The sequence below is a fragment of the Cryptomeria japonica genome, chromosome 11 (assembly GCF_030272615.1).
Source record: "Cryptomeria japonica chromosome 11, Sugi_1.0, whole genome shotgun sequence".
Lineage (NCBI taxonomy): Eukaryota > Viridiplantae > Streptophyta > Pinopsida > Cupressales > Cupressaceae > Cryptomeria > Cryptomeria japonica.
Genome location: NC_081415.1, coordinates 391,972,687 through 392,261,044, shown reverse-complemented (window position 1 = coordinate 392,261,044; position 288,358 = coordinate 391,972,687). Strand labels below are relative to the sequence as shown.

At 37.5% G+C, this 288,358-nt stretch overlaps 1 protein-coding gene and 1 non-coding gene across 2 annotated transcripts; one reads left to right on the top strand and one right to left on the bottom strand.

Annotated features, from left to right (window-relative positions):
* Positions 1 to 71,631: 71,631 nt before the first annotated feature.
* LOC131071601 (enoyl-[acyl-carrier-protein] reductase, mitochondrial) lies at positions 71,632 to 274,987 on the bottom strand. Its single transcript, XM_058007509.2, has 10 exons — positions 274,574 to 274,987; positions 178,803 to 178,900; positions 111,540 to 111,671; positions 111,149 to 111,292; positions 110,881 to 110,983; positions 110,626 to 110,725; positions 110,289 to 110,365; positions 110,008 to 110,086; positions 108,791 to 108,909; positions 71,632 to 72,062 (listed from the first exon to the last, which is right to left on the bottom strand). The coding sequence occupies exons 1-10, from the start codon at positions 274,780 to 274,782 to the stop codon at positions 71,963 to 71,965; spliced, it is 1,161 nt and encodes a 386-aa protein (XP_057863492.2). The 5' UTR covers positions 274,783 to 274,987; the 3' UTR covers positions 71,632 to 71,962.
* On the top strand, positions 214,211 to 214,282 carry TRNAA-AGC (transfer RNA alanine (anticodon AGC)). The gene has a single exon. It is a non-coding gene; the product is annotated as a tRNA-Ala (tRNA).
* Positions 274,988 to 288,358: the final 13,371 nt, after the last annotated feature.

Below are 288,358 nucleotides of genomic sequence, written 5' to 3'. Positions count from 1 at the left end.
GCTTAAAAAGACCACCATTTGCAAAGCTAAAATTTACAACAACTTTAACATTTCTTTTTGCAAATTCACACTTCAAATTTGGGCTATAAAAAGAACAATCAACTTGTCCATTTACTTACAAAAGCGATTTACTTTCAAGCAAAACGTGCTTTCATTTTGTTGACCAGGATTTCACTTTCCTAGTTAGAAAACAAATTGCTTTATGGGATAAAAAGAACACCATGTCTATTGGAGCAACATCTCCAAGTAGCAAATAGATCACATTGCAATAAAAGGTTAAAAAGAACAAGTGTCTTTTGTGTTTGGCACGCTTGTACAAATTTGTAGAGTGGTCCGAGTTCTAACACACACTACCCTCTCCCTTGGCTCTCATGGTCCTAGGTGCAAGAGAAAAGTGTTAGTAATGCTCTAAATTTTCTATTTTTAAGAAAGGCCTGCCAAGAGACACATCACTCTTGGGACGACCTTGCATGGTAAATCCTTCGAGCCACTATAGAAATCAGGTGAGAGTGAAAGTTGTAGCCTTAGGTGTAGTTGTTCCTACAGTGTAACTTGCCGAAAGGACATCTGGGCCCCGCCATGAGTTACAAGGCTCTTAAGTGAGTCACTGCAGAATGGAACTTACGTCCAAAGACATCGAACATTACTACACACCTCTTATTTTAGAAGCTCACCCATTCTATTTGATTAAGGATATTTGTGAAAAGTTTAGTGCAAGAGCATAGATGGTTTTTATCCCAAGATGCTCACCATACATATTTCCCTGAGTAGAAACAGGGCTTTTTGAAAGGCTACTTGTAGCTTGATGAAACTGGTGACTCCTCCATCATAGGGATCATCTATCTGTTATGCTCACACAAAACTTAGTATATCACATCCTTACCTACCACAATGGGATAAATAAGGTATGTAGTACCAAAGTCAAAGAAATATCAAGATGTGGGCTGAAAATATCGCAACTGGCCATGACCTTAGGGATAAAAAGTGTTTGAGTTGTCTTCGTCTTTTTTCAAACTAGTAAAAATTTGGGCCGACTTTAGGCCTTGGGAACATACATACATTTATAAAGGGTCAAAAAGTTGATAATTGGGTTGATTAAGACCCACACCTATTGTGCCTTTATTGAAAAGGGGCAAGATTGTGTGCTTTTGTGCTTGTCGTATTTTCTTGTCAAAGGATTTAAAAAAATTAAAACAAAGTATCCATCCAACAAATCTACATCAACACTTGAAACAAAGTATCATTTTATATTTGACAATCACTCATATCTTGAGAAAAATAGATCTTCATCAAAAGACCAATTTAAAGAAGAGACAACTTGGTTCAAGGGCTCTTATCAAGAAAAGGAAATTTCTCTATATCAATAGACGACTCTTTCTCTCACATAAAGTATTCTTGCATCATTTGGTGAACCTGATGACCTTTTGGGTAAATCCAATGAATTTGACAAAGAGCCTTTGAGCAATAGAGCTTTCACTCAGTATAGAGCTTTTGATTATCGAAAGAACAAAGGGGGCAAGATCAATCCTGCTTTCTTTCCTAAAATTTGTATCACATACAATGAAGCTCAAGAGGAACCACCAACCCTTGTAAGAGAGGAAGAAGTAGAAACCCCCTTCATAATAGAAGAATTTTATTGATACATATTCTATCCACTTTCACATCCAAACATCACAAATTCACTCAACTCTCAACACAAAGAGGTATTCTCCTTAGTCCTTTCAGATATTGCTTGAACAAACCAACAAATCATTTTTAGGGTGTCTCTACATATAAGATCAATCATCCTAAGAGGCATTTCTACACATCTAGATAGGTTAAAACTAGTTTATGAGTGCATCCTCTCATTACTAGGTAGCTTGGATTGTAACACATCTCAAACCTTGCTATACCTCATCGCATCAAATTGTTGAAAAACACAAAAGCAATTCACAAAGAACTTTGTTGACATCCAACCTTCAGTATTAGAGATCTATATTCCACAAAACATTTCAAAAAACTTGTCTTCCATCAACCATTTCATCACCACCTCATAGTCATTTTTCACAACATCAACTTTTAAAACCATGGCTCAAACAAGATCAATGAAAAATCAACAACCAAAAATTGAAGAGGAGGACGAAAACATGAGCGACTTTCATGAGGCCTTTGGAGGAGGCAATAATGATGAAGATCCCATCACTCCAACTCCAAAAGATATAGAAAGAGCACAACATAATCCAAAATTTAACACTCTTTGATGAAATTCTTAGAAACAATGCTAATGCTCATTTCTTGAGACTCGCTCAAGAGGGTGCCAAACTTCCCTCCAATTTTGATACAACACAATTACGACAAACATCCGAGCAACATAGCCATCATGATGGTGGATGAGGTAGAGACTACTTCCGCTATGACCCTAATCATCAAGGGAATCCTCCACCTCCTCCTCCTTTAGCAATGGACATGTTGAGGCAACAAGTAGAAAATCTCGCCCAACAAATGAATAGTGGTGTGAAGACCAATCGATTCTCTCTTAACGACATTTGTCCAAATCCATTTGATAGGAACATTCTTATGCCACTTATTCCATCAGGGTTTAAAACACCCAAATTTAAAAAATATAGAGGCAAAGGAGATCCTGGGGACCATGTGCGAGAATTTCACTCCGCTTGCTTAGAGGTGGCCTATGAGGACACATATCTGATGCGCCTATTTCCTCAAAGTTTGGGAGGCACAACCACACAATGGTTTTCACGACTACCGGGTGGTATTAGATCATTTGAAGAACTGGTCCAAAAATTATTACTTGTTATGCACACAACACAGAACACGACGTCACCATGGCATATTTGTGCAACACAAAACAAAAACCAAGGGAGTTGTTCTCAACTTTCCTACAACGATGGAGACAACTATCTAGCAAACACTCCCTTTATCTACCTCAGCAAGAACTTGTGGAATTTTCATTTCCAACTTAAATGATGAAATAGAATTTCATTTGGACATGAAGGGCACATAATCCTTTGAAGAAATGATATCTCAAGGGCTCAAATGTGAAAGAGCCCTCATTAGAAAGGGACTTATCAAAATTTATAATGAAAACAAAGATGGTCCTCATCCACACTATAATAGCGACAAACCAAAATTTTGGAACAAAAACAAGAACGTTGTCAATGACAGGATAGTGGACGCAAGAACAATGAAAATTGCACAGCCTATGGTTAGGTTTGCAGGACAAAATCACCCTCCAAACAACAACACCATCAATAATCCACAAAATCAAGGTTGCAATACACAACAAGAGGAACAAAAATAAAAGAAACAAAACTACAAGCCAAAATACACATATACACCCTTAGGAGAACGTATCGAAACAATCTTAGGCCAATTAATATCCTCCAATCTTGTAACCTTACCAAAAACATCCAATCATGATCCTCAAGTCAAGCCTCCATGGTGGCGAGATCATGAACATTGTGAATTTCACCATGGAAGAGGGCATAAAACAAGCAATTGTCATCGGCTAAAAGATCTTGTTCAGGATTTTATCGATAGAGGAGAAATCAAAATTGAAGGACATGACCCAAAAACATCCAATGATGATCACTTAATGTTCAAGAATCCACTTCCATCACATGATCAAAGGGGTCCTTCCACTTCATGGAGAAACACAGATAACACAACCAATTACATACAAGCCGCATACAATTATACTGTGAATCACCTTCATGATGCGGATGAACAAGTTGCAACTCTTACCATAAAAGATCAAAATCCTACATGCAACATTATTACGCATCATAGAAAGATTACTATTCGAGCAGCACCACAAGGAATGACACCCCTCCCCAAACAATATAATCTTGTAGAACAACTGGATAAGATGCCAACCCTCATCTCCATATTAGAGATTTTACACTTATCCCCCTCACATAAAACAATCTTGGACCAAGCTCTCCAAGAAGCGTCTGTCCCTGCCAACCTCAACACAGATTAGTTTCAATCCATGGTTGGTAGTCTAAAATCATCACTATGTCTTACTTCTACCAAAAGTGAGAACACATCCTTCCAACAACCCCATAATGCCTCCCTCCATATTGAAGGGTTTGTAAACCAACATAGAATTAAGCGAGTCTTGATTGACAATGGAGCCAGCTTAAACATATGCACCTTGTAATTAGTCATAGCATTGGGTTATGCAGCAGAATCAATGGATACCAGCAAGAAGATAACCATCAAAGCATATGATGATGCAAACCATTCTTTCAGAGGAGTTGTTACATTACCCATCAGGGTTGGGCCAGTGGTGAAACATATAGTTTGCCAAGTTCTAGATCTTCCTTGGCCATACAACCTCTTGTTAGGAAGACCCTGGATACATTCCATGCAAGCCGTCTCATCCACTTATCACCAGTGTATCAAGTTTCCACATAATTAGGTAGAAATTACAATCCTCGGTGATGCTAATCTATTTGCATATTGTAATAATATTCACCATTAGCTAGACATCACCGTACCTAACAATAGGGAAGCTATTCCTTCCTCATCTTATGTTAATCCAACCTCTCTTTCCAGCGTAACAACCCCTACACCAAAACAATTGAAATAAAAAATGAAAATGGATGAGGAAGGTCCTGGTGAATATAATTTTAGCCAACTCTTTTGTGTTGGGCAGTTACTCACATCCCCTAAGATTCATGGCAAACCCCAAGGTTTAATTCAATCACCGCTAGCCAAAAGAACTTGCACTTTGGCACAATTCACCCCTGGTAAAATTCAAGAGGAGGAAACCATGGATGAAGACCTGGCATAATGGATCTATACAGACCCTCTCAACAAAGAAAGCCCCAAAGCTAAGCTCCCCACTGACAAATATGGCAAAGACTTCACTATAATGTAAAGAATAGGCTATGATGGCCATAGTGCTTTGGGACCTTGCAAGAAAGGACAAGAAGATCCCTTACAACCTGAGTTGGAACCAAGAGATAAAAATGGAGTAGGTTTTTAAAGAGAATCTATTCCTAAGCTTCGATTCAAAGGAAAACCCAGCAAACCCGTGTATCAACCAATTACTCCAAGGATGCAATCCTTGACTATATTTGAAACCCCAACAACACCAGCAATCCCACCTCCAAAATTACATAAGCTAGTAAATAATGCACTATTCAATTCAAATGATATCCCAGTTTGGTACAGTAATCGGATGCTAGAGAGTAATTCTGAGACAAACTCACATGAGTGGGAATGGGATTTAGTGCATTTAAATACTTCAGATGAGGAAGAAACATCACCTCCACCACCTCATAAGGATATACTAGTTTATGGAGAAGCATAGATTAAAACTTTTTGGGTTCCTAAGATAGAAGAAACTTCCACATGCTCTACGTCAAATCCTGCGCCTGAATCCGACAAGGAGAGTACCATCGATGAACTTCACGCCTCCATATTAACCCTCACTGATGCCTCCTACGAACTCAACTTAATCAATGAAGTAATACCTATCATTCATCCTGAACTCATTGAATGGAACCAGCCAAATCCCCTGCCTTGACCATTTCCAAAATGATGAGGCACTCATAGACTTTCTAGAATTACGGGATAACATACCAAGCGGTGATCATAAAGCTGGGATTTCCATTGAACTTAATAGAGCAACATACTTTGAGGCAGATGTCAAACCTTTCAGCTGAAAAAATATTACAATAAAGCATGGATCTTCTAGTGAAAACCACATGGTGGCACTTTTTGATCCCAAAAGAGTAAAAACAAAGAGTGTATTCAAAGGTGAAAACCTCTCTGAGGTGCTTGAGGATGAAAGGTTTGACATCCTCCCCTTTAGTATGAATCGGGAGAGATCAACCATCCTAATAAAAGAAACAAAAGAATTCAATGTGGGACCCCTGAGACTCCTCACAAAATACATTTGGCATCTCTATTAACTCCAAAAGAATAGCCAAAATTTGTGGAATTCTTCTAGAAGCGCCAAATCAACTTTGCATGGTCTTATCCAGACATGCCCGGCTTAGATCCAGATTTAGTCATGCATCACCTAACTATAGCAGAAGGAGCTAAACCTGTCAAACAAAAGCTAAGAAAGATGCACCCACAGATTGTCGTTCTTGTCAAGGCTGAACTTAAAAAGATCTTGGATGCTGGTTTCATCAGACCAATTGATTATGCAGAGTGGATCTCCAATATTGTACCTATTGGTAAACCTAATGGGGAATCCATATCTGTATGGATTTCAGAGATTTAAACAAAGCATGTCCTAAAGATGACTTTCTCTTACCAAATATCGACATGATTTTCGATCTAACAGCAGGTCATGCAATGCTTTCTCTTATGGATGGATTTTTAGGATACAACCAGATTAAAATTGCTCTAGAGGATCAACACAAAACTGCTTTCACATGTCCATGGGGAACATACTGTTGGAATGTAATGCCATTTGGTCTAAAGAATGCAGGGGTAACATATCAAAGAGTCATGACTACCATCTTCCATGATATGATGCACACAATAATGGAAGATTATGTGGATGATTTACTAGCTAAATAATTAAAAAGAGAGGGTCATCTTGCAGTACTGTAGAAAATCTTTAACAGATTAGAACAATACCATGTCCATCTCAATCCAAAGAAATGTGTCTTTGGAGTAACTTTCGGGAAGCTCTTAGGATACATTGTCTCAAGTAAAGGTATTGAGGTAGATTCTGCGAAAGTCAAGGCAATCATGGACATGCCACCTCCAAAGAATATCAGTCAATTGAGGACATTGCAAGGGTGGCTACAATCCATTTGGCAGTTCATTGCACAACTGGCTGATAAATGTCATCCCTTCACCCATTTGTTACACAAAAATATCTGCTTTCAATGGGATGAAAAATGCTAGCAAACATTTCAAATGCTTAAATACTACCTAATGAATACACCATTATTGATTCCACCAGATCCAAGAAGACCTCTATTGTTATACATTTCAGCTACAACCACGACATTAGCAGTATCGCTTGCACAACATAATGCGGAAGGAAAAGAATGTGTTGTCTACTACATCTCTCGAACACTAGTAGGCTATGAAATCAATTACACACCTATTGAGCAAGCTTGCCTAGCAGTTATTTTGGCAGCCACCAAATTAAGACACTACACGTTAACACATAAAGTACAACTTATTGCCAAGATAGATCCACTCAAGTACCGACTCAGCAAGGTAGCATTGACAGGCTGCTTGGCCAAATGGGTTATGATCCTGCATGAATTTGATATTGAGTATGTGGACCACAAAGCTATCAAGGGACAGGTTATTGTAGATCAGTTGGTTGATGCACCACTCAAAAGCGACCATCCTCTTATTTCCAACTTTCCAGATGAGCAAATTTTCATGATCACGGCTACACAACCCTAGAAGCTATATTTTGATGGCTCATACACCAAACATGGCTTCGGGCAGGAATTCTTTTTATCACACCTCAAGGTGACAGTATCCTGAAGTCATACAGACTCACTTTCCCATGCACAAATAATATAGTAGAATATGAGGCCTTAATCACAAGACTCAAATTGGCCATACAATGGAATTTAAAAGAGCTACAAGTATATGGAGATTCCCAGTTGGTCATTTGACAAGTCACTGATGAATAACAAACAAAGGATGATAAGCTCATGTCGTACAAAGGATGGTGGATAGTTTCAAAGAATCATTTACAACTATCGCATTTGAACAAATACCAAGAGATTAGAATCGAGTTGTCGATGCAATGGATACAATTGCATCTCTCCTCTATCTTCCACAAAATTCAAGACGCTATGAGTTCTTGGTAGAATAGCTTTGGATTCTCACTTATGATATCCCTGAATCTAAAATGATATGTTGCCTTACCGGTTCTGACTCCCCATGCTACGATGAGTTTTTAACTTACCTACATGACCACACACTCCCCCCTAACCAATCAAACAACCTATTACCAAAATTTTGCACATGCCAAATTTGGTGCCCTAATGAAGCCTTTCATTCATTCATTTTGAGAAGGTCAAATCATGAATGAGAAATCAGAAATGCACTATTTTTGTCTAATTTGTTTGCTTCATGTGCAGATACAATAAAAGTGAGACAGTATGTGGGTTAAAATGTGGCTCCCACGAGGGTTGAGCTCAGCATGTTGTAGATCACAGAGACATCTATGCTCCATTGCAGATGAAATGGCATGGCTAATGTAAGGCCAAAAGAAACTCAAAGTAAATGCAATTGGCCTATGTAAAGTTTCTTACTTAGGCGCCAAAGAAGGTTTTAAAAGGCCTTAGAGTTTCTAAGCGGTTTTAGTCGCTAGGCAAGAAAACCTTTTATCTCACATTAGCCACGCGAAGGCAGTTTATCACATTTAAATATAAGATCACATGTAACTATAGTGTCAAAGCTGACGAGCTTTTGGCAAGAAGAGGCTCCTCATCCAGTGGACCCCGCATGCGCATGCATCTCAAGGCATCCTAATTTTGTGACTGGCTGGTGGGAAGAGACTAAAGATCAAGAAAGTTGAAGAAAGATCAATGGTGATTGCAGAGATCTAATGACTATCACTATGTCACAATAAAAATATGATCGTCCGATATCTCACGTGACTTGGCGACTAATGACATGGCGGGGCAGAGAGTATAAGACCAAGGACAGGTGGCAAATAGGTGGTGGTCCAGTGGCTGGTGACATGGCACAGATGGTTGACTTATCGAGCAGATCTTGGCCGCGATGAGTCCTGCAAAGGTTTCATCGAAAGCTCAGTTTCGTCGACATCAAGAAGACCTTGGCCGTGATGAGTCCCGAAAAGGTTTCACCAAAGGCTCAGTTTCATCAACATAATAATATCGATGAAACTGTAGGTTTGATGAGACTGGTAAATGGCTCGTCAAGGGAATACTTTGGCCGAAAGAAGGATATTCGATAGAGCAAGATGCATGGCAGGCCCGACAAACAGGTGGTGCCCAGGCGGATCTCTGGAGCCAATCAGGGGGTGACACATGTTGACACGTGGTACAAGAGGAAAGATCAATCGAGGTTAAAGGTGGAGAAAATTAAGAGAAGATCAATGGTAGTCTAAAAGATCTAAGGGCTATCGCTATACCGCTATAGAAAGAAGCTCGCCAATTACCTTCGCGACTTGGTGACAAAGCACATGCGGAAAAGGTGAGCGGCTAAGGTGCTAAAGATTGATCAGTTTGAGGGCAGATCAACGACCGTCGCTATACCACATGATGAAGATGCTTGATGATTATCCCCTATGACATAGAGGCTGATCGCGTGGTGGTTAAGGTGGTGCCTAGTTGGATCCAAAAGTGATGACATTGTGGCATAAGAGAAAGTGCTCAAAGAGGCTAGAGATCGTGCAAGTCTGAAAGATCCGACGGTGGTCGCTAAGGTGAAATGAAAAGATGCACACCAGGTTATCATCGTGACTTGGTGACAAGGTGGGTCCAGGTCCAGATGGCAGACAAAGTGGACCCGTGAGAAAATCAGAGGCTGACACGTGGCAAAAGTCTACAAATGAGTGGATGTCTATATTTTTTAAGTCAACTTTGAACTTGAACTTTGAACTAGTTCAAAGTGGTTCAATGATTCAAAGTGGTTCAATGGTTCAAAGTACATTATTGTCGCTCATTCTTGTGGGCCCAGGAGATATAAAAGTAAACAAGTAGAGGTAAAAAGCAAGCAGGTTCTCGACAGATCAGACGGTGGTCACCATACCAGAGTGGGAAACTGCTCGATGGATAATCATGCAGATTTGGTGACAAATGGTGGGGCCTGCTAGAAAGTAAGTGATAAGTTAATGCAAGCAGCCATGGTCAATGTAGGCGATTCAGTGGCTAGAAATAATAAAAAATTGCACGGTGGACTCAGAACTGGTTGCTTGAATGGTGAAAATCCCACCAATCAAAGAGATTAATTTCTACATGAAAGATTAATGTAGATGCTTACTGATTGTTTGAAATATGCAAGTGTTACATACCATTGGAAAGCTCGCGAAATAGGGAGATCATTTCCACAACCATTTTTAACAGAAGTTTTCAACATGGAGAGTAGTTGCCAAGGAATGCATAAGATTTTTTTCAGTGGGATTTCTTTTCCATACAGTTACAGTTCAATTCATCATGTAAATTTCACATGGGGATGGTTGTTTTTCACATTTAGACATGCAGATTTTTAAACAGGAGGATCAGTGGTAGTCCTTTTGAGCAGTAAAGATTATTATTTTACAAAATTATGCATGAGTTTTTATGCCATTTTTGGGGCAGATTCGCCTAAGGCTTTTCTCATGCAGTCATTTTAGGTTTTTGAAGGGGATTTATCATAATTTTTATATAATCCTTCTCTCCTTTTTTCCCTCTGGTTCTTTCTTTTTTGCATACACATTATTGCAAAAAAGCATTATAGCTTAGCAGTATTTGAGTTTTGTAACAACAACACTCCTTTATTTTTCAGTAATATAGCAGTAGATTTCCTTCTTGGCACTTCTTGTATTATCTAGTGAATGAATGATTTGATAATTTCCTATGATTTTTATCCTCTAATTTATCTCATTCAGTCAATTTGTGGTGCAAGCAGATACGTGTTAGTTGTAGGTTCTAGTTTGTGTTAGTTGATTTTAATTGCTTGAAGTTGTGAAAAATTGTTGTTTTCCTTTATGCATGCATTAAATTCATCCCTTTCTAGGAAATGTTTATGCATCTACATGTTCAATTGAGTTGTGAAGCAATCAAGGTTATTCGTTGAAGGTTTTGTGAGTTAAGTAGGTTGTAGATCTCAGATAAGATATTTGGTGCATCACCTTCATTAGAATAGATTTTCATTACATGCAAGCTTTCTATCCCTTTCTATCCCTTTTCTTATCAAAAGTATTTACAAGAGATTCGCCAAATAGGAAGCCGACCTAATCTCCAAAGATTCACCTTCACTTTGAGCAACCCACAAGCTTGAAGGTGTTTCCATGTTTCACAAGATTGCTTATTTTTGAACTTAGCATCACCGGTGCAATCCTCGATGACAACACAACCAACGAAAAACCTTTATCCGCCAAACTGCTAGATACACCATCATTGTCCAAACCCTATACAGACGAAGTCTTGATGGTACTCTCCTTTGATGTTTAGAACAAGATGAGATAACAAAAGCCTTGGAAGAGGTACATGAAGGAATTTGTGGGGCTCACTCAAGCGGTCCTTCACTAGCAAAGAAAATCATGTGAGCCAGATACTATTGGCCCTCCATGGAAAAAGACTCCTATTATTTTGTCAGAAAGTGCAAGAAGTACCAAGTTCACGGAGATCTAATACATGCCCAAGCATAGGAATTACAACCTATCACAACACCATGGCCCTTTTGTCAATGGGGACTTGACCTTGTGGGTAAAATCCATCCATCTTCATCGAACGGTCATAAATTTATCATTACCGCCATAAAGTACTTTACCAAGTGGATCAAAGTCGTTCCACTCACCCAAGTCACCGACAAGAAGATCACCTCATTCATCCTCAATTACATCATCTAGTGGTATGGTATACCCATGTCCATCATCACAAATAACAAACTCCCTTTCAAAAATCAAGATGTCCATGAACTCTGTGAGAAGTTTCATATCCAACACCATTTTTCCACCCCATATTACCCACAAGGCAATGGTCAAGCAGAAGAATCCAATAAGAATATATTGAGGATCCTCAAAAAGACAGTCAATGATAATGGCCATGGTTGACACATTCGTTTGAATCCAGCACTATCGGCATATCAGACTAGTATTCAAACCCCTACAGGCACAACCCCCTACTCACTGGTTTATGGAGCTGAAGTCATCTTGCCTATTGAGGTTGAATAACCATCTCTACGGGTTTCCTTGCACAATCTAATAAATGATGAAGAATATCAAGTCTCACATCTTCAAGACTTGGAAATTCTTGATGAAAAGCGACAAGCTGTCTACAACCATCTAAAAGCCTATCAACAGTGCATGAGAAGAAGCTACAATCATCAGGTCAAACATTGCACATTTGAAGTAGGAGATCTTGTTCTCAGGGAGAATCCTCACAATCAACCAAACAAAGAACATCGGGGCAAATTTGAATCCAATTGGCTAGGTCTATATGTCATCACTGCCGTCTTCGGGTCTGGGGCATATCAGTTAGCAACTTCAAAAGGAGAACCACTAGCAGATCCAGTCAACAAAATGCATCTCAAAAGGTTTCATACATAAGTTGTGTAGAGAATTAGACTCCTCCAATATCAGAAAATACCAACAACATTCAGAAACTAGTCCTGAACAAAATACAAAAAATCAAGAAAATAGTAAAGAAAAATCATTCATCCAAATGGTGAAAACCACTCTAATGGTGCCTTGGGTAAGTACGGTGGTGAAAACTTGGTAAACAAGAACCATTCGTAAAGGCTATGGCTCCATTATCTTTCAGACTTGTTGCGATCACATCCATTGCATCTGTTAGAGTAATCTTTTATTAGCTAATAATTATTTATTTAATTGTTAGCCTATTATACTCTATACTTAAGCTAAACTTAGGAATCTTATAATTCTTTAGGGTTTTCTCCTTTAGGGTTTTGAGTATCCTTGTATAAGGATTCTCTCTTTGTAATTTCATAACAACTGTAATTATTGAATTACATTCTTGTTGCAAAATCAATATGACTCCTCTTTTTTAGATCTCTGAATTCTGGCCTCCATAGCTTTTTTGCTTCTCTCTTTCTGTGACAGGTTTGCATGCAGATGATCTTTGGGAGCTACAGAGTTGATTTTTCCTCAACTCCAATAGCATCCATTCATCCATCATTTATACCATGGCTTGTTATTGATATGAAATCAGGATTATTAATTCATGTGTCTTGCATCATGCTTTTATAGCAATATCTAACTGGGGGCAATGTTCTTAACCTACTAATGAGAGTGGATTCTCCATGTTGGTGATTCATTGAGTTACTCATTCAAAAATGTCTTGAAATAATACCAAAAAAATTCATAAAATCTTAGAAAATCCCAAAAACATTTGCAAAATATCCTAAAGAATAATACCAAAAACATTTACAACATTCAAAAAATCTAAAAACATGACAAAAACATCAAAATTAATCAAAAACAATTGCAAAGTATATTATTCCTTGTACACACATCGCAAAAGACACCAAACAACATTTTGATCTACTAAAAAGATGACCACCTATCAAATCAACCAACCAATCAAAATATCTGCACACAACTGTATTCACAAGGATGCACCCTTCCTCACAAACAAGACATGGTAACATTTTCTTTGATAAGAAAAAAAAATTTGGCTGGTAAGTACTTGGTCGATTTTTTCCTATTTTATTTATTTATATAAGGTTCCTACACTACTCCAGGATATCCACAAGTGATTAGAGTAGCCGGGATGGTTCTTGATATCTTTTTCTTTGTTTTTTGTCTGCTGATTGTTCCAATGAAGTTCTAGGGCATATACTAATGGTGTCTACCTGGGAAGTTCACTAAGCTACATGATCCTATGCAAAAATATAGTCATAGATCACTATGGCTTACTGACTATAGCGTATACCTCGACCATTTGTACATGAATCAGAATGGAGGGGAACTTTCCTTGTCTATGATGTTTGCTTACAAGTGAAACGCTCAACCGTGATTTTTCATACCTCGGCCTAGATTGATACTACCATGCTCGATGATGAAAATTATGCAGTGTGAATAAGCCTTGGATCGCCATTTCATCTCATTTGTTTATATTGCATTCTATTGCATATCACCCATCCATTTGATCATTCATTGTTAATATCTGTCGCTCGCATGCAATTAATTTAGGTTTCTATGAGAAAGCTAAAGCTTATAAACTTTGTCTTGGGTACAATCACGACAGAGTTCTCTAATACATCATCTCACATCTCCATTCCATATCTGCATTTTCTCACCAACTTGACATTCATATATCATGAAGGAATGGTATTAATTCCTTCATTTAGTTGCATTTCAAATCATTCCATGATTTAGTTGCATTAAGTGCATTCTTTACCATTTAGTTACATTTCAATCATTAAGTTGCATTCATTTAATCATTAAGTGCATTCATTCTTTCATTTAGTTGCATTTCAAATCATTCCATCATTTAGCTGCATTAAGTGCATTCATTACCATTTAGTTACATTTCAATCATTAAGTTGCATTCATTTAATCATTAAGTGCATTCATTCCTTCATTTAGTTGCATTTCAAATCATTCCATCATTTAGCTACATTAAGTGCATTCATTACATTTAGTTGCATTTCAAATCATTTAATTCATTCCTTCATTTAAGTGCATTTATTATCATTTAGTTTATTAAGTGCATTTAGTCATTCATTTAGTTGCATTTTATTTATTAAGTGCATTCAAATTATTTAAGTGCATTCATTTACTCATTTAAGTGCATTCATTTTCTTCATTTTAGTGCATTTTTTTATTCATCATTAAGTGCATTCATTTATCCATTTAGTGCATTCATTTAAAAACATACATGACATTTTTATAAACATTTCATTCATTTAGGTACATCTAAAAAATGCATAGTTTACTCATGTCACTCATATCATTATCTCATCATTTCAACATATATAGTAGTATCTATCAAATATCATTATTCATTATCTAATCTCATCATTTAGTATAAATCATCATCATTTAATCGCATTAATATCATTACAAAAGCATCATCCATCTATTAACCTGCATCCACATGTTAGCAAATAATCCATAACATACATATAGAACTCATATCATCAACATGTACATATAGAAAGTAAAGATCTCCATATCATGTATCTAAGCATAACATATCATCACATGGGTACATATCATATCATCACCAAAACTGAGATCTCATCATATATCGCATCAAAAAGAATACATGTATCAAAATTAATCCATCATAGATCTACCCCACCTATGGCTCCCTATCCCATCTCCATCGGCTCCTCTCCACCACCTACGGCTCTCTGTCCCATCTCCATCGCCTCATCACCACCCTCTCTACCACTGACATCTCTCCCTCCTTCTCTCGTTGCTCCCTATATCAGTGGACCCTGTGATAGTCTTAAAGGCTACCCACATGTGCCTCTCCTCTGTAATCCTCCTCCACCACCTCCACCTCCAAATCCACCTCCCCCACCCCCTGCACCTCCTCCTTCTTCACTAAAACCTCTACCACCCCTACCTAATCTCCTCCTCCTCCCCTATCGCAGTGCTTTGTCATCCTCAAATGATGGTATGGGCTCTACAGGATCTGAGATCCATGGAATCGGATGAGTGGCATGATACTGTGTATACTCCTTTGTCACCCCCGCATTTGCAATCTCTAGCCTCATCTGCCATGGTCTCGCCTGTAATTTTTGGAACTCCGCAAGGGCCTGATCAGAGGGAAAAACCGGCCCCCACTGAAATCTCTCCCGTAGTACCCGTGCATACTCCCTCGAACCCCTCGGCATACTCTGCCTTTGCCCAAACTGTCTCATCACTCTCCCTAGCAACTATCTCTCCACAATATGGGATGTGCGACCAATCAAAAATCGGGTCACATATACATATGGTAAGGCCTCTCCATCATCTTCCCAGGGCTCACAATTAGTGTAAGGCCTCCATATGACCCTATCTAAGTCATCTAATGCCCTCTGCCAAAACTCCAGCTTCCCCAAAAGGGGTTGGGTTGTCAAACCTCCATACATAAATACATAGGGCTGATCTATCACCCTAAACCTCATACATACTGACTGTGTGACTAGCAAGTGCTCCCAAGCCTAGATGTGTAACAAAGTGATCCCTACACCTAGTGATCTACTCTCTTGATACACTGCCTCATGTAAATCCCTGTAGAGGTGCGCCAACACACATGGCCCCCATGCATAGCGGGTCCCCTCTGTCACCATCTTCTCTAATACCTGGCCCCACCCAATGGCCAATCCATGTGAATGCTAATTAGGACAAAGAAAACCCCCTGACAATACCTGCTAGTACTAATGGTAGTGGCTCATAGAGCACCACTGTGTCCTCCCACACCATAGAGCCATCCTCAATGTATATATCCTCGGTAAATATCCTTTGTATGGCTGTCATCCCTAGGTGGCGATCATATGTCACGATCTCCCCTCTAATCGGGATATGTAGTATCCTCCAGACATCCTCCAATGTCACAGTCATCTCTCCCATCACCAAATGAAAGGAGCATGTCTCGTTGTGCCATCGCTCCGCCAACACTATTAGTAGTCTGCGATTCATCTGAATCATGGGTAGGTGCATCATATCATATAACCCAGCTGCACATATACAATCTATCTCCACCTCAGTCAACTACTCATGCAACTATTGTGTCGCGGGATGCCACTCCCGCATCTGTAAGATAGGAAGATCCTCCTACACATATCAACAAATATCAGTTGTTTTGCTACAAACTTTCTTAAGTTTCAACCTAGACTATCAACAGATACTTTTTAATCAAGTATCTTTGGGTCTCAATAGGTAATCGATTATGGCAATCCTAGACTACAACGGGCATTTATTACAATGACCTAGTCTCAACGGGGCTGCTATGATTCACCAAAACAACCAATCAATCAATCAACACAGGCATCAAGTGATATTTTATCTAACATTGGGGCATCTATCACAATTGCGCCACTCTGCTAACAATAGCGCTACAATTGAAGCACAAATGTGCTAGAACAACAATAGCACTACAAAAGCTATACAATTGTGTTATTTCATAACCATAGCGCCACAACAACCATACAAAAGTGCTATAAAGCGCTATATCTATGATACAAATGTGCTACACTAACAAAAGCACTAAAACAACTATGCAAAAGCACCATTGCGGCACCATAGGGCTACTTTAGGTAACAAAAGCGCTAAAACATAGGTCTAGCGCTATTGTCTTCCTTGGAATTTGACGCTTAGAAAAACATGCTAAAAATGCATCAAAAGAAAAATTAAACATTTACGTATTGGCGGCTCGTAGTCCTCTAGCCACTGGTATCGACAGATTCGCTCTAGTCGGTGATTTTCTATGGGCATGACCATGATGACTGATGCTCACTCCTTCACCTACGGTCACTATTAGAGCTCCAAACTACCAGGGAGATAGGTACAAATGAGACAGTTTTACCCCTTCCCCTCCAAATATGCACCCCCTAGCCCTAACTTACTTCACCCCGCTCACCGTCGTGGTCCCTATGAACTTCGAAAGCCTCTCATTTCTCCTTATTCATTTTTTTTTCTCTCATTCTTTCACCATTATTTCTAATTTCTTTTGTTCTACCTCCCCCCAACTTCTTTCTCTTTTTCGAGAGATTGCCCGATTTTTGGAAATTTTTCGGTCCATCTCTCAAGGGGGCACACCACCCACTAAATTAACATTTTTGGGGCACATTTTTTCATACCTATCTTTCTTTCTTCGAAATGACGCGATAAACCGCACCATCTCAAAGAGGGGAAAATGTAGACACATAAATTTGTCCACTTAATTAAATGAATATTTAGTTTTTATTTGATTATTTAAACCATCAATAAATAATTAATTAAATCAATATTTAATTAATTCATCTTGAACCTCTTCTCCTATTAATTAAATAAATTATTCAATTTATTTAGATTAATTCATTAAACCATATTCTAACAATTAATTAAATGAATAAAGCATATTTGTTTAATTTAACCCCTTCCCTCATTTAAATAAATAAATATTTATTTAAATCTCTAAAAAATCTCACCCCACTTGCATTCTCCTACAAATACAAGTTGCACCAATAAATAGATTTTATTTCTAAATAAAATCCTATTTTCTCTCACCCACCAAACCCACTTGCCTCCTAAACCCCTTCTAGATTCCTCTAATCCATTCCAAATTACCCTAATTTCCGTCCCTAGTTATTGTCACATTCCTAAGCAAAGAGAAGTCACTTCTCAAAGCCTCAAAGTCTTTAAAATGCATTAAAGGCTTTTTATTCTTCAACAAGTTAACCCCTAAAGTCTTCCAAACCATTTATGGCTCTTACATAGCCATTAATGGTTAACTCAACTTACCCACATGTTTAGAGGCTTTCCCTCTTACTCAACCCTCATTTAACTCATGGGTCTCTTCAAGTATTCATTGCTTTGACCATGGCTATTCCCATTAACTCTTGCACAAGAGTTTATCCATTGGATAAAAGCAATTACCCTTGGATAAAAGTTTTATTCATTAACTCAAGCCTAACCAAACCCTCCTAAGGTAACCTTCATGTCATCTCAAGCATTTAATGCTTCTTCCCTCTCCTCTCAAGCCATCTCATTTTGACACTTGTCATCATGGGATTGGGTTGAGAGTCATCACATGGATTGATTAACTTTCAATCCTGGCCCTTGCTAATATTATTCAATCTTGACCGTCCATTGCCCTATTTCCCCTATAAATAGAGCTCTCATTCTTCATTTTTAGAATCAATTCTTTTGTGCATCAAACTTATAGTCATTTTAGAGAGAGCATTAAGAATAATTTACATTGTTATTATACTAAGATTCACATAGACTAATTAGGTGCTTTCTCATAGTAAATCATTTACACTTGCATAAGAATTTGCTTTCATTTTTACAACCATCTTGAATCTTCATATGGCATACATGGATAGTTCTAAAAGTTGAGGGCTACACTCATGTGGGACTTAGAGAGGAGAGGAACGAGGGAGGAAAATCTATGAGCATTTGGGGGAGCATCTTGGGGGGTCTTCTTTCCCTTTTTTGTTTATGTATTCTCTTTATTGTGTGCTTTATATCTCTCTTGATATGCATCTTAAGGTTTTTAAGTTCATTTGTATATTGTTTTGGTTGTATCTAATCTGCTAACATTTGAACTTGTGTTTTTGTGCCTTGTGCCCCTTTTGCCTTGCATCAACAATAATATTGTTCCTTAAAGGAAATTTTATGCACAACTTAAAAAAATTTTGAAACACAGAATGGAAGTTTTAGAAGAATTAGTTGGAGATATAAAAAAGGCTAGGAAGACTAGAAAAGATACTATCAAAGAAATCTTGGCCAAGATCACAAAATTTTCTTGTAAAATGTTTGATGAAGAGAAAAACCTAGTACCCTTGGATTCATGCATTAAGGCTTTCAATTTGTTCATCTAGGTTGAAGTTGAGCGAGAAGATTTCTCAATTGTCTCGCTTGACAAATTGATAGCAAAGCTATTTTGGATGATTCAGAATCTATTTTGAAGAGATCTAAGAAAGAATGCACCCTATTGGAAAATTCACTCACCATAATATAGGTTATCTTCGATTATGAAGATGGACTAGTTGATGCAAATATTCAAGCTTCTCTATAGAAATAGGAATAATTTCTAAAGAAAGATGGAGATGACAAGACACAAAATGGAGCCCTAGTGACTTATTCATTTTAATGTATTCATAGACTAGTGTCATTTTGTAGTTTCAATTGACATTTTCAAGTGTCATTTTGTAGTTTCAATTGACATTTTCAAGTGTCATTTTAGATTATATTTTTGCATTTAGAAGTGCATAAGTTCGAAGTCAAATCAAACTCTTTCTTTGACTTAGCCTTGAATTAGTTGAAACTTTCCTATTTTTTCTCATTGCACCTCACCTATATATATGGGTCTCCTCATTGTAATTAATATCTTTATTTTATGCAACAAAACTCTTCCAAAGTGAAAAGCAACGTGAGAATTTTTATTCAAATTGTGATTTTGCAAGCTTAATCAAATGAGAAGGTAATTTTGGCTCTCAAAATTTTTGTTGAGATCATTTTTGTTCATGAAATAGATGTTGTTATGTCATTTATGTCATATATTTCTTGATTCGGTTGAGTAGTGTGAGTTGTGATATGTTGAAGAGTAGTTTGAATTTGTTTAGTAGAGTTTGTGTTACTTAGTGAATTTGAAAGTAGGAATTGTGTGTGAACAATAATTCAAAAACTTTGTGCTTTGTTTTGTTGTTCTTGGGGAAAGTTATAAATGGTATGCAAGTAGCAAATTTAAGACTTTGTGCTTTATTTGTTACTTGGAAAGTATTAATTAAAAAGAGTCATTTGTAAAGGTTGATTGGACAATGATAAAAAGAAGACTTTGAGCTCTATTATTACTTTCTCGTCCCATTAGTTATTTTCAAAAAAAGAAAGCAATGGGAGAATTTTTACTCTTATGGCAACTTTTCTTCTAAATTAGTATAGATTTTTGTATTACCGCAAACAATAATTGTAGTCAGTCTTAAGGAATTAAATCCATTTTGGATAGAGAATTGGGTAAATACTTACTCTAAAAAAATAGAGTAAAGTAATTGCATCATGCTAAATTAGTGTAAAGTTAAGAGGAAGATTAGTATTAAATATAGTTTGCAGTAGAAAGGGGGAGCCTTCCATTATAAATAGGAGGGGTTGTATCTTTATTTTTGAGATATATTGTCTCTTGTACTGTGGTGAAACCCACATTTTTCAAACCTCACAGAGTTTACAAAATTTTCACCCTACAGTTTTTTGGTGACTCTACTGGGGAGACAAGCACCCAATTAGGCGCTTAACGTTCTGGTTCCAGTTTCCTTTGTGTTTTATCATTGGTATATATTCTTGCTAATTTTTACTTGTGTTATAAGTATCTAATCTATCAAGTCAAAGTTATACGTGTGGGAGAAGAAATTAAGGTGTTGCTGATACCATTTTTTAGCTTCTTCAAAGCATCATTTTGATTATTTACCTATGCACGCTAGTTCTTCTCTTCAAAGGAAAAGGAATTTTCCACCTACCAGTCAAATATATCCTATTCCCAATGAGGCTTCAAGTGCACCAAGGTTTTTGGTTATTCCACAAGTGAAAAAGTTTGTAATCCCTCCATATCAACGTATACAACCAATAACAATTGTTGCACAAGTACTGTAGGGGTAGAATTTTGGTCCCCTTAATTTGACTCCACCTCTTCATCCTCTTCTACAAAGTTCAAAAAAGAATATTCCCAAGTTCTTTGGGGATGGTAAAATTTGGATGAACACATTGTGGCTTTATATATTGCATGTGGAATTCTTGGTGTGGAGAATGAAGATATCTCAATGTGACTTTTTGTTGAAACATTACAAGGTGCAACAACAGATTGGTTATACCATTTGGCACCTTAAACTATTACCAAGTGGGATACTCTCAAGACTCATTTTGAGGCATGACTTAATTCGACAAAAAGATGCAAATGCTCTTTTAGCTCAGTTGACTTCAATGACAAAGGAACCACATAAGCCCATGAGGGATTTTGTGGCAAAGTCCAATACGTTGAAAAATAGAATTCCAGTTGTTTCTCAACCAATTGGGTCTTTATCAATGCTCAGTTATCTAAAGTTAGCTTTATATTAAGAAGAACACCTCCTATAGATTTTTCAATAGCACAAGTTAAGTCTATGGAGGTGGAAGATCATTTGATCCTAGCTGGAAAAATTAAGAAGGATCCAAATAAGGCAAAAGTAATTTTTTCGCCTTTGGAGACTTCAAATTCTTCCTCTTCAAGTACTACTGACCCCATGTTGCAAAGGTTCGCACATTAAGTTCTCGCTTTAAAGAAGAAAATTTTGCAAACATCCTTTCCCACTCAATATAAGGATGTTCCACAAAGGACCTACCCCAATAATGCTTCTAGTTATGCAACTAGAAATCAGAACAGGTTACCTCATCCTCCTGAAAGGTTGGCTCTTGAAGCACCTCTTTTCAATTCTTTCATAGGATATTATGAGATGAACCAAGGAGATGACACTACTAAAGAAATTCATTTAGGATATATTATTAATTCCTTTCAAAAAGAAGAAGGTGAGTTAACTAGCAACTCTAGCATATGGTTTGTGCAGTACCAGGAGCCTGAAGAAGTTAAACACAGTGAAGCCTTTGTAGTTTTCACTTGTTCTCAAGTGCATAATCAATTTGATTGGAAAACAAATGACAAATTGAAGGAAAAATATTCTCCACAATTACCAATTACTCTTGCAAAATATGGGACTCCTTTGCCTACCTTGCCCAAAGATCCCATAGCAAGTCAACAAGTAAGTACTTCAGATCTTCCTGTTTCAAATGTCTCTAGGTCTTTACTAGTTATTTCTAAATCCACAAGTGATGTTTTACCATCTTCTTTACTACCATATCAACATTTTGACATCATAGATCATGCTAAGAAAAATAAGATTCAAATGTCAGAGGTAGACTATTTATAGGAAAATCTTGACCAGTTTGATGGACTAGCCAAATTTGTTAAGGAAAAAGAAATTCCCCAAGTTCCTGTGTCTTTCCAGAATAATTTAGTTGTTGTCCCATCCACCATGTCAGATAGGATTGAATGTTTCTACATTTCTCTTCTCATTAATGGTTATAAATTTAGCAACTATGTTATTGACTCTAGAGCTTCTAATAATGTAATGCCAACTAAGGTAGCTAACGCCTTACTCTTACTAAAACCTTTGGTAAAAAAAATTTAATGGAGAACAAGCAAGTACCCTTGATTAGCCAAATCAAACATGCCCAGTTTTATTTTGCTGCTTTCCCAGATAAAAGAATCAAAATGACTAATTTGGTGGATGATGTCCTAGCCTCTTATGGTATGCTTTTGGGAACAAAATTTCTGCAAGGATTTGGGGGTGAGACTAATATGGACTAGTCAAAAGCAAAGATACACGTCAAGGGTGAAATACATAAATTGCTTCCTAAAAAGGAAGTGAAATACTCAATGGTTAAATCAAATGATCTCAAAGCTCAAATTCTTCTTGAGTCATTCAGAATGGGTACTTACTTTCTACAAATGGAGGAAAATTCAAGCTCTTCAAATGACTTAGACAATTAGAGTTTTTCTAGTGATGATTTTGAATCAGTTCTATCAAATGATGAAGTTTCTAGCCCACAAGCTGCCAATTTAGAGGATTCAAATAATGTTTTGACTCTACAATTTGATGGTAGTTATACTTCAAATAGTTTAGGTGCGGGAGTGGTTCTTATTTCTCCACAAGGTGAAATTTTTCCATATTCTTTTAAGTTACAGTTCATCAACACTAGCAATACGACTGAATGAGTCATTATTGTTGGGAATTGATGTTGCATGCAAATGTGGTATCAAGAACCTTCATGCACAAGGAGATACTGAACTGGTAGTATGTCTGGTCAGGAATATCTACCAAACTAGAAATGATAGATTATAAACACTATTGCAATTCGGTATGGGATAATATTGAATGTTTTGATGCTTGTAATATTTCAGTTGTTTCTAGATAATTTAATGATAGGGCAGATTCTCTTGCACAACCTACCACGCTTTTAATACCTCATAAAGATTTTTGTCAGGATAGGTACACAATAAAGCTAGTTTATAGTCGAATTGCTCTAGATAATTGGGATCACTAGCAAATTTTTAATGATGATAATCAAATCATTAATTTTGTAGAAACTAGTGATAATTTTAATAATTTGTACTTTGAAGGCAGTAATTGTTTTGATTCAACGTCAGATAATGATTCTTCGCAAGATTGAGAAATCCTACTACTGAAAAGTAATAAAATTCCTAAGAGTTGGGTGTCACTTGAAAAATTATCCAACAAGCATGATCATTACATCAAGAAACAACAAGAAGTAACTTTAGATTCAACAATGGGATATGAGAAGTATAATATTGGTTTGGATCGAGATCCAAAATATATTAATATTGGTAATAATTATACTCCGGAGGAGACATGCTAGTTTATTAATTTGTTGTGTCAATACATTGATGTATTGGCTTATTCATATGACCTTAATTCCTTCCAACCAAAGGAGATACATCATGACATTCTCCTAAAGTTAGGAGTAGTGCCTTTTAAACAAAGGCAAAGGCACTACAATCCTAAGATATCAATTACTATCCTTTCTGAGATCCAAAATATGTTGAATGCAATAATTATATTCCCTATTCATCATTCTACTTGGATCGCTAATATCCTACCTGCTAATTTGAATCAAGCCTCATTAAAGGATTACTACTTCAAACAGTAACAGGTTCTCAAATGTTTTCTATGCTTGATAGATTCTCATGCTACAATCATATTGAAGTAAGTGAGGAGGATTAGCATAAGACCGCTTTTACAACTCCTTGGGGTACCTTTACATACTGAAGGATGCTATTTGGGTTGATAAATGTCAGTGAAACATTTTAGAGAGCTATGGATATATATTTTTGTGGTATTATTGGAAGGTATCTTGTTGTGTACTTATATGATTTAATAGTATTTTCAAAGGATCGTAAAAATTATCTCTTTCATCTTCAAGATGTGTTGAAAAGATATCGTAAGCATGGAGTCTCTTTAAATACCAAAAATCTATTTTGGGGTAATATAAGGTAAGCTTCTTGGACATACAGTGTCCAGAGAAGGTACTAAGATTGATCAAAAAAGGGTTAAATAAATACAAAGTCTAATTCTACCAACAAGTTTGACTATTGTACATTCCTTTTTTAGTAAAGTTAACTTCATAAGGAGGTTTGTTCCATACTTTGCTGAGAAAACTCATCATATTGTGAATTTGATGAAAGGGAAGACTATTTTTTGTTGGACTCCAAAAGGGAAAGCAACCTTTGAGGAAAGCAAAGAAGCAATAGTTCATGCTCTGGTACTAGTATCTCTAGATTATACCAGAGATTTCATAATGTATAGTTGTTCTTTGATCATACACTTTCTGCAATTCTAGTTCAAAAGAATTCAAAAGGACTAGAATCACCAATAACATTCATGAGTTATCCCCTCAAATCTCATGAGCTCAAGTATTCTCAAATGGATAAACATGCTTTTGTTGTGGTCAAGGCAGTTAAACATTTTCGGTTCTACATTTTGAACTCTCATGTCATATGCCTTGTTCAGGAGACTCTAGTCAAATTGATTTTGACACAACAAGATTTTGGAACAAAGAGACAAAACTGGATAGCAAAAATCCAAGAGTATGACATAGAACTTTGGCCCATAAAACTGGTTTGGGGAAAAAGTTTGTATCAGTTGATAGCAAATAAAAAGCCTAAAGAAGCATTTCCTCTTGAAAAGAGATCTCAAGAAGATGTTCCCACAATACTTTTTTCCAATACTATAGATGAGTTGTATGCAAATATTGTTTACTTTGTCACATATGGTGATCTCTTCATCATCTGAGATATAAGGAAAAGAGGACTTTGAAGCTAAAAACTACAAACTATGTCCTTTAGAATAATGGCTTATATAAGTGGAGCATAGATGGAACTTTCTTGAGGTGCCTAGATAAATCTCAACAAGTTATTGTTGGATTCTTTTCATAATCTAGCCTGTGGTGGACATTTCTCAACTCTTGTGACCACTCATAAGATCTTGCAAGTGAAGTGTTATTGTCCTACAATTTTTTAAGATCTATATGATTAGGTTCATAAATGCGGATTGTGTCAGTAGTTCATTGGCAAGCTCAAGCTTGTAGCATTTCCTTTAAAGCCAATAATGATTGAGGAACCTTTCCAGTAGTGGGGCATTGACTTCATTAGTCTGGTTAATACTCCTTCTAGTGCTAGTCGTCACTATGTTCTTATAGCAACAGATTATTTTACCAAGTGGGTGGAGGCAATACCAGTTAAGCAGACTACATCTAAGGTAGTATGTGATTTTATTAAAGAGAATATTGTGTGCAGATTTGGTGTGCCAAATAAGATAGTAGTTGACAATGCTACTTATTTTTTATCATATGGGATAGCTCAAATTTTTTTTGAGTATCAGGTCATTCTTTCTCATTCATTAGACTACTACCCATAAGGGAATGGTCGGGATGAATCTACCAACAAGAATTTGGTAACTATCATCAAGAAGCTAGTTGATGAAAGTCAATGGCTATGGCATAAGGCGTTATTTGATGCTTTATGGGCAAATCGAATTACCCCTAAGAGAGCTATTGGGATGTCTCCATTACAGCTTCTTTATGGTGTAAATGTGTAAATTTCAATTACCCTAGAGTTATCCACTTTAAAATTGGCTAAAGTAGTGGAAGATGAAACATATGAGAGTTCTTTGGATAAGTGCATCATGTTCCTTTCAGAACTTCAAGAGAAACATGTCCAAGTAGTTGATCACATTTTAGAACATCAAAACTAGGTCAAGGCTCTTTTTTGATAAAAGGGCAAGGCAACAAGAATTCAAAGTTGGATATCCTGTCCTACTTTGGGATAAGAGATGTGAACCTAAGGGAATGCATGGAAAGTTTGATTCCTTATGGATGGGACCATTTACCATTCATCAAATTTGTGGAGAAGGAAGTTATTTTCTGACATACAGTGATAGGCCTCCTTTCTCACTGCCTCATAGTGGACAACATCTCAAATTTTTTACTCAATAAAATTGGTAACATCTTATACATAGTTGTTTATTTTGAGTCTTTTTAGTTTTTGTGTCTTTTTTAGCCTTGTCGCCTGACTCTATTACCCAATGGAGTAGATGAAGGAACTTAGAGTTATAGGATTCTATCTCTCTTAATCATTTCCAAGGATGATGAAGAATGATTCCCCAGTCAGAGCCAGTTGTTATCATGATTTTAGATTCGACACTCAAATCTAAAAGATTATGATAACCCCCACAATCCTTGGCCAATTGTGGCTTCTACACTCTGAGTATTTTAATATGGGCTATTTTTGTCCAAAATTTCCCTATTAATTTTTGGTCTTTAGGTCTTTTTTCCTTGTAAGTTTTTAGTCTTTATTTTCTTTTGCCTTAGTTTTTTTTTTTCTTTTTGGTCATTTTGGTGTCAAATCAGGTTCTAGACCCGATTTTTCTTTTCTCACTAGTCATAGGTGTAAATCAAGTCCTTAGACCCAAAATGCACCTATTTGATTGCAAATCGGGTCTATGGACCTGACTTACATAATTTATTTCCCATGAACTTCATTCAATGAGTTTGAGTTATTTTGAAAATCAAACTCTTTTGAATGGGTTTTGCCTTTTTGTTTTAATGTATTCACTTTTATCCTCATTTCATATCCTGCCCTAGCTGAGAATCCATTTCATTGAAGAAGGCAACTTCATTGTCAACATTTTTATCTGGTACGTTTCTCATATTTTTTCCCTCTTGTATCTTTTAACTTTGTTTTCATTTTAACATATTGCAAGTCATGAAATATAATAGTGACTATGGAGTTATCCAGGTCATTTGTCCCAAACAACATTATAGCCATTGTTACATTTTGACTCCATAGCATGATCTTACCTATGATCTTGTCCAGGTTGTTAGGCCCAGACAAAACCGTTCCTTATATTATTTTGATGATGGTCTGGTCTAACAACCTGAACATCACCATAGGAATCAAACCCTAGCAATATTTTTTTTTTGTATATGGTATCCCTTTGTGCTATCTTAGTCCATAGAACTGGACAACACCTAGAGATAGGTGTTGTTCAGGCCTGTGAACCGAAATAACATTGAAGCCTCTTGCAATATTTTTATTTGCCTGCCTTAGTATCATTTAGGTCCATAGACCTAAATGACACCAAAAGATATGTGTCATTCAAGCCTATGAACTTGAATGACACTTCCTTTTTGTTTTGCCCTCGTGCAAGTCTGGTCCATGGACTCGACCGACACCTTCTATGTTTGCAACCATTTTTGTGGTGTAAGTTGTATCCACAAACCCGACTTACACAATCTCTTCCCTTATCTAAGGTGTATGTTGAGTCCATGAATCTAACTTACACTTTGAATCATCCTACTCTTGACTAGATGTCATTCAGGTCTGTACACCCGATTTGCACCATGTTTTTCGTAAGTTCTACCCTAGATGCAAATCTGGTCTATAGACCCAATTAACACTTATACTTAGAAATTTTTTTGAGTGGAGATGAAAGAAATACAAATTTATAATTAGAATTATCTAAGTATGTAGACAATGTTTTTACTCTTGAAGGCCCTTTTTGAAAACTCACTATACATGGCCATTTTGGTTTTATGGTTCTAATAAAGGGGTTTTCTCTTGAAGATGTTTTGGCTAACTCAAGCAGTTTTTCTCAAACATATTGTAGTTATATTTATTAGATGACTTCACCTTATCTAAGCCAGAAAAGGATGAAATTTAAAAAGCAAGATCCACATCCTACCTTTCCGTAGTCTTCAATGACCTCTAATATTAAACATATAAGAGATATGAAAATAGGTCTATTGACTTAGAAGTTTTTCTCAAAAGGGTGGAGAATCCTCCAAATTACTATTTGATGGAACCCACTATCAATAGTGGTATTCATTAGATTGCAACATTTCCTATGTCAGTTCAAAATCCTAAGTTCATGCTTGTAGTGGCGAACCATTTTGATCCTGTTAGCAGAAGTGTCAAGGATGATGATGGGAATAAACTGTTCATCTTAGATGAATATTTATTTGATACATTGTTCAAGCATCCAAAAATAGATTCCTCTGCCAATCTAGATATGGAATCAACTAAGGTTTATTATGAAAATAATTCAAATAGGCATAGGAATAATATTAATGAGAATTGGTTGAAAACTCCTAGGCCAACCATCGCTAGGTGGCTCAAGACTATTCATAGGAGTGATTTATAAAAGGAAGTGAATGGTCTGATCACTCTCTTAAGAAGGGTTAAAGGTTTTCCCACTTCATAGACATATTATGAGTCTATGTATCAATACAATCATGTCATAAGATGAAATAACAAGAGGATCTTTTGGGGTAGGCAAATAAGTGATGCACTCTTTGATAAACTCACCAAGGTTCCTACTACTATGAAATTATACAAGACCTCATAATTGGTGTATGTCGAAGCTACCATGAGAAATTTTCCAGGTTTGTCTACCTAAAGGTTATCAATAAAAGATATGTAAGTTTGGAAATACTACCCACAATTGACTTTGAAGAAAATTCAATATCATTTTAGAAGGATCATTGATGCTTTCTTTAGTCATTCTTTTGTTTGTTTGACAAGAGTCTTGAAGAAAAAAGAGTTTCAAATTAGGCTTGGGAAATGGTGAACAAGTATGGATGCATGTTCCTCCAATTTCCTACCTTCACTTATCTAAGAGTTGGTTGTTTTGATGACCAACCATTCATGCTTCCCAGGTACCCATCTGACAAACTTGTCTTCATGGAGTTTGCATGACAAATGATATATGTTCATGAGAGGCAATCAAGTTCACATAGGTTGGGTTTCAAGTTCTCTTTGTCTATCTGCGGGTATTCAATCAATTTAGTTTTCAAGGCTAGAGTCATGGATGAGGAAATAAGAAGAGTCACAATGAGGTTCTTCAGAGCTCAAAATTATTTTGATTAGAGTAGTATGAAGAACAAATTGAAAAGGTCTTATACTCATGTTCATAAGGTTGAAGATGTATGGGTAGATCGTAGAACAGAGAAAGAGATTATGAAACTTGATTATTGTCATCTTACCATAGAGAAAATAATCAATATTGATTTCTCCAATACACCAGAAGACCTTAATGATGATGGCAATGTTCTTCAACCTATAAATGAGGCTAAGAAAATTGAATTTTCTCCCCTTCCTTTGATCCAATGGTCACAAAATGAAGTTGTTTCTATAAAAGCTTGATTTTCTAAAGATTCTTGCAAATACAAATGTGTGGCTCACCTCAAAAGGCGTTTATCTCAAAGATTTTTTAACTAGATCAGAGGAAGATATTATTAGGCCAATTGAGAAGAAGTCAAAGTTGAGGACAAAGAATAGACAAGATTCCAATGTCTCAAATATTGCTCTAGATTAAAGTTTACAATGGGAAAAAGTAAAGGTAAGGAGCAAGTTGACTACTTTTGTTCCAAGTACTCAAGAAGAAAAGGAGTTGGAGGTTTTAGGTGAGAACCTAGACCATGAAACTCCCGATTTGGATAATGCAAATCTAATTGAAGAGAAGTCTATAGAGGAAGAGCATGTTGAAGAACAAGACGGAGAATTCAATGAAGAAACGTTACCAAAGACTTGAAAGGATGGAGTATCGGAGAATATTTTAGAACAAGTTTCCCAAGCACCTGATCTGGTAACTATTATTTCATTCTCGCAAGTTTCTATTCATACTTTTTTACCTTTTGGGTCAACGGTCTCATATGTACCCACAACTTCTATTGTTGACTCAATAGGAGTTGGAGTTACCCCTAGAAATGTCAATCATGCGTCTACCAATGAGTCTACATTAGAAATTTCCCAAGATGACATTGTTAATGTTTTCTCATCTCTACTAGAAGTAACATCTGATATGTTAGATGATTTTGACAAGTTCCTGGTAGAAACTAGTTCCAAGCCTAGTGAGTTGTCTATTGAAAATCTTATGCTTGTGGTTGTTACCACTTCTACTTCACCTATAGTGGCCACTATTTCCCAAGTTCAAGGGGTTTCATCTCAAACACTGGTTTTCGGTTCTGAAAATGTTTTTGTTCTTCCTCCATGGTTACTTTCAAATACTCCCAAAAGAAAGAAAAAAGAATTTTCTCTTGATGAGTTTGATTTTGTTCAATTAGTTTCTATAAAGCCAAAGATTGTACTAATAAGGCCAAAAATATCTCAAGGGTGATAATAAGTACGTTGAGATTGCATAACCTTCCTTGGATAAGAATGTAGACAAAGTTCAAGAAGAGAATTATATTGTGAAAAGAATAGATCTTGGCAAACAAACTCATGATTGTGTCAAGAAAGATGCACAAGAGGCCTTTAAATCCCTTATTGTCAAATATGATGAGGAGAAAATGAAGAAATATAAGCTCAAGGCTCAGGTAGAATTTCTTACCAATTTTTTGATCACAATTACCAAGTCTACCAAGATATTTGAGCCAATAACCTCATCAATTGATGAAACAATAACCAAACAAGTTGAAAGGCTCACCTCAAGGGGTATTGTAGTAGGAAAATTAGCATGGATAAGATGTGGAGTCAAGGAATACATCTTTTGACTTCAACAATCAAGTTGATTGATAGAATTCAAAGTATTGAATCTGAATTTGATAGAATGTTCAAGACATTAACACAAGGTATTGAAACACATGAAAAGAACTTCAAAGCTTAGCTTAAATTGAGAAACTTCCCTTTGGATGTTCTTGTTGACAAAAATATTGTTCCTTCAAGGAAATTTTATGTGCAACACAAAGAACTTCTAAAACACAGAATGGAAGCTTTAGAAGAATTAGTTGGAGATATCAAAAAGGCTAGGAAGACTAGTGAATATACTATCAAAGAAATCTTGGCCAAGATCACATAATTTTCTTGTCAAATGTTTGATGAAGGGAAAAACCTACTACTCCTAGATTCATGCATTCAGGCTTTCAATTTGTTCATCCAGGTTGAAGTTGAGCAAGAAGATTTCTCAATTGTCTCGCTTGACAAATTGATAGAAATTCAAGCTATTTTGGATGATTTGGAATCTCTTTTGAAGAGATCTAAGAAAGAATGTGCCCTATTGGAAAATTCACTCACCAGAATACTCTTTATCTCTTTCTATGAAGATGGACCAGTTGATGCAAAGATTCAAGCTTCTCTACAGTAATATGAAGAATTTTTGAGAAAAGATGGAGATGACGAGACACAAAATGGAGCCCTAGTGACTTAATCATTTTGATCCATTCATAGACTAGTGTCCTTTTGTAGTTTCAATTGACATTTTCAAGTGTCATTTTAGATTATAGTTTTTCATTTAGAAGTGCACAAGTTATAAGTCAAATCGAACTCTTTCTTTGACTTAGGCTTAAATTAGTTGCAACTTTCCTATTTTTTCTCATTGAACCCCACATATATATATGAGGTTGCTCATTGTAATTAGTATCTTTATTTTATGCAACAAATCATTGTCAAAGTGAAAATAAAAGAGACTTTGTGTTCAAATTATGATTTTGGAAGCTTAATAAAAGGAGAAGGCAATTTTGGCTCTCAAACTTTGTGTTGAGATCATCTTTGTTCATGAAATATATGTTCTTATGTCATTTTTGTCTTATATTCTCAATTGAGTTGAGTAGTGTGAGTTGTAATATATTGATGAGTATTTTAAATTTGTTTAGTAGACTTTGTGTTACTTTGTGAATTTGAAAGTAGGAATTGTGTGTGAATAATAATTCAAAGACTTTGTGCTTAGCTTTGTTGTTCTTGGAGAAAGTTACAAATGGTATGCAAGTAGCAACTTTAAGACTTTGTGCTTCATTTGCTACTTGGGAAGTATTAATTAAAAAGTACCATTTGTACAGGTTGATAGGACAGTGATAATAAGCAGGCTTTGAGCTCCATTATTACTTTCCCATCCCATTAATTATTTTCAAAAAAAAGAAGCAATGAGAGGCTTTGTAATCTTATGGAAACTTTGCTTCTAAATTAGCATAATTTTTTGTATTGCTTCAAATAAGAATTGTCATCAGACTTAGGGAATTAAATACATTCTAGATAGAGAATTGGGTAAATACTTACTCTAAAAAAAGAGTAAAGTAATTGCATCATCCTAGATTAGTGTAAAGTTAGTAGGTAGATTAGTATCAAATAAAGTTTGCAATAGAGAGGATAATTCCCTTATAAATAGGAGGGGTTATATCATGCTTTCTCAAAGATATTATCTCATGTACTATGGTGAAACCTACATATTGCAAACCTCACTGAGTTTATAAATTTTTCACCCAATAGACCCCCAATCATTTCATGCACATCACACTATAAACATGGTGAGATGGTAAACTATTACATATCAAAAAGGGGGTGGGAGGCCCCTACTACTCTAAGGCCCCTCCTAAATGATAGTGAAGGGGGTGGTCGAGGCATAAATTCCCATCTCTGCCTAGTCCCCTACAAAGGTAAGTGTAAAATATTAGGACCCCCAATCATCTTCTAAGAGTAGAAGATTAATTAGAAGAGTTAGAAGAATGTGAAGAGGATTTAGAATCACATGAAGTTTGAAAACAAGCTTGTAAATTTTTGTTAGCGTGCAAATTATACATCTTATTGTCATAAATATATTTGACTTGATGATGAAGAATAGAAGGGACAACTTTAATACTATGAATCCAAGGTCATCCTAAGAGAAGAATGCAAGTAAGACTATCGTACATGACTTGGGTAGGTGTAGGTAAAATAATAGGTCCTACTTTAATAGGAAATGTTATAGTACCTAAGGATTCTCTAGCAACATTGTCAAAGAAATAAATCAAAAGACATTCAGGTTAAATAAGAGAAGTGTCCACATTAATCTTATGCATCAAATAAATGCTACAAACATTAAGTCCAGATCCATTGTCCGCTAAGGTTCATCTTATAGAATCGCCATTAATAAGGACAAAAATCATAAGAGGGTCATGTTGATTTTGAATCTCCTTAGCAGTTAACTTATCTTGAGAGAACACAATTTGAGCTTTAGGTGCTTTCATAGAATAAATCAAAGAAGTCATATTATTAGGTGTCACTATAGGTGGAACATCTAAGTTCTTTAAATCATCTTGTAACATTCTATAATAGGTGGGTGAGGTTTGAATCAAATCCTAAATAAATATCTTGGTAGGAGTAGCTCAAAGTTGTTCAAAAAGATCATATTCCACTCTAAGATGTTGAGAAAGACGAGGTGTTAGAGGAAGCATTGGTTGAGAAATAGGACCAGAAGAGGATTAGGTTGCCTATTATTTATTGCGTTGTTTGTGTGAGCAACCGCATTGTAAATTTATTGAGTGATTTGTTTGGCATATTCATAAGGACTTTTAGTGGCATAACCTCCTTTCATGGTAATGACTAGTTTATTGGGAGTGCAAAAAGTATCAAGATTATAACCACCTCTAACCATAATAACTAGTTTATTAAGAGGTTGAAAGGTTTGAGGAGTACTACCACCCTTAACAATAATTAAAGGCTTGTTCAGAGTTTCATAACCATTCACATGTATCATATTGATCAAATATGGTTTAGGAGTATGTGAAGAAGATATAGTAGAAATTAAATCATCAAGTGGTTCTTAAAGATTATTATCAACCTTAAACACTTTTTCATGAATGGGATTGTCTTTTGATTGAAGGAAAGGAAAATCCACATAGAGGGGATTGTTAGTGATATTGAACCCTTGTAGCCTAAGAGAATTCTCTTGTCCCAAAGTATCCTTACGAGGAAGGTACATTTTAGGAGAAAGATCAACATCATTCCTATGAGGGGGATTTTTGAAAGAAGTGCTAATAGTCTCTTCTTGCACCAAAATGTCATCATGGATAGAATCAATTTTAGAAGAGGGACTTTCACTAGTCATTAATACTCCATCCTTTTAATTGTAATCATCCTTTAATATATTCTTATGAATAAGACAATATTTAGAAGAGGCACAAACATCAACTCTTTAATGTTTCATCTCTAAAGGGAATGTTATTGAAATGGAGAGAAGGTGCAATGTCACTAGGAAAGATAGGCACCATATCATCCTCTAGCACCAAATGATCTACATGGGGGAGGTACACTCTAGGAGAAGGATCAACATCTATCATCAAAGATTCATCCTTGAGAGGGAGATCTTTGAAAGAAATATTAATAGTCCCTTCTTGAACTAGGATGTCCTCATGGGTAGGGTCAATTTTGGGAGAGGAGCAAGCATTATTCATTAATACTTCATCTTTAGAAGGGAGAGCATTAATAAAGGTGTTATTAAAATCATCCAATTTCCTCAAAATTTCCTTGGTATGATCTTTAAGAGACTCAGTGCAGGGTCATAAGAAGGTCTAAGAAACTATCTTAATGCAAAGACAAGTTGGCTGAAGGCCAACATTTCATCCTAGAATTAACATGGAGTGTTGCCCCAAAAAAAAAATTGGCAACATGAAAAGATTTTAAAATATCCTTTTTTTTTACAATGTCTAATGCAATGAAAGAAACAATGTAAACAAAGAAATAAAATTGGATATCTAAGAAATGAAGCATGTGATTAGCTAAGTGCAAGCATATGAACTAACCATTGTAGCTAATGAAGGTGTGTAAGCTATATGTTTAAAAAATGATTGCAAATATGAATGTTTAAGTGCATACAAATTAGATCCAAAAATAAAAATCAGAAGTAATGAAAGTGTAAGCATAAGGCATGTTGGGTTCACCAAAACATTGGTATGAAAGTGGATCTTGGTCTTATGTTCTACTCAGTTCCATTTTCATACTATGAAAGTGGATCTTGGTCTTATGTTCTATGTCGTGTGGATGAAAGTTATTCCCACACTTGATGTGGGTTTTTTGTAGTTCTACTCATGTGTTATTTATGGCTTGTGTTCCTCCTAGCATATGGATGTCCTAATATCTCTTAGTTTTCATATATCATCTATCAATTGCAACATAGATTGAATCCTTTTTTCATAATTTGATCTGATACATATAAGAAATTGTCTCACATATATGAGACTTCACAATTTCTTCCCATTGGCTATCATATCAGTCAGACCCTCGACTAGCATAAATATAGATTCCAGGGAAAGGAACCAAATTATAATTAATAATCATTGGGGGCTTAGCAATAATCATTTCCCCAAATGACCCAAGAGGAGATAGACATGTAATAACAAATCATATTAGGATGAAGGGGTGCAATTATCAAGTTAATAATGAAGTAGCATACTCATGCCAAAGGTCACAATCCGACAAGGAGACAGAACTCACCAATCGAAAGGGATCATAAGCATTATATATAATCTGCACCCATTGAAGGATTAGAAAAGGATGCCTTGCAAGTTGGAATCTCTTAATTGGCAGATAGAATTTCTTAGCTGGCAGATTATTGCATCCATTATTGAAAATATCAGTTTGTTATGATGACCTTGATTATAAATTAAATACTTATTTACAATTATGATTATGTCTAAATATTACAAGAGTTAAGACAAATATAGAGCCTATAATATAGATATTATAATTATTCTTATCTTATACATTATTGCATAAATAATAAGATTTACATTGGTAATTTAATTTCATATAATAATTGACTTAATATAATTAATTATATAATTATTCATAATTCATTTGAATTTAGTACACTCCTAGCCCATTCCTTCATCACTCACTATTTCCTCTTAAGAGGATAGGTTGCTTTTGTTAGGGAGAGGCAAAGTAATTCCTCACAAGGTAGGTGATTCCTAATGATGTAGAGCCAAGCAACAAACTAGGTGATAACCTTATCTCACCCAAAACTACTATGTCCAAAGAAAGTTATTTTGTTTGTTCAAGGTGTCAAACAACACACCTACCAAGTATTCAACTCACACAAAAATTTGTGTGACCGGATCCATATTGGTTTAGTATCTTCCAGTACTAGTAGGATGAAAACACTCTACCCTTGTGTGAATAGTAGACAATCTTCCGATACCAGTGGGATGGAAACCTATCGGATTTTTGTCTATTGGTGGTCCAACCAACACAAAACACCCATAAGATCTGACTATCAAATGTGTTAGGGGATACTTGTCTCACAACTGTCCTATTTTTCTAGTAGCCCTACCGGTAGATTAGTAGCCCTACCAGTTGATTTCTCCACACACAACTTAATAAAATTCCAAAGGACAAGAAAAAAAAAGGGTAGATTCAGATACCCTTTATCAAGCCACACAATTCCCCAAAGGCTTAGACTCTAACCCCAAGTTTGAAAGGTCTATATCCTTACTGTCCTTCTAGACCTAATTAAGCCAATTAGGCCTAATTTACAAAGCAAGTACCCCTTGTATTATTCCCCCAACTAAACCAACACTTATGCAAGGTGGGGTAAGGTTTCAAACCACAAAATCCAAGGTTTCAGGACTTGATCCCATCTTCTTTATCTACTGCAAGTGATTTTCAGTTCTTCAGTTCAGGCGATCATATAGAGATGCCCACCTAGGATCAATTCAATCTCTTCGGGATTGGAGTCTCACTGCAAACCAAAACAAAAATATTATGGTACAATGGCTCCTCTAACATTTTCCCACAAGGTTTTTAGTCCTCTGGTGAAAATATTAGATTAAGGGCATATTTACAATGAAACCTTAGGTGTCGGCAGGGTTTGTGACCAGTCTGGTTAGATTTTGATGGATCTCTACAACCTGATTATTACAAGACCTCAAACTTGATTTAAATTAAAGGTAAGAGACTTCCCTAATTCATCCAATTGGTTTCAGGAATCCACCAATCCGTATCAGTCAAAAATGAACAGCAAACACGTAGAATTTTAGGAAACTCCAAATATATTGTATTGCTCCAAACTCTAAAACATCATCAATTTCAACAACACCAACAACAACCCTATAATTGATCCAAGTGGGAATATTATATCCTCCCTAATATTTTCCAACCACTTTTCAAACTTTGAAACTGTTGGAGGATTAGTTACCCCTTTTTACAATATTTTGCAATGACAACAAAAGTTGTCAACTTGCACTTTTCAAATTTGGCGACTCCAAGGTGTATTCGGCCTATTCCAAGGATTGGTTTGATGTTTCTAAGATCAATATTTATTTGTTTGACTCATTCCTAGACTCTACTAACCCACATGGTCATTTGTCCATGGTGGCTTATAAAATGCAACCATGACAATGCCTTACATCAATTGGGTCTTATTGACTCACAAACCTATCAACCTACTACATATGATCATTTTCACCTCATGGGTGATATTAGGCTCTTTTAGGCTTCATTTGTGTCTTTGGGTGCTCATGCACCATACTCCCCAAGTGGTTGAATCTCAAGTCCATTTGAGATGAGTTACTACAATGTAGTCTCATGTTTCTTCATCTGGTCTTCATCCATCCATATTGCATCTTCCTCGAGGAGTCCTTGCCACTTGACAAGGTATTGTTTGTAGACCTTATTCCCATTTGTCTTCAAAATATTGGTGTCCAATATCCTTTCAAGTTTGGGTGGCCCTTGACTTGTAAATTCCTTTGGTATGTCTGCAACATCTTCCACTGGGAATGTATCATCTTCCTGCACTATACCTTTGAATGGTGTTAGATCTGCAACATTAAAGATTGGGGATATACCTATATTTGAAGGTAATTGGATTTCATATGCATTTTTCCCAAACTTCTTGAGTATTTGACAAGGTCCAACCTTTCTCATCATGAGCTTTGTGTGTTTCCCTTTGTGGAGGTTCAGTATTGCTTGGTACCTTCAACAATATTCTCCTCATCATCAAGGCCTCTCCTCTCTCTAGAAGTCCGTAGGAATCAAGTGAATTGACACTCTAACAATCAGTTTCTTGAACCAAATGTGTTCTCCTCTCTCCTTGGGAGCTTGATCCGGTCTTCTCAGGGCACTTAGTTGTGGTATGACCTACTTGATTGTAGTTGTAACATCTGAAAGGCTTCGGGCTTCTTCCACCAAATCTACCTCTATGATTGGGTCTTCTTCCTTTGAAACCCCCTCTTGTGTTACCATCTCCATTCTGATTTTCTTGATTAGCCTTTCCTTATGGCCCAGGAGTTTGTCCTCTACCATTCATAGGGCCTCTACCTTTGAAGTTTATGCCCCCTCTACCTCGGTTATTATGATCATTATTTCTCTTTAGATTCTCCTCTGCTCTTAGTGCTAGTTGAAAGCACTTGTTCACTGTCTCTAGTGCTAGTATGTTGATCTCATCTTGGGTACTATATTTCAATCCACTAAGATATCTTGCCACTTTCTCTAGTTCCTCCTCATGGTGTTTGGTCCTTAGACTCAACCTATGGAACTCCTTGGTATATGTACTCACATCAAGGTCTTTTTGCCTCAAACCTTGCAACTTCTTGAAGACTTGGACTTCATAGTCTAATGGGATGAATTATGCCTTCACTTTTTCAACATTATATCCCATGAAGTTATCATACCTCTACATTCATTCACCCTCTCATCTTGGAGGTAATTCCACCAAGTGAGCGCTGCTCCTTTCATCTTGGACTTAGCAAAGATAACCTTCTTATTCTCAGGGGTCTCCTTGCATTGAAAATGGTTGTTCAATGCCTCAATCAATCCATCACTTCTTCTGCATTCATTTTCCCACTAAACATAAGGATGTCATCTTTACCTGATGAGGATTATCTACCAATGGACTTTAGGACCTCAACAAATACTCTTTGATCTACAGGTAACTCATCTTCCTACCTTAGGGTCTCTTCTTCTCCCCCCTTTTCTTCTTCTTCATCAGAGTCACATTTACCCTCCTTTCCTTTTCCTTTAGCCTTCTCTAACTCCCTCACTCTATTTTCAAACATCTCTTCAAACAACTTCTTGATGGCATCTTGAGGCATACTCTTATGAGGCATGTTTCTATCCTCTCCCTCACTTCCTTCCATGGACTTACACCAAAAATCACTTTCCCCAAGTGATCCAACTCGCGTTCTAATACCAATATGATGTAGAGCCAAGCAACAAACTAGGTGATAAACCTTCTATCACCCACAACTACTATGTCCAAAGAAAGTTCTTTTGTTTTTTCAAGGTGTCAAACAACACACCTACCAAGTACTCAACTCACACAACAATTTGTGTGACCAGATCCATACCAGTTTAGTATCTTCCAGTATCGATAGGATGAAAACACTCTACCCTTGTGTGAATAGCAGACAATCTTCCGGTATCGATGGGATGGAAACCTATTGGATTTTTGTCTATTGGTGGTCTAACCAACACAAAACACCCATAATATCTGACTATCAAATGTGTTAGGGGGTACTTGTCTCACAACTATCCTATTTGTCTAGTAGCCCTACCAGTAGATTAGTAGCCCTACTGGTTGAGTTCTCCACACACAACTTAATAAAATTACAAAGGACAAGAAACTAAGGGCAGATTCATATACCCTTTATCAAGTCACACAATTCCCCAAAGGCTTAGACTTTAACCCCAAGTTTGAAATGTATATATCATTACTGTCCTTCCAGACCTAATTAAGCCAATTAAGCCTAATTTACAAAGAAAGTACCCCTTGTATTATTACCCCGACTAAACCAACACTTCTAAAAGGTGGGGTAAGGTGTAAAATCACCAAATCCAAGGTTTCAAGACTTGATCCCATCTTCTTTATCTACTTCAAGTAATTTTCACTTCTTCAGTTCAGGTGGTCACATAGAGATGTCTGCCTAGGGTCAATTCAATTGCTTCGGGCTTGGAGACTCCCTACAAACCAATGCTAAAATCTTATGGTACAATGGCCCCTCTAATAATTTCCCATATTTTGTTCGGTCCTCTCATGAAAATGTCAGATTAAGGGCATCTTTACAGTGAAACCCTAGGTGCTAGCAGGGTTTGTGACCAATCTAGTTAGATTTTGATGGATCTCTACAAATAGATTTTTACAAGACCTAAAACTTGATTCAAATGAAAGGTAAGAGACTTCCCTAATTCATCCAATTGGTTTCAGGAATCCACCAATCAGTTTTGGTCAGAAATGAACAACAAACATGCAGAATTTCAGGAAACTCCAAATATATTGTATTGCTCCAAACTCCAAAACATCATCAATTTCAACAACACCAACAAAAACCCTGGAATCAATCCAAGTGGGCATAATATAGCCTCCCTAATGGTTTCCAACCACTTTTAAAAATTTGGAACCGTTGGAGGATTACTTACCCCTTTTTACAACATTTTGCAATGACAACAAAAGTTGTCAACTTGCACTTTTCAAATTTGGTGACTCCAAGGTGTATTCGGCCTATTCTAAGGATTGGTTTGATGTTTCTAAGACCAATATTTATTTTCGTGACTCATGCCTAGACTCCTACTGACCCACATGGTCATTTATCCATGGTGGCTTATAAAATGCAACCATGACAATACCTTACATAAATTGGGTCTTATTGACTCACAAACATATCAACCTACTACATATGATCATTTTCACCTCATGGGTGATATTAGGCTATTTTAGGCTTCATTTATGTCTTTGGGTGCTCCTGCACCACCTAAGATGGGATATGGATGGGTTTGTGAAGCCCTAAGGGATCCTACTTGTAGATTGGTTTCCTAGTGCCCTATGACAAGTAATTCTCCATCCTCCTTATGGTTGATGATTATGAGAGAAGTAAGGAATTGGGGCTTAAATATGTTAATTATCAAATGTATTATGAATCAAGAATTGTTTCTTAATTTAATCTTATTTATGTTAGACACAATGCACCACTGAGAGGGGGGTGAATTGATGGTTCACAATCTTTTTCCCTTTACTATCTTATGTGAACATACCGGTTATTAGATCTAACTAATAACAGACTTACCGATTAGTGGGGAGACCAGCTCAAATGCAAACACACTCAAAGAGACATCACATAACACTAGTATGTACGAGGAAAATTCAAGATGGGAAAAACCTCGATAAGCAATGTTGCTAGAGAGTACTGCTCCAATCCAACCTCACAATGAAACTCTATTACAATGTTTAGGGAACCAACCCAAGGAGCTACAACCCATGACTTGTTTATGGGATACAACCCAAGGGAGCTACAACCCCTACTTTAGGGCACCAACCCAAGGAGCACTAACCCCTACCAGTTTTATGGGCTACAACCCCTGCACCGAGCTACAACTTAGTGCTCACAATGAAAACATCAATTACAAAAGTAGTTGTCTTGTTACAAGTGAATCTTCTAACCATTCCATATACCTTACTCTGTTGGTGATATACCTTCTCTCCTGCACTGGTACACTTCTCCTGTTGTTCACATCTACTGCTTCACTGTTGATAAACTCTATCAGTACACCTCTCCTCTTCTTCTGATCTATTGAGTATTCACCTTATTCTCTTCTCTTCACCAGTACTACACTCTACCGGTTCTATGTATGCCTCCTCTGCAACTTCCTTCACTTTTTCTATGTCGGTATGAACACTACTAGTTCTACTCTGCTACCGGTTGAACACTTCAACCAGTGTTCACCCTCACTCTTAGTCTCTCTTCTCAGGTGTGCATTGATCACTTGAATAACTTACTCTTACATGCATGAGTAACACTTAATCACTTTGCAGCAACACTCTCTTCTTCTATTCAACAACCCTACTCTCTCATCTAGCGGCAACCATCTCTGATTTTGGCTTGCATATTTATAGACTGGTTTTCTTGCCAAAAAACCAATTCAAACTTTAGGCGGTTAGGGTTTCCTCATCATACTCAAGGAAAACCAAATCCAATTAGATCTTGCCCGATCTGATCGCCCAGACAACCTTTTCCTCATCACCGCTATTGTCTTGCCTTCTTGATTACGCCTTCTATCTTTGGTAATTTGCTTTTTACCTTATCGGCTGATCTCTTGGTCAAACACCAAGATCGGTCTTGTTGTTTCCTTCATCCACCTCGATCTCCTCAACCAATCACTCTTAGCTGTCTCTTATTTGTCCTCCAAACCTTGAGCTACAAACCTCTACAACAACTCTGCAACACATCCCGTGATTTGTGGGATCTGCCATTAATGTTGACCAACTCTGCAACTACTCTGTCGGTGTTCATTCCATCTACCACTTCTTACAAGACCGCCACCTTGACTCCATGTGGCATCCACTTTGACCAGCTACCAGCTTGGATCCATGTCGGTCCAATTAGGATCACCGACTAAACACTCTACCAGTTCATCTTTTCTGTCGATTTACTAACCCTACCAGTTAAACCCTCAAACCGGTCTATCATCAACCTTGCACTCTCTCAAACTGGTTTGTCATCAACCTTGCACTCTATTGAAATGTCGGTGGAACACCTAAATTGGTTTGCAAACATGTCTATCCAAAGCATGCACATTCCCACAAAATAGGAAGACATCTGCATCTATTCAACCTTGCATACTTCTTAATCAATTCTGATCATATCGCAACTGGTTTGTCAAAGTCACAAACTCACTACTCTTCATATGTATCGGTGGAGTAACACCATGTCTTCTGTATCCTGCAATGCACTTATTGTGACTTCCATGTTTGTGCAGCAAACCTTTAAATAGGCACATGTGATCCGATGTTGGTACTTTCTTTGTCAGTCATCTCTTCCCATAGTGACTGCATCTTCATCCGTTGGGAGTCCTGTTGTTCTGCAACCTTAAAGCATACTTGTGACCTGTTCATTATTCTCCTCCAGTGTTGATGTGATTTAGGTAACATTCTTCCTCTTCATCACAAACAACAACTCAAACACCTTGGCCATCCATCTTGTACACTGGTCATGAGCATTGTACCTTGGCCATTCAGCTTGTGGTCATGAGCATTGTCAGTTGACAACCACTAACTTGGTTGATCTGACTTCTTCATGTCAACACATCACTTACCAGTTGACATACTTTCCTTACTGGTGATATACTGTACCGGTACCGGTCACCTTACCATTCCATCCACACAAGTCAGGCACTAACTTGTGTACGGTGACTCCAGTGATCATTCATCCTTACCTTACCGGTGTCCTGCAACACAAGGTGATATCAAAGATATATCAACCTGTACTCCTCCTTGACAGTGTTGCACATGCATCACTCCTACCGCTAGTCATTCCATACTAGTTGACATCAATGACAACTCAATGCCAACAATTTAAATGCATGGTGGCATATGTTAATCATTGGGAATTGGCAGCTTCCTAGTTGGGGACTTTACACCTTTTCATACTTCTCAAAATTGTACACCTACGATATGTTTTTATTTCTTCAATTTTTTATAAACTTAACCTCAACCTCTTTTTTGAATGTTGATATTTGTTGATATTCTTGATAATGTACTTCAAATTCATTAAACTATTTTGTTCTTTGAAAATATTAGTATAATTTAAGTTCAAACTGTCTTCGACCAGTATTTATTACCAATGGTGATTAATATTGACAAGAGATAAATAATGTGCATCTAGTGTGGGTTCACCATCCCAATCTTCCTCTTCATTTTTGGGAACATTCTTGTTACAGGCCATTGGTAGTCGATTCTTGAAGGTTGATGATTCCACGTCCTTCATGGGTCATTCTACTTTTGCTCACATTTTAATCGGCATTAACATCTATATGCCTCTCCTTGGGGATGTGGTTCTTATGGTTGGGGATAGGCCATGGACTTAATCGTTGGATACATCACTAACACCAATACTCATTCCATACCGGTTGACATCAATGACAACCTAATGCCAACAATCTCCCCCTTTGGCATTGATGTCAACTCATGTAGTATCCGGCATACTACATAATCCTTCTCCCCCTTTGTCCAATCCATGAATTCTCACCACATGTAGTATGCTTTATACTACAAAATATTTCTCCCCCTTTGACAACAATGGCAAAGGGCACTGTCAGGATATCATTCCTCCTTGTATTTACCGGTCATTGACAAAATTCTTTCTCCCCCTCTAATACCAATTGTTAGCTATTATTACATTTTCTCAAGTCACAACACTTGAGATGGAGGTCTTAAACATCAACTAACACTAATTGAGCATGCAAATTTTATACCATTTGTTAAAATACTCAATTACAGAGGGATGTGTCAGTGAACACTACTCACCTATCGATCGAACTGCATCACCTCTCATTTGATCCCAAATTTCTTTAGGAATCAAATGTGATTGTACTACCAATACAACCAGCCAACTGACAAGTAGGAATCAAATTTGATTGTACCATGAATACAACCAATCAAATGATAGGTAGATTCCCCTTACAATTGTTAGACACCAATGAAATTTTCTTGGGTATTCCTATTGTAACTTTTCATCATCTACAGTTTTGGGCAGTCAGTGCACTTACTCTTCCAAGTTCAAGCATCTTGGCTTTGCATCATAGCTATTTGAACTCCCCCTGAGTCATACATTTCAGATTCTCAATTCTAGTAAGATCTAATACTAGAGCTCCATTGTTTCCACCATGACCTATGACATGATCTTAGATCTACACAATGCTAGACAATGTTGTTGTCATGCCAAGAATCAAACCGGTTAGCCCAAAACATGCAAGCCTGCATGATCAACCACCGAGCCAACATATGTCATTCAGGTCTTCATCAACACCACCTAGGACATAACTCCACATTTCATGCTACCAAGGCTAATGCAATGATCTCCAACTTCATTGTCTTACATAACCTGCAAGTACCTATTAGTATTTATTTCGGTAACATCCTGCACATACCAGTTTCCTGTATTGATCCACTATCACTACCAGAGCACTTTCCTATGACTCCTGACATTCTGTGTCACTCTGTATCTGATTCCAATTGTTATCTTGTCATACATTGATATAGCAGTAGTGATTCAGCTCTGATATGTGGGTGTGTAGTCAAGTCAGCCTCTTCACACACTTATCTTCTCATTTTCTTCCTTCATACCAACAGCAACATGTTCTTACATGTTGCCTTCATCACTGAGAGGGTGAATGATAAGTTTAGTGTATTACTCCCCCTAAGATCATGCATCTCCTTTAGGCTTTAAGAGATATCACCTATGCATTGGATGCACAGTGTTGGTCCATGGTCTTCTTCCTCCATACGTGTCTGGTCTCATTCATCTTCCCATTTTCAGGCTTGCGAGTAGGTCTTTCCTTCTTCTGTTGATGGGTCCTTCCATTTCTTGATTCTCCATCATAGCCAGAAGTAGTGGTATAGTAACACACAACATCCATCCCAACTTCATGATTGGGGAATCTCTTAACATACCAATTTGACCATCTTCTCCTAGTCATGTTGTTGTGTTTAGCAATCGAAACCAGTGGACCTCTTTCTCTTGCAGGGACAATTCTCCTTTGGTTCCATGCAGGTCTCTGACTTCCATATTCTATGAATTCATCTTTTTGCAAAGCATAGTTATATCGGCCACCATGTGACTACAAGTTCCTCTTCTTGCACTCAAACTCTCTATGGCCAAAACCATTGCAGTTATGACAAACAACATTTGCATAATCGGGAGAGGGGACATGCATGTATCTACTCCTGGATACATTTTTCTTATATGCATGATGTCTATGAGATCCTAGATTATTCCTTCTAGATCTCTTTCTACATTCTTTTTCCCTATGGCCATAGCCATTACATGCAAAGCAGTAACCAGTAAAGGATGGCATATGACTTACAAATTTATTCTGCCATGCATGGGGAGATCTTACTAGTTTAGCATCTCCATTTCTTCTTCTTTGAGAATGGATACTTGATTATCCATTTTGTGCAGCTCTTCCATCTGGTCTCTTCTTCACCCACACTTGCTTTGCCCTGTGGGTGGTAGCATTTCTTTTTCCTTCGCCAATAGGAGGTCCTCTTTGTTGTCTTCTCATGTTCCTTCTTCTGGTGAAGTTGTCTTCTCCCATCTTCCCTTTACCTTTGGGATCTCCATTGTTCCTTCTTCTTGCAACACCGGTCTTCATTCTTGTCTGCAAGTCTTCATCAGTTGCCTTAGGTCAACCTTCTTCTGGGGAGCATTTCTAACTGTGAAGGTCTGTCCCTTGTTCTCTCCATTTGAGGAGACAAACTGAATATCATAGTGGGGGACATTCTTGTTGGTGGAGCATTCACCGGCACCACTTCCTAATCCTTCAGTGTCCTTGGCATGATTTTCCTTTTTCAACATTTTGTCCAAGGCAGCACTACTGTCATCAAACCGGATTCTTACCTTGAGCTCATCCTGACACTTCTCAAGATCATTTCGGAGAAACTCCATTTCTCCAAGCAGCTTCGGATATTCTTTATCTTTAACTTCTACCTTAGATGCTAGATCTTCACACCGACACACCTTGGTGTTCTTTTCCTGAGACTTCAACTCTGAGATGTATTTCTCAGATTCCTCAAGGCATTTTGTCAGTCGGTTCTGCTCTACTATAGCAACATTCTTGAATAGCTTGTATTCATTTCTCAGATTCTCCCTTTCACTTTCCTTGGAGTCCAAGACTGATTTCAAATCAATATTTTTGTCTCTTCTAGTTGAGTGGTCAATAAACCAACCTTTTGGTTTGATACTTCAAGGTAGGTTCTCACCTGGCTGCAATCCTCATGAATTGATCTTTTGTAGATTTTCAAATCATTTCTAGCATTTTGAAGCTCTTCTAGAGAACTTACCAGTTCACACTCAAGAACTACTTCTGCATCTTCTTCTTCGTCATTATTTCCAAATAGATCTTACTAGCTAGATCTATTTATCTTTTCTACTTCTTCTTCTTCTTTTTCAATGTCATTGTCAAACACATCATACTGGTGGGATCTACCTGCATTATCCCCTTTTGATGTGTGACTCTCAATGTCGGTCTCATGTTCCATGAAGAGATGAGTCTCCACATCACCAATGTTGTAGCAACAATCTGAACTGCCTTTGTCATCTTCACATGTATCTTCAACATTGTTCTTCTTACTCTCACACACTAATTCAGTGGTGCAAGGTTCATTTCCATAGAGTTTCTTTAGTCTATCCCATAGAATTTTTGTTGATTTACATATTTCCACCTGTGGGGAGACATCATCAGTGAGCCCACTGAATATGGGCTTCATGGCTTCTTCATTACATATGCATCTTCTTTCATCTTTAGATCCGGAGGGAGGACTGACATTCCTAGGGAGACCATTAACAACTGACATCCATACATCAAACCCTAGAGAGGATAGGCAGACTTCCATTATACAACTCCAAATATAATAGTTTGAACCATCAAACACAAGAGTAGGGATTGACACTAAACAAACCATTGTGTCCTTATGCCAGAATCTACCCAAGCTGGAGAAAACTCATCTGACTAGGAAAATACACTCTGATATGAATTGTTAGACACAATGCACCACTAGGAGGGGGGTGAATCAATGGCTCACAATATTTTTCCCTTTACTATCCTATGTGAACATATTGGTTATTAGATCTAACTGATAACAGACTTATCGGTTAGTGGGGAGACCGGCTCAAATGCAAACACACTCAAAGAGACATCACATAACACTAGTATGTACGAGGAAAACCCAAGATGGGAAAAACCTTGGTGAGCAATGCTACTGGAGACTACTGCTCCAATTCAGCCTCACAATGAAACTCTATTACAATGTTTAGGGCACCAACCCAAGGAGATACAACCCCTGACTTGTTTATTGGATACAACCCAAGGGAGATACAACCCCTTCTTTAGGGCACCAACCCAAGGAGTACTAACCCCTACCAACTTTATGGGCTACAACCCAAAGGAGCTACAGCCCCTGCACCAAGCTACAACTCAATGATCACAATGAAAACATCAATTAAAAAAGTAGTTGTCTGGTTACAAGTGAATCTTGTAACCATTCCATATACCTTACTCTATCGGTGAGATACCTTCTCTCCTGCGCCGATACACTTCTCCTGCTGCTCACATCTGCTCATTCACGATCGGTAAACTCTGTCAGTACACCTCTCCTCTTATTTTTCTCTACTGAGTCTTCACCTTACTCTCTTCTCTTCACTAGTACTACACTCTGTCGGTTATATGTTTGCCTCCTCTATAGCTTCCTTCACTTTTGCTCTGTCAGTATGAACACTACCGAATCTGCTCTGGTACTGGTTGAACACTTCAACCAGTGTTCACCCTCACTCTCAGTCTCTCTTCTCAGGTATCTGTTGAGCACTTGACTAACTTTCTCTTACATGCAAAAGTAACACTTAATCACTTCACAACAACACTCTCTTCTTCTATTTAGTATCCCTACTATCTCATCCAGCGCCAACCATCTCTGATTTTGGCTTGCATATTTATAGATTGGTTTTCCCACTAAAAAACCAATTCAAACTTTAGGCAGTTAGGGTTTCCTCATCATCCTCAAGGAAAACCAAATCCAATAAGATCTTGCCCAATCTGATCACCCATACAGTTGTTTCCTCATCATCGCTATTGTCTTGCCTTCTTGATTATGCCTTCTATCTTTCGCAATCTTCTTTTTACCTTATCGACTAATCTCTTGATCAAACACCAAGATCATTCTTGTTGTTTCCTTAATCCACCTTGATCTCCTCAATCAATCAGTCTTAGTTGTCTCTCAATTGTCCTCCAGACCTCGAGCTGCAAACCTCTGCAACAGCTTTGCAACACATCCTGTGATTTGTGGGATCTGCCATTAATGTTGACCAACTCTACAACTACTTCGTCTGTGTTCATTCCATCTACCATTGCATGCAAGTCCGCCACCTTGACTCCATGTGGCATCCATGTTGACCAACTGCCAGATTGGATCCATGGTGGTCCAATTAGGATCGCCAACCAAACACTCTACCGGTTCATCTTTTCAGCCAGTTTACTAACCCTACTAGTTAAACCCTCAAATAGGTCTGTCATCAACCTTGCACTCTGTTGAACTGTCGATGGAACACCTAAACTGATCTTCAAACATTTCTATCCAAAGAATGCGCATTCCCACAAAGTAGGAAGACATCTACATCTGTTCAGCCTTGCATACTTCCTGATCAATTCTGATCATATCCCAACTGGTTTGTCGAAGTGACAAACTCACTACTCTTCATCTGTATCAGTGGAGTAACACCTTGTCTTCTGTATCCTGCAATGCACTTATTGTGACGTCCCTTTTTGTGCAGTAAACCTTTAAACATGCACATGTGATCCGGTGTTGACACTTTCTCTATCAGTCATCTCTTCCCATAGTGATTGCATCTTCATCTGTTGGGAGTCCTATTGTTCTGCAACCTCACAACATACCTGTGACCTATTCATTATTCTCCTCCAATGTTGATGTGATTTAGGTAACATTCTACCTCTTCATCACAAACAACAATTCAAATACCTTGGCCATCCGGCTTGTACACTGGTCATGAGCATTGCACCTTGGCCATTTGGCTTGTACACTGGTCATGAGCATTGTTGACTGACAATCACTCACTTAGTTGATCTGACTTCTCCATGTCAACACATCACTTACTAGTTGACATCCTTTCCTTACCGGTGATATATTGTACCAGTACCGGTCACCTTACCATTCCATCCACACAAATCAAGCTCTAACTTGTTAATGGTGACTCCAATGATCATTCATCCTTACCTTACCGGTGTCCTACAACACATGGCGATATCAAAGATATCTAATCCTATACTCCTCCTTGACAGTGTTGCACATACATTACTCATATCGGTTGACCTCAATGACAACCCAATGCCAACAATTTAAATGCATAGTGGCATATGTTAATCATTGGGAATTGATAGCCTCCTAGTTGGGGACTTTACACCTTTTCATACTTCTGAAATTTGTACACCTACGATACGTTTTTATTTCTTCAATTGTTTATAAACTTAACCTCTATTTTGAATGTTGATATTTGTTGATATTCTTGATAATGTACTTCAAATTCATTAAACTATTTTGTTCTTTGAAAATATTAGTATAATTTAAGTTCAAACTATCTTTGACCAATATTTATTACCAATGGTGATTAATATTGACAAGAGATAAATAATGTGCATCTAGTGTGGGTTCACCTTCGCAATCTTCCTCTTCATTTTTTGGAGCATTCTTGTTACAAGGCCATTGGTAGTTGATTCTTGAAGGTTGATGATTCCACGTCCTTCATGGGTCATTCTACTTTTGCTCACATTTTAACCGACATTGACATCTCTATGCCTCTCCTTAGGGATGTGGTTCTTATGGTTGGGGATAGGCCATGGACTTAATCGTTTGATTATGAGAGCCTCACATTTTGCTATCATAGATGCTTCTCAACTAGTCACTTAGCTTCAGATTATTCTTTCTCACGTTGTAAAGGTGTTGTTGCTTGGTGGAAAGGTACTAGTGTTGATCATTTCACTATCGAAGCTCTTGATTCTAATGACTCCTCCGAATATGAGGTTGTGCCTCTTACTGCTATTATGGCCTCCTCGGGCCTTTAGTTTTTTACTCTTGTTTCTCATGTTCTACAACAACACTTTTCTCCATGTGAGTCTATTGCAGGTATTTTTATGAAGCAACAATCTACTCCAAGTGTTGACAAACACTCTGATGGAATTTTGCTGCTTGATCCCACTTGCAATATGTTCCTAATAATAGTATTGTCTAGACTATTGTTTTTCATAGGCATAAAGGTAAGTCTTCCCCCCTCCCCCGATGTTGACGTGTGCATGATTCTCCTCACTCTTGAGGTGGGTTCCTATATTTCTACTTGTTGGTTTGTTAGGCATTTTAACAATGGTCTTTTGACCTGTTGTTAATGGCTTAGTTGACCTGAGCTTGTATAGAGTCAACAACCCTATTTTGTTGCCTTCCTTTTGTGCCAGCTATGGGTCATTTGTAAAATAGGGTCAACACCCTTGTTTTGGTGCTTTTAATAATCACAAACAAGATTTAAAAATGGATTAGCAGAGCTTCTATAACAAGACAAAACCATAATAAATCAAAATATGACCATTCAAAAGTAAGAAGAAATTCATGACACCTAATTTCACCTTCTACTTGGAATGAATAACAATTTTCTTTCACTCCTAAATGCAGGTTAAAAAGGTATTAATGGATTTTAAGTAATTCACATTTTAAAGGAATAAATGAATGATTGAGGGGAAGTTTATACAAAAGGGAAAAATGTAATGTCCCCATTTTTAAACCATCTTGTTCTGCAAACATTAGCCAATTTTCAAGGTTTTTTGTAGGTTTCCTTATGTGTTGGGAGGGTTACAATGTTCTTGGTGAGATTATTTCTCAATTTCAATGAGTTTTGACAACAATATCTATTTATAGTAAGTTCCTAGGTTTTTCTAGATTTGTTCTCTTTGGTCCTTGGAGAGCACTATTATTTATGGTAAGTGGTTGCATGACACCAATCTTTCTAGGATTATATAAGTTTTTTCTCTTTGGTCCTTCAAGAACTCTACTATTTATAGTAAGTGGTTGCATGGCACTGATCTTTCTAGGTTTTTGGGGTTTGTTCACTTTGGTCCTCAAAGAACACTATTATTTGTAGTAAGTTGTTGTATGGCACTAATCTCTTTGTGTTTTTCTGAGTTTTCTTCTCTTGAAGAACACTACTATTTATAGTATTTTCTCATTTCCACATCAGTTATCATATGACTAGGCATGTTTGGTTCCCCGTCTTCAATGCTATGGTGAGTTTTTATAAGATGGGAATTTTTCTAATATTTTCACAAAGTGTTTCAAAAGTAAATTTTTAATATTTAAGTGAATTAATATTTCAAAAGGTGTGTCTCCAATTGGGATGCCTAGGCTATGGGAGACATAAGTTGTTTTTAAAAGTTATAAGGGGGCCCATTTTTTGAGGGAGTATTATATTTGAATATTTGAATTTACCCTAATTTCTCCCTCCAAGCATATATTGGGATTTTGGCTTTCATTTTGCTTGTGCACACATAACAAGATGTCGAAATCAACCTAGAGAGTTCTTTTAAATATTGTTGAGGATGAAAACCCTCTACAATTCATATGGTGTTGGTAATAAAAGATCCGCCCTAGCTAGTTGTTAATTTTAGCTTGAGTTTTACTATTGCTTGAAGTTTGGTGGTAAGAGTTTGATAAAGATGAATATTTATAAGTATTTTGATTTGGTTTTCCTAATTTTTGTGTTTTTTATGGTTTTTATAAGTGTTGTTCGAGTTTCAAGATTTTTTGGAGACATTTTACAATGTTGGTTGTACCATTCTAGCTATCTTGGGATTCACATGTTTTCTCATATTCCTGAAAAATAAGACATATTTTTCAAGTTATTGTCTCAAAGGTTCTCTTATAAGTGATGCTTATGTATATATAATTTATGGGTTTTGGTTTGGAATTTATTTTTCTATCTCAATTCACCCCCTACAGGTGGCACCCAACTTGGGTATTGACACGTGGGAATTTGTGAGGCGCTTTCCTATGTTTGAAGGTTGCAAAATTGTCTTTTGGAGGCATATAAGGGTTCCTAACAAATCTACATCAGTTAGGACGGTAAAAGAAGTGACTGGAATTTCTTATATGAATCACCTTTAGTGTATGAGGACGCTAAAATTGTTGTAGCAATGTTTCATGAAGGTATTTTTGAACTGAGGAAGACATTTAAGTCATTAGATTTTGATCTTACAATTTTGCAATTGAATCGTGTTTTTTCTACTAGATTTGACTCAAAATACACTCCATAGACCCTTGCTTGGAACATGAATTAGACCTCAAACGTCAAGTGTGTATTGTTGTTCACAAATCATAGTCAAATATGCATTCTACAAGTCCTCACTATTTTCAATCAATCTATCTTTTGATGTTATGTAATATGGATTTGATGAAACAATATATTTCTTGGTGATTCTATGCACTTACTCTTTCTGATGCAGAGCATCCACACACATAACCAACTAAGGGAGATCTTTCTCCCAACTCACCTATTCCAATAGGTGTCAACCCTTCACTGACTCACCAAAACCCCTCACAAGGTTATTGAGCACTCACAAGGTTTCCATACCCCAACAACACACCCATGCCTCTCAACACACCTTCAACCCTTGACATACACTCAACTAGGGAAAAACAAAATAACTAGACCACAATCCATCCTTTCCAACTCTCAATCACCATGAACACCCTTTGTAGCCACTTGCTCATCACCATTCACTTACTAGGATTTCAATCACAACTAACACCCATTCACAACATGTAATGGATAATCCCAAACACATTTACCCATTTTGACATTCCTATAAGGGTTTCTCAACATGCTCAAACAAGGTTCACTACTCCCCCCCCCAACCACCCAAGAGGACATAACAATGCTTAATATGGATTCATTGTTCAGTCATACAAGGTGTAGGGACAGTCATGTTTACATAGTTCATTCCTCCTTCAAAGGACTCCAAACACTTGGTATTATGGTGTGGGGACTATCTATTCTCTTCCCTATCTTCCAACTCAACATCCAACCATCTCTCAACCTTGCAAAGTATAAGAACTCAGCCTATTGTCATTCTTTGACAGTCAACACACAAAAGTGGACAGTCAAAAACCCTCATGAATTGATTGGCTTCCTTGATCACCTAACACTTGGATCATACCGAGGGTTCCCTCACACATACCTCTCTTCATTTAAAAAACTATTTAAACACCTTTGTTGCATTTACGCCACTCAAACCCATGCACACATTGTGTTCTCAGTCTTAGACACAAGAAAACAGTCACACCCTCCTCATTTGGCACCTCCAAGATGATGCATGGGGCCCTGCAAGAACATTCATATGAAAGAGAATAATATGATACAATTTCCACCCATTTTGGGGGTTTCACAATGGATACAAATAAGTTTTTACATTTTATATGCTCACTGCCAGCCCTAGGTTCTTTATAAAACTTACTATAACTTTTCAAAAATTCAATGAAAACAGATGAGACAAGATCCAATTGGTTCCCAAGGCAAATTAATGATTTTTGATAGATAAAAATGCTTAGGAACAGACTGCTACATTCAGAAAATGCAGAAACTCAATGCTTTTCTTGTTAATTTTTTCCTTCTTCATACAAAATATTGCATCCAACCCCTTTTTGGTCATGGGAAGGACCTATTTTAATGCCTCCAAGTCCTCCCAAAGGCTATAACCACATTTTGAACCAATATCACTAACAAACGCCTAATTACCCTTACAAACACAAAAGTTGCTTTGACAATTTTTGTCAACATTGACAAGTTTTGCCTAGAATAGGACATAAACCTACCCTAAGACCATTATGACTCAAAATTGATACAAATAATCCAAAATAGGTTCATATGACCTTTATACATCGTAAAATACCATATTAGACCCATTACTACATGTTTCTCACATAATGACAGCTTTGACAAATTTTATCAGCATGACTCCTACTAAGACTCCACATACAAACTAATGGTGTTAATGACCTTATTGCATCATGTATGGTCTTTCAAGACCTTATTTACCACTTTCACTCTTCAAAAAACAAGGTTCTCATAATTTTCCTCATAGAGGCTTGATGGGAACTTAGGTGCTCCTGCACCACTTTCACAATGATATATGTTGAATGATTAAATATGTTATTGCAATGTAAACTTGAATGAAAATTGAAAACAATAAATATAATCAACAAAATATGCATTTCCTTTCTTTATGATATTTCAAATTAGGAAACAATATTCACAAAAAAATAGGCATATACATTACAATGGTATCAGATCTTTTTTTTCCTTCCAACGTGTTTGGTTGTGGTTGCTTCTTGTGGTCTTCAATTGCAAGTTTTAAATTCATTGATTGTTTGTCAGTTTCAATGGCTTTTTTTTAGAACCTCCCCTAAAAGTTGCTAGAATAGAGTTGAAAATATGTTCACATTCAATAAGTCCATGTCTTAGATGATGCAAGAATTACTTGATTTGGCTGGTGAAGGATTCAAACATTAAAAAGGAATTTTTAAATATTGTTGCAAAAAATGGACATAAGGAACCAATTATGAAAGAAGATGAGCAAAAGACTCCACATCAAAAAACTTAGGTGGATGAAAGGGAGTCTATAGCAGAGCATTTGGATGGAGAGATTCCCCTACCCCATGAGGAGCATATGATAGAGCCCTAAAATGATACATTATAATTACCTTTGATAATATTTTGAATGAAGGAAAAGATAAAACAACAACCTTGGGGTCAAGTTCAAATGTTTTTTTTGATGTCATTCAAAATGGATACTAGTTGGGTGTCCAAACAAAGCCTTTGGGGAGGAGTGACTATGATAGTTTTAGTCTCTATGACTTAGAGGGTGGCTTGTTTAAAAAAATCCATCACATATGAGGTAAATACTTTCACTAAACAAAGCAATCGGCCATTAAGCCCTTAGGAATCGAGTGTATTGGCACACAAGTATGATGAAGATCCTATGTGTGATGAATTTCCTTTTCACTATAATATTGTTCTAACCTCATCTCGAGAGTTATGCTTAGAGGATGTTGTTAAAAGAGTTGATTTTGTGAAGAGAAATCTTGAAAATAATTTAGACTTGTTATTGCATGGAGTTGATCTTGAGCAAAGGTCTAATGAATTGGTTGATTTGGATCCAAAGATTACTATTGAAAATGGAAGTTTGGTGTTGTAGGAGGATTGGCTTGAGTTTGCAAATGAAGATAATTTTTATTTTATTGATAACCCATTGTTTGAGATGGGTGTTGATATGTAGTTTGACAATCCACTATTTGAGATGGATGACTGTAGAACTATACTTGGTGAAAAAGGCAAGGTATGGGATTGGGGAGAATTTTTAGGACTTGAGTTGGAGTGTAGTTTTCAACTTGGTGTTGATCTAAGTTCATATAATGAGCTATTTGGTTTTCCTATTGGAAGACCACAAAACATGAAATGTGCAAATAAGGAGAAAGATGAAGATTGCATTTGGAGGGAGGTGACACTTGGTGGCATATGTAGTATGTTGCCATGTTTTGTACTAATATTTTTTATTTCCTTCTCTGTAATTATGTCAAATAGTTTGCATGCATAATAGAATATGATGTCTCTATTATTGTTTCAAGTTTACAGTAAGTTTGTTTCTGCTTTGAGTGTAATGAAAAAAACATGTATTTATTACAACTAAACATTCAAAAAAAAAATTAATAACATGAACTTAATAGAAACTAACAATCTTCAATAAATATAATTTATTTTATTGATTATTCATGCACAAAGTCCTTCAAAATATTGGAAGCATCTAGTTTATCATGACCAAGGAACCAAACACATTCACTTCAAACCAAAATAATTGAAGAAGTTGAGAAAATACAACTTTAGATATCCCAACAACACCTGCAAGCAAAATACATGTCACAAGAGAAGATTGGAGGCAAAAAGCAATAATGGCTCTAAAGAACAAGATTATCATTCAGAAAGGGAATCAGTTAATGAAAAAGTACAATATAATCCTTATAAAAGGATATTTGCAACCCTAAAGGTGTGCAACCCTAAATATGTGCAACCCTAAAGAAACCCTAAAGGGATAATGTGTATTTAATAATTAGAATAATTATTAAATACCTACAATATTATTAAATACCTAAGTTTAGCTTAAGCGTAGAGTATAATAGACTAATAATTAAATAAATAATTATTAGCTAATACAAGATAACTATAACACCCCCCCTTAAGATGAACTTAGGGAGTAGCTAAAAAACTAAATGCACGAAGCAAAAAAAATGCAACTACATGAGAAGGCAAAAAATTTGGGTCCCGGCAAAAAAACCTGATGAGGTACCCAATCACAGCCAAATATCTATGAACTGAAGAAATAGAGAAAACCACGTGGGAAAAAAACTCTACTCCAAAAAGACATGGAAAAAGCAAGTGAAGGACTGAAGAAGCCTCCAAACAAGAATGTTCCAAAAAGATAGGAACCAGAGAAGAGCAAAAGAATCACTGAAGCATGAAGAACCTGCAAACACTATCGAAGAATAACTATTGATCCGAAGAACCTCCACTGAAATAGAAGATGATCAGGTAGAGAAGACTGTAATCTGCATGAGTGCTCTCAAATAACACTACTCGAATCAGATGGCAAACAAAGGCAAACAACTGAACTCGAAGATACAGATGACATAAAACACCAAAGCCTAAAGAGTTGATCCAACAAACCAAGGAAGCATTAGAACAACAGGAGAAACCCCCCCATAATGCGAACAAGGGTGAGGGACAGGTACACTAAAAAGGACAGCCAACAAGAACTGCATGACAAAGAACCAGGAACATTGAAGGTGCAAAGAAAGTACATAGTGTCATGGAAGGAACACTCACTCGACACACATCATGAGGCTAATGTCATGGAAGGAACACTCACGTGACAAAAGTAGATGGCAAACAAAGGCAAACATCAACCCCCCCCCCCCACCCCCAATGGCACTTTACAATGTAGTGCATGTACAATAAGGCACAAGATGTGCGAGATCCCAAGTATACAATGCATAGTGGCACTTTATCTTGGTGTGTTTGCAAAAAAAAAAAATCTTACAAAATGATGTATACAAAGATCAAAAGACACATAAGGCTGGAAATACAAAAAGAACAGCCAAAGACGAGACATCCTACTCAAAGAAAGAGATCCCAGGACCTGAAACATCCAAGATATTCACCAGAGTACTGAAAAACAAAAAAATAAATAAAATGTACCTGGAGTAGAATCTGGAAATAAAACTCATATGAATAGAAAGTGCATAGAACAAGCTTTCAACGATATAAAGTTTTCGAAAAACGGAGTTCAGATGCTCAAGTTATGTCTCCTGGAGTGCAAAAAGGAACTTCTGGCTTTGAAAGCAAAAAACACCATCAAAAAAGGAAAATCAGAAGATCAAACCTCCAGATCTGAAGAGAGCTCGAAAAGAGTTTTCCGACAATATAAAGTTTTCGAAAAAGCGCCTCTGTATGACCAAGTTACGGCCAAAAGAAAAAAAAAACCCTCTTTTAGGGCATAAAGAGGGTAAAACAAAAAAAAATTAATTTTTTTTTCTTTTTTTTTGACAAAAATTTCTGATGCATTTGTAGGTACAGCCATATGGATTTGTGTGCCTCGTAAAGTGTGCCAATGAACAAATCATGGACCAAAAGCCCTTGTCACTAAAATAGGTCGAATTATATATCAAAATGACTAGAAATGCCCTTCGGAAGCCAACGGTGAGGTCTCTTTTTGGCCCAAACTGCTTTAAAAAGAATTTAATGACTTTTTTAATGAATTTCTCGAAATTCGTGCAAAAAAAAGGCAAAACAAAAAATATGTCCAAAAATTTGACAAATTTTATATGGAAATGGGGGGTTTTGGGGCATTCTGAGATCAATGGTGAGGTCTGTTTGAGCCCAAAATTATCAGAAACAAAACAGCTACCCCAGATGCAATAAAAAAGATGCGAAAAAGCTTGAAACCCTCCTCCCAAAAATCTTCTTAAAAACCAGAACAAGCAACAGCAGATGTAGGCTCTGATACCATGGAGAAGTTGAGAAAATACAACTTCAGAGATCCCAAGAACACCTACAAACAAAATACCTATCACAAGAGAAGAATGGAGACAAAAAGCAATAATGGCTCTAAAGAACAAGATTATCATTCAAAAAGGGAATCAGTTAATGAAAAAGTACAATACAATCCTTATAAAAGGATATTTGCAACCCTAAATATGTGTAACCCTAAAGAAGCCCTAAAGGGAGAATGTGTATTTAATAATTAGAATAATTATTAAATACCTACAATATTATTAAATGCCTAAGTTTCTCTTAAGCGTAGAGTATAATAGACTAATATTTAAATAAATAATTATTAGCTAATACAAGATAACTCTACCAATAATGGTAAACTAGACGTCTCCAAATTTCTTCACAAATATTTAATAATGAAACCCCAAAACCTTGCAAATACATCTTTAAAAGAGACTTCCCAAATTTGATTGATACAATTGTGAAAGCATTGTGAAATGTCCTAAATGATTTCTCCAATAAAATATCAGCCATGATAGGTCTTTCACTATTGAAGCCAATCTTCTTCAAGAGAATTTTCATCCTCAAGAAGGCTAAGATGAGCCAAGTCCAATCTCTAGAACCATGTAGGGTTTTCATATAGAGAAATTACAATCTTCAATATGTTGCCAATGAGCTCCAAAAAGGATTTTTATAAACTCCAACTCCAACACCCTAATTAGGGTATTGCAAATTTTTAATATAACTTTAATAATACCTTATGTCTCCCTAGGTGCCCAAAAGAAAGCCAATTTAATAAATCAAACACCATAAGTCACCAAAATATCTGATTAATGCAAACACCAACTGTCTAAAAAATGTAATACTGCCAACTAACCAAGTTAGTGTCCATATTGACACTTACAATAAATAGTATGGACAATTTTTTTGAAATCTCTCCAAAAAGTGTTAGACAACTCCATTAAATCATTTGAGCTCACTAGTGACATGACAATACTCCTCTAAACTTACTCACACAAATCCAAAAAGTCAACACCAGTTACACTATAAGAGAACCTGGAAAAGGGGATATCATAATCCGTCCTTCCCAAAGATTGCTTGTCCCCAAGAAATGCTAATACAACCAAACAATCATCAACTTGATCCAAACTAAAATCAAGAATGAGCTCAGGGTCCCAAGTCAACCCTATAAGAAGAGCAACAAATACTGCATAAACTCAATCAACTCCTCATTGAATTTCTCTTTGAAAGAACCAAACTAAAGCAACATAGAAAATAAGCTCAATAAATTCAACATTGACTCTCTCATTCCCAAAAAATGTTGGACTATAAACTAAAGTGAACCCAAGGTTCCAAGTCAATCTCCATAAAGATTCACCATGTTGATGTTGTGTCACACTAATCATAACTAAGAACACATCATGCCCAAACTACACTCTCCTCTCATGGAACCCAATAAAATAATCATCATCAAGAAACAAGCTGGAAAACCTATAAGGGTTGAAATCTATACCATGAAACATCTCATCCTAAAGCATCCCAGTAAGGTCCATAACTACAATGCCTATACCTAACATGATCCTAGATGACTAGAAGAATCATATGCTCAACCCCAAACCATAATCCTTAGTATATCTCCTCAAGTTGTCATATTGAATCATAACTACAACAATGAATTCCTCCAATCTTCTTACTAAAAGGAAAGCGATCCTTTACAAGAGTTGGAAAAACTCACCAACATAACACCACATGGATCTAACATGTTTCCCATGTGCTAATTTGATACAACCATAAAGACTTGTGAAATCTCTTACTGTTCCTATTGAAGTTTGCAACACAAACGCCTACAAAATCAAATAGCAAACTAAGAACACCTTCCACAAACGAGAGCAGCAAGAAAGAAATGTTATATTCCTCAAAAGGAAAAGTTTGTATAATGAATAAAACAATTCATAAAGACTTGCTTTATATAAAGCAAGAGAAGCCCTAATCTAAAATCAAGAAACTAAAATTAGCTAAAAGAACTAATGAGTCTCCAAACAATGAACCAAAGCATGCAAAGGTTTGTTGTTTTGGATGTATTCCAAGAGTAATCTATCATAGTTTGAAAGGCTTGAATAGACATATAATCATTATTGTTCAAGTTTGATATCAGTGAGGTATGATTTGAGTTTAACAAGTTCAACACTCTACACAAAGGATAGTAGTTGCACCAATGGAATCTACAAGTATTAGCATGAAAGTTGGGCATTGCAATTCTCAAAAACAACTCAAAAGTAGTTGGAAAGTACTTCCAAATGACCACCAATTGAATCATTTTACTCCCTTGACAATAAGTAGTGTGCGAAACTTCCTAAATGTAAGCATACCAAAATCTAAGGTGATTGTCTTACAACCAAACAACAAGGCCAAGAATGAAAATTTAATCCATTTTTTGCCAAGGGATACTCCCAAGAATATCCATTTGATCATTGCTCCAATCCTTACTTAAATTCTCTCCCTAATCCACCTATAGATGAACCAATTGAATAACATAGTAGTTGGTAAGAAAAGGAACACCAATATTAATTCTAAAATCTTGATCCTTATCCATCCAAAAAACATTTGTACCATTGCCAATAAGATTTATCAATATTTTTTGAGGATCCCAAGCATGGATAACAACCAAGAATGATCTCCAACAAACCTTAAAAGGTACACACTATTAGGACTTCAAATATTTTGTCTAAATTTGAAGTCCTAGGCTCAAAATTTTGCGAATTGCATTTAGAATAGCCTTTCAGAGCAAGATTGAGTAGCTCATTTTGTGAGCTTGAAGTTTTGAGCCAGAGAATTGTCAAAGGTCTAGAGGTATCATATAACACATAGGTTATTATACTGTAGCAAGCAACAATGGTCATATAACATGAGGATTATATGAAGTATCAATAACATGATGTGTTATTGACCCGGTGCCTAACATCAACATCTGACATCATTAACACGTCGTGTTATTGACCGCCTTGAGTATTTGGGCAGCGTGTTATTGACCGCTAAGGCAACAACAGGTGACTATGTATTTTGCAGCGCAGGAGGGAGTCTTTTCGGGCTCCAAAATTCTATTTTTGAGTTGACCGGTCCAGCCAGTCAGCTCACTTAGGTTTCACCGACTGGAGGGTTCCATGTCGTTGGCAGGCCGGTCTCCATGGTTCATTCTTACCGACTAGCGGTAAGACCATTTGTTATCTCGCGAGGCAAGGTGACCAACCAAAGGGTCATGCGGGATAAGGCAAGCAAAGAAGAAAAGGGAAGAAAAGTTATTCGGGGAGTAGATGGCAGCGTCTAAAGACCACCCGGGATAACTCCTAACTAAGAGTTGCAAGGGGATAAAGTTTTATCTCGGGGTAACTTCTGAAGAGTAAAATCACCATAGAAAAGTTGCCCCAGGGATGTTTCCAGTTAGCTTGAGAGGCCCCAAGATAATTTTACAAAGAAACAAAGAAGAAATTATCTTGCGGTGGTTAGCAATGCATCTCTTGTGATCCCGGGATAAGGAAGCGGGATGGAACAAAGCAAAAGTTATCTTGAAGGAATAGAGGGCATATACGGAGCAATACTTTGGATTTCAGTGAGAATATGCATATAGACACTTGGCCTCCAGGATAAGGAAATTAGTAAAGGAGCAATGAAATCTTTATCCCGGAGGGTCGCAAAGGTCAAAGAAAAGAGGCCCGTGATAAGAAGACAAAAGGGAATACAATGGAAGGCTTATCCTGGGGAGTTGGGAGGTGCATCCTTCGATGCTCCGAGATAAGAAATAACAAAGGAGACCAATGAAAGTTTAACCCACCAACGTTCTTACCAGTTCAAATGAGATCGCGGGATAACAAGATGAAGTGGAGAAAGAAGGTTTTCCTTATCCCACGTGTTCCCGTGGGGATAAGGAAAAGGCCGCAGGATAAGTAAGACAAAGAGAGAATGATGCAGTCTATTATCCCACAACACTGAAGACCAAATGATGGAACCACATGGGCACATAACATGCGTGTTATGCGATTTGAAAAGCACAACCCAATGGTCAAACTGTCCATGTGGAGGGTTGACGAAGGTTAACCAAAGGACAGAGGGGAGTATTTTAAGAACGCGACACGTGCAGATTCGCCAAATTCCATCTATCGATGGGAGAGATGCTACCGATGGAGAATATTTGTGTCGACGCTACAGGTAGATTTTTCTGACCAAATCAAATCGGGTCACAGCGACAAATCCTAAGTGGGAGCTCGCATTGAATGAGGATCGAATAGAAGATGGTTGAGCGGCTCCATGAAATCAAAAGATTTGTCAGCGAGATTTCACAGCTTCGGGCACGCCAGGGGATTATTGACCAAGAAGATGAAAGGGCATAGAGCACGTGTGGATTACTAAATGAAGTAATCCAGATTCAGAGATCAATCAAGGTGCAGCAGGGGATGAACTTAAGGAAAAAATTTTGTGGCTCGAGACACCTACCCCTATTGATTGTCCTGAGGCTCATGGTCCCAGATCCCAAAGGCTATTCTCATTGCTACTTGCATTGATTGCCTTTGGATGGATTGTGTGCAAAGTAGGAAGAGGGACACCTCATTGTGTATTTTGTCCCATGCAATCAAATTTTGACAAGTGTGTATCGCCTAGCCTGTAGCTTGTTTCGCTCCCTTGGTCTATAAAAGGGATTTTAGGGCCAATGAGAAGAGGGGATTCTGATTGTAATTTTTCTGGAAGCAAGGCTTCCATGTGCATGGTGCGTATTTTTTCATGATAGCTTAGTTTTCTTTCAATTTGTAGTTTCTTAATGTTTCAAATAGTTTGTAACCTAAATACAAATAGTTTCAAAGGTTTTATTTACGGTTGTCTCTCTTATGTATGCTTTATTTTATGAAATGAAATGATCAAGGATATTTTGTCTTGCCCCTGCAAGTCAAGTGTACATCTTGTTGTTTTCTTCTCTTCAAGGAAGAGATTAATTTGCTTCTTCAAGTTATAGAAATAGTATTGTGTATATCGGAGAATCCTCAGTATGGTTATTGGTGAAACCAAAAGGGAGAATGTTGATGCAATGCATTAACATTCAAAGCTCAAAGGTTGCATGTTTCCCTATTTGAATGTTAAGTCTTCATATTGTAAGGTTGACTCTGTTACCCATACAAGGCACTGGTCATGGTTGTTGCTTTCAGTTTTTCAGGATCTCTTTAGTATCAAAATATCTTTATATTTTGTATTTCTTTCTGCATTAGGAATAGGATTAGTGTAGAGCCTCCCCCTTCCCTCAATGAAGTTCATAGATGCATAGAAACTAATGTTAAATCCATAACCAAGAGTTAATCCATCTTTCCTTGGTATATTTTCATTGAGATGATCCGTTGTAGCATGTAACGTCGTTGGTCTTGTGGAGCCAAAAGTGTAGGAGATCTCAGTCATTGTGATTGAGTCTTGTTCGTTGGCCAAATCCTTTTCTAGGTCTGATCATGAGTTAGTGGCAATTCCTCTAGGACTTGGATCTGTTGATTTGGGAACCAACACACACCAAAACTCAAAATGTCATCCATAACATCGTTCTCGCCTTGGATGTTTGTAACCTTCTTGGTAATCTCATGCAACCCATCCATGAAAGCATAAACAACTAGGGTGCAAGGAGCAATTGTTGTCTTCAAAATAAATCTCAAAGAAAGATTAGTATAAAATAGAACATCATTCAACCCAAGGGAGGGATTGTCAAACATGTCAATGTCACATTTAAGTCCCTTTTCTATAATTACATAAGTACCAAGATTGTAATCACTTTTCCTTATTGTTATTCTGAAAATTCCAACAAAATCAAGAACATTGTTTAGGAACTTTAAAATTTTCAAAATGCTAAAGTCTCCAAGAATCAACACATCCCATGAAGAAACAACAATGCCAACTACATAAAAGAGCATGCATTACTACACATCAACTAAAATAATGTATGAAATGTCCCACTTGGTAGCCATCTCCAAATCTCAAGACCAAAACTTTTTCAAGAATGAAGCATCTCGAAGTGAAAATCAACAAGGAAATAACTCTCAATTGAAACCATTAATTTGCATAGCCAAGTTACCTTTCAATTCCTTATCTAGTAAGGAATGATGGTGCCTCCTAATTTCATATCACTCCAAATTCAATCTTCGTCTATCTCCTCATTTGCACATTTCATATTTGGTGGTCTCTCGAGAGGGTAACCAGACACCTCATAAAGTGAACTCATATCATTAGCAGGTTGAAAACCATACTTCAACTCAGGTTATGAATCTTCTCCTAGATCTCATACCTTACAATTTTCACCATCTGCAACACTACAACCAGGATCTGTTTCATCATCCAACTCAAAAAATGAATTGTCATATGCCATCTCAACACCCATCACAAACAATGGGTTACAGTAGACACCAAGAATTGGAGCTTCCAATCGTGATCAAGCAAACAAAAAGAATTGATATTATGATGAATACTAAAATTATAACTTTCATACTTGTCATCAATGACTCCAAGGTTGTCCCAAATCACCTCTACCTCTCCATTATTATTTTCAGCAGTAAACTATGGATCCAAATCATCAAAGTAACTAAAACTCTACTCAAAATCAGCTTCATTTAATGATAAATCAGATTTGTTTGAAAGACCATCATGAAAATCAACACCATCAATGCCATCCTCCATGTATCATTGTGCTCTAAACTCATAACATCATCATGATCAAAAGGAAATCATCTCATGTAGGATCCTCAACATACTTAGGTGTTAACACAACTAGATCCCATGCGTTAAAGTGTTGATTGCTTTGTTCAAGAAAATATTGTACCTCATGTGTGATGGATTCTCTAATCAAATTACTCTCCAAGTCATAGAAACTAAAACTATCATAGACACTCCTTCCAAAGGCTCTATATGGAAATCCAACATATATCCATCTAGACCAAAATTATTGAAAATATATGAACTCAAACACAAGATTGTTGTTCAGTCTTTTCCTTCATGCATTAACTCATCAATGGTAACCATGAGCATGTCCAAAGAGTCATCCTAAAGCTTTTTCAAAAACTCCTCATGTTTCAAGACAATCTCTTAATGGAAACTAACCATCTTCAATAAATTTGATTCATATTGATTATGCATGCACCAAGTCCTTCAAAATATGAATGAACATACATGATTAAAACCCAATTAGAATACCTTGTTTGCAAGTGACACTAGTGAATGAACAAGGATTTATTCTTTTCCAAATTCACTATCACTATATAATAGAACTCGGGTCTGAAAATGATCCTTAAAGAACTTGGAAAATGTCATTTAATTCATGTTGATAAATGAGAACATAATTATCAAGAATATTTAAATAATTTTCAAGGCCACATCAATAACCAATAGACCATACTTTCCATCAACTAGAAATACATTGTAAACTCTCAAGCTAAGTATTAAGCAGTGCAAACTTATGAAGAACATGTCTTTATTTGCAATTTGTCTTTATTTCTTTGTCTTGTTCCTAACACCATAAACTATCTTGTTATCTATTGTTAGTGATGAAAAATTGATTTGTCTTTATCTCCATTTGCCTTATTCACTTGCCATTTCCCTAAGATGACTTGGCCAATTGTTGTCTTATGTAGAACTTTTTCCCCCTTTCAAAGTTGCACTTAGTTGGAGGAAGTAGCACTAAACACTAAAAGAATCTTCCATGTCATGCTCACCAAATTCTTAACTTTTATGTGCTTATCCCTTCTGAAATTTTGTCTCATTAAAACAAACATTTGAACCACCCGAAAATTATGCCAAATAAAATGCTCACGCCATAAGGAAAGACCCTCATCCACTTGCTCACAATAAATATTCACAATATTGTCCCACAAAATGAAATGAGTCTATAACATGATTTAAAACCCACATTTGCAATAATATTACAAAAACACACCAAGCAACAAGTGTACGCTATGAAAATGGAAACTCATTCTTAGATTGGTAATTGTGCCTAAGCCATTATGGCATGCCCATACAACCATCTAAAATAGAAACTAAACCTCATGACTAGGGCACCAAACATATTTACTTCAAACTAGAAATAATGATAAATTGAATGTCTCCAATCTTCACAAATATTTAGCAATTAACCCTAAAACCTTGAAAATTCATCTCTAAAAAAGACTTCCTGGATTTGATTGAATACAACTTGAAAGCACTATGAAATAATTGAATAATATCTCCAACAAAATATTAGTCAAGGTAGATCTTTCACTACTAGAGCCAATCTTCTCCATGAGGATTTTTGTCCTTAAGAAATTTGAGATGAACCAATTTCAATCTCTAGAAACTCACAGGGTTTTCATATATAGAAACAACAATCTTCAACATGTTGCAAATGAGCTCCAAAAAGCCCTTTTATAAACTCCAACTCCAACGCCCTAATAAGGGTTCTGCAAAATTTTAATATAACTTCAATAACACCTTATGTCTCCCTAGGTGCTAAAAAAGAAAGCCACTTTATTAAATTAAATAACAGTTTAAATTTAACTTTTGTATTATAATATTTAAAATGATACAAAAATCCCTAAACACTATAACTCATCAAGATGTCTAATTAATCGAAACACTAGCTATATAAAAAAAAGGTAATACTACCAACTGACCAAGTTGGTGTCCAAATTGACACTTACTATAAATAGTGAGGATAGACAAATTGTTTGAAATCCCTCCAAAAAGTGTCAGACAATTCCAATAAATCATCTAAGCACTAGTGACATAGAAATACTCCCCTAAACTAGCTAACACAAACTTTGAAAGTCAACATCAACTACACTACAATAGAAATCAAAAAAGGGGACATTACACATCATCGTTCCTTACTACATGAGGAATTGAAAGGTAATTTGGTTATGCCATTTGATGAATTCAAATGAGGTTTATTTCCTTGTTTGTACTCACTTTGGAGTTGCATCATTCTTGCATGAATTTTTGTCTTGTGTATTGGAGTTGGCGAATAAGTGAGGCATTTCATAAATTATATAAGTTGAGTTGTAATGCATTCCCATCATATGTAGTTGGAGATGAATTTCCTGTATGGGACATGATGGATCAAGGTGAGTTACCAAACGTGGGTTTTGTGGTTGCTGGAAATTTCAATACAACAAAGAAATGAGGTTTTAAGCTTGTTACTTATGAAGCTCTAGAGAAAGGACCTAAACATGACATCTACATGTTTGACAATTCACGCTTTGGACTAAGTGATGTTTTTATCTTATACTAATCCTTCGTTGGGGTTGGGTTTGAAGGCAGCAATTGCTCTATGCCCCTTAGTAGTTGTTGCTTTCATGGATGGGTTACAAGAGATTACCAAAGAAGTCAAACTTCCATGATGAGCAAGATGTTATGGATGGCACTTGGAGCTATAATGCATATCTTTCAAGGTATGTTGGAGATCGGTCTTGGTTGGGCATCCATGTTTGAGATCCTCAACAAGTCTTGATAAAACTTATTGGGAATGGTAGGAATGATCCTTGGAGGGATAAGGATAAATTTTTTCGGAGTTAATAGAGTTTTTCCTTTCCTACCAACCATTTGGTGATTCTAATTGTTCATCTACAAAGGGATTGGAATGAGATTTCAATAGGATTAGAGTAATGAACAAATGGTTACTCTTGAGAGTGTTTTTTGGCAAAGAATGGGTCAAATTTTTAGTCTTGATCTTGTTGTTTGGTTGCAAGCCAATCACTTCACATTTTGGTTTGCTCTCATTCATGAGAGTTGGTATATTATTCCTCATCAAGGAAGTAAAGGTTCTTAGTTGGAGATTTATTGGAAGTGTTTCCCAACCACTTCCAAGTTATTTTCGTGTAACACAATGCTCATTCCACATGCTTATACTTGGGAATTCCATCAGTACTATTGTTGTCCCTTATGTAGAACACTAAAATCATATTGTACTTTGTTGATTCCAATTTTGAACAGCAATGATCATTTGTTTCTTTAGACCTTCCAAACTCTGGGAGTTCATCTTATGAAGGTTTGTGATGTACACGTTGATAGTTTACTCTCAGTTATGATTCACGACAGAAACTTTATGCATGCTCGAGTTCATCATTCAGAGACTTGTGGAGATAGAACAGTAAGAATTTTCACAAGTCTTCATAGTTTTATTAGAATAGTTCAGATGAGGCATGTTAGATCCATGTGGTGTTATAGTAATGAGTTTGTTGAACTCTTGCAAACGATTGTTTTCCCTTTGATAAGAAGATTGGAGGATGTAGCATTTACAATTGTGACTCTGCATGACACTGTGTGGAGATATGTTGAGGATTATGGTTGTCGGTTGAGCAAACAATTTTTCCTATTGCCCAAGATCATATTAAGCAATGGGATTGCAGATATGGACCTTACTGTGATGTTTCATGGTATAGGTTTCAACCCTTACAAGCATTTCAATTCGGGTTTTGACTATGGCTACATTTTGGGAATGTAAGAGAGGATAATGCAAACTTGGCTTGATGGATTTACAATTATAATCAGAGTGGCGCAACTACAACATGGTGAGTTCTTTTTGAGATTGATGTAGGATCCTGCGATCACATTGGTTTGCAATCCAATTCAGTTTGGTGTTTCTAGTGTTGTGCAAAAATTGCTTGAGGACAAGGATCATAATGTCCCCATTTATACACCATTCTATTTTGCATGCGTTAGCCAGTTTTTAGGGTTTCCTATGGGTTTTCTAATGCGTAGGGAGAGTTCCAATCTCCTTGGTGAGCTTGCTTGTCCATTTCAATTAATTTTAGCAACAATTCCTATTATTAGTAAGTGCTTGCATGGCATCGATCTTTTTTGTGTTTTTTGGGTTTGTTATCTTTGGTCCTTGAAGAATGCTACTATTTATAGTAAGTGGTTGCATAGCACCAATCTTTCTAGGTGTTTTGGGTTTGTTCTCTTTGGTCTTTGAAGAACATTGCTATTTATAGTAAGTGGTTGCATGACACCAATCTTTCTAGGTTTTTGGGGTTTGTTCTCTTTGGTCCTTAGAGAACATTGTTATTTATTGTAAGTGGTTTATGATAGGTCAATTTTTCTAGGTTTCTCTAGGTATGTTCTCTATGGTTCTCAGAGAATGTTTGTATTTATAGTACATGCTTGTGTCAACATCAATTATCATTTGTCAGTTTCAGTTGATTCCAGCATATTTGATTCCTTGTTTTAGGTGCCTTAGTGAGTTTCCATAAGGTGATGAAAATCATTTTAATATTTTCACTTAAGTGTTTCAAAGATGACTTTAATATTTTAGTGAAATAATATTTCAAAAGGTGTGTCTCCAATTGGGACGCCTAGGCTATGGGAGACATAAGTTGTTTTTAAAAGTTATATGGGAGGCTTTTCTCGAGAGAATATTATATTTTAATTTGTCCTAATTTCTCCCTCCAAGTCTATATATTGGAATTTTGGCTCTCATTACCTCATTCTACTTGTGCACCAATAATAAGATGTTGAAATGAACCGATAGAGTTCTTTCAAAGATTGTTGAGGACAAAAGCCCTCTATAGTTGATCTAGTTTTGGTGGTGAAAGATACACCCTAGCTAATTGTTGATTTCAGTTTGAGTTTTAAGAGTTTTGTTGGAAGTTTGGTGATAAGGGTTTGATGAAGAAATTTAGATTTATAAGGTATTTTTATTTGTGTTTCCTGTTTTTGATGTGATTTATGGTTTTCCTTATTGATGTTCAAGTTTTAAGAGTTTTTGGAGACATTTTCCAATGTTGACCGTAGCATTCCAGCTACCCTGAGATTAGCATTTTTGCTCATATCTCCAAAAAATAAGACATTATTTTGGCTTTTGTCTCAAAGATTTCCTTATGGCTAGGTGATGAGGATGCATATGATATGTGGGCTCTGGTTTGGCATTTATTTTTCTAGCTTGAGTTGCCCCCAAGCAATACCCAACTTGGGTATTGCCATGTGGGAATTTGTGAGACATTCTCCTGTGTTTGAAGGCTGCAAATCATCTTTTTGAGGCATCTAAGAGTTCCTAACAAATCTGGATCAGTTTGAAGGGTGAAAAAAGTGACTGGAATTTCTTATATTAATCTCCCTTGGTGTATGGGGACACTAGAATTGCTGCAGCAGGGTTTCCTGAAGGTATTTCTGAACTTAGGAAGGCATTTAAGTCATTAAATTCTGATCTTACAAGTCTGCAAGTGAATGGTGTTTTTGCTACTGGAGTTGACTCAAAATACACTAACTAGACCCTTGTTTGGAGCATGAATGAGACCCCAAACTTCAAGTGTGTTGTTCACAAATCACAATCAAATCTGTAGTCCATAGGTCTGCAATATTTGTAATCAATTTATCTTTTGATGTTATGTAATATGAATTTGATGAAACAATAGATTTTTTTGGTGATTCAATGCAGTTGCTCTTTCATAATGCTTTATGTTGAATACTTTAAAATGTTATCGCAATGAGAACATGAATGGAAACTGAAAACAATAAAGATGATCACCAAACAGTGGACTTCCTTTACTTATGGTCTTTCAAATCAGCAAATAACTTTCACAAAAAAAAAATCAGGGTACACATTACAAAATCTAATCAAGAAGAAGGATATTGTAAGTGAACAAAAGTATGATCGACCTTGACAATCGAATTTACCAAGGCAACAGTTCCATAATAATACCAATGATGAGTGCCCTGCATGGCTTAGGTTGGCCTGCCATGCATGGCGATGAAATCGAACAACTGAAAAGGATTGTATTAGCAAAGTTACATTATTACGTTGTTAAATTATGAAATGTAATGGTATTTACATAACTTCCCAGCAATTAATAGAAGACTATCGTTTTCCTTAGTTATATAAAGTTTAAACTTAATAAGTACACCTGTATAATGTTGCTTGTCTCATTATTTCATGGGTAAGATATTATCTACAATATTCATGTTTTGATTGGAGATTAATAAACAAGATTGTATCCAAAAGTATCCAAATCAATAGGACATAGGTGTTGGATCTTCTAGTCATTTTTACAGATGCAGCTTAAATTCTTGGATCCAATGAACCGTAAATTGCATTAATATTGTGCCGGAGTAAGGCACATGTAAACATGGTGATTACAGCATAAACATGCACAACTAAGGGGAAATTATAGCTAGTGTATGAACAAAATTGTACTTTAAGGATAGTCAATTTATAAAAAGTGACTCCTATTTGTCGAACATAAGAACTTGCTTGGAGAAATGGCCTTGTTTACCAAGTGCCTTTTGTAAAGCTGCATCAAAATCTTGAAAGGGGACTGTTTCCGTTCTGCACAAAAAAAAAAAAAAAAACTCAAGGATCAGATATTAAAATATCACACATGGAAAAATTTCATGATTGAAAATTGAGTTGGATTTCTCGTGTAAAAATTTTGGTTACTTATTTTGTAGGACTAAATTTAGTTTCCTTTATCATGCAGCCTTTTGTTAGATACAAATATAATATGACGATATATACTTAAACGATGGCCCATGTTATCACTCCTTTATGCTTAGTATTTAATGTAGTGATTTTGAACAGTTGAGTGTGTTCAAAATATTACGTTAAGGTTCTGAATTTGCATTCACCATCCACGGCCAAAGGTATGCTCTATGCAGTGGGTAGTGCAATCATCCTTGAATTAGTAGAGTTCTATTCAGAGATCATTAATATAGAAGTTCGGAAAATATGTCATGCCTTGCGAACATTCCATCATGACTGTCAGGCATTTCATTATATTTGCAAAAGATGACTTCAGAAAAGGCTGCAGATGATATCCAGTCACCATTCAGTTTGTGTTGCTTTATAACCACTGAATGCAACAATAAAGTTTGTGTTGCTTTATAACCACTGAATGCAACAATAAAAGAATGCGCTCTCTTTATCATTGATATCATTCCCTTTTTCTTAAGCATAAAAATCTAAAATAGTTATCAAAAAAGCCATGCAATGGATGTTTGGTATCACCAACAATGGTCACAACTTGTACAAGCTTCTCCCGAGTCTCCTCACATATACCCCATATTGCTTCATTAGAAAATTTCCTATGCACCCTACGATAGGTTCTCTTCCTTTCACAATTCTTCAATTTACCCAGACATCCAACTGATGACAGGATTCCAGATAATCAATTCACATTGATATATTTACTAAAATCCAACTCGCTACAGCCCTAGCAATTATAACTTCAGTGCCTCTGCCGTTGACTTAGTTCATTACCTATTTTTTAACAGATTGTGGACCACAAAAATGAATGAATTTCACTGACAATACAGTTGTGATATTAAGTTTAAAAAATGCTTATGCACTTGCTTATTTCTTAACGGTTGTGCACCTTTGCAAAGACTGCTAGCGACAGGTTTGGGTGTAATCTGAGAAGAATAGCATGCATAGACTCATCACTAATTTCACCTACAGAATTGGAGGAACCATGTAAGATGGTTTTTGCCCAGATGGTATCATCAAATTTTTTTATCGAAGCCCATTGTTAGTGTTCCAGGACAAACTTGTTACAGAAAATAACAAAACATATGAAGAAAACATTTGAAATATGATTTACTGACAATTGATAGAAAATGAACGCAATTGTATTAAATTCAGTAGTGTATCAATTGAAGCCAGTGAACATAAAAGTAAGAAAGTGAAACTTACACACTTTTGGATTCTTATAATCTTATATCAAGATTCAATTGCGTAGTTTTCGAGCCAAACTCATAGACCCATATTTCATGAGTAGTGGTTCACATGAACACATCTCTCATAAGAATGAATGGTACACTTAGCACCTAGATGCAAAAGTTGTGTAGGTCAATGAGTTTGACTCAAAACTCATTTGGTTGAATACATAAAGAACTAATGAAACTGAAAGTTTAAGCTATAATTACGTCAGTTAAGCATTTCTCATGGGCATCCAACCTTGTACTAGTTAGAAAGAATAATGGAGACATAAGGCTTTGTGTAGATTTAAGAAATTTGAATATCAAGTCTCATAAGGACAACTACCCATTGCCAAGAATGAACCATTTGCTACAAAGGATGACGATTTCAAAATTGATGTCAATGATGGATGGCTTTTCAAGATACAATCAAGTGGTGATCAAGGGGTACAAGCAATACAAAACAGCATTCATGCCTCCTTGGGCATTTTTGTTTATGGGAGGATGTCATTTGAACTTAAAAATGTTGGGGTCGCCTTTCAAAGGGCAATGAATGTTTCCTTTACAAGTCTCATAGATGAGATTATGGTGGTTTACCAAGATGGCTTCTTACCTCCAAGAATAGAAATGACCACCACAAATACCTCAAATTTATCTTCCAAAAACGTTTAGAACTTTAGAGTATGGGATTTCTTTAAATCCTAGAAAAATGTGTATTCGGTGTAGAGAAAGGCATACTCCTTGGGCATATAGTGTCGAAGGAGGGTTCAAGATTGACCCTACAAGAGTAAGAGCAATAGACCTCATCTCTCAGTCCAATACAATCAAGGGACTGTAGTCTTTTGAAAAGGTTAACTTTGTTAGGAGGTTTATCCCTAACTTAGCTGGGAAGACGAAGGCTATCACTATGATGCTTAAGAAGGGACAGCTGATCAGTTGAAATAAAGAGTCAAATGATACTTTCTTGAAGATTGAGACACTCAAACAAGCACTGGTTCTAATAAGTCCCAACTATTTTAGTCTTTTCAGTTTCTCCTTTTGCATCTTTTTACATCATAGCTGCTGTTTTACTTCAAAAAAAAGTTGATGGGTACAAACAGCCTATTGTCTTCTTTAGCAAATCATTGCAAAATGTTAAGTTGAAGTATTCCATTATTAAGAAACAAACCTATGCTCTTGTTAAGACTATTAAGAACTTCATTTCCTATCTAGTTGGTGAAAAGATTGTTGCATACGTGCCACACAATTGTAAAGGATATATTTGCTCAACAAGAGGCTACCGGCAAAATCCAAAAATATGACCTGGAAATACAAACAACTAAACTAGTTAGAGGCCAAGGTTTGGCTAAGCTCATGGCTGATGCAAACTTAAGAGGTAGCTGATATAAATGATGAGTCCTAATCTTGTACCTCTTCCTAGTCTTTTGAGTGAGAAACCATGGCATAATACTATGGTATCTTGGAGAACATGAACTGCACTCTTGGATTGAATGAGAATCAGCAAACGACCTTAGAGCTATCAACCCAAAAGTAGATGCTAATACAAGGAGAATTGATGTGGAGGAATCATGATAGGTCATTACTTAGGTGTTCGGATCAAGAGCAATCTCTCAAGGTTGTGGGTGTCACCAAGAAGTTTGTGGACGCTTTATGGCAAAGAGTACTACTCAAATAGTGCTGGATGTGCCCAAGTTATTAAGAAAATGGGAAACTTGCCAAAGGTTTTGTGGCAAAATGAAGTTTGCAAGTGTCATCCCCCTCACATCCATATCAATTTGAGGCTCCATTTCAACAATGGAGTGTTGACTTCATAGGTGAGATTGTTGAAGGGTCAAGTAATTGATATAAATGGATTCCTGTGGCCACTAACTACTTTACCCAGTTGTTGGAAGCAATCCCTATTAGAAATGCAACATCAAAAGTACTGATTGACTTCTTGCTTTCTAATGAGATACAAGGTTTGGTGGGCCCACAAAGATAATAGCTGGTAATACAATATGTTCCAAATCTCATGACCTTTCTAACATGTGCTCCAAATATGGTATTTATTTGACACATTCTTCTCCTTATCATATACAAAGAAATGGACAAGTTGAATCTAGCCACAAGAATCTCATGAAGGTCATTTGGAGGACATTAGAGGCGAACAAGAAAAGATGGGATGATAAGCTTAAGTTTTATGTTTTGGCTGACAAGATAGAATATAAAAAATCCATTTGAAGAAGTCCTTATAAATTCATTTTTGTGGCAGTGACCAAAATACCCATCAATCGCGAGCTACTAGTTTACAAATTGCTGCAAGGGGTAGAAGGACAAGAACAAGAAGTTATTTACCATAGAATTCATAACCTCATTGAGCTCAAGAAAGCAAGAAGGATAGCACATGGCAAAAAGCTATTGCAAGGAAATATTTATTTGACAAAAGGGTAACTCAAATGTATTTTCAAGTTGGAGATATCGTACTAGTGGAATGCTAGATTGGAGGAAAAAGAAGAACATGGAAAATTTGAAGCCTTGTGGGTTTAATCTTATAAAATTACAAACAAATGTGGTCAATGAACATTGTATCTTACGAGCTTGTATGGAGATCTAATGAAGCTGCCACTCCATGGCTAGTACTTGAAGCACTATTTCTCTTGATGGAGAAGGTACATTTGTTGGTTGTTTTCAGCAATCACTGGTGTTGTCATGCCCATGTTGAAGTGTAGGTCTACTCTCTTGTATTGTGCCTTGTTAATTTGTGTTTGTTATTGTGTTGCTCTTGTTGTGACAAGTTTCATTTGTGGTTTTTTCCCAAAGATCAAGACATGGTTCTCACAAAATCAATTTGGGATACATTTAAAACTAAAGCTAGTGTTAGCATAACTTTTTTTAGTCATGGACATCTAAAAATGGAATCTATCGAGGTTCACACCTAGGGTATCATTTTGCACAATATTTTATCAATCAAGGCTAGGGCACAATTAAAGTCTATGCAATATTTTAGCAATTGTGATTGTTCCAGGTATTTTCTTGTTTTAACTTTCCTTTATAATCTACAATCCAATTTAGTTTTTAGAACTCTAAAAAATTGTTGTTGGAAAGGTGTCAAATAGTGTTACCAAAAGACACATCTCCACCCCTAAGACGCGTCTTGGAGACGGAGATGCATCTTCAGTTCTTTTGGCATCCCTGGAGTCTTCATTTTGGCCCAAAGACCTTTTGCCTGCATCTCCCGCCATCTCCTAGTCTCCCGCCAAGAAAAGTTGGCATCTCCCACACCTCTCTACCAAAAAAAAGCAATTTATTAGGTAAAAAACAAAACAAAAAACATTATCTTGCATTTTCATCCACCGCATAATGTCCCCCTTTAGGAGGACACTAAATCTTGCCCAATATACTTGTAGAATTATTGCAGGTTATGTATTTTCAGTCTGCTGTGGTAATTTGGACAGATTCAATTCGATCTTGTTTCCCTCTTTAAATGCATAGGTCTTCTGTTTATCAATCTGATCTACTGCCAATTCTCCAATATATATATTGTGTGCATGAGAATCCTTGCTATTCCATCAGCTCTGATTCTTGGGTTATTGATTTAATGTTTCCTCTTCTTTTCCTTCGATGCCTGCTTTGTCGTTGTTTGTGGATTTGTATTTGTGTTCTGATCTCTTTGATAAATGTTCATATCATTCTTCCAGATTTTCTTATAGTTCTGATTTAGGTCTGCTCCTAAATCTGCTTCTAATCCTTCAGATATAGTTTATATTCCAGGGATCCTTCTCAAATGAAAACTTCTCAACTTTATATCCTCCAATGCCAAGGAGAGTCACACCTCTTCTTAAAGGTCACAACCTTTCCCAATTACCACCCTTTGAAAGGGTCACAACCTTTCATCATTGCTGCCCCTTTGAAAGAGCGACTTCCTTATCTTCTTCCCATTAATGCTTCCTTAATTCCTTTGCTCCCTTCTTTCTTCCTTTTTTTCCTTTTTTTCCCCAAATGAAGTTCTCTTCTCTCCCTTTTATATCTCGTGTTTGAGGGAGTCGCAACTTTTCATTTCATGCCTTTTGACCATTAATTAAACTCAACTAATTTTTAATTTTATTAATTTTTATTTTTATTCCTTTATATTTTAATTTATTATTATTATTTATTAATAAATCCTATTTCAACAAGGGGACATTACACACCGCTGGAAGCATTTCTTTGGTCCTAGAATAGTGAAACGCACCTAGAAAATTGCAACCAGGTTTGGAAATCATTTTTGTTATTCATTTAAACCCTACAATCATGGCATTCAATGAGACCACATTTTGCATACAGTTAACATGCCATGTGAATGCTCACAGCTTTTTGCATATATTTTTTTTTCACACACTTGGTTTATTTATTTAAGCTCAAAACTATAAGAGTAAACAGTTTTCATGCGCCGTGTGAATGCTTCCACATTTTGAATACATGTTTACCAGCACATGTTTACCCCCATCTCCTATTTTTGAAAATTTGCCATACTAGTATAGGTAGCAGTTTCTGAAGTCTCCAAATAACCCTATCTCCTAATAAACTTGGTGTCAAGTCAATTGTTTAATTGTCTAAGTCATATGAAAATAAGATTTTTCAAAAAATATCAGAGGGTTGGAAATTTTCAAGATCAAAACTTATTTTTTAGAACTTTATTTTCTGAAACCAAAGAAAAAAAATTTGGTTCAAATTAAAGAAGTTGCCAAGGTTTGCAAAAAACAAGTGAGAAAATTTTATTTTATGGAGTTGCTAGGAAAAGGCACAAAAACTAGGCCCACTACTAATCCAGGTGACTTTGACAAATAAAATAAGGAAGCCCTATTTCTTTTCAAGTTTTCTTGTCTCGGCTGATTTAATCCCTAAAGTCAACAATGTTGTGTCTTCTTGTGACATTTTCACACATCGCCCCATTGCAAATAGGTACCCCCTACTTTTTAGGTCCTCTTGGTCTTTTGGTTTTGGTTCTTTGGGTCTTTTCACAGCAATCTCTTCGATCTCCTCAGTTTGCAAGTGTTTTTGGTGACTTATGATCAAGTCTGCAAGTGTTTTGAGCAAATTTGACTACGTCTAGAACCTGTTTTGTCTATTTTACGGTTTTGCCCTTCAGACTTAGATTTGAAGTTATTTCCTTAGGGTTTTGGAAAACCTCAGCATTGCAATGAAGTCAGAGCCCTTCAAGGAAACTACCAGTGAAATTTGAGAGAATTTTAAGCACTTACTATTTTTAGTAAGTTTCATTGTGTCCTGGATCGGCCTAATTTTGCCAAAAAATAAACTTACTATTTTTAGTGTCACCCTATCCCATTTTGCCCTAACATGATGTTTGGAAGTACTTACTATTTTTAGTAAGTCTATTTTTGGTAGGTCCATCTCAGGTAGTTAGCAAGACACTGAAGGCAGAGCATTCCTGAAAATCCATGTCTAAATCTGGAAAGTTGAAGAAGTAGGCAGTCGATCAGAGAAATGGCTAAGTATACAACTCTTTCCTGAAGTGGAAAAGCATAAAAAATCATTCTAAGGTAGAGAAATTCACTTCATTCCCAAAGTGGCATCCAAATTTGTAAAAGATGAAAAATGGACGAGTTTGGAAAGAATTGGAAAGAATTTCTAAGTTTGGCAAATGCACTTCAAATCATGGCCAAGTTGAAATCCTTGACCATGCCCAAGGAGCATTCCATGAATGTGTTTGGGCGCCAAGTAGAGGTTAAGGAGGAATTCCTTGAAAATCAAATATTCCTCCTGCACATGGAAATAACGCTCTAGATGAAGATGGGGTGCCAAAATGGCCTCAAGGAGGAATTCCTTCTTTGAGCAAAAATTCCCCCACAATAAGAAATTTCTGCCCAAATCAGTGCATGGGTGCTAAACATTCTCCTCCAAATCAAATATTCCTTCACAAGGTCACAATTGCGCCCAAGCAAGAGTTTAGGGCACCAAATCAAGGTGATGGAGGATTTCTCCTCCAAGCACATTTTTCCTCCTTAGTATGAAAATTCCACCCAAATCCTGGTGTGGACGCCAAAATGGTCAAGGGGAGGAATCTCTCCCAAACAAGACTTCTTGCATAGGGTGGTTTTAGCGCCCAAACTAGATGGAGAGCACCAGAATGAGGTAAGGGAGGAATTTTTCCTCCAACTGCAAAATTCCACCCAAGGCTGGAGATCGGCATTGAAACAAGGTTCTGGAGGAAAATTCAAAGTTCAAGAAATTCAAGAATTTTTCAAAATTCCCCCAAGAGAAGAATTACGCCCCAGGTGAAGAAAATTCCAAGAAAGTGAAAAATTGGCTGTGTTGGAAATTCCTTCCTTTAGAAGAAAATTCTTGGAAAATGTGAAATTTGACCAAGTGTTGGAGAATTTCCTTCCTCAAGGGAAAAGTAGAATCAAGGTCAAGGTTGGACCCCAAAGTGACATCAAGGAAGAAAAGTCTAGTTTTCCAGAATTCCTCCACTTCCTAGCAAATGCGCTCCAGGACAAGTAGAAAATGCAGAAACATGATCTAGGAGAAAAATTTCAAAATTTCAAAAAAATTCCTTGGGAAGAAATGCGCCCAAGGTGAAGAATTTCAAGGCACCAAAAAAATTGGTTGTGTGGAAATTTTCTCTCCAGGACTCAGGACAGGACAAAATTCCTTGAACATGGAAAAAGTGGTCAATTGATTGAAAAATCTTCCTTCAGAACAAGATGTGAACGAGAACACCAAGAATTCCAGATGTGCAGGAATCCTTCAAAAGTGGAAAAGATTGTCAAAATTCTTCCAAAGCAGGAAAATCTTCCAAAATGTCTTTTGTGAGCTCGGAATGGAAAGATTCTTGCAAAAGATGAGTTGGTGACATGCAAAGAGAATATTTCGTATTAATGAAGCACAACCCAGAAAATTATAAAAGTTCCTATGACAATGGGGTCCATTTGCATGACAAGAATATTTTGACTGCATGAGGTACTGGCGCATTCATTGCTGGAATATTTGACCAAGTGGCGGCAAAATGCATGGCAATCATCATACTTAATGAGATAGTGGAGCATCTTTAGCATGTGGCCGATTTTGGAGGTGATGGTTCATTTATTGCATAATGGGTAGTTTTTAGCATGATGGAGCATTTATTACATATTGGACAAATTTGAAAGAAGTGGTGCATTTAATGCACAATGGATGCCATTCTTGGCAGAAAGGAATTTATTGATAGTGGACATGATGGGTCATTAATGTTTCACCTTCTTGCATCATGTGTGTGGAATCTTTTGGTTAAACCCTAATTAGGGTTTGCATGTAATCAAAGCTTGAAGCCTATATAAGACAATGACCCCTTCATTTGTAAACAGAGGAGATTGTGGAGATTGTATGAAATTGTTGCGATAAGTTATTGAGATAATAATAGTGATACATTGTTCTCTGATGGTGCTCACTTAAGTTATTTTTCAAAACTTGCATGGTTTCATCTTCCTCACTTATAGTAGAATTTTATTTTCCAAGTAGTTAGATGAACAAAGTTGATTGCAATGTTTTAAGGTGAAGATCACTTGCTCATACCTTTTGTTAATAGATGATTTCTATTGACAGTGCAAGGTTGGACTGAGCTTTTGTATGTGTTCGCTTAATCTAAATTATTAGATGAACATTGTTCTCTGATGGTGTTCATTTGTAGTTTAAAAATCTTTAAACACAACCTCTGAAGATTGCACCCGCTTCATGTAGTTGTCTTCTAGTGGCGAAGTGAAGAGTGGTTGATCTTATCCCTAAACCCTTTCCCCTTTAATTTCAATTCATTCCAGGTTAGTTCATTCGAGGCAAAAGCATCACAAAATTGCTACATCCGATGATGAAGTTCTAGCCACAGCAAAGAAGTGAAATAATGATCCAAACGTAAGTCCCCTTGGATTACCAGCAACATCACCACACAAGCCTATATCCACATAAAGTCACTAGTACGTAGTCGGAACCTTGGAGTCATCATATGATCTTCCTGCAATCTTAGCATACATTTGACTTTGATCAAGAGAGGGTAAGGTAGCTGTTGGGAAACTTTATTCTATGTTGGTGTGGTCACAAAACCCATGTCAACACGTCTCCAAGAACATAATAGGGTAATCTAAAAAGAAAATATCAAATGTCAAACAATGGTTTGGTCTTGTATCTTAAAAACTATTATTTTCTACCAAATTGCATATGGGGGCCTCTACTAGAGCATTTTCTAAAAAATAAAGCATCTTAGTGATCAGGTTGTCAACAAAATAGTAGATGATAAGGATATAGTTTCTCTAACCATTAATAGCTTGTCACCCTCCTACGAAACGTTTGTGAAATCTCGAAACCTATTGGCAAAAAATCAAACTTTGACCTTTTACAAGGTCAATTTGTACTTATTGCAAAAGTAACAACAATAAGATCAAATGAGTGAAGTTTCTTCTAGTTCAAAAAGTGCAATTGCAGAAATGTTTTAGAATACAAGATACAGTTCTGATTCTTTATCTTCACAACCACATAGAAAGGTACAAGGCTTCAATTGTCAAAAATTTGGGCATATGCCGAATGATTGCAAGAAACAATGGTAAGATCTATCTCACAAGCAACATAATGAAACTAATGTGGCAAATACTATTAAGGAAGGCAATGCTAAAAGCAATTGTTGGTTCTTTGATTCGGGTGCATCAAAATACTTCACCTATTGAAAGAACTGATACATCAAGTTCACTATTGATGATAGTCACAGGGATTTTGTTTCACTTAGTGTTGGCAAGTCCCACATAGTAAAAGGGATAGGCATGTTAGACACAATGCACCACTAAGAGGGGGGGTGAATCAGTGGTTCTCAAACTTTTCCCTTTTACAACCCTATGTGAGTATACCTATTAATAGATCTAACTGAATGCAAACTTACTGGTTAGTGGGGAGAGTAATCACAAAAGCATTCACACATAAAGGGACATCCCATAACACCAGTATGTACGAGGAAAACCCAAGATGGGAAAAACCTCGGTGAGAAATGCTGCTCGAGTCTATTGCTCCAATCCAACCTCACAATGAATCTTTAATTACACTGTTTAGGGCACCAACCCAAGGGGCACCAAACCAACGAGCTACAACCCCTGATTTTAGGGCACCAACCTGTTGGTGTGTTTTTTATGCACATGCGAACACAAAATAAAATACCAAGGTATCTTATCCTCTCTTGAACAAAATCTCTCGGATGCTGAAGATTTGCTTAAGGGTCATTCGAGAAGGCTCCAAGGTTCTTATATGTAGGGTCTCTACGTGTGGATAAGCTCTTGTGGTATGATGTGATTATGCTGGATTCACAAGGGGACTTACGTTTGTATGCCTGAAAGCTTGATTTGCTAGAACTCAAGTCCTATCTACTCACCGAGGAGAATAAAGAAATATCAAAAGCATAGGATTTAGAGAATCCAATCTAAGACCTCGAATGTAAGAAGATAGATGAACGACTAGGTGGAGTCCTACTGGGCTAGGTCTCAACATCAAACTAAACAATTTGACACCAGCTCAGTACAATCTTCTAAGGGACGCTTCGAATATGTTCAAATCGTTACACCATCAGACACTGATCACCATTCAAGTTAATGCATGAACAATTTACGTATAACAATTCGAGATTAAGCTCATTCAATGCCAGTTGACCACGCAAGGCGCACTTACAATCAGTAAGAGGCTAGTGGTATGGACTAGGCGGATTCCATACGAGTGTATTCAACAATTTTCTTCATTCAATCTAATTATCTACCATCTAATATGAAGATTCAACAAGAAACCATGCACATTGCAAAGAAACAACATATTTCACCATATCTTCAATGAAAATGGAGTCTTTTACAATTAAGGCAACAATGTCTTGACTTCTCTTCCTACTCTACTCTAATTGCTACTTTATTCACTATTCTTCTGCTACTAACTATTCTACTGACTATTAACTATTGATTATTAACCAACTATTAACCTTTACAAATGAAGAGTCAAAGCTTTATATAGAGAGCTCTTTACATTTCAATGGCTCTGATTGATTTACAATCAATGGCTAGGATTACAAGATGAAAACCCTAATTAGGGTTTGTTACAACAAACTCTCTTAGCCAATGAGAAAATTACATTTCATGAGTGTGGACCAATAGGAAACCGGGGTAGGTGCCTCGAAGTTTGTGCCATCACTGGTGAGTCAGGTACATTGAATCTGGACATGTTGATGTGGACCTATCTGACTGGAGGAACACTGACTGGGATGCCACCTTGTCTTGCGTTTGTGCTTGGTTAATTAAGGAATGTCATATCTCTTGATATTCAATGTGATAATGATGAGAAGCTAACTTTGATTAACTCTTCTGAAACTATCTGCTTCTTCAACGTACCCTTGCACTGACCTTGGTTGATCCTCCTTCGTCCTCGATGTGCTTGATGAATGATGTACCTTTCCTTGACTCCCCTGTGTTTGATGAGGCCTCTTCACGATCAAGTCTTTCTTTCTTCTCTGTCATCTTATCTCCCTTTGAAGTGTTTGTAAGATCCTTCTTCTGATATCTTGTGATCTCCCTGAGGATAGTTCCAACACCTGAACTCCTTTGATTTTAGCAACACCTTGGGCACCTTCTCATGCATCTAAGGCATCCTTAATGTGGATGAAGCCTGAAGGAGTCCCTCTCGTCCTGGCCTAATCTTCCTCCGACTTGATTTTATTGATCTGCAAAACAAACAAAGATGGTGTTAAGCACATATGATATACTCATCCTAACATGGTATTTCTCACTTCAAAGTATCAACAAGAAGGCATTAAGATCAATTTCGCTTTGGACCCTCCCCAAGGACAGGACCTATAATGAGATTTTCGCTCTGGACCCTCTCCAAGGACAGGACCTATAATGAGATTTTCACTTTGGACCCTCTCCAAGGACATGCCCTATAGTGAAATTTTCGCTCTGGACCCTCTCCAAGGACAAGCCCTATAATGAAATTCGCTCTGGACCCTTTGGAAGGGTCAGGAGCGAAATTTGACAAAGTTGCTCAATTTACCTTACATAGACTTTATTTTCAACCTTACCTTACCAAGATCAAATCATTCGCCTCCAAAAATGCTTAAGGATAGGTTTCGCTCAAGGGCCTAGGCAAAACACTAGACCTCATAGGAATTTCGCTCTAAACGCTCTGGAAGGGTCAGGAGCGAAATTGGCATTTTTGGACAAATTCTTCACACTTTGTGACCACAACTCACTCAAATGCATGCCTAAGGATGCCTCTAAGTTCAATCAACCTCAATCAACGTTATGCTTGATACAAAATTGAGAGAAAAAGGTTTCAAGAGAATTCGCTCTGGACCCTTTGGAAGGGTCAGGAGCTTAAGTGAAATTCGCTCTGGACTCTTTGGAAGGTTCAGGAGCTTAAGTGAAATTCGCTCTGGACCCTTTGGAAGGGTCAGGAGCGATTTTTGTCTTTTAGTCTCAAATTCATCATTTCCTTTGCTTCAAATCACTTCTCAAGGCAAGTATACTTCAATCTTCTCTCAACCCTGCCTTAGGAACCAAGATTTCGACCCCAAACAAGGAACAAATAGAGGTTTAGGAAATTTCGCTCTAGACCCTTTGGAAGGGTAAGGAGCAAAATTCTTCCTTTGACGCCATTCATCTTCCATTCATCATTATTTTGTCTTGAGATTAACTTATCCAACCTCCTCTTATCCTGATCAAGTCAATTCGCCATCGATTTAGCTTAAAACAAGGTCCTTTTAGTGCATTAGGCGAAATAGGGAGTCCTAGGAATTTCGCTCTGGACCCTTTGGAAGGGTCACGAGCGAAATTTTCTTTTCTAGACTCTATTCACACTCAACTTGCCTTGGACTTGTCTTTTCCACCTTTACCTTATCATACTCAAGCCAATTTGCTCTCAAAGTGATGTCCACTCAATGCTTTTGGTGAGGAATTAAGTCTTTTGGAGGATTTCACTCTGGACCCTTTGGAAGGGTTAGGAGCTTAGATGAATTTCGCTTTGGACCCTTTGGAAGGGTCAGTAGCAAATTTTGCACTCTTGGTCAAGTTTCTAACTCTTTCAAGGGCTAAGGGCATTCATCTGGATCTTAAAATCACTTTAAGTCATTAATCCTCTTCCAATCACCATGGAAACAAGGTTTATGATGTAAATTAGGAGCAAGGAAGGAGATCCCAAGGAAATTCGCTCTAGACCCTTTGGAAGGGTCAGGAGTCAATTTTGAAGGATTAGTCTTGGACATCAATCAAACATTCAAACTTCACCTTCACTCACGTTGCCCTGGCCTTAGAACATGCTAACAAATCACCTTAAGGAGGCGCCTAGTTCAAAATGTTGGATCAAAAGCACATCCTGGCCATTTCGCTTAGGTACCTTTGGAAGGACAGGACCTAAAGAGGAATTTCGCTCTGGACCCTTTGGAAGGGTCAGGAGTGAAATTTGCTTCTTAGCTCAAATTCTCCAAATTTTCCCATGATCCAAGTGCATTTGGCTATGTTTCAATTCATTCTTAAGGCTTAGATAGGTCATCCTCTCCTCAATCATGACTAGAAAGCAAGGTTTGTGGTCTAAACTGGGAGGAAGAGAAGAGTCTAAGGAAATTTGCTCTGGACCCTTTGGAAGGGTCAAGAGCGAATTTTGCAATAATGCTCAAATTCTTGACCTTTTCTCCAAATTTCCAAGTCTAAATTTGTCCAAGGCGTCTCCAAGGGTGAATTCAAGCTAATTTCCTCCCAATCCACACCTTAAAGTGAAGGTTTTGCCCAAACTAGGAGTCAAAAGGGAGCTAAGAAGGATTTCGCTCCTGTCCCTTTGAGAGGATCAGGAGCGAAATTGAGGTTCTCACTCAAATTCCTCATTATCCATGATCAAAAATTTGCTCAACTTAATGTCCAAGGCATCCTTGACTTGAGTCAACGGCATAGGTCTCAAAAGGCAAGACTCCTAGCATGATACAATGACTTCCTCAAACTCAATCAAACTCGACCCTAGAAACAAGACCCATGCCTAACCAAGGGGAGGGTTTCAATAGAGACCCTAACCTGGACCACCTATCAACCCACTTCAATTCAAGCAAACCCCGCTATCCTAATGATCCCTCTGGCAACTCCCTAATGAAAAGATTAATAGCCATCTCCTAAGAGACTAAGCCAAGAAAACAAACCCAAGAAAGCAAAAAGTAGGGGTCCCCATTTACAATGGGGCGATGTGTGAATACGTCACAACATCTAGCACCACCTCGAATAAATGTTCCTGAACATTTCAGAGATAAAGACCCAATCGACACTTAGAACCTCTGGAAAATTCGCTTTGCACCTCTAGAAGGGTCAGGAGCGAAATTTGACAAAGTTGCTCAATTTAGGGCTTGTCCTTGGAGAGGGTCCAGACCGAAAATCTCATTATAGGTCCTATAGCGAAATTTGACAGAGTTGCTCAATTTAGGGCTTGTCCTTGGATAGGGTGTACAGCGAAAATCTCATTATAGGTCCTGTCCTTGGAGAGGGTCCAAAGCGAAAATTTCATTATAGGTCCTATCCTTGGGGAGGGTCCAAAGCGAAATTGATCTAAATGCCTTCTTGTTGATACTTTGAAGTGAGAAATACCATGTTAGGATGAGTATATCATATGTGCTTAACACCATCTTTGTTTGGTTTGCAGATCAATAAAATCAAGTCGGAGGAAGATTAAGCCAAGACGAGAGGGACTCCTTCAGGCTTCATCCACATTAAGGACGCCTTACATGCATGAGAAGGTGCCCAAGGTGTTGCTAAAATCTAAGGACTTCAGGTGTTTGAACTATCCTCAGGGAGATCACAAGATATCAGAAGAAGGATCTTACAAACACTTCAAAGGGAGATAAGATGGCAAAGAAGAAAGAAAGACTTGATCATGAAGAGGCCTCATTGAACACAAGGGAGTCAAGGAAAGGTACATCATTCATCAAGCACATCGAGGACAAAGGAGGATCAACCAAGGTCAATGCAAGGGTACGTTGAAGAAGCAGATAGTTTCAGAAGAGTTAATCAAAGTTAGCTTCTCATCATTATCACATTGAATATCAAGAGATATGACATTCCTTAATTAACCAAGCACAAACGCAAGACAAGGTGGAATCCCAGTCACTGTTCCTCCAGTCAGATAGGTCCACATCAGCATGTCCAGATTCAATGTACCTGACTCACCAGTGATGGCACAAACTTCAAGGCACCTACCCTGGTTTCCTATTGGTCCACACATGAAATGTAATTTTCTCATTGGCCAAGAGAGTTTGTTGTAACAAACCCTAATTACGGTTTTTATCTTGCAATCCTAGCCATTGATTGCAAATCAATCAGAGCCATTAAAATGTAAAGAGCTCTCTATATAAAGCTTCGGCTCTTCATTTGTATTGGTTAATAGTTAGTTGATAGTTAATAGTTAATAGCTAATAGTTAGTAGCAAGGAAATAGTGAATAGATAGCAATTAGAGTAGATTAGGAAGAGAAGCCAAGAAACTGTTGCCTTGATTGTAAATGAGCTTCATTTTCATTGAAGTTATGGTGAAGTGTGTTGTTTCTTTGCAATATGCATGCTTTCTTGTTGAATCTTCATTTTACATGATAGATAATTAGATTGAATGAAGTTACTGAACGCACTCGCGTGGAATCCGCCTAGTCCAAACCACTAGCCTCTTGCTGATTGTAAGGGCACCCTGCGTGGTGAACTAGCATTGAATGAGCTTAATCTCGAATTGTTATCCGTCTTTTGTTCATGCATTAACTTGAATGGTGATCAGTGTCTGATGGTGTAACTATTTGAACATATTCGAAGCATCCCTTAGAATATTGCACTGAGTTGGTGTCGGATTGTTCAACCTGATGGTGAGGCCCAACCCAGTAGGACTCCACCTAGTTGTTCATCTACCTTCTTACATTCTAGGATTTAGAGTAGACTTTCTAAACCCTATACCTTTTGGTTATTTCTTTATCTCTCGGTGAGCAGTTAGGACTTGAGTTCCCGCAAATCAAACGCTCGGGCATTCAAATGTAAGTCCCCTTGTGAATCCAGCATAATCACATCACACCAATAGAGCTTATCCACACGTATAGACCCTACATATAAAGAACCTTGGAGTTATTTCAATTGATCCTTAGGCAAATCTTCAGCATTCGAATAACTTTGTTCAAGAGAGGATAAGATACCTTGGTATTTATTCTATGTTCGCATGTGCATAAAATAAAACATCAACACAACCCAAGGAGCTACAGTCCCTACACCGAGCTACAACTCAGCGAATACAAAAACATAATCATTTACAAATTAACACCCTTGTTACAAATGGATTTTGTAACTCTTTTGCAAATCTCTTTGCTGGATCATCTATCCAGTTAACTACCGGTTCTCTATCTGCTGGTTCTCTCTTTTGGTTGCCTCTTCTCTCCACTGCTCTGCTGCTCTTCACCGATACTACACTCTGCCAGTTCTATTTTTGCGTTCTCTGCAGTTACCTTCACTTCTTCTCTGTCGGTATGGACATTACCAGTTTTTCTCACTATTGCCGGTTGATCCTCTCAACCTGATTCTCACTCGCACACCCTCAGTCTCTTTTTAGATACTCGTTGAGTACTTGATTGATTTGCTCTCACCTACAGAAGCAACACTCTCCCCTTCAGCAACACTTAACAATAATTTTGACTTGCATATTTATAGCCTGGTCTTCCTGCCAAAAGCCAATTCAAATTTCAAGCGGTTAAGGTTTCTTCCACCGATCAAATCTTCATCAGATCCGATCCAATCTGCCTTGGATCGATCCCCTGCATTGGAGGAATGCATCTATACGCATTTTCCATCATCTAATGCATATTTGCTAAAAATAGCAAACCTAACCCTGTTCTTTAGCCTCGAAAACAGTTGACACATTTATGATCCAGTTGTTTCCTTCTCGAGGTCATCCTGCAAACTGATTTCATGCCTTGAACACGACGCCAACAAATCTCTGACCTTCCTCTGTCATTCATCCTTCATTGAGCCGCAGACCTTGCAACTCCCCCGTGATTGTCGCAGTCAACATTTAATGTCGACCAACCACAACTACCTCTCTAGCACCAGACATCATCGACCTCTACATGTTCGCCACCTTAGCTCCACATGGCATCATTGTCGACGTCACCTTAGCACACTTTTTATGTCAGTTCAGACTTAGTCACCGACCACACACATAACCGGTACACACATACCGGTTCACTGACCCTACCGGCACAAATCACCTTGCCGGTTATACTTCCTACCAATGTCTTCTGGATCCTGTCGATATGTCATGTTTGCCTGATCAACAAACATGTTGGACCTCAACAGCTATCAGGAGTAACTCATCATGTGTACCTTCATCAAAGAAGGCCTTTCACTTCTACTCATTTGGTTCACTCTTTTGCATATCGATGATCACCTAGATGACTCCATGTCATCATCCTCCAATGCTCTACACCTGTGGCAACATAACACATCATCCGCATAATGGTAACTTCATGATTGCAGCTACAAACCTCATCTTCTCCTGATTGGGTCTCTTTTCTGCCGGTTCGCCAAGATGGCAAACTCATCAATTCAATTCTCCTTCTCTGTCCCGGTAGCACACCTTGTCCTCACATGCTGATGAGGTGTGTATCTCTGATCTTATGCTCTGGGACTTCATCATCTTCCACTTGCTCATCCGGTCTCTGCATTCACTCACCTGTCTGTCTCAGGGAATCATTCTGCCAATACAAGTGTGACTTCACCAAGGAGAGGATACAACTTCTGGTTGACATATGTCACCCTTGCTCATAGAGGCAGCACCCTCTGTCAACCTATCACCAAGCCTGTGATAGCAACTTCATCCAGTGGGAGTCCTGCTAGTTGACCTTACACTAGCAATCTGGTGGCCTGCTTATACTTCACCTCCGATGTTGATGTGATTCAAGTAACATTCCGCCTCTTCATCACAATCAACAACCCATCATGCAATCTCTACATTTTGGTTGTATGCATCACTATGACAACAACCTTTTGCTCAGTGGTCACTTTACTGCACCTCTAGCATACCGGTAAATACTGGTTTACACTCTTCTGCATGATGATGGTCACCAATGACAACACATCAACTCTTCTCCTATACCGGTTGACATCAATGATAGCAGTACCAACAATCTATCATATCGATTGCATCCTTCTATACCGGCTGACATCAATGACAACACAATGCCAACAATCTCCCCCTTTGGCATTGATGTCAACACATGTAGTATCCGAAGTACTACAGTATCTTTCTCCCCCTTTGACAACAATGGCAAAGGGTCACACTGCAGGCTCTTTCTCTCCTCCTTGTCAGATTATGCTACATCCCCCTCTTGAGTAGCATATAGGAAACCTTGGTCTGACACAAATCATACTGCTTTTAGCCTTATCTCTCCCTCTTTGACCTTCATTTGCTTCATCATCTCAAGCAACACTACAAGAGATGGAAAGAGTTCTCATACCGACTGACACACATTGAGTGTACTAGTCTGATACCAATTGTTATATCCTGCATCACCACTATAGCAGGCTCTTTCTCCCCCTGTTCTGAACACCATCTCAGTCAGCAGCATAGAAGATGGAAGACTTAGACACCAACATACCTCAACTACACACACCCGTCTGATACCGATTGTTGATAAGAATGATTGTTCTTATTAATGAAACAACCAGTGGTATGTTTTTCCTCTGTGGGGATTTCCCTGACACCAATCATGCTGTAGGACTTCATCCTATTTCCCATCCTTTGACCATCAAGGGCTCGAACACTACCAATTTGTTGATGCTTATGTTGGTAGGAATTAAATGTGATTGTACTATTAAAATCACATCTCTTCTATGCAGGTAGATCTACCGGTTAACCAAACTCTTCTTCCTTTCACCCGGTGATAGGCACATCTTCTTCCTATTCTTTTCTTCACCGAGACAACAGATTGTGACTTTGATAGATAGACAAATTGAATATAGACATACAAAAGTCACAAACACACCTGTGTTTTCAAACATCTGTCGGATCTGCTACTGAGCTCAGCATGTCTGATACTAATCAGATAATATGGCCCTGAACTCCTCCTGAAACGCAGACCTCTGAACTTCATCTATTCAATCAAGTCCTAAACTGGGACTCCCATCTATACCTTGTGACATCCACCATCATGACCACAATGCCAACTGCAGGTCACATATCAACCGGTTGACTCATAAAGATGTATGCACATAAGGTCAGCTACCGGACCAACACATGTGATTCAGTGTAATGTCCCCTTCTCCATAGTGATTAGTTTTGTTGGCCGTTAGCCTAGTTTGGAGGCCCGTAGGCTAGTCGGGGGCAGAAATTAGGGTTTCCTATTTTCTAAGAGGTTTCTTTGGTGATTTCAAGGGCTATATGTGGGAGTTTGACAGTTTGGATTCTGGATTCCTTCTGGGTTTTCAAAGAGCTTCAAGATGGTTCGACATGCATCTGCATCAGGTGACTTTTGCCAGACTTACTATTTTTAGTAAGTACGACGATTGCTCAGAATGTGGTTAAAATCACTTTGGAAACATTTACTATTTTTAACAGTATGCTATTTTTAGTAAGTACTATTTTAGCAATTCTATTTTTGGCAGAATGTCAGCAGGCTTGTTCAGATGGCTATTTCCGACAGGTTAGTTTGAGCAGTTGGTCTTCCCTCTTTTTTTTGGTGCTATTCTTGGTAAGGGTTACTCAGCTCAGTTCAGTGACTATTTCTGGCAGGGCAGTTCTCTCAGCTTGTTTCCAGATATCCTTGGAGCTTGTTTTGGCAAGTTCAGTATTTGATGAAAATTGGTGTTTTAAATTAAATTAAAGGCAAAGGTTGGACGATTTATTTAAAAGGGGGTTGCTTAAGTTATATTGATATATAAGTCATTTCCTTAATTATATATTGGGTGATTTATTGTTCAGGAAAAATACTTTATAAAGTGAAATATTAATACGGCAAGATGGACACCTTATGGAGAAATAAATTAATTTTATAATGTATTTCACTTATCTACCTTGGATGCCACATTATGATTTTATTGTCATTTTTATAAAGAATATTTGCTCCTATGAGAAGGTCGATTTGGAGAAAGGAGAAATGAAATGTAATTTCAAAATAATGTGAAGTGAATGTGCATTTGGATTTGGCGTTCATTTGGAGGGATTGTGAATTTGAATTTGAGCCCTCAAAATCTATAAATGAAAGTGTTGGGCTTCTCATTTGGTATGAAATGAATTTGCATCATTACGCTGCCGAATTGGTGATTGAAAAATCTGAGCTTCGAAGTGTGGCTTCCTAGCTAAGTCTCAGTTTCGTACTTGCAAGATAGTACCTAGCTGTGTTCATGTATTCCTAGTGCTGTTGGTGAGTGAGTTGCAGATTGTGGAGTGTTTTGATTGAGATTGGAGTGTTTTCTGGTTGCTAGTCGCGGGACTGCTGAAAGTGTATTTTGCTCGCACCTCTTGGCCAGGCGATTCCATCATTCTGGGTACCGGCTCATCCTTCCTTCCTACCACTGGCGATGCATGTTGTAAGTTTTTAGCATCTTATTTTGATTGTGTATTTTTATATTGAAAATCGAACTTCCCAAGTTAGGTGTGGGGTTTAGTTAATGCATTGGGAAGTGTGCAAAATAAATATGGGTGTTTTGATGGCTTTCCTTGGGTTTGTTCTCGTTGTGGCGGGTATAGCAATTGTTTAGAACAGATTTTGGGTGAATTGGGTGAGTAATAAGAGAGTTATGAGCATTTTAGTGAATCCACAGGCTGCTGGTTTTGCAATTCCAGCCTGCAGATTTTTTATGTTAGCAGAAATTTCATGTTCTTAATTGGATGTTCAGCATTACTCTCTTCTCACATCATCTTGATTATTGTAAGGTTAAGTAGTAGTACTACTAACCAATTCTGCCTTGTAAAATCTCACCCTGCTGGAAAGTGGAAGAGGCTGGCTTGCCGCCTATTTTCAAGTAAATTGTAATTCAGTCCTCCCACTGCATAAGTGGTCGAGTGATGTTTGATTGTAATGGTCCTCCCGCTACATAAGCGGTTGAGTTGAGTTTGTTTTGTAATTTCAGTCCTCCCGCTGAAATATTGCGGTCAAGTGATTTGTGCCTTGTGTGTTTCTCTTGGCTGGTTCATCGCCAAGTTTCTTGCATTCCCGCTGGATAAGCGGAAGGGGTTGGCTTGCCGCCCAGTATTGTATTTCATTTCATCTTTCAACAGTTTGAGATCTAACGATCCCCTATTCACCGTATGCTCTCACCTTCCCACATTGGGCACTTGGTGATCAGAAAGTGGAAGGGTTGCAATCTTCAGCAAATTTTCAGTTTATGTTTTCTAATCTTAACGGGTTAATTTCTTGTTGATGTTATTGCTGGCCTTAAAAATAAAATAAAAATAACTAGGATATTACAGTGGTATCAGAGCTGGTTTTCCTGCCAGCCTGTGTGTTTAAATTGATCAGAGCACAAGTTGTCCCTGCCATCCTGTTGGGTCGTGGTTGTTTGGTTGCATATCAGAGTTTGGAAGAATGTCTACTATAGATAAGTCTATTTGTGAGTTAATGCAAGGATTGATTAATTTGATGAAGGATCCAGATATTAAAATGGGGTTCGTAAAGGTTCTTGCAAAATCCAAACATAAGGAAGAGTCTGAAAACAATATCTTTAATACAAAGACAAATGATGGAGTTGGTGTTTTGACACCTAACTTTGAGACAGTGCTTCATGAAAACTCTGTGGTGATGCATGCACCTACAATTGATGAGGTTGGCATTCAAGAAGAAGAAAAAACAATATTTGAGGTTGTGAATGATGAATCTCTTAATTTTTCTTATGGAGTTAGTGACAGTGTTGAATGCACTCATGTGCTTCTAGAGGAAGAGCAAATGAAAATTGAAGATGTTAAACAAGAGGGAAAGATTAACAGATTGTTGGATGGAGATTCATGTTATGAAACTGAAAATATTGCAGCTAATGATGAAGTTCCTAATGACCAAGAGGTTGTCCTATTTTGTGAGTTTAAAATATACCAAAATGATGACATTCAAGGGGCAGATTTAGAGGACCAATCAGAAATTGCATTTCAAAATAATGGGGTTGAGACTCGTAGTTTGAAGAATGAGCTTGACCAAATTCTGTAAGTCTTTGAGCAATGTCCTAAATTGGAATTTTCAGATTTAGGACAGCAGGATTGTTCGTCTAAGTTGGAAAAAGGAAATACTTCCCAGATCGTTGATAACCCATTGTTTGAGATGGGTAAAGTGAAAACATATGACAATCCACTTTTTTGAGTGGGAAGATGAAACATCACTTGGTTCTAGCATTGCTCTTGGTGAGAATAGCAATGTGTGGAAATTTAGAGAAGATTCAAGATCTAAGTTGGATGATACTTGGAGCTATGGTGAGCACTTTTTAACTAAACAAAGTAATCAGCCCTTTAGCACTTGGGATCCGGGTATGATGGCACCTAGCGATGACAAGGAACCTGTGTGGGATGAATTTCCCTTTGATCCTGATGCTCAAAAAGAAGACTGTGTTGTAGAGTTAGAGGACCATATGGTTTTTGATGATGGAAAGTTTAAAGAGGTTCTAAAATGCAAATCTGATTCACCCATTCATGAAGTTGGTAGTACGCAAAAAGTTGAAGATTTAGCAGAATCTGATCCTCTTCATGATATTAAGCAATTGCAGTTAGTGGGTGGTGAAGAAAAGGAGTCTTGGAGCAGCTTTGTGGGCAGCAAAGACAAGAAACAAAGTTCTGATTTTCAGTTGCAGCCAATGACTAGTACACCACCCTTAAATGTTCACGAGTGGAAGGATAAATGCATGAGGTCCTTTGAGAATGAGGTGCGAGTTCTATCTGGGTTTGACCATACACATAGTTTGATAGAAAAACTCTATTGGAAGGCTCAAATTGAAGAGAGACGGAAGGGAGTTAAGGATGAAGTTGCTTTCCCTAATCTGCAACTCATCAAAGAATCTTTGCAGACATTGAAATCAGAGTGCATACAATTGATCACAGATCGTGATTATGCCATCGAATTAGCAAAGAAGATCCTTAGTGATTTCCAAGGAAAAGAGAGGAAAGTTGAAGAGCTTACTCTTGAGCTTGAGTCAACAAAGGATATGTTAGAAAATACTCAATTGGTTCTAATGGAGGTAGAAGATCAGTTTGCTGATTTCAAACATTTAAGAGAGAGAGAATAGAGAAATGGCCAAGGAGATCAATCAGGTAATGGAGGAGCTTGATTGCATTCAGGAGGAGTATGATCTTGTTCTTTGTCCCCAAAGATCTGAAAAAGTGATTTTGGAGCAAAAGAATGTTTGGGTGGAACATGACTTTGATAGTAATCAGCAGGTTGATAGTCCGTTGTTTGATACAGATGCTGATTGGACATTTATTAATCCACTTTTCAAGTTTGATGTGGGAATTCCTTTTGACTTCACTGGTGAGGGTGGATCACATTGCAGAGTCTGGGATCTAGGTGCAATTTGCAACCATGAGATATTGTTTCAAAATTGGAGCATTGATCAAATGCATACTCTTGGGCATCTTCTTTGGAAAAGAATGGATCAGATTTTCAGATTTGGGCTTGCTGATTGGTTGCAGATTAGCCACTTCACTTTATGGTTTGCTCTCATTCAGGGGAGTTGGTGCAATTTCTTTGGTCATGCAAGTAATGGTTTTCAATTGGAGATTGCTTGGAGGTGTTTTCCAACCTTGGACATGAGTAGATGTGTTGTTTTGGACGACGATTTCTTGTGTTGCAGCAGCTGTTCATCTTCTTGGATGCTGATTTTCCTAAAATCAGACCTCAAGACAATCATTTCAGACTTGGTGGGCTACTGGTACACTCTTTTTCAGACTTTACAGTCTCCTAGCAGGACGGGTTTGTGGTCTCCAGTGAGAGGTATGGCGAGTTGGGGCAATCAGTATCCGTGTATGGGAAGTGTTCAAGCTCTAACTAGAGGTTATCCTTATGCCCTTTCTTCTTCTTATGGTTGGGACAGTGAACCTTTGGTTTCTTTGGTTCACCTTTTTGAGGGGCTTGGAGTGCGAACTGTAAGAGTTTTCAAAAATCTCCATGGTTGTATCAGGATAATTCAATTGAGGCATAGTAGATTCATGTGCAGATATGAGTATGAGTTTGTTGAGCTCTTGCAAAGGAATGCTTTCCTCTTTGCAAGAAGATTTGGAGATGTCACATTGACAGTCGTGGCTCTATTAGATACCATATGGAGATGTGTTGTGGAGTTTGATCGTGAGTTGTGTAGACCTTATTTTCTATTGCCCAAGCTTGTGATAGACAGTGGCACTGTTGATATTGATTACTTAGAGCCTTATGGGCACAACATGTTGCATGATATTGATTTCAGTCCTTCAGGGATTTTTAGTTTGAGTATCATGGATGGTAACATTTTGGAGTTACAAGGGAGGTCAGTGCAGTTTTGGCGTGATGTTTTCACTGATGTGATCAAACTGGTGCAGCATCGGCATGGTAGGTTCTTCTTGAAACGGACATGGGACCCTGGGCTCATACATGCTTGGGTGTGGATTAGTTTAAAAGTTTTTGGAATTGTTGTGGCATTGCTTGAGGACAAGCAATTTTGGGAAGGGCGGATTGTAATGTCCCCTTCTCTGTAGTGATTAGTTATGTTGGCCGTTAGCCTAGTTTGGAGGCCCGTAGGCTAGTCGGGGGCAGAAATTAGGGTTTCCTATTTTCTAGGAGGTTTCTTTGGTGATTTCAGGGGCTATATGTGGGAGTTTGACAGTTTGGATTCTGGATTCCTTCTGGGTTTTCAGAGAGCTTCAGGATGGTTCGACATGCATCTGCATCAGGTGACTTTTTCCAAACTTACTATTTTTAGTAAGTACGATGATTGCTTAGAATGTGGTTAAAATCACTTTGGAAACACTTACTATTTTTAGCAGTATGCTATTTTTAGTAAGTACTATTTTTAGCAGTTCTATTTTTAGCAGAATGTCAGCAAGCTTGTTCAGATGGCTATTTCCGACAGGTTAGTTTGAGTAGTTGGTCTTCCCTCATTTTTTTGGTGCTATTCTTGGTAAGGGTTCCTCAGCTCAGTTCAGTGACTATTTCTGGCAGGGCAGTTCTCTCAGCTTGTTTCCAAATATCCTTGCAGCTTGTTTTGGCAGGTTCAGTATTTGGTGAAAAATGGTTTTTTAAATTAAATTATAACTTAAGGCAAAGGTTGGACGATTTATTTAAAAGGGGGTTGCTTAAGTTATATTGATATATAAGTCATTTCCTTAATTATATATTGGGTGATTTATTGTTCAGGAAAAATACTTTATAAAGTGAAATATTAATACGGCAAGATGGACGCCTTATGGAGAAATAAGTTAATTCTATAATATATTTCACTTATCTACCTTGGATGCCACATTATGATTTTATTGTCATTTTTATAAAGAATATTTGCTCCTATGAGAAGGTCGATTTGGAGAAAGGAGAAATGAAATATAATTTCAAAATAATGTGAAGTGAATGTGCATTTGGATTTGGCGTTCATTTGGAGGGATTGTGAATTTGAATTTGAGCCCTCAAAATCTATAAATGAAAGTGTTGGGCTTCTCATTTGGTATGAAATGAATTTGCATCGTTATGCTGCCGAATTGGCAATTGAAAAATCTGAGCTTCGAAGTGTGGCTTCCTAGCTAAGTCTCAGTTTCGTACTTGCAAGATAGTACCTAGCTGTGTTCATGTATTCCCAGTGTTGTTGATGAGTGAGTTGCAGATTGTGGAGTGTTTTGATTGAGATTGGAGTGTTTTCTGGTTGCTAGTCGCGGGACTGCTGAAAGTGTATTTTGCTCGCACCTCTTGGCCAAGCGATTCCATCATTCTGGGTACCAGCTCATCCTTCCTTCCTACCACTGGCGATGCATGTTGTAAGTTTTTAGCATCTTATTTTGAGTGTGGATTATTATATTGAAAATCGAACTTCCCCGGTTAGGCGTGGGGTTTAGTTAATGCATTGGAGAGCGTGCAAAATAAATATGGGTGTTTCGATGGCTTTCCTTGGGTTTGTTCTCATTGTGGCGGGTATAGCAATTGTTTAGAACAGATTTTGGGTGAATTGGGTGAGTAATAAGAGAGTTATGAGCGTTTTAGTGAATCCACAGGCTGCTGGTTTTGCAATTCCAACCTGCAGATTTTTTATGTTAGCAGAAATTTCATGTTCTTAATTGGATGTTCAGCATTACTCTCTTCTCACATCATCTTGATTATTGTAAGGTTAAGTAGTAGTACTACTAACCAATTCTGCCTTGTAAAATCTCACCCCGCTGGAAAGTGGAAGAGGCTTGCTTGCCGCCTATTTTCAAGTAAATTGTAATTCAGTCCTCCCACTGCATAAGTGGTCGAGTGATGTTTGATTGTAATGGTCCTCCCGCTGAAATATTGCGGTCAAGTGATTTGTGCCTTGTGTGTTTCTCTTGGCTGGTTCACCGCCAAGTTTCTTGCATTCCCGCTGGATAAGCGGAAGGGGCTGGCTTGCCGCCCAGTATTGTATTTCATTTCATCTTTCAGCAGTTTGAGATCTAACAATCCCCTATTCACCGTATGCTCTCACCTTCCCACATTGGGCACTTGGTGATCAGAAAGTGGAAGGGTTGCAATCTTCAGCAAGTTTTCAGTTTATGTTTTATAATCTTAAGGGGTTAATTTCTTGTTGATGTTATTGCTGGCCTTAAAAATAAAATAAAAATAACTGGGATATTACATTCAGGTCCTTTCCAATATCACCTGAGACATAACCTCATCCATCCAAACTACCGGAGTTACTACAATGATCCCTCAACTCATTGACTTACATAACCTGCAACTCTGATCAACATCCATGCCAGTAACATGTTGCACATACCAATGTCCTATACCGGTCTCTTGTCTCTACCGGGACACTTTCCTCTTAACCTCTATCTCCTGGTCCCAATTACCTCTGCTACCATTCATTTCACCTGTAGCAGTAAACCATCTTCCATGTGTAGTCAAGGCGATAACTACACACACACTACCATCTCATTTTCTTCCTCTTACCAGGAGTAGCTTGTTCATCTCCTTTGTCCCTTTCAACCAAGGGGTGAATGATCTAGTCAATATGTAACTCCACCTGAGTCCTGCATCTCCTTTAAGCCATATGAGATATCACTTGTGCATTGAATGCACAATGTCGGTCCATGCTCTTATCTTTCAGCTTCTACCTCCATGTATGCTTGATTTCTTTCCTTTCCATATCTGCAGTCTTGGGAGCAGTGTTGACCTTCTTCTGCTCATTGGTTCTCCCTCTGCAGATAGTGCTATAGTAGCATGCAACATCCATGTCAATCTCATGATTGGGGAACCTTCTAACATACCGGTTTGTTTTTCTTTTTTTGTTCATGCCATTGTACCCGACTGTCGGTCTCCGTGGATTTCTTGCATGTGCAGGAACACTTTTCTTCTCGTTTCATGCAGGTCTTTGTCTCTCCTGTGTCCTATAACCGCCTCTGAGTTGATTAGGACAATTCCACCGGTTGCCATAGTACTGCAAGTTCTTCTTCCTACATTTAAAACTTCTATGGCCAAATCCATTGCTGTTATAACATACTATATTTACATTTTTAGGAGTAGCACATGGATTCTTGTTAGCATAACCGGGAAAGGGAACATGCATATTTCTACTCTGTGAAACATTCTGCTCATATACATGAAATCTATAGCCACCTGATTTACTATTCCTAGGAAGAACACTCTGTCTATTCCTAGACCTCATTTGACATTCTTCTACCCTATGGCCATATCCTTTACATGCAAAACAATAACCGGAGAAAGGAGGCTTATTACTTACAAATTTATTCTACCAAACATGAGGTGATCTTACCGGTTTGGCATCTCCATCTCTGCTTCTCCGAGAATGGATCTTGGGTTGTCCATTCTCTGCAGGTCTTCCATCAAATCCCTTCTTCCACATTTGTCTTGATTTGTGGACAACAACATCTCCTTGTCTTCTTCCGGTAGGAGGTCTTCTAGGTTGTCTTCTCATGTTCTTGCTTCCGGTGAAGCTTTCTTCTCCTATCTTTCCCTTTCCTTTTGGATCTACATTGTTTCTTCTTGCAACACCGGTCTTCATCCTTAGCCTCATGTCCTCACTAGTTGTGGTCAGATCTATTTTCTTCCTTGGAGCATATCTGACTGTGAAGGTTTGTCCCTTGCCATTTCCACTTGAGGAGACAAACTGAGTGTCCTTTTGAGGGATATTCTTGCTTGTGGAGCATTCACCGGTACCACAACCTAATCCACCTGCATCCTTGGAGTGTTTCTGTTGGCTCAACATCCTATCCAAGGCTTTAGTGCCACCATCATATTTCTTTCTCAGTTTAAGCTCATTTTGGCACCTATCAAGCTCTAATTTGAGCTTTGCAACTTCATCCTTTAGAACATGACACTCCTTTCCTTTAGTCTCCACCTCTTGCTCTAACACTTTGCACCTACACTTGTTGGTATACAGATCTGATCTGGATTCCACATTCACATTCTTAGCATCAACCACTTGTGTTTTCAGATTAACAAGGGATAACTCTGATTCTTGAAGACTATTGACCAACCGGTTATGTTCCACAATAGCAGCATTCCTGAACATCTTGTACTCTTTCCTCGGATTCTCCATTTCACTTTCCTTGGTGTCCAAGACTGATTTCAAATCATCAGTCAATATTTTTGCCTCTTCTAGTTGAGTAGTCAATAAACTAACCTTTTGGTTTGATTCTTCAAGGCAGGTTCTCAACTGGCTGCAATCCTCATGAACTGATCTTTTGTAGTTTTTAAATTCATTTCTAACATTTTGCAGCTCTTCTAGTGCACTTACTAGTTCACCTTCAAGGTCAACTTCAGCATCATCTTCTTCTTCATCATCACTTCCAAATAGATCTTGCTGGCTAGATCTATCTACCTTGTCTCCTTCTTCATCTTCTTCATTATTACTGTCAAACACATCATACCGGTAGGATCTATCTGCATTAACCCCTTTTGATGTGTGATTCTCAATATCTGTCTCATGGGCCATGAAGAGATGAGTCTCCTAATCACTATTGCTGCTGCAACAATCTGATTTGCATATGTCATTTGCACAGGTGTCTGCAGCATTGTTCTTCTCACTTCTACAAACTGATCCAGTAGTGGTAGGCTCATTTCCATAGAGCTTTTTCAGTCTGTCCCATAGGCTTTTTACCGATCTGCACTTATCCACCTGTGAGGAGACATCACCGATAAGCCCACTGAATATAGCCTTCATGGCTTCTTCATTGCACTTGCATCTTCTTTCTTCTTCAGAGCCGGTGGGAGGAAAGACATTCCTAGGGAGACCATTAACAACCGACATCCAGACATCAAAACCTAGAGAGGATAGGTAGACTTCCATTCTACAGCTCCAAATAGAGTAGTTTGAACCATCAAAAACTGGAGCAGGGTTTGACACTAAACAAACCATTGTGTCCTTAAGCCAGAATCTACCCAAGCTAGAGAAAGCTCGTCTTATTGGGAACCTAGGCTCTGATACCAATTGTTAGACACAATGCACGACTGAGAGGGGGGGTGAATCAGTGGTTCTCAAACTTTTCCCTTTTACAACCCTATGTCAGTATACCTGTTAATAGATCTAACTAAATGTAGACTTACCGGTTAGTGGGGAGACTAATCACAAAAGCATTCACACATAAAGGGACATCCCATAACACCAGTATGTACGAGGAAAACCCAAGATGGGAAAAACCTCGGTGAGAAATGCTATTGGAGTCTACTGGTCCAATCCAGCCTCACAATGAATCTTTGATTACATTGTTTAGGGCACCAACCCAAGGAGCTACAACCCTTGCACCGAGCTACAACTCAGCGAATACAAAAACATAATCATTTACAAATTAACACCCTTGTTACAAATGGATTTTGTAGCTCTTTTGCAAATCCCTCTGCTGGATCATCTATCCAGTTAACTGTCGGTTCTCTATCTGCTGGTTCTCTCTTCTGGTTGCCTCTTTTCTCCACTGCTCTGCTTCTCTTCACCGATACTACACTCTGTCGGTTCTATGTTTGCCTTCTCTGCAGTTACCTTCACTTCTTCTCTGTCGGTATGGACACTACCGGTTTTTCTCACTATTGTCGGTTGATCCTCTCAACCTGATTCTCACTCGCACAACCTCAGTCTCTTTTCAAATACTCGTTGAGTACTTGACTGATTTGCGCTAACTTACAGAAGCAACACTCTCCCCTTCAGCAACACTTAACAATAATTTTGGCTTGCATATTTATAGCCTGGTCTTCCTGCCAAAAGCCAATTCAAATTTCAGGCGATTAGGATTTCTTCCACCGATCAAATTTTCATCAGATCCGATCCAATCTGCCTTGGGTCAATCACCTACATTGGAGGAATGCATCTTTACACGTTTTCCATCATCCAATGCATATTTGCTAAAAATAGCAAACCTAACCCTGTTCTTCAGCCTCGAAAACTGCTGACACATTTATGATCCAATTGTTTCCTTCTCGAGGTCATCCTGCAAACTGATTTCATGCCTTGAACACGACGCCAGCAAAACTCTGACCTTCCTCTGTCATTCATCCTTCATCAAGCCTAGTCTCTTCTCCCCTTCCTCGGAACTTGAGAACCCCGAGGTTCCAAAGTTCCTTCCTTGTCTTCCCCACTTCCGGTGCATGAGTTTACGAAGTCCTTAGACTTCTTTCCGGCTTGCAACACTTTTGGATGGCATGATCAACACTCAAAGCTTTAAATGCTCTGACGACTTTTGTGACTTGTGTAGCTTCTTTTGTGGAGCTACAGGGGTGCATTTAATGATTTTGGCAGGATTTCCATCAAGAGAGGTATAGGGCCATGCTTGTTGTGGTAACTAATGTCATGTCTGCATGCTCTGACTTTGGAAGGTCACTCAATCCACCCTTCTCAGGGTTGCCTTTTCAGGGTATGGCTAGGTTGCTTGCATGTACAGAAAGTCAAATGCATGCACTTCCCTGCACTCCTAGACTGACATTTCCCTGAACACACAAGGGTCACGATCACTCTTGTAACCAGTTTTCTATATAAAGGTTGTTAAAACTCAATGTAAAGGGTTCTCTCCCTGTTGACTTGAGCTATTCTATGCTCTTTCACTTCTTTTGTATTTATCTTGCATTTTTGCAACTGTAAGTTTGGCCATTGGCCTTATAATGAATTGAAATCACCATTCTTGCCTTCCTTCAACTTATGTATGTTGTGTATGTTTCCTTACCTTCATCATAGGTGTATGTTTTGTGGCTCTTCTCTCATATATGTTGTGTTAACTTATTTCTGAGTGTGACTTGTGGGAAACCTTCTCCCCTCTTGACATTCAGCGAATTCTAACCTCCATACATGCATTGGGGTCACTCATACAACTGAGGTTTGTGCATCTCTTGGGTATTTCAGTTGATTCTTTGTGTCATTTAGTGTAGGGAGAGAAACAATCTCTTCTTGGTGCATCACCTCCTTTTATTTTAAGCACTTCCCTCTTCCCTTTTCTTCTACAAGTTGTTAGGATAGGCTTAGGAGTAAGTATTGAAGTGTTGAGTTGGTTCAACACTTGCACCTGGATTGAGAAGGAAGCCGGCCTTCTCCGGAGATTCAACCCCCTTGCGCAAGGTCCCACACTTCGGGGTTGTTTACATGTTTCACGAGGTTGCTGAGTTGATAGCTCAGCAAGGGTGAAAGCTTTTGTGATAACAGGGACCATCATTGCTTGGGGGCAAGCAATCTTGGGGAGGGCAGACTATCATGCCCCCCCGCCTTAAAAGAAGTATGAAAAGGGAATCAATACTTAGAAAATCCTCCTATTAATAAGTCTTCACGATTTTTTGTAGGAACTAATATTTTAGGCAATAGACATCTTCATAAAGCAGCAACGGGAAGACAATGATCCGGAAGGCCAGCATTATAAGTTGCATCGATGCATACACTTGAGAGATAGAGCGATCCATATACAAAAATAAAGATGCAGCAAATGGTTCAATACCCACTTTAATACAGGCTATTAATCCATGGCGAGAGGCGATAACAACAGTTAATTACTCAAAAGGCAAAGACGTTGTACTAAAGGTCGCCACCCTTGCAAGGAAAATGACCGTTTGGGAGAGACATACCTTCCGTCCACATTAAGGAAATATATATGCAGCACATCATCCATTGAAGTAGGCATTGAAGAAGAGGAATTCTCAGAGATATATAAATCGGAGCAAGCAGCATCGAACCAATCAGCATCAGCACATATCCAAAGGATCAAGAAGTCAGCATCCAAGAGGAAAACCGTATCAGATCAGATCTGCCTGAATTACAACAGCAGACTGAAATCACATACCCTGCAATAATCTCTTATTTTACAAGTATAGTGTGCAATTTGTGATTCTAGGGCAAGATTCAGGGCAACCCCAAAAAGGGGTTATTACAGTTTTCTACTTAATAAGCTGTTTCAATGCACTAGCCTTTGAGTGGTTCTTCTCCACCTATGTATCAACAATGCAAAACTGAAGGTGTCTCCATCCAACTAAGGTTCAGCCCATATAGAGTTGGTCTCCAATTGAGATCTTGTCTCCATAGTATTCACCTATTATGCCTCAAAGGCCCCAGTTGTACTTTGAAGGTGAGTCCAATGATGACTTCACCAAATCAAAGGTGGAACCTTGCAAGACAAGAAAACCAGTTAGTAATTCCACAGCACAGCATGTTTATTTTGTTCTTTTTACAAATCTTTCTCTAGTGCCTATTGTCATGAAGATTACTCCTGCAAATATTTCTTCCCATTTTGGCACATATCTAGGGCCAAATTGTAATTTAATAACTAAACCTTCAAATCCTTCCAATTTAGTCTTTAATGTGAGATATTAAAACATAAATTTGATATTATAATTAAGTGTATGTGTACAATTATCTATAATAAGTAATTGTAGTTATTTTGTTGTAACTTTTATCTATTTTTAGACTACCATCTAGTTTTAATATGTAACAATTCCTATTTTTAGCTTATGATCAATAATATAATGTGATCTTCTCAACCTAAGAAAGCACACCATTTTCTCTTAATTTCATTCTTTGGATTTTATTGACATGGAGGATGTGTTGTACCCATTCAAAAAAAATCCTATTAAGTCATGTTTCATGCCAAAAATCATATCATTTCTCATTTGTAAACCATATTTGTAGCCATGTTCCCAATAAATATCAATGTTGTCATCATTTTTAGCTAAAACCTAAGCAAGCCAATGAAAGAAATTTTTGAACACACCAAATAGGGCAAAGAAAAAATCTCGATCACTAAAAGAAAACCAAAGGCATTTTAAGGTAGGAAATGGTCATCAAGGCTCTTGGAGCACGCTTGAAAAAAGGATTAGCAATTTTTATGATTACATGTTGAAAAAGGCTGCATAAGTCAACAGGAGCATACCTAGGAGGGATAATGTCATGCTTAAAATTCAAAACACTCTAAGAAGGTGCATAGTTATTGATAATGAATAGGCAAAGAAGAAGATTCGTGGCATAAGAATGTCTTGTAGACAATAAAAAGCCAGTGAGAGAAAGAAATCAACACCAAGATAAAAGCATTTTTCATCCACAAGGAAATGAGTAATCACAAAGGTGGTAAACCAATTCACAATTCACCAATTCAAGCAATTTTGCAGATTAAAGCTTGCATCCAAAGGCATGAATGAAGAAATGTGTTTGAAACAGGAATTTCAATGTGAATGAGAGCTTGGATAGTAGAATACACAAAATTTGACTCAATGGCATGCTTTACAGTGTTTTGTCACATATACAAGCTAGGTAGTTGGGAAAGGAATTACTTTGTGTAACTTACAATGAGCTAGCTGAATGTTGAAAAAAGCACAAGCTCAATGAAAACTTACCTTCGTCAGGTGTACACTTGGCTCCAATGTGTTAAGCAGTATGCACATTCTTTGACACTCTGTAGATTGCATTATGAGAAGAAGATGTTGGCAGAAACAGTGTTGTGAGGTTTGCAACTATTGTTATTATATAAGGTGTGGAATGGTTGCAAAGTATGGGAAATATGCTGTGGAAAGCATGGAATGTTATGACAGAAGACATCCACGGTCATCTCTTGGTCCACATGCTCATACTACAAGGACGCCAAAAGAAAATAAAACAGCTATCTAGGAAGTGTAAAATTTGCAAATCAGATTTGAATCCCTTTAAGATGAAATATGGATAAACTTTGCCATTCCTTGGAGTGCTTTTTAGATAAAATTCAGGAAAGGAAAGGACTTGTCATTTTTCTGTAGATGGGATTATAAGGGCCATGAACTCAACATAAAATACCTAAAAACGGAAAGAATGTGATGGTTGAGTAAGGGTTATGCTTGTTTGGACTTTTCGAATGGAAAAAATAAAGGCAACATATTCAATCAATAGTAAAATTCCAAAAAAATGGGTAGTGGTATAGGGAACAGTACCTTGTTTGTTGAACCATTATGTCACTCAATGAAAAGGTTGGCAGGTCATGTTCGCAACTAGCTAGGAGCAAATTCCTTGAAACTTATGTCCAATTTGTTCTTAAGAATTAATTTGAACCACTCTTATTTTGATTTTCTAATGCAATTTTGGAAAAAAAATCACACTATGTTCACCATATGGTTTCCTCTAATAGACCTTTATATTTAAGAACCATTAATTGTCTAGGATAATTAAAGGAACTAGGTTATTTGCTCTCATTGTTTGAATTATTGTTAAAGTTATTGGAATAATTCTTCTAATCCTTGCCCAGGTTGTAGTACATCTAGACTTTTGTCATTATTATTGGAAATTGTTATTGCCTTTCAAAATAGAATTGGAATTAATTTGAAACATTGATATTTTAATTTTCTTGCATAAATTTGCATAATAAATCAGAAAACTCTATTCATTGCATATTTTCCTCTTATAATCCTTTAGAGTTGAGCATTGCGATTTTTTTAGGATGGTTAAACGAATGGATTATTTTCTCTCATTGTTGAATTCCAGTTATTCAATGCTAGTACAATGATTATTCACATTCTTGCACAGGTTGTAATAGATCTGGACATTTTTCATTCTTATTGCAGATTATAATCACCTTCGCAGCAGAATTGAATAGGCCATAAGGGATAAAATTTCACATTTGCAACTTCAAACAAATCTTTGAATAGAAGATCAGGTTTATGTTTTTTGAAAGCTTTATAACTATACTTTTTAAGCAATTGAATTTCATGAAGTGAATTAAATTTAGTTTTAATGAAATTCTTAGGTACCATGCACCAAACGTTTCCTGAAATGGGAGGAATTTCAAGCTTCAACTCCTCACTGTTTCTCACAAACTTCACCTGGTCAATAGGAGGTAGCACAAGAAAAGTTTGAGAATTGAGATAGCTACACCTCAACTTCACCAAGCTTATATTTCACTCCAAAAGATTATTCTTCAATCAAGTGTCTCAAAGATAGAATCTAGTTCAATTACACCTCAGATAAGACCTCAAACGTCTTTGGCCATCTCTTAACATCTCAAGATGTCTGCAGGGGGTGTCTCTCAGTTTCTAGGACACCTCCTTAGGGGACATTTTAATAACCATGAAAAATCATAAACACAACCAAAAAAAATTGTTTGCCAAGCCCTAAAAGCATTATGGGCCCCACCCACAACAACTCAAAAGTGTCTACCACAACTCTTCATGTAGACACGGTACTACATATTTTTTTACATCTCCTTAAAGTACAAGATAAACCTTGGATGTCCAAAGATAGACATTGATTTCATGCATTGTATCTCAACTCCCACAGGAGACTGTGATAAGATGCTTGAATTAGCCGCTATACTCTCTCTATAAAACATCCCACTAAATGTTCTGGGAAAGTGACTGATAAATGGGTGCAATATCATCTGGTTGTCTCACATTGGACACTTTTATCTTTATTAGACAATGAAATATATTTCATTATTTTATGCTTAAGTCTTTATTTTTTTTATTTCACATTTCACCCAAATAGGTTTAAGAATTTCCCTTGAGATACTCTATATGAATTTAATAATTCTTCATGGTTTAATGCCCATCTCTATTATTTTTGTCATATCTTCTCACAATAACAGCTAGCCATCATGTTCCTCTTTTGCTGATATCATTGTGCATGTCCGGAAAATTTTTGAAACCATCTTTCAGGTTAAAGGACATAATTTGTGTTCATAATAGATATTTATCTTGGTCATGCTATAGAAAGCTAGTTGGTCACAGCTGGGTCCAAGTTGCTACAATATAAACAATTCACTTGGGTTTGCACGTGTTCAGGCAAAGAACTTACTTATATTTCAGCAGTCCATCCCTCACTAGTCTTAACAAGTAATCTGTCATGGTCTTGAATTCATTCGATGTATGCGAGTTCACCCAATTCTGCATCCAGTATCCCCTCAAGTGTAGATCCTGCAAAAGACCCAAATGAATATTACTCTTGATAAGTAAAATATCAATGCGAAAGCAACATATCAATGTAATCAACAAACAAGTTACATTACATCCATGATGACCACATTAGTGCACCAAGGTCATAAAAAGAAATCCCTTCTTATCTGTACATATGAAGTACATGCTCCAATAGAAATTCTACAGCAGTAAAATGCATGAATACATATGCAAATACATGCGACCAACATTTTTCATATTTATGTATAACAACTCTAGTAGCATTACGCCAATCATGAAATGGTCTTCATATGCAAAAAACATTACTCTGGAATATAATAATGAACAATTCACAAAGGCAAGGAAATATCAAATCTTTGAAGAAAACTTCAAGTTCATAGTTTATTCCCCTCAACTTATCAGTTATCAATTAAAAAAAGACAAAAATTAATCATCTTAGAATTGATATGATTAATGGTACTTGTGATACCAATACTAGCAGAGTTGATGAAACATAATTTATATTACATAAAAAAGGTACATGTCAATATATACATGTGTGTCAAACTTCTGTTGTAATATCATTTATTATTCACTAATAGATACCTTCTAAATTTTCTTTTAATATGGACCAACACATGTATTCATTTATCCATCTTAAGCAGATAAATGTGGATCCCCTAGGTCTCCAACAGCAAACAATCAGTTCCTAACACCAACAGCATGAACTACATCATGTGATATAATTTTTCAGTATGTCACCAATAACATTTTGCACAATGAATATCCATCCAATTTAATACAAAACTTGACCAAATGTACACGAAAGGAATGCTGCTCATGCCAGATAATAAAACATGTTTTAGCATGTCAATGTCATATTTTGCAATGTGCATGTCTATGAAATGCAACACCAAACTTGAACAAGCATGGTCACATATATCGACCATCACGGGACAAGCCCCAATGTCACAACTAGAAAACTCTACTTAATTCTCTTTTACCACTAAACGAGTGCAGAAATTCATCATACTAGCCTGTCATCATTCATTTGCAGGTCAAGGCAAGAAAACATTTTTTAATTTTGCTGAAAGGACATAGAAACTGTTGATTTATTACCTTGAAAATAAATGATGAGGTAGAAACTGTGATTGGCTTCTTTGACATCCCACCATACGTCACCATTGTCCCACCTTGCCTATAAACAACTGCTTTAAGTTAACAGTATATAAAAATAGTATTCAGTTGTTACAGAAAATTAAACAATCACAAATTCTATTGAGAAATAGAGCCACAGTTTTTCCGAAAAGCTCTGTTTTTCAAGTTTTTTGGGCTCTGAAAACCATATGAACATAAGAATTCTATTGTTTACTAGTGTTTAACTAGAACAGTAATATTACCTTAAGAATTTTAAGACTAAAGATGCAGCATTGCCACCAACACAATTAAAGCCAAGGATGGGTTCGGATAGATCGCCCTAGGAAAAATTCAAAAACGAGAACAAATCCAGATTAGTTATTCAACACAACATTGAAAAGTAATCAATCTAGAAGGGTACTAATAAAAAATAAAAAAATTATGCTCGGAATGGTGACAAAATTCTGAAATGTACACAATAAAAAGGTTGAGATTAGTATAAGTGTCAAATATGTTCATGATACATCACTGCAGAGCACTTGGAATATAAAGTAAGACAAAGGATAAGTATCAATTCAAATGAGGCTAAGAATTTCAAACCAGAAGACTCTTAACATTCTTCACTTCCAATTCACTCTCTGAAAACACCTTCCCTGCACCCATTTCCTTGAGTCTCTGCTTAACATCATCCAAGTCTGGCCTATCAGAAAGAACAACTTTATGGATTAAAAATATTTAAATGGAAACCTTTTGAATGTATTGAAATTAGACAGACACTGTTTAATGAGAAAATCTGATGATGTCACGTGAAAAAGCATTTAAGTTTTAAATAGTAATGATGTGATATAAACCAACCTGTCTCTGATTATGTTTATTGTCTGAATGCCCCGTAGGTATGATAGTTGAATTACGCATTGACCCACCATGCTTGTTGCCCCATTTTGCACCACCACATCTCCTGTCTCACAATGATGTACACATGAAGAATGTGTTAAAGCAAGTTTAACATACCAAGCATAACAAAAGCCTGTTTTTGAAATAAGAAAATCAAATATTTCATTGAAATGGATAAACTGAAGATGATTGGTGCATTAAGACATTTCAAATTAGTCAAAATCCTAACCAGCTTTCAGTGATACAAAATCTTCAAGCATACGAAGGGCTGTTGAGGGATTAACAGAGACAGTAGCAGCATACTCTGCTGGTACATCTTTGGGAACCTTACACCACGCATTCTCCTCCTTTACAATGCATGTCTGCCAGGTTCCTGAAATCACAGATCATATCATTGCATGGTAATCTATAAAAAATAGAATATATCCTTAAAGCAATTTAAACGCCACATCAGTGCTTCTGTTATCTCAGAAATAGCAAGAAATAATGTTTAAACTTTAACATAACAAAATATGGTAGACATATCCCTTGCTAGTAGCTAATACACTATCATTTATTATTTTAATTTTCCAGCCTACAAATCCTTCCAAGGATAAAGATAAGTGTTATCATGGTTGTACCAAATGATGGAGGTGATGGGATAACCCAGTCACCGATAGAAAGATATTTCGCGCCAGATCCCAAAGCCTTTACTTCTCCAACTCCTTCATAGCCTCCAACTGCAGGCAGTGGGGGGCGCACTGGGTAAACACCTGAAGGTGTAACATGTCCTGTTAGTAGGGATGAAGCAAACTTGGAAAATTATATCATAAAACAAAACCATAGTGAAAAATCATAACTACTGGTAGCTAATCCATTGTAAATGCAATAGCCTTACAGAATGAATAATGCTTTATAAAAAGCAATCACCCATAGTTGACAGTTGAAAAGAAGTGTGCGAGAATAGAAGAATTAGAAGATTTATAGATAACATTTGCTTGATGCCTAGTCAATAATTTGTAGCAATAATCTTGGAGGACAAAAGACCCCAAAATGCCTAGTCCTCAACATGTGGTGGAGACACTGTCAGATGTTGATCCTTCTCTATTCAGTGGCCCTATGCCAGAATCCCAAGTCTCTATTGAGCAAGCAATTGTGGATTACTTGCAGGGAGTTGTCTCTTATCATCAAGGATCGAAGGGAAGAGCAACAAATTGTAAAAGCTAGCCAGTTACAGCATTCAGCACCTACTACTAAGAGGGATAAAAGAAAACTGGATATGGATGCTATATTTGGTCATCCCAAAGAGAGCTTGGATCAGCCACCATGAATGGGTGTTCAATCTTCAGACAGCAAGGAAAGATGCCACTTTTGATTCAGAGGGTGAAAATTGAGTAATTTCCAAAGCTCTTTGGAGCATTTTGGCTTTAAGCCACCTTGAGCTTGTGATTCCCCATTTATGTTGACTTCTCCATTGTGTTATTTGTCCTTGATGACAAAACTATTCGGTTGGTACATTGATCTTGGCATGGCACTTTAGTGATTGGCAAATTGATCTTGGTATATGGCATATTCAGACTTGACACTTGACTTTGGCATTCTTGTCTCAGTCCTTGGCATTCAGTGTGTTGATCATGGACAGTATTATAATGTTGACTTACTTTCAAATTGATCTTGTTGTGATACTGATCTTGTTGGCTACATGTGCAGTCACAGAGTAGTTATGTTGATCTTCACAGGTGATATCATCCAGATAGTTGAATCTTCACTGTATTGTTTTGATACTTGGTTCTATGGTGAGACTTGCAGGTGATGACATTTATGTGCAAAGTTATATTTTGCTTCAGCTTACATACTTGGTACTCAGTCATTTTCAATGCTACATTTATATACATTCTTGAGCTCTATCTTGGCATTCAGTTTTGGGTTCATTCACATAAGCATTTACATGCTTGAGTACTTTACGTATATGACAGCATTTACACATTCATTTTATGAATACATCTAAAGGAGAAATGCATTGTTAATCTCATTGATACTTAATGAACATTGTGTTCAAGGTTCATAATGCATCACCGACACTTAGCATTCATTTATATGTCGGGTTCATTATTATATTACAGTGCATATATTAATATTGTTAGAGTGCATATTCTTTATTGCACTCAGCCAATCATATAACATGGTATCGTGCTCAAGCTTAAATGTTTTTAAGCATTAATATGTCGACTATAGGACAGTATATATCATGTTCCACGGGCTCAAAATAGTTAAGTGTCAACACTTCAGTTGACTTGGTCTATAATTTTTTTATGAATCAGGCTTTCAAGTAAGGTAAACATCGACTTATATTGGGAGTCGATATGTTAAATTGGCATTCAACATTTACATTCGGACTGTTTGACTTGGACAGCGCTATGAGATCACACGCGGACTGAGATAGACAACATGATGTGGCATACTTGGTTTGGATTCCAAACATAATTATGTGTTCGTAAATTTGTAATGATAATGTGGATTTCAAATGGTAATTTGTTTTGGCAAAGTACACTTCGATGGGAAAAAAGAAAGATAGGGCAAACAAAAGTTAGTTATTTATTTTGAAGGGCAGCCCAAACCCTAGCTGCCATGATGAGTTTGCAGTCACAGGTTGAATGTATTCTTGCTGGTATTCTGTCTTGGGGTTCAGGTATGCTCGACTATAACGAGTGGCAAGTTGGTTGGTGGACTCTCCACGAGCTGAAAATGGAGGTAACAGAGATTTTTGTGGGATTGTGTTTACAGTTTAAACCGCCATAACAGAGGTAATATCTTTACATTGCCTTGGTCTTTCGAAGGAAAACTTGGTAAATGGAAAAGTAAATTTGAAAAGATTATCTTGATTCATTTTCGAACAGATTTCCATTACCTTGCTTTATAATTGGAAAAGAATGAAGTTCAGTGTGAAAATGAAAGAAGAAATTACTTCTTTTCTGGTTACAGTTTTTAGTTTTGAAAGGAATTACTTTTCATATTCTTATTTTTGAAAATGAAAGAGAAAACAAATTACAGTTGGAAAGAAATGTATTTTATTTTTGGTAACTGTATTTTGGTTTCTATGTATGGAAACCCTAACCCGAGTGTTGTATTGAACTCGAGTTTGATAGCTTGGTTCAAGGGTTTCATTGGTATTTTGCTCTATAAATTCGTGGCTTTAGCCATTGATCTGTTGGATGAAAAAGTGAGAGCAGAGCAGTACTGAAGAATTTTATTGTTACATCTGAAAATTGTAAGGTTATTCAGTTGAAGGATGTTTTTGTGGCATTGTTACATATAGTGCATATTGTAATTGGAAACATTGAAAATCATATATGTTTTGTATTCACTGATGAATTTAGGACTGCAAGTTTGATGCAGTTGTAAGGTCATTATTGATTACAAACTTAGACAGTGACATTGAAATTTGAGGGGTTGGTGCTCCTATGAAGTTGGTATTTCAGAAAAGGGGTTGAGTTGTAACTCCACCATTGTTATAGAGTTGGTGCTCTTTGATTAATGAAAACGAAATTTTAGCAAGTGGTTTTTTATACCCCATGAGGGTTTTTCCACTCAGGAAATCTTTGTGTTATGTGATGTTATTAAACTCTCATTCTGTTATATGTTAATGTGTTTATTCAGTCAATGCTCTGATACTTTGAGTTTGTTCAAAAAGGTTCATATTTCAAAGTGTTCTAAACTGTCATGCAAAGTTGAGTTGTTTAAATATGTTTATAGAAGTCTTCATAAAGTAAATCAAAACTTGCATTGTACAAAGTTGAAGTTTTGTTTCAAAAGCATAAACAAGATTGTTCACACCTTCATGGAACAATGTTACATGATGCTTTTAATATGAAGTGTTAATGTTACTCACTTGCATATCATTGAAAACAAATTTAAGTGTCCTCTTGCATAAACAAATCTCTAACATTGGCTCAAGGTTACAATTCTTTATTGTGCATTCAAGTCAAAGTTTAAATATATATCACTCTGATTCACACCCTTCCCCCCCTCTCAGAGTGAATCCACTTCTAACAGTTTATAGGTGCTTTAACAGTTTCATGTCCCTTGTTGGAAGTAGTTATTTGTGATGGTGTTCAGTTTTAGCCTTTCAGCTGTTGGTTCCTTCTTGTTGTTTCTCTGTTGTTTGTTGGGCTTTATTGCTAGATCTTCTCCTTTTGTAAAGTTCCTTTCAAAACCCTCACTTTACCATTTATCAAGATACTAATAGATTCAAGAAAAGGGATGATACGAAAAAACGACAATTTAATATGTTATAGGACCAAAAGCCATAGAAAGGAAAGAATACACAATAATTAATATTTAAGGACCTATTCTGTAACACTGTTGTCCATAATCCTCAGTGTAAACAATAACTGTGATAGTAATATTTAATATTATTATTACTTAGATCCATCAGAAGCTGAATGGGCATCTTGAAGATGAACTGAATAGTCATTTCATGTTGTTAAATATGTACTTTGCAATATTGTATCACATTTCCAAGAATGAGAATTGGGCTTCGCTTTTCTGATTCCAAATCTATTCATAGTCCATTTCCTGGCCTGACATTAACATCGTAGAGCCAAGGCAAATATCCATTCATATCAAATAAATTTGCAGTTTAAAAAAATTGTTGCATTTTCCAAATCTTCCATTCAAAGAGAAACCTAATTTTCATTAACAAATAAATTAGCAGAAAATGTATTTGTTGAATCTTTCCAATTCTCCACTTTATGCTACAGCAAATTTTCACTCACAGCAACAAACTAATGTTCAAAATTATTTGCTGCATTTTTTCAATCCTTAAATTCTATTTACCCGCATTCAATTCCCATTCCTTTAATTACCGAGAGTTTATTTTTATGTGGGTCTGAGAATCCTTAGATTTCTTGTACATATCAAAGTAGGGAGATTTGGAGAATGTTGTTAGCATGACCTTGTCTAGTTGTCATTGATGTCAAACTTGGTTATCCAAATGGATATTGGTCCGGATATGCTTTGACAGACCTTGGTTATTGTTGTGAGGTATTCACACATCGCCCCATTGCAAATGGGGACCCCCACTTTTTTTTGCTCTCTAGGGTAGTGTTAGAATCCTTAGCTATTAGCCTTTGCATTGAGGAGGTATTGATGATCAAGAAGTCTGGAGTCAGGTGGATAGCCTTGTGTGAGGTGTGAAATAAATGAGTTTGTTAGCCTTCAGTAACACCTTGGTCATGGATGAAGTGAATTCCATCATGATTTCAACCAAATGGAATAGAGGAAGGCAAGTGAGAAAGCACTAACTGCCAAAGTTCAATCAACTTCATGTGCCTCTCCCTCAAAGCAAAATTCATCCTAAGACCTCATGTTGAGCATGCTATGACGAAGTGAAGTTTGGAAAATGAGTGTAAGTGAGCAAAGGGGGTTAGAATGATTGAGTTTGAGATCACCTCAAGTGCTCCTTCTTTGGAGCAAAATTTACTTCATGTGCTCCTTGGTAGGAGTGAATTTTGCATTTTAGGCCTTCATAGGGAAAGTTTGACATGTTTTTGTAGATCAAGACTTGAAGAACCTCAGGATTGAGTTGATGAAGCAATGAAGTGACTGGAGGAAATTTTATTTGAAATCAGCTTCATGTTCAAGCCTAGGAGAGCGAATTTCATGTCCAAGGCCGGGAGAGTGAACTTCATGTTCAAGGCAAGGAAAGCGAACTTCATGTTCAAGAAAGGGGAGCAAACTTCATCTCCAAGACCAAGGGAGCGAACTTCATGTCCAAGGCAGGGAGAGCGAACTTCATGTCCAAGGCAGGGAGAGTGAACTTCATGTCCAAGGCAAGGGGAGCGAACTTCATGTTCAAGGCAAGGAGAACGAACTTCATGTTCAAGGCAAGGAGAGCGAACTTCATGTTCAAGCCAAGGAGAGCGAATTTCATGTGGTGACCTCTAAAAGCGAACTTCATGTCCAAGCCTAGGGGAGCGAACTTCATGTCCAAGCCTAGGAGAGCAAACTTCATGTCCATAAGCCTTGGAGCGAATTTGTCCCATTTGCCCAAAATAAGATGCAAAACTGCTAATAGATCATTTCCTTGAGTTAATTTGATGTCTTAACATGCTTAGGAGAGAACAATTTTGAATTTAAGATGATGAAGGGTAAGTTAGAGGGTTACTTCATGTGCTCACTTACAGGAGCAAACTTCTATTGCCCACCCTTAGGCGCAAAATACACCTATCAGAGCTGCAACACATAAAAAATCAGAGATTATATTAAGGTGGATAAAAGCTATATGTCATAAATGTTTGATGCCATACTTGTTTTGTTTTACAGATATGTAAGGAAGATGATGCAAATTGCAAAGCAGCACCTTGAAGAAATGAAATAGGAAAAAGAAGATTGCAAGATCTACACCATCATGCAACACCAAAAGAAAACTTCATCAGCAAGCACGAGGGTATCAAGGAAGGAAGAATCTCAACTCTCACCACACTATGGAGACATTAAGAGATCAAAGGAGTGCGAAGGAGGAGTTATACGATCACCCCAAGGCAACCAAGCAAGGATGAAGGAAGGACTCAGCTACCTCAATGTTTCCCATCACCACTACTTTCAGTGAGCTTGAAAGGTTGAATATCAAGAGATATCTCTCAACATCCCTTCCCGATGATGAATCAAGTCTACAAGTGCAAGTTGAAGTGGCATCCTAGTCATCATCCCAATCACTACCTCCGCACCAATCAAAGAAGTTTCACCTCAGCACGTCTAGATGCAATGAATTTGACTCATCCATAATGGCACAAACTTCGAGGCACCTACCCCTATTATCCATTGGTCGAATATTCCAAAGATGACATGTGTCAAAGTGTTGTAATTATTTCATTGACCAAAATTGAGTTTGTTGTAACAAACCCTAATTAGGGTTTTCATTGTAAAATCTCGGCCATTGATCTCAAATTGATCCGAGTCATTGAATTGTATAGAGAGCATTATAAAAAGCTCAAGCTCTTCATTTGTAAAGGTTAATAGTTAGTGAATAGTTAGTAGTAGGAGAATTAGTGAATAAGAGAAGAGTAGTTTAGTTAACAAGTTAGAATAGATTAGGAGAAGAAGGAATTGTTGTTAAAGACTTGTAAATGAGATACTCTTTTCATGAAGTTATGGTGAAATGTACTATTTCAACAAGTCTTATGGTTTCTACTTCTCAATTTGCTTTCATGTTGATTAGATTGAATGGAGGAATTTGTTGAATGCATTTGTGTGGAATCCGTTTAGTCCATACCACTAGCCTCTTGGTGATTGTAAGTGTGCCTTGCGTGGTCAATTGGAATGATATGAGCTTAACTTCAAATTGTTATGCATCCATTGTTTATGCTTTAACTTGAATGGTGATCAATGTTCGATGGTAATGATTTGAACATCTTTGAAATGTCCTTAGAAGATTGCACTGAGCTTGTGTCAAATTGTTCAAGTTGATAGTGAGACCTTGCCTGATAGGATTCCATCCAATCATTCACTTATCTTCTTGCATTCTTAGGATTAAAATGGGCTCTCAACCTTTCATCTTTTGCCCTTTTTTTTCAATTCAAGCTAGTTCAGGCTAAAAAAAAGCATCACAAGATTGCAATATCAAATGATCAAGTTCCAGCGATTCAAGCATTCGACACTTTAACGTAAGTCCCCTCGTGATTCCAGGATTATCACACCAAACCATTTAGCTTATCCACAAGTCAAAACCTGACATACCAGAACCTTGGAGTTACCTCAAGTGGTCCTTAAGCTAATCTTCAGCATTTGAGTAACTTTGTTCAAGAGAGGATACGATACTTTTGGGTATTTTATTTTGTGTTCGCATGTGCATGAAAAACAAATCAACAGTTATCTGGATGGATGTTGGTCTGGATACTCTTTTTGTGTTGAGTATGTCATCCTCTATTCAGGGTGGTCCAAAATGTTTTTGGTGCCCTCCAGATATATTGTTAATGCTTTGTGGTTTAATGGATCATATTCTTTTGGTCCGGATATGTGTTGGAAGATGTGTTGAGATCTTTATTTGGGTCTCACCTTGGCATGTGGAGATTCGCATGGAGTATTTTGCATTGGAAGTGGTTATGTGGCTGACTGGTTGATTATATCTACATGTTATGCCTTGTAACGTCCTTTGGAATATGTGTTAGTGTGTGCAGATTTTCGAATCATTCATGAAATGATGTATTATGATATGTTTTGGTTCCCTCTATCTCCTAGAGTGGACCAATTTAAGTATTTTAAGGTCTGAGTGGCTTATTTTGTGTAATATTGCTTATTCTATTTTTTGGCCAACTCTTAAATTAGGATTTCAATGTTGTATCTCATATTTAAGATGAGCGAATGGATGAGTTTAGTGTGGATGAGAAGTGAATTGTGTGAGAAGTGTATGTGAATGATTTGCAAGTAGATTTGAGTTTATGGTGATGAGAAAGTCAGCTTGTGAAGAGCTTTGAAGCTAATATGTTTTGCAAGACAATGTGTTGTGACAGTGAAGATCATCAGAGATGTTTGCCATGTTATTGGTCACTTAATTATTGTTCAAGGACAATTTCATGATCAGGAGAATCCTTCTCAATTTCAGATCAGCTATTTCTGTAATATCCCCACAATTTTTTTTTTTAATTTAGCAATTTACAACACAACAAAAACCCGTTAGGGTTAGCAATGAAAATATAATAATTCTGAGAAATTGCAACCCTTTCACTTTCTGATCACCAAGTGCCCAATCTGGGAAGGTGAGAGCATACGGTGTTGAGGGGATCGTTAGTCGCAAAAAAATGAAAATTATTACAATACTTGGGCGGCAAGCCAGCCCCTTCCGCTAATACAGTGGGTGATGGAAATTCTGAAACTTCCTGGCGGTAAACCAGCCAGGAAAAAACCAAACAACTAAAACAACAATCACTCTACCGCTTATGCAGCGAGATGACTGGAAATGAAGAATACTATCAATTCCACTGCTTATTCAGCAGGAGGACAACATTACAAACAAAGATAAGCGGCATGGCCAGCCTCTTCCAGTTATGCAGTGGAGGATACAAGCAAATTGAAGCAAAGGGATTGATCAGTACTACTGAAACAATCTTACAATAATGAATGCTGCAACTACTGTCAGAACAAGAGAATTATCAACTCTAACAGAAGGAAAGTTCTACTAGAGATTACAATGGATAACACTGAAATTGCAACCCATATACACACTTAATCAAAGCTGAAATGAAACTATCAGCAACACCAAAAACGAGCCAGCAACAATGAAATGCACACAACTCACTCAAAACTCCACCAAACAGCTCCAAACCGGCCGCAAATGAATGCTAGGGGATAGGCGAACAGACCCCCAGCTCAACAACCCTATCAAATCACCACTGAAAATGTTGCACGCTGCCCTAGGGTTGGCTGGAAATGTACAGCCAGCTGGGAAGTTCGATCAGCAAGAGAAAAATGCACACCAAACCACTTGACACGAGCCTCCAGACGATGAATCGCCCAATAGAGAGGCTTCCAACGAGCTATTACCCAAAAAAAACAGTCACTCAAGCAAGAAGATATGACTGAAAATCACCTACAACTACTCCAAAAACCAGCAAACTGGAAACACACCCAACACACCAAAACTGAAAATCTCTCAATCTCTTCGATCAGCACAATCTATCTCTCTAGATGAAAGATAGTCACAAATAATCAACTAGGTATCAATGTCTTTCAAGCACGAAACTGATGGTTGCTAGGAAGCTCTCAACTTTGAAGCTCAATTCTGGCACCATTCCGGTGACATAACATTATCATTCATCAAGCATTCCTCAAATGAGAGCTCAACACTCTTATTTATAGATTTTGGAGGCTCAAATTCAAATTCACATGGCACCCAAATTCACCTTTTTTCACTTGCATTTCATTTCATGACCCCTCAAGGCTTGGTGTCCCCTCTTCAACCCTCCTAGTCGAACTTTTCCAAGGTCAACATGTTATAACATAAAAACATCATAAAGCGTGAAATATTTTTCATTCTTGGCACCACCTGTCTTAGGAAATAAAATGAGACTTAGGATAAAAAAATATATATTTCCCTTCCTAAGTCGTTCCTCCACATAAATTAAATATTAAAACCTTCGGCTAAGGTAATAATATATAATAAATTACCTTTAATTCAACAACTGATTAATGCCAAATTGAGCTAGAAATTGAAGTACTGAAACCATCAAAACTGAACTGGGTTGGAGCTCTGCACTGAACTGCTAAGAATAGCACTGCCTGATATAGCACTTAATAAAAATAGTAAGTCCTAAAAACAACTCCAAAAAGATTGCTCTTCAAACCCTATGAATGAGCTCAAAAAACCAAAAAAAACCCAGAAACCCTGACAGTTGCCATCAACTTACTAAAAATAGTAAGTTCAGAAAACTTCCCCGAACAGAATGCATGTCACACCTTTGTGAAGCTCTCGGAAAAACCAGAAGGAATCTACAGTCTAAATTGTAGAATTCCAACTAGTCCATCATCAAAACAGCACACGCAAATCTCCACAAAAGTTGGAAACCCTAATTTTTGCTTCCAGTTAGCCTACGGGTCTCTGGAATAGGCTAATGGCCAACCAAACTTCTCATCACTAAGAAGGGAACATTACAATTTCATTCATTGTTGATTGAGAGTGAGTCCTTTGGCAGCAGTTTGTATCTTGTATTGAAGAAGTGTTCTTCAGTTGTACAAGTCCTTGTATCTTACCTAAGGTAGTGCGCCTTAGTTCTGTCAGTCTTTCAGGTGCTAGTGCTCCTTGGCTGCAAGCCTAAAATATTGTAAACATTGTTATTCATATTGTGAGTTAGATTCTCACTGTGATTTTTCCCTGTTTCGGTTTTCAACGTAAATCTAGTGTTCATGTGTTTATGTGTCTATGCTTGATGTGTTGATGATCAAAGTGTTGATGTTAAATAAGTTGATTAATAATTGTTTTTGAAGTTTCAGATTGATTCACCCCACCTCTCAGTCCTACTGGGTGTTCAACAATTGGTATCAGAGCAAGATTCCTTTTTGAAAGTTTAACCACTTGAGGTAGATCTAGAAATGGTACAAGAACTTCATGCCAAAGCTTCGATGTTTGATGGAACAAACTTTAATTATTCGAAGGAAACAATGGAATCTTATTTGGAAGCATTGCAGAATGGAATCTGGGAGATTATCCAGACAAGTTATCAACAACCTCAGAATGGACCATCAACTCCGGATGAGATTAAGACTCAAGAGACAAATGCAAAGGCTAGAACAATGCTTATCAGCTATATTAGTGATGAAGTATTTGGCAAGGTAAAAGGAATGAAAGAAGCTAACGGAATTTGAAACAAGTTGTGTTATGCATATGAAGGTGCTCAGAACACTCAGCAAGCAAGACTTTTGAACCTAAAGCAAAAATTTGAAGGTTTCAGAATGGCTGATGATGAAAGCGTTGAAAAGTTACATACATAGAGTGAATAATACAGCTGAAGCTATCCGAGCTATTAGAGGAGTGCTTGAAGAAAGTGATGTTATCAGGAAGATCTTGTTTACATCGACAAAACGCTACAAACCGAAGAAGTGTGCAATTGAAGAATGTCATGATTTGAACTACAACACAATTGATCAGCTTATTGGTACATAATCTGCCCATGCAATCGGAGAGATAGAAGATATATTGAAGAGAAATTGCATTCAATGTTTCAAGGATATCAAGAGATGAACCAAAAACAAGTGAGAACTTGGATGAGATCAAAGAAAACTTTGTAAGAAGACTAGAGCGAGGAACTAGAAAGTACAAAGGTAACTTGCCCTTGAAATGCTTTAATTGTGGGAATTATTGGTCATTAAGCTTCTAAATGTATATACAAAGAAGTTTACAGAAACCCTGAGGATAATGAAAAGAAAAGTAAATATAGAAGAAATGATTTTAAGAAAAGAACAAATGATAGACAAAAAGGGAAAAGAAGTCTATGCTCTATGGAGACACATTCATCTGAAGAAGAAGATGTTGAGGACTTGAATGAAGAATCCTTATTTCTGGCTATAGAGGAAAAGTATCTACAAAAAACTAGAAGACCGGAAGAGAAGACTACACTGCATGCTAAAGTTGAACCTAGATCATGGATCATTGATTTTGAATGCTCGAATCACATGACCGGAGACAAAGACGAATTTTATCTCTCTGAAGAAGTAAGATGGTGGATCTGTAAAGTTTGCAGGAGAGGAAGCTACACCGATCTATGGAATAGGAAGCATCTCGATTATTGGTAAGCATAAAACCGATGGTGTTTATTATGTAAAAGCATTGAGACATAGTATGTTGAGTGCTAGTCAGATGTGCAATAGAGGTTATGAAGTTGTGTTTACAGAAAGTCGATGTATGATCAAAAAAGGTAAAACCGGAAAATTGGTAGCAGAAGGAATTAAGACAGCTAGAAATGCTTATTACATAAAGGACAAAAGTGGAAATCGATGTTATCTAAGTCAGAGTAATGAATGTTGGTTATGGCACAAGAGGATGGGACATGTTAACTTTGATAACATGATAAAGATCAATAACTATAAAGCAATAAGAGATTTACCAAGGATTATCAAGCCGATTGACACTATGCGTAGGCAATGTCAATTAAGAAAGCAAACAAGGAGAAGTTTCAAGAACAAGGAGTATTCTACGTCACATATGTTGGAGATAATTTATACAGACTTGTGTAGTCCTACAAGAAGACTTAATGGTTAAAGGTATTTTATATTACTCATTGAAAATTATTCTAGAATGAGATGAATTACATTTTTAGGTAAAATTCTGAAGCTTTTGAAAGATTCAAAGTGTTCAAGACAATGGTACAAAATCAGGTTGATGCTAAACAAAATGTTTGACATCTGATAGAGGTGGAGAGTTTACTTCAAATGAGTTTGACAATTTATGTGAGAAATATGGCATTAGGAGACATCTTTCTACTCCGAGAACTCCTCAACAAAATGGTGTGGTAGAAAGGAAGATTAGAACTGTTATTGAGATGGCTAGAACTATGATGAAAGATGCTAACTTGGCCAATGTTTATTGGAGACAAACTATGCATATTGTTGTTTACATTCTTAATAGGGTTCAGATAAGGATAAATCATACAAAGACACCTTATGAGTTGTGGTATGGAAGACCACCTATTGTGAAATATTTCAGAATCTTTTGGAGTAAATGCTATATCAGAAGAGATGAGAATGACCTCGGAAATTTTGATACCAAAGTTGATGAAGGAATATTCTTGGGATATGCTACGAACAACAAGGCTTACCAGTGTTACAATAAAAGATTGAACAAGATAGTGGAGAGTACAAATGTGAAAGTATGCGAGGCATGGGATCAAACTGCCCTTATTCAAGAGACTGAATTTGAGATCATACCTGCTATCGTAGAAGAAAAGACAACTCCGGAAGGAAGCAATGAAGAGAAACCAGATGAAGCAGAAGAAGAGGACAAAGAAGAACTAAAGCAAACAATTAAGACCCCAAAATATGTGCAGAGGAAGCATTCAGAAGATCAGATAATTGGAGACAAGAATAAAGGAGTCCAAACAAGAAGAAGTGTTATAGAGGTAAGTGAGAAAACTGACTGTTGTTTTCTTTTACTCATTGAACCTAAATCATATGAAGAAGCAAACAAAGAAGAAAGTTGTGTTAAAGCTATGGAAGAAGAACTGAATCAAATACAAAAGAATCAGACTTGGGAGTTGATGTGTATTTTAGGCACATGCGAACACAGAATAAAATACCCAAAAGTATCTTATCCTCTCTTGAACAAAGTCTCTCAAATGTTGAAGATTCGCACAAGGATCACTTGAGATAACTCCAAGGTTCCTCAATGTCAAGTCACGGCATGTGGATAAGCTCAATGGTTTGATGTGATAATGCTGAAATCACAAGGGGACTTACATCGAATACTTAAATTGTTGGAACTTAGATTCTATCTACTCACATGGAGAATTTAAAAAAAGAGCAAAAGAGGGAGGGTTTAGGCAGTCTAAGCTACTCCTAAGAATGTAAGAGAAGAGTGAATGATTCGATGGAATCCTACTGGGCAAGGTCTCACCATCAAACCGAACAGTTTGACACAAGCTCAGTGCAATCTCCTAAGGTGCAATTCGAAGATATTCAAATCATTATCATCAAACATTGATTACCATTCAAGTTAACGCATAAACAATGGATGTATAACAATTGAAGTTAAGCTCATGTAATTCCAGTTGATCACACAGGGCACACTTACAATCAGCAAGAGGCTAGTGGTATGGACTAAATGAATTCCACACAAATGCATTCAACAATTTCCTCCATTCAATCTAATCAACATGAAAGTAAATGAGAAGTAGAAACCATGGGACTTGTTGAAATAACACATTTCACCATAACTTCAATGAAAAGAGTATCTCTATTTACAAGTCTTAACAACAATTCCTCCTTCTCCTATTCAAATCTAACTTCTAACTTCTATTAATCTTCTATTTTCTATCTTTCTCCTATTCACTAATTCTCTGCTACTAACTATTCTCTATTCACTATTCTATTAACTTTTACAAATAAAGAGCTTGAGCTTTATAAAGAGAGCTCATTACAATGAGTGGCTAGGATCAAATCCCATCAATGGCCAGGATTTTACAATAAAACCCTAATTAGGGTTGGTTACAACAAGCTTTATTCAGGCCAATGAAATAATTACAACATTTTGACACGTCATCTATAGAATATTCGACCAATGGATAGTGGGGGTAGGTACATTGGAGTTTGTGCCCCATGGGTGAGTCGAGTACATTGAATCAAGACATGCTGATGTGGAACTTCTTTGATTGGTGTAGTGATCGAGGTGCCACCTTCTTGCACTTGTAGAGACTCGATTCATCATCATGAATGACTATTGAGCAATATCTCTTGATACTCAATATTTTAAGCTCGCTCAATGTGGTGATGATGAAGGGAACAATCAATATGGTCGAGTCATTCCTCCATCTTTGCTTGCTTATCCGGCCTTGAGATAGTTATATGATCTCTCTTTTACATTTCAAGGTTTTGACCTCTTCATGTCATCATGATGCAACGAAAGTCTTTGAGATCTTTCTTGTATATTCTCGTTCTTGTCAATGAAGTTTTCCCTTTGTATGGTGGTGTAGGTCATGCAATCCTCCTTTTGATTTGCAATTTCCATCATCATATTATCATATCTGCAAAACAAATCAAATATGGTATCAACTTACATGATATATAACCTTTACACATCTTCTTAATTTGATATAGTCTTTGATTTTGTGTTGCAGGTCTGACAGGTGCATTCAGAGGGGAGGTTGCTTCTAAGGATAGGCAAAGGAAGGGAATTTCGCTCCTATCAAAGAGCAATGGAAATGTGTTTTCATTCTAGTCAGAGAGCAAAGGAAGTTCTCCAACACTCAGCAAAATTTGCAACTTACCTTTCAATAAAGTGAAGTCCACTTCCTCGGATGGCAAAGGAAGAAATTTGCTCCTTTATGTGAGCAATAGAAGTGATTTTGCTCCAACCAAGGAGCAATGGAAGTGAAAATCGATCCAAATCATCTTTAAAAATGCTTACGAGGGTATTTCACTCTCAAGGAGGAGCAATGGAAGCATAATTCACTCCAACCGGGGAGCAATGGAAGTAAAATCAAATTCACTCTACATCAACCTGAGTTTGGGGTATTTTGCCATCTATGCATATGAAGTTGTCAAACCAACCTTAAGGAAGGCTCTAAAATCAACTTTGCTCCTAAGCAAGAGCAAAGGAAGAGAAATTTGCTCCGAAGCAGGAGCAATGAAAGTGAAAATTGCTCCTGAGAGGGAGCAAAGGAAGTTCTTACAATTTGGACACTTAGCTCAATTTCATCCACTTACCTTCATTCCATTGACTCATACCTTAAGCTTTTAGCCATCCACGCATGAAAATGTGTCAAATTGACCTCAAGGAAGGCCTTAGAAGGAATTTCGCTCCTAAACCAAGGCAATAGAAGTGAAATTCGCTCTAGAAGAGGAGCAATAGAAGTAAATTTCACTCCAAATGAGGAGCAATGGAAATAAAGTCAAATTTAAAACTTAGCTCCTTTTCACCCATTTACCTTCATTCCACCAACTCAAATGCATCGAATTAGGTTCATGTGAGGTGCTAGAAGCAAATTTGCTCTTATGGAAGAGCAAAGGAAGAGTATTTCGCTCCAAATGAGGAGCAATGGAAATGTTTTTCACTCTGAACCTTGGGCAATGGAAATAAACTCAAGTTCGCCCCTCTATCCCAGTCTTATCAACTCATACCTTAGAGTTTTGTTTTCATGCACAAAAAGGTTATGAAAAGCCCTCAATGAATGCTTTGGAGATGATTTCGCTCCTAACCAAGGGCAATGGAAGGGATATTTTCTCCCAAAGGAGAGCAATGGAAGTGTTTTTCGCTCCTGGAGAGGAGCAATGGAAGTGACCTTGAATTTGCCATCTCCCCTCCATTCCTTAGTCAAAATCATGATGAACTTGATGAAGTTGATCCTTTTAATGATCAAAACAAGGTTGCTTTAGTTGAAATTCATCAAATTGCCCTTAAATATGCGCAGGAAGCAAAATCACTCCAAGGTGAGGGCAAAGGAAGAAGATTCTGCTCCTGAGAGGGAGCAATGGAAATGGCCCCCACACTTAGCCCATTTCAAGGTTGTTGATCAAAGATTGCATTCATTGTTCGAACCAAGACATCTCATGATGGCTAGAGGTAATTTTAGATGATTTGGAAAGCTTGGAGAGGGATTTTGCTCCTAAAAGGGAGCAATGGAAGCAAAATTCGCTCCAAGACTAGAGCAAAGGAAGTGAATTTCACTCCTAGGGAGGAGCAATGGAAATTCTTGGATACTTAGTCAAATTTTGCTCCCATATCTCACCTCTCACTGAAATACAATTGGGTCACTTGGATGATGAAGGAAACACCTCCATATTTAGCTAGACTTGATCTAAGGGATTCCTCCATCAAATTCTCTTCTATATCTTGCTTATGCCAAGCTAATGAGCAAGGTCAACCAACTTAGGAAGTTCGCTCCTCCAAAGGAGCAAAGGAAGTGTATCAATCTTAATCTCATCTTCCTCATGCTACCTTCCTCTAGAAAAAGTGCAATCACTCCACTTTGATGGCCAAGGAAGAAATTTCCTCCAATGCCAAGGCAAAGGAAGTTCGCTCCAAAGCATCAACAATGGAATTTTTCCAATACTTAGACAAATTTCGCCCTATGTGACCCTCTTGACTTGACTTCTCATCTCACATCACTTCATATCACCCCTCACAAAAAGGGTTATCCTCCTAACTCTTGCCCTCTTGATCAACTATACCTCTCCAATGCAAAGGTTAATAGCAAAAGACTCTAACTACTACCGCGGTTCCCATTTGCAATGGGGCGACGTGTGAAAACGTCACAATAGGAGTTGGTACCTAGACAGGGGAATAAGAATGTGATAGGAACGATTCCAAAACAAAATGAATGAACAAGGACAAGGAGCAAGGAACAAGGCAAGATTGATATGTAAAGGTTATTCTAAGGTAGAAGGTATTGATTTTGAAAAAACTTTTGCCCCTGTTGCTAGGATGGAAGCTATTAGAATGTTTCTTGCATTTTCTGCCTACAAGAACTTTAGAGTATATCAAATGGATGTTAAGTCAACATTTCTAAATGGAGAATTGGAAGAAGAGGTATACATTGAACAACTGGATGGATTTATACTTTTAGATGATTCAAACATGGTTTGTAGATTAAAGAAGGCATTATATGGAATTAAACAAGCTCCTAGAGCATTGTATGCAAGACTGGACAGATATTTGTCGTAGCAAAAGTTAAGGAAAGGTATTGCAGATAGAAATCTTTATTTTAAGGTTGAAGGCATTAATTTGTTGATTGTTGTTGTTTATGTTGATGATATTATCTTTGGAGGAAGTGATGGCTTGTGTAAAGAATTTGCAAAAGAAATGCAGAAAGAATTTGAGATGTCTATGTTTGGAGAAATGTCATTTTTTCTTGGTTTTTAAGTTACTCAGTTGGATGATGGAATTTTTAATTCTCAAGCTAAGTGTATTAAAAACAATGTTCCACGGGGACGCGTCCCCCCCCCTTTTTGGGCACGTCCCCCCGTCAGAAACGTCTCGGGGACGCGACGTCCCTCGCCGTCCTGCCACCGCCACCGCCACCCAAGCGCCACCGGGACGCGGAGACGTCCCCGTGTCTCCCAGGGAGACGTGGAGACGTGGAGACGTGGAGACATCTCCTTGGGAGACGTCTGGGCGTCTCCTAGAGAGACATGGAGACGCCTCCACGTCTCCTTGGGAGACGTTTGGGCGTCTCCCCGTCCTTCAAGAGACGTGCAGACGTCTCTCCAAGGACGGGGAGACGCCCAGACGTCTCCTGTCACCCCCACTTATATGCAATGTTTAAAATTAAAATTTAAAAAAAAAGTGAGTTTTAAAGTTTTTTGAGGGTTAAGGGGTAACTCTAATTGGACGTGGGCCAATAGAAAAATAAAACCCGGGAACGCGCAAGGGGCGCTGCCCCTTGACCCCGCAAGGGGCGATGCCCCTTGACCTCAACTTGGGGGCGCTGCCCCCAAACCCCCGTTGAAAAATATAGGGGGAAACCACGCCGATAGAAGTAGGGAAAATCTAACCTTCGAGTTTGATTAGGCTCCATATAACAACACAACTTAGAAATCTTGGTATTTAGATTTAGTATTTCAAATTTTCTCTAGTCTCATTTGAAATGTAATTCTTACACTGTAATACTGTCATACATCTTTTCAAAACTAGTTTTTCAAGTACTATATGTATATGTATAAGTATATGAGCACCACCACCCCGCCACCCCCCCCGCCGCCGTCCCCAAATTTAGGCCCTTGGTCCCCCCGTCCCGGAAACGCATCCCCCCCGTCCCCCCGTCCCCAACGCCCGTGGAACACTGATTAAAAAGATGTTAAAAAAGTTTGATATGGAGAATTTTAAACCTATTACTACCCCTTTAGCTATTGGATGCAAGTTAGGCAAAGATGATTCATCTCCGAATGTTGATCAAAAGTATAGATCTATGATTGGAGGACTATTGTATCTTACCCCTTCTAGACCAAATATTATGCCGGCTGTATGTTTGGTTGCAAGATTTCAAGCTAGTCCTAAGCAAACTCGTGATCAAGCAGCAAAGGGGATCTTCGGACTTTTGAAAAGGAACTCAAGATTTTGGCTTATGGTACAAGAAAGATGGAGATTTCATGTTAATGGCATATATAGATGCTGATTGCATCAGAAGTGTTGATGACAGGAAGAGTACCAGTGGTAGAGCATTCTTTTTGGGAGACAGATTCGTTGCATGGATGAGTAAGAAACAAGAATCCATATCATTATCTATAGCTGAAGCTGAATATATTGCCCCAACATCTTGATGTACTCAAGTTTTGTGGATGAAGCAGACTCTTAAAGATATCAGAATAGTATATGATGAAGCTATTCCTATTATGTGTGATAATACTAGTGCTATAAACATTTCAAAGAATTTAGTTATGCATTCAAGAACTAAACATATTTCAATCCGTTACCATTTCTTGAGGGAGACGGTTGAAGAAAAGGAAGTCAGACTGGAATACGTTTCTACATCAGAGCGGATAGTAGACATTTTTACAAAGGCATTCGCAAAAGATACTTTTGAGTATCTCAGGCAGAAGTTTGGGGTTATTGCCCCTCTTTTTTCTAACTAGATGCATTCTGAATGGTGCATCTTTCTAGGGGAGACTTAGCTTATCCTTGTCTCCTGGATTAATGTTGATTCTACTCTCAGGGGGAGCAGTGGTGTGAGTTGGTCAATATGTTTTGTTTTTTCTTTCAACGCCCTTTGTCATTGTTATCAAAGGGGGAGAGAGTTGTTGTGAGATTATTGGAGAGAGTTGTGAAATTATTGTGGCGAGAGAGAGAGAGTTGTTGTGAGATTATCAATTTTCATTGGTGTTGTTTATTGGTGTTCCCATCAATGACAAAGGGGGAGATTGTTGGAGATTGTTGTTAGCATGAGCTTGTATGGTTGTCATTGATGTCAAACCTGGTTATCTAGATGGATATTGGTCCAGATATGCTTTGTCAGACCTTGGCTATGTAAATGGATGTTGGTCCAGATACTCTTTTGGTGTTAAGTATGTCATCTTGTATTCAAGGTGGTCCAGAATGCATTTGGTGCCCTCCGAATATGTTGTCAATTGCTTTGCAGTTTAATGGATCATGTTCTTTTGGTCCGGATATGTGTTGCAAGATCTGTTGAGATATTTATTTGGGTTTCACCTTGGCGTGTGGAGATTCACATGGAGTATTTTGCATTGGAAGTGGTTATGTGGCCAACTAGTTGATTACATCTACACATTGTGCTTTGTAACATCCTTTGGAATATGTGTTAGCGTGTGCGGATTGTCAGATCATTCATGAAAAGATGTAATAAAATAAGTTTTGGTTCCCTCTTTCTCTTAGAGTGGACCAATCTAAGTGTTTTAGGTCCGAGCGGCTTATTTTGTGTAATATTGCTTATTCTATTTTTTGGCCGACCCTTAATTAGAATTTCAATGTTGTATCTCATATTTAAGATGAGCGGATGGATGAATTGAGTGTGGATGAGAAGTGTATGAGAATGATTTGCAAGCAAATTTGAGTTTATGGTGATCAGAAAGTCAGTTTGAGAAGAGCTTTGAAGCTGATATATTCTGCAAGACAATGTACTGTGATAGTGGAGATTATCAAAGATGTTTGTCATGTTATTGGTCACTTGATTATTGTTCAAGGACAATTTCATGATCAAGAGAATCCTTCTCAATTTCAATTCAAATATTTCATTCGTTGCTGATTGACAGTGACTCCTTTGGCAGCAATTTGTATCTTGTCCTAAAGAAATGTTTTTCAATTGTACAAGTCCTTCTTGTATCTTGCCTAAGGTAGTGCGCCTTAATTCTTCAAGTCGTTTAGGTGTTGGTTCTCCTTGGCTGCAAACCTAAAATGTTGTAAACATTGTTATCCATATTGTGAGTTAGGTTCTCACCGTGGATTTTCCCTATTTGGGTTTTCCACGTAAATCTGATGTTCATGTGTTTATGTGTTTATGTTGGATGTGTTGATGTTAAATAAGTTGATTAATAATTGTTTTTGAAGTTTCGGACTGATTTACCCCCCCTCTTAGTCCTGCTGGAAGTTCAATAGGGAGAAAGTTTGAAAAGCTTTCCCAAGCCTCATTAAATCTGCAAGAGTTCCATTTATCTCATTTTCACACAATTGGATGAGACAGTTCAATCCAGCTAACTGATAATCTCTTATTTTCCCTTGAATACAAGATGGCTCTGTGATTAATCTAGTACTTCCAGAACCAGCAAGAGCAACTTCTTCCTCACTTTTCTTTGAAAAAAGTCAGCCCCTTCATCTTCTTCCTCGTTTCTCTTTTGATGCTCCATAATCCAAGGGAGTCGTCCTATTGATGACCTCAATCTCCTTGTAGTCAGGGTCTAATTCATCAATATTGTTTTGCTGCTGCTATTCTCTAAAAGAAGAGGTATCTGCTTCAGAAGAAAAGGCAAAGACAATGTCCAACTTATGCTTAGCCATGGCAGATTGAGAGTATCATTCTATTATATTTTAGGTTATCAGCATTGTCTCAACTAAAAAGAAATCTACAATGTTAATGTGGTGGCAGGTTGCTTTAAGAAGCTATTTTGAATGTTCTCAAACAAACACGTCTGCCAATAAACCATCCAACAAAGTTGTCTCCACCAAATTTGAGCATTGGCCAAGAATATAAAGTTGAATTGGCACTATCCTTAACCAGAATGCACAAGAGGTTCATTTTTTATTTTCATTTCAGTTTTCAGTTTCTAAAATTCATAAAAGTTGGAGACTGAAGTTGAATTGACACTTGGAAGTTGTGTAGTCTTTTTTCTGAAAATTCATTCGTCACTGGGAACACAAATAGTGGTGAATTCATAAATTAAGTATAAGATAAGGTATAAATGTTGAACCCAAAAAAAATTATTTATTTATTTTTTATACCTTATGGTAACCCCATGACCCAGTCTAGCGACCCCACCGCACCTTGCGTCAAGCTTACTTTTTTGTTGAGTTTTGGGGCAACAGAGAAGGCGAGCTAGGGCGAGACTAGTCCCTAAGAGCTGACTACACGAGCTCAAACAATGCTGCCAGCGGACAAAAATGGCTGGCAAGAGTTGAACCTTGGACCTACATGGGACAAGCCAAAAGCCTTAGCACGACCTTACCAACCATTTGAAATTTGAAGCAAAGAGATGCAGTACTCTATAAAAAAATGAGATATAGCATCATCTCGATCAACACCCGAGTCTACTTAAGAAATTTCTAGAAGTAAACTCATATCTACACCAAGTCAATACCTTAGACCTTGGTTGATGAAAACTTTAAGACCACAAAAGGGAATAAACTATCACTTAGCTGATACCTTTTGCAAAGGATGGGAGCTCCGTATCAAGAAAATGAGATGCCCAATACACAAAAAAGATTGCCAAAATGGTTGACACAAACATTTTGTTTCACAAATAGACCTATCTATCGGGGGTAATGTAACACTATTTTACACAATCCAAGGTGTAGGAAATATATGTAATGAAATTTTATATTATTATCACTTAGATTCATTAAAAGCTTACAAATCAATATTTGTATCTCTAATGGAAAACCCACCATGACTCATGAGTCATCTGCAAAAATATGCTGAGTTGACATGACCCGCAACTTATGTCTTGATTGAATGCTCCCCATGACTTGTTCGAATGTCTACAAAAACAAGTGTCATGTTTTTGGAGGTGACCCATGCATTCTGATGTCTAACACACTTGGCATGGAAACAAAAAAACCCACATGCACATTTTAATTTTTCATTTTGTTTACCCGAATTCTCAATGTTTTGTCTCTCTTCTCAACCAAGCAAAATTGTAGGCAGCATTGAAGGGTTTGGAACAATTTTTAAGACATCTTGGAAGCTTCAAACAAATTTGAAGTGCTTTCACAAAGGTATATATCTATTTTCTTTCTTCAAATTTGAAATGACAAATGTTGAAAACCTAGGGAAGACGCTACACTTTTCTTTTTGTTTTTCCCTTCCCTTTCCTATCCCTACCCCAAGTTATTTCATTCTATTTTATCTTATGAATATTTGCAGAAAGAAAATCAAAACCCTACTCATTTTTTCTTCTATGTTGAAACCGGCATTGGCAAGTTCTAGGAAGTAGCAAGAACAACACTATGGAAGCACTAGACAAAGGATGACACCAAGGGAAAGGTTCACTATAATTTTTGCAAGCGTCTTATGAAAAAACGAATCAACAAATTAAAATAGCACCTTGCTACATGAACATAATGTTAGTGCATGTGATTACGAACTAAAAGAGGTTGTAAGAGAAATTAGTGCCCTGATTGCTTGTTTTGATATGAAAAAAATGAAAAAGGGGAGGACACAAAAAGAAATGGCAGCAGTGATGAATGCCATTCCCAATCATCTCCAGGTTAATTTGTTGCCCCATGAAATCATCATCCACTTTCCTCTACTAGAGACTCCCTAGTGTTCAATCCAACTTCCTTCCTATTGATGTTTTTTTTATGCACCTATAACACAGAATAAAATACTAAGGTATTCTATTTCTCTCTTGAACAAAGAAACTTTGAATGCTAAACAAAGTGATCAATCAAAGCAACTCCAAGGTTTACAATGTGAACAATACAACTTAAATGTTGTGGATAGATTCAGTGATATGACATAAATTTGTTGGAATCACAATGGGGCTTATGTTTTGCTTGAAATTTGTCGGAACGTAGACTCTACCTTAACTTGCTTGGAAAATAAAAGACAAAAGAGATAAGGGATAGGAAATCTAATCTACTTCTTAGATGACAATGGCTGATACTTAGATAGACAATTTCCCTCAAACCAAGGTTTGCTTTGCAATTAGGAACAACTGCACAAATTTAATGTAATCTTCTAAAGAAATGAAAGATTTTCACATCACGAATACATCACTAAAGTACCTATTGTCATTTTATGATACCCTTGGTCCATCAGTAAGAACCAATCAGAGATACGATCCATGGACCAACACTGCCGCAGTTGATCAAGGAGAAAAACAGAAGAATCTTGAAGTGTGAGGTGTTGCCTTCCCCAGAGGAAGTTCCTCCCTTGGCCTTTTCTTCCTTCCCCAAAACTCCGGAACCCTGAGGTTCCGAAGTTCCTTTCTCTTCTTCTTCCCTTCCCCGGAACTCCGGAACCCTGAGGTTCTAAAGTTCCTTTGCTAAGTCTCGCCTTTTCCTTGCCTCCTTCTCAGTTCCGAGGTTCTGGAGTTCCCCCCTAGCCTTTCTTCCTTTCTTTTTCCAGAACCTCGAAGTTCCGAAGTTCTCTTCCTTTGCTTCCCTTCTTCCTTCCCAGAACCCTGGAACCTCGAGGTTCCGAGGTTCCTTCCTTAGCCCCTTTTTCAATTCTCCAGAACTCCGGGACCCTGAAGTTCCCTGCTGCTCTCTTTTCTCCTCCCCAAAACTCCAGAACCTCGAGGTTCCGAAGTTATTTCCTTGTCTTCCCCACTTCGGGAACCCGAGTTTCTAAACTCCTTGGACTTCTTTCCGACTGGCAACCCTTCCGGATGGCATGATCAACACTCAAATCTTTAAATGCTCCGACGACTTTTGTGACTTGTGCACCTTCTTTTGTGGAGCCACAGGGGTGCATTTAATGTTTTTGACAGGATTTCCATCAAGAGAGGTACAGGGCCATGCTTGTTGTGGTGACTTTTGTCATGTCTGCATGCTCTGACTTTGGAAGGTCAGTCAATCCACCCTTCTCAGAGTTGCCTTTTCAGGGTATGGCTAGGTTGCTTGCATGTACAGAAGTCAAGTGCATACACTTCCCTGCACTCCCAGACTGACACACAGGGTTCATGATCACTCTTGTAACCATTTTTCTATATAAAGGTTGTTAAGCCTCATTGTAAAGGGTTGTCTCCCTGCTGGCTTGAGCTATTATATGCTCTTTCACTTCTCTTGTATTTATCTTGCATTTTTGCAACTGTAAGTTTGGCCATTGGCCTTATAATGAATTGAAATCACCATTCTTGTCTTCCTTCAACTTATGTATGCTATGTATGTTTCCTTACCTTCATCGTAGGTGTATGTTTTGTATTCCTTCTCTTGTATATGCTATGTTAATTTATTTTATGAGTGTGACTTGTGGGATACCTTCTCCCCTCTTGACATTCAGCGAATTCTAATCTCCATACAGGCATTAGGGTGACTCATACAACTGGAGTTTGTGCATCTCCTGGGTATTTCAATTGATTCTTTGTGTCATTTCGGGTAGGGAGAGAAACAATCTCTTCTTGGTGCATCACCTCCTTTTCTTTTAAGTATTTCTCTCTTCCCTTTACCTCTGCAAGTTGTTAGAACAGGCTTAGGAGTATGTTTTGAAGTGTTGAGTTGGTTCAACACCTGCACCTGGATTGAGAAGGAAGTTGGCCTTCTCGGAAGATTCAACCCCCTTGCGCAAGGTCCCACACTTCGGGGTTGTTTCACAAGGTTGTTGAGTTGATAGCTCAGCAAGGGTGCGAGATTGTGTGATAACTGTTTTTGGCATGCCCGGTGGGACTTAGTTCGACATACACGCTAAGGATTCAGTGCTAATTCTTAGTGTTTTAGCCTTTAGAGACAATCACCTTTTAAGCACTTGGCGACTCTGCTCAAAGTCCAATTCTTATTCATACGAAGTTCCTAACTCTGGGACCCCGGAACCCCCAAGTTCCCAAGTCATCGCAAGTTCGCAACTCTGGAAGTCTGAAACCCCCAGGTTCCGAGGTTCGCCACTCCGGAGGTCCGGAACCCCCAGGTTTCGAAGTGCTTAACCCCAGAACCCCGAGGTTCCGAAGTCTCTGCTCAACAAGTCCACTACTTGCTCATGACTTGTTGCAGCTCCGGATTTCATGCCCACAATTCATACAAGGGCGTCTTCTAGAGGTAGTTTCCAGCTCGAAGAACTCTCATCTTCAGGCTCTAGAAGGCGGAGAGGTAGACCTTCATTATCACCAATTAGGAAGGTCAGGGTTGTAAACACTCCATCTCCCAGGTCTCATTCTACCCCTCCATTTACAAGACCATTACTGTCAAGGGCTCCCACCACTCATAACAATAGACCATTGTTTCGCATGGCAAGCAATCAAGTTTTTGTTGCCATCAATGGGGGGAGTCCCCTTATTTTGACTCAATGGAATGATATACCAATAGCTGCGTTAAAGAGCATACCATACTTCAATGGCGAAACAGCTACTACCCCCATTGAGCACATTCAGGACATTGCAAACATCTGCTCCGTCCATAATATCACTCAAGATGATGTTGCTGTCAGACTCTTAGCCACATCTTTGAAAGGCAAAGCTTTGCAGTGGTATAGAGGGTTGTCGTCTAGCTCCATTCACAATTGGGATGAATTGGGGGAGAGGTTGTGCAACCATTTCGAAGACAAAAGTGATCACCTATCACTTGTGGAGCAGTTGACTACGATCAAGACGGCACCCCACGAGTTCATGGGAGATTTCAATTTCATATTGCATAAGACATGAAATACAATTCCTGCTCGAGTGAAGCCATCTCCAAATCATGCCTTCTTGTATTATCTTAGAGCTCTCAACAGCGATATACCTTTCATGGTACAATCAATGGGTGGAGCCTCTTTACCGGATGCATATGACAGCCATAAGGGCAGAAAATTGTTTGATCCACGCTGGGAAGATAGCTCCAAGGGAAGATAGCTCCAAGGCCTCCAATGCCTCTCTTCCCAGAAGCTCCTACTCAACAACCCACCTGGGCTCCTATCCCTACGGCGTCCGCAGGACAATCATCCACACCCTCTACATCCTCCAATGAGCTCCTTGAGGTCAAGGCTCTATTGCAAAATTTTAGCAATGAGTTGGTTACACTAAAGAGGCAACAAGCCCAGCATAGCAAACCTTATCAGGCACAAAATCAGAACTATCAACAGAATAGGCCACCCTTTCAAGGGCAAAACCAATGGAGCAACACTAGGCCTTTGAATAGTGTGAACCCCACAGCTGCAATCAACTCAAAAGCAATAGTTCCAATGAAAAATAACCTCACCCAAGAGCAGGATTGGTGTCAACCATGCAATCAGCCACACAACCAATGTGCATGCCAAAATGGAGGGTTTGTCCAAACCTTAGTGGTGTAGGATGAGCCGACCACTTCTGGCCAGCAATATGACCCAAATCAGCCTAGTGATAGCACACGGGCTTACTTACAAGGGGATTCTACCTTTGCCAATTGGCAGGAGGCGGAATTTTGTGGTTTGAACCAAACAAATGGTGAGTCTATGCTGCTGTATACAAGGTCAAAGAAGAGAGCCATGGAGGTTGCCTCACCTTCAACATCAGCCCAAGCTCCAATATCCAATATAGCCGTCCATGATACAAACCAAAATACCTTGCAAGGGAGCAAGAGGCGGGAAGAGGCCCAAGTCGTCCAAAGAGCAAAAGTAGACCTTGTAGCCTCAAAGGGGCCTCAAAAATCAATCGGTGTTCCTTTCAACATAGTTGATCAGATGAAGAAGGCCAACCTCAATGTCACTATGTGGGAGGCCCTTTCAATCCCATCTCAAAGGGATTTGCTTAAAGAGGCATTGAAGGATGTCGATCAGTCAGCTGATGAGGTAGTGGTCAGCAGAAAGGCAGTCTCCACCAGTTTGGTGCATTCCAAGGAGGAAGAGGATTCAAGCAAGATCAGCAAGCCTCCCCCTTTCTATCTCTCCTTAATCATAGGAGATAACTTGGTTCACAACTGCATGATGATTTCAGGAGCTAGTAGCTCAGCCATGCCTAAGAAGGTAGCTGGTCTTCTTGGCATAGAATACGAACCTGTGACAAAAGGGGTGGTCCAATTGGATGACACTTCTATTAAGACAGTTGGAGTTGTTAAAAATCTGAAGTTAACCTTGCATGCATGCCCTGGTTGCATTGTCTAGCAAAACGTATCAATCATCGACCTCCCTGCCTTCTTTGCCATCTGCCTGTCTAGAGACTTCACCACCAAGATTGGTGGGTACCTGTTTTCTGATTGGTCCCACATGCTATTTCGAACAAGGTATGGTACAAACGTTACCATAAGGGCAGAGCCCATTGCCCAAAACCACATTGAGCCCTAAACCCCTAGCCTGCTACTCTTGTGCAAGAGGTCCCTAATTGCTTGCTGGATGAATGGGCCAATGCTTTTCAGTTTGATCCATTAGTTGAGACTGAAGAGACTGGGCTTGGCACCTATTGTATCCATGAAGAGGATACTCCTATCCCTAACCTCATCAAGACACAAGGAGACTCAGAGGGGTTATGGAGCATGTTTTTTGATGGTTCAAGAAACTAGCACGGTGCAGGTGCCGCTATGATGCTTGTTTCTCCTGAGTAGGAGAAATATTTCTTCTCTTTTAGGCTTCAATTTGGTTGCACCAAAAATGTCGTTGAGTATGAAGCCTTAATCCAAGGTCTCCAAGTTGCACAAAGCAGAAATATCAGATCTTTGCAAGTATTTGGAGATAGTGAGTTGGTTGTTAACCACATCCGAGCTCAAAGTATAACAAAGAATAACCTACTCAAATCATACAAACATAGGGATTGGGATTTGATTAAAGGATTTGAGGCCTTCAATATCCAGAGCATTCCTAGAAGTCAGAGCAAGCATGTTGATAGGCTTGCAGTGGTTGGTGCTCAATTGGACATACCAACACATGTTGCAAGTGAGAAGGAGCAACACATCGAGCTTGTTGTGAGGCCTGTTGTCCCAGAAAATCAGGTAAATTGGCAAGTGTTCGAAAGCGATCAGCAGATTGTCAACTTCTTGCGAAATGAAGCAGAATTTTCTGTTAAAAATCAGTCTAAGCTCCGAGACCAGTATGGAGATCAAATCATGCAGCTCAACTCCAACAAGTTTCCTAAAGGTCTACTTACCTTGGAAGGCATTTTCAACTCGGATGGTCAGTTGAAGAAGAAGATGAACTTGGCTGCAAATAGGGATGATTACAAGCCAATTGTTGTCGTCGAAGGTAGGTCTCTAAACTTGGGCAAGGTGTGTTCCTCAACCGAACAAGAGGCCTTTATTGAGCTTTGTCAAAAGTATGATGACATAGTTGCTTGGACCTATGAAGACTTGAAGAGTTTGGACCCTAGCTTAGCCCAGCATACTATAGAGCTAAACCTAGATGCAAAGTCAATTAGACAAAAGCAAAGGCCAATAAACCCCTAGACTGAGCCACTAATGAGGAAGGAGTTGACCAAGCTCATAGAAGCCAATATCATCTTCCCTATCAAGCACTCCTCCTGGGTGGCCAACCTTGTCCCTGTAAGAAAGAAGAATGGGAAAATCACGCTATGTGTAGACTTTAGGGATCTCAATAGAGCTTCCCTCAAAGATCACTATCCCCTTTCCTTTATGAAGCGGATTCCCCAAAAGGTCAGTGGCTCAGAAAGATTTTCATTCTTGGATGGGTATTCGGGCTACAATCAAATCTTGGTCCAAGAATCAAACCAATACAAGACTGCATTTACTACTAAGTGGGGTACCTATGCTTATTGCAAAATGCCCTTTGGGCTAACCAATGCAGCTGCCATGTTCCAAAGAGCAATGGACATGGCTTTCAAGGGGATATTAGCAAAGTTTGTGCTTGTATACCTTGATGACATAATTGTTTATTCGAAGCATGCAGCTGACCATGTTGGTCATCTTGAGCAGGTGTTCATGACATGCAGGGAGTATGGTGTGTCTTTGAACCCTAGCAAGTGTGTATTTCCTACTAATCAAGGAAGATTGCTAGGACACATTGTATCCAAGGAAGGTTTGACCATTGATCCAGAGCGAGTGGAGGCTATTCTTTCTCTTCCACTCCCCAGTCACAAGAAAGGATTGCAAAGTTTCCTTGGTAGGATCAACTTTTTGAGGAGGTTCATTCCCAACCTTGCCACAATGGTAAAACCCCTCACTTCCATGTTGACGAAAAACTTGGTTTTCAGTTGGACCAAGGAAGGACGGGCCGGTTTCGAAGAAATCAAACAGGCAGTTGCTCAGGCCCCTATCCTTGTCAATCCTAACTATGAAAGGGATTTTATCCTCTATACCTTCGAAGGAGAATCCAGCATCTAAGCTGTCCTAACACAACTGAACGATGATAGTTTGGAGCAACCTATTGCTTTCGTTAGTGAAGGGCTAAAGGACTATGAGCTTAAGTATAGCTATGTAGAGAAGCAGGTCCTCACTATTGTAAGGGCATTAAAAAAGATTAGACACATGTTGTCCAACAACAAGATCCAGCTCTTAGTTCCACATGCAAGTGTCAAGGATTTCCTTCTAAACAAGGACATTAGTGAGAAGAGGGTTGGGTGGATAGCCAAGGTCATGGAGTATGACATCAATGTCAAGATCACCGAGCTTGTAAGAGGCAGGGGCCTATGTGAACAGCTTGTCTCATGTTCTGAGACTACTTTAGAGGTCGCCCTTGTGTTACAAGAGGGTCAACCAACTGGCAACAACACTCAATTCACCTTCTTAATGGAAGGTAGATACCCTCGAGGTTTGGACAGGACCAAAATAAGGCATTTCAAGTTGCAATCCATTCCCTGTGTCTTAGTGAATGGCACTCTTTTTCAAAGAGACTCTAATGGAGTCTTACTAAGATGTATCAAGCAAAAGCAAGTCAACAGATTGTTAGAGGAATTTCATGATGGCCCTTCAGGGGGCCACTTCTCTGCAAGGACTACAGCTATCAAAATAATGAGGGTTGGTTATTACTGACCATCCTTATTCGATGACTCACATAGATGGGTGAAGAATTGCAAGAAATGTGCTCTCTTCTCTGGGAAGCAAAGACTAACTGCCCTACCTCTTCATCCCATCCAAGCAGATCAACCATTCGCCCAATGGGGTTTAGACTTCATTGGCATGATAAGTCCACCTTCTTGTGTTGGCCATAAGTGGATCTTGGCCGCAAAAGATTACTTCACTAGGTGGACAGAGGCAGTTGCATTGAGGGATACCACTAAGGCCTGAGCGTTGGAATTCCATGATGGAATTGTGACAAGATTCGGTGTCCCCTCCACCATCATATCAGACAATGCCAGGGCATTTGTTGGAACCCAAATCAGTTCTTGGGCAGTTAAGGATGGTGTATACTTGAAGACATCATCCAACTATTACCCTCAGGGTAATGGCTTAGCTGAATCTTCCAACAAGAACCTCATCATGATAATTAAAAGAGCGATTGAAGACAATTAGAGGGCACGGCATACTAAGTTGAGGACAACCTTATGGGCTGATAGGATCACACCCAAGAGGGCAATCGGTAACTCCCCTTTCATGCTAGTATATGGGAGGGAAGCAAGACTCCCAACTTCCCTAGAGTTACCCTCTCTTGAACTAGCACATCAGCTGGAATTGGCAGAGAATGATGCCATGACAGTAAGGTTGGCTGAGCTGATGGAGCTGGAGGAGGTTAGAAGTCAGGCTATGCAAACACTTGAGACTCATCAAGAGCAGGTCAAGAAAGTTTTTGACAAAAAGGCGATTAATAGGGTTTTCAAAGAGGGAGATCTAGTTCTCAAGTGGGATGCAGACAAAGCCAAAGTTGGGCGGCACTCCAAATTTGATGCTATTTAGAGTGGTCCATATGTCATCACTAGTTGCAAGGAGGCCAATGCATTTCATCTCTCCATGCTTGATGGTGAATTTCTTCCAATCCCAATGAATGGAATTCATCTCAAGCCCTGCTTCTAAACAGGGTGTTGATGACTATGTAAATATTAGACTAGAGGTTGTTTTGCTTTCATAAGTGCTTGTGCACCTGCCGCATTCTCCTTAAGAGGGTGTGCGTTCTAGTTTCCAGTTTTCCTCCAAGTGATGGCACACACATGTTTTGGGTCTTTCAATGACTCAGTGCCCAATGGATGCTCAAGGCTTCTGGACTTCATGCTGAGCAGGCAAGCATCAGGCAAAAATCGCCAAAAATGTTGTCATTTTATGACACACTTGGTCCATCAGTAAGAACCGATCAAAGATACAATCCATGGACCACCACTGCCCCAGTTGATCAAGGAGAAAAGCATAAGAATCATGAAGTGTGAAATGCTGCCTTGCCCAGAGGAAGTTCCTCCCTTGGCCTTTTCTTCCTTCCTCGGAACTCCGGAACCCCGAGGTTCTGAAGTTCCTCCCTTTCTTTTCCCCCTCCTCTTTTGTTCCCCAAAACTCCGGAACCCCGAGGTTCCAAAGTTCCTTTCTCTTCTTCTTCCCTTCCCCGGAACTCCAGAACCCCGAGATTCCGTAGTTCCTTTGCTAAGTCTCGCCTTTTCCTTGCCTCCTTCTCAGTTCCTCGGAACTTCGCAACCGTTCCGAAGTTCCCTCCTAGCCTTTCTTCCTTTCTTTCTCGGGAACTCTGGAACCCCGGGGTTCTGAAGTTCTCTTCTTTTGCTTCCCTTCTTCTTTCCCGGAACCCTGGAACCCCGAGGTTCCTTCCTTAGCCCCTTTTTTAGTTCTCCGGAACTCCGGGCCTGCGAGGTCCCGAAGTTTCGTGCTGCTCTCTTTTCTCCTTCCCGGAGCTCTAGAACCCCGAGGTTCCGAAGTTCTTTCCTTGTCTTCCCCACTTCGGGAACCCGAGTTTCCAAAGTCCTTGGACTTCTTTCCGGCTAGCAACACTTCCACACGGTGTGATCAACACTCAAAGCTTTAAATGCTCCGATGAATTTTGTGACTTGTGCACCTTCTTTTGTGGAGCCACAGGGGTGCATTTAATGTTTTTTATAGAATTTCCATCAAGAGAGGTACGGGGCCATGCTTGTTGTGGTGACTTTTGTCATGTCTGCATGCTCTGACTTTGGAAGGTCAGTCAATCCACCCTTCTCAAGGTATGGCTAGGTTGCTTGCATGTACAGAAGTCAAGTGCATACACTTCCCTGCACTCCCAGACTGACACACAAGGGTCATGATCACTCTTGTAACCATTTTTCTATATAAAGATTGTTAAGCCTCATTGTAAAGGGTTTTCTCCCTGTTGGCTTGAGCTATTCTATGCTCTTTAACTTCTCTTGTATTTATCTTGCATTTATGCAACTGTAAGTTTGGCCATTGGCCTTATAATGAATTGAAATCACCATTTTTGTCTTCCTTCAACTTATGTATGTTGTGTATGTTTCCTTACCTTCATCATAGGTGTATGTCTTGTATTCCTTCTCTCATATATGTTGTGTTAATTTATTTTCTGAGTGTGACTTGTGGGATACCTTCTCCCCTCTTGACATTCAGCGAATTCTAACCTCCATACATGCATTGGGGTCATTCATACAACTGAAGTTTGTGCATCTCCTGGGTATTTGAGTTGATTCTTTGTGTCATTTCGGGTAGGGAGAGAAACAATCTCTTCTTGGTGCATCACCTCCTTTTATTTTCAGTATTTCTCTCTTCCCTTTACCTCTGCAAGTTGTTAGAATAGGCTTAGGAGTAAGTTTTGAACTGTTGAGTTGGTTCAACACCTGCACCTAGATTGAGAAGGAAGTCAGCCTTCCCGGAGATTCAACCCCCTTGCGCAAGGTCCCACACTTTGGGGTTGTTTCCATGTTTCACAAGCTTGCTAAGTGCGAGCTTTTGTGATAACAATACCCAATGCTAGCACAACTTGAACAAATATCCATAATTGAACTTAGCACAACAATTATGTTCAGGCTAACTTTACACTGTAACATACAATCAGCAAACCACAAAAAGTATGAACCAAGGAATTCATCACGATATTTTCATAAGCATCCACCATAATCAATGAACTCTAAATAATCTTGAGAAGTGACAAGAAACCATGCAACATTAAGAAAAAACACATTGAGATCCACCATGCTTTAATGAAAATCTTGTATTAGATTCAAAAAGTCTTGGCAACAATTCCTTCTTTCCTCCTCCTACTCTACTTGTACTTGCTATCTAACCATAAACCATTGATCGGCTATTAACTATTAACCTTTACAAATGAAAAGGCATGGCCTTATATAAATATCCCAATACAATGAAGGGCCTAGATTGATTCAAGATCAACAGTCAAGATTAAATAATGAAACAGTAATTAGGGTTAGTTATAACTAATTCCATCTGGCCAATGAGAAAATTACAATGACTTGGACACATCTCCATCTTTGAACGATGATCAATAGGAATTAAGGCTAGGTATGTTGAATGAACTCCAATGCAATGCCATGTGTCACTTGCTCCTTCCTTGGATGAATCAAGTTCAATGTACTTGTTGGTTGAAAATTTTGTACACCTGGTAGGATGTGAAAAATTGTGGTTTCAACCACAGCGTGTGACTATAAACTCCCTAATATAGGGAAGGCTCCTCCTTTTCTAACACTTAGCTAAAACTTATTTAATCTAATATAGGTAGGACAGCAACCTTTCCTCTTTTTTCAGAAAATATTATGTTCTTTTTCCTTCACAGAAAAGAAACAACAATTTTAAAGTAATAATAACAGCAACTTAAAACAAAACCATGAGAGGAAATGAAGTTTCCTGAAAGTACAAAGACTTTTGTCACCTCCTCCGGGACGAGAAAACAGCAACCAAGCACAAAGTCTTGAGTTTTTAAAATCCTATCTACCCTTTTTAGAATGATGAAATAATAACAACATACAGCATATGCCAACGCAAAGTCTACGAGTATGATGCACCTTCAAGCCACTATAAAGGGGAATTACTACAAGCACAAAGTCTTGCAACTCTTCTCAAATTCTAATCACGAATAAAAATAATTCAACTTTTAATATTTGCAGCACAAAGTCTGCAGATATTTAGAGTGAAGCTCTTCTCAACAACTTTCCACAACTTCAAGCAAGTACAAAGAAATGTCCCGATATGACATAAGAACACAATGGACACAAAGTATGGCTTCAACACAAAGTCTGAAATTCCAAACTCTTTGATATTACTTGAGAGAAAACAGTTTACAACTATAAAGCTCAAAGTCTTTATGAGTGCAAAATTCTGCAAAGTTTTCTCGCTTGAGAGAAAACAGTTTACAACTATAAAGCTCAAAGTCTTTATGAATGCAAAATTCTGCAAAGTTTTCTCGCTTGCCAAAAAGATAAAAATTACATAGAGCACCCTCATCTATATATAGGAGAGGGTCTCAGAGCAAAATGTGGGAAAGTCTAACCAACTGAGACTTATTCCACAACTAACTAAAAATGACTTATTCAAATTTCAGTCCTATTGACTTTCGACTTGTAATTTGTTTACATGCAATTACAAGTTACAAGAATGCAAGTGATGTGATCTCCTACAATTACAATTTCTGACATTACATGTGATTTGTCAAAATGAAATTACAAATGCATAATTGAAAGTAAGTGTCCCGAGACACGACTCTATTTACATCATCCTTTGTTTGATCTTCATGCTATTATAAGACACTCTGTGATTGAAGTGCTTGGGTTTGGGAATGGCATCTTGAACCAGAACAAGAACTTGCACCCTTGATAGTCTTTGTGTCCTTGGCCAGCAAACTTCAACCTTATCACATGCTTGGGGTAGTACCATTTCTTCAGGAGAGATACCTCCTCTTCGTTGTGTTCTTTCTCCATGCTTGATTCAATTTGTCACTGGATGACTTCTATTTACAGATGACTTCATGAGGATTATTGACCCTTGGGCTGCCCCATGAATTACTGTTGTAACTCTTCTTCTTTTGTTCACTGATGAAGAAACCATAACACCTTAGTCAAGATGAAATTATTATAAAACAATGCCCATGACTTGAATTGTTGGTTTGATAGATCGTGTGTACAAACAAGACTGACAAGGGAAGGGATAAATTGATGCAAAAATGGGCTCACAAATGAATTTTGGGTTTTGAAGATTGCATTACATGTGTGGAAAAACAAGAGCATTGACTTGCAATTGTGGAGAATGAACATGCAACTTCATATGTGTAATGGGAAAATACAAGTTTGCACTTGTAATTGGATCCTAAAGACTCATTTTTAAGTGTTTTCGAGTGCATTTTAGACCAATTCCAAGTTTTGGAGGACTGATTACATGTGATAGGGTAGTACTTGCACACTTGCAATCCGGTTTCAAGAACCCAATTGCAAGTAAAATATACATTGCCAATGGTGAAACATCAAAGGCTCGCAAAATGGACATGAGCTTGCAAATGAATCGGGAATTTGCCTTTGACAATCGGTCTTTGAAATCAAAACTTGGGGATTTGATAGCAAGCAAGCAAGTCTCGAATGTTTGGGACGTGCAAAATGGGGAAGAGATACCAAAAGTTACACTTGCAATTGGGTCTTGAAGACCCGAATGCAAGTAAACCTTTTTACATTATTGGTAGTAACCTGCAATCGGGTCTTGGAACCCCTATTGCAAGTGAGCATGAAGATTGTAAGCTTGGAATGCAACAATAAACCTCTACTTGCAATCGGGTCTCCAAGACCCGATTGCAAGTAAGAATTGCTTGCTAATGGGAATTACAAGTTGTATTTGGAACTGCAAAGGGGAAAATATGAACCTGCAACCACCTTTTAGAAATCCGAAAGGCCTCTTATAATGCATACTAGAGACACTTTTTACTTGGAATCGGGTTTCTAAGACCCGATTGCAGGTAAACACTTGCAATACTTGACATTTGACAAAAACGCACCACCAAAGAGACTTTAGTTGCAGTCGAGTCTTAAAGACCCGATTGCAAATGTTATAATACAACTTGTAATGATGCTCTAGAGACCCGACTTGACAAGTAACTTGACAATTAAAACAATGAACTAACTTGTAGTCGGGTCTTAGAGGCCCGATAACAAGTAAGTGCATTTACTTGTAACGTCATTCATGAGTTCCTACCACTTGCAATGAGGTCAAAAACTTCCTACTACTTGCAGTGACTTTACTTGCAATAACAGCAAAAAGTTCCTACTTGCAGTGACTGACCTGAAACCCGAAATTGCACAAAAAGCTAGGAAAATGAAGGCAAAAATCAACCAAAACTTGGACAATGATGACAAAAACACCCATGCATGATTTGACATTAACAAATATGAGTTTTGCACCTCGTAAAACATGCCTTAGAGAAACAAGAGTATGGATTTCAAGGAAAAATTTCATAGGAGTTGCCTAATTTTTTAAAGTTCAAAAATGAGGACAACAGTACTCGAGCGTGCTGACTAGGAATCTCCTGATTGGTTGGTGATGACTAGGTGGCACCTCAGCATGCCTCACATAAATCATCACAAAGTGTTGGTGATGGGACAATATCTCTTGATACTCAACATTATCCAAGCTTAGCATGATGAAGATGAGGCATATTCCCAAATTGTATCATCTAAGTGATCGAGCCTTCTGACTTTGATCAACTCTTTTGAACCTATTTGCTTCTTTGATCATGCTTGCACAACTTTACCTCCTAACTTGGGAATACCGACTTTGTATATCACCTCCTATGTATGGTGCTTGATCTCAACTTTCATGATGTCCTCACTTGACTTTGCCTGGATCACATTTACATTCTTCCATCTTCAAGCTTAGGAATTTCATCCTTGCGTTACACTTCTTCTTGATGATATTTGATCTCGATCTCATGATGTCGATGTCTGATGTAGAACCCCTTGTTCACAATGTGCTTTGACTTTGATCCTCCTTTAACACTAACTTGAATTCCTTGCTATACTAATTGTAAACTTGGATTTCCAAAGGAAATTCAAGCTAATTGCAAGAATTTCCTCATCTTTGTGGTGTTGTCTTGAACTTGTCTCTCCTTTGCAACATTGATCTCCTCCTAGCATGTATAATTGTAATCTCCCTTTTGCTCATTGAATCCTTGACTTCCTCACATTCCTTTGTATGTTCATCACTCTTGCATCAAACCTGGAAAACAAACATATTTTGAATCAAAACACTATAGAATGAATGAAAGTGCTATTAACAATTCACAAATCAAGCCTCTCACTACCCTTCTCAAATCTGGAAATGAATTTTCTGACCCTGGAATTGGGGATTTTGACTAGGAAAGTGATGTTTTCAGGTCTGCAAATGCAAGGTTTCAAGTCTGGAAATGACTCTCCTACTGACGGAAATTGTCCTCAATCAAGTCTGATCTGCAATTTGCCCTATAAGCTGACAAAATTCGCTTCAATTTGAAAGGTAATTGATTAGAATTCCTCTCAGTTCTGCAAGCTATCTTCACTCAGGTCGCTCTTATGTTATTCGCCCTGAATTTCTGATTGCTTAGAGGTCTGATTTACAGTGTTTTAGGTCAAGTCCTCCAGGATTCACCTCAGATTTTCTAGCTAGGTCTGACTAGGTCTGATCTTAGCTATACTCAGGTCTGATTTTAGGCTTGCTTAGGATGTTTTAGGGTCTGATGGAGTTCAAGGTAGGTTTTGCATTTTTTTCTATCTGACTTTATGAGAGTTTTGCATTATTCAATCAAAGTCAGAGTTTGAAATGATTCTACATTATGCATTGTGGCGGACTTTTGAAACATCTTGCAATGATCCAAGTCAAAGTTCCTCAAGGTTTTGCAATGATATCAGGTTGGAGTTTAGTGTGAATGTGCACAATGTTAGGTCCGAATTTGAATGAATCTTTCATTTTGCACAACAAGGTCGAACTTTGAGAGAATTTTGCATTGTGCAATTCCCATCAAAGCACAATGGCGGACCTTGGGCAAAGTTCTGCATTCTTGTTACTTAGCACAAAATTAATCAATCATTGACAGACTTCATGTCAAGTCCTGCATTGATGTCATGTCCCCACTTCGAGCTATAATTTAATAAATAATAATAACAAATACAAAAGAATATAATTAAATAAAAATTTGATTAGAGTTAGTGAATGATCTATAAGCATAGAAATATAATGTCACAAGAGTGTGTACAACCAGTTGTCGCGAACTTACATTTCAAATGAATCCCTTGAACATTGTACGAAGTATGGGCGTGATTGATAATACGGTGAGGAACTTTATGGCCTATTCCAAACAGGCTCTTGAGAGCCGATACAAGACATAATCGTGTTACCCAATATCAAGATATTGTTACAACCATATGGAATAACTATACAAGAAATTGAAAACTAATCAAGAAATCAACTATCTCCCAGTCAGCGCCTAACAAGAAATAATATTGGCAAAGATAGCAATATAATATGATAGATATGAAATATTAATCCTGACATAAGGAAGGAATACGATCTGCTAAGGTACCAGCACAGTTATTAAAAGATTGAGATTATTGGACAAAATCGATACCTCGATATTAAAGTATTAGAACAAACCATAGTGATGATATACAAAGATACCGTAATTCTGAAGTAATACAATATGTTGACGCGGTGAAGTAACTAAGGTGAAATCCAATAATACGATCTGGTCAAAGATAATGAAGAGGTGCAATTCATTAGTTTGCTGGAGAATTATTATCCATAGGGTGCGGTCATATAATCTTTAATTAGAGAAAGGGTGCGATGGGTTTAAGAGAGCCTATCTATTGTGAAGAGACGTGTCCCAAAAAATGTTACCAACCAAAGGTATATAATGAATATCAAATCCGTTCTATAAAGGGAGGGAATTGGTTTATATCTTGTTTCTGATTTTGGGTGAAAGAATTCTAGTAAGGCGGAAGGCCCAAATATCGTATGCACAATCCCATAAATGGAATATGTCAGAGACAACACCATTATTGCTGGTAGCTCAAGGTGATACCAGAGACTACGTCGGGGATACGGAAAAGGACGAAGACGGAAGGACCGAACTGAACTGCGGACTTCAATCTGCAGACGGCAAACTACGGTTTACAAACTTCAACAGCAGGCTATGAACTGTGTACAGGTAAGAGGTGTTACGAGTCACAATGTATATATGTGTGTGGACGTGTGTGCCACACACACTCATATATATTAATGCACATTTACAAATATATATATTAATGAATATTTACTTATATGTATGCGGCAATAAATATAGGTATGCATGCAAAATATTTATGTATATCTAGGATCAATAAAGGGGATTAAAGAATATGTAAATGTAGACGTAAATTATGGAATGGAAAATGATAATGAATTGTAAAATGTAATATGAATAATGTGACTATATGATGGAGGCTATAGGGAGGAAATTCCCTTAGCTTAATGGAGGGATTATGATAATCCCTGGTAGGCAGTATATACTGAATATCTATATGCATATATGTTATGGCTTGGTTGACAAAGTTCATCCAAGAAGAGACGGATCTGGCCGGTCCTCTCTAGTAGACTTGGACGATGAGATGCATCATCCAAGGCAAGGAATTGATCATATATGATGGTCTTCCTTGGTATGGCTTGGGTGTAAGAAATTACATCCAAGACAGGAATCGAATTAACCTTCGATTTCCTAGTATGGCTTGGAACCAAGATGGGTTCCAAGAAGGCGAGCTTCACAGCCGCCTAAGGTAATGTCCCAGTACTGCACTCGTATCCTTTTTATTAAATAAGAATTGAGATTAGTGTTAATTAAGTAATTGAAGTTTAATTGCAAATTAGATTAGTTATATATATATATATATATTTGTTGTATTCTAACAATCTGTTTTGCAGGACAATGATCTCTAACTAGTAGGGACATTACAATTGATCACTGGCGGATTTCATGTCAATTCATGCAACTCTCCCCTTAGCTAGTCGGACTTTGAGAGAATTTTGCATTGTGCAAGGTTAACTTTTCAAACATTGTCGCAACATTTTTCCCTTCTAGCCTTGGCGGTGTTTGAAAAAGCCTAGCAATTTTGAGGTCAGAGTTTGTGATAAGATTGCACAAGGCAGAGTTAGACAAAGTTTTGCAATGTTCAACATTCTTTCCCCTTGGATGGAGTTTGTAGCACTTTTGCATTGATTAAGATCAGAGTTTCATTCAATCATGCATTGGTCAATGCCTTGCAAGACTTGGATTTTGTTCAAGATTTGCACTTGATTAACAAATATCCCATCTTGCCTTAGCATGAAAATATTTAGGTTGCTCAACATTTAGGCAAAATGCAACACTTTCAAAGCTGACAATTTCAGCATTTACAACAACACTTGCATCTAACCATTTCACTTGTTGCACCAGACAATTCTAGGGATCACTCTGACATTGTAGAACAAGACCTACATGAAAGACTTGCAATTCCTAATGGAATCGCAGGTAAACTTTCCACTCCAACATTTTCACAACTTCTTCGCATCTTTGACAACCTTAACAAGTTTTTTTACAATATTGAGCAATTTTCATCCCTTGGACAACATTGACGACCTAGCAAGCTTAGCATTATTGCCAACATCCGTATGATTGACATCATATACCTTTTTAACTCAATCCTGACAAGACCTATCCTCTCATAAGAAAAGGCTAACAACCCCTAAGAAACTACTACCAAGATAACAAAACACCTAAGCTAAGAAAAAAGTGGGGATCCCCATTTGCAATGGGGCGATGTGTGAAAACGTCACAAGACTTCCTCACCCAGTTTCTTTATTCCACCCGATGTCTAGGAGCACTACTTTCAGTTGAAGGTACCACTTGGAATAAAGAGAAACGTCATGAGGCTAGGACGGTAGCTACAAACTTTTGGTACCACAATAATTTACCATTTAATGTAGCAAACAATCCATATTGGCAAGGTTTGGTAAATGCAATGTCAATTATCAATAAAGTCTTTAAGACTCCAAAGACTAATAATTTGACTAGGCCATTATTAGAGGAAGCCATTAAAAATACATGGCTTGTAGTTGATGACCAAAAGGAAGTATGGCATAGAAAGGGTTGCAACATCTAATTCAATGGATGGCAGATGGCCAAAAAAGGACTCTCCTAAACTTCTTAGTGGCTTTAAGTGAAATATTAGCATTCTTTAAGTCCATAGATGCTTTGGAGAAAGTCAAAAATGTTGTGGTTTTGTGCAATCTTGTGGATGGGTTGATCTAGAGGTTAGGGTTGAGAATATTGTTCAAATTAACACGGCAAAATGCAACAACATATATATCCAAAAGGAGACTTATTATAGACATCCCACTATTTCTTGGACTCCTTGTGCTACACATTGCTTAAATTTGATACTGGAGGGCGATTGAGAAGATTGAATGGGTCAAAAGTGTCATTAAAGACACTAAACAAATTACTAAATTTATTTACAACTTTAGTTGGTCTACCTTTAATGGGAGATCACAGGAATGATCAAAAGCCAGTGTGACCAAGAGAGACATGATTTGCCACTCACTTTCTCACTTAGCAAACCACTATAGCCACAATTTCTTTTCTTAAGCAAATGTTCATGAACAATGCTTGAATGGAGTCTCCATATGCCAAAAGAATTGAATAGGAGAAAGCTGAAAAGAACATTTTTTGATGAGTTCATCAAAATGCAGAGTTACTCAATGGAAGTAACAATTACAAACATAAATTTAAAAGGAATAATATGTTTGGTGTGCTTTTGTTTTTAGTTAACCTATAATAATTTTAAATTTATTTTCAATTTTTTAGGTGATAGAACCTTTGGTCAAGGTTCATGTTTGGTGCATGGGGATGATATGCTAATGGGTTGCCTCTACGAAGCAATGGATAGGGCCAAAAAGATTGTTTTGAATTTATGGTGGAAATAAAAAAATATGAGATCATTTGATGCATCATTGGTCGTAGATGGACAAACCTACTCCACTAGTCATTACCTCCCTTGGCCTACTACCTAAACCCAAATTGCTACTTCTTTGATACATTATGGCTTGATGTGGAGGTCATAGAAAGCATTGTTTCCTGCATTGATAGGATGGTATTGAATCATGATATTAGAGACATTTCTTGATGTGTTGGACGCCTGCAATGTTAGGAAAGGTGGCTCAACCTTGAATCCTTGTCTTAAGATCAAAAAGAAACACAATTTTTTGGACTATATAAACAAAATGCAATTTTTGAGGCTCTAGAAGCTAATTTTGGCCCCAAAAAATGTTGAACCAAGCATTAACCAAAGTACCAAATTATATAGTTTATATTTTGTTCATTTATTTTGTGTGTATACACTTGTACCCGCATCCATGAAAAAATTGTCATACCAGCATAACCGGCACCAAATGTGAGCTCATTCCCATACCCATATCGGCAACTTAGGTTTAAATCTATCTTTTTCTTTCCTATATATCTAGTCCATCACATGAGCACCTAATGCAATGGAACCCACTTTTTAATTTCAATTGATCTTTAGACATCTTGAGAGCTTTCTTAATCTCGTTTTCCAAAAATGAAATTCCACTTGATATTCGAAAGCTTCAAACATTTATAAAAATCTTCTGGGAAATATATTCAATTGCAAGGAAAAAATATTAAGATTGGTATATTGTAGCCCCAACACTCTATTGAATGAAGTTCTTGTGAACCACCAACCCTTTGAGCACACTTGTTTATTTGTGTTAATCTACCATTATTTAAAGGCCATGCTAAGTGTCTCCTATCGTGTTCCAAACTTGACAAGTGAAGAAATATGATCTTAAGAAAAGTTCAAGTGGTATCTCTGTAATGTCCCCTTTCTAGCACATGTTCTATGATGTTGTTGTTAGCTTGTTTCTCCATGGTCTTGTACACTAACCGGAACATTTAAGGAATCCAAGGATATTTGGCCTAGACAGTTTTAGTTTCAGGCGATTCCGAGGTGTTTTGGTGTGGTTTTGGGGTACTTACTATTTGTAGTAAGTCAGTTGGGCCAGGTTAGGATCATCAATTATTCATGGATAAGATAATATCCTGTTGATGGTAATTGTTGATATCGACTATAGAGATTTTAATAATCATTTGTGATTATTAATGTATTTATCAATAAAGTTAAAAGTAAAATATTTAACTTTATTGATATGGGGACTTAAGTTGAAGGGAAATTTATTTAAATATTAAGAGTTCCCTTTCATTAAAGGTACTTGGAGACTTAAATATTAAAAGGGAAGTATTTCTATTTATCCCACATTGGGTGGATAAGTGTGTGGGTTCTCCTCGGAATGTTATAAAAGACTCTTAAGAGTTCATTTTCAGTATGCTTGGTTGTTGATGAATTGGATATTGTTTATGCTTTTGACTTTGAAGGAGTCGTTGCTTCTTCTTCTTGGTTTGTGAGGACAAAAACCCTTGCAAGCAACATTCTTCATGTTGTTGAAAGACACAATCTGGAGGATAAGTTGGTGATTTCACATAGAGATCACAACGGAGCTTCAATGGTGCTGATATTTTCAGTTCTTTGGACAGAAGAGTGTTAGAGACCATTTGCGAGGGCTGATTGAGGAGTTTGTAGAGTTGATTGCATATCTGTGGGTCTGATCATTGTTGGTCGTTCCCTCTAAGGCTAGTTGTAAACCTTCAAGGAGTTTGTAGAGGTTTATAACTGGCTTGTGTGCCATTACTCATTCATACTTCCAACCGTCCATTTTGGAGTTCTTGGTGTAGGCGGCTAGGGTTTGGAAACCCTCATTTGCTGGTATTGTTGTTGCATGTATGTTATTTTCATTTACGAACAACTAGGTATGTTAGATATATGATTGTGATCGATTTCATCATCTAGATGTTTCTAGTTAGATTGTTACATTGTAATTTCATGCTTATTGCATATCATAAACATTCATCATAGCGATGTTGGTGACAAGCCTCCACTCATTTAGATAGTTGCATGCTCATTTTCTAATTTATGTTATTGTACTGAATTGAGTTGGTGCGGACATTCCCCACTCAATTAGTTTATTTATCTTTAAAGGCAATTGCATATTTTGGTTTAAGTTGCATGCATGTAATCTAAAGCTAACATTCAGCATTAGTATATCTTGTTCCAATTATGTCAAAAGCAAAAAAAATAGGGGTGGTCATTACAATGGTATCAGAGCAGAAAATCCTGCCATCCTGTTTTGCATGTGAGCGAATAGTGCTTGCATGTGTGATTTACAAACACCCAATTGCTTGCATGTCAGTTTGGAGGTGACCCGAGGTCTTGCATGTTGTTTTTTATCAGTGCATGTCTTCTATTCAGATACCTAGATGGTTCCATGATAGTTTAGATCAGTTTTATGAAGTGGGTTTCTTTTGCATGCCATTTTCGAGCAATAAAAATTTGTGGATTTGATTGCTTGGCAATTGTTGATCAGTTCCAGAAGGTGGGTTTACTTTGCAAGTTAGATTTGAGATTACCCAAATGTTTGCATGTCATTTTGGAGCCTTGCATGTTAGCGGGTTGGAGTTGCATGACAGTTTTTGGCGATTCTCGAAAGCGGGTAACTCTTGCATGTCAATTTGAAGCTATTTGGAGTAGTGGGTTCACATTGCATGTTAGTTTCTGGCAGTTTTGAGCATGTTCTATGAGAGCCAATGATAGGAAAAGGAGTTACTACGAAAGATTAAGGAAAAGGGAAGTTGAACAGTGGTTAACATCTGAAGATCATTATTAGAACTTTTTATCAGTGCAGCAAGTTGTTTTGTATTAGCATTTAGGAAGATGAAGATTTTTGAAGAAGAATTGATGGAATTGAAGCATAGATGTGAAAGACAGAATGAGGAGTACAAACATGTGCAATAAAGTTATAGTGAGTGCTTGGATCACTTAAAGTACTTACATGAGCATCCTGGTTGGTTTAGATCCAACTTCAAAAAGAAATCAAAAACCCAAGAAAAGGACTTTTTTAGTGACAAAATTCAAAAGGTCAACAAGAATGAATTAAGAAGGTAAAACCTATGCCTCTTGTGCAATAAATATTGGAAGCCTAATCATCAATGCATGGGTGAAAGGTTATTGGAAGACGTGCCATCTACTTCCAAGTCTCTCTTGCCATCATTTCAACGAGAAATACTTGAGCTCAATACAAGTTTGCTTCAAAAAGATTATTTGAATGAGGGAGCTGATTCTAAGCATGAAGTTGACTTTCCATGTGCATCTACCGATGAAGATTTTTTTGAAGATAAGTCAGCCAGAGAAGTTGTATCCGCCAAAGAAGAGGATAGATTCCAACATAATGAATCAGCTATTGCTTCAGGTAATAGTTGCATGAGCCTCTTTGTGGGTAATTTTGAGATTATGCTTGACAATTCCAAGAAGCAAGAGTAGGAAGACATCACAGAAGAAGACTTTGATGAGATTCAAAACCTTCAAGGTCCATTCCCTACCTCATCGTATGAAAAAGAAGTTTTTCATAAGCAGAATCCTAGTGAGCCTGATGACTTGGAGGATGCACATAAGTTTTGGGACAGCCATGAAGACACAATGGATGGGTATGGGACAAATTCTGATCTTAACATGCAACATAGCACCAATTCATCACCTTTGTTTGATCATGACTAGACAAGACATTTCTTGGTATCTGTTGAGAATGAAGTGCATGTTTTATCAAGATTGGATACCATTCATAAGAAAGTTGAAAATTTGATTCGTAGGGCATCAATATAACAAAATGAACTTAATATCTCCCTTGCTGATTTGCAAACAATGAAGAAAGCTATGGAAGAAATCAAAGCAGCTTACATGCACATGACTAATGACAGGGATGTAGCTACTAAGGTTGTAGATGAAGCTCTTAAATTATATAAAGAAGACTAAGGATAAGGTGGATGAGCTTACCTTGAAGCTTAGAACAGCCAAAGTAACTTTGGAGGATGCTCATACTTCACTACTAGAAGCTGAAAATTAGATTAACATCATCAAACAAAACAAAGAACAAGAGAGCAAGGAAAGGACTAAGGAGATCAAACAGGTAATGGATGAGCTTGACTACATTCAGGAAGGGTATGACCTTGCACATTGTCCCCTAAAATCTAAAATTAGGAGCCTAGAACATCAATTTGATTGGATGCAACATAGGGACATTGTTGAACCTCAACTGATTGATAACCCACTCTTTGAGATAGGTGCTGATTGGACATTTGATAATCCACTCTTCGAGTTGGATGATAGAGTTCCTTCTAATACCAATGATGAGCAACCAACATTTGAAGATGAATTGATTGAACACTATGAAGATTCCATGAGAGGATCTGAAAAAAATGCTAATTTGGTGTCAGTGAACAGAAGTCCTTGTGCTCTTGTTTGTCATAAGAAATCAGGTATGAACTTTCAAGTCAACGTAGGTTTGGGAAATCAGCTTGTTAATGATCAAGATTTCAAGTCTAAGCATGAAGATGTCTTCATTGTTTCAACTTCCTCACAAGGTATGAATTTCCCTTGTTATTTGAGGATTAGCATAAAGGAGCATGAGGAGTACAAAATTCTTGTTTGTATGGATATACCTAGAAGTTTAAATGAACATGGGAGTTATGGTGTTAAGGAGTTGATTGTGAAATCTAAGAAGAAGATAAAACAATTTGAAATTGCATGGGTTGCTAAAGGTAACACTTCTTCTAGTTGGTTAGCAAATGAACTCCTTCTCTCACTAACCAATAAAAGAATATTACATGTTCCAAAATTGTTGCATGAGTCACTTTTCAGCAGTATACAGCTAAGTGGGAATGATATTTCAGTCTTGTTTCTTTGGCCTCCATCTTACACTTTAGTGTTTAAAAGTCGTTCTATGATGCAGATCATGAAATTTCTGATTTATGCAATGATGACAGCAGCTGATTGTGTTAAAATTGTGTTCACTGAATGGACACTATAGCCATTGGGAATCAGATTCTGATCCGAGCTTACCACTTCATGATAGTAGGGGCATTCTTGAAGTAATTATAAATCAGATTTTCATACCTTATATAGCAAACATCTTTTGTTCCAACAGCCTTGAGGAGTTGCATGATTACATCAGCATCAAAGGCTCCTACGTGTTTGAGTTTGGTGGGGCTAGCATTGCTTTGGGAGTTGAGTGGATGCAATCACATGATCAATATAAACAAATGGTGTTGAAAGTTTTGGTGGATGATGCATCACAGATGATAGTGGTGAAGGAATTGGAGGTTGTGGTTATGGGTGGACATAATGAGGTTGCATAGGGAGCCCATCTTTATGTGCTTCTTCAATTTCCTTCCTTATGGGATATGTTAGCTCAAGGAGTTGGCGTTGGTAAGTTACCCTCACCAGGTTTGCCTTTGGGTAATGAAGTTGCTATTCATGGTTTCATAAGGGCATATCTTTGTGACAACTTGGATTTGGTGAGTGTTGACGTGTATTTTGTACACTATCAAACACAGAATAAAATACCCAAGGGTACCTTATCCTCTCTTGAATAAAGTCTCTGAATGCTGAAGATATCGCGAGAAAGGATCAATCAGGGTGACTTCAATGTTCTTCGTTGTAGGGTCTCTACGTGTGGATAAGCACCAGTGGTCGTTGTGAATGCTGTTTCTTCAAGGGGCCTTACGTTTTCGAATTGCAAGAACAGAAATTTCCTAAAACTAACAAATTCTTAAAAAAGATCAAAAGGTAGGGTTTGCAAGAGATGAATTCTAATCTAATCCTAAGAATGACTCAATGTAGGCTAGACTTGGTAAGATTCTACCAATTTCAGTATTGCCATGTAAGAACCCACACCTGGTGGACTCTAACCAACCACAATTTTCTGCCTTTGTTTGATTTTTCAATGTTTTCAGTGTTTGGGTTTTTGCTTGAGTTTTCAATGATGTTTCACCAAGGAATAAAGAAAGTGCAAATAACATATGCTGCAAACTAGAGTATGGAAATGAGAGCTACAGCCATAAGCATTTTATCGAACATTTGCCATGCAATTCCTATTATGAAATGTTGACTTTCAGCTAGGGACATTAAGACAAACAGTTATCTTGCAAACTGAAATAAATACTACAAATATATCATATGCAACTCCTTTTTTTTGATGTCCCAATTACCACAGATATGAAAGGGCCAAGCCTCTTGGCTGACAGCTGAATATGATATGAAACAAAATACCCAGGTCTGAGTACAGTGGCAGCATACAACCAACTTCGAATGTCTATTAAATACTGAAATTAAATGCAAGAGAACCTGATCCAATGAAGCGCCTACGTTGTGGGTAATGTAGCAACTCAAATACCATGTAAATTGTGAAGCAACATGTGTGGCTGCTGCTGCTATAGTACGGCCTCCAACAATTATAAATTCTGCCCAAATTTCAATGTCATGACAGCAGCAACTAATCTGGAAATGAGCAGCAATTAAAACCCTTGAAGAACCCTTGAGTAGACTCAACTAAGATGCAATATACTGTAGCGATTTTACTATTCACGTATCACTGTAGCGTTTCACTATTCACGAGTTACTGTAGCGCAGCACTGTTCACGCGCACTGTTCACGTGCACTGTTCATGCGCACTGTAGCAGCAAGAACAAACTTGCAATCTGCTCTTAAAACCTTGAATAATTTGTTGATAATCTCTCCCAACAAGAATGATATAACTCCATGTGCCAAAGAAGGATGATTCGCAACCAACTATAAATGTTCTTCAACAATAAACTTCAAACCCTTGTAGAAAACTTCACCAATTTGCACAAATGAAAGAACTGAAGTATTCTTTCCCACAACTGCAATAATTCAGGTGTTATTTCACACCTTCAAAATTGCTATCAATAGGAAGTTTTCGTTTCCTATGATCAAAGAAGAAAATTGCGAAAGCCCTAGGCTCCACAATAAAAATCAATCAAAATGCTATTCATCAACTGGATGCCCAAAATGAACTCTTGCCTTTCCTTTTATTCTTTCCTTAAGAGAGCTCAAACACCTTCCTGGCCAATGTGGGATAAAAGATTTATTCCCACATTAAATTATTCACTTAACGCACTTTATTATATTAAAGTGACTTTATTATTATAAAGTTACTTTAGAACTTTATAATAATATTAAAATATTAAATAAATCACTCAAGTCACTTAAACTTTAATATCTCTTGATGTACTTGTCTGATTGCTAAGCCGTCTGAGCCAGGAGTCGACTCTCCCTGTTCTCCATGTGATTGGATGCCTGTCTAAAAATAGAAACCCTGAATAGTGACTTACTATAAATAGTAAGTGTGCCAATCTGAGTCAAAAAACCTGTGCAAAGGCCAAAACCTGAATCCAGCTGAAGAGTAATGTCTCTAATCACCAAGTAACTGTCACACGAGGCCCTCTATCAATAATTGTTAGCCTACGAGGGTCAAATGATAAGCTAATTCTTACAAACTCTGATGCTCGCAAAATGGGGACATTACATGCCAAGCAATTACAACTCTACTGGAATTGATGCGATCTTCTAAGGTGATTAGTGATTTTTCAATTCATCAAGAATTATAGATACTACCATAAAGATACATATGAATAGTTCAATAATGATTGAAGGTTTAAGCAATCCAAATATCTCCAGTTGACCACACAAGGCGTCCTTACAATCAGTAAGAAGCTAGTGGTTTGGAATGTGAATCTCACCAAAGATCAAGCCCAACACTTAGTCCTTCAAACTAAAATGCTACTTCGACCGAGAATGATTCAAGAAAGTAAACAACCATGAAAATAGCCACAAGAATTGCAATAAAACACCATAACTTCAATATTTTATTGATCTCAAAGCCAAAATAGACAACAATTGCTTGAAATTATTTCTTCAATGCTCAATCTTGCTACAAAATAACTTTCTTCTCTCCAAAAGCTCTAATCTTCTAATTTCTAACTATCCAATCTCTAATATCTAATCACAAAATGAAAATGAGGGAGGGTATATATAGCATCCTCAATTACAATGGACGGCCCAGATCAAAAGAAGATCAACGGCTGAGATTCTGACACCTAAACCCTAATTAGGGTTTGTTACAAAAAAGTCCCCTTTTAGTTGAACATTATTAAATGCATAGTCAAATATTTAATTGGCACAAAAATCGAGGGAACATAGACCAATGATAATTAAGATGCCACATCATTTATAACAACCTCTCTTCTAGAACCTTATTCCCCTTCCAATGCTCTTTCTTAGCATACGCAATGAATCTAGACACAATTCCTTCAATCTCAGCAATAGGAATCTCGGGAAGATTCCTCATTCGCTCCTCTAAGTGGATAACCTGGTCAAAGGCCTTGAGAAGAGCCATATCCCATCCAGGTTCGAGTTCTTTGATCTTCTCAATCAGGAGCATAGTAGTGAACATTAGATCCCGTTGCTCATTTGTGATGACATTCTCATCTTTGCAAAAAATAACCTTGACTCTCTCTTCCAACTCTTGAAGGTCCACATCTGTCTCAACTTCGATCCTCCTGCCAAGAATGGTACATAACACTTCAAACACCTTATCCTGAATTGGATGGATGACGCCCTCAACTTGATTGCATTTGGTGCTGATGACCTCGAAAAGAACCTCTTTCATCTGGAGTAGAGTTGACCACTAAAGTAAATTATGAGCTCCTCCATCCATTATCTTTTCTTGTGCCAGGATCTTCCTTGGTGTTTGCCTGATCACTTGCAGAACAGGAATGATAACATCTCTAGTGTGAGCGAAAGCGGCTACTGTTATCATTAGGTTGTGGACGATCTCAAGGACCTGGATAGCTCGATGGATTGTCTGCATCATTCTTGTTGCAAATTCAACGGCTACTGTGTGGGACTTGTCAATCCAAGAGCTCATAAGCTGAACCAAGCTCTTGACTCTCTCTGCCTCGCCAACTGATTCAAGGGGAAGTGCTTGCACAGGAGACACTGCTGGATCCTGACGTCCCAAGGGCTGATTGAGATGACTAAAGTAGCCTTTCCAAGCACCGACCTCTCTCTCTCAAGCTTTCTATTCTTTTCCATTTCTTCCTTAAGCTTGTCTTTAAGTGCTTCAAATGAATTGGTTGCCTCATCCAGTGCCTGCTCAGCAGTGAGTGGACCAAGCTCAAATGTTTCTACATCATACTCTTCTGCGAGAATTTCACCTTCATACTTGTCCACTACCGGTGTAGCTATCTGCAACTTCCTAGACCCTGTCTCATCTCTGATCACTTTCGACATCTTAGTGGCCTTCTTCTTCTCCGTTACTTCCTGAGAATTTCCTACAAGGCTCTCTAAGTCAATTACATTATCTTCATCCTCAATCACAATCACCCTTGTCAGTCTCTCCTTCAACCAATCTGGAATGGCGGATCTCGTCTCTCTAACTTGTATTTCCTTAGGCAATGGTTCGTCTTCTCGGAGAGGAGATGTCACTCCATCATCATTCTTCTCTTCATGTAGCTCATTGACTTGGGGGGATTGACTTGATGAATGCTGAGGTGCCTTCCCCTTTTCAGGTTTATCATTCTGTACTATTGACTCCATAGATTCATCCACCTCAGGCATCGTCATCTCTTGTCCTTCAACTTGACTTGTCCTTTTCTCATGTCGAGATGATGTACCTGATGAGTGATCTTGATTGGCCTCTTGCTTCTTCTAGGAGGGTTCCCCTTTCTCAGGTCTTTCTTTCTTCTTCGCGCCTCTAGGATGAGAATTGTCTTCACTTGCGCTTGCTCCTCCTTCTTCTGGTCTTTCCTCTAAAGTAAAAGTCATTGGTACGTTCTGCTCTCTTAACTTTTGATGTTGTACATCCACCCATCTGCGAGTACATGACAAAACTGGGGCCATCAAAGCTCTCAAGTCTGAGATTTCAGGCTCGTTCCAATCTATCTTCATTGCTTTGTCTTCTCTGTCATAGGATGATTGGAGATGTCTGCCACTGTCCTGAGCTTGATCGGCCACTCTGTAGACTTTGCATTTCCTGATGAAATCTAAAGGTAATCTGGAATGCATCTTTCTTTCACTTCTAAATCACTTGAGAGATTCATCCAAAAGTCTTCTACCTGAAATTCGTGCCTGTACTTCCTACCATATGTCTCTTCTATATACCCATAAGGATCAAAATTCTCCCTTCAGGCAAAGAACGTGAATGAATATGAAGCCAACTCCCTCTCTGCATCATCCAAGGCTAGAGCATTAGGACATACCTCAACTGAATTCCCCAATATGATGGGCACGGGAATTCCATTTCTATGCCTATGTCTGAATGCCTTCACATAGTCTGCCAACTGCCTAGTCACCTCGAGTAGCACTATCCTGTCTGTCGGATACCTCGGCAACATGTAGGGAGGCGAAGGACACCCATGAACTCTGATATATGTAAACTTTGGAAACTGGATGAACCAAGCACCATACCTCTTTACAAGCTCTTGTGCATCTAGAGATAGTCGATTGTGAATCCCACCTTGCAATATCCTAGTGATGTTCATCGTGAAGGTATCATTGACTATCTTGTAGTCACTTCCTGGTGGATGATGCAAATGAACATAAGAGTCACAAACTCTCACCTCTCCGGGTCCTCTTCCGATCACTCCTCTGTGAGGTAGTCCTGCATATTCGAAACTCCTGATCAAGGCATATATGACGTATGAGCTCATGTGAAATGACTTGGTAGGCTTTAGTCTTCTCAATTGCACGTCCAAGCAATGGCTAATAATTCTAGCCCAATGAATCGTTCCTTTTCCTTGAACTATCACTTGGATGAAGTAGAACATCCACCTCTCAAAATAGAAGGCTTGAGGAGCCCCTATAACTCGATTGAGCAAAGTTATCAAATCTCTGTATTCCTCCTGAAAGTCGATCCTATGTGGTGTATTGGGAATTTTGCTCAGGCGAGGACGACTTTTGAGTAACCAATTCTTATTGATGATGCTCAAGCAAGTGTCTGGATCATCTTCATACATCGACCTGGCTCCTTCTAGGCTTTTGTAAATCATATCCTTATGCTCTGGAAGATGGAAAGCTTCACTTATAGCCTCCTCCGAAAGGTATGCCAAAGTGTTCCCTTCCTTGGATACGATTGATCTTGATTGTGGGTCATAATGGCAAGCACACTCGATCATCAGCTCATAGCACTGGACTGTTGGAGGGAAACCGGCCGCCTTGATGATGCCGCTTTCAATTATTCTCTTTGCGATAGGTGATGGCTTTCCAATGTAAGGGACCTCTCGAAACTTCTTCACACTGAAGTTTCCCAAGTTGTTATCTCCAATGTTGCTCCACTTGGACACAATCCTAGTCTCCAATTCTTCGTTCCTCTGATCTTCCTTCATGAGAGCTGGACGACTAGTAGATGTTCCTGCCTTTGGAGTCCCCATCTTGACACCGACACAACATTTCATAATGAGTAATATATCTTGAAGAGTAGCAAGGAAGATAAAAGATATTAATTAGGAAACCTCTTGATAAATCTTGAGTTATCATTTCCTAATTAACTACATCAAACTTAGAATTTTCAAAACAAAGCACAAAATTCAAATCCTCAATAATGGGACTAGGATGATTTCGCCATACCTCCCCTTGAGAATTAACTCTAAGAAATGATGTAAAAATAGGAGGATTTTGGCTAGGCAAAATGTAGATCGAAGTCCTTCCTTTAGCAAAATGCGCCTCCTTTAGTCCTCACAAGCATCAACTCCACCACCTCTAGTCTTCAACACTTGAGGTAAATTCTCTCCAAATAGACCAGATTTCGCACTTCCTTCTTGTTCTCCAAGTTCGCACTTGAAATAATGAATGAATGATGGATTAAACTTGATCAAAACACCCCTATTATATAGGGCGCTCACCACCTTACCCCCATAGGCCGACTTGGCAAAAATAGGCCAAAAAATAAATAAAATTGCAAAAACAAGAGGCCGACTTGATAAAATAAATAAAAATAAGCCTCTCAAGCGCTCCATTTTTAATTTTAATTTCACAAAAATTAATTTTAAATGCCTTAACAATAAAAAATTCGATTTTTGAGGCTCAAAATTAATTTATTAAATGCCCATGCGCCCTTTATTAAATGCCAATTTAATTTAAACTTTTCCAAATATTTTGAAGTTGGCAATTTTGGCAATTTTGGCATCTAATGCGATTTTAGAGGATATCAACGTTGAAATAATGTAAAAATAAAGAATGCCAATAACCTCGCCTTGGTCCCTTGGAGAGGGACAGGAGCGAACTTGCAATTTAAACCTTGCATTCTTCATTTTTAATTGCCAAAACTTCATCTAGGCATCTAAAATGGCATTTTCAATTGGAGCCTTGAGTTTAATTCACTTGATCTTTAGAAGGAACGTGCCTTAGGACATTTTCGCCCTCGACCCTGGGTGAGGGACAGGAGCACCTTTTCACTTTTGTCCTCAATCCTTCATCTTTTAATTGCCAATTCTCGTTGTGGGGTAAGCGATGATCCCCTTCATTCATTCTATGCATGCTTAACTTGTTACTGCAAGGCAAAATAGGCTCTCCCAAGATTTTTGCCTTGGTCCTCTAGTGAAGGACAGGAGCGCTTTTTGTATTTTAGGCTAGGATTCTCAAATTTTGAAGTCAAATCTTTGTTCATCATGCTTTAGAAGATCCTTCCCATCTCGCACAACCTTGCCTTAGCATAATCTCGGAGGGAAATTGTTGATTTCATAAAAATCGCCCTGGTCCTTCAATGAGGGACAGGAGCGCTTTTGACTCCATTGCATAAATTCTTGATCACATCAACTTCAAATTACCCTCAAGGCGTAGAACATCATTCCCCACTCCTCCTTGAGTCCTGGAAACAAAAATAGCATTTCAAAATGTAAGGTAAATGGGCATATTTGGAAATTTCGCCCTGGTCCCTTGGTGAGGGACAGGAGCGCTTTTGCCAATTGTCATCAAAATTTGCAACTCTTGCATCTCAATTCCACCTCGAAGCATTTTAAACATTATTTCAAACTTGCGCCTTGCCCTAGACTTGTCCAAATTTGGAGAGAAAAGCCAGATAATATGTTTTTCGCCCTGGTCCCTTGGTGAGGGACAGGAGCGCTTTTTGTTAATTCAAGTTTGTCTGTCCTTTGCTAGCCTTCCAAATTATCTTCAATGGGCTAATCATGTCTTCTTCCATTCATTTCGATCACAACACTTGCCTTGTCTTTGCAAGAAATTTACACTTTTTAGAAAATCGCTCTGGACCCTTGGAGAGGGACAGGAGCGCCCTTTTACTTCATGGTATATTTCCTTGTTTTTTAAACCCTCAATCACGTCTAAGGCATAAAACATCATTCGTCCTTCCCATCCAAGTCAAGTTTTGCCATTAAATCCCAAACAAAGAAGAAAAACTTGAAAAAACGCCATGGTCCTTCAGTGAGGGACAGGAGCGCCTATTGTCAATTGGGTTGATTTACTCCTTTGTAGACCACTTAAATTATATTCAATGGACAAAACATGCTTCCCTTGACCTCTTCAAATCATAAAATCACTTTAATCTTGCAAAAATAGTGCAAATTTGAAATTCAAGCTCCGATCCTTCAGTGAGGGACAGGAGCGCTTTTTGCCTTCTAGGCCAAAGTGCTTCATTTCCATGCCTTCAAAATCTTTAGAAGCATCAAAACACATCCAATTATCTCTCCTGGAGACCCTGCACAAAAAATAGAAAAGTCAGTGACAAATATGCATTAAATAACATTTTCGCCCTGGTCCCTTGGAGAGGGACAGGAGCGATTTTATCCTTTCTGGCTAAAATATTCAAAATTTAAGTCTCCAATCATTTCACAAGGCAGAGTTAGGTCATCTTCAAGGCCAGGAACCAGTTAGTAAGCCTTCTGAAAACAAGAAATTGCACTTAGAATGAATTTCGCCCTGGGCCTCCAGTGAAGGACAGGAGCGAAATCTCTGTTTCAGATATCATCTTGCCTCCAAAATTTGATCAAAATTTACCTAGGCAAGAATACACAATTTCATCTTCAAAATGCTAACACCTAGACAAAATTAGGATTTTACCCCAAAAAATTCCTGAATCTAGACCTAACCTGAGACCTATCTGACCTTCCTGACAGGCTTACCTTACTTTGACAATCTCAATCTTAGGGAGGACACTTAACAACTTTCAAAATTTGACTAGACTCAGCTTGAATAATGTCAGAAGGAACCCCTAAGGCTTAGTCTTAGCCCAGACAGACCACTCACTCACTCAAAACCCTAAAAGCAGAGAGAAGAACAGGCAAAACAAAAGCGAAAAAGAGGGGGTCCCCATTCTAATGGGGCGATGTGTGAAATGGTCACAACAATGAGATGTTTGGATTGGCAAACGTGTATGAATGGACTATTTCATGAGAGCCAATTTTCAAAATGGAGATATCAGTTTCCAACATTTGCATTGTTAAATATAACTGAGTATGTGGTATGGTGTCAAGAAGATTATACTTTCAGTTTTGACCAATGGAGCATTGACGAGACACCAACCCACCCACCCCGCCTATAGAATGGTAGGGGCAATCTCAAATAGTTATAGAATCGCCCATATAATGTCATGGAGTTTGGATGAGAGAAGCTTCTTTCATCTTGCAGGTGTATAACTGCCTTATGGTTTGGATTCCATGGAGAAGTCAGTTGATTCATAGGATTATGCAGTATACAAGTTATATCAGAGTGGCGAAGCGGAATGGCAGAGCAGAATCCGTCAGATTGGTTTGGGATCCAGGTGCTTGACGGAGTCACATTTTTGCCAGAGATTGCTTCAGGACTAGCAATATTGGGAAGGGCGGACCGTAATGTCCCCTTTCTAGCACATATTGTATGATGTTGTCGTTAGCCTGTTTCTTCGTGATCTCGTAGGCTAACCAGGACATTTAAGGGACCTTGAGGATATTTGGCCTAGACAATTTCAGTTTCAGGCGATTCCGAAGTGTTTTGGTGTGGTTTTGGGATACTTACTATTTATAGTAAGTCAATTGGGCCAAGCTAGGATCATCAATTATTCATGCATAATATCCTGTTGATGGTAATTGTTGATATCGACTAGAGATTTTAATAATTGTTTGTGATTATTAATGTATTTATCAATAAAGCTAAGTTATAAAGTTAAAATTAAAATATTTAACTTTATTCATATGGGGACTTAAGTTAAAGGGAAAGTTATTTAAATATTAAAAGTTCTCCTTCATTAAAGGTACTTGGAGACTTAAATATTAAAAGGAAGTATTTCTATTTATCCCACATTAGCTGGAAAAGTGTGTGGGTTCTCCTGGGAATGTTATAAAAGACTCTTAAGAGTTCATTTTCAGTATGCTTGGTTGTTGATGAATTGGATATTGTTTATGCTTCTGATTTTGAAAAAGTTATTGCTTCTTCTTGGTTTGTGAGGACAGAAACCCTTGCAGGCAACATTCTTCATGTTGTTGAAAGACACAATCTAGAGGATAACTTGGTGATTTCACACAAAGATCACAGCGGAGCTTCAATGGTGTTGATATTTTCAGTTCTTTGGATAGACAAGTGTTAGAGACCATTTGTGAGGGCTGATTGAGGAGTTTGTATAGTTGATTGTATATTTGTGGGTCTGATCATTGTTGGTCGTTCCCTCTAAGGCTAGTTGTACATCTTCAAGGAGTTTGTAGAAGTTTATAACTGGTTTGTGGTGCCATTACTCATTCATACTTCCAACCATCCATTTCAAAGTTCTTGGTGTAGGCTGCTAGGGTTTGGAAACTCTCATTTGCTAGTATTGTTGTTGCATGTATGTTATTTTCATTTACCAGCAACTAGGTATGTTATATATATGACTGTAATCGATTTTCATCATCTGGATGTTTCTAGTTGGGTTGTGTTGATGTGTTTTTCATGCACATGTGAACACAGAATAAAATATCCAAAATTATCTTATCCTCTCTTGATCAAAGTCTCTCAAATGTTAAAGATTCGCCTAAGGATCACTTGAGACAACTCCAAGGTTCTTGTATGTCGGGTCACGACGTGTGGATAAGCACAGTTGATCGTTATGTTTATTGTTTCATCAAGGGGCCTTACGTATTCTTAAGACATGAATACTCAAGGAATGGTGTTTAAGTGATATGCAATGAAGCTCTCTTACTACTACTACTAGACGTTTATCAAAAAATAGCAAAAATATTAAAGTTGAGAGATGCTAAAACTATATCTAGGAATGCAAGGATGAAGGATGATTTTAGTGAAACTCAACTACTCTTAGTTTTGCCAAACAAGAACAACTCCAATAAGGCTAATCAATCTTCTAAGGAAATCAAATGAATTTCCATTTATTATCAAGCAAAGACACCATCAATTGGATGCATATCAGTGATTAAATAAAAATTGAACTTAAGCACATTTAAATATTCCAGTTGACCACACAAGGCATATTTGCAATCAACAAACAGCTAGTGGTATGGATTAAGAGTTTCATCATAAATCATACGCAACATTCTATCATTCAATTCTAATACATAAACAAAATTCTAAAACTTGGATTTGAGAAGATAAATAACCATGCATATGCTCCAAAGATTAAGTAGAAACACCACACTTCAATGTCTTTATTAATCTAGCAGCAAAGTAGAAACAATTGTTCAAGTTCCTCTCATACATTCAAATAAAAGAAATGGCAGCTTATATAGAGCTCCAAAATGAAATCCACCAATGAGAAAATAAACACCAGATGCAAATCATAACATACTTTCTTCTAGAAGCTCAATTCCTTGATCCTTCTCTCTAATGGCAAATGCAATGAATCTGGACATCACTGCGTTGAGCTCCTCCATGGACAATTTAGGCAAATTATTGAGTTTGAACTTGATCACCTCCAATGCATCAGCACAAGCAACAAAGACCTTTTGCCATTCCATATCCTGTTTTCGAAACATTCCCATGAAAGCCATGAATGAACATGCTCCCGTCAAAACAGCATCTGAGAATCCCATGGTTGGCAAGAAGACAGACTTTATTTGATTATGCAATTCCTCAGCACTAAAACCATCTTCATCAAGCATATCTTGCAAGAACATTTCTCTAGTTAAAATGATGAATTATTCTTGAATTGCTTTGAGCAATTCCTCCATCTTGATGCGATCATCCTTCGTCTTATCAATAGTTTCCTTCTTAGTCACCAAAATGCAATACCATCTGTTGAAGTCATAAACTACTTTTGCATCCATTACTCCACCATCAATCAACATATGTTTGGGAATTTCCTTCAATGCTTGTAAACGTGGAATGGTCTTATCTCGGATGAACTGAAATTCATCCCATATCTTCATAATGTTCTGGATTTTGCACAAGAATGTGGTGACTCTATCATAAGTTTGTAGATACTCATGAGTGAAGGCACTAGCTTGTTGAAAATCATTCTCGATCAATGTCTTAGTGGTTTGAGCTATTATCCTTGTTTCTTCTGCCCCTTCAACTGTTTCTTTGGAAAGTATTTAAGGTGGAGGAGGTGCATCTTCCTCTTGTCTGGACGACATACGACGGATGTAATCTATCAATTGCTTGTTTTCCTCTTTCAATTGCCTCTTCTTTCTAAACTCGATCTCCAATTACTCTTCCATGTTAGAGGTTGATCCTCTAAACTCTTCAACAACCTGAGTGCGAGTGATAGGACCAATGTCTATCTCCCTTATGTCATAATCTTCTGCAATGATTTGATCCCTGGGCTTATCATAATTAGGAACAGCTACTTGCACCTTATGTGAGACAGATGCATGTTTCACAATTCTGGAATAATTCTTGGGCTTCTTTTCTTCACTCTGCTCTACTCTTGCAAGCAAGGTATCCAAATCTCTTAACCTCATCAACTATCGTCACCGGTTTCTTCTTCATTCTTTCTTTCAACCATTCAAGTGCTTGATCATCTAACTCTTCTAAATCAAATTGTTGCTGATTGCTATTGGGGGCCATGAATGTGTCTTTATGATGTCCTTGATTCTGATCCTCAACATCCATGTCTTGTACTTCTTCATTGGTATTGATTTGTTGATCATAGATATGTTCTTCATCATGAGGTGGTGAATTAACCTCTTGCTCCTCTTGCTGATTGGTGTCATTAGATTCATTGACACTCCTCTTATCTTGTGTATTATGATCAACTCCTTCATCTTCCTACGAGATGTTCTTCCCTTTCAATGTTGCATTCATATCTACAAAGATATTCACTTCTCTTTCAGAAGGACTACTAGTGGTAGATAGAGTCCTTGTCGATTTTTGCTTCTTTTGTTGAGCAGCATTATCATCCACCCTTTTCCTCTTATTTGCTTGAGCTTGTGAACTTTCAAGGATATCCTGTTGATCTCTCTCTCCTTGTGTGTTTGCTTCATTTCCTGTATTTTCATCTTCAAAATCCTCTGAATCTTCATATTGATAGGATGATGATTCTTCATTATCCATTTGGTTATATGTCAAAGTAATGCTTTTTGCTCTCAACTTATCTGATTGATATAATATCCATTTCCTGGTGTTGTCTTGCACTATTTGATTTACAACTTCTAATTGAGTCACCTCAGGAGCATAACAATCTATTGAAGGAAAGCGCTTGTCTTATTCTTTTTTGTAATGTGGTAATATCACATCTTCATCCCCTTCAATCTGATCTGGTACCCACAATACTTTTGTTTGTCTAATCAATTTGAGAGAGAATCTTGAGTATGTTCTTTCTCTTATCTCGAAATCATCAACTACATTAGCCCAATGATCTTCTACATGCATGATGTGGGAAAACCTCTCTTTATTCACTGTTCGGATGTTATGATAGGGATCAAAATTGCTCCTTGAGGTGTGAGTCCTAAGATTATAGTATTGTAGTTCTTCCTCCACTGCTTGTGTTGCTAAATAGGTAGGGCATGATTCAAGTGATTTTCCCACCATGACTGGGAAAGTAGTCTTTGCTTTCTTCCATTTCTTCTTGATTGCATCATATTCTAGCAGTTGTCTGGACACTTCTAACAACACCATCCTGTCAATAGGATATCTTAGTAATCGATAGGCATGTGAAGAACACCCTTGTATCCTCAAATATGTGAATTTTGGAAATTGAGTATACCAACATCCATACTTCTTTATTAGGTTCATTGACTCCTCGGATAGTCTGATATGAGTCCCTCCTTGCAATCTCCTCACAATGTGCATGGTGAATGCATCATTCACCCTTCTGAAATGAGTAACACTATTTCTTAATTACAATTGTGGATATGCATCATATGAGAGCATTTGTCCTTTTGCTGGTCCAACAGGTGCTCTATTATTCAAACCTTTGTATTTCCCATATCTTGCCAAAATGTATATCAAGTATGAGCTAATATAAAATGTCTTAGTTTTCTCAACATTCCTCAACTGCTCATGTAGATTATCATTGACTATCTTAGCCCAATTGATTATGTTGGAACCTTTAACTACTTCTTCTATGTAGTACCACATCCAAGAGTCGTAGGATGCCGATTGTGGAGATCCCATGACCCTGTTCAGCATCATTATAAGCTCAGCTATTCCTTCCTTGAAATCCGATTTGAGGAGCATCTTCTTGGGTACTCTCTTAGTACTACTCCATGGTTTTATGACCCAATTCTTGTTGAGGATATCATCACACATGTCCAGTTTGCTTTGATATAGTGCTAGTGCATCATCCTTACTGTTGTAAATTAGTTTGTCACATGTGGGCACATTGAATACTTCGGCTATAGATAGCTCGGTGAGGTATGCTATCTTGCTCCCATCCGGTGCTATTATAATTCTCCTCTCCGGGTCATAATGTCTTGCACATTCTAGGACCAATCCACTACATTGCACTGCTGGTGGGAAACTTGCAATGTGAGCGATGCCATTCCTTGTGAGCTTCTTCGCCATCTTTGAAGTAGTGTACTTGCCTCTACCAAACACTTGGTCTCGAAAATCCTGCATGTCGGTGTCTCCGAAGTTGGTATCGCCAATCTTCCGCCATTTGGAGGTAAGCTTGGTTTCAAAGAGTGTATCTTTGAATTCATTCTTCATCTGGACCTGCCTCTTGTTTCCTCACGTCTTCGCTTCAAACATTGACCTGCAAACAATATAAGTTTGTTACCAAATGGATGTGACCCTTGCAGTTTCAAGGGATAGATAAGAGTATTTTTTATATTCAAATTGATCAATACCCTATCTTACCTTTGCTAAGGCAAACAAAACCTTTGCTAAAACTTGAAAGCTACAGCTCTAGGACAAAATCAGACCTGAAAATAATAAAATGAGCTTAAACTTTCTATCCTTTATAGCAATTTATCAAATCCTAGGGTTTGTAAAGGTGTTTTGCATAGGAATACGTTCTTACAAATGACAGTCTACCAAATGTTAAGGTCTGCTTTTACCTTATTTCACCTTTTATATGCAGATGTAGGATTGATTACACACAGACTTTGATCTGAAAATGCTCTTAAAATCAGAATAGTGATCTTCAAATCGATTCCACTCTCCTTGCCAATGTATGTTTGATCAATGAAACGATCAGACGTTTTATCCAAAATCGCTGCTGTAGGTGAATTCGCCCCTCTTTGTAGATGAGTGTTTGATCAATGTAATGATCAAACTTTCTATCAAAATTGCTGTTGTAGAGAGATTTGCCTTCAAAATCGTGATTTTCAGAGATGCAGATCTGAATGTTGATCTCTAAACTGCTTTCTCCCTCCTTACAAATGTGTAATGATCAGGTTCGCTTTGCTAATGAAGACAAATTCGCCCTTCTTGATTATAAATCTGTATGTTGCCTTAGAAGTTTGCTGTCTCCTTGAATTGTAGAGCTGCTTGTAATTGATTGCTTTGATTGATGCCTTAGAATGAAGATCACCACCCTCTTATATAGGCGTTTGGGTTTAGGGGTGCATCTCCTCATTTTAAATTTCCCTAGGCTGACTTACATATATAAAAATAACTTTTTAATTATACTTTAAGGCCGACTTTGCATTCTATTCATAATTCTTAATTTTTTTGATCTTTCCAACATTGGCGGCTTTTTAATTGATCATTGCAATTTATCATCAAATCCGACTTCTCAAGGCATCATTGCAAATTAATACCAAGGCGGCATTTTGGGGGGTCATTGCAAGTTGAGATCAAGGCGGAAATTTTGATGACCATTGCATGCTAATGCCTTGGGCGGAAATTTAGATAACCTTTGCAATCAATTACTAAGTCGGAATTCTTACCCCCCTTTGTAAGTAATACTTGGATCAGCTTTTTTAAAGAGTGTTGCAACTTATGATCTTAGCGGCTATTTAGAAGACCATTGCATGTTAACATCAAGGCGGCATTTCAAGGCACCATTGCAACTTTTGCTTGAAGGGGAAGATTTGAAATAACTTTGCATCTCAATCTCCAAGTTGAATTCTCTTGACTTCTTTGCAATTTCATGTTTAAGACGACCTCTCTTTGACACCTTTGAAAGATATGATGGAGGCGGCAATTGGGGAGACCATTGCAATCAAACCTTTGGATCGGCTTTTTACACCACCTTTGCATCTTTGGATCTGGGTGGCCTTTTGAATGAGCATTGCAATTTGACATTAAGTCAGATTTTTGGAGAGGCATTGCAACTCAACACCTAGGTGGCATTTGGAGGCATCATTACAAGATTTAACTTGAGGCGGCTTTTGAAGACATCATTGCAAGTTAGCCATTGAGTTGGAATTTTAACTCACCTTTACAAGTGTTGATCTTGGCAATGTTCATTACCACCTTTGCAACTTCACTACTTGGTCAAATTTCTAACTTACCATTTGCATTCCATCTCTTAGGCAACAAAATGGGGTAGCATTACAAGATTTGCTCTTAGGCGAACTATTGAATGAGCATTGCAACTGTTCACCTAGGCGGCTTTTCAGGACCCCATTGCAACTCATTTGCATCCAAAGTTGAGCTTGCCAAATTTTCACTTCTAAGACAGATCTTGATTCAATACTTCTTTCTTCAGCCATCTAAGGCTCCTTCGCACTAGATCTTGATGCTTCAACACAATTGATGCAAACCCCAATCTCAAACCCTAATCGACCTAGTGTTAGGCGACATTAATGATCTCAATCCTTCTACATACCTCTTAACCTATGAAAATCACCCTAGGCTTAGTAAGGTCGACAATGCTAAAGGGAACTTCATTTTGGAGTCTAACCTGAGAGCTAACCACTTGACCAACTGATTGCTACTGCTGGAAGCAAAAGAGGGGGTCCCCATTTTGATGGGGTGATGTGTGAAATGGTCACAACAGGTTGTTGTATTGTAATTTTATGCTTACTACATATCATAAACATTCATCATAGTGACGTTGGTAACAAACCTCTACTCATTTAGATAGTTGCATGCTCATTTTCTAATTTATGTTATTGTACTGAATTGAGTTGGTGCAGACATTCCCCACTCAATTAGTTTGTTTATCTTTAAAGGCAATTGCATATTTTGGTTTAAGTTGCATGCATGTAATCTAAAGCTAACATTCAGCATTAGTATATCTTGTTCCAATTATATCAAAAGCCAAAAAATCAGGGGTGGTCATTACAACCTCCTCATTGATAGGGTGCTTTTTAACTATCATAATGGCATCATCAATAGGAATCCTGGTGAAAAGATACACTGTAACAAAACTCACCAATATTTTGTTATCCTACACTCTCTTCTCCTTGAAAACATCAGCACACGAAGTTACTAACAATGGTCCAAACCTGAGTGATAATTTTCATGAACATATATTGACAATATAAATGTGGCTAAAAGCTTACTCAATCGCTGTGTTTGTGGTCCTCTTACAGATGATGTTTCAAAAGAGAATCTAGCAAAATGAGAGAAAAGGCCTACAAGTAGCCTCCAAAAACATGCCACCTATGGCTCTATTCTAGTGCCATATTTGCGTCAAATAGACATAATGCAGCTAAAGTATTAAGATTGGAGATCCTAGATCCATAGTTGAGAAACACTTTTAGCAAACTTGTAACAATTTCAAATAATAAAGCTTTGTATAATTCTTGTAAGGAAGTTGAATGACCACATCTAGAGTGTCAAAGTAAACTTACTAACCAAAGGTTATTTGCTAATCACAAAGAAGGCATTAGGAGAACTGACATAAGTGCTTAAGTGGAACAAGTTGGAGCTCCACATCATCCTCCATGCATAGAACCTCTTGAAGAATCTCATAACAAAGTATAATTGTATGAAAATCAATTAAAATTCCTTCTGGATTTTATCACCATCAAAATCTATATCATTTGAGAAAGTGATAGGATCCTTTATTGTCATGGCTGATGATGCATCATACCCTTAACATGTGAAGTGAAAGTTGGAGAAGTTTCCCTTTTCTTTTAGGTAGCCATCAACAGTTTTCTCTTTCAACACTAATTTGTAATAAATCTACTTGATAATTGTTTTCATTCATTAAATCCAGGAAGATATATCAACAATTTGATGAAAGTTCAAAAGCTTAAATACAACATTCATATCACTTGAGGTGAAAGTAACTCAAGAAGGGGAGACTATTATGACCTTTTTATAATTGTTAAGACAATTTTAAATTGTGTACTTCAGTCAATGGGATCCATTACGATGTTTTCTAAAAGTGGTCTTGAAGGTCCATTTCGACCAGTTTTGTATACCACATGCAAGAGATAAAAGAGCTGAAGTGGGAAAAAGTTTTAAACAGACTTCAACGAGTAGAGTAGGAAATGTTTTGGTGAAAGTAGTTCTTAGATGCAAGTCTGAAGACTGTGTTAGGCTAAGGTAGCATCCATATTATACTAGATTCAAACTAAGCAAGCAATTTTACTCAATCACGAAGTTTGCCTATCAGATGCACTGTCTTTTATTTTATGTGATATTGCAGATATGTTTTCCTTCCAGTTTTAGCATAAGCTATTTTAAATTTCAGATTCTGCAGGACTAGAGGTAGCACCCTAGAGTTTTCAAAGTTTAGGATTTTTGTTCTAATTTCTCCAGTAGATTAACATTCACACTTTCACAGAAGTTGGAACTTCAACTCATTCACATTTTTAGCACATTCTCTTAATTTACATTGGTACTTTTACAAGATGACTTGTCATGGGCCATTATGCATAAAGATGAATCTTAGCAATCATCTGCATCATCCTATTTTATCCTTATCTCAAACCTTCAGGAAGAAAATAAGATATCTAACCCCAGCAGAGTAAAAGCAGTAGAGGTGATGGTTTTCAAAAGCACACTATCATATTGATATTGGTGAGAAGTGCACTAGAGACATCAACATTGTCTATGACTACACTGACCACTGTCTAAGAGAATGCTTCCAGAAATCAAGCTCTAAAATGGAGAAAATTTGAGAATTTGACCTCTAAACTGGATGTGAGCACTCAAGATGGTAATTAGGGTCTGTATGACCAAAATTGCATAAAATCTTATGTAGAATCACACTAGGGAATGCCACACAATCATACCTATTGCAGAAAGAAATCTTCATCATTGAGCAAGCATGGTAAAAATATATGTAGAATCACACTAGGGAATGCCACACAATCATAACTATTGCAGAAAAAAATCTTCATCATTGAGCAAATATGGTAAAAATAATGATTAAGACCTTACTGTCATCAGTTGATCATGGATTAACAATAAATAGGGACCATCCCTGCATCAGATTTCTTGTCAATAATCTTTGCAGATTGAGCTCAGTGCCTAGAGAATTCTCTTGACTCTACCTAGAAGGGGATGTACTGACATGTCATAGAAAGTGGCATGCAATGATCTATGCTTTCACTGAACACACAATTGACTGCCCTTATTGAATTAAAAATTTGTCTCTCTGACAGGTATACCCTCTTGCCAAATGTGTTGTAGTTAAGAACAAAAGACAGCAATGCACAAAGGAAAAACAATTTCACCTCAACTAGCATAGTACACCTTTTACATCCTATCTGATTAAAATAAAGTCAGTAGCTCAATGAAAAACGAGTTCTAAGAATTATAAAAATTGGATCTACAAAGCACATGTTGATGAAGAACAAGAAAACCATGCTACATATGAACAACAATGAACCTAAACTCATTTTACTGCATGGAAAATTCAATTCTAATATTTTATTAGATGAGCTTAGTATTGATACAACCTTCTATTCTATTGATGTCTGATGGATTGATAGGAGCAGCAAGCATTTTTACACACACTTCATTCTCCTTAAGATCGCATACAGGGAGTTCAACCAATCTGCAACAATTGCAATTCAACTTTCTTGTTTTCAGGATAAGAAATCAACTCCAAGGAGGTGAAACAATCTGAAACCATTAGAATCCATTTCTCATTTATTTGGGGTAAGAAATGAAATGCAATCCAACAATATGCAAAACACTAAAGGATGCCTGAGTTTTTATTTCTTATTCTTACAATTTCTAAAACAGTCACCACAGTGGTCTTTGAAAGATCAAGTATTTGTAGGCTTTTTCTTAGAGGTTTCAAAAGTTATCGCAATATCTAATTTCTCTCATCAGCTATTGTGATAGCTGTTAGTCCAGCCCAAAAACACAAGTTCTTGGTGAACAGAATAAAATAGCAATTTAGTACTCAGATGATACAGTAATTCAAGTTTAGAACCTAAACATTTCTGCTACTAGTCTAAAGGTTTAGAAATGGATTTGACGATATAATTATTACTTCAATGGAGAAATAAAAATCTTTCAAACATAATAAAATTATCAGTATTTGCCTTCTAACTAATCACAAGAAAGCTGAAAAAAAAATGCTACAGTTATGAACGTAAAGCATTGAGCGAAGTAAGGAGCTGCTCTTAGGATGCATCTTCCCCATTCTTCCTGTTATGGTAACTTTCATGCAACATCTCCTGGGATGATTTGACTATCTTGGATTTTGTATGTTGACAGTGATCACTTGGAAAATGGTAATGCACTACCATGCAGAATAGTTCAATCTCAAGGGCTGTGTCTACTCAAACAGAGAAGAATCAACATTAGGAAGAATGATAGTAATCGGATCACTTGTGTATAGTCAAGACAACTCAATTCCTTAGAGATTGGCACTTCAGAGAATAAGCACAAGATAAATTTTACCTAAGACAATATGCACGGATATCTTATAAGAGGATATTTAAAAAACTTAAGCATCAACTCTTCTTCAATGTTTAGACTTTCTCAAGATAGCAAACAACTACTCTTTGTCTTACACTTGATGGCATTTTCTCCAGCCATAAAATTTTAAATAACTTGAAATATATGCATTGAAACCTAGGTTACCGGGTTCAGCCCCCTAGCCCCCCGGTCCCAGTCCGGTCCGGTCCGGGTTCGTGGTTTTGGTCTGGTCCGGCTGTGGTTCGCACACGGTCCGCTTTCCACAAGCCGGGTTCGAGCCAGAACGGATCCGAGCGGAGCCAGGTCAAACCCGAGTGGCCGGCCGACCCAAAACAATATATTTTTAGCAAGATTTAATATTTTTTTGAAATCCGCCAATTAAAAAATGAAAATTAAACCCTAAAAGTGACCTTTAAAACATAAACTTGGCTCATTTCTCCTCATTTGTGTTGCAAACAAAAGTTTTTTGCTAGCAGGTTGAAGAAAGGGTGAACAAAGTTTGGCTTCCAAAATCAAATAGGAGTTGAAGACTGATTTTTGAAACTTCAACAAGTGTTACAGCATCATTTCCACACATTTGCAAGCTCCCATTGGCAGCAAGAGGTAGGTTTTTGAACATTTTTTCAACTATTTTTGTTTCACAAATTGTCAAACATGAAACATTAATTGTTTTTCATTATTTTGTTTTTGTTTTTTATTTTTAATATGTTCATATAATTTCTTGTCATAGGAACTAGAATGGCATCTACCTCTTCCTCCATTGGCACAAATGAACAATCAAAACAAAGAAATGATCTGAATTCTCCTCTATGGAAGTATGTTGACATTATAAGACCACTTTCAGGAGGTGGGGGATTCCATTGGAGATGCCAAGGATAGGGTATAGAACGTAATAGTTCATATTATCGGGTGGTAGGCCATTTGTGTGGAATACCAGGAAGAGGCATCAAAAAATGCCCTGGAAAAGATGGTATACCTATACCAGATGAGACGGTGATGAAATATATTAGGGAGTATGAGGCAGTAGAAGAGAGAGAAGCCCACGGATTGAATCAAACCGCACCAAAGAAAACAAAGGGAATGCAAGCCCCATCTAATCCCGATGTTGTACTAGAAAACCACCCCTTCTTTTCCACAACTGAACCTCAAAGTGAAGCACCCTTGACACGCAAAAGAACAAAGGGGCCTTTAGAAACCGAATTTCAAAATGAGAGTCGAGACATTGCTGACCAAGATGTAGCAAGGTGCATATATGCAAATGGATCGGCTTTCAATGTTGTTCGCTCCCCATATTGGAAGCAAATGTTGAAAAGTGTTAATGAAGCTCCAAGAGGGTATAAGGGCCCAGGTTATGAGAAGGTACGTGGAACCTTATTGGAAAAAGAAGTGAAGGGGCTTGAAGATGCATTGAAACCCATAAGGGATTCATGGGCTGAGACAGGTGTATCAATTGTTTCAGATGGGTGGAAAGATTCTAAAAATCGTCCCTTGATCAATGTCATAGCGGTGTCCCCTAAAGGGGCAATGTTTTTGAAAGTTGTGGATTGTGAGGGCGAAGTAAAAGATGGCCAATTTATTGCAGATATTCTCATCTCCGCCATTGAGTCAGTGGGACCCCGCAATGTTGTCCAAGTCATAATGGACAATGCAAAAAATTGTAGAGCTGCTGGTTTGTTGGTTGAGGAATGCTATGATCACATCTTTTGGACACCTTGTGCGGTCCATTCACTCAATCTTATGCTACAAAGGATTGGGAATAAAATAAAATGGATCACAGATGTGTATGCAGAGGCTGAGGATATCCAGATGTTTATCACAAACCACCACACGTCTCAAGGGATTTTTAGATCCTTTTCGAATTTGGAGCTATTGAAGGTAAGTAAAATAGTAATTTAATTTTACATTTTCTGATTTTTTTAATTTTCAATGTTCATAATATCATTCTGTAAGCTATATTGTGTATTCTTCTTTAGAGTTTAGCTTTATTTTTTCATTTTGGCATTAATTTGTGTTATAGGTTGCTAAGACCCGTTTTGCATCAAACACAATCATCTTGAGACGGCTTGTGAAAGTTAGAGTGGCACTATGCAATATGGTGATCAGCATCAATTGGACTATATGGAAGCAAAGTAGCAATGATAGGGCAGCGAAAATTAGGGACCGAATATTGGATGAGAAATGGTGGGATCTTGTGACATATCTCCTTAGTATCACTGAGCCCATTATGAGCATGACTCACTATACCGACATGGATAGGCCTTGCATTGGTGAGATTTATGATGGCATTGACTCAATGCTTGAAAAAATGAAGTGCGCTATAAATGCAAAAGAGAAAGACCCCAATGAGAAATTCTTCAAAGAAGTGGAAGCAATTGTTGTAGAAAGGTGGAATAAGATGACCACTCCTTTGCATCTTCTTGCCTATGCCTTGACACCAAAGTACTATAACAATCGATTTCTTGATAAACCAAGAAGGATTCCACCATGGAGAGATCTAGAAGTATCTGATGGGTACAAGGTAGCATTCCTTGGACTATATCCTGATGATGATTTGCGAGATATTGTTACAAATGAGTTCATAGAATTTGCAAATGGGAATGGTCTAAGTGTTGATGCTCTTCGTCATAGATCCAAGAAGGATGCTCATAGTTGGTGGTACTTCCATGGCGCATGCTTCCAACACCTACAACCCCTTGCTGTCAAATTTTTATCACAAGTTTAATTAATTAAAATTTAACACAAGTTTATTTATAGTTTACTTTGTCTTCATAGGTTGCTAGTAATTTTTAATTTTAATTTTATAAATGGATAACTTTAATTGTTTACTTTGTCTTCATAGGTTGCTAGTTCATCTGCTTCAAAAAGAAATTGGAGCACATACTCTTTCATCCACTCAATAAAGCACAATAGGTTGCTATCAAAAAGAGCAGAGAATTTAGTATATGTGCATTCCAACCTACGTCTTCTTTCACACAAACAACGTGACTACACCCAAGGGGAAATGAAGATGTGGGATATAGAGCCAGAGCATACTGATTTGGATGCTCCCACTTCTCAGCTTGTTGCATTAACACTTGATGACTCAGATAGCGAGCAAACTTACAGTGCAAGTGCAAGTGGCATTGGCTCATCTAATGTCAATGTCAATGATGAAGAGGATAAGGAGGAGGAGGAGAATGAGGATGATGAATTAGAAATTTAGAGAATCCATTTGATGATTAAACTTTAAGTTTAAATTGTTAAAAGTTGAAACAATGATACTTGAATATTTTGTCATTTTGATATTAAACTTGATGTATATGATGCTATTATCAATTATGGTATGATCATGATGCTATGATTACAAGTTTACGTTTGTTTTGTTGTTAATATCATATATGATGCTATGTGACATGCTAATCTTAATTCATGCTTATAGGCTGCATAAATATTAAAATATATATATATATATATATATATATATATTAAAAAAGAATTACATGTTTTTGTACTAACGAACCCAAACGTACCCAAACCCTTTTTCAAAATTTTGTCGTACCAATGTACCGGTTCTTCGAACCCGAACCGGTGCCCGAACCCGAACTGGTGCCCGAACCCGAACTAGCAACCTAGATTGAAACAAGACATGGATTTTAATATTTAGCCACTCTTGCATAAAATAGGGCATCACCAGTTAGATCAATTAGTCTTATAGCTAGCATCAATAGCTATCTTTAACTCAGTCGTAAATGCATGAAAATAATGAGTTTCAAGCAATACCTCATCTACATAACTGATCTCCCAAAAGAGTTGTACTGAGGGGACTTATTTCCATGATTCTATAACTTTGGCTAATCCTAAGCTATTCTATCCCATTATAAACTTTTTAGAGATTGGCCCTATCATAGTCAAGGATTAATTTTTCTTGATATTGCCTTCATTTTTTTTAAACTATCTATTTTTAAAAAAATTATAGGCTAGCCTAATTTACAAAATGGCAAAAACCTAAGTAAGCTCCACCCTTTCTAAGTTGGCAAAAGTCAGTCATAAAAGGCGGCACACATTATTAATGAACTGGTCACATGTTTTCTCCTCAAAGCACACAATTCAGTGATTTAACCCTAAATAATTTGTGACTAAGTTGATGAAAGGAAATAGTTTAAAGTTTGGCCCACTTTCATGAGGGCTTTGCCATTCACCTTCTCCATCAGCACTCTTTCTTAATGACTTTGCCATGGTAAATCTGCATCCCTTTTTTAACATGGCAGACACTCATTTCAAGCACACCTAAGTTTAAGTTTGCATAGAGAAAATCAAAAAAGGGGGCACCTCTCTATCTTGGCCGCCCGAAAGCAAAAATCAAAGCAGAAGCCAGCATAGAGGAATCCTAAGCACCTATACACAAACAATTCATAGTTCAAACTTGGAAACATGCTTCCTTGATGCCTTCAGCAGAAACAAGGTTTTTATTCCCATTCTTTGGAGGTCTGTATTGGCAATTTTCAGCATCTCTTAAAGGACTTTAACGTGAAGCAATTGTGAATGCAGTATTCAGCACCTTAGACAAGAGTAGATTGCAACATTCTTATAATCTCCCTTTCCAGTCTTATCTTTTCTCTGCTGTAACACAGCCCTATACCAAATCATCTTCTTTCTGAGTGACTGTCCTTCATTTCCAGCAGGCTGGTTTATTAAATTTTTGCATACTGAAATTCTTGGATAGGCAAGAGGAGAGAATTTATCAGCAATAAAGTTGCATGAGCTCCACTACTCAGCCACATGAACATCTCACCTGATGAGGAATATGGATGACAAGATCAAATGAAGCTTTTTCAGAGTTTCTAAGGTTGAGATTTTCAAATTCCAGTGTTTGGCATATCACCAAGATGGGGTATCAGTAGATTTATTATGGGCTACAGTTTTGGATTTCTTCAAATGGTCTAGTAAATTTCAAATCAGCACAAAAAATTCATTGAGGTCACTTAAGTGGAGATGACTATTTTTAGCAGCAGCCAACCCCAACAGTGGCTATTCTTGATGTTTAAGTTCTGGGCAGTGGATGAAAAGCATGAGACTCTATTTTAGGCCATTTTTGTTTTATTAATTGGTTTGTGATTAACTTGCTTTCAAGTTCCTTTCTTTCCACTTTTTCTACTGCTTGTGGATAGGTTTGCTTTATAGCAATCGATTTTGGGATATCTAATTATTATTCTCAAATCTCAAAAAGTTATTTATTGTAACCTATAAATAAGTGCTTTGAGCACATTAACCCCTAATAATAATTGAATTCTATGTCACTAGGTTCTTTGAAAAAGGCCCCCATACTACAAAACAATGATCCTAGTTTGGATGTAGGTCCACAACAGCCCTAGGTTTGCTCAAGTTCTGTCCCTAACACCCTAGGTCCCCTATGGATCTGTCATGGGAAAGCCTAGGCCACACCCACATGGAAATCCAAAAAACAAACGAAAGTGTTTTTTTAAATGCTGAAAATCATTTTGTTCAAGGAGATCAAGAGACTCAACCAGTTGCTAGGAGCTGGAATTTATCTAACTAGCACTTGCATGCTTTATTTTCGTGCAACGAGAAGCCGATAGGCGGTCAAGTATGCAAGGCTAAGGGCATGGGTAGTGATTTGGTAACATACAATAAAAAGCTTTTGAACTTTACGAAAACAAAATATACAATAACAATTAGCATTAACAAAAAAAATTCAAAAATGAACACAAATATCAATTGTCAATTGCAATTATTTTATATGTATTGACAAACTAACATTGATAAAAAAATGTACAACACTAAAAAGTATCATCCACAATTAGATGGTTTCTGAATAGGTATGCACTACAGTTGCACAACTCACAGTTAGATTTGTTAGTCTTCAAAATTCATATGCTGTTGAAAATGGATGAACAGTGTGATCTGCAAAGAGATTTGTTAAATTGACATAATATCATTTAACAACCCAAAAGCGAGATGTTCACAAGTGAATTTATATATAGCATTCATTATTATCCATATTTTTATAGGCAATGTGATATCAGAACTTCCAATATTTGGAAAGAGTAATTAGTTGTCAAGATTTAGTAGCATATGGTTGAACATTTAAGCAAAACATATCTAAAGAGTCTTATATTTTGGCATATATATAAGCAATCATAAATAAATATCATATTTCTAAATTGTATGCATATTAATCAACAGTGAGCACTCATAAACAAGATTTGGCCAACAAAAATGAAGAATTGTGCTTCAGCAGCAATGGTTTTTAATGAGATCTTCAAACTACAGTTCTAGCATCAGTGGGATTTTGTATGTACATATTTCATAAAGGTTGAGATTTAGTGACTTGCTGTCACCAATACTTCTGCTATATCTCAAAATCTAATTCATTGTTGAGAAGATAGCAGTCAAATTTCAAGTATGTACATCTTCCCTGCTTAATATAGATTCAGATGATATGCATAGAAAGTATCAGTGTACAATAGATTTATAAGAACATAGTTTTTTCTTGGTGATGGTAATCACCTGATGAATTGATTGGAAAAATTTCAAACATACAATTGTTATTGATTGTTGATAGACTACAAAAATCTTAACGTAATAACTTGTTTGTCTATATCAAAGCGTGCAATGTCTATCTGGCATGCATAAGCCAAGCAATACTGAGAATTCCAAAGAATTACCCATTGCAAATGGACAGATTTTGCAATCTATTTGTTTGAAAAATGGTTTGGGTTATAAGCATCTCAATTTGTTTGAAAAATGGTGTTGGTTAGACTTTTTTTTAAGAAATCTTGGTTGTGGTTTGATTGTGAGAATGATGACTTTCATTGAGTGTGAGGCCAACACATTCTCTAGAACCCAACAAATACAATTTGCTTGAATATTTTGGAAATTGTGATTCAGAATACCAATGAATAGTTGGGTTTGGTAACATTGGAATCCTTTCACCGAATTGTTTATCTGTTATCTAAATCTCAATGAATAGTTTCATCAATGTAAATTTCATTCCTTATCTACCAAATTGGGTGTCAACCCAAAAGCTTTGTTATGCTTCAGCCAATCACTCAATAGTAATACAATGCTAAAGTCTGAAAATGTAAAAGGAGCCCATAGCGTGAAAACTTGTGAAGGAAACATAAATTGTTGTTCAGGCTAGAAGAAATTAGTGACAAATGTGTGGAAAGGCAAGAAAGAAAATATAGTTTGAAATAGAAATAGACCAAAGAAATATAGCTATGCAGCAGGGAAAGATGATCTCCAATGTGGATGGGAGAAATACAGAAAGTCATGACGGAGGTAAAATAAAAACAGTGCTGGCAAAAAAATCAGTGAAAGAGAGAAGCGTATTAGACAATCCTTAATTATTAAGGGTTTGGTACCCCCTTAAAATAAGGGGGTTTCCATCATTACATGTTATCTACAAGTGATCTCTAAGAGTACTATTGGTGATACTTGACAAATCCTACACATACACAACAACATTTAGCAAAGCCTTAAAAAGCACAATTTTGCATGATGATCGAGATTGTAAGGTTGTGCAACTATAATATAATTATCATGGGTCTTTGTGTCGAAATAATCACAATTGGTTCTCAAATTTATCTACTTTTGAATAAACTTTATAAGTGAAACTTTATTCACTTTTGAATTATAAATAATAGTTTTTCACTTTGGAATTATAATATTAAGTATGTAAAAGCTATATTATAATAAACTTTATACACTTTTGAATTATAAGTGTATAAATTAAAAGTGCATAAAGTTTTATTATTTATATCTATATTATTTATAAAGTTTGTAAACATACCTAATAATAAATTTTATAAAGTTTTATAACTTTATATATTAAATATAAAACTTTAAATTATAATATTTAAATTATATTATGATGTTAAACTTTAAAGTATATTAAAGTTCAATATAGTTTGTTAAATTTTACATTTTACATTAACATCATGTTTAATATTTTATATTTAACTCTATTTTTTAAATTAAAATTAAATATATATTTAATATTAAAATAAATGACAATAAAATGACAAGCAAAATTTTAATAATTTGTATTTAAAAATAATATTCAATATTTCAACATAAATATTAAATATAAAGATATATTGAAAAATAAAAAATATAATATGAATATTGAACATTTATATAAAAATATATTAAAAATTAAAAAATAAAAAATAAAATTATTACACTAATTTTTTTAAAATTTATTGAGTAAAATATAAATAAAATATATTAAATTTAAGATATATTAAAACAATAAAAAATTATAATATAAATAGAATACATTAAATAATAAAAATAAGTATAAATAAAATACAGTTTAAAAATATATATAGAAAAAATATATTAAAAATTTTTAAAAATATAATTAAAAATTTATTAAATGCAGCGAGAGAGAGAGAGGTGGGGTGTGGGCCCAAACCGGGCTGCATAAGCCCACTGACACGAAGGATTTGACAGCAATGGGTTTCTTGTCTAGATTGACGAGTGGAACACGAGCAAGGTCATTCACAATTATAAGCCCTGCGATGATATTATCGTTGGTGGGGAGGAAGCATTCTTAATAAATTTCAGGAGTCCTTGCAAAAACAGATTTCTAGAAACACGCATCAGCAGCATCTTGCCTTTCCTTTTCGACGCCACTGGAAAACGTGAAAACAATCCTCGGGAAAAAGCAATAACCGATATACTGACTATTTACCGGCAACGAAACCCCATACAAAGAGCCTATCGGCTCAATTAAATTTCAGAGTGCACACAATAACAATATTATTATATTTACTTCCCACATTCAATAATACGAATTACATTAATATATGAAAAGTTGTCCAACTCCTATAAAAACTCCATCAACCTCTCACACTAAATCTAGCTAGGTTGCTTAACCACTTTAATTCTATCCCTCCTATTTTCGCTCCTGAATATCTACTTGAATTGTGTTTGCAATTCACTTACATTATTATGCTCACACACAATTACACACTAACAATAATATAATATTAAGTTGTTTCTCAACAACTTGATAGCTAACCTAAACACCCATGTGAGGACTAATCCCTAATGGGGTCCCCCCTTAGTGTGAACATAGGAGAAAGTACATCACATGAACTAGAAACAGAATCATATGCCATGCATACTTTTAGATCTGCATTCTACTATGTGGATCTTGCTACACATGATCACCTACATGTTGTGACGTTTTCACACATCGCCCCATTGCAAATGGAGACCCCCCTTCTTTTTAGGCCCTCCCGGTCTTTTGGCTTGCATTTTTGGGATCTTTTCGCAGCAGTCTCTCTAGTTTGCGAGTGTTTGGGGGTCATTTGGGTTTAATCTGCTTTTCGTTTGAGCGAGTTTGGTGAAGTCTAGGGCCTATTTTGTCTTTTTTTAGGGTTTCTCCCTTTTGTCCTAGATTTTAGGGGTTTCTGTTAGGGTTTTGGAAAAACTGAACATACGTCTGGAATCAGGACCCTTCAAGGGACCTCCCAGTAAAATTTGAGCCCAAACGGAGCAACTTTCTATTTTTAGAAAGTCCCTATTTTTTAGGGATTTTTCCGAGTCCCGGAATGTCGTCATTTTGCCAAAAATCAAACTAACTATTTTTAGTAAGTTTCTATTTATAGTAAGTCATTCCTACACCCTATCTAGGGATCTAACGTTGATACCTTGAAGGTTTCTATTTTTGGAAAGTCATTACTGGCAAGGTCAGTCAAACAAGGCGACGAGGATCAGGCGTTTGCAGATATTTCTAATTCTGGAGAATTAGATAGCAGACAGAGAAAGCCAGAAATTGATCAAGTGCTGGAAGCCTATGCCTAAAATGGAAAGCTCAAAAATTCACCAAGGTTCAGGAAGTCATTCCAGGCAAGGACAGATGAAAAATCCGCGAATCCATGGCCAGAGGAAAATTGCGCTCAAGTATGCAGTTGAGCGCCAAAATGAGGAAGGCAAGGACAGATGGAAAATTCCATGAATCCATGGCATAGTGAAAATTCGGCCCAAGGATGCAGTTGGGCGCCAAAATGAGGAAGGTAAGGATAGATGGAAAATTCCATGAATCCATCGCATAGTGAAAATTCCGCCCAAGGATGCAGTTGGGCGCCAAAATGAAGAAGGCAAGGACAGATGGAAAATTCCATGAATCCATGGCATAGTGAAAATTTCGCCCAACGATGCAATTGGGTGCCAAAATGAGGAAGGCAAGGATAGATGGAAAATTCCATGAATCCATGGCATAGTGAAAATTCCACCCAAGGATGCAGTTGGGCGCCAAAATGAAGAAGGCAAGGACAGATGGAAAATTCCATGAATCCATGGCATAGTGAAAATTCTGCCCAAGGATGCAGTTGGGCGCCAAAATGAGGAAGGCAAGGATAGATGGAAAATTCCATGAATCCATGGCATAGTGAAAATTCCGCCCAAGGATGCAGTTGGGCGCCAAAATGAGGAAGGCAAGGACAGATGGAAAATTCCATGAATCCACAGCATAGTGAAAATCCCGCCCAAGGATGCAGTTGGGCACCAAAATGGGTCAGGCAAGGACAGATGGATAAATTTCATGAATCCTCCACATAGAGAAAATTCAATGCCCAAGCTAAAAAGTTGAAATTTTGCCTAAGGCATGGAATCCAAGGGGTCAAGGAGGAATAGAAAATAAAATTCCCCTCCGGCAAATTTTTGAATTTGCTATTTTTAGACACCGAACCTCGCCGGAATGAGGAAATTGTTATAGATTCGGAATTGTGGCAGAATTCTCCATCCAATGACCCTGGCTCCTAAATTTAGGAGGATCCCTAAAAAATAGGGATGTTGAAAAGAAGACATGGACAATTCACAAAACAATGAATTCCTTCCTCAAAGGAATTTCCGCCCCAGCCTTGTGGAGGGCGCCAGAATGAGGAGTGCATGGAGAAACAAGCAAATTGCAAGAGTCCTTGACCAAGGCATTTTAGCGCCCCAAGTGATAGAAGGAGCGCCAGATAGAGGGATGCAAGGAATCCATGGAATTGAAAGAATTCCCCACCAAGTGTAAAATGCCGCCTAGGAACACAGGAGTGCGCTAAAATGATCTTCTCATGGACAGTACACAAAGAGATGAATTCCTTCATCGAGGAAGAATTGCACCCAAGAAGAAGAAATTCCAGGAAAGGTGAAAAATTGACTAAGTGTTTGAAATTCCTTCCTTCAGGACAGAATTCCAGGAAGGGGTAAGGAACAAATTTCTTTCCAAAGGAGAATTCCTCCACAACAAGAAATCACATCCAAGGATGAATTGAAGATAAAATTTCTCAGGCAAGGAAGGAATCAGGGATGAACTAAACAAGAAATTTCCCCCAAGAAAAGTTTTTAAAAATCCATTCCCGGGCATCAAATCACATCCAAATTTCAAAACTTTTTACAGATTTGGATTCGTAGGAGAATTTTCTCTCCTGGACCGTGGAACCCTAATTTGGAAATTTTCCTAAAAAAATAGGAAATGTGCAGAATTGATGAAAAACCTTCTCTAAGAAAGGAAAGTTGAAGAGACTTCAAGAAAATTCTTCCTGAATCGAATTTTCCCTCTCCAACAATTCCAGATGTGTCGGAGCAGATATACGACGGCGGGTCCACTTGCATGGCGAGGATCTATTGAACACGTGGCAGTAGAGTGGTGCATTCATTACCGGAATATTTGACCAAATGGCGACCCGGTCATTGCATGTTAAATTTATGGTAGATTCCTTTTGCATGCAGCCGCTGCATGTGGAAATGATGGATCATTTATGACATAATGGGGTGATTTTTGCATGGATGAATGTTCAACGCATGTTGGGCGAATTTGAAGGAGGTGGTGCATTTAATGCGCAATGGATGCCATTTTGGGTACTTTGAATTAATTGTATATGGGCATGATGGGTTATTAATTGGAGATTCCCACCGTGTTGCATCTTGAGTGGAGAATCTTTTAGGGAAAACCCTAATTAGGGTTTGCATGTAATCATGGCTTGAGGCCTATATAAAGGGGTGACCCCCTTCATTTGTAAAAGGGGGGAGCTTTGTATGAAATTGTTGCGATAAGTTTTGAAATAATAACAGTGAAACATTGTTCTCTGATGGTGTCCACTTAAGTTATTTTTTCAAAACTTGCATGGTTTCACCTTCCTCACTTAGAGTAGAAGTAGTATAGTGCTTTGATTTCAATGGAGAATGTAATGGTGTTTGATGAATTTCCATGGTTCATACTTTTTGCATCTTGCTGATTGTAAGTTGCAGTGTAAAGTTAGCCTGAACCCCTTAAATTTGTGCTGAGTTCGATTGTAGATGGTTGTTTGGATTGCGCCGTTTTGGGTATTCAAATGTACTTTCTCGATTTGAAAATCCTCTAGCATCCTTAGAAGATTGCATCGGTTCTTGCGGAGTTGTAGTTGATCTTGGCGAAGCAGAGCTTGGTTTGTTTGGAATTTGTCCACCAAAGCAGTAACTGTTGATATCATAGCCCTTAGGAATAGATTTAGATCCTTCTGAACCCTTTCCCTTTTTCTTTCAATTCATTTTAGTCCGTTTGAAGCAGCAACATCGCAAAATTGTCATATCCGATGATGGAGTTCCAGCCACAACAAAGAAGTGAAAGAATGATGCAAACGTAAGGCCCCTTGGATTACCAGCAAACACATCAGCCAACTGAGTCACGTCCACGCATTGAAGGAACCTTGGAGTCGATTGTTTGAACTTCTTGCAATCTTAGCATACAATTGCACTTTGATCAAGAGAGAGTGAAGTGACCGTTAGGCAACTTTATTCTGTGTTCGACGTAGTCATAAAAAACACGTCAACACTACATACAAGAACTTCTATCACTTTCACTTCCTCTAAACTTAACACCGGCCAGCCATACTTTCAAGAAATCTAGCACTCAGAGAATCTTTGTAGCCAACTGCTCTCCTATACAACTATTTACAACATAAATGATATCTACATTCTCCTCTTTTCAAACTTAGTAGAGGAATGTTTACAATGGTTTATCTTGCATAAAATAATGAAATGAAATGCCACTAATACAAAAGGCAACCTCATCATTAGTGGCTGATGAGAGGCGCTATTAAACCTCCTTCCTCCAATGCCTCCAATCTTCCATTTTGAAATTATCTAAAATAGAAAATCTTCATCACTAGGACAAGATAGTTCTCCATCTTTCACCTATTCTTCCCAATATATTTCTTCAACCAAGTACACATTTTGATCTAGTTTATCTTGTGCCCTCTTCTTACAATTCAAAATTACACGTCTTACTTCTTTACACTAGTAATATTTGATTTTTCTTTTTGGAGAAACATGCTTTGATTTGCACTTGCCCCTTTTTTGTACATATGATACTTTCTTTCGTTCTAAGCATTCATTTTGATCAATTAGAGTCGAGACAATTCCTTCAATATTAATTTTTACCTTGCTTAATGTAAACACCAAACCAAACATACTCTCAGGCATACTATTCAAAAGAATATATTTTGCATCATCATCCTTTACTTTCTCGTTAATGCTAGCTAACTGCTTTAGTAGGGAGTGAAACTTACTTATATGATTTGCCATTTTTGCACCTTTATCCATCTTCAATCCATACAATCTATGCTTCAATGTTGTCTTTACGCCCTTTGCTTCTTATCCAAAAACTTCGTCCAATGACTCCCAAATTTCTTTTGCAGACTTTGTGAAATCCACATGATGTAGGTATGCCTTTGACAATCCAAGGCCAAAAGTCCCCAGCACTTTTTTTTTTTGATATTCCACTTGGAAAGTCCATTTGCATCAATTGGAGTTACTAAGCTATGTTTGACAACATCCCAAAGATCTTTTTTTAATCAAGTGTAACTGCATTTGTATTTGCAATGTACGAAAGTCTCAACCAAAGATGAAAAACTCTTAATCGGCAATAAATCTTTTCGGTCAAAATTTTTTAAAAATCGGGACTCGGCAAAAAACGGCAATAAATCGGCAAATTTATCGAACATTTGAAAATATATAATTTTTTTTAAATATTCTTAAAAAAGCAATAAATGCATGGCTTTATAAGTTTTTAGGCATCAGAGATTATACTTAAAAGTCAAAAAGATTAAATTGCTACTGAGGTCTGATATCAATGCTAGATTAAAATAAATAAAAATAAAAATTGATTAGAAATGAAGTCTAAAACGACAGGGCAGAAACAAATTAAACATTATGTTGGAAACCTTTGCTCTTAGTGCTTCCACATCAGATTTGAATACCTTGTTATCTATGGCAGCTTCATTTTACTAGTGGCTTATTTACGTGAAAGTTGAAACACTTAAATAAAGAAGAGTCTTCTACTCTTAGTTGTGTAACCTCTCGTCGAATCCAGACTCAGTCCACAAATGTCGTCGGTTGTCAGGTGAAGACTCGCACGCTTAGGAAAAATTGAAATAGCCCCTATGCGTAAAAAACAAACTCGCTTTTTAGGGTTGCAATAAATAAAAAATGATCGCTTTTTGAGACGTGCTTTTTTCCCCTTTTGCTCGCGATTTTATCGCTTCGAAGACCGCGATTTTTACAACAAAAAAATCAGCTGCGATTTTTAAGAAGATTAAATCGTCTGGCAAATTTACTCCTAATAAATCACGATTTTGCCGATTTTTACACGATTTTTTCATCCTTGGTCTCAACACTCAAATTTTTCGATGAGACTTAATTTGTCAATGATCTTGTCTTCCTGGCTGTCCTCAACTGGAATCCTCTCCACAACCAACTTGCCTTCATTCACGAACAGCCTTGGATGAATATTCAGATTAGTTGATGCTACTTATTATAGTTGACACTTATTAGGAAGTGTATTTGCTAGACAAAGCAATCAAACCATTTGATTTCTCTTTTGCAATCATGCACAATCGATCATGCCCTTGAACCTATGCAACCAACAGCGGTGTTGAAATTCCTAGCACCAACACCAGCACCAAGCTTAAAATAGGAACACTCGATAACGATGCCGAAGAAGAACAAGAAATGGATTATTTGCTTATGAAAGTGGAGCTTCAATGGTAAAACAAACCCCTAAATGGCATAATTAAGCATTTAGGATGGTGCAACTATACAAGATTTAACACAACCCTTAAAAAAGAATGACTCCAAGCATGGCACAAATAGAACAAGCAAACGTAATTATTCAATGCATACAATATGCAGCAATTTTAATCATTTGCAAGCAAATAGCAACTAGGAGTCTAAGACTATGATTCCTAAGTACAACGAGGGCAACATATAGATGAATAAGATCAGCAGCAAGTGGACCATTACAGTCCTAATGCTACATAATGGTGTAATGGCATCTCTGATTAAAAATAGATGAGTCGAGGAGAGGGCCAGCTAGACTTACCAAGCCACCCAATGTCTGATTTAAAAAATAATGTCACACCCACAAAGACAATTTTGTAGTGTGACTATCTTTTGCCAAGTTTGAAATTATGAGCTTTGCGGACTAACATCAAAATGTTTAAGAATAGGGAGATGTCAAAATGAAGCAATTCACTTGATGTATTGCCTCAATAGCTATCAAACATTAGAAATACTAACAAATCCCAATGTTTCATTCCTTCCTACAACGTAGTAGAGCCCAACATGAAAATAGCGTAAAAAAACTCCAAGAAGAAACATTGTGGTAGTTTCCCTCAAACCTAAGCCACAAGGCTTGAAGTCACTCTAAAGTGGGCACTAAAAGGAGGGTGTGCAAGGAAATGGCATGGCTCAGATACAATGTTTGATTTCAGAGTACACACAGTAATAATACTATTATTATATTTGCTTCCCACATTCAATTATATGAATTATATAGTAATATTAAATCGAAAGAAATTGAAACTTAGCTCTGCTATTTGGCGAGATGCGAAATCATTTCTCAGCGAACTTGGCAAGGTTTTCGGCGGGGGGTTGCAGACAAGTCTTTGCCACGCGCCCGAGGAGCATTACGGTCTTCAGTCCGCCATGTAAGGGATACCCTGCAACAAACGAAAGGCGTTCGGTTTACAGAACGGGCGAATTTGGGAAAAACGATGAAATTAGGGAAAAAAAAACCAAAGCCTTGTCACTTCCCTCCGACGGAAATTGGCAAGTCGCTCGATCGAAAATTGCCAAGAAGAAGATGGGCGAAAGCAGAAATTTGTCTTTAAACTTCGATAGGCATAAAACCACAGCCTCGAACCAATGTCCGGCAACTGGGGCAAACCTGGTGCCACTCGGGAAAGTAAGAAATTTTGAGCCAAAACCCAGAAGAAGGCCGAGGCGAATTTGTAATATCCCGACAGAGTTAATGGAACCCAATTCAATTTATATAGCGAATGTGGGGTTTTTGCTAAATGGGCAGGAATAGGTGAAGATTCAGGAAATATTATTGATTGGTGGACGGCCCAATACCCGGGACAGGTAAGTATCTCTATCTTGGAAAATAATTTTCTTGCAATCTTGTGTGATAATCAAAATACAAAAAATGATATTCTCCATGGTAAGGTAAAACTGTACAAAGGCTATGGTTTTTTTAGATGTGAATGGAAACCAAATTTTGACCCACACTCACAGAATGTAAATAAATGCCCTAGATGGATAAATCTGGGTCCTTTACCAGTCGAATATCTGGATTTTAAAATCTTAGAATATATAGGGGAACAATTTGGCTCTTTTCTGGGCTGTGAAGGACTAGGAAAAGAGGTTTTAAACATGAATATCAAAATCTTAGTTGAATCTGACATTAAATCTACGGTCTTAGAACCCTCCATGCTAGTATCGAGCAGAGGGGAGTGGTGCATTCATCCCACCTTCTATGATGGGGTTATAAATGAATCCGATATAAGACTGAAAACATGCCCAGTTCTGGTTAATAGTATCGAGCAAATGGAAAACCCTCTTCCAGATCAGAATAAAAATATCACATCAAATGCATCCCTCACACATGATAATTGCCCTCCAGTGGCTTACACTGAGGAAAATAATAACAATAAATCCAGTAACATTAGTGATCTGGATAAAATAATAGATGAGGCAAATTCTATAAAAGATGATGCCCTAGTGGAGATGACAAAAAGAATCTCCGATTCGGTGGATTCATTGAAATTTCCATCTGAATCAAAGTCAGTCGAAAATCTGGGACAAGACAATGAGGCAGATCAAGAAGAAATGTCCTCTAGAATGGCTGTTGTTCTTGAGGTTTTCGACAATAACGTAGTAGAAAATCTTTCCCCGGAAGAGGAAGCTGAGAAGAGGTTCCTAATTCAGGAACTCTTGTCTTCTATGGAAGAGGAAGAAATTATTGAGAATAGGGTAGGAGACATTATACCTAATCCTGTTAATGACTACACAGTAGCTCAGTCCCAAATGGGAGAGGATGATGGAGATGGAATGATAGTTTCCCAGCAAACCTTAGGGATAAAAAACATATATGACGGGAAAAACTTTCCTGACTGCGCTAGAGAAGCTAAAAGTAGAGGCAGAAAATCTTTGAGCGAATTAAGACTGCAGGATGGAAATGCAAAAGACCAAGGCAAATTAACAGCCTTCTTTGATGCTGGGAAGGGGAAGGGCCTTCCCACGGCCCCATGAAAATCTCTTCATGGAATGTTAGGGGCATGAATGCCCCTAACAAACAGCGTCTAATTAGACGCAATATTACAAAATGGAAACATGACATCGTTCTCATACAAGAAACCAAATTAGCCCAGGTCGAAGCTGAGGCTTTTAAAAGGAAATTAGGTCTTCTTTGCTGTGAATTTGTGGAAGCCAGGGGAGCTTCTGGTGGTATTGGAATAATTTGGAATCCGCGAAGTATTATATTTCGTCCTATAGCAGGTAATAGAAATTGGCTATTAGGGAAGGTAACTAGCAAACATAGCAATCTCACATTCACCCTAATAAACATTTATGGCCCAATCCCGTATGTCGGAAAGCGCAGGGTTTGGTCAGAAATCTCGTTTATGATGGGGCTAGATATCTCCTCCCCTGTTATTCTAGGAGGGGACTTCAATGCTATCCTGAATTTATCAGAAAAAAAGGGTGGTATTCGTAGGGAACCGCAGTCCTTAAAAGACTTTAGAGAGTGGGTTGCTCATAACAACCTGATAGATATAGAAACAAGTAATGGTGTGTATACCTGGTACAATAGAAGATCAGGCTTTACACAAATCGCTGAGAGATTAGATAGATTCCTTTTTAGAGGGAACTTGAGCGATCTAGCGGTTAACCTCTCAGCTTCGCTTCTCCCATCTTCAGGATCTGACCATTACCCTGTTATTCTTAATATTGAGGGAGAGGCTACACCGCGATGTTGCCCTTTTAAGTTTGAAAAAATGTGGATGCAAAATCCAGAATTCTATGATCTCGTCTCCAGGTGGTGGTCTGAGGTAAGTTTCCAGGGATCAAAGATGTTTTGCCTTGTAAATAAACTGAAACATCTCAAGAGCAAGTTACTGAAATGGAATAGTGAAGTTTTCGGAAACATTTTTGAAACCAAAATATCATTAGAAAAAGAAATCGCAGATCTAAATGAAAAAGTGTTTAGACTTGGAATGGATCAGGATAGCTTCCTCAAAGAAAAGGAGCTTCTCGGGAAATATGAGGATACGTTGACTAAAGAAGAAGTATTTTGGAAACAGAAGTCTAGAGAGAATTGGCTTCAAAATGGGGATAGGAACACTAAGTTCTTCCACAACAGTACAAAAATTAGGAGGAACACTAACAGTATTCTCAAGATCATGAGTAATAATGGTATACTTCTGGAAGATCTAAAGGATATAACTACTGAAGCGGTAAACCATTTCAAAACCCTATTCAGTTCAGAATCTTCCCCTAAAGATGCCAATTTAACTTTGCTTAGGAATATTCCTAAGATTATAACTGAAAACCAAAACAAAGCGCTTAACAACAAATTTACTGAATCAGAAGTTAAATTAGCATTGGGGCAGCTTAACCCTGATAAAGCTCCCGGCCCGGATGGTTTTCCCGCTTGCTCTTTTCAAAAATGCTGGCACATTATTGGCAAGGAGGTTGTGGAAGCATTGGAAGCTGTTAGAAACTCTGGGAGTATTTTAAGGGAGATCAACAACACTTTCATTACCTTGATTCCAAAGAAGGAGGAATCAAGTAATTTTGAAGACTTTCGACCTATCTCCTTATGCAACACTATTTACAAACTTTTTACTAAAACATTAGCGAATAGACTGAAAGGCATCCTTCCGTGCATAATTTCTGAGGAACAGACAGGTTTCGTACCAGGTAGATCTATCTTGGATGGCATTATTATTGCTCAAGAAGTCATGCACTCGTTACAATAGAATCGATCTGCTGCTATGATGATCAAACTAGACATTAAGAAGGCATACGATAGAGTCGATTGCAGATTTCTGTGTAAATGTTTAGAATCCTTTGGTTTTTCTAAACAATGGATCAATTTAATCTTCGAATGCATCTCATCTCCCAGGGTATCGTTACTTATAAATGGATCCCCTGCTGGCTTCTTCCAGATATCTAGAGGGATAAGACAAGGAGATCCTTTATCCCCTTTCTTATTTATCATAATGGCTGAGGGCCTTGGGAGAATCATTACTAGTGCTCGGATGAATCAAATTATCAAAGGCATTAAAATTACTAATGGAATGGAGGCCATAACCCACCAGCAGTTTGCTGACGACACAATGCTGATGGGATGTGCGAATAGGTCTGAAGCCATGGCTTTCAAAAGGATTCTTGACATTTATGCTTTAGCTTCTGGTCAGGAAGTGAACAAGAATAAATCGGAAATCTTCTTCTTTAACACTTCGCAAAACATAGAGACAGATATTTGTAATATATTAGGGTTTGATAAAGGGAAACTTCCTTGTAAATATCTTGGGATTCCGATGGATAAGGGAAACAATATAAATTCATTATGGAAAGGAATCCTTGAAAAGATGGATCTTAGGTTGGATTCTTGGAAGAACAAATGTCTATCTTCGGCTGGGAGGATTACATTACTAAAAGCTGTTATGGTGGCTATCCCGATATACCAAATGTCATGTCAGCAACTACCCAAAGGTGCTCGTCTAGAAATGGTTAGAAAGATGAGGAAGTTCTTTTGGAATATGAACTCAGACAAAAAGAAATTTGCGTTAATCTCTTGGGATAAAATTAGCCAGCCTATCAATAAAGGGGGAGCTGGCATCAAAGATTTGGGGGTTCAAAACATGGCTCTGGGGGCGAAGTTAGTCTGGAAAATGTACTCGAAACCGGATCTTAAATGGGTAAGGATCCTCAAAGCTAAATATCTCACTAATTCCAATCCTGATAGTATACTAAGGACGGAAATATTGCCAAAGGGATCCAAAGTTTGGAATTTTATGCTAGAATGTAGGGAGGTGATCAGAGATTATCTAACTTGGGATATTGCGGAAGGATCTGAGGCATTGTTCTGGGAAGACTCGTGAGGGGGTTATTCAGCCCTAGACAAGTCAGGAATAAGCGCAGAAGGTATAGAACTTTGCAAATCAATCAGGGGCAGGTTTGTTAAGGATTATATCAAGCTTATATCCAATGACCCCGCTTTGGGTTGGGAGTGGAAACCCCTTGATGAGATGAACTTGTCAAATGCTGACAAGGAAATCCTCTGGAATAATTTGAGGCATAGGCATTTTTCATTGCATAGTGGGAAAGACAGGATTATTTGGGCAGGTAGTTCATCGGGCATTTATAAAGTCAAAGAAGGTTACTCACTTTTGAAATGCAGAAGAGCTGCAACCAATCCTATTATTCCAATTAGCCTTTGCTGGAATAAAGTGGGTCTCCCCAAAGCTGGTATCTTCTCATGGGCAGCTTCCCAAAAGAGGATTCTTACTTCAGATTGGTTCTTAAAATTAGGATTCATGGGACCATCGAGATGCCCTCTTTGCGAATCTGAGGAAGAAAATGTGGATCACTTGCTTCTAAATTGTAGTTTCAGTCAGAAATGTTGGGATTGGCTTTGCTCAAGCCTTGGATGGCCGACTCCGAGGCCTAGGGACATTTTTGAATGGCTGATTAGTTGGCAACCTCCCCACACAAAGGATATTTATCACTTAGTGTGGCAAATAGCGCCGGCAATTCTCATATGGGAAATTTGGAAGGAGAGAAACAGGCGGATCTTCAAAGAATCAAAATTGAGGGTGGAATCCCTTCTAAATAAGATCGAGGCAACAATTGTGGAAAAAGTCAATAATAGACTTAGACATGTACAGGAAAAGTCTATTAATTTAACCAGATGGGATGAGGTTCTTCGATCTAAGTGGAGGGGTTTGATAATCCCCCCGTTTATTGGGAGAGGTGGTAAGCAGGCTGAGATAGATAGGAAGCTAACAAAATGGGCTCCCCCCCGAAAGGGCTGGGCTAAGCTAAACTTTGATGGTGCCTCTCGTGGGAATCCTGGTTTAGCAGGTATAGGGTGCGCTATTCATCAAGATAACGGTGTACTGATTGCTAGCATAAATAAGCCTATTGGTTTGGCTTCGAATAACTTGGCTGAGTTTTTTGCATTGCGGGAGGGATTGATTATAGCCAAATCACTCAAGATTAAATATTTAGAAATAGAGGGGGATTCGTCGGTAACTATAAATGCAGTCAGGACTAGGGAAGTGTCAAACTGGAAATTGAAGGCGGAATTAAAAAGCATTCTGGATCTGATCAAATACTTTGAGGAAACTTCGGTTAAACATATTTATAGGGAAGGCAATTCTATAGCTGACAAGTTAGCCAATTTAGGGGCAGATGGTAATTCGTGTGTTTTTAGGAAGGATAGCCTCACGGATTAAGTTTAGGTGATGGCCGTGTCACCCCTTCATATCACTCCTCTCCTAGTCCTCTCCTATTTTCACATATATAAGTTCTAAGATGGGAGGCCACAGCCGCCTTTTTTCAGTATTTTGGCATTCTAAGATTCAGATATATATATAGATACATATATATATACATATATATATATATGTACTCACATATATAGATATGTATATATTTATAGTCTTTATATGATGTATTCACATATATAAATATATACATATATATATATTCATATATATAGATATGTGTATATATATACAATCATATATATATATACATATATCCATATTCTCATATATATATGTATATGTGTGGGTATGTGTGGGTATAAATAGAATCTTACACAATTGCATACACGCATATATACATATATATATACAGAATCTATATATATATGAGTATATATATATATATAAATATATATATATTTATATATATATATATATCTGAACCTTCATATATGATTTTCTTTTTCCTGACCGTTTCATTGACTACCAAGTCTGTGAGTGAGTGCCAGGGGTGTTTCAGTCGTGTAGAGGGGTGATTGGTAGTAGTCTGGTCTCTCTGTTTTGGTTCTTGCAGGTCATCCCTCCAATGAATGTAATATGTATTATGATGGTTCTGGGCTGCGAAGGTATAGTCTTAAATAAGGAGTAAATCATTTCTTTCAAAGGCAAACTGGGTCTGCCAAGCTTTGTGTCTTTGAGTTATGGTTTCTGGTTTTTTGATATTCGGTCTTCAAGATTCTGCTCATCGGTTATAGTTGCTAATAATTCTATCTTTGGATTCAAGCCTTCTTGTTAAACTGGGATAGTTATTTCTGGTTTCTGTATCGTAGTTTGATGGACAGTAGAGGATCTTATAGAACAGCTTAGCATTCGATTTATCTCGATTTGAGATACCCTGTCTATACAGTGTTGGGTTCATTCGATTTCTTTCAATCGATTGATGAATGGATGGCAGGTTACCTGTTGTAGTTTTGTGGTGGGTGGTAGAGGTTAACTCTGACTTTTTCATGGTTTCAGTTAATTAGTAAGTTCTATTGATGCAAACATCTGGAAAGACCCTCTGTCCTTATGTTGTTTCACTCCTTTCTCCTGGCATATTGATTTCTGTGTACATCTGTATATTCTTATGATCCTAGCAGACTCATTGATAGTTTTTTTGCATATTGGCATATAAATACACATACATATGCATATGAAAATATTTATGTTTGGGAGCATCTGATTTCTGCAGAGTTAAAAGTAATTATGAATCTGTAAGAAATTGATCCTTACCATTAGTAGGCAGAATTGTAGCCTGGATAATCTCTTAAATTGAAACCCAAAAGGTTAAGATGGTTTCAAGCTAAGGGATATCCAGGCTATAATCCTCTTACTTAAATAGAAAGATGTAACTATTTATTGGATGATTGCAGCAAATTATTATGTTTACTATGCTTCTAACAGTCTGGCAAAGTAAGTTGCAATAAGGTTTTGCAGATTCGGGAATCTGGTCAGAAGTTATTACTCGATGCATTTGTGGGTTAGCCAAAGTGTGGAAGATGGATCCAACCGGAAAGTGCTGAAAGATTTGATGTATAGAAAGAATCTAAAATGTCTTAATATGTCAGCCTCCAACCTCTGATGAGGATTTGTAAAAATGTACAGTTGGTTATAATATCTGATCCCAGAAGGGATCTGGGCTAGACCGGAGGTTTTCTTGTCTCCATTCTTTCCTACCAGTGCCCACACTGAATGGAGATGTAAAATTTTTTATAAAAAATAATAATAAAATTTTGGCTTCGGCCTTTTATCGATCAAAAAAAAAATTATATGAATTATATATATATATATATGAAGAGTTGTCAAACTCCTATAACAACTTTATCAACCTCTCACACTAAATCTAGGTGGGTCATTCAGCCACCTTAATTCTCTCTCTCCTATTTTCACTCCTAAATCTCTATGTGAGTTTTGTTAACAACTCACTTGCATTACTATGCTCACACACAATTACACGCTAACAACAATATAATATTAAGTTGCTTCTCAACAACTCGATAGCTAACCTAAACACCCATGTGAGGACTAATTCATAACAATATCATGAGTGCAATGCACGAAAATTTAAAATCAATTGCAACTCGTCATCAATTTATTTTTCCTTGCAACTTATCATAAATTTCTCTTGGATTTTTGACATGTGACTCACGTAATTCACTTAAATCAAGATTGAAGAAGCCCTACCTATCTAGATTATAGGTTTTTTTTGTTGCCATAAGGTATCCCTGCGACCCAACCCAACGACCATTTGGGGCAACCTGAGACGAGACCAGTTCCTAGGGATGTACCAAGCAGCCCGCTTGCCAAGTACATTGGGTGAAATCCAGGTCTCAGAGTCAAACCCATGACCTATGGGAAGAAAACCAATGGCCCAAGCCAACTCTACTACCCACATGGGCTGATTATAGGTTATATTATTATTATTATATAGATTATTTGAAATTATGGATTATATTGTTTTATATATTATATTTTATATAATACATATAAAATATAATATATATAAGTATAATATCATAGAATTGTACATTACATAAATATGTATGTATGTATACAATCATGCCCAAATTTGAACCTAGTGGAAAAAAACCATACATACAGTCATGCCCAAAATTTGAACCTAGTGGAAAAAAATATGATATTGCAAACATGTATCCGAACCCAATCCCAAACGAGCAACTTAAGTTGATGTAAGCTTATGCTGCAAAGGTTGTCATTTGAATTGTCAATCTGTGTTATTGTGTTCATGTGTAAAGTTTTTATAATAGATTATAGTAAAGAGTTGTTTTAAGCTTTGTATTAACACTTATCTTTCGCCTTGGCAAGTAACTATGTTTAATTTTGAAAGTTTATTTTTCTTAAACTTACATTGTGATTTCATTTAGTAGAATTAGTATCTGCTTAAGCCATAGAAGCAAATACCTTCCTTAGAATATATTGGCAAACCAAAAGAGAAAGATATTTTCAGTTTCTCAAAATAATATTGTGAAAATATGAGAAAATATTGGGAATCCAAAAAGAGAGATATTTTCATTGATGGTCCAATCACCATATGGATAAATTTCATCCAAGTCAATGGCCTCATGTGAAACACCCTCCACCTTGCTAGTGCAAAGGTGAAGGTTGCACTGAACGAAGACAAGATCATTGAGGCAATTCTGTGTCACCCTATTTCTCTTCTTTGTGTGAATGTTCTCAAATAAACTTCAATTTCATTCACACCCAGAAGCACTACATGGCTGGGACAAAACACAGATGGCTATCTTTTGAAGATTAGGCATGCCAGCACCATAATTCTCCCACCATAAATCTACAAAAAAACAATTAGAAATATTAGAATTGAGAAAAAATGTAACAATCAAGTTTCTAGTTTTTTTCTTGTAGTATTGAACTAAATTTTTTACTTGGCTGTTTTCCTCTCCTATCACTTGCTTGTTGTGAAGAGAAGAGTCTCCCCTCTGCACTCTTGTAGATCCTGAACAATGAACATTTCCAAATTCTAAAATAGATAGTCAAACTCAACAATGAACGTTTCCAAATTCATAAATAAAGATATAGCAAATGTCAAATCTCACCTCCAACTCGTCAAGAACCTTGTCTCTCAACTTAGGATCAGGTGCCATCTTATCAATGCATGCAACAACACCTACCATGACCTCATCAGCCCTAAAAGAATCAGAGAAGTAGAATTTCGGGTTCAAGAAGTAGGTGAAGGCATGTATCGGTTGGTGGAGTTGGTTTGTCCAGCTACGATCAATGATGCGCCAAAGGATTTCACATTTTCTTGTATTTCTGCCATAGCAACGTGAAATGGCCTCTTTGGCCCTATCCATGGCCTCATAAATGAGACCCATTGGCGTGCCCTCTCCATCCACCATATGAAGAACCCTTACCAAAGGTTCTGTCACCTAAAAAAATGAAAACAATTTTAAATTAGTACAAAATTAACCCCTCAAAAAACACCAAATAGATATCTTGTATAATGTTTACGTTTGTGGTTGTTACTTACCCCAATCAACTCCTCTCCACTTTTGGTGAACCCTTCATTAAAAAAAAAGCTTACAATCTTCTCTGCTTCAGCTCTTTTGGAGTATGCAAACTCCAACCAAGCATCAGACACAAACATTTGCTTAAGATGAGGAATGGCACCAAGAATGCTCTGCAAAGTGAGGAAGTGGCTAGCAAATTGCGTCACTCCAGGCCGCACAAGGTCCTTGCCATTTGTGAGTTTTCTCATCAAAGCAAGGACCCAAGTATGATTGTAGATGAATTTGGTGACATTTTTTGCACCTTCAACCACCCTTTTCACCCATCCAATCTTCGCAATGTCCTCTAACAACAAGTCCAAGCAATGTAAAGCAAAAGGACTCCATGTAATTGTAGGATGCCTCTCCATAAGCATTCTACCTGCAACTACATATACAACTGCGTTGTCTGTGATAATTTGGACAACATTCTCAACTCCAGCTTCCTGGATCACACAAAGTTTCTACATTTTTTATTTCATTTGAGGCATCAATAGACTTTAGGAATACCATTGCACCATTTGAAGCCACCAAGAAGTTGAGGAGAGTCCTATTCCGTCAATCTATCCACCCATCCGATAAAATGATGCATCATTTTCTCCTCCAACATCTTTTTTGATCATCAACCAAAACTTGTGTATTTTTTACGGCTTGCTCTAGCAATGGCCCACTTCAGTCTCTACCTGTTGGGGCCTTAAAACCCTTTCTTGCAATTGTAAATGCATTAACCAAACCGTCCCAATACAGATTGTTCGCCGCATTGAAAGGTAAATTATTGTAATATCAAAAGCTTGTTGTTGCTATCCTTGCTTGCTCATGCTTCTCTCTCCATCCTATACCTTCAAGTGAAGGTTGTGCTCCTGGAACATTACGTGGAACAAAGTAATTAGGGTCTAATCTAAGAGGAGTCTCACTAGCCTCACCCTCATTGTCACCAAAAGATGAAAGTGGTTGACGTAAATTTGGGCTTCTACAAGTGCAACCAAGGGGACCCGAAGTGGACAATGTGGGATTCATTGCAGCTGCTATGGCTTCTTTCGTTTCTTTCCTTTCTTCCTTTTGCATATCATACTCAGCAAGAAGGGCCTTCATCTCTCTAACAATCTCCGAAGTTGTTTTGTCACATATCTCCACACCTTGTCCAAGTATTTGTGCAAGGTGGTATTTTAATCTATTGATTACACCAGTCATCCATTTCTTACAGTCGGTGCAAGTGACATCCCCCTTTTTGTTTCCTAGTATCCCATACTTCCATGCTTTGTCCTTTAGTCTTCTTGGCTTTGGGGTTGCCCTTGGAGTTGAACTTGCCATTGCTATTTTAACATGAAAAAATAAAAAAATCAGCAAGGTTTTGTGGAAAATCAACCAAAAATATGATATGAATCATTTAAAAAAAATAGTATTTGAAAACAAGAAAAAAATATAAGGAAATAAGTTAGGAAGGGAAATAGAAAAATTTTTGGCAGCATATCCCCTTGTTTTTCAGTATTTTTTTTATTTTCAAAACATGGAAATAAAAAAATAAAAGAGAAGAAAAATCCTTACCTAGATCTCTTTTTCTGTTTTGATCTTGTTTCCTCTCCTTCTTCAAACCCTACATATCTGTTTTGAGCAAATAAGAATGGCAAATGAGTGAAAGATTAAAAAAAATCACTTTTTAACTGTGGTTGGGTGTGTTTCTGTGCGTCGCGAGTCTTCTCGTCAGACTCGCAAGCCTCGACTTAAGACTTGCGCGAGTCCTTGGCACAGACTCACGAGTCCTGTGCCAGGACTCATCTAGACATGACTCGAGAGTCCTTGGGTGAGTCAACTTGGCCCGCCAACAGATGCACGAGTCTTGGCGAGTCCGTGGCGAGCCCCATGAGTCCTCAAACTATGATGGAGATAATAGTTCTTTTGTTTTCTTTGGAATCCTCATTATTAAGTTTTACATTTGGATCTTTTGTAGATACTTCTCCCTCTTTAAATTCATTATTTTTCTCACTACCAAAACACTTGTGATTCTTTGAACATTCACTATCACAATTCCAACTTAAGCCTTTTTCTCTTTTATCTATCTCGTGTTGAGGAGAGAGCTTACTAATTTCTCTTGGGTTCAAGGATGTTTTTGCTAGTAGGATTAGTCACATTTTTTTCAATTACTCTCATGGTTTCACCTTTGATGGTGTTTTGTTTCTCAATATGCAATCCTTGTTGCATAGCTTTCCTAACTATACAAGGTTCCAACACACGAACATCATTTTGGATTTGTTCCTTAAGTCCATTGATGTACAATTGTAGCCTTTGGTAAGGTGTCACTTCGGGAGCTTGAAGTGCCAATCTCAAATTCTCAACATTATATTCAGCTAAAGATCTTAATTGTTTCAAATTATTTTAGTTTGATAAAAAAGATTTCAATATGTGGTTATTCATAGAAGGTTGTTAGTTCTTTACTAAATTATTGCCAACTAATTGTCCTTGTCTATCATTCATCTTCCATCAATACCATTGGTTAGGTCCTAATTCAAAATATTGTAAGGATGTGTCAACCATGGACTTATTTGGTAAATTGTGAAATTTAAATTGTTGTTCTGAGTCTTATCCATGAAATTACATTTATACCATCAAATTTATGAATGTTTATTCTTGGTAGGTATGCTTATTGACCTTTGTCCTATCCCTTGATTTGGTTTACTATGGTTGTACCAACGTTGGTGGTTTCTTTGGGACTTCAATTTTGATAATAATTCTTTTGTAAACTTCTCTACACCCTCATTTAAAGATTTTACAAATGGGTCAAGCATTTTAACTTTAATGAAATGTATTGTTATTTGAATTTCATGTGCTTATGGAATTCTTTCCTCAATTTTAGGTGGTTGAAAATAAATTGAGTTCTTAAATTTTGTGTGTATAGAAAGGTCCTCTAATCCTAAATGTGGCATTGCTTCAATTATGTTTTTATTTTAAGATTTATTAAAGTAGTAAAGTATTTGGAATGATAGAGTTTGATGTTTAAGTTTTGGACTAAACTTTGACCATTATATTAAGGAATTGTAAAGTGGAAAATTGGGAACCTTAGCCAATTCGCCACTTGGAAGAAGACGGAATTCACTAGGCTCCAATTTTCACTTGAGGGAGACTTTACATTCAAAAGAGGGGGATGAATCTGCTAGATCCAATCCCAACTGATGCAAGGATTGAATACTAAGTAGATTGGAATGGATTAAAATGCAATTGACCCTCTCTTGTAAGTTGATTGATTGAACTAAGAAAGTGCTGAAAATGGAGACAAAGTATGCAAAAACAGTGAGCTACAGATTCGGGATTCAGCTGTGCACCTATATCTAAGAAGTTTGAGATGATTCAGAGCTACTCTGTGAAATCCAACAAAAGTTGCAGGGACCGTGTGTCTGGACAGGAGCGCCCTCCTATCGGTCCTCCGAACTTTCCGCGCGTTGAAAAGGGTTTTTTCGTCTCTGCAAATAAATCTTAATTCTAGAAGTACAGCTGCGCACTTGTTTCCTGCATACAGAAAAAAAGGGAAATGTGTTGGGAATAGGGGTTTGTCTTCAGATCAAACCCCGGTTTTGGAATTAACCAAGTAGTTGAAATAATGTAAATGAAAGGACTAAAACTAGAAATCCTCTCTTTGAGGGGATGTTGAATTGAATGAAATTGAAATGCTTATACCTCCTTGTGAAGTTTTGTTTGCCTCCACATGGAATTAGGGTTTCATGAAGTAGAATGTCGATCTCCTCTTCAATGCTTGGAATCTTGTCTCTATTGCTGCTCCAAAGCTTGAAGAAAGACTGAAAATGCTCAATTGCTCTTGAATGCTTGAATGCTTGATCTCTTGAATGCTTGATGCTTGATGATAGATTCGATAAGATTTCTTGTTATGTCAAATGAGAGGGGAAATCCCTCTTATATACTTGCTAGTAGGTTTAATTGACTGATTTTCCGACTTGAGCCAACATAGGAGGGAATTCCTGCTTCAAATTTGAGTTAGGTCCAAGGGGAGAGGATCAAGGGGGGTCCCAAATAAGGGATCCCAGGGCGCCACGCCCTGGTCCCAGTGAGGACCAGGATCAAGGTGTGGGCATAGCACAAGGTTGAATTGCAATGTTTTTTTGATGCACATAAGCATATTCAGGTCTCCGATAAGGCCAAGGGGCGCAAACACTAAGGTGAAGACCCAAATGAAGTCGAAAATTGCAAGGGATACAATTTTAGGACGTTACAAGAATATATTTTATGTATAAAAATAAAATTTTAGGAACTAACCCTCCCTGATTTTTTATAAGCTTTCCATAAATGTAATTTTTTTTTTAAATTCCAAAAATTTGTTGCGTACATAGTAAATTTGATGAAAATATTGACTAAGTTTGACCACTAAATTAAGGCATCTAATTTATGTCTTACAGTAAATTACAAAGAACTAACCCTATTTAATTTTTTATTAGCTTTCCAAAATGTAAATGGTTTGAAATATTTCAAAAAATTGCAGCCTATAAAGAAATTGTATAAAAACTAATAAAATTAAAAATATCAATTACTTTTGAAAAACTTACCTTCAAAGTCTGAATTTATTTTTGAGAGCTTATCTAATGCATACCTCAAAACCCACAAAAAATCAAACCAAAATTCACATTGGTTTCAAAGTTATGATGGACACAAAAATGTTGGCCCAAATCATAGCTCTGATACCACTTGTTATGATATTTCTTGGAAATATTTGTAAAAATCAGAAATATAGTATACCACTTTGAAGGGGGCGACCTCCAATAATCAGATTATAATATATAAATTCAATATTTGATGATATAATAATATGGGAGAGAGTTTTCATCCTTTTTTATAGGCTTAACTATTTAGGGACATACATCTTCATCCTAATTAATGTTGGGAAATAAATAGGTTCAATGCTAAAGATTGTGAAAATCAATCTCTATCCAATAAACTAATCAAAAGATGAGATACAAGGCTTGAATAGCTGCAATATGAAATCTAGAACTCATATGCAAATCTGAAAATTAAGTTGCCTTGATATGGAAAACCAAGATTAGATACTTATACTTTATGATGCCAAAAATCAGCTTGTTAACCATGCTTAATAAACCTATCTTATGTGAACTTGTAACAGCAATAAATAATGATTAACATCGGCGTAAGAGAGCAGCAATAACGCATAAATCAGCAACATAAGATCAACAAATAGCACGGGATTTACGTGGAGAAACCCTTGTGGAGAAAAAATCCACCAAGAAGAGAGGACAAACTTGCATTATCAACAATAAATGTTCTTACAATACAATCAATTTCATTCTCCTCTTTGCCTCCACCATAGCAGCACCTATGTACATGTGAACAACCTCCTTAAGTCTCTCGTTTGTCCTTCATTCCTGCAAAGGAATCTACATTCAACTGTTACCCCTTAAAAAACTATACCCAAAAGGTTGAATTTATAGAATGGCAAGAGCTCCAAAACCACCAAACAAGATGCCCAAAGAAGCCTCTTCATTCCTCACGACCACAACCCTTGGAATGCCTCCACAAAACTCAAAAATATACCAGTTTTTCTTCCAATACTTTCCCTCCAACTTGGGTGCCCATTCTTGCAAGATAAACATTACATTAAATGCAATAAATAACAAAATACCAAGAGACACTTGTTGTCTCTTCCATGCTCCCACTTGGAGAAGCCCAAAGGTCACTCTTTTTCCACTTCTTTAAGTCATTAAATATCTTATTATAGACGTTCATAAGTGGGGAAAACAATATTAAATAATTGTGTTCACAACCCACTTTTACCGTTGCTAGTGGAACCCACAACCCCTTATCAATGTATTACAAACAATAGTGAGAAATAAATATCACAAATTATTTTCCCAATACATTTTAAGTGTCTTAAGACACTTTCCAAGGATGTTGGAACCATGTCATAGGATTTACAAGGTAGATGGCACCTTAATCCTAACATTCTCCCACTTAACATCCTACACTATAAATACACCCAAAGAAATCACAAACAAGGGAAAACCATCTTTTAGCCATCCATATACTATCTAAATCTTCACTATGCTCTCATACTACAACAAAACACTTGCAAAAGCAACCATGACAACCACCATCAAGCAACAAACTCCTCACATCCTCCAACATGCCACATATGGAAGAAAACTATGTTACTCGGGAACGCATCCCTAGGCTAAAATCCCTCATCCCCGTACCGGGGACGTTTTGGGGACTTGGGGACGGCTAGGAGACGTTCCCCTGTTGTCCCCAAAATTGCAAAATCTGTGGGAAACATCCCAGAAACTTGGGGACGGTAATGATTCTCAAAGGGGACATCCCCCCATCCCTTAACCATCTCAGGGACGGCCAGTCGTCCTCCTTTTCCCAACACATTTAAAAAAAAAAGACTCAAATGCTCAATAAAAACATTTTTAAATTTTATTACAGGTCTATAAAACTGAATTTTCACTCATATGACGGGTAAACATGTCTGAATCACTTCCAAAAGCACTTAGAAATAATGAAAAGCAACCTTGTAATAAATTTCACAAACACTTAGAACTCGGTAGTGCGTAAAAACATGGTTGCAGGTCTGCAATATTGGACTTTTCACTAATATTAAAGGCAAACAGGCCTGAATCATAGCCAAAAGCACTCGGAAATATGAATAATAGCTTGGTAATGAATTTCACAAACACCCAAAACTTTGTAGTGCATAAAGAAGTGGTTGTAGGTCATTATAGTAATGGAAGACTATCTAAATATCCTCCAACTAGAAAGAAACAATGAACTACATGCAAACAAGTGCTAGCATATTGACAATGAATTTTCAATTATGAATGCATATTGAGTATTGACAATGAATTCTGAATTATGAATGCATATCAAGTATTGACAATGAATTATGAATTATGAATGCATATCGGAGTATTGACAATGGATTCCGAATACAAATGTGGTATGTTAAGGTTCTATAATGTATATATACATGCTTTATCCATGTTTTCATATGAATATAATGTATATATACATGCTTTATCTCTTTTTCATATGAACATTTAAATTTCCCTATATATTTTTAATTTTCTCTATATTTAATATAGTCGTCCCCTTTGTTGTCCCCCTGGCGTCCCCAAAATTGGCAAAAATTTTGCCGTCCCGAAAACTCATCCCACCGTCCCTTGTTGTCCCTGTCCCAGAAACTTGGGGTAACATAGGAAGAAAAGGAACATGCTAAGGTGAACCATATCAACTATCACTGAAACCTGCAACAATCTCTACATGAACATAAGCATTAAGATTCAAATGATAACAAAGGCTCTAAGTAACTGCCTTTCTCATACCACTTGGAATAGCAACCACAGTAAATTGAAATTCATACAAGCTAACCATACCTTAAAACAAGGTATACCAACATAGACTTCATGCCATCAACATATCAACCCTAAATCTACAATCTTCTCTTCATATCTATAATGGATTTACATCAATAACCAACTATAGGCTCCTTGATCTTTCTATTGAAATCCTCATCAAAGAGTAACCATCTCAACACACAATCCCAAAAAATATGAGATTTCATAGTCTCACCCAAGTCTCTCTAGTCTCCATGAGCATCCATCAATCAATGCAAGCCAACTTCAAATAAAATCCTACAAAATCATGAAGCTCCAAGCAAATGATTAATACTCAAAACCAAAGAGAAACAACAACACCTCACCAAAGACTCAAAAGTCCTCCATGGCACCAAGATGTCAACATCTCCAAACCACATGAAGATAACCATCCATCATCAAATGATGAATCCACATCACTACCAAGGCTCCCACTAAACCGTGTAACCAAGCTCTCTAGGCATCGTGATAACCGTCTCCTAACTAAAGATCCTTTGTGGCCCCAACAAGATCAAATAACTCAACCCAGAGCTCCCAAAAGGAAGAGTCAAACAATGATCTCCAAACCAATAAGATGCAACTACATATCCTTTGTCAATAGAGCCAAAGATGTCAAACTCTCATTGCAATTGAAGGCAGAATCTGAGAGCCCCACATGACAGCAGCACCCATTGCAAAAGATCATCCATCTTCTAATTAAAGATTGTTCATGGCTCACAATACACTACAACCATAACAGCTTAGAACCAAAATCTTGAAACAAAGAAGATAGAACACATTATGTAACTGCATAAAGCTCCCACTAAAAGTGATATTGAGTTATACATGGCATCATGAACAATATCATTACCAAAACTCCACTAAAAGTGAACAGAGTTTCTCATGCACCATAATCTATTGCTAAGATTCAAATGAACAACAATATCAGGTACTCCAAATAATCCTTTTCTCGCTGCAATCAAAATGCCAATATAATAATTGCGACCAACAATGAGACCTACCAAACCAAATCCTCAGTAGACAATTTACAAGATCAGCACATATGCAACATCTCAAAGAAAAAAATATATAATCAATGCTTCAATCTAAAATAACTGAAAGATTCAATCCCACATTGTTGGTGTTGGAAATAAGCCACACCCGGACCGACGATGGACTGGTCCAAGAGGGGCCAGTAGCTCAGTGGTAGAGCACTCCACCAGCGTATGGATGGTCCTAGGTTCGAGTCCTAGCTGGTCCATGTCTCAACATGGTATCAGAGCTAGGTCCAGGCTAGGAGCCCCAAGCACACAAGAGGTATGGCTTAAGGGGGGGTGTTGGTGTTGGAAATAAGCCACACTCGGACCGACAATGGACTAGTCCAAGAGGGGCCAGTAGCTCAGTGGTAGAGCACTCCAGCAGCGTATGGATGGTCCTAGGTTCGAGTCCTAGCTGGTCCATGTCTCAACACACATCATTATCGTGCATAACAGAAATAATTAGACATAACATGTAGATTTCGAAGACTCAAACACTAGAATCTACTCTAGATCTGATTTGCCAAACAAACCCACATTGGAGTAACCATGGATCAATAAGAACCTTCCAAGCAGCCACGCAAACATGTAATTGTGTCCATCTAGAACACCCTGAATCCAATCTTACCATAGATTTACATACCACAAATTTTAGTTAACATGTTAAAACCTGCAAAACCATCTCTGTAAATCTGAAATCCATTTAAACATTCAAATATTCACATTATACATGTCATCTCAACAATGAAAAACACAGATCTACAAAACCCAACAGCTGAAAACAACAGATCATTGCAATCCAACAAGAAAAGAAAGTTGTCCAGGAGCTTAAACCATATGAAACATATCATCTCCACAACTCATAAAGAGGTTAGTGGCTTATCTTCCAGTGCTTTCATGTAACCTTGGGCTAAAACCATCAACCCAACATAAGCACTCCATTTCATAATCCAAACAGTTGATGTATCTCCATGTGACCAAGATTTCAATACACATCCAACATGAACACCTTCTCGCTACACATGACCACAAGGTAAAGGAACAAAACCACCAAACAAGAGGATAAACGCATATTATCAAACAAGAGCTCTGGGTTACCAAACCATAATCAACTCCATGAAGATCCATAAACATGACCTTCAAATGCCCAACATAGATCACAATGATAATATCCATGGTTTGCAATCTTAGAAATCTGCAAAACAAAGTTCCGAACATTCATTGCAGCCCCAAAAGCCTTCCAACAACCTTTAATTCCTTCTAATGTATTCCCACAAGCTTGCCACACTAAGAAACCAAAAATAGAGGAATACCCAAAACCAATAACCTTTAACTTTGATACCAAATGTTGGAAAATAAACAGGTTCAATACCAAAGATTGTGAAAATCAATCTCTATCGTGGTGTTTGTGGTGCATGGTGTTTCAAGGGCTTTACTTGGTGGCACGTTTTTTTTTTGCACGCGATAAAGATCATGGGAGGGTTTTGGTTGATTTTTTCTTAAGAAATCAGGGTTTTACCACGTGATGTATGGTGTTTTGCCACATGATGTTTGGTGTTTTACCATGTGATGTCTGATGTTTTGCCACGTGATATTTGGTGTTTTACCACGTGATGTTTGATGTTTTACTACGTGATGTCTGGTGTTTTACCATGTGATGTTCTGGGTCTTGCCGCGCAATGTTTCAAGGTTTTGTTCGATTTTTTCCTCAAAAAACGTTTCAGGGTTTTCGTTCCTGTTTAGGGTTTTTACCATTTTTTTCCACAAAAAAAGATGATTTGTATCTTCAATTTTGGAGGGTTTGCCGATTTTTCCTCAAAATCGTGGTTTCAAGTTTCAATTTGGTTACCCAACATCAAGTTGGATGGACTTTGGTAATCTTGGTCATTAACACTTTGCAAATCTAGGGAGTGTCTCTGCCACAGCAGAGTGTTCTTTCTGTTTGTGATCAAAAGACCTCCAGTGTCTTTCTGTAGGGTAGTTAGTTGATAAAATGACCATCAAAGGAAGGATATTAGAATATTTAATTAGTATATTAATGGTCATTAGAGTAATTATTTGCTTTATTTACTTTTCTATTTTTGGCTTCTATTTTTAGAAGCGGTTGTTTCTTTTTTAGAAACATCACCGTTTGTAATCGTCTATTTAAATGGCTCTACAATTGAATAAAGTTATTCGATTATTTTGAGCAATCAAATTTTCAACCACAACCCTTGGAATGCCTCCATGAAACTCGAAAAGACACTAGTTTTGGCTCCAATACTTTACCTACAACTTGGGTGGCCCTTCTTGCAAGATAAACATTACATTAAATGCTATGAATGACGGAATACTAAGAGACACTTGTTGCCTCTTCCATGCTCCCACTTGGAGAAGCCCAAAGGTCACTCTTTTTCCACTTCCTTAAGTCATTTTATATCTTATTATAAATGTCCATAAAAAGGGAAAACACTATTAAATAGTTGTGTTCACAATCCACTTTTATTAATGCTAGTGGTATCCATCACCCCTTATGAATGTATTACAAACAATAGTGAGAAATAAACATTAAAAATTATTTTCCCAATACATCTGAAGTGCCTTAGGCAACTTTCCAAGGATGTTTGAACCATGTCATAAGATTTACAAGATAGATGGCACCTTAATCCTAACAATTAAGAGGTATTAATGTATTAACTAATATTTATATTAGGGTTAACCATGAAACAAGTAATTAACTTATTGTACTTAGGAATATATCATATTAGGATCATAACAAATTAGAAAATTAAACACAACAAAAACAGATGAAAAGAAAATAAATAGTTTGAGCACGTAATCTATAACAAGCAATCGAAAGTCATGGAAGAAAGCAAAAACAATTGTCACCAAAATAGCATCGTAGAAAAGGAAACCTAATATAAGTTAAGGAGCAATATTGTGGAACAACAAAAATAAGCCCTAATTGAAGTCGAGGAACAACTGCCAGATGTTGAAACTATGAAGAGACACCCTAAACACATACATATAAAGTGCAAGTGATTTACAATGAAAAATATGAACAAATTTGTGAGTTTATCATTGTATGTAACGAAAAACAAAATGTCAAAAAATGGTCAAGATTTTAGCCAAATGGCAAGTAAACAAGGGAAAAGTACAGCACTAGTTTTTTTGCTGCAATTTTGAAGAAAATTTTGAGAATATGTTGAGATCCAAGATCTCACAATATATTGTGAGAATTTCCTACAACTCAATTCTATGGTTTAAACATCTTTTGTTAATGTGGATCTATTGTTTGCTGCTTTGACCACTTAGTAAGCATTCATCTTTCAATTTATTTTGTTTAGTTACAAGCCTCATATATTAAAAACCCTTGTGTGTGAAGTTAAGTACCTTTCATGTGTTGTGCTTACCTTCAAGATTGAAAAGACAGGTCAACTTTCGTACTATTATTTATTTCATGCGAGCCCCATTGATAATCTTGTAAAGTTGTATAACTATAAAACTTGTTCATAGATTCAGGTTTAGCAATAATTTCAAACCCCAAGGAGTTTCTTGTATTAATATGAAGAAAGGTTTTGCTTGTGTAATGTTTCATTTTGTGTAGTGTCACACGAGACAAATTAAAATGCTAACAATTTTTGGCCCTCGCCATGGGTATAATGTCCCCATTTTCAGGAATTCTTGCTTTGTAGTTGGCTCTAACCTTCTAGGTGTGTGTCATCCTTATAAAAGTAATTGTTTGATGTTCCCAATGAGATCAAATGGTCTAGAAGACTCTGAGGGCACTTTCCAAACTTATTTCCAACTGTTAGCATGTTCTCCAAGATTCTTGGAGAGAGTGTCTATTTATAATAAGTCACCCACACAGGTCCAATTATCACCATTCATCATCTGTATCACTCGTGTTAGTTTTTATTTTGATGCATTTCAACTGTTTTCGCAACTTGGATGTAATATTGAGCTATATTTTAATTAAATTTACTAAGGTTGCTATTTTAATTAAAATAATTTAACGAGCACCTTAGTATAATAGCTTGTTGGAATAAGAATGGAAAGTTTTAAATGTTGGACATTTAACTTTGTGACTAAAGTGCTCTGAATAATTAAATATTTAAATAAATAACTTTTTAAGGATATAAGGTTTAATCAAATTATAAAGTGATTTTATATTGCACTTTCCAAAAAGTTCCCAGGATGCTTATAAAATAAGGTTGAGGTCTCATTTGCTACATACAAAAGATTCAGAAGTTTGTTAATTTCTCTATGGAGATTCAAATATTTGTGCCTATGGCCAAACTCTTGCTAACGAGATGAAAACCCCAATGGTTTCTTTAAGCTAAGGGCAAAAACCCTCTATCTTCACTAGAGCGGTTCCATATAGAGATTGATGTTAATTTATAAGTTGCAATGTCCCCTTCTTGGATCTAGTCAGCTATGGTATTTCCCGTTAGCCTACTCTTGGGTTCTCGTAGGCTATTCGGTGGTGGTTAGGGAACTCTTGTTTCTAGGTGAGCTTGTTTGCAATTTCTTGGCTTTGGATAGTTGTGTGAATATCAATTGGTAACAATGCTCTTAGTAGCGATCTAGGTTTTTTAAGGTTTGCTCTCCTCAACCCTTGGAGGACACTGCAATTTATAATAAGTTCTTGTTTAAGCTCATCTTTCTAAGTTTTTGGGGTTTGTTCTCCTCAATCCTTGGAGAGCATGATTATTTATAGTCAGTGATCGTTTCGACACCAGTCCTCGTCCATTAGCATCAATTATGTTCCAACATGATTGGTTTACATTTTCGGTGTCTTGGCGAGTTTTCTGCAAGGTCGACGATATTATTTAATATTTGCACTAAAGTAATAAAGTGATTTAATTATTCACTTTAGTGTTTAAATATTAATGTGTTATGTTTTGACCCCAAAATTGGAGGCCTAAGTGTTATGAGGGACTTAAGTTGTTTTTTAAATTCTCAAATGGGCTTTTCGAGGGAAAATAAAATATTTGAATTTTAAAATGCCAAATTTCCCTCCAAACTCTATAAATTGAAATTTTGGCTCTTAGTTCACTCATTTAGAGTTTAAAACTTAAGGAGATGTTGTCGAAATGAACATAGGAGTTCTTCTAGGAGTCGTTGAGGACAAACACCCTCTTCAATCTTAATAGTTTTGATGGTGAAAGATCCACCCTAACTGGTTTGGTGTTTTCACACAAGAAACACACCGACTTCACAAAGTTTTTGGTGATTCAAATTTGCAAAAAAAAAAAAGATGAAAATCTTTGTGGTCTTTTGGGATCAAGTTCTAGAGGTTTATTGGTTGGTTTTGCAAGAAATTTTGTTGTGTTCAATTTCCATTTTGGTTGCAGGCTTATCTGGGTTGGGCCGCACACCCTATAATCTAAGTTACCAGATTCTTTTGTGCAACTGCTGGGTCCTGGTTCAATTCGCCCAAAATTTTGGTTCGTTGGAAATTCGCCCGAGGTTCGTATTTTGTCCTATGGGTTCAATCAATAGGACCCAAGGAGAATTTTGATGCTTTTCTAGAGAATTTTGACCCCAACAGCAGAACCCAAGGAGAATTTGGGCAATTTGACACATTTTTTAATTTTTTTTTTAAGTTTTCTTTTTTATTCGTCTTGAGAATTCAAGAGTGTATTTTTCAAAGGGAAAATAATAGTGATATCACTCACCCTATACTAGGTGCATGGATAACAAATTTGATTCAGATTTTGAACTGTTTATAATTTAAATCTATTATAGTTGTGTTTCTTGTGTGTTTAATTCATTACAAACAGCTATTCATTGTCATGTCATTTTCTCTTTAAACTGGGTATGTGGCTATGTAAGCTCTAATGGGTTAGGGCAATTAAAAGAAAGCCTAGGGTTATTACATTGCTATTAGAGGCAACAAACCTGCTAGTCTTTTGAGTGTGTTGTGTATGCAGCTAAGCATGGGCCTTGGAAAGAAGCTAGAAGATGAGTCATGATAGTTAGGGTCTAGAATTGAAGGTAGGGGTAAGAAGATGTTGGATTGGGATGAGGATTGAAGAGCCTTCATGCGAATACAACAAATAGCACATAGCTAGGAACAAACGGCAAAACAAAAAGAGCAAACAACACAAATACTTCTTCAAATGTTGTAAGACATGAACAATTCCAACAATTCCACCAAATCTACACAAAATAACAAGGTTACCAAGAGATAGGGGTACTTGAGTACTTCGGAGACAGGTACAGGTACTGGTACGACATATTTTCAAAAATACGAGACAAGGGTACTTGGAGATGGCAAATTACTTTTTTAATATAATTTTATAATTTTCAGTAAATATCATAACATAGAATTTAGAAAACAAGAATAGTGGAAAAGTTTAACAAATCAATATTAACTTTCAAGTTTAAATACACATATGTCAAATGTCATTGTGTCAAAAAGACTGAAAAGTTCAAAACTCACACTATATATTTGATATTTCATATTAGTTAGCAGCATCATTACAAATTGAAATTCAAAAACATTGACAGTTTGATGCTGATACACAAGCGAAAAACAAAAATCCGAAATCTATCATCTACTCTGCTATGTCTGGATCATCCATATGAAGGTCCTCAGCTAGGATGGTCTCCAGATACTCATCACTCTCTAACTCAGGTTCCTCTGATGGTAGTAGAGCTAGGGGAAATTCATTAAGGCCATTTGGTTCAACCGCTTCATCCCTCGTGGCTGCAACTCCTCCATCATCAGGTACAATTTGGTCCCATTTTGTTGAAGGACCCTCCATGTAACCAAGATCAACACGAGAGAAAAGACGAAGAGAGCTATGAATGTAGACCAAGTTCTCTACTTTCTCTTTGACCCCAATCAGTTCCTCTTTTGTGAATGAATAAAACATTAAGTGCTCCAATTCCTCTCACAAGATGAAGAGCTAGCTACTTGTGAGATAAATCTGATTGCAAATGATTGCAATTCAGGGGCTTCACCTCCATGGTTCCACCACCACTCTAAAGGATCTTTCTTTTCCCACATATCATGTAAAGATTCCACTGAAGAGAAATCACCTTGCCCACATGAAAACTTATTCCATTGAGTCCTTATGATTAAGGCATCCTCATGTTGACCATAAATCATTTTTACTGCAGCCCAAAATCCTTTCATTACCTCTCTATCCTCATGTGGAGCCCTCTTTTTGGTCTCTTCTGTATTATGCCATTTAAGATTTAAGGCATGGGCAGCACAATGAAGGGGTGTGTTGAGTTTGTTCCATCTTCCATGTAACTTTTCTTCTATCAAAGGATTAAAAGAAGAATCTTTTGCATCAGTTATTTTTTTTACTCTTTCACACATGGTATCTATTTCTTCATAAACTTCCCCCAAACATGGCTTGTCTGAGTCTATAAATTTAATCACCTCACATATGGACCTAATAAAATCCACAACAAATCTCACATCAGCCCAAAAACGGCCATCAAGTACCAAACCTCTCATCTCAACTACTGTATCTGATGCATATTGCCTCTAAGATGCCCATGCATCACTAACAACTGTGGAACACAAAGCTCCTTTGACTTCACAAAGGCGGTCAAGAAGAATAAAATAGGAAGCGAACCGTGTATCAGCTGGTTTGAGAAGTTCCACCTGGCAAACGTACAATAAATGGCTTATGTGTGATGATGGTTACATATGACCATCTGTATTTTTTTGCCCTTTCCTATGAGGTCTAAAACCCATTGGAACTTGCCAATATCTTTGAGTGCATTGTTCAACGAATGCACACAACAAGATGTCCAAAATATATGCGTGTACAGTTTGTTTTACACCATCATACCTGCTTCTTTACAAACAGGGGCAGCATCAGTAATAACTTGGACTGCATGTGATGCCCCCACCTCCTCAATGCTATCACATAGTTGGTTATGAAGAAAATCTGCATTCTTTTCTTGCCCTGAACAGTCTATTGCCTTCAAAAAATAAGGCCCTTTGCTACATGTCACCATGACATTAAGTAGTGGACGATTTCTAGCATCTGTCCACCCATCCATCACTATATTGCAACCTTTTGTAGACCACAATCTCTTCATTGGTGCAGTTTGTTGCTCTAATCGAATTTTTTCTTTGTTAATTAGAGTTGTGCCGAGCTTTTCAAATCTAGGTGGTTTATACCCAAATGGTCCATTATTGATAGCTTGTACCATCTCTACATAGAAAGGTGAGCGAGCAACATTAAATGGTATTCCATTTGCATAAAAGAAGCGTGCAATTGCTGCATCAATTGCTTCTCGACCTTGCACATCAAATAGCTTTCCAATGGGGTTTGAGATGCTAGTATGTGGTCTCTTGTGAGACTCAGACTGTTGTGCTCCTACAACACTAGAAGACACATCTACCTCTGGCTCTCTAGTTGCCCCTGTGGTTGAAGCATGAGAGGAGCTCATAATGTAAACTTTCCCATCAGCCCTTTCTTGCTCCCTCACAGCATCATATCAGTCTGACTCATTTGTACAAACTTCAACACCGTGTCCTAGTTGGTGAAGGAAATGAGACTTCACCCGCGTGTAGGTACCTTGCCATCCCAATGAACAAAGTTTACATTTAATGGTGGTTGTCCCCCTATTCCTTTTGGCCCTGGAACACGGTCAACATACTTCCACAAGGGGTACAAGCCTTGTTTCCCCCCCCTGACATTCTGCAATCTACAAAACAAAATGAAATTTCAAAAACTATTACTAGTTTTATGTTTTTTTCACATTGGTTTTGGAATTCCAAATTAGATTATTTTGAGTTTTTTGCAAAATGCCACAAATATATGCCTTCTTATTTTATGAGACTGTATAATATTTTATGAGACTATATATCACTGTTAAATTTGCAAATTTAACACTGATATACAGTTTGATATCAGTGTTAAATTTGCATCATTGTATATAGAGTTAAATTTGCAAATTTAACACTAATATACAGTTTTTTAATTCATCAAAAAATTTAAAAAACTAAAAGTTTACTACCTATATTATTATTTTTATTATTTCAATTTGTTTAGTATAATAAAACTGTTTAAATTTGCAAACTATAATAATTAAATGGACTGTATAAATTTTTAAAATTTGTTTATTATTAAGTTTTAAATATAAAAACCACAAACATAAAGATATTATATAGTTAATAGTGCTAATTTATCAACTATTAAATTAATAAATTATTAATAGTGCTTATTAAAAATAAAATAAATAAAAAATTGAAGTTTCAAAAAAAATTGAAAATGAAAAATGAAAATAAAAAAACTGAAGTAAACTTACCTGAATCGCGTCCACCTGTTCAGCGTTGCACTTGCACCTATTTTGCATTGCACCTGCTGACCGCGAAAGTCGATTTTTTTCGGTTTCCGTCGGGTTTGTTTGTGCTGGCTGTGACACTAGGTTTTCGTCGGGTTTGAATGATGTTAAAAAAAATCATCGGGCGTTTTAAACTTTTAAGTCAACGCGTCGCATCGTGGCTTTTTTTAAAGTTGTGTTAGGTTTTTTTTAAGCCGCATCGGGGGGTTTTTAAAAAAACGAGTTTTTTTATTGTTTTTTGTGACGGAAGACGCCACATTTCTTTATGGGAGATGTTGGAGACGTGAGGAGACGTCTCTCCAAAGCACCCACATCTGAGAGGCGCTTCCAGAGACATCTGGGAGACGGGAGACGTGTCCCGGTCTCCGAGACGCGTCCCAGGGGTCTGGAGACGTGTCTCCCGGTAACGCTGCAAAATAATGTAGTAGAAGGTAGTAACTTAAATAAAATTGTGGACCTACATAGCCTATATTCATTCCTAGAGTTGAGTTTACACAAGAAGACAAAGAGTTGAATCCAATAGAAAATGATTTCAATGCTTGCATAGATTTATATTCAAAACTTGATCTAGATGTTAGATGTCAAATCCCATTTGTATATATTTTCTGCTGCATATATGTATATATTTTTATTTTTTTATTTTTATATGTTTTTGTACAGACGGACCCAAAGCGAACCCAAACCCACCCCCCAAAAAAATGAACGAATTTGCGAACCCGAATCTTGAACCAGAATCCGATTCCGAACCGGGACCGGCAACTTAGCCTATAATGGCTAGCTACACCTCTCATTTTGGGCGCTATGACTGACAGATTGCAGCAAGTGTTTTGGGTATTGTTTCAATGCATTTTCCTCTGCTAGGCATCCCCATTTGCTTCTATGGCAGGGAGTTATAATCTGGAAAATCATTTATTTAGGAGGCCGTATTTCCTTTGCAAGCCATACATGCACTTTCAGCTGGGTATGTGAATTTAGGAGGTTGAATGGTTTATGCCTCAATTTCTTTCTTACACAAAACTAGATGCCTAGGCCTCTCAAATCATTGGTGACTGTCCCCATCGTAAGGCAAGGCCAAATGGAATTGTTATGAATTTATTATGGTATTCACCCCTGTTCTTGAGTGCCATTTCCCAGAAGATATATGACTGTAACTTCCACTAAGATCTTGAGTTTACGGTACTAAGTGTGTTTTGAAGTCCATTGAACAGCTGGGAACAAGATTGAGGGGATAACCTTAGAGGTAGGAGGCAAACATATCCATCATTGATGCCATTTCATGGGGGTTCAGGACTGTGTACAGAAAGAGTAGTTGCAACCACCTTGGACTGAGCTGTATGTTTTCAAAGTTCAAACAGCCTTACATGTTATCAAACAAATACATTTTCAAGGCACATTTATTGTGAATTTATATGAATGTTTCTTCATGTAATTAAGTTTGCTAAATTGATATTTATTCCGAGATTCATGAATAGCAATGTAATGAGCAATGAATTGTAAACTCAGTCCTTTATGACAGCAAGAGACTTTAATGCATTTACTTCTTGATCTATGTTATTGCAAACTTGTGAAACTTTGTTGGTAACTTATTTCAAAAAAAAAGTTAAGGGGGGTGTTCTTACATAAATATTTAGATAGGTTAGATTGTTGTTAGTAAATTAATAAGTTAATTAAGTTTGGGAGGTTACATTCCCATAAATAAGTTAGCACAGAAAATGAAAGGCTTTAAAAATCCAATTGTATTGCAATGCAAAAAATCCCGTGTGAATGTAATCCCACAGAATTTAATCTAATATTATTTTGTGGTATTCCTATGCAGCAAAGGTGTGATCTAATTTTGTTTGTGTTTGCTCTACCATTTCAATATGGTACCAGAGCAAATATCTTTCTTGTGGCTATGAAGAATGGAGATTTGTTTGAAGGCATTTTGATTCCTACTAAAGTGCAGACTAGCATAAAGAATGTGTGAATAGTCAAAACGTCCATATGAGCTAGTACAACATAGTGAGATACGCCTATATGATATTAAACCTGTTATAGCCCGGATTCCTCAAGCAACAGAGTCAGGAGAAGCTTCTTCCATCTTGAATCAATCCACTTGCCTCAGAGAAGCGATGAAATAAAACGCTGCAAATGATATACTAGACCTACAAGAAAGGTGAAGTTAAATATTGCAGACCTGAAATTAGTATGAAATAAAACGTTGTCAAAGAAACCTTCAAGGGAATATGTGGGTGAAGGGCATAGTGTAGCATTCCAAAAAAAATTCTTTCAATGTATGTTGATAAACAGACTTGTCACTGTGATTGTTTCTCCAAAACTGGCCCTGTTTGCCCAAAGAGCAGTGACAACCGTTCCAACAGTTGGAGAGATCAATATGGAGTAACAATCTTCCTCTGTGTTTGAGAGGGCAGCTCCCTTGTATGATGAGGGTTTTCAGGATTTTTGTGTACTTTTAACCTGAAAGTACATAAAGGAGAAAATACAAAACTAAAGGAGAATAGATAACAGAAACCCTACTAGAAGACATACGAATACCAAAAAGGAATTCATAAATCATAACAATTACAAGGGGGTTCTCATGATAAAGTATGTTTTGATATTCAATGATGATGAAATAAGTACAACAAACTTTGACATACAAAGAGATAGGCTATACTAGCACATACAAGTCAAGATACTAGGAAATGATGTATTTCATCAAATCAATTAATAGATCATTGAACTGAAAACCAATGCATAAAGGGATTACCAATTTAACATAGGAGAAATTAGGAATAATAACTTAGAAGTACATTCAAGACATACGAACCAAATGCATTCTTCGTTATCTTTTGAAAATATACAAGTTCAAAACACTTAGGTACAAAGTGTGAACATAAAGGTTCTCCAAAGTTTCTCACCAAATTCCCCTCTGTAAGAGTCCCCCCCTTTTACATTTGAATTAGCCTTGTATTTATAGGCTCTAGAGGATAACTGCTTTGTAACCACTTTGCATAATTAGCTAGGTAACCACTTTTCGTAACCAACTAAGTGATCACTTTTAGTAACTACCTTTTTGGGAACCAGTTAGGACTTGCCTAACTTTTACAGAAATCAAGTCCATATTCTAACTTTTAGTACAACAAGTGACATAAGTCATTTTTACAAAATAAGAATTTGAAACTCATAACATCAAAGAGAAAACATGATACAAGCTTTGTCAAAGTGGCAATGTGCCTTTTTGCAATCATGAACTTGATCTTTGAAGATATCTACTCCAACTGATCTTTGTGAAATTTTGTGAGAGTATTCCAAGTGACACCAATATTCCTTTTTGTGTTGTGATCATTAGGTCTTTACACAGAAGGTTGAAGGATCAGTATATAAGAACTAAAACCAAAATTTGCATCATCAATGCTCTGCTTACCCATGCCATTCTTGAAAGATATTTCATGGAAACCTCTTCCCAACAATGTCAATGATAGCGTCCATGCATTCCCCTTTGCTAAAAAGTGTTCTATCAAAGTTCTCATTCTAATTGTATTCATCTTCCATGATTATTCCATCATGATATGTATGTCACTTTTGTCTTAATTAGAGAAATGGCGATGTCCAATTTCCATTTGTCATTTGAGATAATAAGTGTTTCTTTGTCACCATTATCATATATAATAGTGTGTTCATGAGTAGCTAGAATATGGTTTGTGAATCTTTCTTGTTAAGAGACCACGATACATGAACACGTGCAAATACAACTAGGCACAAATATCTTCTCATTATGATCAGTAGAGAACAATAACAATGACCATCCTTTCCTTTCACAAATTAAATGTTTTATTGAATAACAAGGAGAATTGTATAAGGCATGATAAATTCTCATTTACTCGTTCCTCATTTCCACCTTGTATAACTCATCAATCATCTTTGGAGGAAATTTGTCATCCCAAAATATCTTGCACACTGCTCACACTTGCAACATCAAAAAATTGAATGGATTTTTGCATTTTGGATATCTATTTGTAAGCAGGGTTGATTTTCCAATATGCCAACTAATTACCCAACAAAACATCCTTCTCATAATTACTTTTTCACAAAACTGAAGTAGAGGCTGAGGAACAAACCCTCTCTATCAAATATTGACCCTTTTATCTTCTTGTTTCCAACAAAATAACTCACTTTAGAAAGCTATGATACAAAACCATCATTTTTTCATGTCACTATAAAATGGTATTTGAACCGCTTTCTTAAAATCAAGAAGAGTTTCTATAATATTGTCTTTACCCATAATGCTGAAGGATACAATAGTTGCATCAAACCAAACTGCCATTCATTATATTAGAATGAATCAAGCTACTCAATCAAAAACATTCTCAAAACCACATGTTTTCTCATAATCCATATTGTCTATTTTGTAATATCTATATGGAGTACATCTTACTCTGCATTATTGTCACAGATAATTATAGTTTGTTTCTTTTTAAAAAGAATCATCCTTTTGCCAATTAACCCCACTAATTGACACCACTATTTTAGGATTCTTTGTTCTTGTGCAGTCTGGAGCCCAAAGCAACTGTAGCATATTTACCACTTGTATTCACATTAAAATTTTGAAAGTAATTTAAAAAGTTCATTCTACTCACATCCATAATAATTTGATGCCAAATCAAAACCTATTTTAAGGCTCTCAAATGCTGGCAAACGTTGTAGGTTTATCATTATACCTGCTAAGCATAATTGTCTTGAAAGCTTCAAAAGATTTTTCACCGAATCCACAGTGTATATCTTGCAATTTGTGGTAACATTGAGATGACATTTTCTTTGGGGCATGCTATCAAACAATTCCTATACCTATTTTATGCTTTGAAAATTTAGCATTTCCAACTATAGTATCTAACACAAATTGCTCTACGGCCCTGACTAATGCATTTGCTTGAAAGTTATTGCCTTTTCAACAAATTCATTTGGTGTATTGCGTGTCAATTGCTTCCCATGAGATGACATGTTTTGCAGGTATTCTGGCAGTCATTTCTTGTGCACTATTCATTCTTCCCATTCTGCATGCGTGTTTACCACAGCATTCCCAGCTATAAAATTTGACAAAAATCCTCTATCGTTTATGCTTCGAGTGGATGTTCATCCGTTGGTTCAAGGCTCTCATTCTGGCATGAGAAGGAAAGGTGTTGGTGTAGGTTGGGAGGACACTAGCTGAAGTTACAAAGTCAATTTTTACACCTACCAGTTGCATTTGCTTAAACGTTACCAAAGCCTTTTAACAAATCCAATTTGTGAATATCCTACTATCATTGCATTCATGAGATGACTACCTCATGAGGTATTTTGACAAACAGTTCACGTGCCATGTTGAAGATTTTGCATTTTTTATTGCTGCAATCATTACGTGTTGCACAGTGAGCTCTCTCTTCGAGGCATTTTGTAAAACAATTCAGGTGTTTTGTTTATGATTCCATACTTTGCATGCAGTCACTCGAAAGCTTCTATAGTGTGTTCAACAAATCCACTTTGTGAATACCCTTTTCAACAAATCCTTGTTCTGCAAGCTAATAATCATTGCATTTGATGGGGTGAGATCTGAGACATTTAGTAAAACAGTTCACATGCCATGTATATGGTTCCACAGTTTGCAAGCATATATATGTGAGCATTAGCAGTGATAATATTTGATAAAAACTTTCAAAGCAGTCTATCACACAATTCATGTGCATTGTCTATGCTTTCAAAGTTGTATTTACATTCCTTCGAAGCATTCTGTCAAACAGTCTGCCACCTGTGTATGTTTCCACACTTTGCATGCATGCCTGTTGTGACCATTTCACACATCGCCCCATCGCAAATGGGGACCCCCTCTTTTTGCTTGTTTTTCGCTCGTTTTCGCTTTCGTTTTTAGGGTTTTGTTGGTTAGTTGGTCGTCTGGATTTAGGGCCAAGCCTTAGGGTTTTAAATTTTGCCTTCTCAAGCCAGAATTCAGTCGTTTCTTTGAGAGTTTTCGAGCTTCTTTTCTAGAATGCAAATTTTGAATGCAATGAATTCGCCAAAATGGTCTAATTTTTAATTGGAATGTTAATGCAGAGCTTAAATTTGTCTAAGTGTTGACAGTCAATGTGAATTTTTGTCCGATTGAATATTTTGACCAAATTTTGACCTTTTTTTATTTTGATCCTGGGCATTGGGATTGATTTGTTTTCGCCTCGTGAAGTGTTAAAATGTGAAAAATCATGTTATTTTGGCCTGTAGGAGCAAAATCGCTCCTGTCCCTCAGTGAAGGACGGGAGCTCATTTTCAAATATCTCATCATCCCTGCAGAGTCCAGACAAATTTCAAGTTGGAAGTGATGGAGAACGACGAGATCTTTCCATTGAATATAAATTGAAGATTTTCATGAGCACAGAAATGCCTCCAGGAGGAAAATCGCTCCTGTCCCTCAGTGAAGGACCGGAGCTACAACTCAAATTTCGCCTTGTCCTTGCAAGATTTCGAAAACTTAATGATTTGAGGACGTCCAAGGGAAGATGCTTTGCCAAATGAATATAATTTGAGATGCTGAAACGAAGGAAAATGACCTATATTGACCAAATCGCTCCTGTCCCTCTCCAAGGGACCAGGGCGAGGTACCTTGTAGCTCTCGTCCCTCTCCCAGGGACCAGAGCAATTTCCTTCATTATGCAAAATCCAGACAAAGGTCAAGGCAAGTTTACATTCAAAAACAAGGGAAAACATGAGATAAATGCGTTGAATATAAATTGAAGATTTTTGGGACGTCCATAACAGTGTTAAATGCCTAGTTCGCTCCTGTCCCTCAGGAAGGGACCAAAGCGATTTTTGATATAATTGCTTTTCTTGCAAAGTTACAGATGATGTCAAGGCATGGACGAATAGAGTAAAGAGGGACGAGTCCGTTGAATATAAACTTGGAACCTGGCAAAGTGAGATAGTGGCCACAAGGGAAGGATCGCTCCTGTCCCTCTCCAAGGGACCAGGGCGATACAATGGTGATGATACTTCCTACGCCAGTTCAAGGTCGTTCCTCCAAAGTTCAAGGTCGACACAAGTCAAGACAAGGTGGCGAGGGACATTTCAAGGCGTCTTCATCATGCGCAAACACTCAAAGGACGTTAAAATGAAGAGATTGACACCCTATAACATAGATCGCTCCTGTCCCTCTCCAAGGGACCAGGGCGATGTTAGATGCATTGGCCATTTCATGCAAAATTTACGTAGGGACAAGACGTTGCAATGTTTTAGAGGGTCCATGGTATGATAAAAGATGATATACAAAGGTTTTGAACGTAAAATGATCATCATTTTGAGCATGGAGACTATATCGCTCCTGTCCCTCTCCAAGGGACCAGGGCGATTTGCTTTGGATTCCTCGTCTTGCTTCAAGTTCAAGCTAAGTCAAGACGTCCTAAGATAGCATATGGTCCAAGGCATCGTTTGAAGATAATTCGCAAGGGTTTTGAACGTCCAAACATTGCCAATCAAGGTAAAAGCTCACATCGCTCCTGTCCTTTGGACAAGGACCAGGGCGATATCATCAAAAGCACGCATAGATCAAAGCTAGGCGAGGATAAGCAAGGCAAGGGACATCGTTTGGAAGACCTCACAACGAAGATTGAAGTTTAAAGTCGCCAAGGTCAAGGAGAAAACGTGGATCGCTCCTGTCCCTCTCCAAGGGACAAGGGCGATGATCCCTTTAATGCGTCCAAACACATAATGAAGACAAATGGAATAAGCGCAAAAGACGCGAACAAAGGATGTTATTCGTCAACAATAAAGATCGAAGTTAAAAGATGCAAGATGGACGTAGAAATTTGGAGATTGCTCCTGTCCCTCTCCAAGGGACAAGGGCGATGAACATTCAAAAGGCCTTTAAGTACGCATGCAAGATGATCAAATTCAAAGGACTCATCATGATGATCGATTTTCAACACGAAGATGAAGGAGTTGGACGTAAGAAATGCAAAATCAAGACCAAAATCATGGATCGCTCCTGTCCCTCTCCAAGGGACCAGGACGATGAGGTACGTCCCTTTGTTTTCCAGTTTTGGCGCCAAATTAAACAATTCAAATTTTCCTTAAATGCTAAATCGATTAAAAAAATTGAAAATCCATTTTTATTTAGCATTTAATATGGCGTTATCTTTTATTAATTATTTTTTGCCTTTATTAAAAATCGAAATTCTCATTTAAAAAACGCAAGGCATTAATAATTAATTATTTAATTAATATAAAATCGATTTGAAGTGCCCAATTAAGCAAGTCGGCCTTGTTATTTTATTGCAAATCATTTAAAAAATGGTTTTATTTGTCAAGTCGGCCTAAGGGGTGAAAGGATGAGCGCGCTATTTATAAGGGGAGTGAAATGTTCATTTTCACATCATTATTTTTATCCTTCACATGCGATCTTGAGGAGAAGCGAAGGTGATGCGAAGTATATCATTAAGTGTGGAGTGCGAATTGCGTTGAAGATCAAAAGGTGGTGCGAATTTCATTCATCCAAGGGTGGCGCTTAGTTATCAAAAGGTGGTGCGAATTTCATTCATCCAAGGGTGGCGCTTAGTTATCAAAAGGTGGTACGAATTTGAAGACCACACCAAATGCGAACTTGAGGATACATCAAGGCGAATTTGCTAAAGACTTGGAGGGTTTGTTTGGGCGATTTGTCAAAGGCGAATTTGAAGATCATTTAAGACCACGTCTAAGGCGATACTTGAAGATCACGTTCTCTCCAGAGGTGGCGAAGTCAATTTTGAGGAGATCATATTGAAGATTATTTTATACCTCAATTTTTGCCTAGGCGAATTTTGTTTTTGCATTCTAGAGTTAGCTCTCTATCGAGGTATGGCGATTTAATTATTATTGCTTTATTCATTCATCGTCATAAATCAAATTTTGAAATTTTGAAATTTTGAATCTCTTGGCTCAATCGTTGTTTTTTAGGAAATGATAACTCTAGGGACTTATCATGAGGTTTCCTAAAAATTTATCTCTCCTATTTACGCTATTTATTGCAAAATCTATTTCTTATAATGAAATGTTGTGTAGGTATGGCGACCCCAAAGGCGGGAGCATCCACTAGCCGCTCGGCTCTCATGAAAGAGGATCAGAAGATCGAAGAAGTGGAGACCAAGATCGTGTCGAAGTGGAGCAACATTGGAGATACAAACTTGGGGAACTTTAGCACGAAGAAGTTCCGAGACGTCCCTTACATCGGCAAGCCATCACCTGTCGCCCGGAGAATAATAGAGAGTGGCATCATTAAGGCGGCCGGTTTTCCTCCAGCTATTCAGTGCCACGAGTTGATGATCGAGTGTGCCCGTCACTACAATCCAAAGTCCAGGACAATTGTGTCCAATGAGGGAAACACTTTGGCATACCTTTCAGAGGAAGCCATAAGTGAAGCCTTCCATCTTCCAGAGCACAGGGACATGATATACAAGAGCATTGAAGGAGCCAGATCAGTGTACGATGATGATCCAGATGCTTGCCTAAGCATAATCAACAAGAACTGGCTACTCAAGAGTCGTCCCCGTCTGAGCAAAGTACCGAACACACCACACAGGATTGATTTCCAAGAGGAGTACAGAGATTTGATTACCATGCTCAACAGAGTTACAGGAGCACCTCATGCCTTCTATTTTGAGAAATGGATGTTTTACTTCATCCAGGTGATTGTTCAAGCGAAGGGTACGATACATTGGGCTAGGATAATTAGCCATTGCTTAGACGTACAGTTGAGAAGACTCAGGGCTACTAAGTCCTTCCACATGAGTTCATACGTCATCTATGTCTTAATCAGGAGCGTTGAGTACGCAGGACTACCTCACAGAGGAGTGATTGGAAGAGGACCCGGCGAGGTCAGAGCTTGTGAATCCTATACCTACTTGCATCATCCGCCAGGGAAAAACTACAAGTTAGTCAATGATACTTTCACGATGAACATCACAAGGACGTTGCAAGGAGGGATCTACAACAGATTATCTCAGGATGCCCAGGAATTCATCAAGAGGTACGGTGCTTGGTTCATTCAGTTTCCCAAGTTCACTTACATTAGAGTGCATGGATGTCCTTTACCTCCATACATGTTGCCGAGGTACCCGACAGACAGAATTGTGTTACTTGAAGTAACAAGGCAGTTGGCAGCATATGTGAAGGCATTCAGACATAGACATCAGAATGGAATTCAGGTACCTATTATTTTGGGTAATTCAGTTGAGGTATGTCCTAATATCTTAGCCATGGATGACGCAGAGAAGGAGTTAGCCTTGTATTCTTTTTCATCTTTTGCTTGGAGGAATAGGTTTGATCCCCATGGACATTTAGAGGAGACAGTCGGTAGAAGATTTAGACATGAGCACCAGATTGAAGATTTTATGATGAACCTCCTAGATGATCTCGAAGTGAAACGAAAGATACATTCTAGATTGCCTTTGGATTTCATCAGGAAATGCAGGATTTACAGAGTGGCCGACCAAGCTCAGGACAACGGCAGGCACATCCAGTCTTCATATGATAGAGAAAGCAAAACAATAAGTTTGAATTGGAATGAGCCCGAGGCCGTGGATTTAGATGATTTGATGGCACCAGTCTTGTCTTGTACTCGCAGATGGGTAGACGTTCAGCATCAAAAGTTGAGAGAACAAGGCATAGCTATGTCTTTTACTTTGGAAGAGAAACCAGCCGAAGGTGGAGCCAGTGTTAGCGAAGGCAATCCTAATCCTAGGAATTCAGGTGAAAGTAACCTTCGATGTGCCAGTGAGGGCAATCTCCATTCGAGAGGTTCGAAGAGAAAGGAAAGATCAGAAAAGAAAGAGCCTTCCAAGAAAAAGTTAGGTGCCAACAAAGATCAAACACCAGGTACTTCTTCCAGACCAGAAGATAGAACAGTTCGAGTGGAAGAGTCCATGGAGTCGATGGTACAGAATGACAGGCAGGAGGAAGGACAGGCACAACATGTTTCGTCAGATGGATCTCTCCAAGATTATGAGTTAGAAGAAGATAATGAAGTCACATCTCCTCCCAGACAAGAAGAAATAGTACATAAAGAAATTCAAGTTCAAGAGACAAGATCGAATATCCCAGATTGGTTGAAGGAAAGATTGACTAAGGTGATCGTAATTGAGGACGAGGACAGTGCAATTGATTTAGAGAGCCTTGTGGGACGTTCACATATGACAACAGAGAAGAAGAAGGCTACAAAGATGTCCAAGATGATTCGAGATGAGACTGGATCTAGAAAACTGCAGATAGCTACACCGGCAGCAGACAAATATGAGGGTGAGATCCTAGCAGAAGACTATCATATACAGACTATTGAGTTAGGACCATCCACAGCAGAGCAAACTTTAGATGATGCCACCGACACATTTGAGGCATTGAAGGACAAGCTTAGAGAAGAAGTAGAAAAGAATAGAAAGCTTGAGAGAGAGGTCGGTGCATGGAGGACATATTTCAGTCACATCAATGAACCTTTGGGACGTCAGGATCCAGTTAGATCACCAGTGCAGGCATTGCCCCTTCAATCGATCAATGAAGCAGAAAGATTCAGGAACCTGGTCCAGCGTACATGTAGTTGGATGGATAGATCTCATACAATGGCCATAGAATTTGTTACAAGGATGTCGAAGATCATTCATCAGGCTATCCAAGTCCTTGAGATAATCCACAGATTGATGGCAACAGTAGCTGCATTTGCCCATACCAAGGACGTTGTCATCCCTGTCTTGAAAATTATAAGACACACATCCAGAAGAATTTTAGCGCAAGAGAGGATCTTAGAAGGTGATTCTCACAGTTTGTTTCAGTGGTCAACCTTACTCCATATAAAGAGTGTTCTCTTCGAGGACATCAGTGTTAGATGTGGTCAAGTTGAGGAGGTGATCAATCCGATCCAGGACAGAGTATTTGAGGTACTTCGTACCATTCTTGGCAGAAGGATCGAGGTCGAGACAGATGTGGATATACAAGAATTTGAGGATAGAATCAAGATCATCTTTCGCAAGGACGCAGATGTTACAGATGAGTAGTATGATCAGATGTATGCTACCATGCTCCTGATTGATAGAACAAAGGAACTTGAACCTACTTGGGACGCAGCTCTTCTAGATGCATTCGATCAGGTCATCCACTTAGAAGAGAGTATCAAGAATCTTCCCGAGATTCCAATCACAGAAATCGAAGGAATCGTGACAAAATTCATTGCATATGCCAAGAAAGAGAATTGGAAAGGGAATAAGATTCTAGATGAAAGGTTTTTGCAGATGACATGACATCTTATTTCTCATTGGTTGATACCTCCTAGATTTTTGTGCCAAATTTAATATTTGGCTATGTATTTAATATTGTTCAGTAAAAAGGAGGTCATTTGTAACAAACCCTAATTAGGGTTTAGGTGTCATGATCTTGTCCATTGATTTATTTTCAATCTGGACCTTTCATTGTAACTGGGGATGCTATTTATACCCCCATTTTTCATGTCATTTGGTAATAGTGAATAGTTAATAGTCGAATAGTCAGATAAGAGTGAAATAGAGAGATTAGAGTTAGAAGCAATTCTTATTTTGTAGCAAGATTGAGTCTTGAAGAGAGAAATTCAAGCAATTGTTGTATATGATGACTTGGAAATCAATAAAATATTGAAGTTATGGTGTTTTGTTGCGAATTTCTTAAGTTATCTTCATGGTTGTTGGATGTACTTGAATCACGCTCAATCAAAGTAGTTTGTTAATTTGAAAGACTAAGTGTGAGATTTGATATTTGGTAGGATTCGCAATCCAAACCACTAGCTTCTTGCTGATTGTAGGAACGCCTTGCGTGGTCAACTGGAAAACATTTTGAGTCCTTAACCTTCAAGCATTTTCGTATCTAGGATATGTACCTTCGTAGTAGTGTCCTTGGTCTTTGATGCATTGAACACCATTATTACCTTAGAAGATCGCCCTAATTTCAATTGAGTTGTTATCTTATGGCAAAATTGAAGTTGGTTGAGTCTTGCCAAATCTCATTCATGCTAAGTCGTTCATAGGGTTAGGCTAGATTAGACTTCCTTAAACCCTGTCCTTTTGCTTTTTTTTTTGAAAGCTCCTTTTAGTTTAGTAGAATCTTCGAGCCTTTGGAATCCGTAAGACGCCTTGGAGGAAACAGCAAATCACATCATACCATTAAAAAAGCTTGTCCACACGTGGAGACCCCACTAAAAGAACCTTGGAGTCCATCTAACTGATCCTTTTTGCAGATCTTCAGCAGTTAGAGACTATTTTCTCAAGAGAGGATAAGATGCCTGTCGGTATTTTATTCTGTGTATGATTGTGTATAAAATACACGTCAACAATGCCTAACATGGCAGCGAGAGACCACATTTGTTTGAGACACTTTATCAACAGCTCATGTGCCTTGTCAATTCTTCAACAATTTGCATTCCTATATGATCTACAGGCACGAAGAAAACACATCCACATAATCACCACAGTTCTAAAGGCATTAGGGTGCCTTGGAGACGGTCACCACAGGCATGAAGGCATGCAGGCATTCTTATAAAACAGTTCTCGTGTGTAATCTATTATCCCGCACTTTGCATTCATGTATAACTTGGCACTTGCAATCACAACCTCTTAACAAAAACCTTTATTGCCTTACACTTTAATGGTTGCTCATACATTGTCCATAAACTCCCAGTTTGGCATAGGCAAGAAGGTGCTTGACAATAGTTATGAGGCTTGTTTTGTTTTTTATAAATTCACCACAAGCTGAAATGAGAACATACTTCCCCTTTAAAATGCTCAAGAATAATGAGGTTCAAAAATTAACATTTTGGAGGATCTAAACATAAAGTTTCAGAAGTTAGGAATTTGAAGCATGCAAGCAACAAAGAGTTCAAAAGTTAGATTCGTGGAACAACAAAGCATTTAAACATTTTCAAGATTCAAAAGTTACACTTTTTGAGCATTGGAGCACATTGGACATTTAAAAGTAAGAAAGTTAGAAATTTGGAGCAATAGAGCATATTGAGTTCAAAAGTTAGAAATTTTGGGCATCCGAGCATAATAAGGGATGCCGAAAGCCAAATAAAAAGATTTTTAAATATTTCCCTCCCAAATTAGTAAACGAAAATTAAATGGGAAATAAATAACATTATTTTAAAAATATCAAAATTATTTTAAAAATAATTTAATATTTCCCATAATGACTTAGTTACCCGATTTATGAAAATGAACAAACTTTTGACTAGCAAGGTAAATTGCTTTGAAATTTTGACCAGGCGTTAAGGAGAGGCGGTGACCACAACTCCGAAAAATTTGCTCATGACGAGATTTTGAGGGCAAAATTTTAATGATTTCTGAACAGAGGCCAATAAATATTAAAACATTAAAATTTTGAAAATGGTGAAGTGGATTACTGCAAAAATTGGTCACCTTGCTCGGAATGGCACAAGGAATATTTCAAAAGTTATAAATTTTGGGCATCCAAGCATAATAAGGGATGCTGAAAGACAAATAAAAAGATTTTTAAATATTTCCCTCCCAAATTAGTAAATGAAAATTAAATGGGAAATAAATAACATTATTTTAAGAATATCAAAATTATTTTAAAAATAATTTAATATTTCCCATAATGACCTAGTTACCCGGTTTATGAAAACGAACAAACTTTTGACTGGCAAGGTAAATTGCTTTGAAATTTTGACCAGGCATTAAGGAGGGGTAGTGACCACAACTCTGGAAAAATTTGCTCGTGACGAGATTTCGAGGGCAAAATTTTAATGATTTCCGAACAGAGGCCAATAAATATTAAAGCATTAAAATTTTGAAAACAGTGAAGTGGATTACAGCAAAAATTGGTCACCTTGCTCGGAATGGCACAAGGAATATGCTCATACAATGGTTTCTCTTGACACTGGATAATATTTAAGATTTAATCCTCTTCATGTTTTGGAAGATATAAAAGATCAGTTCAGAGCACACATAGGACATTCCATAATTTTGCTCCTCAGACTGAACTTGACCTTATGAACGTGGAATGATCATTTGGACTTGGATGTACAAAATGAATTTGATCGTTGACAAAGATGGGACACATGTTTACCAACCCGTGACAAGGCTCAAAAATGAAGACCTTGGACCAAAATTACATAATTACCTATCTTGAAAACTCTTGAAAAGTACACATTATAGATAAGCCAGACATTAGTTTTAATGCAAAAGCTTAAAATTTGGGTGTTTGAAAATTGGGGCAACAATCTGCAAATTTCAGTACATTGTATGCAGTTGATGTGTGACCTGAGCATTTAGGCATAAAATGGTACACAACTAGCATTTTCAAATTTATTTGTAATTTTGTTGTCATGTATCTGGCAAAGTGCATTGATATAAGAGTAGAATTATGCATTTGAATAGTGACAAAGGAAATTTTGTGAGTATTTAATTTGAGGTCGGCCTTTCATTTATAGCCCTTAAATTGCACAACTTGAAGGAAGATGGACTATCAAATGTATTATAATGGACAAGTTTAAATAGCTCTCATATCTCTTCCATTTCATGTGGGGCAGATTGTTTTGTTAGCAAAAACTTGGAAGTCTATTTATAGTCCAGATATATCAATATTTTGAAGAACTCATATCTATGTTTAGTGCTCAAAGTGGCTGGACATTTTTTATTTGTTTTAAGGTTACTTGCCTTTTTTGTTTATGGCATGTGGAGATTTTGGAGACTCTCATGGTGGATTCAACAGACAAATTCTAACAAAGTCATATTGGAGGTTGAAGGCATCGAAGGACAGAAGATTTTTATCATCTCAAACTAGCTTCTCACTCAAAGATGACATGCAATGCCCTTCAATGACACGCCCTTTTATGATGCTTATGATAGATGCTTATGGACTTGTTTTAGACTCTTTATGTTGAGATACTTTATGATGACTTTTGATACATTATGTTACTATGATGGATGATGTTATACTCGAGACTTATGATGATGTTAGGGTTTATGTTTGGTTAATTTATGTTTATTCATTATCATGTGATGTGGTTTACATTCATTTATTATGATGTATTGTCATGTGCTGACCCTTATTTTGTGATTATATTAGATGTGAATGATGTTGATGCAATCTATGGTGTTATATCTTTGTTATGAGGTCTTACTGTTGAGGTTGTGAAAGGGACGATGTCACATCACTCATTTATGAGCAAGGTGTGATGTTGTGATTCTCTTCCACCTATTTGTTTATCTTATGGCTATGCATATATTGTGTATAGACGTTTGGTGTTATGCAAGATGTAGGTACTAGGCATTGACTCCACCTGGTCTCACAGGTCTAACTGTGCCTTTAATCCCAGTGGCAGTTGATCGGAGATGAAACTAAGGCCCTACCACATTCTAACCCTAGTCAGTGTCTTGTGAGTTCCCATGTTCTTGGCTAGAGTCTTCTTGTTAGGTTTTATGTGGTTTTAAGTATGGTGTATCTTATTTAATTTTATTGTTGGTTTGATATTATAGGGTTGAGGTAAATAATAAATATATTATAACATATAGCCCTATGTGTGAATAATTAATTATGTGGGCTATATGGTGAGTCTCATATTATAATATTAATATTATTTTTGTGGATTATGTTAATTAAGCATTTATGTTATATATGGATTTAATTACTTATTTATATTTTAAGTTTATTTTGGGAGTTGTAATTGGTAATTGATATTATCGCCTTTTCATTTCAATTGTTTATGGGGGGTGATCTTGTGTTCTAATGGAGGGTGTCCTCAGTGCAAGAGGAAAGTGTGGTTTTGGTTTTCAAATGTCTTGAGTGGTGTTTTGGTTTTGGAGAAGAGGTTTTCTTCATGGTGTGGGGTTGTAAATGGTTTTCGAAAATCAAAATGATGGAAAAAGGAGTATTAGAATATGCATTTTGGTTTTGAAGATTGGACCTTGAATCTTTGGGTTTTAGGGAGATTTCTTGTGTGTTTGAAAGTGAATTGGAAGTGTTTCTCGGAGTTGGATTGTTGTTGTGCGTGCATTGGAGAAGGTTGGATTCGTTGTGGATTGATTTGCGTGTCAAGGATTGTTCATGCGAGATCTTCTTCCTTCTCAACCCAAAGTCCTATTCTTCTTTTCTTCCAAGTTGGTGGTTTTCATAATTTTCTCTTATTTATGTATTTTTGCTTTCAGAAAAGAGAAAATTTGTTTATTGTGTTTGTATGATGCTTTTGAAGTTCTAGAAAAATTTTGGGTTTTTGTTTAGTTGTTTTGTAGAATAGTTGTTTGGGGTACTCTCGCTTCACTCCTTTAAGAGGCTGTTTTCGATGTCTAAAGTCTTGTGAAATGAATTTTTGGTCCTAAGGTCTGTTAAATTATGTTTTTGGGTAGTGTTGACGTGTATTTTGTACACTATCAAACACAGAATAAAATACCTAAAGGTACCTTATCCTCTCTTGAATAAAGCCTCTGATTGCTGAAGATATCGCGAAAAAGGATCAATCAGGATGACTCCAAGGTTCTTTGATGTAGGGTCTCTACGTGTGGATAAGCTCTCTGTGGTATGATGTGATTTGCTGGAATCACAAGGGGACTTACACTTGATGCCTGAACTTCTGATTTGCTTTGAATATTGCTGGAACACAGGCTCTTACTAGCTTAGACTTAAAAAAAAAGGAAAAAAGATGAGGGCGAGGAAAAGATCTAATCTTAACACTAAGAATGTAAGAGCAATGAATGATCTTTGATGAAATTCTAACTAAGTCTTGTTTTGACATCACAGGAACATCTCCACAAGGTTAGTGCGATCTTCGAAGGAAAGCTTTATGATGTTCAAATCATCACTGCAGGCATAGACACCATCAGGTTGATGCATATCAATGAAGAAGTGACAATTGAAGTTAAGCTTAAGCTGAATGATTCCAGTTGACTACACAAGGCAAGTTTGCGATCAACAAACTGCTAGTAGTATCGATATACGAATTCCACCATCAATCAAGCACATTTCTTCCACTCATTTAATAACATGAAATCAAATATGAGAAGTATAAAGACCATGCAAATTGTCGAATCGACCCATAAATTTCACCATTTCTTCAATGAAGTTACAAGTCTCTTACAACAACATCTTGGCAACAATCTTTGCCTTCTCTCTCTACTCTACTCTAATTGCTATTCTATCAACTATATTCTAACTCTTCCAACTATATTCTAACTATTTCCAACTCCTATTCTATTCTATTGCCTTTACAAATGAAATGTCAGGGCTTATATAGTGCCCATAATACAATTCGATGGCTTAGATCGATTTGAGATCAATGGCCAAGATTCAACAATGAAAACCCTAATTAGGGTTTGTTACAACCATTACATAACATTTAATGCTTGACCAATGATAAAATTGTATTGCTTGGACACATGTCCTCTCTGGAAAATTCCAACAATGAATAACCGGGGTAGGTACATAGAAGTTTGTGCCACCTTCCATGAGTTAGGTACATTGAATCTGGACATGCGGAGGTGGAACAATCCGACTGGAGGAGCGATGACTGGGATGCCACCTTGTCTGACACTTGTAACTTGGTAGATATTCAACTTAATGTTGTTGAGAAGCTAGCTTTAATTAATTCATCTGGAACTATCTACTTCTTCAACGAACCCTTTGCTTTGACTTCTTGTGTCCTTGATGTGCAGGACGATTGATGTACCTTGCCTTGGAATACTGGATTGGAGAAGTCGCCCTTGATGACGTTAGTCCAAAGAAGGCCGTCCTTGTCGATGCTAGACTGGAGGAGGTCGCCCTTGTCCTTGCTTGATCGTCCTGGAGGAGACCGTCCTTGATCTGGCTTGATTTTCCTTGATGAGAGCCTTCCGACTTGTAGATCCTTCGAGTTTGGGAGTCGCCATCTTGATACCTACACAACATTTCAAAATTAGTAACATGTTTTGCAACGTGGAAATATAGACTAGAAAGAGGATTTAAGTTTTAAATTAGGAAACCTCATGATAAATCTTTGAATTATCATTTCCTAAATTTAACTAAGCCACTTGAAATTGAAAATTCAAAATTCAAAATTGAGACTAGGAGAATCTCGCCATACCTCCACTTGAGAACTAAATCTAAGAAAAGATGCAAAATTAAGCAAGTTTGCTAGGCAAAATTAAGCAAGTTTGCTAGGCAAAATGTGGATCGAAGTCTTCAAAATGTGCTTCTTCTATCAACTTCACCACCTCTAGCCTTCAACGCCTTGAGGAAAATTCGCTCCACCTCTGGCCTTCAACAAAAATCGCTCCTTCCTAGACCAAATTTCGCACCTTGTTGCTCTTCTCCAAATCGCACTTGAGTGAATGAGTGAATGATGGATTAACATCGCTCAAGATACCCCCACTATATAGGCGCTTACCATTGCAATTTCCCATAGGCCGACTTGGAAAATAGGCCAAAAATAAATAAAAATTTAATAAAAGAAGAGGCCGACTTTATAAAAACATTAAATAATACCCCAAGCGCCCCAATTTTATTTTTAAATTAATAATGATTAATTTTAAATGCCTTTATAATTAAAATTTCGATTTTTTAAAGGCATAAATTAATTATTAAATGTTTTGCGCACTTATTAAATGTCAATTTAATTTCAAAAATATTTCAAGGTTTTATCGAAATTGGCATTTAATGTGTCATAGATGATATTGGCGCCTAGGCATGGCAAGATAATGGACATCAACAAGATCGCTCTGGTCCCTGGGAGAGGGACAGGAGCGCCCTTACACTTTAGCCTTCCAATTCTTGTTTTTCACGTTCAACACTTCATCCTGGACGTCCAAAATGGCATTTTACTTGAAATCTTGAGTTTGATCTATTCAATTTTTGGAAAGAAATGCTCCTTAGAACCATTTTCGCCCTGGTCCCTTGGTGAGGGACAGGAGCGATTTTGCCTTTTGCCCTTTGTTTTTGTCTTTTCCAATCGCCAATGCAAGTTGTGAGGTAGGCAATGGTCATTATTGTTCGTCCTATGCATGTTCAATTCGCCCTCTCAAGACAAAACGAGCTCTTCTAAGGATTTTCGCCCTGGTCCTCCAGTGAAGGACAGGAGCGATTTTTGTATTTGAGCCTAAGATTATTGATTCTTGGGGTAATTTCTTTGTTCACCATCTTCTTAAAGGCATTTCTGACTTTGCACAACCTTGCCTTGGCGTGGTCTTGGAAGGAAATGATTGTTTTAATGAATATCGCCTTGGTCCTTGACTGAAGGACAGGAGCGCCTTTTAGTTTATTGCACAAATTCTTAATCGTATCAACCTTGAATCACTTTCTAGACGTAGAATATCATTCCCCCCTTCATCTTGAGTCCTGGAAGCAAGAAATAGTATTTCACAATGCTAGGTAATTAAGTATTTTGAAAATTTCGCTCAGGTCCCTTGGTGAGGGACAGGAGCGCCCTAGCCATTTTTCATCAACTTGATGGCCTTTGCTACTTCATTCCTCCGTGAAACCTTTTAAACATCATTTTGACCTTGCGTCCTGAATTGGATTCGTCCGAATTTGGAGAGGAAGGTTAGCTAATGTGTTTTTCGCCCTGGTCCCTGGGAGAGGGACAGGAGCGATTTTGCATTTATAAGCTCACTTGTGTTTTGCTAGCTTCGAAAATTATCTTCAACGGATCGATTGCATCTTCCTTCACCCACCTCAAACGCGAAACTTGCCTTCCTTTTGCCAAAAACTTGTCTTGAGGGAAAATCGCTCTGGTCCCTTGGAGAGGGACAGGAGCGCCCTGGCCTTTATGAGCTCATTTATGCCTTGTTAACTTTCAAAACTATCTTCAATGGGTTGATTACGTCCTCCTTCATGCCTTTGATGTCTCAATTTGTCCAAACAAGGATAGGAATGACTCCACTAAGCTTTTTCGCTCTGGACCCTTGGTGAGGGACATGAGCGATTCGCCTTGGACCCTTGGAGAGGGACAGGAGCGCTTTTCGCTCTGGATCCTCAGTGAAGGACAGGAGCGAAATTTGACTTTTTGAACTCTCCATCAGGATAATTTTTATGGAATATAACATTTAAGTATAAGTGGGAAAGATAGAAGGAAATGTCACTTATACTTTAAGTTATATTCCATATATACTTTCAGGATGTTTGAGAGTAGTTTCAGACCTCCAGGAGTTATATTGCAAAATCTAGTTTTTTGAGGTTTTTCAGTTTCCAGACTAGTCAAATTTCAGGATCAGGACATTCCAGACTTAGCCAAATTTCAGGATCAGGACTTTCAGACTTACCCAAATTTCAGGATCAGGACTTCACTCCAGCAGGACCTGCTATCCTATTGATCTCCCCGACAGCACTCAAAATGCAAAGGCTAACTAACAAAACCCTAAAAGACCTAGAAAACAAACCCTAAAAAGCAAAAAAAGCAAGGGTCCCCATTTGCAATGGGGCGATGTGTGAAAACGTCACAACAGGTAGGAAAATCACCCATCTCAAATGGGTATGAGTCGGATTTTGGGATTTGTGCCATTCTGGAGTCCGTTGGTGGGCTCAAAGTTGACCCAGAGTCGTAATCTTGTCTCTGTTGTGAATGTGCCAGAACAAAGGGTAAAAGTGCTAAAAGAATTAGTGTATGCGCTAAAAGAATTAACAAAAGCACTAAAAGAACTAACCAAAGCGCTAAAAGAATTGACAAATGTGTCGTTTCATGGAGAAAAAGTGCTAATTCTCAATTTTTGATTCCCGGATTGAGTTTTGGGATCCGTGTCAGTTGAGATCGTACCAGAGGCTTGTTGGGGGGTCTATAACTTTCTATTGTGTTTTTTCAAAGCTTGAATGAATGATTGTGATGGATTTGTGTTTTCCTTTCTTTCACATGTGTCGTCCACTATGGCTTATTGGATTCTGCATTCATGATGATGCTTGTGAGCAATTGGCATTGAGTAATGAGTTATGGATCAGAGATGATGTTGTGGTTCAGATTCTGATATAAGACCAATGTATTTAAGTTTTAGGTGGTTTCATGAGATCCTTTTTATGTTTATGATTATGTTTGAACCCTAGATTTTAGGAGCATGTTAGGGGGAGTGGCTTCCAAGTGGGTGTCAAGGCCCTAAGTGGCTGTCAGGGAATCTCATTGGAAGTTTCCTTAATCAAGTGAAAATCATAATTAATGAATTTAGGGGTTGGGTAGTTTTCACATTACAAGATAAGAACGTTGTCCCACTCAGGCCTAGAGTGCTACTTTGGGCTTAGGATGAGTTTGTGAAGGCTAGTTGGCATGGCCGTTCTTCCTTGTCTTCACGAAAGGATGAGTTGGTTCCGCATGGGTGTCACTTGGGCGCCAGGGTCTAGTGAGAGATTACCAGGGAAACCCTTCTTGATGGCATGTGATGACACTCTTCCCTATGTGTGTCCTAGGACCTCAACCTCTGTGTTGTGTGAAAGTCTCTGGTGAGTCTATGTTTTGTGATTGAGCCTATGTCTTATGTTGTTTAGACTAGTTTGTTTATGTCATGCCTATGTTTTATGTTCCCTTGGATGTAAAGGTGTTGGCCTAGGTCTGGTGTGTGTGGGGGGCCTTATGTCATTCTCTAGAGCATGGGGGATGGACCATTTTGGTTTCACATGGTCGGGTGGTTGATGCGTTCTTCCATTGGGATATCTTGTGGATGTTCATGAGCGTGATGGATGTTCCTACTTCTCTTCAGTTCCAGTGATATGGATTCATGGTGTAAATGTGATCTTTGATATATGTAAAAGAAATACCTATGTATTATGTAATTTGGATATCATTCATGTAACCAATGTATCATGACATTCTATTTGTAATGATTGATGTATATCTATGATGTAAACCATGCATAAGATGCAATATGTAGTGCAATGATGTTTACATATGTTTGCTCATTGCCATATTGGTATCGGCTATATTTTAGGGATGTATAGATTCATTGTGTTAATAGCTTAGGAACATTTGATAATGGTGTATTAAAATGAAATAAATATCTTAAAAGTGCTAGTTTATGTAAAGTCTCATGGTTATCTCTCTATGGTTAAATGAGTACATTCAAATGCTATGTGTAATGTTAGCAATTAGATCAAGAAGGGAATGTATCATGTATCACTTTATTTGTTGCTTTTCAATAATGTCAATAGGATACCCTAGGGAATGGTAGTTAATGCTATAAGATTATTTCCGCTTGTGCTTAATGTTATGCAATCATGTTAATATGTTATATGCATCTTCTTTAGGTTTTAAATGTGATGTTATATCTATTTTAAAAAAGAAATATCCCTAAATGTTTTATAGTTTGTTAGTTAGCCTAATTCTCTAGGGTTTCTTGGTGGTGTTACATGATACATTGCATGAGAAGCACATTTCATGGTTGTGTCCCTTGATGAAGCAAAGGGGGTCTTGGCTTTTCTTAACATTTCTTGCTTGTGAGTGCAATAATGTATTCACATTTGGTTTAATTTTTTTTGTACAACAAAGGAAGGATCGGTTCCCACAGCACTTGAGGAAGGTATTGACACCTCGAAGGAGAGTTCTTCTCTCATTGTGCAGCACTAGAGGAGGGATATTGACACACTTGAAGGAGATGTGGGCTCTTGGAAGAGAGTTCTCTCATCGTGATTGGAGGATGGGAATATTTTATGTTCTCTCATGTTATAGAGGTTTTGCAAGTTTGATAGTCAGAATATCCACAAATAGAGTCAATTTGGTGCTTCTTGAGTGAGCAAGGAAAATTGGTAAAGGCACTTCATCAAAGTCTCTGAGAGGATTGTTATTTTCAGTCCTTGTAGAGTCCCATCCTTTGTTCGGATTGATGTAATAAGAGGGAGAAGGTTGGATTTATTACATCATAATTAGTTTACAGTTTAGATAATAGTAATAAAACAAATTAACATATAAATGTTAATTTATAAATATTTAGATAAGTTATTTTATTGTTAGTAAATTAATAAGTTAATTTAGTTTTGGAAGTTACATTCCTGTAAATAAGTTAGCATGCAAAATGAAAGGCTTTAAAAAATCCAATTGTATTGCAATGTTAAAAATCTCATGTGAATATAATCCTACACAATTTAATCAAATATTATTTTATGGTATTTCTATCTAGCAATGGTGTGATCTAATTTTGTTTGTGTTTTCTCTACCATTTCAATAAAATTTGAATGATATTTCATGTAAAAGGGTGCTTTTTGTTTTCATTTGAGAGTATTTTCAATTTTGGAGAAAAATCTTGTATGAGCCTTTAAAGGAGTCCTATGTGTTTTCTATGAATAGTAAAAAACTAATAAATTTTGGGATTCAATTCTTTTCTTGAGTTACTATTTTGTGGAGTTATGTTTTTTGCCATGGAAATGAAGTACTTGTGCTTAGGATTTGTGTGTCACCATTTTTTACCATTTTCTCTCTTTGGCTATGAATTTGTGAGTAATCTAGCCTTCCTATGCATAATTGGGAGTTAAAGATGGGTAGGCATGGAGTGCTCCAAATTGCAATCTACTGAAAGGACTCTAGATGCGGTAAGTATGGGATTAAACACTTTAACTAATAAAATAAATTAGAATTAACCTAATAAGATAAGAAAATAATAAACTCAATATTGCTACCCAGCATTGGATTATAATTTGTGTTGATGGAGATGTAGGGATTGAGTGACATCCATTAAAAACAATGTCCACTCAAGGTATTTCATGCCCTCATGTTTCACTTTGTATCTTGGATGACCTAATGTGATGGCTCATGGCACCCCTTGTCTAGATTGGTATGACTCTTCCTTGTGTGTTCGCAAATCTCATTGTGAGACCCTATCTTGTGAATTGATAAGCCTATGTGAGTGTGTCTATGAGTGAGTTGTATGGTTGTTGGACTCCATCTTGCTTGGTGTGCGCATGAATGTTGTCCAGGAATTGTCCATCTCTTAGTCAAGTGAGAAAGCTTCAAGGTCCCACATTGGTCAAGAGGTAGACAAGTTGATGGTAAAGACTGTGGTTGCAAAATCAAGCTTGGAGAAGTTCAAGTCTTTTGGATATCATTTGCATTTTAGTAGGAACTCTTGTAGTTTCAACTACTTGTATATCTTGTAATTAAGTGGTATTATTGTAATTGAAAGTTGTAAATGGAATTCTTTATTTTAGTATAAGTGCCTATATGAATGTTGGATGATGAGATCATTTGAATGTAATAGCAATGATTAATTGCTTTGTATAAAAAGGAACTTTTGATTTATTTGAAGTATGTTTATGCTTTGTGGATTGTAACCTACTTCAATTTTGATTTTATGGTGTGGATGGATGCTAGTAGATGATATTGATGCCTTGCTTATGTAAAATCAAATGGTATATGTCAAACTTACTTAGCTCTACATTCTACTACGAACTTGTGCTCTATGTGTATTTTGTAGTTGCCTTGTTAGAAGAGGATTCTATGCTTATGAGTTATAGCATGCTTGTGGTTAAAATTGATTGTACAGTACTATGAATGTTAATCATGGTTAAATGAATGTTGGGTGCACTGAAAATGTTTGGTTCAACTCATTTGAACAATTCTTAAAACATGTAAGTTACTCCTCATTGAGTGTAGATTGTTTTAGGCTTCACTAGGCATAGTCCTTTGCTCATCTTAGGTTTTGATGTAATGTACCGATTTTTAGCTATTCTGATTTTGCCAGCTTTTGTCTAGCTCCTATTTTGGCCAAAACAACTTGGTGTTTGATAAGGGGAACTCCAGGTTTTTTGAGCATACAAGCTATGTTCTATAGGGATGTTTGTTGTTGGCAGTGAGCTCAGTTGGTCTTGACAACTCCTATGACACTTTCCAAAGTGAGTTCCAACTTCTGGTGTGTTCTCCAAGATTCTTGGAGAGAGTGTCTATTTATAGAAAGTCACCTGGTCGACCCCGATTTTCATAATTCATCATCAATATCATTCCAGTGTAGTCAAATTTTGATTCTAATGTTGTTTAGTGGTTTCCACAACTCAAGTGAATTATTGAGCTTTAATTTAGTTATTTCACTAAGGTCGCTTAATTTTATAAAATAATTTAAAAAGCAACTTAGTGTATGACTCGTCAAAAAGGGAATTCAAAAATTTTGATCATGGACACTTGAAAAAGGGACCTTGCATATCAAATATAATTATTATTTCATAAAAAGGGTCATTTGGAGCCAAAAAGGGGTTATTTTATTAAAAGGTTAAGTTTTTCAATATATCTTCCGAAAAGTTTAAGCATAGGAGGAGATTTAAAGAGCTCATTTTGGTATGCAGATTATTTTATTCTCTTATGAAACCCTTGTGGTTCTATGGGATTGAACTTGGTTCGTCTCAGTCTTCTTGGGGACTAAAAGCCTCTGGGAGAAGATCAGTTGCGGTGGCAAAATGTCCTCCCTAGCTGGTTGCAGGGAAATCACTTAGGTTTCTCACTTGGATTCAACGATTGAAGGTTACTGTAACTTGTGAAGTCTTGTTAGGCAAGACAAATTACTAACTTTGAGAGTTTGGAAGGTTGCGAAGTCTTGTTAGGCAAGACAAATTACTAAGTTTGAGAGTTCGGAAGGTTGCTAGGAAGTTTGGGAAGCCATGTATGGAGGAGTAGTTCTTGCTTTGGATCCATAGATTTTTCAAATATTTTGGGTAGATTTTCAGCCTTCATATTGGACATCATTAAAAGACATTATATTAAGTTGGACGTGGGTTGTGAATGAATTAATGAGTGGTGTGACTAAATGATATACTGCTGGCTGGGACATGTATATTAATCTTTGAGGAGATTTGCTTCCTTACCAGGTAATGCAGCATATAACGAGTTTGGTGTGTGAACCCAAGACAGATTTGAAGCGGTTTGGGGAGTTGCTGATCATCGCCAGTGATAGATGAGTTCAAATATGCCGGTCAAAGGATTTCATCAACAAATCCCAGCCCAAACAGAGACATTGCAGATTTAATATTGGACGATTCACTTTATTGCTGGGTTTATCTTATGTTAGGCGTTAAAGTGGCTCAGTTTGGTGTGGAAAACATGTAGGAGTTTGGACTAGAAAACTAAGAGGTATCAAGTTCCAAGGCATTTGATATTGTTTTCTGTTTCTGAAGTTAGTCCTTCCTGTGTTGCTGGGTGCATGAAATTGGAACAGCGATACCTCCAGTGCAGGTCACCTCTGTTTGCTGTTAGTGCAAAAGTAAATAAGCTGTTGCAAAATGCAAGGGGCTAATTCCAGCTTTTTGCCAAGTTTTAATGCTGCTGGGTTTTAAGGTTAGATATCTTTATACATTCTAATTGTAAATATGTTCATGACAGCAAATATTGAATGGAAACGACAGTATTTTTCCAATTTGTGTAGTCTTCATTTATTTGCAAAAAATGTTAAGTTGGTTGTGAATGATCATGTGACAACATTGCATTAAAACGCTACAAACATTCAAAGTGTTTTACAAACCTGCAGCAATTCAGAAATCTACACAGAAGCTTAAACACCAACTGTTTGATAAAATACATTTGGGAGACAAAGTACGAAATCTGGAAAAAATAAATTGTAGGGATTTTACATTTGTGCCCTTGAATTTTGTCTTGTGGGGTGATGGCATTGTGTTAAGCCTTGTTTATGTCATGAGGCTTCTAGGGGACCCTTTGGATGTCCTTGGAAGTCAGTTTTGTGCTTCTAGGAACCCACTTGCCATTCAAGCCCTGTAGATTGCTTGAAATCAACTGTCTGGCATGAGGGCAATTTCATTTGTAATATATGCAATTTCCAAATTATCTCAGGGACTTGATACTAGCAATAGGAGCAATTTGGACCTAAATGCCTATCTTCTTAGTTTGGCAATATCTTTGTCCTCCGTTAGTTGTATTCATTTTAGTGTTGTGGTTGTGTCTCGTGGTGTGCTTGGTTAGTCACTTAGTCACTAGTGATTGTAAAGTGAGATGTCACGTCTCCCTTGTGACTGATCGGTCATGGCTTGTTTGTGAGGATATTTGGGTGTGATGAACCCATTTTTGGAGTATTCACTTGTAGGTTTGGATGTGTAAATATTGAGCCTTAGTGTGCGTTCATCCCTTCTATCCTTGTCTTTTGTTTGTGTCGATGATGTGAGCATGCACCTATTGCCAATTGTGAGGAAGTTTTAATTCTTCTATTCCCCGTCATGTTGATTTCATTACATGATGTTCATGTAAGTCTTTCGCTAGTGTTTTTCTATGATGGTGGGCATTCTCTTATGCCATCATGCACTTCCTAGTATTGCCGTGTGCTTTGGTATCAAGTAGCGTTGGTGCTATGGTTTGTATGTTGCATCACTGTTGCACAATGCATTTGGTTTCAAGAAAAATTTGTTGGTCACATTTTTTGTCCATGGGTGTTTCTGGCTACTAAACAAATTGTTGATGATTAGGGCAACCATATCACAAAATCAACCATGACCTAATATCTTAGATCTTATTATGGGGACAAATTGGTAGAAAATTATTGTTGTATTTACGAATGATCATGAAGATCATTATAAAGAATTACAAAGAAATACAAAATAGAAAGTTTATAATAAGAAACTAAAATTACAATATATTACATTATTGAGCATTAATAACTTAGGAAACTATAATATTAATACACTCCCTTAATGCTCAATCTATTAACTACACCAATAGACCCCCTGAATTTTACAAACTTATATGTACTGAGGGGCTTGGTGAGAATATGCTGCTCCGTTGTAGGAACATACAGCAACTGAATGGATTCGTCTTCAACCAACTGTCGAATGTAATGACAATGAAGCTCTACATGTTTGGTTCTTTCATGGAAGACTAGATTCTTGGCAAGTTTGAGAACTCCCTGATTGTCAAAGAACAAGAGAGTCGGACCTGCTTGAGATATTTGCATATCCGCAAGCATCCGGCGAAGCCAAACTGCCTCACAAGCTGCCTTAACTGCTCCCCGATATTCTTCTTTTGTCGAGGAGAGAGCCACTGCCTATTGCTTCTTACTAGTCCAAGTGACTGCACCGGATCCCAAACTGAACACATATCCAGAGGTTGATTTCCTGTCATCAACCGAGCCTGTCCAATCTAAATCTGTGAACCCACTGAGTCTAGGATCATGACTCCTAGTGTAAAGAAGTCCATAATCAGAGGGGCCTTTCACATAACGCAGCACACGCTTCGTTGCTACCCAATGATCAGCCTTGGGGGGTTGTCATGAAGTGTGAAATGTAGCTCACTACAAAACTAAGATCAAGTCTAGTAGCAATAAGATAGATGAGACTGCCCACTAGTTGCCTGAATTGTGTTTCATCTACAAGAGGAGAATCAGACTTGGCTGACAACTTCAAGCTAGTCTCCATAAGTGTGGAAGCAAGTTTGCAATCCTGCATTCGAAACCTATCAAGCAAGATCCTGGCATACTTAGACTGAGAAATAAAAATGCTACCATCAGTCTGCCAAACCTCAACACCTAAACAATAATGGAGAAGCCCCAAATTTGTCATATCAAAATCCTTGCACAGATCCTGTTTGATTTCTGCAATCAAATGTGTTGAACTCCCAGTAATGATCAAGTCATCCACATAGACAACAAAAAAGAGAATATCATCACCAAAGTGTTTGATATACAGATTACTGTCAGAAGGGCAACGCTGAAAACCATGAGCAACCAAGTACTGATCAATCTTAATGTACCACGCTTGAGGTGCTTGTTTAAGTCCATAGAGTGCTTTAACGAGTCTACATACTTGATGTTCTTCGCCGGCAACCTTAAAACCAGGAGGCTACGTCATGTGGACTTCTTCCTACAATTCACCATTGAGGAAGGCACTCTTAACATCCATTTGATGGACTTTCCATCCAAACTGAGCTGCAATAGCGAGAAGAAGACGAATGGTACTCATCTTGGCAGTAGGAGCAAATGTCTCCTCATAATCAATGCCCTCCCGTTGTGTGAATCCTCGAGCAACTAATCTGGACTTGTATTTATCTAAGGTACCATCTGCATGATACTTGACCTTATAGACCCATTTGAAGCTAATGGGTTTCTTCCCTAGAGGAAGATCAGAGAGAACCCAAGTGTTGTTCTTCAGAAGGCTCTGGTATTCTGCGTCCATTGCCTGTTCCCACTCTGGAATCCCTTTTGCTTCGGTATAAGTCTGAGGCTCATAAATACTATGAATGCTAGCCATGAGAGCAAAGGTATTTTGTTGCTTGCCCTTATTTCTGGAAGATCTACCCTCAATGAGCTCATCAGGACGAAGATCACTGATGGTCTTAGCCCACCACTTAGGCCGGAGAGTAGATGTGCCAACATCAGATGGAGGAGGAATAACTGGAACTGGAGGTGGAAGAGGATCTGGAACAGGTGGAAGATTAGCATCATCCGAAGGAAATTCAGGTAGTGCATCATCAAATACAAAATCTGCATCATCCCTTCCATCAAGTGAACCAAATGGAAGACAGACACCTAATCAGAAGCCTTCAAAGGTTGATCCTCAGAATTTTGTTCAGACGAGGAAAGCTGAAATGGTCCTCGATCTTCATCAAAGACAACATCGCGATTGAAGATGAAATGATCAGTGTCTCCATCAAATAACCGGTAGGCCTTATGGTTGTCACTATATCCTGTAAACATAAGCTTCTGACTCTTGGAATCCAACTTAGAGCGCTTCGCATCTGGAATCCAAACATATGCAAGAGAGCCAAAAACTTTCAAATGGCTGATCTTGGGTTTGCGACCAGTCCAGGCTTCCTCAGAAGTCCCTTTAACAACATGAGTGGGAGACTTATTAAGGAGATAGACTGCAGTAGACACTGCTTCTGCCCAATACTTCTTAGGAACATTTTTGTGTTCCAACATAGACCTAGCCATTTCTGTAATGGTGCGGTTACGACATTCTACAATGTCGTTCTGCTGAGGGGTGTATGGTGTGGTTAACTGACGTTTTATGCCATGTGTATCACAGAAAGTGGAGAAAGCAGTAGAACAAAACTCCCCCCCATTATCAAACCTAACAGTAATAATAGAACAACCAAACTCTTTTTCTACCAAGGCCTTAAATTTCTGAAATATAGGAAACACATCTGATTTCTATCTAAGAAAGTACACCCACATCTTACGACTGTAATCATCAACAAAAAGTAAGAAATACCTACCCCCAGTAAAAGAAGTAGTATTCATTGGACCACATACATCAGCGTGGACCAACTACAGTACCTTAGATGCTCACCATGAGTCACCATCCTCAAACGATGTCCTGGGCTGCTTCCCAGCCTGACAAGCTTCACAAACTCGTTGATTCTGAGTTTGAATTTCAGGTAGGCCATGTACTAAATCTTCCCGAACAAGCTGAGCAAGATGATGAATGTTCAGGTGACCATATCGATGATGCCATAGACGGGAGATAGAGGAGGATTTTGCTGCGAAGGCATGCTCAAGAGAATCACCTGTATCCACAAGTCTATAAAGACCATGATCCTCAATACCAACAGCAATTGTAGTGTGTGTCGCACGATCAATAATAGAACACTTATGTGCACTGAAGATGACATCAAGCTGAGGAGAATGCCACATAATTTGACTCACAGAGAGAAGGTTCAGTTCCATGCCAGGAACGTAGTACACATTGAGGAATATGAGATTCCTCCCACCAGACTATATCTGACGTTGCCCTTGCCGACAACTGTATAATCCTCACCTCCTCCAAAAATAACCGAATCAGTATAGGGAGTGAATTTTGTAAACCAATCACGCCTGTGAGTGAAATGCCAAGAAGCACCAGAATCAATATACCAAGCAGAAGATTTCACATGGTCGACAGGGCTTTTAGCCATGAAGGCATAAAAGGCAGACTCTTTTTGCTCTGTGTGCTCGGCGACATTAGCCTTAGGTTGAGACCCTCCCTGCTTTCGTTGTTCGGAAGCCATCCGATTGCGACAATCCTTAATCAGATGGCCATATTTGTGACAATAATTGCATTGAACCTTCTTCTTTTTCAAGCCTTCCTGTGACTAACTAGAGCCCTTCGACTGAGAGAACTGAGATGACTGAAATTTGCCTTTATCGTTGTGAAAGGATTTGGATGCAAATGCTTGCTCAGAGGAGGATGAAGTGGCACCGCTACCAAACTGTTGTTTCCAGCGATCCTGCTGCAAAAGTCTGGTACATAACTCTGGAAATTTCAGATCAACATTCGTAGACGTAATGTTGAGAGTCTCTATGAAGTGCTCGTAGGATTTAGGTAGACTTTTGAGGGTTATGACTACCATATCCTCTTCCTCCATTTTCCGACCAATAGCGTCGAGCTGATCTCTAATGTCCTTAATCTTCATGAGATGCTCCCGTAAGGACATGCGTTCATCCATCATGGTGGAGAACAACTGGTTCTTCAAGAAGAATGCTCGACTTTTGTCAGATGTCTCATGCAACTCCTTCAGATGCTTCCAAATTTTTGAGGTTGACTTGCCGAAAGAAATTTGAGGTAACTAGTCATCTGTGACAGAGAGCTTGAGAAGCATAGCAACCTCTCAATTCCGGTCATCAAAGTTGTCCTGATCTGATCCGGCTGTGGTAGGACGAGATTTTGTTCCCAAAACAAGATCATCAAGGTGATGATATTCAAAAATAGTCAGGATGCGCTGCTTCTAGGTGTTATAATTTTTGCCATTAAATCGTTGACTGCCTTCCAACATCAAGTTGGTCAATGACGCCATCTTGCACGTTTCCCAATGCATGGAAAACGAAAATCAGAGAAGAGGCAATAGCAAGGAATACAAGGCACAAATCCCAATGCAGAAAACAGAGGCAGATACAGGTACAGACTTCAAAAAAATGTACGGCTGGCACGGATTTCAAGAAAAATTCGGCTGGCCTAGAAAAATCCAAAGACAACCTAGAAATCCTTGCGAAAAACCCAAAAAAAATCTGAAATCAGAATTGAAATCCACTGGCATGAAATTTGAGGCACGAAAAACGATGCACCCACAAAATTATGAAAACAACTCAGTTGATCTCTCGAAAAACCCACCAAGAATTTGCAATCAGAAAAAAAATTCGACTTGATCTAAAGGGTAAAAACCCTAATCAAAAATGCAGATTTCCGTCCAAAAATGGCAGAAAAAAAATTTGCAGGTGGAAAAAATCACGTCACCCGCAGAGGATTAATGGCGTCGCGGGACGAAGGTCTGGTTAAAAGGAAATCCGCCACTGAAAACACGAAGAACAGTAGAAAAAATCGCCTGAAAGAAAACCCTTTAGAAAAAAAATTTGAATTTCGAATTCTAAAAAAAATCACAGGCCCTAGATTTGTATTTTCACTGATAAATAATTTCATTCAAAAATTTTTAGAAAAAACAAAAATTTTCTTTCTACTCTGATACCAAAAATTTTCTTTCTACTCTGATACCATATTATGGGGACATAATTGGTAGAAAATTATTGTTGTATTTACGAATGATCATGAAGATCATTATAAAGAATTACAAAGAAATACAAAATAGAAAGTTTCTAATAAGAAACTAAAATTACAATATATTACATTATTGAGCATTAATAACCTAGGAAACTATAATATTAATAGATCTTTCATTCTAAAAAGATGCTCAGCCAAAGATACACCTTCACTTAACTTTGCAGAAAGAAAGACAAAATCAAAATGCCATACACAACCTTTTTCTAAGGTGTATTTGTTTTTTGGACTTTCCCACAAATTGCCAATAGAAATGGTGTTTCAGACTTCATGGACCAATTCATTAAAGACAAATAGTTTCAACAACAGTAAAGCTTCTTTATGACAGTTGTCAAATCAGCAAAGTTTGATACCCATCTGCTTTTTGTTTTCAGGATTATTTTATCTCAATTTCTATACTCGGCAATGGTGAGTATTTTGTAATTCCAGGCATTAAAAGCCGTGGCAGAATGGGCTTCCACCAAAACTAGATTTTGGATTTTAACCATTGCTTGGGTTTCAGCCTATGATTTACAGGAAAAAAGGACCTCAACGAACTCTAACAGAGAAAATAATACAGTGCACAGTTTTTCACTCAATAACAGCAGAATATTGGACTGGTTTTTCAGATTTAAACTCAGAAAAAAAAATGCATCTATATGTTCTCAGTCCTAACCTTTCTATACTATTTATGTACGGCCTACTATTTTGACAGATTTCTAATTGTAGTTTTCTCATACAACCTGCTGTTTTGACAGACTTCTACTTGCTGCGCTAATTTCTACCTTGTTTTGACTAATTCTGCTTACAAACCTTGAACACGTTCAACAAGACTTTCAAAGGGGTTGGCCCTTTAACAATCACCAATTTCTTCTCCAAATGGGCTTGTTTAGCGTGCACTCTTGTTGACGTGTATTTCATACACAATCATACACAGAATAAAATACCGACAGGCATCTTATCCTCTCTTGAGAAAATAGTCTCTAACTGCTGAAGATCTGCAAAAAGGATCAGTTAGATGGACTCCAAGGTTCTTTTAGTGGGGTCTCCACGTGTGGACAAGCTTTTTTAGTGGTATGATGTGATTTGCTGTTTCCTCCAAGGCGTCTTACGGATTCTAAAGCTCGAAGATTCTACTAAACTAAAAAGAGCTTTCAAAAAATAGCAAAAGGACAGGGTTTAAGGAAGTCTAATCTAGCCTAACCCTATGAACGACTTAGCATGAATGAGATTTGGCAAGACTCAACCAACTTCAATTTTGCCATAAGATAACAACTCAATTGAAATTAGTGCGATCTTCTAAGGTAATAATGATGTTCAATGCATCAAAGACCAAGGACACTACTACGAAGGTACATATCCTAGATACGAAAATGCTTGAAGGTTAGGGACTCAAAATGTTCTCCAGTCGACCACGCAAGGCGTTCCTACAATCAGCAAGAAGCTAGTGGTTTGGATTGCAAATCCTACCAAATATCAAATCTCACACTTAGTCTTTCAAATTAACAAACTACTTTGATTGAGCGTGATTCAAGTACATCCAACAACCATGAAGATAACTTAAGAAATTTGCAACAAAACACCATAACTTCAATATTTTATTGATTTCCAAGTCATCATATACAACAATTGCTTGAATTTCTCTCTTCAAGACTCAATCTTGCTACAAAATAAAAATTGCTTCTAACTCTAATCTCTCTTCTATCAACTATTATCTCTTACACAATTCACTATTACTCTATTTTTCTATCCTACCAAATGAAATGAAAAATGGGGGTATAAATAGCATCCCCAGTTACAATGAAAGGTCCAGATTGAAAGTAAATCAATGGACAAGATCATGACACCTAAACCCTAATTAGGGTTTGTTACAAATGACCTCCTTTTTACTGAACAACATTAAATACATAGCCAAATATTAAATTTGGCACAAAAATCTAGGAGGTATCAACCAATGAGAAATAAGATGTCATGTCATCTGTAACAACCTTTCATCTAGAATCTTATTCCCTTTCCAATTCTCTTTCTTAGCATATGCAATGAATTTTGTCACGATTCCTTCGATTTCTGTGCTTGGAATCTCGGGAAGATTCTTGATACTCTCTTCTAAGTGGATGACCTGATCAAATGCATCTAGAAGAGCTGTGTCCCAAGTAGGTTCAAGTTCCTTTGTTCTATCAATCAGGAGCATGGTGGCATACATCTGATCATACTGCTCATCTGTAACATCTGCGTCCTTGCGAAAGATGATCTTGATTCTATCCTCAAATTCTTGTAAATCCACATCTGTCTCGACCTCGATCCTTCTGCCAAGAATGGTACGAAGTACCTCAAATACTCTGTCCTGGATCGGATTGATCACCTCCTCAACTTGACCACATCTAACACTGATGTCCTCGAAGAGAACACTCTTTATATGGAGTAAGGTTGACCACTGAAACAAACTGTGAGAATCACCTTCTAAGATCCTCTCTTGTGCTAAAATTCTTCTGGATGTGTGTCTTATAACTTTCAAGACAGGGATGACAACGTCCTTGGTATGGGCAAATGCAGCTACTGTTGCCATCAATCTGTGAATAATCTCAAGAACTTGGATAGCCTGGTGGGTGATCTTCGACATCCTTGTAACAAACTCAATGGCCACCGTGTGAGATCTATCCATCCAACTACATGTACGCTGGACCAGGTTCCTGAATCTTTCTGCTTCATTGATCGATTGAAGGGGCAATGCCTGCAATGGTGATCTAACTGGATCCTGACGTCCCAAAGGTTCATTGATGTGACTGAAATATGTCCTCCATGCACCAACCTCTTTCTCAAGCTTTCTATTCTTTTCCACTTCTTCTCTAAACTTGTCCTTCAATGCCTCAAAGGTGTCGGTGGCATCATCTAAAGTCTGCTCTGCTGTGGATGGTCCTAACTCAATAGTCTGTATATGATAGTCTTCTGCTAGGATCTCACCCTCATATTTGTCTGCTGCTGGTGTAGCTATCTGCAGTTTTCTAGATCCAGTCTCATCTCGAATCATCTTGGACATCTTTGTAGCCTTCTTCTTCTCTGTTGTCATATGTGAACGTCCCACGAGGCTCTCTAAATCAATTGCACTGTCCTCGTCCTCAATTACGATCACCTTAGTCAATCTTTCCTTCAACCAATCTGGGATATTTGATCTTGTCTCTTGAACTTGAATTTCTTTATGTACTATTTCTTCTTGTCTGGGAGGAGATGTTACTTCGTTATCTTCTTCTAAATCATAGTCTTGGAGAGATCCATCGGATGAAACATGCTGTGCCTGTCCTTCCTCCTGTCTATCATTCTGTACCATCGATTCCATGGACTCTTCCACTCGAACTGTTCTATCTTCTGGTCTGGAAGAAGTACCTGGTATTTGATCTTTGTTGGCACCTTGCTTTTTCTTGGAAGACTCTTTCTTTTCTGATCTTTCCTTTCTCTTCGAACCTCTCGAATGGAGATTGCCCTCACTGGCACATCGAAGGTTACCTTCACCTGAATTCCTAGGATTAGGATTGCCTTCACTAACACTGGCTCCACCTTCGGCTGGCTTTTCTTCCAAAGTAAAAGACATGGCTATGCCCTGTTCTCTTAACCTCTGGTGCTGAACGTCTACCCATCTGCGAGTACAAGACAAGACTGGTGCCATCAAATCATCTAAATCCACGGCCTCGGGCTCATTCCAATTCAAACTGATTGTTTTACTTTCTCTATCATATGAAGATTGGATGTGCCTGCCGTTGTCCTGAGCTTGGTCGGCTACTCTGTAAATCTTACATTTCCTGATGAAATCCAAAGGCAATCTAGAATGTATCTTTCGTTTCACTTCGAGATCATCTAGGAGATTCATCATAAAATCTTCAATTTGGTGCTCATGTCTAAATCTTCTACCGACCGTCTCCTCTAAATGTCCATGGGGATCAAAACTATTCCTCCAAGCAAAAGATGAAAAAGGATACAAGGCTAACTCCTTCTCTGCGTCATCCATGGCTGAGACATTGGGACATACCTCAACTGAATTACCCAAAATAATAGGTACCTGAACTCCATTCTGATGTCTGTGTCTGAATGCCTTCACATATGCTGCCAACTGCCTTGTTACTTCAAGTAACACAATTCTGTCTGTCGGGTACCTCGGCAACATGTATGGAGGTAAAGGACATCCATACACTCTAATGTAAGTGAACTTGGGAAACTGAATGAACCAAGCACCGTACCTCTTGATGAATTCCTGGGCATCCTGAGATAATCTGTTGTGAATCCCTCCTTGCAATGTCCTTGTGATGTTCATCGTGAAAGTATCATTGACTAACTTGTAGTTCTTCCCTGGTGGATGATGCAAGTAGGTATAGGATTCACAAGCTCTGACCTCGCCGGGTCCTCTTCCAATCACTCCTCTGTGAGGTAGTCCTGCGTACTCAACGCTCCTGATTAAGGCATAGATGACGTATGAACTCATGTGGAAGGACTTAGTAGCCCTGAGTCTTCTCAACTGTACGTCTAAGCAATGGCTAATTATCCTAGCCCAATGTATGGTACCCTTTCCTTGAACAATCACCTGGATGAAGTAAAACATCCATTTCTCAAAATAGAAGGCATGAGGTGCTCCTGTAACTCTGTTGAGCATGGTAATCAAATCTCTGTACTCCTCCTGGAAATCAATCCTGTGTGGTGTGTTCGGTACTTTGCTCAGACGGGGACGACTCTTAAGTAGCCAGTTCTTGTTGATTATGCTTAGGCAAGCATCTGGATCATCATCGTACACTGATCTGGCTCCTTCAATGCTCTTGTATATCATGTCCCTGTGCTCTGGAAGATGGAAAGCTTCACTTATGGCTTCCTCTGAAAGGTACGCCAAAGTGTTTCCCTCATTGGACACAATTGTCCTGGACTGTGGATTGTAATGACGGGCACACTCGATCATCAACTCGTGGCACTAAATGGCTGGAGGAAAACCGGCCGCCTTGATGATGCCACTCTCTATTATTCTCCGGGCGACAGGTGATGGCTTGCCGATGTAAGGGACCTCTCGAAACTTCTTCGTGCTAAAGTTCCCCAAGTTTGTATCTCCAATGTTGCTCCACTTGGACACGATCTTGGTCTCCACTTCTTCGGTCTTCTGATCTTCTTTCATGAGAGCCGAGCGACTGGTGGATGCTCCCGCCTTTGGGGTCGCCATACCTACACAACATTTCATTATAAGAAATAGATTTTGCAATAAATAACGTAAATAAGAGAGATAAATTTTAGGAAACCTCATGATAAGTCTCTAGAGTTATCATTTCCTAAAAAAAAACGATTGAGCCAAGAGATTTCAAAACTCAAAATTTCAAAATTTGAAATATGACGATGAATGAATAAAACAATAATAATTAAATCGCCATACCTCGATAGAGAGCTAACTCTAGAATGCAAAAACAAAATTTGCCTAGGCAAAATTGAGGTATAAAGTAATCTTCAATATGATCTCCTCAAAATTGACTTCGCCACCTCTGGAGAGAACGTGATCTTCAATTATCGCCTTGGACGTGGTCTCAAATGGATCTTCAAGTTCGCACTTTGGCGTGGTCTTCAAATGGATCTTCAAATTCGCCTTGGGCGTGGTCTTCAAATGGATCTTCAAATTCGCCTTGGTGTGGTCTCCAAGTCCTTAGCAAATTCGCCTCAATATATCCTCGAGTTCGCGCTTGGTGTGGTCTTCAAATTCGCACCACCCTTGGTCTTCAACGTAATTCGCACTCTATACTTGATGATATACTTTGCATCACCTTTGGTTTGGATTCGCACCACCTTTTGATAACTAAGCGCGCCACCCTTGGATGAATGAAACTCGCACCACCTTTGAACACACTTCGCACTATATTCGCTTCTCCTTGATTCGCATGAAGAAAGGTAAAAATGATGTAGAAATGATAGTTTTTACCCCCCTTATATAGCGCGTTCATCCTTCACCCCTTAGGCCGACTTGATAAAAATAAAACCATTTTTTAAATGATTTGCAATGAAATGACAAGGCCGACTTGCCTAATTGAGCGCTCAAATCGATTTTTTATTAATTAAATAATTAATTATTAATGCCTTGCGTTTTTTAATTTGCAAATTTCGATTCTAATAAAGGCAAAATAATTAATAAATGTTTAACGCCATATTAAATGCTAAATAAACAAGATTTTCAAATTTTAAATCGATTTAGCATTTAAGGAAATTTGAATTGTTTAATTTGGCGCCAAAAATATGAAAATAAAGGGACGTACCTCATCGCTCTGGTCCCTTGGAGAGGGACAGGAGCGATCCATGATTTTGGTCTTGATTTTGCATTTTCAACGTTCAACTCCTTCATTTCCACGTTCCAAATCGATCATCTGGTGGTCCTTCGAATTTAAATTTCTTTCTTGTGCGAGCAAGTGCATCTCATGACCATTATCGCCCTGGTCCCTTGGAGAGGGACAGGAGCGATCCTAAGGTTTTTGCTTGAAATTCTCCATTTTGGTACGATCCTTTCCTTGTATCATCTTCCAAATGCCATTTAAAACCTTGTGCGTCCTTGTCTTAACGTGATTTTCAAAGAATATCATGTGTTTTGCCTAACATCGCCCTTGTCCCTTGGAGAGGGACAGGAGCGATCTCCATGTCTTCACGTTCATCTTGTATCTTTGACCTTCGAACTTCCATTGTAAGGCGAATAATATCATTGCTTGTCCATTCCACGCACGTCCCACTTGCTTTTGCAAGGTACCTTTGATGTTATAAGGATCATCGCCCTTGTCCCTTAGAGAGGGACAGGAGCGATCCATGATTTTTCTCCATTTTGAGCTCAAGTTGGTAACGTTTAACCTTGGTCCATTGTTTATTGCCTTCAAAATAACGTCCTTTACCTCACCCGTCCTCGCTTCGCTTTGATCTTGAAGGAACGTGAGTGTTTTTAATAGCATCGCCTTGGTCCTTGTCCAAAGGACAGGAGCGATATGGACTCCTTAGCTTGATTGATAATGTTTGGACGTTCAAAATCTTGCATGAATTGATCAATATACTCAACATCGCTCTGGTCCCTTCCTGAGGGACAGGAGCGAAATTCATCATTGTGAGCTTGTTCTTGTTTATTTCAACTTACAATTATCTTCAATGCGTGTAATGACGTCCTTTCGATCCTTGGGGTCGCTTAACACTTGCTTGTCTTTTGAAATCGATGCCTTAATGGAAATATCGCTCTGGTCCCTTCCCATGGGACAGGAGCGATCCTGGGTCTTAACGCGCAAACCCTTCCAACGTGACGACCTTGATGCTTGTGTTTGATTGAAAATGCCTTGAAACGTCCCTCGCCACCTTGTCTTGACTTGTGTCGACCCTGAACTTTGGAGGAACGACCTTGAACTTGCGTAGGAAGTATCATCACCATTGTATCGCCCTGGTCCCTTGGAGAGGGACAGGAGCGATCCTCCCTTTGTGGCCACTATCTTACTTTGCTAGGTTCCAAGTTTATATTCAACGGACTCGTCCTTCTTCACTCTATTCGTTCATGCCTTGACATTGTCTGCAACTTTGCAAGAAAAGCAATTATATCAAAAATCGCTCTGGTCCCTTCCTGAGGGACAGGAGCGAACTAGGCATTTAACACTGGTATGGACGTCCCAAAAATCTTCAATTTATATTCAACGCATTCATCTCATGTTTTCCCTTGTTTTTGAACGTAAACTTGCCTTGACCTTTGTCTAGATTTTGCATAATGAAGGAAATCGCTCTGGTCCCTGGGAGAGGGACGAGAGCTACAAGGTACCTCGCCCTGGTCCCTTGGAGAGGGACAGGGGCGATTTAGTCAATATAGGTCATTCTCCTTCGTTTTTGCATATCAAATTATATTCATTTGGCAAAGCATCTTCCTTCGGACCCTTTCAAATTATTAAGTTTTCAAAATCTTGCAAGGACAAGGCGAAATTTGAATTGTAGCTCCGGTCCTTCACTGAGGGACAGGAGCGATTTTCCTCCTGGAGGCATTTTTGTGCTCATGAAAATCTTCAATTTATATTCAATGGAAAGATCTCGTCGTTCTCCATTACTTCGAACGTAAAATTTGTCTGGACTCTGCAGGGACGATGGGATATTTGAAAATGAGCTCCCGTCCTTCACTGAGGGACATGAGCGATTTTGCTCCTACAGGCCAAAATAACAAGATTTTTCACATTTTAACACTTCACGAGGCGAAAACAAATCAATTCCAATGCCCAGGATCAAAATTCAAAAAAGTCAAAATTTGGTCAAAATATTCAATCGGACAGAAATTCACATTGCCGGTCAACACTTAGACAAATTTAAGCTCTGCATGAACATTCCAATTGAAAATTAGACCATTTTGGCGAAATCATTGCATTCAAAATTTGCATTCTAGAAAAGAAGCTCAAAAGCTCTCAAAAAACAACTGGATTTTGGCTTGAAAAGGCAAAATTTAAAACCCTAAGGCTTGGCCCTAAATCCAGACAACTAACTGACTAACAAAACCCTAAAAAACGAAAGCGAAAACGAGCGAAAAACAAGCAAAAAGAGGGGGTCCCCATTTGCGATGGGGCGATGTGTGAAATGGTCACAACAACTCTCCTAGGGCTTACTTACTTTCTTACCAAAAGTCAGAAAAATGACTTCACATATTTTGAGAGAATTATATGGAACACTTTCAATGTGTGTATGCTCATATTTATTATTGTGCAAGGAAATTACATTGGTAGTTCTAAACTTGTAAGTTACTGTTTTGACATAACAAAACATTATACCATAGAAGCAATAATCGCGAAAAAATCACGACTAATCGCGATTAATCGCGGATCGGCAGATTTGGCGATTAATTCCCAAAAAAAATCGCGGAAAATCGGTCAACGACTTTAACGCGATTAATCGCGAATAAAACGGTGCCATAAATAAGGTAAAAACAACACGCGAAAATCACAAAATCACGGGAAAAAATCATCGCGACGCCTTTATAACGGACGCAGGGTTGTAGGAGGTTAAACGCAAGTTTCCTCCCTGCCATTTTCGTCTCTTCTCTACCAGGTCAATTCAAGTGCTGCGACAGAGCCGAGCGAGGTTGATTCATCATTCAGGTGCTGCAACAAACAGAGGTATGTTGATTTCTTCCAAATATTTTTTTCGAGTTTTCCATATGTTGATAATTTTGTTGGGCTTTCAAGAATTTTTTTTAAATCACAAAACATATTTATCAGAATTAATTTTTTTTACAAAATACGTATTATGTCATGCCATATTCCCATTTTTTGGGTTTTCAATAATATTTATTCTGAAAACTATGTATTCTGATAAAAAAATAATGTATTCTAACATTAATACATTATTTATTTTTATCAGAATACATTATTTTTTATCAGAAATTCTGATAAAAAATAAATGTATTCTGATAAATACGTTTTCTTGAAAAATATGTATTCTCATAAAAAAAATATGTATTCTGAATCAGAATATATTAGAATTTTTGATATATCAGATGCACAGTTAAACTTGACTTAGTATATAAAAAATATATATAGTCAAGTTTAACTGTGCATCTAATATATTAAGCCAAGCTTTCTTCTAAAGTTGTTTGTCAAGTTTAACTGTGCTGCTAGAGTAGATTGTTCTAGTTAAAACTTAAAAATATTAAGTCAAGTTTTCTAATAAAAAATAATTAAACTTTTATCAGAAACATATACTTTTATCTAGTTATACTTGACTTAATACATTTAAGTTTTAACTAGAACAATCTACTCTAGCAGCATAGTTAAACTTGACAAACAACTTTAGAAGAACAATCTACTCTTACTGCTATTAAATTATAGGGTCTTTGTGCTTTAACTGTTGGTCATAGTCATACTATGAATCTTGCATCAAATTATTTTAGAGTGATGTATCATCTTTCTGTTCAAATTAATCCTGATATAATCTTTAATATGCGCTTTACTTATAACAAATGTCACTGTAATGTTGTCCTCCCCCAATAGACATTTTACTCTTCTTAACACTTGCCAACAATCTTGCATCAGAATTTACTTGTGCTTTATCCTTATATTTCATATCATAAACATAGTCGATGTCCTTTGATTTGAAATGGAACTAAAGTGTATTTTGATCCATACTTGTCATGCCAACATGCATGCCTTCACATTGACACAAACACTGCTCTTACACCTACCTCTAAGATTATTTATAAACATGACTATCATTGATTATTTGACGGTTAAAGGTTTGATATAGGTGCCCATATAACTGTGTGACTTCTTACTATCATTTCTTTGTCTTGATGTCATAAATTTATGAATTAATGTCACTGTTGTTTGTGGTCTTCTGTACTAGATTATGTATTGAGCAACTTCCCACATTTACATTTGCAATTCAATCGCATTTACATTTGCAATTTACATTTACATTGAGCAACTTCCCACTGTACTAGATTATGTATTGAAATTCAATCACATTTACATTTGCAATTTCTCGTGTCAATGAAATTCAAATGCAATTATTATACACAAACCCAACCCTAGATCCCTCGGAAATAAAGACTAAGTGTAATGTTTTTGCATATCTGATTCTTGATCAGAATGTCACGTCAAAAAGACTTTGCGTGGACACATTGCACAACAATTCCTGGTAGCACGAAGGTCAAGTGCAATTGGTGTCTAGAAGAGATCAGTGATGGAATTTATCGTTTCAAATGGCATTTGTCCAAAGAACGAGGAAATAACACAGTGATATGCAAAGCATGCCCTGCAGATGTCTCATATCAGGCAAAGCAATCTCTTGACGGGATTGCTGAGAGTAAGGCAAAAAAGGCAAGAATTGGGGTTGAACTAGGTTCTAGTTCTGTAGATCCCAGGACGAACCATTTGGGTGAGGAGGATGGCGAAGATGGGAGTTTCAGGGAATGTGGGTCAACACCTAATTCTATAGCACGTGGATCAAACACAGGTGGAGGAAACATTAATACTTTCTTCCAACCTCGTACTACACCAGGATCACAAACCACTCTAGAGAGTACAGGATGGAGGAGAACTGTCACTGAACAAGCAAAGAAGGCCATTGGTAATTTTTGGTATTCCTCTCACATGGCATTCCATGCTTCCAAAAATCCATATTGGCAACCCATGGTAGATGCTTTTGCAGCTGTAGGACCTGGGTTTCAAGCCCCGTCTTATGAGTCATTGAGGGTTGGTATGTTGAAAGATGCAATAGAGGATGTTCAAGATGTTGTTAAACAACATCGGTTACAGTGGGCTAAAACTGGTTGCAGTATCATGTTAGATGGTTGGACAGATAGAAGGAACCGAACTCTCATTAACTTCCTTGTCTCTTGTGAGATTGGCACTATTTTTCTGAAATCTGTGGATGCATCTAATATGATGACATCCACAAATGCATTGTTTGAGATGTATGACATGGTAGTTGCCAATGTAGGGCCACAAAATGTGGTTCAATTTATCACAGACAATGTTGTTGCTTGTGTTGCTGCAAGGAGACTTCTGACAGATAAATACCCTTCCATGTTTTTTACACCATGTGCAGCACATCGCCTTGATCTAACCCTAGAGGACATTGGAAAAATTGAATGGGTTAAGGCAGCATTTCAAAAGGCTCACAAGGTTACCAAATTTGTTTATAATCACACAAGGATTTTGGCTATAATGCGTTCTTTCACAGGAAGCAAGGAGCTAGTTCGACCAGGGGTGACAAGATTTGCAACGTATTTCCTTGCATTACAAACATTATGTGAACAAAAAGGTAATTTGAGGCGAATGTTTGTTTCAGCTGAGTGGATGGAGTCTGGCTTCACAACTCAAGCAAATGGCATAGCAATGGCAGAGTATATGTATTCTACCACCTTTTGGGAATCAATTGAGCAGATTGTAGAATTTTCAGACCTTTAGTAAAAGTCTTGAGACTAGCGGATGGGGGAAAACCCCCCATAGGATTTGTGTATGAGGCCATGGATAGGGCCAAGGAGGTGATAAGGAGTAAGCTGGAAAATAACAAGGATAGGTATATGCCATTGTGGGACATAATTGATAGGAGATGGGATGGACAGATGCACACTCCTCTCCATATTGCGGGATACTTGCTCAATCCTTTGTTATCTATAAGACTAACTTCATGGAAATTGATGCTGAGATCAAACACGGCTTCTTCAAGTGCATGGAAAAAATGTTTCCTGACTTGGAAAAATTTGATGCGGCTACGATAGAGTTGGAAGTATACAAGCATTCAAAGGGTTTTCTCTCTTCTAGGGCTGCTATACAAAGCAGAAAGACCATTCAACCAGGTAGACTATATAAACTTTTGACAATCTCTTTATTTTGCCAACATGCTCATTAAGTTTGTTGCTACCTTCCTTCCTTGGCTGGCTACGGGACATATAATCTTAGTCTTACAATATCATCTCCATATAATGTGTTTTTCAGCTGCATGGTGGGCTTCTTTTGGAGATGAAATACCAAATTTAAGGTGGATGGCAATGCGCATCTTGAGCCAACCATGCAGCTCATCAGCTTGTGAGCGTAATTGGAGTGTTTTTGAACACGTACATTTCAAGAAACGCAACCGCCTATCACAACAACGGATGAATGACTTGGTATTTGTTCATCACAACCTCCGCTTGAAGATAAGGAAAGCTCAAGGTGAGAATATTAATATATAGTTGCAGTTTTTGAAAGTGTATTCACTATTCATTGTGTTTTTCACTTGTAAAGGAAACACTAATTTCTACATGGGCAAAATCAGGAACTATTGAGGATGGCTTGCCAATTGACCTCGATGAGATATATCCAGAGTGTGAGTTGATTGTTGTTGATGATGCTGATAATGATGATGATTATGTTGTTGTTGATTGTCCACTTGAGACTGAAGATTTTGATATCATGAGGCAAGCCAACTTTGGTCCTCAATGGGTTGAACGGATTAGGATAGGCTATCACCCGGGATCTTCATCATTAGGGCCTCCTGCCCTCTACCATGTCATTGCCTACATTTGATATTTTGGAATTTTGTACTTAGTTTACAAGTTGACTTTGTTCAAAGTCACAAACTATATTGTAATTGACATTTTGACATCTATCACCATCTAGATATTATTTATGGTGTAGAATATTGTGTGCAACGTAATCAGTGATATGAATATAAACAATGGAAATCTATTTCATGCAATTCATGTGTTCAAGTGTCTATTTTATTTGCCTACAATATCTCTATGCTATGGAAATGCCAAAAAATATATAAAAAAGTAGTTTTTGATTGTTTTTCTGCAATTTTTTTATGTATTTTTGTAACTCCGAATTTTTCCCGATTTTTTCCCAATTTTTTGAAAAAATCTTATACTTTTGTTTTGCTGATTAATTCCCCAAATGATTATTGCTTCCTTGCATTATACCATGTTTCAGTTTTATATGAATTTCTTAAAGTCAAACATAATGTACACGACAGTGTATGTGAACTCAAATATCTATGGAATGCGTCTGCAACTTACACATTTGGAAATTTGAGCAACTTTAGTGAATGCCTTGTTTTATATGTATCCCTCCCATTTAGCCATCCCGAGTATGCCTTGGTTTAGATTTAAGTTTTATTTTAATATTTTATATGTTTGTTTATAGAACTTTTGTTTTTTTTTAAATTAAACTTCATTATATTTAATTTTTACATGTTTCAGTTCTGATTAAGTAAATTAGTTGTACTTTTAATTTTGTATTTATTTTAATAATTATTATTTTAATTAGGTTATTAACATTTAGAAAATTGTAGTTTAAATTTAAATTTTGGTCATTATTTTTACTTAAGTGTTTTTTATTTTTAGTTTTGACATATTTTGTATAAAATGGCTTAACGGCTCCCATACCAATACCAGTACCAATCTCCTAGCAACTATATTATTTTCATACTTAATAAAGAGATATCATAGAATTGAACTTGAAATATCTAGGAAGCACTCAGTGTTATCATATGAGAAATCAAGATTCAAGCATAGAAAGGAAGGTTTTTGATATGAATGATTGTTAGTTTGATAGATAAAACATATAGGACCAATTCATATCCAAGTTGAGAGGATGATCAGTTTCAGCATAAGTTGCAAGGTTCACCTGGTTCAGGTCCTGGTACCAGTTTGGGTTCGGGCCCTGATTCGGATTGCCTTTGGGTCCAGCCAGGGTCCGTGCCCAGGTGAGCCAATTCGTCCGGGGCGAACCCGGACGCCTGGGTGCCCAAATTTATGTTTTTCTTTGAAAAATTTCATAAAATTTATAGCAATGAAGGTTTATTGTTTGTAGAGATATGTGTTTCAGATTTGCAGATTTGTGTGATTGTTTTGCAAGTTATTATGCAGGTTTAAGACTTAAAATTACTATGAACAGCAATAGACAATTGATAGATTTATTCAAATTTTGTTTATGTCTGAAGCAAGATAAAAAAAGCAGCAAACAATTGAGTTTTGACCTCTTACTTGTTAACCTTATACAATGTACTGGAACCGTGCTCAATCACAACAGCAGAATACCCATCCATTAGCTCATTCTAATTTACAATCCTCGGCTTATGAACAGCAACAGAATTATTCAATTTCCTGAGCTCACTTATGATTTCCACACTTAAGCAGTTGGACTCACTGAATACAGAAATCCCTGAACTTGTATCAGACCTTACAATCTAAGATATACACAATACTTGTAATAGAATAGCTGATCTCCACACAGATTTAGAGTCCCAATCTTCTCCTAAAATAAACATAAGCTAAATTGCAATTAGCTTCTTATTCCCATCAGTAGTCGGATATGATTTGTATACATTCAACACTTCTTCAGTTGTAAGTCACAAATGAGATCAAGTTTATGGTGGTTTTGTTATTTATGATAAACTTATAAGGCACTGAGAGGGGGGGGTCAATGCAAGCAAAAACCTTAAGCATCTGATTACACCTCTTAACAACTTTAAAATCAATAGGCATGCAAAGAAAATAATCACATAAACAAACACTACACAAAACATGCCAACCATAACACAATGATTTATACGTGGAAACCCAAAAGGGAAAAACTATAGTGGGAGTTAGTACCCACAAGATTCACTATCTGCAGAATAGAAATCTCTGACCGGTTAAGGTCTTACAAATATGCCCTGTTAGGAGCAGACCCTGTTAGGAGTCACCCGGTGAAGGGATTTGCTATGATGAGCCCTGTTAGGAGCAACCTCGCAAGAGGATTTAAACTCAGATGTTGAGCTACCCTGTTAGGGGATTTACAGATTAAGGCCTGTCAGGACCTACCCGGTTAAGGGATTTGACTACTGCAACTATTAGGATAACAACAATTAAATGATCTTCATATAACACTTCTGTGTCTAATAAGATCCGCTTCAGTTCCTCCAAAACTTCAACAACACATCAATACAGAGTTTCACTAATCACCGCACAATCAAGTTCGCATCCTTCGTTAATGATCTCACTCTTACACATATATTTATATCATACCTCATCACCATTTTTATAGACATCAACTTAGTCGGCTCATAACCTTGGAACAATTTCCTAGGTTCAATGAATCTAGACAAACTTACATTGCACACCTTACTTATGTCGGCCACCGACATAACAAACCAAAAATAAAACAAAACTGTACCGGTTTACCGATCTTAGTGACTATCACTACCGGTTAAGTGTTCTTCCAGATAGCCTCCTCTGTACATCAAATCTCGATCATCCTGTTGAATCTGCTAATGCGGTCATGAATATAACACCAAATACCTGTCTCCGTCACTCCTGTAAAACCGCATCATCCAACTCTTCATCAATCGCCTGTACCGGTTGCTTGAATGCAACTCTATTCCTGTTTACCGGTTGAAGACCTATTTGCCGGTTCACTGTTAAACTGTCTTCTCTACCGGTTATGCTTTACCAGTTGGCTTACAAGACTTATGTGACTATAAAAATATAGTTGCCATCAATGACAACATAAAACAAGTCACCAATCAACTTTTTACACCAAAACATCACCATCAAGCCAACAGTTTAAATAATTTTTACATTGTTTCTTGTACTAACGAACCCAAAACCCCTTTTTAAAATTTTGCCGAACCGTCGAACCGGGTTCTCAAACCCAAACCAGAAACTTAGGTTTCAGCTAATTGTACTATTTCCTGCAGGAAAGAAAAATAAGACGTGTTCCAAATTGCTGTTGATCTTCTTGCACATCTTTTATAAAATTTTATTGATTGAATTGTTGAAGCATTTGTTTTGTTGTTTCTTATTATTTAAATAGTTCTGACTCTCCCATAATTCTCACACCTAAAGGTTAACTCTATGCTCCAATGTTCAATTTCGTGGGCTGAAAGAACAAGGTGGTTCCTATGCCAATAATTTACACAGTCCCAGTTAGTTATCTGGACCGTGCTAAGCCAGCGGGTCTACTTGACACTATGGGCTTGCTAAGTGAATTACTTCAAATTATATCGGGTTCAACTTGAAGTTAATGTCTATTTGAAACCACAACATGTAATAGCATTGATAAAAACTAAGCAAGCCTCTTCATAAATTGATGTCAATTTTGAGCAACCTTGAACCGTTAGCATGAAGGAGATCTCTGTACAGTGAGTTATATAAAATAACAAATGAAATGAATTTGGTAGCTAGTACTATCTGCCATATCACCTTGCTACTACTAGTCGCCTGTACTTCATTTGTAAAAAATGTTACTACATGGATGCAATTTAATACACAATGAGTTATCAGAATGAAGAAGATCGATCTTGTAGTGTTCATTGAATTTCACAAAATAGCAGTCAAAATCAGAAGAGATAATTTCCATCTACAACATACATAAGCCTAGATGCCATGTGTGGAAGCAAGTGAAAGACAAAGAGAACGAGGACCTCAATTTCCTACAAACGTCAGATGCTTATGATGTTTTATTTGTTAGATTATCAAATCGTCTAATCAAATTTTTCCCAATTCCATGGCATGATTGTTATTGGTCATGCATATCAAAAATGTCCTTCAAGCTAAGCTCCAATTAAGTATAGTTTACAAAAGTGAAACAGATTCTACAAGCTCAGCCATAGAAGCGTTATGTGTGCACCCTTGCTCATAGTTTTAAGACTTTGTCAGTAACAAAATCAAGAAACTTTCTTCACAATTTTAAGGATTACCGGAACACATATAGCTCACTTACTGCTTTATATGGAATACTTGCATGGGAAAAACTTAGCAGTTGCGTTCAAGAGGACACTGATCCTGTTCTGAGAAGACAAAAAAAAAAACTTACTCTGTCGAAAATTATATCATGAGCAATCAACTTTAAGGCTTAAGTTTACTCTGTCAAAAAATATATCATGAGCAATCAACTTTAAGGCTTAAGTTAGTTATAGCGTTGAGTAATCCGGCATTCACTTTAAAAAGGACCTACTTCAAGAATATCCCGGGCACCAAGAGAACGAAGTGGTAATAGGATATGGTAGTACACATAGAATGGTGCATGCTACAATCTTCGAGTTAAAAACAGCAACCATTTTCATCATGTTGAAAAAGGTTTAAATCACAGGGGCACATACTGATCCCAAGATTAGATGGCTACTCGGCAAATGAAAATTTAACAGGCAGACCAACAAATTGATAAAATACAGATCAGATCAACAACAACCCAAAAGTTGAAGTGGAATACGTACGATCAAAAACGTTTGTGGCATCAAGTGCCCCAATTTAAAATACGGGGCCATACCATAAGATGAAAGGTAATGATCCCCATTCAGTTGACCTACATTAAGTAACGAAGATTAAATATATTTGAGGCATTAGGTTGATGAGGGGGAAATGTTACCTGGTAACTTTGTCAGGAGGACCATGTTCCTCATAAATAATAGCCCTGGAAGATGGGCATACATAGGAGGCAAACGAGCGCAATGAAATCGAAGCCAACCGTCTATAACAACCCCTTCCATTTCCTACAAGCTCCGCTACGGACAGTGCTTTCAAAGCTACTCTGAAATTAGCCATCGATTCAGTTCTGCCTAGCAACGTCAATCTCATAATGTCTAATTGTATGTGAGGGGACTTGTAAAAAAAGCCTTCCGTCTGTGTATTCCAGAGGAGCTCAACTATCGAACAGTGTAAGGTCTTGATTCATTCCCGAGATCTTGGAGTGCACTTACACCGTCCTTCACAAGTTATTTGAACTAGTATAGGCGATTCTGGTTGTGGGAAAAATTGAATTACACCGATTTTAATCAGCTAAACACAATCGATCAGCCTAGGATTTAGAGCATAACTTTAGAACTAGCAACTGCAGTTTTGGTTTTGAAGATTAATTAGGAAAAATTATGGTCAATGTTTTCATATATTTGTGTAGTACATGAGATCAATTAGAAGATCATGAAGTAAATCATGTTTGTGCAAAAAAGGTATCAATGGAGAAGCCAAGCTTCAAATCAACTATATATCCACTTATAGGGATCTAAATATGACAAAAGATAATCAAACTATGTTTGCAATTGTGAGAGAGAAAGAGAGAGAGATGGGAAGAGTGAGAGGAGGTGTGAGAAAATAGAGATTGAGGGAGGAAGAGAGAGGGATAGATAGAGATGGAAGAAATAAATATATAGAGATAGAGGGGGAGGGGGATATAAAAATAGATGGAGATTTAGAGAGAGGTATAGGGAGAAATAAAGATAGAGAGAGATAGGGAGATAGAGATTGTAGAGGGGAAAAAGTGAACCACTCTGATAGGCGGGTGAACACCTATCAAGGACTTAGTAATCAACCTCTCCACTCAAGATGCAGTACAAATTGTAAAATTGTTAGGTGCCCTTTAGATGACATTAAAAGTGTCACAGAGGCCCTTTGACGTGACTCGGTGACACTTTATCTAAGGATGCACGTACGGGTCTAAGACGACAGCACGGCGCACTGGCATCTTGTATAGGCAAAGTCATAGAGTTCGTACGAAGAACGAGTTGTGACGGAAATGTGCCCAAATAATAGAAACTAAGCAAATAATGTTTTGAAAAGCAAATACGACTATCTATGAAACACTAATACATTTGGGGTCAAATTCCGACGGAGGTTTCCGACGGACAAGGAGCATTGTGTGAAAATTTGATTTTTTTTTTAAAATGCCCGTGTTCGTCGGAATTCCGACGGCCTCAAGCATTATATTAAAAAAAAAAAAACACAACGCATTTTCATTTTGAAAGCAAACCGAAGCCGCTTCCCCCCCCCCCCCCGCCCCCTACCGGAGCGATCTCTGCACTACAAGCAAGGTAAGGTTTTTGGCTCGCTTTTGTCCAGGTGAATTTTGATTGTGGCGGCATTTAGAAGGACCTTTTCAAGATTTGATTTGATCGGCCATTTAAACTTGCTTTGCAATCCTTAACATGATCGGCCATATTAGGTTCCTTTGCAATTTTTCACTTGGGCAGATTTTGAATGTTTCTTTTGTGCAAGCAATTCGGTGTTTCCTTGTTCTTTTGTGTAAACAAATTTGTATTTTGATCTTCTTTGTTTGATGAGTTCACTATTATGAACTTGTTTAAGACAATCGGACCTCCTTGTTTTTTCTTCCTTCACTAATATTGGCATTGATGACAAATGCGTAGCCTCCCTCATCTACTTATCTATTTCTATATCTATATATCTAGATATAAGCAGGCAGCTTCTTCTTACTCCTAGTTAACCGGGGGGCACCTAGGAACAACTACACTCAGAGTCGGCTTCCAAACCACAGTCAGATACACGGATTTACAGTCGGCTTTCGAACCACAGGCAGAGCAGAGCTTGTTCCCTCGGTGTTTGCAATTTCAATTGCATTTGGATTTTGACTTTGTGGTATTCCTCAATGCAATCGATCATTTCCCTTTCATTGGTATCACAAGGTCTTGATGCTTTTTCTTATTCATTTGTATAAACAAATCTGCCCCTCATCATTCATTCGCATTGCATCAAGTCGGTCTTAGGTTCTCCATTTGTATTACCTCATCCTTATGTGAACAAAACCTTCACTCCCAAATCGATGATTAAAGTTCCATTTGCATAAGGTGATTTGGAAGATCAAGTTTTACTTGTCTTCACTTGTACAAACAAATGAACTTGATCAGATTTTGATCACTCATTTGTTTTGCTCTGATCTTTAATCTTGATTTCTGGAGTTATCTCTCAATCTGCACCTGCACTGAATTAGACTATTTGATGTTTGAAAAGAATGACCTATCCTCCCCTTCCTATCTTTTCATCCTTACTTCAATTTAGAACTTGATAATTCTCATTAATGCCCAATCTTTCCTAAACTTGGTGTTGTTGTTGTTACATGTCTGATAATGTAATAGAATTCCTTCAAAATCTGCCTCTTTGCTTTTACCTACAAGACAAACAAGAAGATATCAAACATCATAAAGTACATATTATCTTTACCTATCCTTCATCTCTTATGTGCTATGATCTTATATGATCAAATGATGTTTTTAGTTCTAACAGGTCATTCTCTGGGTCTATTTCACTGTGCCTTGATGCATTGATTAGAACATTAATTGTTTGGATGATGTTTTGAAAATGAACTAGAATGCCTTCTTTATATGGGCATTGGATGTTAGGGGCCTTTTTCACTCTATCCTCATTTAAGTGGCATGTCTTTATTCAAAGGCCAGCTCCCTATCTTTCTTGGTGTCACACCTTGCATTATGCCTCATCGTGGCTTATGCTGGGGATTTTAGGGGTCAAGGGAATGGTGAGGTGGTTGTTTCTTTTTTTTTAAAATAAATAAATAATATGCCTATAAATTCTTTTACCTTCTTTCAAAGATTAAGTTTTGACCAAACTAATTCTTAAATATACAAATGAAGAGTGTGGTTGGTTGGTGACTAATTACTCTTTTTAACACCATTTACAAGATCATATCTAAATCAAGTGTCTCAAGAATTAAGCTACTACTAAGAAGATAGTTTGCCTAAAGCAAATGGGTTTCTTGGGTGGCTATTTATTGTAGATAACTTAGTTCCTTCATGAGAATCAATCAATTTGGAACATGTATAACTCACATTTGTGACATGTCACTAATGCAATTCCTTAGTACTTGTTTGAGTACTATCTCCTCTATTGTTTTCTATCCACTTTTGTGTCCTTCTTAGAACAAATAATAAATTAATGAGAAGGTGGAAAAGGTGGATTCACCTAAGAGGGAGTGGATTTTCCCAATAATATGTTAGATTCTCCCAAGGATGGATGGACTATACACTTGAAAGGTAGATGATTAAGGATGATGACAAGGTGAATTTTCCTTAGAATGATAGGGTTGATTTTCCTAAGAACAAGTAGATTCATGTAAACTAGAGGATACAAATTTGGACAAAATAATGGAAGGAGACTAAAACTAGATAGATTCACCTAAATGGGAGTGTAGTCATCTAAGGATAGGAAAAATTCACCATTTGCGTAAGAAAGATGGATAAGATAAATGATTTATGTGAAATAGATTCACCTAAGAGAAAGTAGATTCACATAAGGATAGGTGGATTTTCCTAAAGATGAAGGGATAAGACTTAACAAAAAGAGGACTTAGGATGATGACAAGGAGGATTCATTTAAGGATATGGCATATTCACCTAAGGGATAGTGTATTCTCCCAAGAATATGGAAAAATTATTGATTGGTGGAATGACATACTAGATCAAGGAATGATACAAGGGTAGATTCACCTAAATATAGGGTAAATTCAGCTAAAAGGGTACCCATGAGATTGTGGTATTGAGTACCTATCTATGGATGGTGTATTTGGATACAAGTATGATGAAACCATGCTTGTGTATGATGAAACAAAGTCCAGATCTCTATTATAGGTCCAACATAATCTCTATTATTTGAGACACCATTTTATTAGCATATCCAATTAGGGTAATTTATGGGTTTAATTATGGATCATGTTGTCTATTTCCATGCACTATTGAACTTATTTGGATGTATTGTGATTATTTTAATTTTGAAGTTATAAATAAATTATGTTTGTACCTTAGAAAGGGTAACTCCAATTGATGTTTGGGCAATTTATTTGAAAACTTGTGGTGATTATTACCCTATGTCATGTAATGGAATTATTTTTACACTAAGTAATTAACTAGAAAAATGAATTTGTATTGTTGTACAACTATGATACAATACAAGTATGATGAAACCATGCTTGTGTGTTTACATGTTTGTGCATCCTATTGAGAACCAACCTCACTATTGAGGAACTCAATAAATGTGGTGTTAAGTAGAAGAATGGAAAACTCAAGAAGCTATGGTGACATATTGTGGCATTAGTAGGGATTATCTCTATTGACCACACCTTTCAAAGATAGTATCCCCTAGTTCTCCTCATAGAATGGACCATTGGATGGCTCATAGTGGTATCCTATCCTACATTTATCTTGATGGCATTGCCGATAGTTGGTATGTGGTTCTTGGTACGGGTTTCCTCTTACCCTATTATCTTATTTATATCTTTGTTCCAACATGTGGAGACTGATTTTTGTCATGCTATGATGATTTTCATGTTTGCATGTGTTTTGACATTATGCAAATAGATATGATGTCACACCATACTTATGTTTTGATATAGTGTAGGTGATGGTTACATGTCGTTGATGGTAGCAATTTGGGTTCAAAGACACAATTCCACACACACACACAAATATTTGAAGATGCATTTTATATTATTCCTTCTTAGTGCCGATTAGTGTTGGAAGATTTGCACACATGTAGAGAGGAACTCATGTTAGATACAATAGGTTGTGTTTATTAACATTTGAATGTGCCTCATGATGTATACATATAGCTTTGGTGTGTGACATGCATGCACATTTTTCCATAAGACACATTGCTATGTGGCATGTGCCCTATGCATGTCTTCTTTGTGAGGCATGTTGCTATGTGCAATGTGGCCCTAGGTGTGTCTTCTCTATGAGGTGTACTGCCATGATATGTTAGGATTTGTAGTGTGCAGGCCACAAATGCATGCATGAGGGACTATTATTATAGTCATGTTTTTTGGGCATATAGCCTAGGCATGTCTTCTCCATTAGGTACATGGCCATGTCGTGTGGGAGTTTTTGTGTTCATGCCACAAATGCACACATGAGGGACTATTATTGGAGTCATGATGAATCTTCACTCTATTTAGCCACAATTTCTAGTTGTATAGTTATGTAATGTGCACTTTTAAGGATTGTGAAGTTTCCTTCAATTATTGATGATCTCTCATCTTTGTTGCATTGGCCAACAATTTTATTTTGTCTTGTTTGAATTAGTTTAATCACTATTGTGAGTTTTCTCTATTGTGTAGTTATTGTGGCTATGTTTGATTTGCTATTGGAATTGAACACATTTATTTGACTTATTATTGTTACTATTTTTTCTTTCTTTCAATATTTATGATCTTTGGTAGTTTAGTGAAACTCTTGCTATTTTTAAATGTTGCCTTCTTTGTTGTGATGTGATTCCTCACCAAGATCGACATAGATAACCTTGGATGAGTGTATATAAGGAATCAAACATTGGGAAAATTTGAGGATAGGGGTAAGTGTTTGTTGTATGGGTAGCTATGATCCACTTGTACATTCTTAGTGATTATTGACGGCTATGTCTTGGAGCTGGCTAATCCCATTAAACAAACAAGGGGGAAGTCATACATAATCGTATGGATCCTCCCTAGTTGTGTGTGGATTCAAGATGGCCATCATTTCATATGGTTCTTGGTTACTTTGTGAGACCATGGCATCCTCTTAGACCAATATGTGAGCCTTGTATTGTTATCCCTGCAATGTGGATGAATAAGTGTATGTTTAAATAAATGCTTTGCTTAGAATACTCAAAAATGTCTCTCAGAAAGTCTGCAACAGGCAAACTTTTAGTAAGAATTTGCAGACACAATGCTTAGAAATTCACACAATCAGCTACATTAAATACGTTCTCTATTAAGTTCAATGGTTTTGGTTCGATTTGCAATTTTTGTGAAGCTTTTGCACTGAAGTTTCCATAGCCTGATTTTTTTGCCTGTGAAGAAAGACCATGTCAGATAATATCAGCGAAGAACAAAATAAGGAGACAATTGCTAGATTATGGTCTAACTTGAAAAGAAAAGGTGATGGGAAATGTTATTGTCCCTGCAAAATTTGTAAGGGCTTAAAGACTAGAAGACTTCTAATCAAAACAACTAAGAAACATTGTAGGCAGCATGGTCACATTGAAGGGGGACATGATTATCATCCACTAGTAAGTTGTTCATTATATCGTTTTAACAATTTATATACATAAGAAATCACTTGATAATGAGATCATGATCACGGTTTATTTATGTATATCAATTTTATATAAGTGGAGCACCCTAGAGCACATGGTATGGATCAACAAAACCCTGAGAATATGGTTTTGGAAGTGGAGGAACATGGAGGTGTGAATATCGAAGCCGAAGGTAATGATCCCATGGAAAATGATGATCATGCACCAGAAAACACAATTGAAGATGATGGTACAAATACATTGATCCATGACACATTTAGTATTGGCACAACTGATCATGATGATCAGGATGACCTTGATGTTCATGATTTACCTCTTCTTGAGAAGGCATATGAGCCCCTTTACAAAGGCTCCCAAACAACTCTTCTCTCAGTTGTATTGTTGTTGGTGAACTTGAAGGTTATGAATGGTTTATCCAACATAACAATCTCTCGTATGTTAAGGTGTGTCATACATGTCATTACAGTTAATAAATGGTGAATCATGTACCATTAATATTCTTTATATTAACACCTCAAACTTGATAGGTGAGTTTTTCTTACCACCATCAAATATTCCACCTCGCTCATACCGAGAATTATCTGCCATTATGAAAGATATTGGAATGGAGTATCAAACAATATATGCTTGTCCCAATGATCATATTATATATCATAAACAACATGAATTTGGAACAGAATGCCCTGAATGTCATATCAGTAGATATCGAACAGATCAAATAACAAAAAAGGTGCCTCACAAGGTTCTTCGTTATATTCCATTCAGGTGCACTAGCTTGGCACAATATATGGATTACCATGCATGCAATAGAAGTCGAGATGACATTATTCGAATGCCTGCGGATGGTTCAACATTTATGGACATAGAGGAAAAGTGGCCACACTTTAAAGAAGAACCTTGTAATCTCAGGCTTTCATTGGCAGTGGACGATGTCAATCCATTTGGAGAGTTGAGATCTGTTTACTTGGTGTGGCCTATTTTTGTTATCAACAATAATATTCCTCCATGGATGTCAATAAAGAGGGAGCACATAATGTTAGCAATGATTGTTCCAGGTATTTTATCATTTAATAGTCATCTACATTTAATTATAAATATTGCAGTAAAATGGTCATAATAATTATGTAATGTTTTTGTTCATTCCACTAGGCAAGTACCAAGTTAAAGATATGAATGTATATATTGAGCCTCTTATTGACGAGTTGTTGGAGTTATGGAATGGTGTGATCATGTATGACATCTCTAGACCAATAGGACAAAGACAATTTCAATTCCATGCAATGCTTGTATGGACAATACATGATGCCCCATGGCTAACACATTTTTGTGGTACGTTATAGTGTTCAAGTTGCGCATGATAATTATAATTATAAAAATTAACAGATTTAATAGAATTATACATTATCTTGTAGGTCTTCAAACAAAGGGAAAATTTGCATGTCCAGTTTGTGGTCCAAAGATGAAATCCCGTCATTCAAAAAGTTTAGGAAAGCAGGTGTTTGATGAGTATAGGCACTTCCTTCACAAAAATCATAAGTACCGGAATACTGAAAAACATCTTTTCAATGGGAAAGAAGAGACTACATCAAAGCCACGAAGAATGACTCCTCATTTATGGAAGTTGGAATAATAGAATTAATCATAAAGGTAATGTCATTCCATCTAATGGTTTATGTTTGGAATTTGAATTTTTCTATCATGTTTTGTTTACTGATGATGTAATTGATGATACTGAAGGTCGTCAAGGCATGGATGGCCACCTTCCAAAGGGACTAAAAAGTTATCCTAGACAATTCAGTAGGTTGCCTTACTACGAGCAACTACAAATTGTGCATTTGTTTGATACAATGCATATTGGAAAGAATATAACAGAGACATTATGGAAAATATTAGATGGAAGGCGTGACAAAGAAAAAATTGTCAAAATTTGTAGTGACATTGTGGAATCCAATCATGCAATGAAAAATGTCATTCAATCAAATAGCAATGGAGATCAAATTAATATAAGTGCCCTTCCTTGGTTATTAACGGAGCAGCAAAGCAATTCTATAAAAGAAGTCATACGAAAAATTCGATTTCCCACAGGATTTGCTGCGAACATAAACAATCTCATATCAAATAAGAGTGAATTTGGGCCAAGGAAGAAAACGCATGATTGGCATACCTTCATTAAGGTAATTCACGTTCTTGTGTATTTACTATATATTTGTATACTGCGCATGTACTTTTCATTGTATTATGTTGAAAACAATGAAAAGATCATTTTATAATTGTTGCAGTACGTTCTACCTCTATCTCTCCCAGACCACTTCGACAATAATATCAAGCAAGTCATATATGATCTTGGAAAATACATGAGGTAAGTAGTGATGTTTGTTCAATTTGTTGTATAGATATTATATTTTCCATTTGTTTTACTTGTTATGCAATATATTTGTATATTATTTTGTAAAGTCTCGTTTATATATTTTTGCGTCTTCAATCTCTTTAATTAGGTGGTTGTCATCTAAAGAAATCCACAAGGAAGATATAAAATATTGGAAGAGAAAAATCCCTCATCTAATGTGTGAAATGCAAAAGTGTCTACCTTCAACTTTTTTCAATGCACAAGAACACTACCTCATACACCAAGTTGAGGAGATTGAATTGTGTGGACCTGTACACACTAGGTCAATGTGGATGGTTGAGAGGCACTTGAAATTTTTGAAGGCTTTGGTTCGACAAAGAGCACATCCTGAGGGTTCTATGGTGGAGGGATATATGGTATACCAAACTATGGTGTACATTACTGAATATCTTCCTAAGTTTGCAGCAAAAATCCACGTAGATCGCATTTGGGATCCCAACCCCATTAATAAATTCGAAGGGGAGCACTTGATGGGGAAAGGCAGATTGAATAAAGTGAGAGGTAATTATAAGATGTTATTGTAGTAAATTAATTCTTCATCTTCTAAATAAATCAATTGTAAGTGGTCTATTAATTATTTGTACAGTTGGTCGGGAGTGGGATGCGCTACATTTGTATATTGCAAACAATCTTGATTGGATGACGGTGTGGATTGAACGATGTCAACATTCTGGTCGCACATTTACATGGGATGGTGTCACTTCATTGGTTAAAGAAGCTCATCGTAATGGAGATTCCAATGTTACACAAAGGGAAATTGATTTAGCATATGATTTAAGAGATCAACAGGTACGTATAATTTTATTAATCACCCGTATGTTTATCAACTCATGATGCAATAATTTTAATATGTTAGACATATTGCAGGTCAAACACCACATGGCTATGTGCTGCAATGGTCATAAATTTTGCATCAAACAGTTGGATGACACGAAGAAAACTTGTGATTCTGGGATAACTGCAGTCTTTGAGGTGACCAATATTTCATCTAGAAATGACATACATCCTCAAGTGTCTCAAAATCGATACTATGGCATTTTGGATGATATACTTGAGTGTGACTTTAATTCCTTCAAATTAGTTATGTTCGTCGTCAAATGGTATAGGCTACGACTGAATATAAATGATCCTGATAGAATTGTTATCGAACATGATAATGGATTTACAATGGTTAATACAAGGTCATTTGAACGAGTTGGGGATGAGCCCTATGTTCTTCCAAGTCAATGTGAGCAGGTATTTTACTCGGAGGTTCCACATAAACCGGGTTGGTCATTTGTTGTTAGACATGATCCAAGAGGAAGGCCGATAATGTATAATGTGATGGAAGAAGAAGATACCAAAGAAGTAGAAGATGATATAGATGATCACGATCGACAGTTACTCAATGATGTTCCTAACGGAAATGTACACGAAGAAGAAGTTGATGATGATGATGGTGTTGTTGCTGATGATGATGGTGATGGTGATGGTGATGGTGTCGGTGATGGTGACGACGACGACGACGACGACAACGACGACGACGACGACAACGATGACGACGATGACGACGACGACGACGACGACGATGATGATGATGATGATGATGATGATGATGATGATGATGATGATGATATGTTGGATGAAGAAGAAGATCAATGACATGAATGAAATGTATGAGATGCGATTATTATATTATCTATTTAATATTGATATCTTGATAGAAATTGATTTGACTTATATGGTTACATAAATAATTCATATGTTTTGAATTCTAATGCCATTACTTAATTAATTCATTATGCACCTCTAGCTATGTGATAGATGGTGATTTAAAATACATATGTGATGGATTACATGCTTGTGATGATACATGTGACATTTTTTGAACTTTGTGTTTATTTATGGAATGTGGACTACTTATTAGCTATGTGATGGATGGTGATTTATGATACGTATGTGATGGATTACATGTTTACGATGATACATATGTGATTCTTATGATGCTCAATTACATATATGATGATACATATGTGATGCTTATGATGCTTATGATACTGCAGTATTTATTGTTTATCAAATTACAAATGTAATGCTTATGATGCTCAATTGTTGGTGCAGGAACCTGAACCCCTTTGACGGGGATCCTGCACAATCTCATGGATCGACAGGTATAAGTCAATACACCTTATAGAAATAATATATTTTTAAAAAATTACAAGAAAAAAAAACTTCCTCAGTTTTTCAAACATCAACATTAGCAGCAAATCTAATACAGTTATCAACACTTGAGGCCCTAGTTGGACTTACTCAAATTTTAATATCAACATCAACTTTATGGCCGACTTCTTCATCAATATTACCCTCATTTGCAAAATATCTCTCTCATTACCAACTAACTCTCTCATTTGATGGTGCACAGGTATCACCAAATAGGTATTTGTCAAATGTGTCTTCCTCGAGTGAGGGAAATGTAGGAATAGAAGAGGAAAGTGAGACATGTAGTAGATCTCAAATAGGGAGATCAACTAGAGGGCAAAAGATTAGAAGAAAATTCAATAAATGCATGGAATTTTTTCTTGCTCAAGGGGGGTCATGTTCTTATGATGATGAGACCAAAGGTGACATTGAGGTGCCCTTGAGGTACAAACATCTACTGAAACAATGTGTACCCAAGGAACTTCCTCCAATAAACACTGATTTTTGTGTTAATGAGAGGATATATTGCATAGCACCTTCGTCGTTACATGGTTTGGGCCTATTTTCCATGGACAACATAAAGGTCTGTTGCAACAAAGTTGCTGAATTGATGGAGTTTGTTGGACCTTGTTACAATTATAATGATTGGATGCAAATTGTTCGATATAAAAAAAGTATGCGTAGGTATGCACTGTCAGCCAATTATATACAACAAAAAGATAATGATCAAAGTAAACGAGTGGCTGTATACATTGATGGAAGGCCAAAAGCAACAGGGAATATTGCAGGTTTTATAAATAGTACACGACCTGGGTCAACTAATAAGCAACCCAATTGCATATTTGAGGCACGTGAGGGAAATTGTGTGTTTGTATGTGCGATAAAATCAATAAGTGTAGGGGAAGAGCTGCTAATCGATTACAATTTGAATCGTATAGATACAAACAAAGTTACTATCATGGGGGTGGTACATACTATATATATATATATATATATATATATATATATATATATATATATATATAACTTCCAATTAATGAATCCAGTAAACCATTGTATTATTAAGTTTTTTTGCTAAGTCTATTGGTTTCATTTCGCTAACGTTTTTATATTTTTTCTTTGTCACAGGGCCACATAGCACAGATAGGGGTGTAGGTCCCGACACTTCTACGGAGCAGGTAAACCTCATTGTAATTGTACAAATTAGATAGAATCAAATTGTTACATTATGATCTTTTCTTGAGTGTTTTGAAGTAATTTTGATAGTGTTGATTATATTCTTGTCACAGACGGATGTTCAGGATAAGGGAAAGGAACCTGCAGTACCTCAGCACCTCCATAGGGATGTGGGGCACTCGACAGTGTTATGCGCTGATGACATCGCACTTACCGCAAACCCTATGCAATTTGTACAAAAGAATATTAGAAAAATTAGGCAAGAGATTCTTGATTTGGCAACCATAAGTCCTCAGACTGATGAGATAACAAAGAGGGTGCAACTATTGTTGACGACAATGGAAAACTTGCAAGTAAGCAGTAATGAAATCTTTAATCATAACAAAAGTTCAATAATGGTTTATATTTTTATCTCTTTTATGTCATTAACTAAAATATGTATGTGTTGTTTTTACAGAAATTTATAGGGCCTCATCATCCTGGTGGCGATGATCAAGGTATTGCGAGTAGTTCAGGTGATGACCATGTTCTATATATTAAAATCACTCCTTTGGACTTGTGAACTTGCTTTTTTAATAATGTATTACTCTTCAGGTGCTGACATGGGTCCGAGGTCGAGCCCAATTGTATTGCCATCTGCAATGTCGGCAACACGTAGCATGTAGACATCGTCTATTGCACTGGCTTGTGTTGACCTGCCCACTGGTGGTAGATCCCTCTTTTTCTCTCTCTTTCATTATGTGTTTATTACCCTTGAAGTGTTCTTTCTTGGAGGCATTTCATAGTGGATTCATTTACTGTGGCAGGAGATGCACATGAGGATGCGCCAGAGGCGAGTACTGTTGATAACATACCATCATTTCCTAGATCTTCCCGTATTGCTAGTATGGGAACGTTGCAGGCCACATTGGTGGTGAGCGACGAAGAATTGATTCCATTGAAGATACAGAAGGTTCCGGGTACTTTTAAAATATTATTATATATAGTCTAATTGTAATTTACTTACTGATCACTCATTTTGGACTAATGATCCCATGTTTTTTTTGCAGGAAATGATATTTTTTATAAAAATCTTAATGACATTTCATTGCAGATATTTGGGCCCACCATACGTAAAAGGTGGAACATCATACGTGAACTAACCCTTATCCACTATTTTGATTTCATATCATTGCTAGAATAGTTTTCCTTTTATCCATTTCTTGAACTATATCAAAGGTAGCTTCAGTTTCTTTCTAAATCTAACAGGTTTGTTTTTGCTTTTGAGGTGGAATGACCAAGAAAAAAAGTTAAAAGATGAACTCACAAACCTTATGGTAGGGTTGTTTGGAAATGACACATTCGACAAGACTAAGCTCCTGGAAAAAGCTGGCACATATCTGAAGTATGTGAGGGACCAATACAGGACACATTTAGAGAAGAATGTAAAGTATGAGCGTCCCCCCATGATTCCAGAGAGGGAGTGGAAGGACTTGATTTTGGATAGAAAGGAGAGAATTGAAAGGAAAAAAGGAAATACACCACCAGATGCCAGAAGAAGGTATGTGATACTATTAAGAATGTGAATATGTACTAATT

What these genes read in the sequence shown, in the direction of transcription:
- LOC131071601 (XM_058007509.2), bottom strand. Translation starts at nt 274,782, where the DNA reads ATGAGATTGACGTTGCTAGGCAGAACTGAATCGATGGCTAATTTCAGA. An exon ending in TTTTGTATCACTGAAAGCTG is followed by an intron (nt 110,984 to 111,148) that starts GTTAGGATTTTG and finishes ATTGTGAGACAG; the next exon opens with GAGATGTGGTGGTGCAAAAT. An exon ending in ATAAACATAATCAGAGACAG is followed by an intron (nt 110,726 to 110,880) that starts GTTGGTTTATAT and finishes TCTTTCTGATAG; the next exon opens with GCCAGACTTGGATGATGTTA.